Below are 288,358 nucleotides of genomic sequence, written 5' to 3'. Positions count from 1 at the left end.
TTGGCAATAAGGGATCAGTAAGTTACTTACAGTGGTGGCATCAGAAACAAATATTGGCAACATGCAAAGGGCAAAGAGCATTTGGAGAAGTGTAGCAACTTGATCCACATTACATGTCTGAAATGCACATTTGATTTCTAAAAAGAAGGGTAAATTGAAGCAAAACATATGCGCAAATGATTGACACAACTTTCTTCATTGCTATAAGATACTTAATAGCAGCCTCAGTTTTTTAAATTTCAGAATAGTCCCACCTATCTAATTAAGACAGGAGCATATATAAACAAGCATTATATTATGATGACCTTTTTTCTCAAAAGCCAAGCATGAATCAATTACAGTAAATCAACTGTACTCTCATGCTACTTAACTGTCTCTATTATCATGTTTCTACAGTACTTATAATGATACATTAGTGTTTTACTTCATGAAAGCTGAAAGCACTTTGCATGCAGTTTCTCAGTAAACCTTAAACAAGAGTCATGTTTATGAATCAGCCAGTGAAGAATCCTGTATCTTGATAGGGATGTGGTAACACCTGCTGGTTTGGCTCATGGCCAGTTTGCTAAATGCAAAGAGGCAGCTGATTTCCTGGACAGCAGCTTGGACCTGTTCATTCTCATGCATTCAGTCCAGCAGAGTGCATCTGATGGTGTCTCACACACACATATTCTCAGCCCAATGGAAATTCTACCCTCCCCCCCCCCCGCTCTTTCCCACAGACCTGTTGTCAGTCCACACCACTCTGTAGCCATACATAGAAACAAACACAAAGAAAATCATCCAGGCAGCCAGATTATAAAGGAACACTGTATTTTCAAAGAGTTTTACTGTTCAGGATTATTTTAAGTGTCTATAATCAACATTATTCAATTCGTTCATGTTTTTGCATAGCCTTGTGAGAAGCAAAGTTTTGCCATCTTATACCTGAATAACCTGACCTTGACCATCCATGATCCTCAGCAGAAACATCTCATCTACTGCACAGATCAGATGTTCCATTTGTGAGTGATCATTGCTACTGGACATGGTGTATTCACTTGATTAATGTATTCACAGTGAAGTTTGCCATTATTCAGATGATAAATGGTCCAGTATTCTGTGCAAGTACACAAATCAAAAGTTCAATTTAATAGAATAAATGAGCATTTTGAATAAGTTATGTTGAATGACAACTACAACTTGAGTAACAAAAATCTCAGCATCCTTGCATGAGACAAGACCAATTGAGCAGAGTTTTTCCAGGCTTTCTCACTCAGGGTTTTGTGAAACACTAGGGTTTTTTGATGGCTCTGGAAGGGTTTCCCAAATGGGTGGGAGTTCATTAATTTGTTAAAAGTTTATTGGGTGAAATGACCATATATGGTCATGTTGACTGCCTACTCCCAAGATGGCCCATGAAGACCTCAGGCTTTCCTCCAGCCCAGCTGTAGAGGTGGGGTGGGGAGGGGAGGGGCCCCAGTAGGCATGTACACAGCTATGCTTCCCAACCATATTCTGCACAATTGTTCCACTTCTACAGGGTTTGTCAACAGTAAAAAAGTATGTTCTAGACAATGATGGAGAATTCAAATCTGCCTCTTACTAGGAGATATCATCCTAGTTGCCAAGTTTTCCTACAGGGAAGAGTTTTTTCACTGAATGGAAAAAATTTGCTTCCCAAATACCGGTCTACTGGATGAGAACAGAACAAACTTTGCAAGAAAGCACAGTTTGTATCTTAAATTGCAATATGTTGGCTTGACTGTGTTAGCAAGTTGTTTACTACTGTTCATAAGCTGGTTTGGGTTTCTTTCTGCAGATGATTAGACACCTGCTGCACGTTCCATTGTTTTGGGGCTATATCCCCCAAGCCTCATTCTTCCTTTTTCTTCTAATCACGAGTAAATATATGCAAGCAGAAGCAAGCACTGTTTAAAAAATTCTGCCAAGGACCTAAGAATAGTCATGTAATGAAGTAAGTTCTTTCTTCCATGTGTACTTGACTTCCTGTTTCTTATTATATTGATGGTGGATGGAGCCCCTAGCACTAGGAGCAATCTTAAACTGTTTATGCACTGAGAACACTGCCCCAGCTCCCATGCAGGAGCACAAATAGGGGGCGGATGAGGTGCACCGGGCCAAATGCTCCCCCGTGTGGGTGCAGGAAGAGGTGGGGCAACCTGCCACGACTAAAACTCCAGCCTGCAGCCCAGCATGAAACCTCCAGTGCGTAAATGGTCTTAGAAAGACTGGATTTTATGCATGTTTAGAGAGGAGCTAGAATATTGGTATTAGAAGTTCTACTTCATGCTAACCATGTTGTTGTGCTGATGCACAAGTGTAACAGAGTGGACTGTAACTCTGGCATTAACTCTCCAGTCATCCAACAGTCTTCAGAAAACCATTCTGTAGATATAAATGGGTTCTTTGAAGTGGTGCACAATGGTTTTCAGTTGATACCAATGTATGTCTAGGAGAGCCTGAGCGCTGAGCTAGGTAATCTCCAACAAACCATTTTGGAAATATGCGTACACAAGGAAGTAAATGTAATTTAACAAAAGGCATCACTGTAATCCATTTATTTTCTTCTGTGCTTCATGCTCCTTAATAACTAATTCAGCATTTTTTTCTTTTTAAATAAAACCTCACTATGGAAAGAACAAGGGGGATTTTTGGGATAGATTCTATTTCATATTACTCATTATAAAATGACTTTGAAAAGGAAAAGGGACAGTGAATAAAAAAGAATGTCTGGCTACTGGCCAGAATGCACTTGTAGCAAAGGACTCATTCTACTGAAGTTCCTTTGCTGGCATTTTAGTAAATAACTGGCTTCTTTCCAGTAGCAAATTCCCAATGCTCCATTCTAACTTGATATTTGCTCTAACATTATAGTGAAATACATGTGGAAACCAACAAAGGAAAAGGAGAACAGGAATTTTCTTACAGAAAGTAACAAGTAAATACTCAACTTGCTCTTCTGCACAAAAGCTCATCATATTCCTCATTTCTGTACTCTGCTGATAGTTCACAGAAAGCAAAAAATATTAGCAAGTCTCCATGGTAAGAAAGCCTACCATTTGATTTCTCCATTGACGACACAAGTGCAAGCCCATCTAGGTTTGGGAATTAAAATTAAAAAGTGAACCATCCTGTATACATACAAGGAAGTAAATCATTGAGCTCAATGAAATTTACCTCTAAATAGACAAACTCAGGACTCCACTTATAATGTCTTGGTTCTGTACCTAAATATGCTGGACATTGATGTGCTTCACTTGGGACAGTGTTGACTCTTCAGTTAAGCAGCAACAACCATCAAAAGCTTATTTTATCCCTGTGCAGGTATCAATTCATGAATATTTAGAATTCATCAGGAATGCATCTGAAAACCTTAACAGTTGGCAGAGGTTCATAGGTAAGAAGAATCATTGTCAAATACACAAAAATATTTGTAGCATCACACTTATGTGGGACGCAGTATGAAATACAATTAAAGTTGTTGACTTCAGTTGTGCTATGACTTCTTTCCTTGAAATTAGGTAAGTGGGGACCTGCAAGAAACTTGTGAATAGGAGCATTCCCTATAGTGACCAGATGTCCTGGGTTTCATGGGACCATCTCGATATTAATGATTTTGCCCCGCATCCCTCTGCATTTGTAAAAAGTCACGCTTTTTCTAGATTTTTTGCCCTCCATCAGAACTTTTCCCATAAAACCCCGGGCGGAGGGAGGGATCACCCCAGCCATGATGGCCTCTTTTATTCTGCCCCTGGTGGGGGCCCCACAATGCCAAGCCAGGCTCCGCTCACCAAGGCAAGGCAAGGCAAGGCAAGGCAAGGCAAGGCAAGGCAAGGCAAGGCAAGGCAAGGCAAGGCAAGGCAAGGCAAGGCAAGGCAAGGCAAGGCAAGGCAAGGCAAGGCAAGGCAAGGCAAGGCAAGGCAAGGCTCAGCTGCCACCCCATCCAGCTCGATGCTGCCCACCTGGCCACATGGCGCCTGCCTCCTCCTGCCCGCTGGGGCCTGAGAAGCCGCTAAGCACAGCCCGGCCCCATGGCTCCGCCTGGCCGCCCCATGCTGCCACTGCTGGTGCTCTTGTGCTGCCACCAGCAAGGCAAGGCTCAGCTGCTGCTCTAGCCATTGCGATGCTGCCCACCAGGCCACATGGTGCTTGCCTCTGCCTGTCAGGGCCCAAGAATGCTGCCCCATGCCAGTCCTGAGATCTCTGGCCAAGCTGCAGCCACAGGAAGGTAGGTGCCGGATCCAGCTGGCATGTCCTGGGGGTGTTTGCTCGCCTTCCTGCCAGCTCTGAGGTAGCCCCGGGCACTGAGGAGTGGCAGGCAGGCAGCGGGGTTGCAAAGGGGGTAGAGCGCATATTGCAAACTTGCGAATGGGGTGGGCAGGTGACCCGGGGCAGGAGCTGCAAACTTTCTTTCTGCCCAGCAAGTTTGGAGGCTCTGCAGGTTTTGGAGAAGGGAAGGGAGGGCGAGGCTACCCTCTGTGGTCTGGTCGGCGTCTCTGCCCCCAGGTTTGTGCCTCGGGGTCTTCTGTTTTGCTGGAGCAGACCTCAGGCTTTCTTCCAGCCCAGCTTGCCTTATGCTTCCCGGAAAGTGGTTGGTCTCCAGTTGCTGAGGTGAACTGCCCCTGTACATGGAGGTTTTGTTTTTTTAAAAAGTGATCTTGGGGAGGTGGGATCTTCCTTTCAAAGCCATCTTTAAGGAGAAAGGGGGAGCCACCGAAATAGCCCAGCCTAGTCCAGGGTTGAAAGTTGGAGTGGGGTCAGCTGGTGACCTGTTTGGATGGGAGGCTACCGAGGAAGTCCAAGGTCACTGTCCCACTTTACTGAACTTAAAATCTGTTCACTTTAGGCTTGAGTGGTTATTCCAGAACTCCAGGCTATACCTGGAGATTGGCAACCCCCCGGTGTATCCAAGCTGTGCATGCCTGAGGTGATTCCAGACCCCCAGGCCTAACCTGGAGGTTGGCAACCCCCCGGTTTTTACCAATCTTAAAATCTGGTCACCTTAGCATTCCTCCCACTGTTGTTTTCTCCCCTCTCCCCTTACTTCTCAACCTCACACTCTTCCTTTGTCCTGCCACCCTTCTCTTACTCTCTACTTATACCTGTCACTGCCTCATACACCATTGCTCTCTTCTCTTTCTTTCTGCCCCCATGCCCTTCACTTTTCCTCTCTTTCTGCCTTTCCACCTCCCCACTCTTTTTTCTTTCTTTTTCTATCCTCTACCCCATCACTCTTTCTTCCTCTCTCTCTCCTGCCTCCTACACCATTGTCGGTCGCCTACATCAATCAATCAGTTTATTAATGCAGTACTAGACCAGAACTGAAATTACAACAGAAATACACTTGACGTACAAAAGGGTAAAATGGAAAAAAAGGTTCCAAACCATGAAAGTTAATACAATTTCAAATTAATATATAACACAGCTAGTAACACTACCTTTGTGCCGGATTCACCCAGGCCTTCCGTATTTTAGTCACCCTCCATGCAAATTTAGCCACAGCAGAGGTAAGTTCAATATTTCTATCTGACAGCGTGATTTTAAATGTCTCAGTATTAAGCCTAATTTGTGGGAAAGATGAAGTAAGTTCTCTTCTATTTTGATCATACCATTGGCATTCAACCAAAACATGTTCTGATGTTTCAATACTCCCATCATTACAGATCCATAATCACTTGTGCATAGGTGGTTTCTTAAATAAGCCTTCCTTTAAAGCAGATGGAAGCATATTATGACAAAATAGTATAAATGTTCCTCTGTGTTCGGAGATAATTTGTCAGGCACCTGCCGGCCTGAACTCGGGTAAAGTCAATGGTGGGAAGAATGACAGATGCCCTGAGCAGTGAGGAGAGAGAGAAGATGTAGAACAGCATGATGTACAGACTCAGGGCAGAACCCTGGGATGGGCATTCCCATCTGAGAGAGCTCAGGATCTAGAAGTGGGGAAGTGGGATGGGGAAAGCTGGGATGCCCTTTTAAGTGCTCAGTGGGAGGGACTGAGAGTGTGGGTAAGGGATATAAGGGAGATTGTAGCTGAGAAGGAAGTGGGACTTCAACCACAGCTGAGTCAAAAAATGATGTGATCAGAGGATTCAACAATGGGGGATGAGGTATTAGTTCAGAGGGAAAGTCTGGACACCCACCAAGGAGACCATATCTCACATATGAAGTGCAAATTAGGCCCACACATTAGAGCTGTTTTATGCTTCTTCCATATGAGCCTCTTGTGGCGCAGAGTGGTAAGGCAGCCGTCTGACAGCTTTGCCCATGAGGCTGGGAGTTCAATCCCAGCAGCTGGCTCAAGGTTGACTCAGCCTTCCATCCTTCCGAGGTCGGTAAAATGAGTACCCAGATTGCTGGGGGGTAAACGGTCATGACTGGGGAAGGCACTGGCAAACCACCCCGTATTGAGTCTGCCATGAAAACGCTAGAGGGCGTCACCCCAAGGGTCAGACATGACTTGGTGCTTGCACAGGGGATACCTTTACCTTTACCTTATGCTTCTTCCCCATATTGCAACTTTCAGCAGCTCTTCCATGGTTAGGGTCCTGGGCTCTACCACCACAGCAGCCACTGCTGCCAACAGGTCCATGAGACTCACAAGGGAATCCCATACCTGTTCCCCCCTTTGCTGAGCTGGTGAGGCTCCGCAACAAACTGAGTCTGGTAGCCGCCTTCACCCCTAGGCCTGATCTAAATGACACAAAGGGTTTTTTTTTAATTCAGGTATCTTCCATCATAAGAATGGTCTAATAAAAATAGTTAAAACTCAGATGTAACAGGACTCAGCAAGTTGCAAAATATATAGTCTCTTTACCTTCAAGTAACTATTAGTTCTTCCTTGAAAACAATTTTGTGGTGAGCAAAGTCCAACTCCTCGAATTACAGCACCAGCTTCTTCTAATACATTCCTCTTTCAAATAAAAGAATAAGTAGACACGCAGGCTACCTCTTGACCTTGATAATCATAGCTCTTATACAAGGTGAAAAGAGCTTGGACTTACACAGCTCCTCAGCAACCAAACTGTCCCTTTGCTGCTAGCCTCCATTCACTAACTCTTCCCCTGCTGGGATAAAGCCTGTTGATTATACTTACATTGCATGTACTAAAGTGATCTGTGGATTAAGCAGCAAGCTAAAACCAGAGAGATCATAGTCCAGTGTTTGGCTAGAAGGTCCCATTTTCAGTGGCTTGCATCTTCAGGAGGTGGGAGTAAGCAGGAACTGAGTTGAATAGTAACCTGCTATTGCTTGGCAGCAGTGAGGCAATGGCTGCAACTATGCTGGCAAACATCTGGCGAACGGCCAGCAAGACCCTTTCCATGGCGGTAGGCCATCCACTCGTGACATGCTGTCATGGTCCTGCCCCAACCAGTTTGCCTTTGTTGGGGTCCAGCAGTAAAGGTATTGATTGGGCTGGAGCAACGGCCTATTGCTGCTTGCCTCACTTCTTGAACCACTGCTATTTTTTGGGTAGCACTTGTGCCTGAGATCTTGAGCAGACAATCCTGGGCTAGGTGGACTAAAAGTGCTTATATCTTATCTTGGCAGGAAAGGGTTCTCAATCACTGAGCCTGCCAAAAGTATTGTCTATGTCTCTGATCACACTCACTGTCTCACACAGCCACACAATACTCATTGATCTTTTCGTCTCCTTCTCTTGTTATGCTCCCCAGCCTTTGTAATAGCATTAGTACATTGGCTTTTACAGTTAAATCTCTGCATACTGTAATTCCTTTTCTAGTTTACAAACAGAGCCAGTAATGGGTGTTGCTACACGATCTCATTAAAGTAAAAATAGAGTGTCTCCAGGCACAAGGCCAGACAGGAATGAGAGTGTGACAGAGGCTATGACCAACAAGAAGCACAACCTTTGTACCACCACTTCCCCAAACTGTGTCATTCTTTATTTAGCTTAGTTGCCATATGGCTACTCCAGGATGTTTATGGAGTCTTTGGGGCTCTGGAGTAATCTCATTTACCTTTAAAAGTCAAGGTTAATTTTATTTTGTGGCCTAATTGTTAAAGCAAATAAACCCTGACAAGACTAAATGAACTCTAACTTGATTTGTAAAACAATTTCATCTGCCAGATGCTGCGGTCTCTAATCCTTTCCTGATCCATGTGGGGTGGGGGCTGTTTTTCTTTCATGTATTCCATGCACAATTGCTGCTGGCTGTAATTTGTCGTGTAATAAACTCATAAGTAAACAGCTTAAAAGCAGCCTGTTTAAACAATCCAAGGTGCAATTTGAGGTGCCATCATACACCTCAATTTCCTTGTCATATGATGGAGTATGTGTAACCCATATTGCTGCTTGAATTGAATAGGTTACGCATGCCCTCCACAATTTCACTTCTCTTTGGGTTCAACTCATACAAACTGATCACTTGCCATAGATCTTCTTTGTGTGAACTTCAAGATACTTGCAGTAATGATGAACCCATGGCTGAAGAAAAGACATAGTGGAGACAGAGTTGGCAAGCAAAAGGAGATGTGTGGTTTATGTCTTACTGAAGCTCCAGCACACACATGCTATTAATGTGTTGTGTATTTGTAGTTTAATCTGAACTTCACTTTCATCTTAGCACCCATTAACGTCAGACACATGGAAAGTGACACGAAGGGGCCAAAGCAAAAAGCCATTTATTTGAAAATGGATGCCATGTGCAGTCAGAGCATAACTTGAATGAATTAGAGGGTCATTGACTTCACTAATGTACACAGGTGATGGGAATCTCACAGAGGCAAATGAATGTGTGGTATCATGAAAGACATCTGCTACTTTTAAGTCATTAAGATTTCTTCTTTTGCTGAATCCTGTCCTTGAACTTCTTGACTCTTATGGCACAAACATTTTACAGGATCTCAAATATTCAGTTTCAGATCTCAAATATTAGCTATGTTGAATTTTGAAACGAGACGGCCAAGAACTATCTTTCATCTCATAATGCTTTGTCTTAAAGGTTGGGCTATATGACACAATGAATAACTCTTGACTAAAAGGTGAAGAACTTTCAAGTCTTTAAAGTCTTCAGCATTTAATTTTTCATTACTATGACCAAAGCCTCTTTATTCAACTAAATAGAAACCAACCTGTTCTTTACATAACTCAGTTATTGGACAAAGATCTCTGACTTGTGAAGCACTCTGATCATTTATTTAGGTTGACATTTCCATCCGATCGGATTCTGAAGATAGTATAAAAAATTTTTGGGGGGGGGGGGGGCTGACATATCAATGATATTTAATTCACTTCCTGTATCCAGTAATTTGTCAGCTTTATTCTTCTTGAGCAGCACATAATCTTTGCAAAAAAATGAAACACAAAAGCCATCTATGGTCATGAAAATTAATCTGTGCAGCAGGTTACCATTTAGCAAATTTGTGAAACAGTCGCTCATCTAAAGCAAGCAATAGACAGTTGTTTGGGGCAAATTGCTCAGGAATATATTAATCTGATGAGGTTTGAGTTCTACTCATTGCCAATTATTTTCTTGACCTAGTTCAAAGCACTATTTGTAACTAGAATTGCCAACACTGGCCTGGGAAGGGAGGGAGGAAGCTCAGCAGGGCTCTTCCCAGGGCCTTTGAGGGAACACTAACTTGATACCATGTGACTTGTATTACTAAACCAGGATTAGTTGTATGTTACTGTTCAACAATAGCCACTCCAAGAAAGCTGGTGTGTTTTGGTTATTTTGACTAGGACACACGTTGTCACGAGCCACCCAGGAATTGGAGGATGCAAAATTCTCCTTGGATGAGAAAGAAATCTTTGAGGTAGGTCCAAGTTTGAACTTACTATGAGTGCTCCACCAGAGGAGTTGGTTCCCTTGGTTTCAGAAGGAAATAGCCCAAGGGTAGTGTACCACTGTCACAGCCATTGGGAATGGGACCAGCAGCTGAAGAGGTGCAGTAGGTGATGTCATCTTTATTGTCACCTAAGGTTGTATGCGGTAGTGTTTAAATTGGGTGCTCCAGGCCACCGCAGCTAGCACCTCACCATGGGTGGAGGGGGGAGGGAGGGTGCGTGGCCATGCACCGTCCATCCGTCCGTCCATCCCCGATGAGGCACTGGCTATGGCGGCCAGGAGCAGCCAATTCGGCCATGGCAGCACACAACCCTATTGTCACCTGAACCTCTGGGGTGCAAGAGAGGCTGGGTTAGAAGGAATGTTCAGGTCAGGTGCCAGGTACCACCTGGCAGCTCATCAGTATTCAAATCTAGCTAATGCAGGCTCTGGATTAGGGAGATTGTGGCCAGTTAGCTATCCTGGTGTCCTCGGCTCATTCCGCATATACCGGATCATGTTTTGTACCTGTGATAGAATGACTCAGAATAGGCTAAGGATCAGTAGTGGGCTACAAGCAACAGGTAAGGGATAAGCCAGCATGCAAGCAACTGTCACTGCTAATTTACACTCATGCTGCTGGTCATCCTGGCTGTTAGTTGTGCAGTTCCTGTGATTTTGTATCTGCCTTATCTTCATGAAATTTAGACTGTGTTTGTATGCTGAATCTTGTAATGACCATTTTTTGTATTTGCTGCCTTGATAGACTGATTAACTGTGCTTAGATTTGAAGTGTGATTTTGCTTTTCATTGGACAAGCTCCTTGCCAAGGAGTGGGGAATATGTCTATGCTGCTGTTGATTTAGTGTGCCAGCAGGAGCAGGACACCCATGTTTGAATCACCACTTTACTCTATGGAGGTTTACTGGGTGATCTTGAGCTAGTAATATGAGAACCCCTCACAGGGCTATTATGGTTGTTTAAATGGAGTAGAGGAGAAGAGTGTTAAGATGTCTTAAGCCCCCATTGTGAAGAATGGTAGGGTATAAATGAAGTAAATAATACAACTGATGATGGGAGGCAGATGGATGGATGGAGATGAAAGAAGGAAACAGAAAAATGAGGATATGGGGACTGCCAAGAGAAAGTAAGCACAACATAATGTGGGGAGAAGCATATAAGAAAAAGCAAGGTGCCTTCTTCACATCCTTGTGTGCAACTGAGCCCAGACCAACTGCTGACAATGCACAACTGGGCCATAGTTTACCCAATTAGATCCTGACAGATGAGCAGGTAGAGCAGACTTTCTCATCCAGGGGTTCTTGAAACCCTGGTGTTTCTTGGTGACCCTGGAAGGGTTTCCCTGATGGGTGGGAATTAATAATTTTTTACATATTGTTAAACATTTATCCAGTCATATGACCACATATGGTCATGTTGACCCCTGCCGCTCTCAAAATGGCCAATAAGGGGCCTGGAGGGGGTTGGAAAGGGAGGGGCCCCAGGTGGGTTATGTTACACAGCTATGCTTCCCAACCATATTCTGCACAATTGGGCTACTTCTTGGGGTTTCTCAAAGCCTGGAGAATGTTACAGGGGTTTCACAATGATAATAAGGTTGAGAAAGGCTGTGATAGAGATAGGTTGAAGGACACAGGAAAAGGAGAGAATGCATGGGGCTTTCATGGAAGGAAAAAGGAAATAGGGAGGGGGAGATGAGATGAGATGTCCTCCACAGTTCCTTAATGGCCCCTAAATTGTGATTATAATATAAAATCCATTAATTTTATCCCCTCTTCTATTAAATATGTTGACAGTTACATTAGAGAAGATGCTAGGGGGAGAAAGGCACTATGGTGTCTCACAATGTGACAGTAAACAGCAGGCATTCAGGTTATAACAGTGCCAAGAGACAACACTTTTGTTAAGGTAACTTTTCTAGTTTAGTCCTTGTTTGCCTTCTGTTTACAGTACAGCTATAACAACTTTCCTTTGACAGCAGCTTAGTATACCAAAACTCATTCACTTTTAATCTGAAGTTTTGTGCCTATAAACAATTTGAGTAGCATAATAGGAGCTGGTGCATTGCAAATACTCAAATAATGATAAAGTTAAATAATGTAAATTAATTTCGTTTATGTTTTTCATGAAAATACAATACATTTATTTTTTGTTGCTAGACATATGACATACCGTTCTTGGGTTGCCACATGGAAGGGACATATTGAAAGATGGCAAGCCCTTTCAACCTTCAGTCTCACAAATCATACTGGAAAATCCTGACCTCAGCATCTTACTAGCAGCACACAAGTCTTTGATGTGCCTTTAGAGCAATGGTCCCCAACCTTTTTATCATCGGGGACCACTCAATGCTTGACAATTTTACTGAAGCCCAGTGGAGGGGGGATAGTTTACTCCTCTACTCTCAACCACTGTCCTAACGCTCTCTGACTCTGGTCGCTATGGTAATGTTTAAACATCCCTTCAAAATAAGATACAGACACGCCACAACTATGAACATAAGGAACATTTTATTTTCATGGAAATTTTAACTCATGAAAATGACAAATCAATGGGAGCCCTGAGCTTGTTTCTCTGAAACGAGATAGTCCCATATGGGAGTGATGGGAAACAATGACACCCGAAGTGTGTTGCTTATGTCCAGTCTACTCCGTTGTTTTGTTTTGGTTGCTGTCACTGCAGAAAACCCCACTTCACACAGATAAGATGTTGGAAATGGCAACAGGGCTTTCACTGCTGTGGTGGCAATCTCAGGGTATTCTGCCATGACTTTAATCCAGAATACCGGCAGAATTGTTGTCTCAAAAATACTTTTAAGGCCGCCGTCATTTGCAATCGGCAATCAAGTGAGCACCATCGGCAATCAAGTGAGCACTCATAAGCGCTGGGACTCCAGGGGGGGCGGGGAAGCCAAGGTGGTGCTTCTGCTCAAGGAGGCGGGGTGGCTGGGGCGGGAGAGGGAGGCACAGCTGTCAGCATGCCAGCGAGCTCAGACACGGATATCTGAGCCTGCACATGTGCACCTGCCGGATCGTTGATGAAGTAAAGGGCCGGGGGGGGGGGAGAAGCATCCTTCGCGGCCCACCTCCAATTAGTCAACAGACCACATGTGGTCCGGGACCCACAGGTTGGGGATCACTACTTTAGAGTGCATCAGATGACTCATGCTATTGAGTCAAGCCACATGCTGGAGGAATGCAAGAAAATCTCCACTTTTTAACTCCTACATTGTCATAATTCCTTCAGCTGCTTATATATGCCTCTCACAGTTAACTGTTTTGTTGCTGGCTAAAGTATCACTGCTGCTAATGAGGTTGTGATTTTATGTTTGTGAAGTGTGAAAATTGTTAATTAGATAATTATATAGAGGAGACAGAAGCAAGACTAAGCTGTCAATTATCACAGTAAAATCTGAGGCTATGTGCGCTCTTGCCTGCCATGCATTGATATCCAATCCAATTGAATTTAAATGTACCAAAATATCATTTTAAAATTTTGACCGATTTAGCTTTTTGTTGTTTCAAGTTGGTTTATAGTGCCCTCTTATCCTTAGGGTCCTTGACCAGAACCATTGTGGCTGCAGACCTACTTGTTGTATCAGAATGGAACGAGGTAAACTGAAGGTTGTACATCTCTTACTCCCATGCGTCCCCGGTGCATAACGCTGCACAGCAAATGATCCTCATAACAGTCCTCAGGTTAGAAGCAGATTGTCCAAACAACTGAAAAGATCAAATCCTAGTTAAGAGCCAAAATAAAAAGAAATGTTATGGCCTGGCACCCAAAAGAGTGTAGGTTAGGCGGTAGGTGAGTCCTGGTTGAGGCCAATTTGACCTCTTTGGGGCTGGGGGTACTGAACAAGTTTCAGTTGTAAGATCTTAGCACTCTTTGGAGGGTGTTCTGGAAGAGAAGGTTCTGAAGCTACAAGGTTCCCATGCTGTCTAGAACTTTCAACACCCAAACCTTGAATCTAATATGGTCACCTGTCTGGAGCCAATGCATTTGGGAGATCAAAGGTTGAATATGTGTTTGTATTGTGTCCCAGTAAGGGACTCAGCAGCTGCATTCTGGACCAGTTGGAATTTCTGGAGCAATTTCAAGGGAAGCCCTGCATAAGGTGAGTTATAGTGGTCTAGCCTGGAGGTGACCATTGCATGGATTACAGTGACAAGGTCAGATGCTGAGACAGACACAAGTTGTACCTGGCAAAGATGATAGAACACCTGGCAGGCAATGTTTGTGATCTGGGCTTCCATAGAGGAGGAGGCATTCAGAATCGCATTCAGGCTCTTGACAGTGGTTGAAGACATGAAAGTGACTCCATCAAGAGCTGGGAGTTGCATCAACTCCCCTTGGCATGCTTATCTAGCCAGAGGACTTCCATCTTATCTGGATTCAACTCCAGCCAACACCACTGGAGTCAATCTACCACAGCTTCCAAACATCTGGTCAAAGAATCTGGGGAGGCAGGGGGAGACAGATGACTATCCATCAGCAGAAATAGCTGGGTGGCATCAGTGTACTGCTCTCTGCTTTTACATCAATAGTTAAATATATATACTAGAAAAAATAGCAATGCAAAAATATTGTGGAGTGTTCTCTGTGTCAGTCAATGATAGTGGAGGGCAAACCCCTGTGAGCTGTGGAGAGCAATAATTAAAAGATCACCCATTCTTTTCTGAAGTGGTACAAAGAAGAAGATGCAATTTTTTTGAAAGTATTAAGAGCTCTCAAATGGATTTTTAATGTAGTGTCTCAATTCATTATTTCACCATTTTATTCATATATTGAAGGTGGTGACCTAATTATGCTTGAAAAACATGTCAGACTTGAGCCTTTTACTTAGTAGTTAAATAGGGGAAAGAATCAATTTTTATGTTCTGTTTCTCTATGAATGTATGCAATGAGATAATGTTGACAGCTAATAAGCTGCTATGAAGCAATTTCATTTAATAATGGCACAAGTCTCAAGCCTATTACACACATTCTGATTTGGATCTAGGATATCCACAGTGCAAACAAATCACAACAGAGAATATGCCTATTAGCTCTGATGGTTTCAGTCAGCTAAAGCAATTGTCTACAAAGTTTTCTAACCTGTAGTCCAGTTTTAATTCCCAGACAGCCAGATACATGCCAGTGAGCTGCACACACATAACACCATAGCCAAATGACACAGTGTTTCCAGGTGCCCCAAGGTCTACAAGCAGGGCATTAAGGTCAAAACACTGATATTCAGAGGGTTATTGTGTAAACATAAAGGATCCACAGAAGGAGTGATCCCCCCCCCCCAATATGGTAAATTCCTAGTTTTCCTCATCTACTGTAGATCATCTGGTCATCTACCACAGATCTCCAGAAGGTGCCTTTTGGGAGGCTCAATAGATTGCACTGGAAAGGAAGAGCTGAAAAAGGTTCATTTTATCCACGCAAAAATCTTGTGGAGTAGCTTAGGCTGAGAAAAAAGGGGAATGATGGAGCATTTGCTTGGCCTGTAGAACATCCCGAATTCAATCTCTAGCATCAACAGGGGTTAGACCATCAGTAATGTGAAAGATCTCAGCCTCAGAGCTTGGAAACCTGCTGTCAGTCTGAGCAGATATCAATGCAGGGGTTCTCAACCTGGGGGTTGGAACCCCTTTGGGGGTTGAACGACCCTTTCACAGGGCTAGAAGGGGTGCCATCCACACAACAGCCTTGCGAGATAGAGAATTTGTCTGTCTGAAGCAGCAGAAAAGAGTGAGATCGGCATGGTGGGACAAGAGGCAGAACTGAACTGGGAAACCCCAGAAAAAAAAAGCAATGTATATACAATCATGAAAAATGGATCTTCACGCCATTGGTCAGTTTTGGTTCAATTTCTGTGAAAGAACACTTGCATAATTTTATGGTTGGGGGTCACCACAACACAAGGAACTTTATTAAAGGGTCACTTCATGGTGCTATTCATAATAAAATATGAGCATCAGTCCTATACTGTTTGAAAAACAAATATTCCTTCATAATACCTTAAAACTAGTCAAGTATTTAATGATTCAAGGTGATAGTGAAAGTAAATCAGACTATAGCTTATTGTATGTGTTATCCCGATGAGGAATTATGATGGTCTGAAGTCCCCAAATAAGTGGAGAAACACTGCAACTCAGAACACTGTCTGGAAGGTTGATGTAATCTCCTGGATAAAAGGAAGATAACCCACTTGTACTCCGGATGTCTGCTTTGCATGGGTGGCAGAAATAGAGGATTTTGCAGCTGGCTTTGGGCTTGAGCAAATGGGAGGGCTGAAAATTCACTGATGCTCATCTAATTTTATTTATTATGTGCACATTATCTTTGGACATTATATTCTACCCTATATATGGACATTAAGCCTAGCCATCCTCATTTTTTAAAGAAATAATTTTATAGACAAAGAAATATTTCCTCTACAGCAAAGATACGACTCCTTTAAAAAACGCTAACCTTTTTGGGGGGACCACAAACATGAAAAGGGGCTTTACAGACTTAATGATTTAAGAATGTTGCAAAAAGCTAATGAAGAGGAGATACAAGAAAATTTTAAAACAGAAAAGGGGACAGTTTTTAAAATTATTTTTACCTCTAATGAAAGTGATTTGGGATAAAGTTGCTAGTTACAAATAACATGTTTTTGAATTCTTTTGTTGTTGTTATGTGCGAAGTCGTGTCCGACCCATCGCGACCCCATGGACAATGATCCTCCAGGCCTTCCTGTCCTTTGAATTCTTTATGTGATACCATTTCTCATACAATGGTACTGCATTGTTTTCTAATTTTGTTATCCAGATTTATTGCATTGTTTTATTTAATTATTTCATTATTGTTAATTACCTCAAACAGAACAAAAAATAAATAAATATATTAACCAAATTATCATCATCAGTAAACTTTATAAAACCCAAACTGACTGCTCACTCTCTATCTGATTGGTCCTCATTCAGGAACAGCTCACCCATGTAGTTTAGACCCAATCAGGAGGCAGCCCTCAGCCAGGAAGTGCTTAATAAGAGATCAGTTCTCCATCTTCAACTTCCAGCTAGTTTTAGATATTTGCTGGGTGAAAAAGGAGCCAGCCTCAGAGCATGCCCTGCTGCCAGTAAGTTGCCCTGGCCTCTTTCAGTTCGGAGGACATAGGGGAGCTGGAGCAGTCTCTGTGCCCCTTTTGGAGGTGGGGCTATGGAAGGCATAGAAACAGTCTTCCTATTGTCCTTCCGAAACCCAGGAAAAGTCTCTAGCCTAGGAATGTTTATTCATGAGTAAGCCATTTGAGGTTTGCGATTTACAATCTGAGAAGGGTGAAATGCTGTGGGGGTAGCCATCACAGGCACTTGCGGCAGGGAAAATAATGCTGATGTGGGTGGGACTGGGAAATTATATACTTTCCCTTTCTATATGGTCTTGCTGCAGTCTTCTCAAGACCATTACAACAAAGCAAGTTTGACACCAATGAAACAGAAGATTGGGAAACTGTAGAGGGGGCACAGAAGCACCACGAGGCCATGGGGGACATGTGGAGGGGGAAGAGACTGTTTCCAAGTAGTACCATCCCAGTAGAAGAAGAGTTGTTTTTTATACTCTGCTTTCCCCTGCCCAAAGGAGTCTGAGCTTATAATTGCCTTTTCTTCCTCGCCCCATAACAGATACCATGTGAGGTTGGTAAGGCTGAGGGAACTATGAGAGAAACTGCTCTGTGAGGACAGTTTCTAACAGGACTGTGACTAGCCCATGATTACCTAGCACGTGGAGGAGCAGGGAATCAAATCCAGCTCACTACATTAGAAGCTGCTGCTGTTAACCACTACACCAAGCTGTACAAATTGTCATTGCCTTAAAGAGGCAGAAGAATCTGTTACAGAAGGATGGTGTAAGACATTTGTTTTTTGACTTGCTCATTACATTATGGGATTCTTTTCCTTTAAATTTGGATCTTCTGGCCAATGGCTTCTCAGAGCAATCCAAGGAAGAAGACACTCAATTTATTTCCTACACGGACAGGTGACTGTGTAGTTAATAAGGCTTGCAATTTCAAGAAAGCAATACTTTTGTCTTCTGTGAGTTCTCTCTCTCTCTCTCTCTCTCTCTCTCTCTCTCTCTCTCTCTCTCTCTCTCTCTCTCTCTCTCTCCCCCCCCCCCTCTGTTTTTGTATGTGTGAAGAGATGAGTGCAGTGCAAAAGTTAATCTTGTTACATTAGTAAACTGTGTCACAGCATGCTTTTGCTTATATATTCCTTCTGTTATGATGGTCAGTTCTTAGTCTGATGATGAGTGCTTGCTCACACCTTGAATAAATCTTTGTTGGTCTTAAAGGTGTTACTGGACTCTGATTTTATTGAACCAATGTTTTCATGTGTGATTGTAACATACAACTGTGTTTTATTTACTTTGATATTGAATTGAACTGAAGAACTTACAGACTGAAAGCTTTACAGTTCTTCAAACAAATTTTGCTATCTGTTAAATATTTTCATTGAAGGAGAGAAGAAACTGATTAGTTTATGAATTATTGGATGTTTATTGTTATCAGCAATTACTGCCATCTAGCATTTCTCTTTGTTCCCCACCTGGAGCCTGGCATCCCTGTACCTCCATGGGATCCAAAGCCAGGGCTCTTCTCCAAGATCTCTGTTACCTGGAAATTACCTGCAATTCCAGTATATCCCCAGGTCCCAACTTCTCCCATCCTGCAACCTCTCAGAGTTCCCTCCTTCTAAGTAAGCCCTTTCTTTGCCAGGAGCCTAAAGATAAGTAGTTGTTGTAGAGTCCCCCCTTCCAAAACAGCCATTTTTCCCTGGGGAGCTGATCTCTATAATCCAATTCCAGGAGATTTCCAGGCCACAGCTGGAGGTTGGTGACCCCTGGGTGAGTGTTTCTTCTGGTTTGGAGGTGGGGCCTCAAGAGTCCAGGATTAGCCAGGGCTTTTTGCCATGTAGCCAGCCCCTAGGAATGCCACAGTGTAGGTTTGCATCCATTGTATCCCTGGGTATAAGGGAGTTTGTCTCTACTTAAATATAACAAAACTCAAGTTGACAATTCACTCCCTACCTAATTGGTCCTCCTTGGGAGTGTTCCACCAATAGATACAGAGCACTCTGCCAATGAGGGCCACTCAGTTCAAATTGCATACATACAACTCACTCCTGATTGGCCCTCCATGGGGTATGTGACTAACAGGAAGAATATATTCTGCCAATGAGGGCCAATCAGTTCAAATTGCACTCTGCCAGTGAGGGCCAATTAGCTCACATTGCACTCTGCCAGTGAGGCCAAGCAGCTCACATTGCTGGCAAAGAATTTACTCCCTACCTGACTGGCCCCCTCAGAATAAAAGATGACTCTTAGTCAGGAATAACCTGCCTTAGTAATTTAGCCCCAATCAGGAGGGAACCTTTGGTCAAGAAGGGCTAATAAAGAATCAGCTCTCCACCTCCACATCCTGCCAGTTTTAGAAGATTGCTGAGTGAAAGAGGAGTCAATATCATGACTGGGCAAAACTCTGCAAGATTAAACAAATATCCCAGCGACTAGCAATCCCAAACAACAAATATGTTCAGTATCTTCAAGCATGCTTCATTCATAACAGCAGCAACCTTCATTGCTATGTTCCTCTCTTGCAGTGATGCCCTCTCCATGGCTGGGAATGAAACTGCTAGATACATTTTACTTTAGGCTGACTACTGCAGTACTGGAAAGCCACACCGGCAATGGAATATCCTAATGTGACTGTTTATCAAGCAATATGCTTCTGCCTTTCACTCTATTTATATTCCCCTAGTGGAACGCAATAAAGAGAACTGTGATTAGAGGGAAAATACCCAATTAAGAGAGAAGTTTATGGAGAAGCAGAAACCAATAAACAAAGAAGAGAACAGTGGATCATCAAGGTCACCTCTGAAAAGAAGCCTGGAGAAGCCAAGGACAAAGACAGTTTCTCATCCTAACAAACTGCCTGAGAATAAGCAGAGAGAGGTGGCTATCATGAATGAGAAAGCGAAAGAAGGAAACTAGTGCAAGGCTACATTTTTAAAAGAGGCTCTTGCATACACTGAAATCTAGAAAGAGAGCTATTCTCACATTGCAACAGTCTTTCATGTAATTGCTTTATAAGCTAGGGATGCTGTTTTGAAACTTTATTGTTAATAATTTTCCTTGCCTTACTGCTAATTTTGTTTGCACATTATGTCTAGATCCCAAGGAAAACATAGCTAGATCCATGTAAGGCTGCCACTCCAAGAGGAGGGACTAGGGGGCCAAATTCTGTGGGCCCTGCTTAATCCCTAGGCTCAGATATCCAAGAAAGTCATTGCTTTCAGCATATTCAGCAAGAATTTCCTGTCTTCATTCTCTGAATTTTCCTAATCTTTTCACCACTAGTATGTGTATTTGCAAGTTCAAAGAACAAAAAGTGTACTAGATCTTCCTTGGTTATAGATGCCTTAAGCCCCATGTAGTCCAACTACCCTCCTGGACAATAATCCAGCACCTATTGAAGCTGGGCTCTAGCCTGATGATCAGCTATTACAGCAATTGTGGAATTCATCTGTCTAAGATGTGGGCTGCTCTTAATGGTATTAAAGTGGAGCGCTCATGTTTTTCAGATCACATTTTTCCAGGTGCACTAATAGCTTTATGTGAAAACAGGACAATCAAAATTTACTACAGATGTATGTCTACAATGTAGATGCTATAAATCAGTCTGTGAGGAAGAATGTATTTATGATTCCAGTACAGATTAGATATTCACTGTTTGGAGCAATTTCACTGAGTTATCTCAGGTATGTGGGGAGGATCACGCATTTGACCTGGTTATGAGTTTTTTTCTAGCTGCTGTTTTATTGCACAAGATGCATAGAGTCAAAAGTTTGGGATCTTGATTTTTTTACTTTGGATCAAGAATAGGGATATGGAAGTGGAATCACAGCAAATGTCCCAACTACTGAGACCTGTTCCCCTTGGGGTTGCCAGATTTAGGTTGGGAAATCCCTGGAGACTTGGAAGTGGAAGTTGGAAGGGTAAGATTTGTGGAGGGAAGCAACCTCAACAGGGTATAATGTGATAAAATCTATCCTCCAAAATAGCCATTTTCCCCTCAAACTCCACCCTCCTCAGGCTCCCCCTCCCCAATTTCTAGGAATTTTTTAACCTTTTTCCTTCCTCTTGGTAATCTTCAAATCCTCTCTCTGCCTTATTCACACTCTGTCCATTCACCAGCTTACTATTTATGTGCCTCTCATCTTCAGCTATATTTATTCTTTCATAAAATCATAGAATAATAATGTTGGAAGGGACCTCATGAGTCATCTAGTCGAACCCCCTGCACTAGGCAGGACACTCACAACCCTATTGCTTATCCACTGTAACCTGCCACCCCCTTAAGCCTTCATAGAATCAGCCTCTCCATCAGATGGCTATCCAGCCTCTGTTTAAAAATTTCCAAAGATGGAGAACCCACCACCTCCTGAGGAAGCCTGTTCCACTGAGAAACTGCTCTAACTGTAAGGAACTTCTTCCGGATGTTGAGACAGAATTTCTTTTGAATTAATTTCATCCCATTGGTTCCGGTCTGTCCCTCCGGGGCAAAAGAGAGCAACTCTGCTCCATCCTCTATATGGCACCATTTTAAATACTTGAAGATGGTTATCAAATCCCCTCTCAGTCGTCTCCTCTCCAGGCTAAACAGACCAAGCTCCCCCAACCTTTCTTCATATGTCTTGGCCTCCAAACCCCTCACCATCTTTGTTGCCCTCCTCTGGACATGCTCCAGTTTGTCTACACCCTTCTTCAACTGGGGTGCCCAAAACTGAACACAGTACTCCAAGTTAGGCCGAACCAGAGCAGAGTAAAGCGATACCATCACCTCCTGTGATCTGGACACAATACACCATTTGATTCAGCCCCAAATCCCATTTGCCTTTTTAGCCACTGAGTCACACTGTTGACTCATGTTCAATGTGTGGTCTATTAAGACTCCTAGATCCTTTTCACACTTGCTACTGCCAAGACAAGTCTCTCCCATCCTATATTGGTATATTTGGTTTTTCCTACTTATACATGTTATACATGTTATACAGACTGTTTTATGTATTGTTCTTTGTTATGATGTAAACCACCCTGAGCCTCCGGGGAGGGCGGTATAGAAGTATGATAAATAAATAAATAAATAAATAAATAAATAAATGCAGAACTTTACATTTGTCCCTATTGAACTTCATTTTATTCAGTTTAGCCCACTTCTCGAGCCTACCAACTGTTGCTGTCTTCAGTTGTGTTTGTTACCCCTCCAAGTTTAGTATCATCTGCCAATTTAATAAGTATCCCCCTCTAACCCTCATCCAAATAATTTATAAATATGTTGAACAACACAGGTCCAAGGACAGAGTGTGACATGATTGCCTTCCTCCCTGAAGACAAGATGGACTACATCTGCCCCAAGTGTGAGCTGGTAAGACTTTTGGAGGAAAGGATTAGGGGTTTGGAAGAGAGGATTATTACTCTGACCCAAATTAAGAAAAGGGAGGAGTTCATAGACCAGAGCTGTGCAACTCAGAATAAAGAAGATACAACCCGTCTTGAAGAGGATAAGGGGATTGACCTCATTACGGAACCTCTGCAGACAGTTAGGAAAAAGACTCAACGGCGTAGAGCAAGACGATTCTCTGGACCTTTGGAGCTCCAGAATAGATTTCAGGCCCTTGCAGAGGAGGTGCAAGTGTCAATGAGGGAAGAGGTCCCAAAACAAAGTCTAAGACAAAGTGAAGAGGTCACAGGGATAGAAGGAAATGGTGTTGAGAAGAAAAGAAAAAGGAGAGTACTGGTAATTGGAGACTCCCTGCTAAGAGGAATGGATCGCTATGTGGCTGGGCCCGGCCCCCAAACCCGAGAGGTGTGTTGCTTGCCAGGGGCAAAAATTTAAGATGTTTTGGAATGGCTGCCCAAACTCCTCAAATCTACGGATTGCTACCCATTTGTGATAGTCCATGTGGTTACGAATGACATGTCCGTGAATACCATCGCTCCTATTAAAACAGACTATCAAGATCTAGGGAGGAAGGGGGGATGGACTAGATGGCCTATATGGTCCCTTCCAACTCTATGATTCTATGATTCTACAGATCCCTGGGGAGCTCCACTTGTTACTCTTCTCCAAGAGGATGCTGAACCGTTAACAAGTACCCTTTGGTTAGGATCTGTCAACCAGTTATTGATCCACCTGACAGAATAAAGATCCATACCGCATTTTACCAACTTGTCAACAAAAATATTATTCTCTCCTCCCCCCCCCCCCATTTTTAAGAATGTGGTATTATGGTGGGCCACAATACCACTATATTAAAAATGGAAAAAAAAACAGGCCTACACCGCCCTGCATTGTGGTGGAACCTCACTGCTCTGGCTCCCAAGCAGGGACACAATGCCAGAGCAGACAAGGTGCAATGGGCAAAAGGCTCCCCTGTGAGGAGCCAGGAAGCAGCAGGGCAACCTGCCCTCATGAAAACACCAGGCTGCAGCCTGGCATGATAACATCAGTGAGATAAACTAGGCCTGGATTTCTTTTACTGGTTAGTCTATAACTAGTTTTGGCAGGAATAGTGTGGGACTAAGTAGCAAAACTAATTTGCTGTGCTGAAAAATTTCAAGATGGGGGGAATGTTGTCAAGCTAGCCAATCATTAATTTAAACAGGTAGTTGGGCTAGGGAGGGAACATACTCGGTGGCTGCTGGATCAATACATGGAGAGAAGCTTAACATTTCTTGGCACAGTTTTACACATATCTGAGTTAAAATTAAGATAATATGAAGGCAGGTAGATTAAGCTGGGTAGCCATGTTAGTCTCTCTGTAGCAGTAGAAAACAGCAAAAATCCAGTAGCAATGTAAAGACTAACAAAATTTGTGGTAGGGTTTTCGGGGTTTTTTCCCCTAGTTTTGATTAGTTAATAAATGAATGCTCATCATTTCTTCTAGAGATATTGTGCTGCTCTGGAAGTGAAAAGGCTTGCAAAGAAACCCTGTCATCAGCAGATGAAATACACACACACAGCACTGTGTGGGGCTGAGCCTCTTAACTGGATCTTTCCCGTAAAGTTGCAAAGCAATTCCATCCATCTCAGTCGAAATCTCAGGCTTTATACACAAGGCACATGAGACCAAGAGGTTACCATTTATAGTACTTTAATTGTATTGCTGTCAGTTCAACAGGATAAAAGATGGCGTATTCCATCCTTTCTCAAATATTTATGGTTGCAGAGAAAATTATAGTATATTAAAATGATTGAATCCATTGCCCTCTAATTTTGTGATCCAGCTATATTGCACAGTCTATTGTCTGTATTGTACTGCAATGCTTTCCAGTCCCATAATTCCTCAAGCACTAATATTGTCAGTATTATATTCTGTTCAGAGTGCCATGTTCTATAATTTTGTTCCCAATTCCCCTGGTGTAATTATTGACTATATACATTAAGAACTCTATAATGTATATAGTCAATAATTACACCAGGGGAATTGGGAACAAAATTGCTTAGTTTTTAGTTGTAGTCTCTTCAATTTTGGTGAGAAAAGCAACATATAAATGAAATAATGTCATTGCCATGAAGGGAGTCTAGTATATGTTTCTGCTTGTAATATTAATTTTGTACATAAATACCTACTTGATTTTGAATAGGCACCTATTTGTCAGAGTAGTGTAATTTCCATAAAGATACTTTTTTTCTTCTACTGAGATGTTTATGTCATGATACTGCTTTTAAGAAAAGCTTTGAATTTCTGAACAAATTTTACATAGTGAAAAACTATTATGATGGCAGGACAGAGTAATAAATTAAAATTGTTCTGATCTTGACATTATTTAGAAAAACTTACAGAAATAAGCAAACCATATCTGAAAAGCAATTTAAGTTTGTCAAAAACCACTTGGATGTCTTAGGATAGTGTTTGCACAGGAGAGTTTGACATCATTTCTCCAACACTTGGAAAACAATGAAGGAATGACCCTTCAGAGACAGTTAATATGCTGCAAATTGAATGTTTTGTCTTACTTATCACTCTTTCATCAGATCATTTGTGGTAAAATTGGAATTCTAATGCCACAATTGCAAAAAATACCTCCTGCTGATGCAATTGAATGTATAAGATAGTTGTTATTAACACTTTTTGTCTGGGAGTCGGATCACCCATTGCAAATAAAACTAGACTTGCATCATGCAGACAATAGTTTATTTCACTTTTCAAGGCGAGGGAAGCAGGCCTCCAAGTAAAGTTAGTGACAATATTAAACATGGAGGCCAAATTAGATGAGATTTCAAAGATGTGTGGACAAGCAATCTCATCTCTTTAGACTTCTTCAAAACAGTCAGTGAGTTGAGAAGAGTATAGCTCTGCTTAGTGGGGTTGAACTGTTATTACCAAACTTCTGGTATCTTGATAAATCTCTCTTTTACTGGGCTTCTGACAGAGACTGTATAAGACATGATGCCCCACAATGTTTTAAGATTCCCTTCAGTATCATGATATAGTATGACATGTTCAGCAAAATACCGAGAATCAGTTATCATGCTGCCAAAGTCATCCCATGCACTAAACCATTTAAAATGATCCTGTTCCACTGAAAATGTATTGTGCTCAGGTATGTGCAATTGTTTGCCACCAAAAATCAATATGTGGTGTCTTCCAGATGTTTTTGCAAAAGAACAAAAAAAGTTTTGAAATGGTGGAGTTCAGTATTTGTATCTGAAATATAAGGGCTTGTTAAATTAAATGAATAATCAAAAATATGCTTTATATCTCCTGTCAGGAAGTGTCATTTATATTCTGCTGTGTCACAGTATTCAATATTCTAGACAAAGCTATAAACTAGACACTGGTGTAGGAAAGACCATTTATGCACTGGAAACTTCACTGCCCCAGCTCCCATGCAGGAGCACAAATCGGGGGCGGATGAGGCACACCAGGCCAAATGCTCCCCTGTGTGGGTGCAGGAAGAGGTGGGGCAACCTGCCACGACTAAAACTCCAGCCTGCAGCCCGGCATGAAACCTCCAGTGCATAAACGGTCTGAGTGATGCAGATATCAGGCATATTGGGGCCATGATTGTCTGTATTTATTCAAGGGTATGCCTAGATGAGGTCTGACAATATTTCCTTTCGTACCACTAATTTCCAGCAGTTTTCAGACATCTTTATCCTCTCTGATAGCCTGAAATAAAGTTGCCCTGGCTATCAATAACAGTTCCAAGGCCCACGGTATGGATAACCCATCATGATTCTTACTTGCTATTTGTATGTGATATATTATCCCATGGATTGGCCTGCTGACTTTGGTTAGTCTAGATCTGTTCTTATTTAATTCCAGAACAAAGGGGGAGTCCAGTGGCACCTTTAAGACTAACAAAGTTTTATTCAAGGCTTAAGCTTTCAAGTGCATGCACACTTTTTCAGATACAATGAAATGGGAATTACCGCTCCATACATGTAGAGGGTGAGTAGTAAATTAGCATACAGCATAAAGATGATATTTTAACAGATTCAGAGACAAAACAGGAATAACAGACTTAGCAAATGAGGCTATCCTGGGGGGAAACCTAGTAAAAGAAAGAAATATGTCAAAATTGGGGATTAATAGGTGGATGTGTCATGGAATGCTGAAAGTAGTTAACTGAGATCTTGTCATTACACTCTTATCAGTCTTCTCTCAATTATGGAGGTGTCTTTAAAGTGGGGAAATTGGTTGTATAGAGTTATTTATTCACTCATTCATTCATTTATTTGATTCATGAGCAGCTTATCTTTTTTTTTACAAGATTTTTATTTTTATTTTCCAGAATTAAAGACAGTGAAATACATGCAATCTACATTGTCAGTACAGAAAAAAGAGGGTTATGCTCTTCATTTAATACACTTAGTTCCCCGTTTCAATCCCCTTTGTATTATTTTCTTAAATAGTTCAGGTAAGGGCCCCATTGTTCTTGAAAGGCGTCTTATGTTCTTCCGATGACTATCAGTGTCAGTTTAGCCATCTTGGCAAAGTCAGCTAGTTTATTCAGCCAGTCTTCTGTCGAGGGTAGTTCTTGCGTTTTCCATTCCTTGGCCAATCCTAGTCTTGCTGCCGTTGTCGCGGAGAAGAAAAAACTCTGTGTGTGGGTTGGGAGGCACTGCAGAGGAACACTTAATAACATAGCTTCAGCTTTCATAGGAAATCTAAGACCCCACATTTTCTGCATAATAATATGTATTTTTGCCCAAAACTTATAAACTTTTTCACATCTCCACCACATATGAAAAAAAGAACCTACTTTATCATCACATTTCCAACATTTGTTGTTACAATTTTTGGCAATTTTAGCGATCACTTTTGGTGTTACATACCACCTATAAAACATTTTATACCAATTTTCTTTAAGTATTTGACTATTAGTATACTTTGGTATTCTAGACCATACTCCCATTGTTCCATTGTCACATTAATCTCAATATTTTGCATCCATTTGATCATACATGGCTTAACCCGTTCCATTTCTGTCTCATACCTTAATAACAATTTATAGGGCCTTTTCGCACAGGGATCTTTGTTGCAAATTGTTTGCGGAATGAAAAATCGCCATTTAAAATAGTGGAATTCGTCGTTATGCATACCTGCCTTTGTAGTGGAATCAGTTGCGTTTTTTAGCGTTTCCCACAGGCTTCCGATCTCGGCAGAAATCGCTAGAAAGGAAGCGCTATTGCCAAGCTCGTCCCGCCCCTGGCCGTCAAGCAGCCAATGGGCAGCCGTTAGCATGCTCCCAAACAGCCCCTTTCCCTTTAAGAAAGGTTTTAAAAAAAAAAAACGACCCATAGCAACGAATCTAGGTAGATTCGTTGCTACGGAGAGACCCATCCAGCTGCCTAATGTGAGCTGTCGTTTGATTGTATGATCGTTTGCACGCTGCCTCGAGTGATAAAAAAAAAATCCCCCCCCCCTCTCACGGTCCCGATTTTCGGCTGAATTTATTTGTAAAAAATAAAGGGACTTTATTTCAGCAAACGGGCTTTTCAGTGGTTTGTGCTTAGTGACTAAAGGTGAAGGACTGAAGCCAGGGAAGCCTCTAAACAGAAAGAGGCTCGCCGGTGCGTTTATCCCCGCTCGCTCGGAGAAAAAAAAATGGCGATCGCTTCGCCAGAAGTTTGGAGGAGAGAGCCAGGGGGAGGGACTTTGAAGAACCAGCAACAATGGTAACGCACAGGTCTTTAGCGCTACTGTTGCAGATTGGTTGCAGGAGTGTATCGCTATCCGGAGGGTGAATCCACTTTTCTGGATTCCCCTGAAAGCGCCACAACGAAGCGCTTTTTGCTGATTGGTTTCAGGATTGTTGCAGATTGTCTACGACGTCGTGGGTTATGGCAAATTAGTAGCGTTTCCAAATAGCAACCATTGTGCTACTTTGAAGCCGTGCGAAATGGCCCATATATTTGGCCCTGTAAATGTGTTTTATATTGGATTACTAAGTTTTCTAACTTTGGTATTGGAGCCTCTAGATTTAACGGTTGCTGAAACTCTGCTTTGAATCTAGATATTAGTTGGTTGTACTCTAACCATTGAATTTCTACTCCTTCTTTCTTTATTGTTTGTATGTCCTTGAACTTGCCGGTCTTTGATATTAAGTCTTTGTACTGGAGACAAGTCAACCTTTTCTGTTGAACTTTCCCAAAATATGCCTCAATTGGCGATTTCAATATTGATGGTGCTGGGGATAGTCTCTTATTATATCTTGACCATACATTCAAGAGCCCACTAATCCAGGTGTTTGCTACTGCTTTTTGTTTTTGTTTTCCTGCTGGCCATAGTCTTTCATGGAAACTGTTACCCATGGTTTTTTTTTCAAATACCAATTATCTTGAGTGCGGTTTCCAAATCCAGTCCACTAGGTATGTAAGTGCTGCTGTGTCTTTGTATAGTTTTAGATTAGGAACACCTTGGCCTCCTCTCTCCTTCACATCTTGAAGTATTTTAAAAGCAACTCTTGGCCTTTTTCCACTCCAGATAAATTTGTTAATCACTGATTGCCATTTTCTTAGCGTTTTCTCCTGGATCACTATTGGTAACATTTGGAACAAAAAGTTGAATTTGGGCAACAAGTTCATCTTGACCGTGGCCATTCGAGCTGACCAGGACAGTTTTAACTCATTCCATCTTTTGATATCCAGTTGCATAGTCTTCCATAGTCTTTCATAGTTACCAGTGAAGAGTTCTTGGAAGTCTTTGTCTAGGTAGATTCCCAGATATTTCACCCATTTGGGATTTGTCTCACATCCGGTTTCTCGGTTGATATTTTGCATGTCAAGATCTGTGGCTCCCTGTAAAACGATTTTTGTTTTATCCTTATTTATTCTGTACCCTGAATAATGCCCAAAGTCTTTCAGTAGTTCCAGGAGAGGGGGAATTGACGCTTTTGGGTTCATAACAGTACACACTACATCATCAGCATAACATTTTAATTTAAATTCCTGATCATCGATTTTGATTCCCATGATCTCCTCTGTAGCTCTTATCTTAGTTGTCAGCATTTCTAGTACCAGGTTGAATAACAATGGAGACAAAGGGCATCCTTGTCTGGTACCTTTACCTATTTTAATGGATTGTTTTGTGAGCATTCAATTTATTAAAATTCTAGCTTCTTGTTCAGAGTATATTTGTCTGATGAATTCCAGGAAAGTACCACCACAATCGGTTGCTTTCAGTGTTTCAAACAGAAAGTCCCAACTAACGTTGTCAAAAGCTTTCTCCGCATCCAGGAATATAAAAGCGGCCTGCAACTTTTCTTTACGCACGTAGTCTGCCACATTCAAAACGAATCTTATGTTGTTCCTCATTAATCTTCTTGGCATAAATCCAGTTTGATCTTGGTGTATAACGTCTCTGATACATTTTTTCAGTCTTTCTGCTAAGATTTTTGCCAAAATTTTATAGTCCACGTTTAGCAGAGAGATTGGTCTATACGAGTTGGGTGAGTTCATATCTCCTCCTTCTTTGTGAATAAGTGTTATTGAGACCTGTTGCAATGATTTTGGGGGGGATTTTCCAGGATTGTCTATAATCTCATTCAATAGTTGAAGTAAATGTGGAGAGACAACATGGCTCATCTTCTTGTAATATATTGCACTCAGTCTATCCGGCCCTGGGGCTTTTTGAGCTTTTGTTGCCATTATTACATCATTTATTTCTTGCATTGTAATTCTTTGATTGAGAATTTTTCTGTGATGGTCTGTGAATTTGCTCATTGATATTTTTTGACAGAATGTTCCAGGGTCTATATTTTGTTCCTTTTTTGTAAATATGTTCTGAAAAAATTGGGTAAGACATGAATGAATTTCTGCTTCATTATTATAATTCAGGCCTTCATGTGATAACTTTGTGATGCTAAGCTTCTGATAACTCTTCCGCAGTCTTTGAGCCAGCCATCTCCCCGGTTTATCTGCCCATTCAAAGTTTTTTTGTTTGAGATAATCAAGTTTCTTCCTCATTTCCTCCACCTCTAGGTTGTCTCTCTGTATTCTTAATAATTTTATTTGTTTTGCTAATCCTCTAGTTTGATGTTCTTGGTGTTGCTTTTCTGTCTGTTGCAGTTTTTCTTTTATTTCACTCAGAGTCTTTTCCTTTCTTTTTCTTATTGTAGTGTTAAGTCGCAAAAGTATGCCTCTCATATATGCTTTACTGGCATTCCACACCGTGGCCAATGAAGAGGGTGACATTTAGTTTGAAGAACTCTTGTAGACTTGCTTCACAGATCTGCTGGACCTTTGGGTCCTCCAGGAGATAATTATTCATTTTCCACCTTCTTATTCCGACTCTTTTCACACATAACTCTATTTGTAATGGGTTGTGGTCTGCAAAGGTGTTTGGTAGTATCTCTGAAGTTCTCAGTTTGTGTAACATTTGTTTTGACGCCCAACATTGATCCAGTCTTGAATAAGCATCATGTCTGTTTGAATAGAAAGTATATTGGCGCGATTTTGGATGATGTTCTCTCCAGACGTCCACTAGAGCCAGGTATTTGAAGTTAGATCTTGCAGAGGGTGGAAATGTTGAGCCTGTTTTCCTTGAAGATTTGTCCCAATATGGATCTTGGACTGCATTAAAGTCTCCGATTATCATTACCTCATTTTCCAATAAATCCGAATTGGACAAGAAGAAATCCCTGTAAAACGTCTCTTTGGCATTATTTGGCTCATATAGATTCACCAAGACAAAGTTTTGACCGTCAGGGAGCTTAATCCTTAGGATAGAAAAGCGTCCGTCTGGGTCCTCGGATATAATCTTCGCATTTATATTGGGGTTTACAATATAGGTCACCACCCCTCTTTTCTTTTCCTTTGCTGATACAATCCATTCTTTCCCCAGACTTTTGTTTTTCAATAAGCTTTGATGTCTTTGTGCAATATGGGTTTCTTGTAGACATATTATATCACATTTTAGTTTCCGTAATTGATTGGAAACTTTCGATCCTTTATTCGGTTAATTTAATCCATTAACATTAACAGAAACTATCTTCAGAAGCTCCATTTTTACTTTCTGGTCCCAGCACCTTTTCTTGCTACTCCCTTGTATTCTTGTTGGCTTGACTGTTTTCTCTGTTCTTCTGCCAACGCAGAGCCTTTGGCTAGGGTATCTGCTAATTCTTGTGCTTGTTGTAGTGTTTTTATGATCTTTCTTCCTGTTGGTAAGATAACTTCCAATGCGAATGGAATTTTCCAGAAATATCTAATGTTTTGTCCAATCAGAATTTGCCGTAGGAAGTGAAATTGTGCCCTTTTTTGTAGTATCTCTGATGGCAAGTCTTGAAAGATCTTAACTTCTTGGTCTTCCAGGGTGAATGGATCTTCTCTATGCTTTCCTTGGAGTGCGTTCTTTACTGACTTAGATTCGAAGCCAACGAGAAATGAGCAGCCTATCTTGGCAGTCTGAGTGGTATACAACACATTTATAAAAACAGTAAAAATAATGGTATGGCTATTAAATGGTGAGTGTTCGATGTTAAGTCTCTCTGCAATTCAGTTTCTGCTGTATTTCCTGTCAGATGAAAGACTGGATATTCCCTGATTTGAAACAGATGATACTGTGTGGGAGGGTGGGGCCCATGGAGTATTTATTTATTTATATTTCTAATCTGCCTCTCCTGGCAAAGTTGGCTTGTGGTGGCTTACAAGATCTAAAACACATGGCATACATAGTATATAATAACCAGCATGAAAACCTTAAAAAAAACCCATCAGTATAATAAAATACATTTCATAGCATTAATAACTATTCAGAGCCAGATTGATGTTCTTCTCTGGCTATGGAGGACTTTAAATTTGGATGCTTCCAAGTATTCCCCTTCCCATCTCCAGAGCAGGGAAATACATTACCAATCTACCATTTCAAATTCAATAACATTCCTTTATTCATTATTTTACTTCCAAATCTACTATGCCAAATCTACTATGCCTGAGCCTTCGGGGAGGGCGTTATATAAATCTAAATGAATAAATAAATAAATAAATAAAGAGGACGTATGACCCTTCTGGGGGATTGTTAAGATTGCAGATGTAAGGGCTAAATGAAGTTAGCATATATATTGAGTTAAGAAACCAATATCTCTGTTCAGTCCTAGGGATCCCATTATTTTGGGTGTTGTAATAACTTGCAAAGTACCTTTCTGGTCAGTTCATGAAGTTTCTTTGTAATAAAACAGCTGCTTTGAGGTCACCCACTTAGTGTCCTGAAAAGCTGAAGCATTCTGCAAGTTTCTCAGTCTTGTGATTCTTGATGTTTGACCTCATATTATGATGTCTAGGATATTATCACAGACCAGTTACAAAAAACAGCTGGAGTCCAGTGACATCTTCAAGACCACTGAAGTTTTATTCATGGTATAAGCTTTCATGAGCAAGCATACTTCTTCAGATACAGTGAAACAGAATTTCAATTATTACATACTAGCAAGAAAGTCCATTGCAACCAGGAAAGCAATGGGCACTAAGACCCAGGGGACACTCTGTCACTCTGTCTCTGTCGCAGGAGGGTCCATAGGAGGTAATCAGGGCTGGTTTGTAGCAGGGAATAAGGACTCATTTGCAGTTTGGGGTGGCTCTCTCTGTCTCTCCTTCCCTCATAGCAAGAACAATAGCAGGTAATCAGAGCTCGTTAGCAGTTTGGCAGGGCTCTTTGTGTCTCTGTGTCTCTCTCTCAGGTGCTGGCTCCTGCAGCATCTGAGAACAAAGTGGCTAGTGTCCAGGGAGGGAGGGCGGGAGCTGTAGGTGCAGGGCCAATCAGGGTGTGGCCAGTTTTGCTTTGCTGGCTGCACCCTGATTGGCCCTATTCCAACTCGGACACCCCAGACTGTTTCACCCCTCCCCCAGGCTCTTTCACAAATATTAAGAGGAGGAACAATGGATAAGGATAGGAAGAGGAGGTTAGTTGCTAGGAAGGGCTGATTAGAGTCAAGATGCATATCAAACTGGTTCTCACTGCTATCTTCTATAATATGTAAGATCCCTGAAATAAGGAATCTGCTCAAGTGAGCTGCAAAAAATGGATTTGAAAGTTTTTCACTAAGTCTTACACTCTTAAAATATTTTTAATTTTGCATCCATATATCCTTAGACACACTTGGTTAGCTTGTCTCAAGTTTTTTCTATGCAGAAAAAGTGATATTGTTGAGCACTTAATAATAAGCAAATTGAAACCACAAGTTTTATTATTCAAATAACCTAATGTACACATTTTCAGTTGCTATTTGCTACTGTCATTATATGTCAAGTATTATATTGTACCATCTCTTCAAGGATATTGTTACTAATGTATAATTCTTAGGAATCAACATGCAAGTCTCCAAAGAGGAAACATGACATTTCTTTGCATTGGTTTGCTGCATTTTGAAAGGAACCATGATGACAGAGAAATCCATCATCTGCAAAATAAATCAATGTTTTTGCAAATTCCGCCTTAAATCCTCATTGCCGAGTCCCACTATACCTATAAACAAGTACTTGCTACATAGAACAGCAGTGCCAATCACAACATGTGGTAGCATGCTGCCGTTGTGACCTGAACATAGAACAGGAAGATGGGCAGCTGACACTAAGCTATCTATTTCCTAGTCACCAGAAACAGCATTTCACCACAAGAAGCGTGCAAGGGAATTGGAGAGGGGGAACACAGAGGGGCAAAAGGATGGTGGAGTTACTGCTCCCCTAGGTATACTGTTGTATGAAAAATAAGCTAACCTGCCAGTTTTAACTGCTTCATTCTTGGAGCCAGGGTGGGTTTGTCATTAAGGCTCAATAGGCAATGAGTGAAATCAGGCTCATATCTGTTGTTAATAAATAAAATCCAAGGATGACATGTGCTTGGGAAAGCATTGTGTACCTGGGAAAGCATTGCCTACCATACTTTAGCATAACAGGAAGCCTACAGGGCATCCTCAGGAAAGCCTTTCTAATTGGGGTTAATTGGACCTTTTGTAGGGAAGCAATTAATCCCAGGCTAATCCATTTGCAATCTGACCCAAGTACGGCAACAAGCACATAACTGCACAGTCTAACAACAAGCTCTCAATCACTAACTGACTGATAGTGTAGAAGAAACAGTTCCCAATGTTCTAAGTCCAAAAGACTAGGGAATAGTTTCTGAAAAAATCTTCCTGCCTTTAAACTCAGGAGTATTGGTATTCCAGATGCAGGGATACAGCATGCTATCAATGCTTTGCCCAGTAGCTACATGTGCTAAATGTTCTTCAAATCTTAATCAGTGGGGGAAAGGCCTTTTGACCAAAAGATCAAAATAAAACCTTTCCTGGAATCAGTGCAAGGGGAAACTAGAATGAAGAAGAGAAACTCTGATCAAGAAGCCTATCAAAATTCATGTCCACTGTCACAAAAGATGGCCAGTTCTCACAGATCATTCCCTCAAAGGCTCAGCAGTCAGTTTACAAAGTGAAAATGCCTTTGAAACAAGAAAAAGGCTACATTCATTTTTTTAAATACTTGAGGAAAAAGCACTTTACTTAGAAGTGGTTTTATAACTGAGCCATAATTTCAGCGAAGATCATTTGTCTGTGCCCCCTCTCCAAATAAAACTCTCTATATTCAGTAATCTTGGAACATAATGACAGAATAGAATGAAAGTACATTAGACAGCCAACATTTTTCCTATATCACCCTGCAAGGGTGTTCAATAAGACTTTTCACCAGAAACTCCCTGCTGTTTTGAATAATGAGCTGTTTCCTAACTCTAAGTACTCGCAGTCAAGTTATGACATTTCCTCAGATGAATATTTGCAATCCTAATGTGATTTTTATTTAAACTTGCAGAATTGTTATTTTGCATATTGATACTTTATTGTCATGAGCCAGCCTCAGACCAGCAGGGACTCCTCAGAGGGTGCACTCAGCTGTGAGGATATGAGACAGGCAAAGCCCCAACAGAAGGAATTGGAAGAGCAGGCAACTCAGGAATCTCCGACAGAAAAATCACAGCTAACAGCTTGCTCTGCCCACTGAGCTCAAACCAAGCCAAAGAGCAGGCTCTTCAGGATGCCAATTTAGGAGTGCCTGCAGAAGCTCCTCAGACTGTTGCAAGCCCTGCCCCAGACCAGCTGTAACACACCAGGCTGCCAGCTCTCCCAAGACAGCTGCAGGTCATTGCAGGCAGTGTCTTCTGAAGGCGCTAAAGCTAAAAGACACATGGTTTTTAGCTCATTGCTGGTTGCTGCAAGGAGGTGAGTCTTCTCAGGATGATAAATGAGCCAGGAGAAACACTGATTTAAGCACAGCTGGGAGACCAAGCCAGTGTGGAAGCAATTGTGTATACTGCTATGACACTTGTTGTGCCTCATTCCTGCCTGTTTTTTCACTTTAAAATCTCCCTGGAATTCTTGGCCTTGGACTAGATATTTGGATTATGTGTCTGGATTTCACCTATCAGTTTGCTTGGAACTTTTTGACTATGTCTTGGGTTTCTTTGACCATGCTCTCACCTTGACTAGCTCAACTCTATGAACTCCAGCCAGCTGCTGCTGTAAACAGACACCATCCTGCCAAAGGCAGCAGCCCAGCACAATTAAGTTCACGGCTTTATGATTTGATTATTGTACATGTTCAACCTTGTGAGCTTCATTGGGCAGGTCTCTGATGATGTGGTTTAACAGACAGGAAAATTGAGACAGACAGAATGACAAAGAGCAGGGCTGACTTGTCTTTATCTTCAGTTTGTGTCCCAGTTAGGCTTATTGATATTTCATTGCCCAAAATATTTGCTTAGAATTAAAACCAGTTGTTTAAATAGAAGAAAGATTAGTAATGGTCAAAAGTGCTATTGACTCAAATCAGAAATTAACTCCAATTACCTCTGGAATTTGTAAATACTGAGGAAGTAATGCTTGCTGTTTTAATTTATTCTATTTGCAAAATTTATATCTGATCTTTCTGCCTTCAGGGCTACCAAGGCAACTAACAAATTAAAATATACAGAGTAATATAATGTCTTTAAAATATTAAAACCACCAAAAACACATAATGAAAAAAATTTAAAAAGCACATTAAAAACATAAAAAGAACAATTAAAATATTGGTCAGAAATGTGGGATCACTGAACAGTAGAAGATGGGATGTTGATTCAAGTATCTTCAGGCTGCCAAACTGCTACAGAACTCCTCAGATGCTGTATTGTGGATAGTTCTCATGGCATTCAGCAAGTTTTGGCACCAAGCCTAGCTGAAGATATCCACTCACTGCTGGACAGTTCCCAAGTCTTGCTTATTTGTTCTATGGTCCTGCAGTTGGGAGAGCAGATGCCTGCACCCCTCGCAACATGACACTGCAGTTTTGTTTTCTGTGCTATTTTAACTCTTTCTCTTCTAACGTAAATGTAGGCACAGGGGCACTCACAGGAGAATCAGCAGGAAGCTAATGTTGGGAGGTTGAGAGGATGAGACATGAGTGACATTGTTACTCTATTCTTGTCACAATTATTAATACTCTACAAATATCCAAGTTAGGTTACTGCAACATGGTGCCTTGAAAGTTAGTTCAAAATGTGATAGACAAGGTATTGACCGGGGAATCCCAGATTTGAGCATATTTGGCTGGCATGCTTTCCATGGGTTTCTGTGTACAATTCTAAGCACTAGCATTGAGTCTGAAAGGGTTTGGCTCATGGCGGAAGGATATTGCCCCTTAACAGAAACATGTCCATTCCCTTCTGAGGACCAGCTGTTGATGTTACTACCCAATGAGGTTAGGCAGATGGTGACTATGGAAAAGTGCCCTGTTAGAAAAATCCCTCCACAGAAGTATTCATATCACAACAACTTTACTAGACCAGGTCAAAAAGCTTGGCTGGGTCTGAGGCAGCATATGACATGCACCAACAAGATTTTGGGGAATGTCCTTGAGGAAAGAGGATAGCCAATTAAGCGAGGATATTTTGAAACAGGACCATTCCAAAGTAGTGGAGATACATTTGGGATCCAATAATTCTGATCTTTCCTACTAGAAAATATTGAAGTAATAAGCAATTTGCCATATTGACAGATGGAAGAAAAACATCTCTGTGTCAGTTTGTTAATTGTGCAAATCTGTCGACGACTTCATCTGGATTAATCTCTTCAATTTCTCGTCCTCTCTAGCCAATGTGGCAAAACCATTCCATCTGTCTTTTTCTAAACTATTTTGTAAATATATTTTTATTCATTTCAGGATGCCAAAGAACTTATCAGATAAACAAGCAAGCTGAAAAATGCAAGGGTATCTAAAACAATGAATAACAGGGAACACTGAGGGCCATTTCGCACGGCTTCAAAGTAGCAGGATGGTTGCCAATTGGAAACGCTACAAATTTGCCATAACCCACGACGTCGTACACAATCTGCAACAGTCCTGCAACCGACCCGCAAAAAGCGCTTCGTTGTAGCGCTTCTAGGGGAATCCAGAAAAGTGGATTCACCCTCCGGATAGCGATACACTCCTGCAACCAATCTGCAACAGTAGCGCCACAGACTTGTGCGTTACCATTGTTGCGGTTTCTTCAAAGTCCCTCCTCCCGAGCCTTTCCTCCTAACTTCCGGCGAACTGTCCGCCATTTTTTTTCTCCGAGCGAGCGGGGATCTACGAGGCAACGAGACAGCGACTGGCTTTCAAGCACGATCACTTTCTGAAATTCTGCCCGGACACCACAATAGTTTTTCAAAAGCACAGTGGCACACACCGTCACGTTCCAAACATTTGCCCAAAGCTTAAAACCCCGTCTACCTTAGGCCAGTACTAGCGGAGTCAACGTACGGGGATCATTTTTAAAAACTTTCCTCTGAGCGTGCCAACGAACGTTCGCCGCTCGCAGTCTCCTGTTTAGATTAGTGGGGTTCAATAGATATGATTCGAGGTGATTTCATGAGGGGCGGTTTATGTGTAGTGGGTCTTTGTGTGGTTCCGGGTGCGTGGTTGTGCTTGGGTGCGGACAACCCCTTCCATCGGCGGCTAGACCTCCGGCAAGCGGAGTCGCCGTCCGCCGTTCATTTTAAAAAACTTTCCGCTGAGCGTGCCAACGAACGTTCACCGCTCGCAGTCTCCAGTTTAGCTTAGAGGGGTTCAATAGATATGATTCTAGCATGAGGGGCGGTTTATGTGTAGTGGGTCTTTGTGTGGTTCCGGGTGCGTGGTTGTGCTTGGGTGCGGACAACCCCTTCCATCGGCGGCTAGACCTCCGGCAAGCGGAGTCGCCGTCCGCCGTTCATTTTAAAAAACTGTCCACTGAGCGTGACAACGAACGTTCGCCAGTTACATGTCATTGATTTATGCTTTGGTTGGTGAATATTATTGGGGAACTGTCGCGTACCACTGCAATTGCTCTCGGTTTTACACCAGCATGCGTTTTTGTAATGGCGGACATCTCACTAAAATGGCTCCCGCTGCATGTTCAAACTGCTCTTCCCGCGTGTGGACGAATCAGCGCATGCGAGAAGTCAAACAAAAGGCGCTAATCTGGCCATTAGGAGCAGATCCTGTTCCCGCGCGAGGAGTTTTGAACGTGACATGTGACCTAATGTGGCCAATGCGCGTGTCCCCTACTGCCCTCTACCAATCAGGAGCCGGCTAGTCCCTTTGTCTTTGTGTGCGGGAAGGTATATGATCCGTTGCACCCTGCACCTCGCACCACCATTTTGCTCAGCTACTAGCGAAAGCACCATGGAATCCTCTTCGCAAGCCTCGTCCGTCCCTGCAACCGGCCGTGGCCCAACTTGGAGGGACGCGGAGATCAGGGACCTGATCGCGATTTTCTCGGAAGAGAAAATCCAGGATGCCTTCCAGTCCTCTCACAGGAATAGGGAGGTCTTCGAGCAAGTGGCCATAAAGATGCGTGCCCTGGGCCACAACAGGACCGGCCTTGAATGCCGGTCGAAAACCAAAACGATGCGGGCGGAGTACATGAGAGCCGTGAACCATAACAAGGGTTCCGGCAACGAAAAGGTGACCTGCCCCTACTTCGAGGAGCAGCGCCCGCTGTACGGAGACGGGGAAGGAGCCGGCAGGCCGAAGCGCGTCGGGAGGAGCCTTAAGGTGGTTCGGAAGCCGGCTGCCCCGGTCGAGGAACCACCCGCTGAGGAGGATCCCGGCGAGGGCACCTCGTCCAGCTTTCGGCCTCCACCCCCCGTCCAGCAACGACCAGCGGAATTGGTCACGGTGGACCTGATGGCCATCGCTCCTGGGGAGCCAGAGGAGGTTCCTGAGCAAACGCCCCTTGCCTCCGGTAAGTAATTTTCTTTTTATTTTATATTTTATTTTTTTTATATTTTATATTGAGCAAATGTGTGTTCTGACGTTTGGGAATCGTTTTCTCGTGTGTTCGTTGCAACGCATAATGTGATAGGATGTTTGTGGATTGCTTTGGGTGGCTTTTTAAAACGGTTGTGTTTAACCAACAACCCAAACAGTTTTGCAGCATGCCTCAGCCATAGGCCTTCTGCAGCGCTCTAGCCACTACTTTGGGACCTTGATGTGTGGTTCAGGTTGTATGCTTGCTCCTTTTTCACTATTGTATGCCTTGTGTTCGTTGCAACGCATGCTATGCTTGGATGTTTGTGGATTGCTTTGGGTGGCTTTTTAAAACGGTTGTGTTTAAACAACAACCCAAACAGTTTTGCTGCATGCCTCAGCCATAGGCCTTCTGCAGCGCTCTAGCCACTACTTTGGGAGCTTGCTGTGTGGTTCAGGTTGTATGCTTGCTCCTTTTTCACTATTTTCTGCTCTTGTCCACAGAGACACAGATGCCTGGGACGGTGGTCCTCGAGTCCCCTGCAGCAGTAGCAGAGGACAGTGATTCTGGGGCGTCCACAAATGTTGGTAAGTATCAGTTGCAATAAGGGGGGGGGGTGTAACTGCTTTGTGCTTTTCTGTTTGTGCAGGGCAGCAGCACTGCCAAGAGACAGAAGAGAGTCCCTCAACGTTGCTGCTTTAGGGTTTGAAGCTTGCTTTGCCACACTTTGGTCCTAAATCATGTTCTTTTTTCCCTTTTTTCAGATTTCATACCCGGGACACAGGAGGAGGAGGAGCGTGGGGTGGCTGGACCTCCTGCCGTGCGCAGGCGTATACAGATACAAGATGGTGAGCGTGCATGAACTGTTCCTTTCGAGCCATGGCTGCAGGGCAATGTCTGTGTGCAATAACTGTGTGCTTCCTTTTCATTTTTGTGCTCCCCTGGCATTGTTCTGAGTCTTGGTTTAACAATATGTAACCAAGAAAGGCCACCATGGGCAAACAAACAATAACCATGTGCTCCCCTGGCATTGTTCTGAGTCTTGGTTTAACAATATGTAACCAAGAAAGGCCACCATGTGCACCAGGGTGGGTTTTGACTGTCTCGTTGTTACTAACAGTTCTGTTTCTCTTTTTTTGCCAACAGAGGTCCTTTCAGAAGACGACGAGCCAGCTGGCTCACCACCCAGGGGTGCTCTCCCGGCTGAGGAGAGGCTGGCCAGGGAACGCGGCAGGCTGCGGCGCGTCTCCGTCCTGACTAGTGTGGGAGAAAGGATCCTGGAGCACTGCCAGGAGGAGTCCAGGCGTGCCGCTGCTGCAGACCAGGCGATGCTCTCCCTCGTGGCCCAGGAGGGCAAAAAATTCCGTGCCATCCTTAGAGACTCGAACAACTCACTACGCGAAAGCGTGGAGGAGGTTCGAATGATAAGGAGGCTGATGGAGAGGGCGGTCGCGGTTATGGAGGCAGCCACCCCTCCTCAGATTACAGTGCACATCCCCCCCCCACCCACACCCCCCCACCACCTCCAGCACCCACCCCACCCACCCCCTCTCAGAATGCCGCGACCCAAACGAGAAGGAGGACTGTTCTCGGGAAGAGAGTCGTTAAACCCGCGGACAAGTTCTCCCCCTCCTAGTTTGGGCCAGTTTGTCTGGTTATCTGTGTTTGCTGTTGTCTGTTCAATAAAGTTTATGTTTTTGACTCTGTCTCTGTGTACCCTCTCTAGTGATTGTGCCTATTCTGGCACCGTTGTGTGGGTTGGAGGTTGGAGGGTGTTTTAAAGGTTAAAGGTGTTTTAGGAGTTTGGGGTGAAAGGTGTGCAAGGAGTCACACTGGAGTCTTTTTCAGGAAATTTAAAATAACATTTTATTTTCAGAAACAGTTCAACAGGGGAAAAAAACAAGGGAATGTAACTTGGACCCCCCCACCACCACCCCCACCCTCCAAGAAAGCCAACTGTGTTTTAACAAATTCAAATATTTAACAGGGATAGAAAAATGGGCAAAGTAACTGGGAACCCCCCCAACACCCCCCACCCCAAAACACAAAAAGAAAACAAAACTTAGGTCCCACCGCTCCCCTCCCCAGCCCCTTCCATCTCCCTCACTCTCCTGCACAACCGTCCCATGGTCCCCCTAACTTTGCGGCGGAAGAGGTCTTCGTCCTCCTTCTTCTTAACTGTGTGGGGAGGGAGAAAAAGTACACATTAGTGCCACACATATTTTCCAATTTTTTTAGTTTACATGCATACACTTTTTGGTGGCCTTAGCCACAGTGTGAGAAGAGTTGGGCAGTGGGGAACATAACCTACGTTCTTCCGCCTCCCTCTGCTGCCTTTGCTGCTCTAACTCCCCTTTCAGGTCTGCCACTTCAGCCTCTAAGGCAGTCACCCTGGCCTCCATGGCACGCATCCTTGCCTCCATAGTTTCTGCTATAGAAATCAAACAAAGAATTTAATAACACTTCAAATGGAAGCATCACAGCAGGCTCCCATATGGCTCCATGGGGGTACACACACATGGGTCTCCCGCACAGACATAAAACTCTCACCTGCAGCCTGTCCTGAGGTGGAAGGTCCCTCTTCCTCCCCCTCCTCACGCTCAGGTGCTTTTGCCATCTTGGATGGTGATTGTGTGGCTGGGCAAAGAAAAAGAGAAATCATAATTAAAAGCACACAAACCAGAGATGAAACACAGCTGGTAGACACACCACAGTTAGAGTCAAAGCGCATAACCAAAGTGGTTCTACACAGTACTGGCGGGCTAAGTCAGAGGGGGTTGACAGCATCTAAATACTTTCTCGAATTTCATTGGGGACAGTAGGGGAAAGAGGCAGCTAGTCATGCCATGCATGTTTAAGGGCAAAACACAACGAGGGCAGCACTCACCCATATGCCTCCTCATTTCCAGGGGGGGCTTCCCAGCCTTCTCCCATATTTTCACCATCTGGTCGTGGAAGACCGTCCTCCCGCTTGGCTGCGGGACTCCCCCCCCCACTGTTCCAGACTGTTGAGGAAGTCCAGCTTCACCCTCTTAAATTTTGTCCGGACCTGCTCCCAGGTCCGGACATAGCCCCTCTCCCTCAGATTTGATGCCAACACCAGGTAAGCACCCTTGGTGTGGCAGTGGGTGCTGGCCATAAGGCGGCCAACACTTTTCAATTGTAGCACCAGCTCCAGAAGTGCCTCAGCCTCGGCGCGCTGCCAGAAGGAGCCCTTCCGTGGCTTCGGCATCTTCGGAATGACGGTTAGGGAACGAACGTGCGTTGCTCCGATCGACCACCCCTATTTTAAATGTATCAAAGCTGCCCACCAATGAAATTATTCCTTGGAACATAAGTGGATTGATCCTCCGGTTTGACAGGGGTCGCCAATACTTCCTGGCTACCCGCCTCCCCGAACTTTCCCCGTTCAGCGCTTCCGTATTGTGTGTGTCAATTTCAGTGGGGAGTTAGCATTTAGGGCTGTCAAAGTGCTTTTGGACCAGAGGATCCCCGTTTTTTTGCTGGCAAAGTACACAAACCGCACAAGACAAGGTTAAACAAAGAACACAAAACTTTATTCAACAACAGAGTGGGAAAAACAATTAAACACGCCTCCTGTTTCTGTAGATGTGGGTGGCTATGGCGTCCCGAACCTTGCACCCCTCAGCATAGATCCTTTTTCTCCTTGCTTCAGGGATGTCTTGAGTGTCCTCAAGGACTACAGGATCAGGTTCATCCACAGGGAAGGGGATGTTATGTCCCTTGTCCTCGCATATGTTGTGCAAAATGACACACGCGATGATCAGCGGAGTCACATTGTCTATATGCACATGGAGTCGGGACATCAGGCAACGGAACCGGGACTTCAGACGTCCAAAGGCACGCTCCACTACATTCCTTGCCCGGGAGTGACTGAGGTTGTAGTGGCTCTGCACGTCTGTCCTTGGCCGCTTGTAGGGAGTCATGAGCCAGCGTCGTAATGGGTAGGCTCCGTCACTGAGCACCAACGCCGGCACACGCACGCCCTCAATGGTGGCGGTGGGGTTTCCTGGAACAAAGACCCCTTCGTCCATGGCTTTCCTGAGGTTCGATTCCCTGAAAACAAGGGCATCATGCCTCCTGCCACTCCACCCCACCTCGGCATCGATAAACCGGCCGGAGAAGTCCACAGTTCCTTGCAGGAGAACAGAACAAAAGTCCTTCCTGTTCCCATACTCCTTTATGCTTCCCCCGGGGGCACGGATAGGGATGTGGCTTCCATCGACGGCCGCAAAACAATGCGGGAATCCAAGCCTGGCAAACCCGTCCATACTCTGGAATAAGGGAAAGAAAAGAATATAAGCCATGGCATGTCAGCGTGGGGTGTATCGCGTCTTCGTTGCTGACCTGTCAAACAAGAAAAAAAATTTAAAGGGCAAAGGGGATCGAATGACACTCACCGCTCCAAGCCGGTCTCCGAGGCACACGACTTTGCTGAACAATTCCGCCTCCATGGCGAGGCAGAACTCCTTAAGGATATTGCCAACCGTAGTGACTCCGAGTCCGAATTGCTGGGCTACTGTCCGGAAGTACTGAGGGGTGGCCAAGTACCACAATGCGACCGCCACCCTTTTTTCCACTGGCACGGGGCGCCGCATGCCAGTGACTTGCCTCTCCATGCGTCCACGTAGAGCCTCCACGAGTTCAAAAAATGTCCCCCTAGACATTCTAAAGTTGGCAATCCAGTGGTCATCATCCCAGCGAGCCCACACAAAATTTTCCCACCAGTCAGAGGATCTTTCGTCCGCCCAGAAACGGGGGGGGGGAACCGGACCTCTGCCAGAGCTTGCCAGTGCCTCTTTGCCGCCATGGTTGCCCGTAGAGAACGTCTTGTGCTGCTGGTCATCGCTCTGGCAATACGTTCTCGGTATTCCTCTGAAGCAGCCCTCCTATGCTGCACAGTGGTGCGGATACGCTGGACCACCACAATCATCTGAGCCAACAATTGAACAATAATCCTCTCCATTTCAACGTTAACCTGTGATGCGGGCAGTAGGCTACGCAAACAAAGAGAGGCCGACCGCGTGTCTGCCCAGGTGCATATAAGCAGGTAACCTGTGGGCGTGTACTGTGGGCGGGGATTAACCTATCAAACATATCAATGCATCAACCTCTGGTTCATAGAAAACAATAGAAAACACGTTCCAAGGGCGCCAATGATTTGACGATAACGCGTTGCTACGGGTTTTCCAGGGTTTTTTAAAAAAAAAGGGAACCCCGACAAGTCCGGCTTTAGGGTCGAGGTCAAAGGTGTGCCCGCAGTTTGATTGACGGGCACGGGAGGCCAGAAGCGCTAAAAAGGGACCTCCTTTGTAGCGAAAAGACGGAGAACCGGAAGCCTGTGGGTTACGAAAGTGACGAGAAGTGAAAGTGCTAAATTCCGCAAAAACCGCAGCTGTGCGTTACGGGCACAGCTAGTTACATTTCGCTAGTTGAAGTAGCGCTTTCGCTAACAGCAACCAAATAGCAACTTTGAGCTCTGTGCGAAATGGCCCTGAGCTATTTTCTAGTGATCTGATTTGCTGACATTAAGAATACATATCATATATTTCTTTACAATTAGAAAGCTACTGTAACATGGTTTTATTTTATTTAGTGAAGCTTGGAAAATATTATTAGCCACTGAAAGATACAAAGTACTTTGTGCTTTTGTTAACTCCTGAAGATTTAAAAGTATATACCTTTTTATAGTAAATGTGAACCTTCTATAATGCCATTGTTATTGCACGAGCAGAAGAAGACATGCAAAGACAGGGACACTAGGATATATGAAATCCAGCATGATGCATAGGTCTGGGTTTTAATTCTTTTTAAATTGTGAAGCTGACTGGGTGACCTTAAGCTACCAGAATTCTCTCTGGTACATATTTGTATCTATCTCACAGGGTTGCTATAAGGATAAACTGAAAGAGGTGGTCTGTAGTATGCGTTTGTGAACTCCTTGGAAGAAAGGAAGGATAAAAATTTGGTAAGCAACCACATGCCTTAATGCAGTGGTCCCCAACCCCCTGGTCCAGGCACCGGGACCAGTCCGTAGATCAGTCAGCACCGGGCCGTGGCTGCTCCTCCTCCCCAGCTGCTGCCTCAGGGGCTGCCCTGCCACTCTGGCTCACCTTTGGTGCTCTCCAGCGACCGCTATGGCTGGGGCTCCTCCTTAGCATCGCACTGTGCAGCTGCTGCTGGCAGTGCCCCCCAGCAGGCGGCGGGAAGTCAGGGGTGCCAGCAGGAAAGCAAGTGGAGCAGGGCCTCAGGCAGCAGTGACGTCCCTCAGCAAAAGACTACCCCCCCTCCCCCGGGGCCTCAGTAAAATTGTCAAGCGTTGACTGGTCCCCGGTGATAAAAAGGTTGGGGACCACTGCCTTAGTGTATATTTCGATACTTAATGCTATGTTGTTATGAAATGCTGTGAGTTATAACACTTTGGAAATTAAATTTGAAAATGTTAGTTTTTAAACAGGCCTCAGTGCATGTGTTATGTATTGCGTCAGCCTTCCAAATATATTGAAATGGTAACAGGCAAGGAGGAAGCCCATAATCTGGGCATTTTAAACAGCAGTATGGGAAATAATGCATGCAAGCACCCTTCACAATAGGGTGTGTTGAATTTTGCTCTTAGGTAGATTCATCTTAGACTGAAAGGCTTCTCTAAATCAGAAAAAATAGTTACATTCAGCCCTGTATGCTAGGGGTTGATTTAAGCTTTTAAGACTGCCAGTAATTTGCTGGTATGCTGATCCCTGATACTGAAGTTCTGCAATTTCCCAATATTTTCAGCAGTTTTTATATTTTCCTGTAGGATTCTATATGTATTATCTGTTGCCAAAGATAATGGGAAGATTTCAATACCACACAAAGTTGTACTTTAAATCAACCTACTCATATCTTTATGTATTTTGAGAATGTCTTCTTCCTGAGTGGTCAAAGCTCTTTCTTGCCCAGCCTTCAAAACAGTCTTGCCAATCTATCATTCCACAGCAGAATCCAAACTTCTCCCCTGTTATCTCTCTCCTGTACTAGTCTCTGCATGTTGTTCTCCAGAAGCTCGGCCAAATGAATAAGACTTTGGCAACTTGTGCCGTATAGTCAAACTGCCAACATTATGTTAGGTGCTAATTCTAGGTTAAATGTTTTCAGATTGGCATGGATATCAGCATGCAAATCCAGTTTAATATTGTTTGGCAGATTTAACCCACATTGGCAAGTTTGTTTAAATGTGTAGGAGGAGAACTGATGGGACTCAAGTCAAAAGTGATTCCTTTTTTCCTTAGATTAAACTTTTCAAAACACTGCTTAGCCTTGTTTTTCTGTCTTCTGGCTGCCATATAAACTCTGCTTGTATTTTTTCCTGACACAGGAGGGAAGGCTAGGAATCAGAATTTGGCAAGATTTGTTGCATATTGCTGGGCATTTCTTTTTACAATAGGCTAATAAAAGGTGTTGTGCATGTGGGTCTGTGAAGGACTGAGCTTGAGGTCTGAGGCAGCACTGTAATTCTGCAATTGTAGTTGGCTATCATGTAGCTGGATCCTGACCGGCAGATCCAATGCATGTAAAGTGAAACTGACCAATGGTGCGCACCGGTGGGAATCCCCCATTGTTCATGGGTGTATATATTTGGGTGTTTCAGGAGGGTTTTCTCAGTTGAGTTTGAGAGCCAGCTTGGTGTAGTGGTTAGGATCACCAACTTCTAATCTGGTGAACCGGGTTTGATTCCCTACTCCTCCACATGCAGCCAGCTGGGTGGCCTTTGGCTCACCACAGCATTGATGGAGCTGTTTTGAACGAGCAGTAATATCAGGGGTCTCTCAGCCTCACCCATCTCACAGGGCATCTGTTGTGAGGAGAGAAAAGGGAAGGAGATTGTAAACCACTTTGAGACCCCTTCGGGTAGAGAAAAGTGGCATATAAGAACTAATTCTTCTTCTCCTCCTCCTCTCGTACCTTTGAGCTGGGGTCAGTAAAGAGCTGAAATGAAATCTCAGTATCTGTATCTCTGAGCCCATGGACTTAACAGAAGGCACCCCTGTCCATGCCAACTTGGTTTTCAAGCAGCAAGGATGGGTCCATGAGCACTCTCAAGCTTTTTACCATTCTGAAAAAGCCAATGTCACTCCAACTAGGGCCTAGTCTGCACACATAGGATAATACACTTTCAATGTGCTTTGGCAGCTGGATTTTCCTGTGCAGAACAGGAAAATCTACTTCTAAAGTGCATTATCTATTGTGTGCAGACTAGGCCTAGGACAAGAAAGTTCATTCCCTCTACAGCAGTGGTTCCCAAACTTTTTCAACTTACATCCCCTTGGCTCCCAGACCACACTTGCTTCCCACTTCTTTTTGGGTTCTTGTAGCAACCATATTTTAATCTGGTTATATATATATATATATATATATATATATAAATTCTCTGTTAAAGTAATTTGTAAAAGCCACTTTGAATCCTCATTAGGATAAAGACAAATGGGGAAAGAGAGAGGAAGAAAAGCAAGCAATAGAAAATCCCATGGCCAGGAGCAAGCAGAAGAAGGCTTTTCCAGCCTCCCAAGGAGCCTCCCCAACCCTTTTGGGGAAGGGTTGCCAACTATGAGTTAATAAATTCCTGCAGATCTGGGGTGGAGTCTGGGAAGGAGGGAATCTGAGGAGGGAATGAGCTTAGCAGGAATATGTTCCCATGTTGTCATTTTATTCAGGAAGCTAAGCAGAGTTGCCCCCTGGTCCGCACTGGGATGGGAGACGACCAACAAAGTCCAGGGTCACTACTACCCAGAGGCAGTCAATAGCAAGCCATCTGGCAATGTCTCTTGCTAGGAAAAAGCCATCATAGCCTGAAAAGTCAGACTGCTGCCCACCTGCTGCCCCAAATTCTTCACCACCACCATACTGCTCCAAAATTCCTCACCACCACCCTAGATCCTTCTATCATCCACAGGGGGCACATACTGCCCACTCTACAGTGTCAGCATGCCTAATCAGCATTACCTCCTTCTTGTCTGGATCCAGATTGCCCTTCCTTAGCCACCTGACCCACAGCCTCAGAGCATCAGTCCAGAACCTATCTGCATGCTTGCATAATGAAATACAGAGCTGGGAGTTATCTGTACATTGATAACACCCAACTCCAAAGCTCCCAGCAATCTCAATCAGCAGCCTCATATGTATATCAAAGAGCAAAGATGAGCAAACAGAACTCTATGATACTGTACAAGATAAATTCCACCCAGTCAGTTCAGCATCTCTAATGGAGTCTCTTCATGCTCACCCAGATGGCAAACAGTGAAACCATCGAAGGACTACACAATTTCAATTCCTGTTCAAGCTGATGGATAAGTATAGACAGCATATAAACCAAATAGCTAGCAATTATACAGCTTACTTTTCATATGAACCCCTGGCTTCAAAGTTAGTTTGTTCAAGCATATTTTTTGCAGAGCAATATGAAAGATGTAGTTCCCTTCTCTCATAATTAAACAATCTGATCCGTGTCAGTACGACATCATATAGTCATTCATCTGTAGCTATGTGACAACATCAGGAAGGCAGTTCAGAGTGAGGGCAGGCAGATTTGATTATATCAGTGTCAAGTCAGAGTGAAAGCAAAGCTTTGTGGCTTTCCAGAGGGAAAGAATGGCACTGTGCAGTGGCAAGGAACACCACTGCTCAAACAGGTGGCAAAGAAGGGATAGGCAACAAGCACAAGAGGCTTTTCCAGAAAAGTTTGAAAGGTAAAATTTGAAGGCTTCGATTATTACATAAAGAGATTTGAACAAGTTTCCACATTTCTGATTTACTGATGCAATTCAAGCCTTTGCTTCCCTTCAAATTTTTCATATAGGCTTCATTTGTAAGAATTTATTTTCTAGCACAGAGCATTTTTCAGATCTGGCTTCTAGAGTAATGACAGACAGAAACAGCTAGATTGACACCTGCAGTTGCTTAGGCAGTCACTTTGCAAAAGCCAGTCTGAGAGTCAGACAGAATAAGATAAAGTCAACCTGAAACTTCACCACAAGTGTTAGTGCTTCCATCATGCAAAGGAAACAAAAGGTTTCATAACAATCAATGCACACAAAACTTAAATTTTAAATCCCAAATTTCAGGATATCATGCATCTGGAGACACCTGTGTTGTTCTGTTTGGTAGTGATCCTATTAGCTACAGATGCTTTGAGGACCTGCAGCTTTACTCCCAGTGAAAGGTCTGTTTGATTACTGTTGCTGTAGAGATTCACGGTCCAAATACTTGGCCCAGATATCTAAGCACTGGCTTGCTGTTCATGGTTGAAAAAAGTCTTCATTCTTGCTGCTTCGTTCTTATGCTAAAAATATGCAGATAAAACTTTGTGAACCATCAAAATGATGGCAAAGAATATGACATGGGGTTTTATTTTATGGAATGATCTTACTAGGACATTTCGTTTACTTTTATTATTTCAACCAGTTCCTTTTGAATTATTTCAACAGACCCCCTATGCTTCAACATTTTCTTTCTCTCACTGTGTTCCAGAAAAAGGCCCCTAGGAAGTTTATACACAGTCTGAAGATGGAACTGCCTTTTTTCAAACAACAACAAAATACAATCCAACCCAGGTAATGACTAAACTGCTGTGACATTTAAGCACATCAGATGGTTGTCTGTCAAAACCGGGAAGCTGATTTGGGATGGGGAAGGGATGCTCAGTGGAGGCATAGTTGGATCTGTTGTTTGAAAACTGACTGAGGAATCATGGGACCATGGAACAGAAGGATGGAAGAATCAGATAGGAAAGAGGAAGAGCAGACAGAGAAAAGAATAGAAATAAGGTTGCAATATGGAGACATTCACTTGTTCCTTTTGTTCATCCCATGTAGTGAAAAATGGTAGCTGAGACATTTTCCTTTATCCTTTTGTCTCCCTGGTTCTATCCTCTGCCACCTGCGGCCACCGCTGCCTCCACCACCTCACCACCTTCTGAGGCAAGTCGGAGAGGGAAGAGGGAGGGAGAGCCTGCCTGCTGCTGCCGTCACCGCCGCCACCACCACCGCCGTCGCCCCGACGCACCCCTTATGAGGCCAGTTGGGGAGGGAGGGAGGGAGGGAGGGAGGAAGGAGGGAGAGGGGGGAGGGCCTGCCTGCTGCCACCACTGCCGTGGCACATCCCGCCTTGTGGCCCTGGAAATCTGGTCACGTTATGCAAACCTAAACAGAGCTATTCCAATAGGCTTAGACTGGTGTAACTGTGAAGCACTGAAATATAAATCCTACTACAAAAAAAGAAAATGGCTTGAGCTGAGACCTGAAATGATCAAAACTTTGATCTGACAATATTTTGCAATAACTCTAGATACAGTTTTGAGCACAGTTTCCATTACCGTTGGCAAGCAATAACTTGACTCATCTATTAAAATTGGCATACAATTTGTCTCACTGGCTTCCTGCACCATTTTGTCTCTGTACTACCTTAAGGTGACCAGATTTTAATATTGGTAAAGCAGGACACCATTGACCGGGGTGGGGGGTGTTCTTGATTAAAAGTCATGTCTGACCCTTGGGGTGACGCCCTCTAGCGTTTTCATGGCAGACTCAATACGGGGGGGTTTGCCAGTGCCTTCCCCAGTCATGACCGTTTACCCCCCAGCAGCAAGCTGGGTACTCATTTTACCAACCTCGGAAGGATGGAAGTCTGAGTCAACCTTGAGCCGGCTGCTGGGATCGAACTCCCAACCTCATGGGCAAAGCTTTCAGGCGGCTGCCTTACCACTCTGCGCCACAAGAGGCTCATATATCTATATCTATATCTATATCTATATCTATATCTATATCTATATCTATATCTATATCTATATCTATATCTATATCTATATCTATATCTATATCTATATCTATATCTATATATATTTATATATATATATATATATTTAAACATAAGTACAATTTGCCACGTACCCCCAAATGTCCCTCCAAAAGTGGGACAATCTGGTCACCTTATACTACTTGCTACCAAAGACTAATCAGAAACAGTTTATGATTCGGCAGATGCATAGCAACATAATGGCTTCACATCTGTCCTGCCTATGGGAAGATGCATTTTACCTTTTTAGTCTCAAAGGCGACCTACCCATTACCCAATAGTTCATACAATGCCATCCTGACTGTAAACAAGCAAAGCAGCTTCAAGAGGGGAGAATTTAGAATGGAGACTTTACCTCAGAGCCAGTGCTAAGTTTATACCTCAGAAAACTGAGAATGACACAGCCTCTGCTGCATGGGAGACTCTCCCCCACTGAAGAGATGAAAGACTGTAATAGCACCAATCACCTGCTAGGAAGAGAAGGACATGTGCGGCTATAGCTCGATATAGTTTCCCCTGCTTCTGTGGCACCTTTAAGATCAGACTCAAACAGCTGTTTGGTGCACAATGGTCCTGTGGGGCTACAGAGATATGTGTCTCTGAGCAAACAGCAGTTTAAACCTCAGCAGAATGCTGTGAAAGTAGCAGCGAATTGTCAAGGGCTCTGTGTAGCCAGAGCATTAAAGAGATAGGCTTCTGCTCCCTCCTTTTTCCAATGCAAATTGCAGCTTAAGCTCTGTTTCTTTCTGCTGTTACATTTGCTGTTGATTATTCTACTCTTTTTGGTTGGTGGCTAATAATTTAAATCCTTTTCTTGTTTGTTAATGATTTGGTATTTATTAAGACCTTTTCAAAACAAATAATACTTCCTATCGTCCACAAATCCTGTTCTGTTTTTCTGCTACCTAGCTCATTTTATCACACTTTCCCTCTAAGATAGTATTGATAAGGTTCATTTCCTCCATTTTATTCCAGAAACAGCCCTGTGAAACTGGACATGGCAGCTACCTGAGCATCAAGCAGTGAGCTTTATATTTGAACAGGGAGCTGAACCTCTAGTGACACTTCCGCATCCTAGTCCCTGTTCCACAAGGACTTCTGCTAGTGACAGCACAGGCAGAGTGGCTGGGCCAGGTAGCAACCATACACTCCTATCCATGTTTACTTGGAAGGATGTCCTACAGAATTCCATGGTGTTTATTTCTCAGTAGGTGCACATAGGATTGCAATCTTTGTTATGGTTATAGGGATTTGTGTGGTGCAGTATGTATAAAAATAAAACACAAAATACAAATTTGTAAACTGGCTGATTGCACTGAGTTAAAAACCAGCCAGCAGGTGGCACTTAAAATTAACCTTCCAGTTGATACTCATTCAGAAGCCTGCGCTAACTAGAAAAGACGAGGCAGCTTCCAAAATACTCGTCCCAAATTACATGCAATCTACCATCTGGATGGCTCTGTATTAGTATGCTAGGATGTTAGCAAGTCAGAATTGCTCCTGAATATTGTCTTGCTTCTGTTTCATTTGCCAGACACTGTTTCCTCAGCATTCTATGTGCACTTAATCCCAGGGAATTCTGACTCAGATATTTTTCATAAGAATCTGCTTTGCTAATTTACTGTTCTTCTTTATCCTGAGAATATCCCTGATACCAAAAGTTAGCCTGTTCCATGTTTGGTGTAGTGGTTAAGAGTGATGACTTCTACTCTGGAGAACTGGGTTTGATTCCCCACTCCTCTTCCACATACAGCCAGCTGGGAGACATTGAACCAGTCACAGTTCTCTCAGAAGTCTCTCAGGATAGGATGTCTGCTGTGGGGAGAGAAAGGAAAGGCGATTTTAAAGTCTTTTGAGATTCCTTAGGGTAGGGGGAAAAAGGGACAGCTCTTTTCATTCTTCTAAAAGGGAAAAACACATCTCAATGACATTTCCTTTTAGGACTGTTCCCTGTAAAAAATGAGAGTCTCCCTGCCCCTAATTGCCCTGAGCTTTTGGGGGAGGGCGGTATATAAATAATATAAATATAAATATAAATATAAATATAAATATAAATATAAATATAAATATAAATATAAATATAAATATAAATATAAATATAAATATAAATATAAATATAAATATAAATATAGATATAGATATAGATATAGATATAGATATAGATATAGATATAGATATAGATATAAATAGTTGATTAATATGCCAAAAATTCTATATGCACTCAAAGTAACAAGAGTTACTGTACTGTAATACCAACTTGAAGGAGCCAGTCACTTTCAAATAAATAGTGTGCAAATGCTCCATTTAAGCAAAGAGGCAAGCGGCCAGGAGCTAGAGTGAGAGAGAAACCAATCTATTCCCTGAAGATCTGAGCAAGGGTCCTAATTAGGTTTGCCAGTTTTAGGTTAGCAAATACCCGGAGATTTGGGGGTACAGCCCAGAGAGGATATAGAATGCCATAGAGACCACCCTCCAAAGCAGCCATTTCTCCTGGGGAACTGATATCTGTTTTTGGAAAAGAGCTGAAATTCCTGAAGATCTTTTGTCCTCACCTGGAAGTTGGTTACTAGTTAATACCTTAGTAAGGGTTTGAGAATCTTGGCCAACAAACATTTCATTTCTCTTTCTCTTTCATTTCTCTTTTGGTACAGTCTCCACTTTTTTGCCAGCTCACAGTCTTTTTCTTGCCCATCTTTCATATACAAAACAGAGCAAGGATCTCTCCTGTACTTGCAATGCAACATCTCAGTGTATTTCAGTGTATTGTGACTCTGTTCTCCATCTCAGCTTGGCTTTCTCCAGGAGGAATAAGCACTGCTGTTTGTTGTTCATAGTAAAGTAGAAAATAGTGGTTATTTTTCCAGCTATAGGAATATTTAAAATCTACAGATTTTTTTTTTAAAAAATAGCTAGTTTAATAACTTTTTCATTAAACTGGATTGACATTATTTATCAGTTCTCTTAAGTGACAAGATTAGTTGGTGCCAATGATAAGAAAAAGTACAGTTAAAAAGCATGCACGTATAAATTCAAACCAGAGTCATCCTGACTGTAGTAATAATCAATCTCTACTGAAATGTTTAATGCCTAGAAAGAATCTTTGCAAAGTATGTTGAAAGCAGAACTTAATAAAATGATCGACAGAGTGGCTATTTGAATCCACTGGTTCACAATGATTATTGAAAAGCACTAAATCAAGGGGATCAAAATTTCATAAGAGTCCCCAATTAAGATTTCCCAATATTAGTAAATATTCCCTATGAACTATACATATATACAAAATAATCCCCAAAACATTTTCAGGATGGATAATGTCTAATATTTCAATATTATTAAATTTCCTTGATGCCAATAATTAATTGCAGGGCAGGAAAAATCTCATTCTAAATGAGTTTATTTGTTTCTCAAACAAATTCAAAAAGCAAAAATGAATCTTTAGAACAAATGGGACAAAAATATTTAGATAGACAAAGTTCTGTTTCAACTTCTAAAAAATCACACCCCATTTTTGCTGTATCAAACCTTCCATGACTAGGTTGCCATTTACTGTTACCTTTTCCACCAGATTTTGTATTAATAAGACTTTAATTTAAGTTCAGTGACAAATGTACAAAAACAACATCTCCAGTTGGACAAGAACCCTCTATGGGCTTTGGACTTTGTATGTGCAAACCATGCAAACCTCTGATATTGTCCTTGGTGTACCCTGATTCTTTCCCCCAAGTATATGGCTCATCTGGAGCTACTATTTACCCCTGGTAATGCTGTGTTCTTCCTACTGCAACTAAACTGGGAGGCAGAGTATTATTTCTTCAACTTACTACATTGTTGTCAGGATTGTAGAATCTCTGCCATAAATTGGCCTGAGTTCCTCCATGTCAGTTATATTGCTTGGCGCCTGGTTGCCCCAGGTCCTGTATTCTTGCTAACCATAAAAGTGAATAATTTGTTTTTGTAACCTTATCACATGTTGTGGCCTCTCGGCTGAGCTGGGTTTTGTTATCACCTAGTCAAGGCTATGAGAATGTATTCCTGTTTTAATTACACATGTGTCTTTTCTCTGGCTCCCCTCCCTTGGGAACTGTCAAGTTTTGAGCGGGAGAATTGTATTGATAAGCTGAAGCAAATCTGTACTCTAGTCAGATTTGACTTCTCAGTCCTTAGCGTGTAGTACTTTCCAATAAAGCTTTCTTTAATTAAGAAGCCTGTTGTGAGTTCTCTTCACGTTTGACAATTGTATGGAAAATTCTACCACTTTTGAAGTTACTTACGAATATAACTTTGGATACTATCATTCCCTCCCCTGTTCATACATTGAACAATTTTCTGAATCCTTTGCTAAAACATATTGACCCACATTCCTGAAGATTTCTGCAATGTATGGAAAATCAGGATTTAATATGCTCCCACACAGCTCTATGACCGACATTTATCCTCAGAATAATGCAGGGTCTGTCAGTTTCACACTAAACTATCAGAACAGTTCAGCAAGTCCCAATAAAAATGATGCATTTCCTCATGAGATAAATACTTTATATTTCACACTAGAGATTTGGCTGACTCACAAAGTTTGATAATGATCCTGATCTTAACATCCCCAAATCTTCATGAGTTCAGATTTATGGTTTTCCATCTTAGCCTTTAGAGAGAAAAGGTCAGCGCAAAAACAGAGACCTAGAATGCTAATACAAATCTCAGCTGGTGAACAATGGGAAAGTCTGATTTGGAACCATCCCATTTTAAAAGAATCCAGGATGTGAGTGAGACAGATTTTCATTCAACATGCACTTGTCATACCAGTTGCAAACCTCTGACGTGGAGAGATAGGCAGGTTAAATGCCAAAGTCCAAAGTGTTAATAGTGCACTCTTAGGATTAAACTTCCCAGAAACAAATTATTTTCTTTCATTTGGATCAGTTTTACAAGAATTTGGGTTGTAACAGAACACAGGAAACATGTTGGCAGACAGCTCTTCTGGCCCCTTGCATCATGTCTTGTTGTTATTATGTGCGAAGTCGTGTCCGGCCCATCGCGACCCCATGGACAATGATCCTCCAGGCCTTCCTGTCCTCTACCATTCCCCGGAGTCCATTTATGTTTGCACCTATTGCTTCAGTGACTCTATCCAGCCACCTCATTCTCTGTCGTCCCCTTCTTCTTTTGCCCTCGATCGCTCCCAGCATTAGGCTCTTCTCCAAGGAGTCCTTCCTTCTCATGAGGTGGCCAAAGTATTTGAATTTCATCTTCAGGATCTGGCCTTCTAAAGAGCAGTCAGGGCTGATCTCATCTAGGACTGACCAGTTCGCCTTGCAGTCCAAGGGACTCGCAAGAGTCTTCTCCAGCACCAGAGTTCAAAAGCCTCAATTCTTTGACGCTCAGCCTTCCTTATGGTCCAACTTTCGCAGCCATACATTGCAACTGGGAATACCATAGCCTTGACTAAACGCACTTTTGTTGGCAAGGTGATGTCTCTGCTTTTTAGGATGCTGTCTAGATTTGCCATAGCTTTCCTCCCCAGGAGCAAGCATCTTTTAATTCTTTGCTGCAGTCCCCATCTGCAGTGATCTTGGAGCCCAGGAAAATAAAATCTGTCACTATCTCCATTTCTTCCCCATCTATTTTCCAGGAATTGAGAGGGCCGGATGCCATGATCTTTGTTTTCTTGATGTTGAGTTTCAAGCCAACTTTTGCACTCTCCTTCTTCACCTGCATCAACAGGCTCTTTAGTTCCTCTTCACTTTCTGCCATTAGAGTGTCTTAGAGACCAAATTTCTCAATTGCCATGATTCACTTTGCCATGATTCAAAGGATACCAATACCTTTGGGTTTCTTATTTGAAGAAGAAGAAGAAGAGTTGGTTCTTATATGCCACTTTTCTCTACCCAAAGGAGGTTTGAAGCAGCTTACAGTCACCTTCCCATTCTTCTCCCCACAGCAGACACTCTGTGGGGTGAGTGAGGCTGAGAGAGTGCTGATATCACTGCTCGATCAGAGCAGTTTTGATCAGAACAGTTTTATCAGTGCCGTGACGAGCCCAAGGTCACCCAGCTGGTTGCATATAGGGGAGTGCAGAATCAAACCCGGCATGCCAGATTAGAAGTCCGCACTCCTAACCACTACACCAAACTTGCATTACTGTTCATTTGACCAATGCCTTGAACAAAAAATGCAACTAAAATACTAATGGGTTTTAGAGGTCTAATGACCTCCAAGAGCTATTGCAACTGTCAGATATTTAGCTACCTGCAAAATCATTCATTGTTATTTGTCACTTAGCAACTGTGAAACTGTGCCCTCTGCAGAAACAAATTCTTTCCAACCAAAGGATATATCAACTAATTTCTAACTTCTAAAAAACAAGGACATTCAAAGAAGATATGATCAATAGTATCAATTTTATCTAACTCGCAGGCACATAATCTATTGAAGAGTGGTATATATGATGACCCCCGTCTACCTTCCTCCCTCAGAGACAGATTTTTCCCTCCCAAAAACATTATGTTGCTTCACTGACTGAGCTACCCAAGTAATGTGGTTTCTTTATGAGGATTAATAAAGCTGGTTGTCCCACCCTGTCTTTGAAAAATAACCAGGATTTTAACTCAGCTCTGGAACATCTTGGCAAGGTGCTGGAGCCCTCTTCACCAAAACCATTTCAGAATAGCTCTTGATATATAGTCCCAGTTTTAACTACAAATCTGCTCTGGACTAAAGAAATTAAACTCCTGTACACATGTTCCTTATGTACTCATAAGTGACCTGGATTCAGGAAAAGAAGACTGCTCTGTCTTTTATTGGATGGCCCCATCAATAGCAACCAGAAGCTTGGAGAAAGAGAAGTAGGTCTTACTCTTACTCTAATAATTCTCATTGATTGTTAAAAGCCTTGAGCTACAGCATTGCACAAGGAAAGTGAACCTAGGCCATTTCAACACCAGCGGCTCCACTCCGAACGGCTGCCAGTATGTTTCTGTGGAGCTGCATGGTCCGCAGCTTGCTGTATCCCCACGGGGGACACATTTCAGCACTGAATTATCTCCGGCGCTGAAATATGTCACCCTGACCCATTATGCACGGGGGTTTTAGCGCACATTCGGGGTGGAATGGCGGCGACTAAAATCACGGATAACGCACGGAGCCGGCTGCAACCGGCTGCAGCTTCGGTGCATGCCGCCGAAAAAGCCGCGTCAGTGAAACGCGGAAGAAAGCGCAGCTTCCGGGTGAGCGGGGCGCAACCAGAAGCGGCGCCCGGATCGGCGCGTGCATAATCGGTTACTCTGGGTTTTGCCGCCGTCGCGCCCCGCCCCGTACATAACCGGTATGCATCGCGTCTTCCCCCTCCGCGTTTTCCATGTGACCCGAAATCGCCGTTTCGGCGGCCGTGCATAATGGGCCCCTGGGAAACACAGTGGCAGTGGGCAGTTTCCGCCATTCAGTGGACAGCGGAGGGGGGTTATTTTCATAGAATCATAGAATCATAGAGTTGGAAGGGGCCATACAGGCCATCTAGTCCAACCCCCTGCTCAACGCAGGATTAGCCCTAAGCATCCTAAAGCATCCAAGAAAAGTGTGTATCCAACCTTTGCTTGAAGACTGCCAGTGAGGGGGAGCTCACCACCTCCTTAGGCAGCCTATTCCACTGCTGAACTACTCTGACTGTGAAAAACTTTTTCCTGATATCTAGCCTATATCATTGTACTTGAAGTTTAAACCCATTACTGCGTGTCCTCTCCTCTGCAGCCAGCAGAAACAGCATCCTGCCCTCCTCCAAGTGACAACCTTTCAAATACTTAAAGAGGGCTATCATGTCCTCTCTCAACCTCCTTTTCTCCAGGCTGAACATTCCCAAGGCCCTCAACCTATCTTCATAGGGCTTGGTCCCTTGGCCCCAGATCATCTTCGTCGCTCTCCTCTGTACCCTTTCAATTTTATCGACGTCCTTCTTGAAGTGAGGCCTCCAGAACTGCACACAGTACTCCAGGTGTGGTCTGACCAGTGCCGTATACAATGGGACTATGACAACTTGTGATTTTGATGTGATGCCCCTGTTGATACAGCCCAAAATGGCATTTGCCTTTTTTACCGCTGCATCACACTGCCTGCTCATGTTTAGTTTACAATCCACAAGTACCCCAAGGTCTCGTTCACACACAGTGCTACCTAGAAGCGTATCCCCCATCCAGTAGGCGCATGCTTTTCATTTTTCTGACCCAGATGCAGAACTTTACACTTATCTTTATTAAATTGCATCTTGTTCTCATTTGCCCATTTTTCCATTGTGTTCAGATCTCGTTGAACTCTCTCTCTATCTTCCGGAGTATTTGCCAGTCCTCCCAATTTGGTGTCATCTGCAAACTTGATGAGTAGTCCCTCCACCCCCTCATCTAGATCATTAATAAATATGTTAAAAAGTACCGGGCCGAGCACTGAGCCCTGAGGTACCCCGCTACTCACCTCTCTCCAGTCTGATGAAACACCATTGACAACAACTCTTTGAGTGCGGTTCTCTAACCAATTCCCTATCCACCTAACTATCTGAAAATCCAGATTGCAGTCCTTCAACTTATCCATCAGAACATCATGGGGAACCTTGTCAAAAGCTTTACTAAAATCCAAGTAAATGACATCAACCGAATTTCCCCGATCCAGCAAACCTGTTACTTGGTCAAAAAAGGAAACTAGGTTGGTCTGGCAGGACCTGTTGGAGACAAATCCATGCTGACTTCCTTGGATCACCAAATTGTCCTCCAGATGTTTGCAGATCGCTCCCTTTAATATCTGCTCCATTATCTTCCCCACAACAGAGGTCAGACTCACTGGTCTGTAGTTTCCTGGGTCATCCTTCCTCCCTTTTTTGAAGATCGGAATAACGTTTGCTCTTTTCCAGTCCTCCGGGACACCTCCAGTCCTTAAAGAGGTTCTGAAGATGATGGACAAGGGCTGTGCAAGTTCTCTGGAAAGTTCTTTGAGTACTCTCGGGTGCATTTCATCCGGACCAGGGGATTTGAACTCATCCAGTGCAGCTAAATGCCTCTCAACAACCTCTCTATCCATGTTAACCTGCCACCCAGACACTATCCTTTGGCTACGGCCATCTCTAGATGTGCCTAAACACTTTGATCTGTGGGGAAAAAACAGATGTAAAATAGGCACTAAGCCTTTCTGCTTTCTCTGCATCTTTCGTTAGAGTTTGTCCATCCGCACCCAACAGTGGGCCTATTGCCTCCTTTACTTTACATTTGCTCCTCACATAACTGAAAAATCTTTTCTTGTTACAATGGGCTTCCCTGGCCAGTCTTAGCTCATTCTCAGCTTTGGCCTTTCTGATGATTGATCTACAGTGCCTAGTAACTTGTAGGTACTCTTCTTTAGAGCTCTGTCCTTCCCTCCATTTCCTGAACATTTTCCTTTTCTTTCTTAGTTCCTCTTGAAGTTCTCTGTTCATCCAAATAGGCTTCTTAGAGCTCCTGCAGTGTTTTTGTATTTCTGGGATAGTCATTGATTGAGCATGCAAGAGCTCTTGTTTAAGTAGCACCCACCCTTCACATGCTCCCTTCCCTTCCAGCATTCTCGTCCATGGTATGACACTCATCATGTCTCTGAGTTTATTGAAGTTTGCCCTACGAAAATCCAACATCCGCGTCTGGCTACAAGCTTCCTTGGCTCCCCATCTCAAAAGGAATTCTATGAGGACATGGTCACTTCCCCCTAGGGTCCCCACCTCCTTCAACTCATCCACCAACTCTTGCCTGTTGGTCAGTAATAAGTCCAGTATGGCTGAACCTCTTGTGGGTTCATCTACCATTTGATACATGAAATTGTCAGCCAGGCAGGTCAGAAAGTTGCATGACTGAGGACGCTTCACAGAGTTTGTTTCCCAGCACACATCTGGGAAATTGAAGTCACCCATGATGACAAGGTCCTGCCGCTTGGATATTTTCTCAAGCTGCTCACAAAGTGCAGCATCCACATCCTCTCGTTGGTCAGGCAGTCGGTAGCAGACACCAACCACCACACTGTTTGTTTTCCCCTCACTTATTTTCACCCAGATGCTTTCCACTGTAGATATGCTCTCCTTCACTAGAATTTCCTGACAGGTAAGCCTTTTCCTCACATACAGTGCCACTCCTCCACCTCTTCGATCTATTCTGTTTTTTCTGAACAGTTCATATCCATCCACCATTACATTCCAGTCATGAGAATCTTTCCACCAAGTTTCTGTGATGCCTACTAGATCATACCTTTCCATCAGCATGAGAAGTTCCAGCTCTTCCTTTTTATTGCCCATGCTTCGGGCGTTAGTATAAATTTTGCTGGAAGGTGGTATTGCATTCCACCCAATCCCACCTTCCTGCAAAATAAAAAATGCCCTGGTCCTCCCTGTGGCACCATGAAGGGCCATGAAGCTGTCCAGGGCATTTACTCCATAGGATGGGGAGGAGCTGAGCCTGAAGGCTCTTCCCATCCAGACAAGCCTGCCACAGGACAGGCTTCACTGGCCCCCACAGTGCCAAAAGGGAGAAGAATCCACGTTGCCTTAGCACGGGGCTTGTGAGGCCTGATTCACACCAGGCCCAGGAGGGCAGTGGCCTGGCAGCAATGTTATGTGGACATGGGGATTAGCCCCAGGCCTATATTAACGCTGCTCAGGCCTTTTCCACCCATGCAGAATCAGCCTTAGATCCACATACATTTTACCTGCACAAAACTACTGCTTTCAACCCTACACATGCCCACCATTGCAAAACAGCATGTGGAGCAATGCTAGTAGCCATTTTCCTGCCATGTACAATTCAACCCATGGAGACTAAGTTAAGCTGTAATACTTCTTTTTTCCAGGAAACTATATCATATTAATCAAACCCCTTCATTATGTTCCAATTAACATGCAGGATTAAATCAGTGCATGCAGATGCAAAAAATCTACAAAGTACCATTTCATTTTATGGATGATAAGTCTCCCTATTAAACTGAAACATTATGCCACTTAAAGCACTGATCTGCACATTAGTAGAAAGGAATAATTCTTGCTCTGTTCCTTACCTCACCTGCCACTGAAATTGTCTCGTGAAGAAGGACCTTTTCTGATCTAATGGCACCATTGAACTCTTACAGTTGACACACCAATGGATTGTTGTGTTCTTCTCTAGATGTAACTGGTCAAAAAGTGAGGACAATGCTATGTGCTACAGAAGGAGAAAGATAAATAATTATGAACAAAATGTCTTCATTAAGTCATGAATCCTCCTCTCTCCTTCCATAGCTGGGAGGATCATGACTCCAGACAATTTCAGCAGCTGTCTGCAGCACTGTATGTTGATATGACTTCTTAAGAAAATATTATTTGGTTATTTGGGACCATCCAAATTGAGGAGCAAAAGAAGAAGGGGACGACAGAGAATGAGGTGGCTGGATGGAATCACTGAAGCAGTCAGTGTGAGCTTAAATGGACTCCGGGGGATCGTAGAGGACAGGAAGGCCTGGAGGATCGTTGTCCATGGAGTCGTGATGGGTCAGACATGACTTCGCAACTAACAACAACAACAAATTATAAATAAAAGGTATACAGTATTGTTTATATTTGATCATGAAGTAGCCATAAAGCCACTTACTTGGAGGAAGAGCTTTGTGTACTTCAAAAATGCGTGCACACAGATCCCTTTCATCACTTCTGTATATCACTTGATAGCACTAAGGTGATGAATTTTGCCCATAACAAAGATGTGGCAGTCAGGTCTATAGTTAAAGTCTGCCAAAAGACAGCTGTGTTGGTGGGGGGAATGAAAGGGAAAATCCAAAATAACCGCTTTAGGCTTCTGTCACAGTAATCACTACCACCTGTGCTGAGTGGATATGAACTCTCTTCTCCATTGATTTCAAAGTCTTCAGGAGGGGTTCTGCAAAAAGCAGCATTTTTTCTGGCAAAGCTTTCAGCTTCATGCTGTTACAGATGATAGCCCATTGCTTGAGCATCTTGGTTTCCTCCTTTTACTAAGCCTTACAGAATGTTGCTGCTGAAACAGACTCTTCAGAAAAAGACACATCTTTTGTGAACAGGGAAACTTTCTAGATGGTAAAGTAAACATCTTCACCCTATCTCTTATAGCCCATGGTATCAGTGGGATTATGCACAGCCAAAAGGTTCCATGTGGTGACCATTGTACTGAAGCAGTGGCATGAGCTGTTCAGGAATTTAACAAACCATTGCAATAGAAACTAATATCAACAGGCTCTGGTAAATACAGAGACCTTCCCCAGGAGAATGACAAAGAGCTGGCACAGGATTCAGATCTGGCAAGAAATATAGTGAGACAAGTACTTTGAAGATAGTTTATGTCATCCTAAATTCATGTCAGACCAACCTGGTTTCCTTTTCTGACCAAGTGACAGGTTTTCTGGATCGTGGAAATTTGGTTGATGTCGTTTACTTGGATTTTAGTAAAGCTTTTGATAAGGTTCCCCATGATGTTCTGATGGATAAATTGAAGGAATGCAATTTGGGAAAGTCTGATTTGGAACCATCTCATTTTTCAGATAGTTAGGTGGATAGGGAATTAGTTAGAGAACCACACTCAAAGAGTTGTTGTCAATGGTGTTTCATCAGACTGGAGGGAGGTGAGTAGTGGAGTACCTTAGGGCTCATTGCTCGGTCCGGTACTTTTTAACATATTTATTAATGATCTAGATGAGGGGGTGGAGGGACTACTCATCAAGTCTGCAGATGACACCAAATTGGGAGGACTGGCAAATACTCCAGAAGATAGAGACAGAGTTCAACGAGATCTGAACACAATGGAAAAATGGGCAAATGAGAACAAGATGCGATTCAATAAAGTTAAGTGTAAAGTTCTGCATCTGGGTCAGAAAAATGAAAAGCATGCCTACTGGATGGGGGATACACTTCTAGGTAACACTGTGTGTGAACGAGACCTTGGCATTAACAAGATAAAAGAATCATTGATGACTTAAATATTATAAAAGATAAAAACAACAGTCATTGAAAAGTGGGCTGGATGTGCAGGGCAGTATGCAGGACAAAGAAAAGGAAAAGAAACATTACACATGACAAAATAGGAAACTCAAAATCAGCTATCAGAAAAGTGAGGTAAAAGTGGTCTGAATAATGAGGAAGAAGGGAGGGGGGCAGCAACAAGAACAAGAAGGAAAAACTAAAGGCACAAAAATGTATGTGGAAATCGGGATAAACTAAATCTGTATGGGGTCAAAATCGACAGGGGGGAAAATATTGAAAAACCCAGAGTATTATATCAAATAAGGCATTTGTTCCATCACTCATACTTACATGACATATGCTGGTATGGACAGGAAGATCAGCAACTCTCAGTCACCTTGTTTATTTTATTTTTGTAGACTGGTGCCCTACAGACAGCATAGCTTTGAGATTTAAACTGATATTTGTTTTCAGTATAAAAGAACATTGTTTCTGGCATGCTAGTTTCTGATTAACTTTGGCTGTAGGGACTCAAAAAAACAAACTTCCTCTGCTAAAAAGCTTGTGCCACATTGCCAGTGGTCATAACAAGCCAACCCCTTTCCAAGCTACAAACATTTATTTTCTGAATAGACAAGCAAGCATTTGTGGAAGTGCTTCTATCTTCCTTTAAAATCATTCCCCTTAAAATTGGTCAACTATGCAAGATCAGTCTATGATTCAACAGTATATGAAGAATATCCTACAGGGGTTATTGGAGGAGATGGTTAGTTAGCATATTTAGATCAGGAATTTCCTGGTATTTTTAAAAATAATCTCATCCTGTGTCCTGATTGGCTCAGTTGGAGACTTCCTGCTCCTTTGAGCATACTTCCTCCCTGATTGCCTCCAGAAGAAACACTGTGGGGCTTTACGCACCGGGATCTTTGTTGCAAATTGGTCACTGAATGAAAAATCGCCATTTAAAATAGTGGAATTCGTCGTTATGCATACCTGCCTTTGTAGTGGTATCCAGTTGGGTTTTGTAGCGTTTCCCACAGCTTCCGGTCTCGGCAGAAAAGGAAGCGCTATTGCCAAGCTCGTCCCGCCCCTGGCCGTCAAGCAGCCAATGGGCAGCCGTTAGCATGCTCCCAAACAGCCCCATTCCCTTTAAGAAAGGTTTTTTTAAAAAAACAAACACACACCCATTGTAACGAATCTGTGTAGATTCGTTGCTACGGAGAGACCCATCCAGCTGCCTGGGGTGTTTGAGCTGTCGTTTGATCGTGGCCACGCTGCCTCCGAGTGAAAAAAAAAATCCCCCCCTCCCCCCCCCTCTCACGGCCCGATTTTCGGCTGAATGACTGTGTAAAAAATAAAGTGACTGCTTAGTAGTGTGCTTAGTGACTGAAGGGGAGGGACTGAAGCCGGGGAAGCCTCTGTTTGAGCTGTCATTTGATCGTAGCCACGCTGCCTCCGAGTGGAAAAAAAAATTCCCCCCCTCCCCCCCCCTCTCACGGGCCCGATTTTCGGCTGAATGACTGTGTGGTTTGTGCTTAGTGACTAAAGGTGAAGGACTGAAGCCAGGGAAGCCTCTAAACAGAAAGAGGCTCGTTGGCGCGTTTATCCCCGCTCGCTCGGAGAAAAAAAAAATGGCGATCGCTTCGCCGGAAGTTTGGAGGACAGGCTCAGGAGGAGGGACTTTGAAGAAACCGCAACAATGTTAACACACAGGTCTTTTTCGCTAGTGTTGCAGATTGGTTGCAAGAGTGTAGCGCTTTCTGGAGGGTGAATCCACTTTTTGGGATTCCCCTGAAAGCGCTACAAGGAAGCGCTTTTTGCAGATTGGTTTCAGGTGTGTGGCAGATTGTCTACGACGTCGTGCGTTAAGGCAAATCAATAGCGTTTCCAATTGGCAACCATTGTGCGATTTTGAAGGCGTGCAAAAAGCCCCTGTCAGTTACTGTTAGGGCTACCTCTCTCCGCTCTTACTAACAAAGTTGTTTCTCTCCTCAGTAAAGGTATCTATTCATTTAACAGCTTGATTCTCTATGCCTTTAAAGTCTGCCAATAGAAATTCTCCTGCATGACTTCCAAGCAGGCTTGGTGCTATTTATAGTTTTCTGAGTGAAGAGGTTTGCTGGGTGACAATGTGCAGGTGAAAGGAGCAAAGATGCCTCGTTTTATCTCATACCTATGGAAACCTTCTCAATTGTTCCTCTGCTATGGAAGAAGTAGGGGTGTTCTGTTCACTTCCACTCCCTGTGTCTCCCCTTACCTCACAGCATATTGGTCCATGACTTTCAGCATTGGCTTTCCAGAAGTCAAGGGGAAGAAGGAAGCAGAGAGGCATTTCTCTTAGGCTTGTTTCTAGTATGCAATTCACAGTTTCTCTCCCTAGTATAGTTGTTGTTGATGTGTGAAACTTTTTTTTTAAGTTGCAATTGAATCAGCTGTTCAGTGCAAGCAAGAGGCTGCATTTATTCTCCACCCCCATCCTGCCCAAGGCCCATTATGCACGGCCGCCGAAACGGCGATTTCGGGTCACGTGGAAAACGCGGAGGGGGAAGACGCGACGCATACCGGTTATGCACGGGGCGGGGCGCGACGGCGGCAAAACCCAGAGTAACCGATTATGCACGCGCCGATCCGGGCGCCACTTCTGGTTGCGCCCCGCTCACCCGGAAGCTGCGCTTTCTTCCGCGTTTCACTGACGCGGCTTTTTCGGCGGCATGCACCGAAGCTGCAGCCGGTTGCAGCCGGCTCCGTGCGTTATCCGTGATTTTAGTCGCCGCCATTCCACCCCGAATGTGCGCTAAAACCCCCGTGCATAATGGGTCCAAGTGATGATTACAGGAATTCTGAATTTTGGAAAGAGTTTCAACTCAAACTGCTAAACTGGTCAAGAGCATAGCAATGTCAATTTTTTCCCTATAGACAATTTCTTCTGAAGATGCTCTGTGTGCTGAAAAATGAGGTTTAGACAAGGGGTGGCAAACATGTGGTCTGTGGCCCAGAACTAGCCTGCCAGAGATCTTCTCCAGCCCAAGAGCAACTGGTGAGACTTGCACTTGGTCCACCCACGACCTTCACAGGACAGATCTTCCTGGTCCCCTTCTGCAGTGCTTGGGGATAGGGGGGACTTTGCAACTCCCAGTCACTTCATAGATTCCAAGTGGACTAGGGCTCACAGCATTGGTGTTTGGAGCAGGCTGGGGGAGGGGTTTGGCACACCCTAGGGGCAGTACAGGGGTGTCTGCCCAGCGTGCACCACTGGGGCTCCAGTGGGCTTTCCTCTGCACCTCCCCCCTCTAGCCCATGGCACATCAGTTCAGATCTTACCAAGCTGCTGTTCTTTTAAAAGTGTATATGTCTGATACCTGGCATTACATTTTATGGCACGCAGAGACCAGCCCAACAAAATGACATTTATGTCAGATCCAGCCTTCATAACAAACAAGTTTGATACCTCCAGTTTAGTCTATGATGAAAATTAATAAAAATCTGAAGTTTTATAAGGGGTCACAGATCTCACCACATCGGGTTTCATTAAAAAAAAAAACATTCAAAGTATGGAGTGTGGGAATTTTGACAACCTGAGCATCTTCAGGATAGCTGGGTCAAGTAGGGGTGCTAGAACTGCACATCTCACCCAAGTGCGCCTTTACTTCCTGTTAAACTGTGAGGGCAAAGAAAGAATTTAGGGAAGTGGGGCAGCATATGATATTTTTGAAAGTGTTTAAAATAACAATGTAGTTTTGGGGAGGGTTTTTTGAAATAGCACCGACAATAGAAGTATTGGCCATTGTTTCAAAGATGCATTTTCAGCTGTCTCAGTGTCAATTTTTAGGAAAATTGAGTCTGGTTTTAGAAATGGCCAAGTATCAAATTACACGTTCCCTGCTCACAGCACTATTGTGTGGTTGTCAGCACATTAAGGCAGTGCCAATACAATCTGGTGTTGGCTTTTGTTTACAGAAAGGAGGGAGAAAAGAAATGAAGGCAGTGGCAGTAATGATGGTGTTGATGCCCAGCATATCAAGGCAACATAAATGTTTTATGTCCGGGCATTAGAAAAGATTTGTTTAACAGGCTGCCCATTGTGTTGGTAAACTGTAACTACTTACTAGGGGAAAGTCAATTTAAAATTTCAGCTACCAACATATTAATCTGCCCTGGCCTTGAGATTGTCTTCTGCTGCACTGTTATTTGTGGCCTCAGGAAGGGAGGCTAGGCTGGCTAAAGTGTGGAACAAGGTTTATTCAGCATTTTACACAATCTGTATAGCTCCCTTCCAAGTCGATGTTTTTGGTTTTACATCTTTATGCCATTTTTAAATGTTTTTTTGTTTTCAGTTTTATTGTACTAAGAAGATTGTAATTCTTTCAATGGATTGGGTTGTTAGCTGCCTTGAGGACTGATTTTCCTCAGCAGAATGACAGGATGTAATTGTTTCTCAAATAAATAAACAACTGAAAAACCAATTCTTCAAATTATTCCTCTTTGCAGGAAAAAACCTGAAATAAACAGCTGTAAATGTCCCTTTTGCGTTCCATAAGGCTTCACATTTCATACTTTAAAAAAACCTTCATTTTTCTACTTATTCCAAAGCCAAACTGGTTATCAGTCTGATGTCTCATGAGGTTACATCATCCTTTCTATACTGCTTGTCAGTATTTTACTTCATGTCATTAGGCTAGTAAAATTTACAGGCACAGCTTTCTTTATGAATTATAGATATGAGGTAACATACAGCTTGTGACTTATGTGATGTGCTGCACACTGACTTAGAGTCTATTGAGAAAAAAGTTCTACTCTGTTCAGTCTCTCAAGGGAATTCAGCTTTGACATTGGGAGTGAAGTGCACATCACATGCATTTTGGTTAAAAAGAAAGTATAAATAATAAGTGTAATGATTTAGAGCAGGTAGCCAGTGGAAATTAGCTGTTTGACAAGTTATTCTGAACACTCACTCGGCTATAGAATAACCTACCCAGACTGTTTCTGCATGAGGAATCTTCCCCTGGATAGCCTCTGGTTGCTGGCTGGTTTTAGAGCCCCCTCCACATTATGTTGTCTGCATCCTGAGGCTGTCCAGGGGCTGTCTCATGTTTTGCCAAGATTTGTCTCAGGATGAGGGAAATTGCAAAAAGTGTATTTGCCACCTTTTATCTCACATCCATCAGTAAGCATCCACTGAGCAGCCAGGGCTAAGCCCGTATGGAGGGAGAAGGTGTGATAGTCTCTGCAGCATTGCCCCACCGTCGCACCCACCCTTCCCCTTCATTTCCTGCTCATTTTTTTAAATGGCACAGTCTGCATTGCAGCACGACCACAAAGCTACATTGTCAGAGGTAAAATAAAATCTTGTGCAAAGTGTCCATAGTCTTTTTGGGATCAGGCAGGCAAAACACAGCCCTGTTTGTGTTTTCTGGAGGTAGGATATAAGCTGGGAAGGGGGGGGTGACCAAAGAGCCTTCTCCCGATCATACAGGGGTCTGAGTGCTTTGTTTTTCAGCCAACTGTTTATAAAACAATACTTCTGGGGCTCCAGTTACCATGTTCAGTATCTCAGAAATCCACTTTTTAAAAATTCCTTTTGGGGCTGAGGGGAAGAAAATTTCAGTCCATGAGAGAACCGCTGCGATGTGATTGGTGGCTTGCTGTGATTGACAAGCCAAGGAATGGAGGGAGATGTTCAGTTTATTTTCCCTTGCAGCCTCATTGGGAGGCAAAAAGCCACAATGCGGCAGGGGGAAAATGTGGGAGGGGTCTCCCATGAGGAGGGCTGCAAATGTGAGGTTTACCATCCCATGTTTGCAAGCACAAGGCTATGCACATTTTACCCCTCTGTGCTCAAATAGTCCCAAATTTCCATGGATCAGGAACAGAACTGCATTCTAAATTCAGTCTTTTGTACAGTCCCAACTCCCAAGGAAGCATAATAAAATTCAAAAGAAAGAACTGATAGTCCAGCTAGCTTAAAATTCTGGTTTTGAGAATAACCAATCAAATTATGCAAGTTGGACAACACATTTTTTGCCTGTTGTTTGTCCCAGATTCTTCTTATCCACAAAGTCACATTTCCAGCTTTAGGGAAACAAGCCTAATAAAAGAGTTAGTGACCAAACCACCTCATTTGGCAAGTGTGAATTCCATAGTTTAATGATTCTCTGTACAAGGCAATGCTTCTAATCCCTTGCTAATACCCACTGGATCTTACTTTTTAACTAAAAAGATTTCAAGGGAAACCTGCCAATCCTCATGGCACCTTTCCCCAGACTACTTGCTCGAATGACAAGTCCTGGGATCCGACATAGGTGTAAGTCAATACATGGTTTACTTGCTCCCAAGAGCTGAGCTAGGCCTAACATTGTATGACTTCACCTCCGAGGCTCCTTAAGGGGCGGTCTCCATCCTGAGGAGGTAGGCATGCAGGCACAGCCTCCCCACACCATGGATCTCATCCAGTGCCTCAAACTACCCACAAGCTGTGACAAGACATAAAGCATCACAAAATCAATAACCACCTAAGAAAAGGGTAATTCCATCTTGGTGTGGTTTTGGCTGCCTGTCTGAAACACAGCTGCCTTCATTCCAGCTGACAAGGTACAGAAAGGGACAGCTGTGGAGTAGCTTCTAAGAATTAATAGTTTATTTTTTCCAACCTGGATTTGGCCATAAACACAATTGTTAGATGTACAGATTTGCATGAATCACATTTCTCATCATAGATATCAAGCAAGTTAGGAAATTGGTATGTGTACCCTAGTTCTGCTTATTTCAAATGTTATTCCATTAAGAAACTTCCCTGCCTTGAGAGACTTGGCATTTTTCTGTCCCATTTGCCTTGGAGAAGTGACAGTTCTCTGGAAGGAACCATTTCTCATCAGCCGTATTCTAATCAGCAAGAAACACTAACTCCAGACCCAGTGCTTGATTGAGCAAGGATTCTAAATCAAAGTACTACCTTCAAAAGCAAGGCAAAAATAGAGACTTTTCTTGTGACTGGAAAGATACTGCCTGTCAAAAACGTATCAAGATGTGTGTGTATGAATGTTGCTTTTTATGACATCTAAATAGAGCCAGATTAGTAATTTCATTAGCTTTATGGCTTCTTGCATAAATTGGGTTTTTCTAAATCTAAACACATGGTCTCTTGAGAAATTTATATGCAGGTCAAGAAGCAACAGTGAGAACTGAACATGGAATCACTGACTGGTTCAAAATTGAGAAAGGAGTTCGGCAAGGCTGTATACTGTCACCTTGCCTATTTAACTTGTATGCAGAGCACATCATGAGAAATGCGGGATTAGAGGAGTCACAAATTGGGATCAAGATTGCAGGGAGAAATATCAACAACCTCAGATATGCAGATGATACCACTCTAATGGCAGAAAGTGAAGAGGAACTAAAGAGCCTGTTGATGCGGGTGAAGGAGGAGAGTGCAAAAGTTGGCTTGAAACTCAACATCAAGAAAACAAAGATCATGGCATCCGGCCCTCTCAGTTCCTGGCAAATAGATGGGGAAGAAATGGAGATAGTGACAGATTTTATTTTCCTGGGCTCCAAGATCACTGCAGATGGGGACTGCAGCAAAGAAATTAAAAGACGCTTGCTCCTGGGGAGGAAAGCTATGGCAAATCTAGACAGCATCCTAAAAAGCAGAGACATCACCCTGCCAACAAAAGTGCGTTTAGTCAAGGCTATGGTATTCCCAGTTGCAATGTATGGCTGCGAGAGTTGGACCATAAGGAAGGCCGAGCGTCAAAGAATTGAGGCTTTTGAACTCTGGTGCTGGAGAAGACTCTTGTGAGTCCCTTGGACTGCAAGGCGAACAAACCGGTCAGTCCTAGAGGAGATCAGCCCTGACTGCTCTTTAGAAGGCCAGATCCTGAAGATGAAACTCAAATACTTTGGCCACCTCATGAGAAGGAAGGACTCCCTGGAGAAGAGCCTAATGCTGGGAGCGATCGAGGGCAAAAGAAGAAGGGGACGACAGAGAATGAGGTGGCTGGATGGAGTCACTGAAGCAGTAGGTGCAAACTTAAATGGACTCCGGGGAATGGTAGAGGACAGGAAGGCCTGGAGGATCATTGTCCATGGGGTCGCGATGGGTCGGACACGACTTCGCACATAACAACAACAACAACAAAATTGTGTTTACTCCAATAATTAGCCATTTGGGTCGAGTGTTGGGGTACTATTAAGATTTATGCAAACTCAATAACACCATGTCTAAATTCTTGATTAATGTTACTGTACTTCAGTTACAATAATTCTTATCCTTGAGTAGAATAGATTTTTTGTGGCAGAAAAATAACTTTGAGATCCAGAGAATGGAACATTAAACCATCATTTGCAAGACTATGCTTCTGAGAGGTGTTCAAATAGTGGTGAGCATATCTCTGAAATTTCTACACTGTTTTTAAGGACTTTGGAGTAATGGGTAGATGACAAAGACTGTGACAGTTATTCCCTGGAGCAGGGAAGATGAAGTGGAAGGGAAGGATCTACTTCCTATAGTTAATTAATTAAGACATTTTCCTCCCAATGTGTTCTAAAATGAGCAGAGCCATCAGAAATACGATTTCACCTTTCTAGGCCCATGAACTTAAAATGCTATAACTCTGCCTAAGACTGTATTGTTACATCACAACAAAACTTCTGTAGTTGAGGGATAAATTTGCGAAATAAACATCTTGCAAGAGATGATTCGTGAGCTATTCATAATGACTGAGAAATTCTTGCTCTGTCTGCTCCCTTGCCATGCTAATCACGATGACCACACATGAAAGAGGGCCCAATGGGTAGAAACATACACTGATGCACACAAGTTTTATTTTCTCATCTTTCCCATACAATTTGCCTGTATCAAAAGATATCAGCGGCAAAAGCAAAAATATCTAACAGGGAAAAAAGATAAGCAGAGAAGATTTTGTAGGAATTATAAAGCTCCAGTGCACAGTGAGAGAAAAAGGAATGTCTGCCTTTAGTCTGAAAACCTGAAAAGAACACTAGAAATCTTTCTTTTCTGTGCCAGCTGTGATTAAAAAGTGGATGATTAAAAATACGCAATGACCATAAGATCACTGACACTGCAAACTGGACACAACACTATTAAAACCCATCATAGCAGGGCTTGGTTACAGAACTCTGGGTACAGAACATCACTGTCTGCTGCCTCTGAAAAACACTTGGTATCTGAAGAAATAAGTGCAAGCACATAAAAGCTTATGCCTCAAATAAAAACTTTGTTGACCTTAAAGGTAACATTCGACTCAAACTTTGTTCTAAAAAACACTCAAACTTAGGGCCGTTCCGCATTTGTCCAAAATAGCACAATGGTTACTAATTGAAATCGCTACAGTTTTGCCGTTATGCACAATGTCGTTGACAATCTGCAACACTCCTGAAACCGATCCGCAAAAAGCGCTTCGTTGTAGCGCTTTCAGGGAAATCCCAAAAAGTGGATTCACCCTCCGGAAAGCGCTACACTCTTGCAACCAATCTGCAACACTAGCGGGAAAGTTCTGTGCGTTACCATTGTTGCGGTTTCTCCAAAGTCCCTCCCCCTGGCTCTCTCCTCTGATCTTCCGGCGAAGCGATCGCCATTTTTTTTTCTCCGAGCGAGCGGAGATCAACGCACCGGCAAGCCATTGTTTACCCAGTGAGGCTTCCCCGGCTGCAGTCCCTCTGTTTAAAGTCACTAAGCACAAGCATCGCAGAGGCCCGTTTGCTGGTTTATTTTCCCTTTATTTTTCACACTGTTTTCAGCCGAAAATCACACCCGTGAGGGTGGGGGTTCACTCGGGGGGAGCGTGGCAACGATGAAACGGCAGCTCAAACATCACCTGCTAGCTGCATGGGTCTTTCCATTGCAACGAATCAACGCATATTCGTTGCAACAGGTGTTTTTTTTTTAAACCTTCCTTAAAGGGAAATGGGCTGTTTGGAAGCATGCTAACGGCCACCCATTGGCTGGTTGACAGCCAGGGGTGGGACATAGCTCAGCAATAGCGCTTCCTTTCTAGTGATTTTTGCCGAGACCGGAACCCTGTGGGAAACGATAGAAACGCAACTGGATTCCACTACAAAGGCAGGTATGCATAACGACGAATTCCACTATTTAAAATGGCGATTTTTCGTTCAGGAAACAATTTGCTACATGGATCCCGGTGCAAAATGGCCCTTAGTACTTGCATTAGGCTAGAAAATACAAAGTGTACATTTAGAAAAATAATGCCTTTCTGATTTAATATTTCCTGTGGAACAAAAAGTGACCAGATACCTACAAGAAATTATGTAGTTAATCATATACACTCATTATGCAAACTAACAAACAAAAGCCTTTCAGTAGTGGGAAAGAAGAGGTAAGAGCAAGGGAGCAATTCAAGGAAGTAGACAGTTTCCAGAGACCCTAGCATTGCAGCCAGTTTAAGATTTTTAAACCTAGTGTATAAATGAAGTTTAAGAGTGGCTGTGAGTCAGCAAAGGCTGCAGTTTGTGCGGTGGGTGGGCGGGCCAGGAAAGATGCAGCTGCATCTAGCCCATCAGGAAGAGCATGCAGTCAACATGCACGAGACAGCATTGTGAGAGGTGGGGCTTCTGGGCACCTATTTAAGGCACCTTGTGGCCAGAGATCAGCCTCTCCGCCGCCACGAGCCATCCCATGACAGCACCCCTCCCACCGACCCTATGTCTATGGTTGTAGGTTTTGTGTTAAATTTGTCACAGCTGCGGAATAAGGGGGGCACAAGGTTTAGCTTTGGTCAGGGACCCGTTTGCCTACTGGGACCCTGAAATGGGAGTCTCAGTAAGAGACTGGCTAACACTGAACACGACCTTACCTGGCTGGAGCCAGGAGGTAGGAATGGTTGGCTTAACAACAACCTTTCAGGGTTGACTTCACCAAATTACTTGCTGATTGCAATTTCAACAAATACATACCTATGGCTATCTTGATTTTAGACTGCACACTGATATTGCTGTTACAGTAAGCAGATCTGATTGCTTTGTACCAAAAAAGCCCTTTCAACAAATCCACACATACTCAAAAAGCAATGATCGGTTGTTTTGGGAGTAGTCCCTCAGCCTAAGATAACCCAGGGTACTTGCCAATTTGTCCTTCTTATGCTGTAGCAACCCTTGCTGCTCTGGTTATCCCTAGTAATGTCCAATCCAGTCACATTGAACTGGCCTAAATAAGTTGAACTTTGAATAATATGAAGCAGAAACCCCTCAGGTAAAAGGTAAAGGTATCCCCTGTGCAAGCACCGGATCATGTCTGATCCTTGGGGTGACGCCCTCCAGCGTTTTCATGGCAGACTCAATATGGGGTAGTTTGCCAGTGCCTTCCTCAGTCATTACCGTTTACCCCCCAGAAAGCTGGGTACTCATTTTACCGACCTCGGAAGGATGGGTAAACCTTGAGCCGGCTGCTGGGATCAAACTCCCAACCTCATGGGCAGAACTTTCAGGCTGCATGTCTGCTGCCTTACCACTCTGCACCACAACAGGCTCTTAAAAACCCCTCAATGGCAATCTAAAGGAAATCCAACAGTACCAGTTCAGTGCAAAGTTAGCAACTTGGTTCCCCATGGTTCAATTGAATGGGTCAGAGAAAGCAGCAAATCCCTGTGGGAAAAGAGCTGGCATACAATAGTTCCAGTTTCTCCCGCTTTGGGTCAGGTCATTGTTCCAGTCCTGCCAATGGAAGCCCCATGCTTCCCTTGAAAAAAGGGTAGGCATGATTATACCCCCGGCTCATAATTGTTGTTGTTGTTGTTGTTGTTGTTAGGTGCGAAGTCGTGTCCGACCCATCGCGACCCCATGGACAATGATCCTCCAGGCTGTGCAAGGAACAAATTTACACCTATATTTGTCCTAATTTGTTTATTACATTTCTGTTGCTGAATTTAGTTGTCGTGAATTTTCATTTATGTGAGAGCAGACGGAGTTCTGGATGGACACATTACAGCTATAAAAAGAAGTAAATTAATTAATATAGTTTCTCCCCTCACACAGTGTTTGCTGCTGTTTTCATTTCCAGAAAATAATATAAACCTAATCAAATTGTACTCTGCTTAAATTTATTTAAAACAAATTCTCTCCTCAGGGTCTCTTCCTGGCACATTTTGGGTCTCACAAATCCACAGAGGTTTCTCCTGCTGGGACATTTTCTAAGATAACTTGAGGAGCTTCACTTCAAGTTGAACTTTTGGACAAAACAAACCAGTAATCAGAAGATTGTAAATGTCTAATATGTAAATCCATCTTAGCCAGTGGCTCTCTTGAAAGGATGCCAGGCATCAGAGGCCTCAGTCATTTGCTCTGTCAGAATTCCTCCCTCTCCCTTGCACTGTATAAAGGTGAGCTTCAAAAAAGCAAGGGAAATATTGTGACCTGGCAGTGTATACTGTTTTTTTTAATCTCTGAGTTGCTATGTTGTGAAGAAACAACTACGTGACACTAAAAAATATCCACAAACCATTTTCAGGACAGAAAAATAGTGGAGGGGAGGGCTGCTGTTGCTTTTCAAGTAGGTGTCAAAGTCACATGCTGGCGTTTAGGCTGCAATCCCAAGGGCACTTTCCTTGGATAAAGCTTTCCTGAATAAAATGAAACTTCATTCCAAATAGTTGGAAGCTCAGGACAAAATCCCAGCTAAGTAGAAATGAGCCATGGTTAATCTGTCCATTCTGAATATGTTCAGAGAATTTCTCTTTTTAAATACAGCTCTGCTTCCAGAAATGAGCACCAGAGTTTGTGTGAGAATTAGGGTTGCCAGCTCTGAGTAAGGAAATTCCTGTAGTTTTGGGATGAAGACTGGAGAGGCAAAGTTTGGGGAGGGGAGGGAGTTCAGCAGGGATGTGATGTCATAGAGTCCAGCCTCTGAAGCTGCCATGTTCTCCAGGGGGACTGATCTCTGTCGTCTGGACTCGAGGCCCCACCAGGAAGTTGGCCATCCTAGTTTAAATCATCAAATGTACCTGGTGCCACAGAAATGTTTAAAAATAAATGACATTCCAAACTGGCCAGTTTGCAAATGACCCTTGTGAGTCTGAGATTCAATAAACATCTTGACCAAAAACATTTATTCACTTTTTACATTTTAATCCTGTTCTTCCTTCAATGAGCTCAGAACAGCATACAACGGTCTCCTCCTTTGTTCTTCCCTCACAATAGCCCTATGAAATGGTTTAAAATGAAATTAATGCCACAGTAGGGATTTGAACCCAGAATTCTTGTATCCTAATGTAACATTTAACTCATGACACATTATCTTTCTTAAAATCTAAACAAACAAATAAATAAATAGATAAATAAATTGTTTCCTGTAAGCGAGAAACGTGCATTAATTTTGTCTCTGCTTCCTATAAATGAACCTACTTTTGCACTTGTAAATGTAGCCAAAATGGGCTGCAGTCCTAGTTTTAGATCGAGAATTGTATTGTTTTATGAAATTAATATCAAAATTTCTAGATCCTCCAAAATGAGGGTCTGCAGGCATAATTCACACCCCTGCATAGTAATCCTATGTACACCTACACAAGCGCATGCACACCTGGGATAGCACAAGGATAGAACTGGGCTACTTAGGACCAACCAAAGGAAGACCTTCACATAGTCTGATCTCCATTATCTTGAGAACTACTTTGGTGCAATCATTTGCTGGTTGCACAGGTGTTGGGAATGATACAGCTTGGCCTCTAGGAGCTTGCCAACCTTCTTCCCATTGCAGGTCTCTGCATCATATAGAGCATTGTCTGTAGGGTCTCTAAACCGAGCTAAGGTACAGCATTTAAAAACTTTAATACCAAGTTGATGCATACATGAAAGGTTCTGGTCTTAATGCATTGAATGTATCCTTTGTGGAGGTCTTGGAAATGTAGAATGTCCCAATCTGGACCAAGTGTGGCCGTGATTTTTCAGATGCCCAGTGACTACAGTTACCATGAGGCTCTGATGCCATGAGCCCTGCTTCATGGGGACTGTAGTCCATGGGCATCTAGAAAATCACAGCTTGGTTTTAGAAACAGCCAGGCTAGCTGGATCTTCTCAAAGTCTGGAAGCTAAACAACATCAGTACTTGGGTGGGAGACCACCAAAGAAGATTGGAATTATTATGCAGAAGGAGGCAAACTACCTCTACTCATCTGTTGTCTTGAAAATTCCATGGGATTTCTGTGAGTTGGTTGCAGCTCAATGGCACACTTAACCTTTTGTCAAATGAATTCTTTCTACTGCTTTGTAACATATAGCTAATTTAGAGAGCCATTGTGGAGTCATGGCTTAAGCATCAAACTAGAGCTTGGGAGGCCCAGGTTTAAAACTGCTATAAAAACTTGCTGGGTGACCTTGGGTCTCAGCCTAACCTACTTCACTGGCTTGTTGTGAGGGTAACATGGTGAAGAGAATCATGTAAATTGCTTTATTCCCAATTGAGGAGAAAGGTAGGATATAAATAATGTGATTATATATTTTACTTCATAAATCACTGTATATCTTAATTGTCATTAGATCCCTTGATATAGCAAAGGGATCCAGAATATGTAATACTACTCACCCTGGCGCCTTGTCCTTCTTTCCTCCTGCTGGCCAATGTGGCCTCATCTTCTTCCTCTATACACGAAACAGAGTAAATAAATACAAAATGCAAGCTGCAGCCTTACTTTCTGAAGAGGTATGCTGTTGGCAAATCTTTACAAACACAGAAATGTTGCTGTGCTTTATTTGGATTTCAAAGTCATTTGCTAATGTAAACAAGACGAAAATCTGGGGAAACATTTTAAGAGATCTCTGTCTTAGTGCAACAGCAATCCTTCTGAGGCTGTAAGACTGTGCAAATAGCTTCTAATCCAATGCAAACTCTTTGAAGATGCTGAGCAATCTGCTTTTAGATTCTAACCTACATATTCTCCTGGTTTTCACTGTAGAGCTTTCCCTATATACTCTCGCCTCGCTTCCTCCACATTGTTCTCACCTCCTCCACTTTATCCTCCAACAATAACCCAACTTTCAAGTGGGAAACCATGTTGGTCTGAAGAAGCAGAACAAGTTTTATTCAAGGTATCCGCTTTCGTATGCAAGCCCCTGTCTTCAGCTAGTATGTCATTGTACATTGTATCTGAGGAAGTGTTCATGCACACAAAAGCTCATGCCTTGTATAAAACTTTGTTAGTCTTATCTTAAAAGTGCCACTGGACTCAAAATGTGTTTTCCTGTGAGGTATGTTAGGCTGAGGAATCATGACTGGTGCAAGATTACCCAGAAAATTTACAAGGCAGAGTGGAGATCTGAACCTGGGTCTCCCAAGTCCTAGTCTGATAGCCTGACCATTATACCACACCGGTTGAATTGGAAAAAATGAAAAGTCCTATTGTTTTTTTATAGTAGCCCATCAGCACATTGTTGTACAACTGTTATTTTACTAAAAATGCCGCAGGGGCTGTCTAGAACATGCAGCCAAATAGATCTTTGGAGGTTTCTGACTCTGCTGGAGAGGCAAATGATCTTTCACCTTAACATAACTAGACCTTCTTTGTAGCACAGCAGCAAGGTCAAAAGGACAAGCTATTATACACAATGGTATCCTATCTAAAGAATATTTCAAATTAACTGAAGTCACCCAACCTGCCAAATTAGAGAGCCAGTGAATGGGGTAAGTTTGGTTCACATATAATAATAATTTTAACCATGATTTAGCCCACAATCCAACAAATCCAATTTGGTTGAACAAATCATGGCTTTGGTGCTTCTTGCTGTTTCCCCCACCCCTGCCAGAGGCCCTGATAAGGTGCATGGGAGACACTGCAGGATCATTCAGTGGGGCTTTCATGCACAGAAACGGTTCCACGGTCCTTATGGATCATGCACCAGTTAACAAGTAGTGAGAGTGGGGAGCAGGTGGGACCACAGTACATTGGCTGTCTTGAGGCATTGTGTGTCCAGTAAGAAAAGGAATGAGTCCTAGTAGGTCTACTTCAGATCCCATTCCTTCCTACACAATGTAGTTATAAGTAATCAAAAGAAGGCCAAAAGAAGGACACACTCTGTATCCTTGAGGAAGAGGAATGAAGCTTCTTGGAGATTATCTATTCTGTTCTGTTCTGTTCTTTAGATTTATTACCCACCAGTCTTGGCAAGCCACTCGTGGCAGGTTATGGAATAAAACAATACAACCCCCTAAAACCCTTATGACCCCCACCAAAAAAAACAATAATTAAAATACAACTACCAGAAAGCGGCAGCAGCCAACCCCCCACCTACCCCCCTCCAAAAGTCACAATAATGTGTTCTTTATCATTATTTCATATAATTTCCATACCAAGTTTTAAGGTCCCATGAATCAGCAGATTCCTTTGTCCTATGTGTAACAAATAAGCCAAGGTTGGACACTTCTACGAGGTCTCCACTCAATCCCCCCTCCCCATTTTTTGTAGTTAGTTGATGTTTGGAAATAGCAACCTTTACAAATAGCTCAAATTATTGCTGCTTATGATTAAGTGCACTACTAAGTGACAAGGAGAAAAAGGATATTCCCTATTGATTTTGTGAAAGGCCTGAAATGGAAGTCTATTGAGAGCACACAGGAAAACTGGCCAATAGCAAATTTGCTTCATGAACTGGAACAAAGTATTATATGTTTAAATTAATTGACAGCCTGTTTTTGAACAGTTCAAAGGATTCATCCTTGGAACCAGATAAGATGATTCATGTACCAGGGTGGGGATAGGGAACAGGTCAGAAAACCGCATTAAGATAGCAATGATGCCTATTTCATCTTCAATTATGTTCTAATCACTATATTGGAATGCTGCTAAACCTTAGAAAGATGGCAGCACGTACATTGCAAGTGAATTTTAAAAATGGTGTCCCTTAATCCATAGATTGCCTTGCTTCAAACAGAAAAGGATCTTCTTATTTTTAAAAATTATTTCTATGAGATATTTCCCACCCATTTAATATAATGATCCTTCTGTTTACTCAGAAATAAATTTACTGAGTTCAGTGGGATTTGCTTTCAGGTAAGACAAGTAAGCACAATACTGCAATTTTTCATGCTGTCGCATATATACTTCCAAGAGTTCTTTCTAATGGGAGATTATTTGTTGGAGAGGCAAATGATCTTTCACCTTTGTTCTATTAAGTTAAATAGGATTTACTTCCAGGTAAACATATTTGAGATCAGGCTGCATGAATTACTAATGGGTTCAGAATGATATAACTCTGCTTATCTTTTATCTGTGATTTCTGTCCACTCACTGCCTAAAGGTAAAGGTAAAGGTATCCCCTGTGCACTCACTGCCTGTAGAGCCAATTTGGTGTAGTGGTTAGGAGAGCGGACTTCTAATCTGGCATGCCAGGTTCGATTCCCTCACATGCAACCAGCTGGGTTACCTTGGGCTCGCCACGGCACTGATAAAACTGTTCTGACCGAGCAGGAGTATCAGAGCTTTCTCAACCTCACCCACCCCACAGGGTGTCTGTTGTGGGGAGAGGAATGGGAAGGTGACTATATGTCGCTTTGAGCCTCCTTCGGGTAGGGAAAAGCAGCATATAAGAACCAACTCTTCTTCTTCTTCTTCTTCTTCTTCTTCTTCTATACAGCAATAATTACATCAACATCTTAAGTCTATTGTTGACAATCTCTTACTTCTCATTTTATTTGAAACTGGGGTCACTGTGGGTGGGCAGGTAGTTGTGAGTTCCTGCACTGTGCAGGGGGTCGGACTAGATGACCCTGGAAGTCTCTTCCAACTCTATGATTCTATATGGCAACAACATTACAGGGTCAGAAGTTAATGTTCATTTGTTTTTACCCATTTACCTAATCATCTCATGTTCCAGTAGTGAAGTATGCCCCCACCTGTGGATCTTTAAATCTGCAGATCAGGGACACAGGGAAAGAAAACAGGTTTTTTTTTTTTTACGAATTTGAGATGTATGTTGGAACTAAATCACTTAAAATAGGACAGTTGATCTGTACACGTGTACACAACTCCATCACTGTTGGAATCAGTTCCATCACTGACTCCCTCCCCCTGCCTATCTGAGGTAGGGAAAAGCCACTAACCATGATGACACATCAGAGGCCAAAAGCCAGTCACTGGTTGGATTTGGAGCTGAAGAGGCAGCCTTTCTACTTTTGCCTCCTCCTCCTTCTGCTAGCGTACATTGAGCTGAAATGTTACCTCCTTAAGAAGGAGGGTTGGTAGAATGGTGATGGATAGGAAGATAGGCAGACCGCTAAGGAGGATGCAGGTGGGTCAGGCAAAGCAGGGAGGGGGATGAATAGACTGTCAAGGGTGTGCATGGGGAGATAGGTAAAGCAGCAAGCTATGAATGCTGGAGGATGTGGTGATAGGGGAGTTGTCACTGCCTTGCACTGAGTTGAGAATTTTGAAGGTTGTGGAAGTCATCACTACTCCCCCACCCCAGCTGACATTGAAGGGAGGCATTGCAGGTTCCTGGGCAGTTGTAAGTTGCACAACCCAACCTGGGAAGGTACACTTCCTGATCTGACCCCTTCTTTCCCAGTCACAGGACCTCCATCTTTGAAGGACACTGGGCCTAGGAGCTTGGAGCGTCTTCCAGCCAATCATCCATCAGAAGATAGAGCTAGGTTTCATCAGCATATTGGTGACACCCAAGCCCAAAACTCTGGACTAGCTGGGCAAGAGAGTACATAAATATGTTAAATAATGTCGGGGAGAGTCTTGCACATTGCAATGCATTTCAACAGTAAAACCTTTTAAACATTTAAAATAAAGGATCTAGCAAATGTAAAATAAAGGATCTAGCAAATGTATAAACACACAAAAAATATACAACAACATAACCAGGGAGAAGTGGCAATAACATTATCAGGGACATAGAAAAGAAAATATCTTCAGGAAGACCAATAGAGGGAGACATGAATTTTAGCTTTTTGTTTCTGACATTAATATACTGATTGTGAATACTACAGCTCTAGACCAGTGGTCCCCAACCTTTTTATCACCGGGGACCACTCAACGCCAGGGAATACTCACCGGGGACCACTCAACGCCTTTTACTGAGGCCCGGTGGGGGGGGTAGTTTACTCCTCTACTCTCAACCACTGCCCTAACGCTCTCTGATCGCTATGGTAATGTTTAAACATCCCTTCAAAATAAAATACAGACACGCCACAACAATGAACATAAGGATCATTTTATTTTCATGGAAATTTTAACTCATGACAATGACAAATCAATGGGAAACCTGAGCTTGTTTCTCTGCAACGAGATAGTCCCATCTGGGAGTGATGGGAGACGATGACACCCGAAGTGTGTTGTAAAGGGCCGGGGGGGGGGAGAGAGAGAAGGCATCCTTCGGGGCCCACCCCCAATTAGTCGGACCACATGTGGACCACAGCCCACAGGTTGGGGATCGCTACTCTAGACCATAGAATTAAAAAGCTTGCATGGCAAAATCTCTCTCTTACTCTTGTTGGAAAAGGCAATATCTGTACAAAGAAGTGAAGAAGACCTTGTAGGGAGCAGCAAGAAGACTGTTAGATAGAATAGTGAGATCAGGACCTCCTCTCCTGTTAAGTGTCATTCCTTGTCTGTCTCCAGGTTGCTACTCTTAGGGGCAATTTCTGCTTCTTCTTGGAAGCCACAGTTCTAGTCTATCTCTCTCTTAGTTAGGCATGTAATCAACTTCTATCTCTGTGTCTCTTCTGCACTATCAAGTATGACAATTACTGAATAAACCTTTACCTACTCTTAAATCAGGGTGTGTAACCTCACTGCGATATTTACTCTGCAAACAACTCTCACTCACTCTCACATACACACACTTTTCCTCTCAGCCTAAACTGGCTCACCTGTTCTTTAAATACAGAAAAAGGAATGAGAGAGAAAACTGGGAGACAGCAGTCTAGTTTTCCAGTCTAGTTCAAGTCTTTGGCACAAGGAATAAGGGTATATACCGATCAAACATAGTCCATGAGAAAACAGTTATGAATCAAATGGAGGGAAATGGACAGGCATTGTGCAGAAAGAATTAGCAAATCACAGATCCTATGACAAGTGCATGCAGAATTCTGAAGTATGAAATTAAAATGAGGAAAAGTTGTGCATAAGACCAATTGACAAGACTTTGCTGTAATAGCATACAAATAAATACTGTCTGAAATAAACCATCCAAAAGAATAAAAGCAAATCTGAATGAGAGATCTGAATAAGAATGAGAGCCAGCTTGGTGGAGTGGTTAGGAGTATAGACTTCTAATCTGACAAGGCGGGTTTGATTCCCTGCTCCCCCACATGCAGCCAGCTGGGTGACCATGGGCTCTGCACAGCACCGATGAAGCTATTCTGATGGAGGAGTAATATCGGGGCTCTATCAGCCTCACCAGCCTCACAGGGGAGAAGAAAGGGCAGGTAATTGTAAGCTGCTTTGAGACTCCTCTGGTAGAGAAAGGTGGCAAATAAGAACCAACTCTTCTTCTAAAATCAAGGAAGAACTACTTTGACAAAGAAAGATGCATCATAGAAATATTCTTCTTTTCCAGGCTGGATTTGGTAGCTTAGTTATTATGTTTCTCAGCTCTCGTTCTAGTTAAAATAGCTCCCTTTGTTAAATGGCAGAGCAAGAGCAAAACTACAATTCTACATGCCTGACATGAGCAAAAAGCAACCACAAAATCCTCCAGAGTAAAGCTGAGTAATATTTAGACTGAAAGCAATTCTTGATATAGTATCCAATTAACATGTTGGTAAGAATCAGATTCCCAATAATCTAATATCTACCTTCTGAGAAAGAAAATTCTAAAGCTGTGATAGTCTGAAAAGGTCAAAAGCAGGAATGAGGTAGACAAAACTGTCCTTTTCTTATGTTTTTAAAATAATTATTTTTATATCCTTATGAGTTTTTTAATGAATTTTCTGGGCTGTATGGCCATGGTCTGGTAGTTTTAGTCCATGACATTCAGCTGGCAACTGAGGGGTGGGGGATATAGCAAATATAATAACTCATGAGCCAAGCCTTGGATAGGTTCAACATACTGCCATTGGATGCCAGCAGCTTCTCAACAGCTTTGAGGTTAGATATTAGCTATGGAGGTAGAACTCCATTTCCCTATGCATCATGGGTTTCTTTCATCTGATCCTGCGTTGAGCAGGGGGCTGGACTAGATGGCCTGTAAGGCCCTTTCCAACTCTATGATTCTATATAAGCATGCTTCTATATAAGAAGAAACTGCCATAAACCCCTGAGATACTGCCACCCTTCGGATGTGGGCTTTGTTAGAGACCTGCTGGTGCCTGGCCACCCATTTCTTGTGCAGCAACAAGTCTGCCCACTTGCTGTGTGAGAGAGAGGGGGAGGAGGCAGAGCCTAAATACTGGCCCATTTTGTACTTACCTACCTGCTGCAACTCTATCTATGCCATGATTGTGCATTTGGTAAAGCAGAAGAACACAGTGCAAGATGTCATGTCCTCCATCCTCCATGAGGAAGAGGAGCTCAGCATCAGCTTCAATGACTGGCTGACTCTTCCCCCAAATGGTTTGTGTCCTGAAGCCCTTCCAGGACACCACCTTGTGCTCTGTGCCAGCCTGGGAGAAGGAATCCCCCTAATTCAAGGGCTGGACCAAGCGCTGGCTTCCATCCTGCAGCCAGGTCCTGAAAGGATATCTGTTCTCCCACAGACAAACAAGTTGTGGGTGAGCATGACCACCAGATTGCATCCTCTCTGCAATGAAGGAAAGGAGAGGCTGGCTAGTATTTGTGTCCTCCAGATGAAAAGTAGTATTGCTTTCTGAAATACAGAGCTTCTGAGATGGAAGTGTGAGCTCTGCAAAGAAACTTGGAGAGTAAAGGCCAGCTGACATGACCAGAGGGAATGGCAGGTGAAAGAGCCTCAAAAAGCCCAATCAGGGAGACTCCTTGCTACTGGTTGTCAGTGGTAATCTGGGAGATCAGTAGCAGTAGGGATGCCAGGCGTGCAATGGCAGAGGATTTAGCAGAGGTGATAGTGAGAGAGTATATCACAATGTCCCTGAGCCCCTCGAGTACTGGTCACACAAGGCTACCCCCAGGCCTCATGGGGGGGGGCATCATCTGGGCATGGAACTGGGATCACTGTGAGTCACTGTGGGTGGGCAGATAGTTGTAAGTTTCCTGCATTGTATGGAGAGTGGTACTAGATGACCCCAGACCTCCCTTCCAACTCCATGATTCTATGATTCTCTTTTGTGTGGCCATGAATCTCCAATAAGCATCCAAAGTGAGTGGGCATTCTCTGACCTGGAAGACATAGTCAGCCCCTGCTGCATTTATCTAGATCCAGCCAAAGTGGATGGGCTGGCCTTCCTCAAGGTCAGCCTCTCCCTGCTGGGCTACTCCTCCTTTGGGCCTCATAGAATAAGATACAGGCCCCCTCTTTCTTCCTCCACTCTTGGTGACCGAGCATGTGGCCTGTGGGTTGTACACTTGTTGCCTGGATGGGAGGATGGCTACCTCTGCCAGGTATGGGTGGGTTCTCTCACCCAACACCTCTCATGAAACAGCAGGTACCTATAACACAACACCTACCTCATGATCATTTTATATGGGAAAACTCTAATTTTCACTGGTCTGGTGGAGCTGCCTTGCCCACCAAATGGTTGGAGAGATAGGTAATCTTGGGGAATCCCTGTCAGAAGTCTCTTGTCATGTCTGCCTTTCTGAAATTGTATCACTAATCCCCATAAATGGAAAACATTGATTTCCACTGGTCTAGTGGGACAGGGTTGCCCACCAAACTATCATGGGGTAACTTAAAGGAGCCCCTGTCAAAACTCTGTGGATGCCTACCTTTCTGTACTTCAGAATCTGCCTTTGGAGACTTGGGGGGCTATGAGGGTAGGGGGAATGCTTGCCTTGCTTTGATTGTCTGACTGCAGGAATCTGCCCAGGTGAAGTTTCCCTGTGAGTTTGGTGTCACTGGCCTGTTCCCGAGCCATTCCATAGATTCCTGAAAGAGCATTGTGGAAATCATTTGCGGTGTCTGTAACTGGGACCCAAGAAATGTAATTTATCCCTAACTTAGATTGTAGAAAATTGTGGAGCAGGGTGAAATTTTTGTGTGTTTGATATGTGTTGCTTGCATGGAGTCCATTCTGTACACTTTTGAACCTGCATTTGACATTTTCCCCAGCAGCATTTTCCTTGACCTCAGTTTTCTGAGGTTTGTACTGCCACAATGGGAATGGTTGGTTCTGCTGGGCTTGCATAAATGCCCCCCCCCCCCCATAACCCTCAGTTTCTACTGCAGAAATTCTGTGAGACTTCGATGCTGTTCTGCTGGGCTTCTGTTGCCCTTGGCTTTTTATGCTATCACCCCCCCCCCTTCATTGGAAACAGTGGATTTAGAAAGGTTTAAATCGGTATAGGAGTATGATATTAATTATCTGTGAAATAATTAACTATGTTTATGACATGTGAGCTTGCTAAATACATATATACAATCTCTGTAGTTAAAACACAAGACTAATATTTTGTAAGAAGATGCAACAAACGGTGCATCAGTTGAAGGTGAAAGATATATAAATTTCTTGATTTTGTAACAGGTCACTACAGCCTACTAGATAAATCTGGGATTAAGAGGTACATGTATAAATCATTTTCTAATAAATGGAGGTAATTAGCTTCCAACCTCAAGTAAAAAATTATGAACCATACTGATTAAACAGCCTTCTATAATGAACAAAGAACGAAAGCTACAATCGACTATCTTGGAGGTTGATGGTGAAATCCTCATTGATTATAATGGTTCTGGGCTGCATCCCAAGAACCTTAAGGATGATTTGTAATTATTTGCATTAGAAATGTCTGAATCATATTTCTGCCAGACTCCAAAGCAACAAAGAGTAAAAAAAAAATCCAACAACAATCAAATCAATTCCAAAGCGCTCAGCCCAACAACACTGACACAGTTAAAGCCATGAGTATGAATAAGGCAGCATGTGTGTAGGAAGCAAAGACAGAGATTTTCCTCTGATTATTCTGGATAAGTATCTCATGGGGTCCGTCATTCCCAGTCATCGTCCCACCAATCCATCATTAAGGTATTTCCCTTTTGTAACCAACTTAAAATAGGAACAAATAATAGCCACCCTGTGCATACCAATACAATTTAGATGGTTCAAAATGTTTCACAGATTTATCATTAGAAAATGTATATGCTGTCCTTCCAGTGATCTGCCCACTCTTAGGTTGTTTCCTATCCCTCCACTCTGTCAATATGGAGTCTTCCTGCAAAACAAGAAACTTCCTCCAGAGGAACAGACTCTTCCACTGGAGAAAGCATTTCTTCTGGCAGGGGAACCTTGGACACTTAGTGGGTCATGTGGTTGGATATATTCCATTATTTCATTGGAATTTTTTGCTCTTCTCTCAGAATTATCATACTTACAGTATGAGAGAGAGAAAGAGTGGCCTAAGATCACTTTGTGAGTTTATAGCAGAGACCAGATTCAAATCAGACTTCCTTATTTTTTTTCACTTTCTCAGCTCCAGGGGTACCATTTTAAACTGATCCTGTTCAATGTACCTATTTCCATGAATGCTTTGTCCTTCCTTTTCTTTAGGGACAGTTATTTTCTGACTATGCCCAACACTAACTGTTCAACAAGTCCCCCCCCCCCAAATTTCCTAGGTGGGAATTTCCACACATTAGCTAAAATAGTGTCATGTACATGGAATGGCAAAGCACAAAATAATATTGCAGCTTCCAGGCCCTCCTCACCCTTTTCTTGTCTCGCCTTTGTCTACCGTCTTTTGACACATCTTATCCTCCTCATCTGCTGCTGGAAAAGGTAGAAGAGAGCAACATGCCTTGTACACATCACACTTCCACCTGTCAATCCAGGCAACCAATCCCCTCCCTCCATATTTTGAAGCAGTTTAAATGTCCCATGATGCCCACTATTTTTTTTAATTCAAAATTATCCGTTGCAATGCCTATGCATGGAATCATAGGTGCATAGTGATTTTGAACACCACTTTTGAGAGCCATGCTTTGTGCCAGAAACAAATCTTTATTTGTCTTTATTCACAATTCATGCACCCCCCCCCCCCACCATGTCTGTCTCTGTTCAAGGTCATCTATTTCTGGCATCACCTACATGCATGTCCACCTATTTGTTGCTCCAGGCACATTGCCATTTTTTAAAAAATTCTGTTCCCAGGAGAGGGAGGTGGGTGTCATGGCTCCGTCTCCAGAGGGTGCCTCTGCACCACGGCCTGAGCTCATTATGTCAGCTCCCTCAGAGGAAGAAGTGGAGGAGCTGGAGCAAAGCAGCAGGGTGCTGCTTAGAGAGGCAAGTCCCAATAGGGAGCCACAACCAGGTCCCAGGCAGACAAGCACCATGCCCTCTGCACCAGCATTACCTCAGCCTGCAGCAACATGCCTGAACAGCCCAGACTCATCTCCAGAGCGCAGGAGGGAATGCAGGAGGACAACGTTGGCAACACGCAGGCAAAGTGCTCGGCTTAGACTACAGCTACAGGCTAGGTTGGGCTCATTCATCGGAGGAAGGCTGAGTGCCAGGTGCAGCCACTTGGTGTGACAGTTCAGCTTGTTCTTAAGCACAGCAGAAGTGCTTCCCAGTGTGGCTGCAACCTTCTGCACATGTCCACACGTTGTCTTGACTGGTTTCCTGCTCCCTGATGCTTTGGCGAAGCTCTGCTTGACTGGTTCCCGGCTTGACCTTGGTAAAGATAAATGACAACTCTTTCGGTTCTCCTTTGGACTTCGTCAGCTAACAATTCCTGATAAGACCTGGACTGGACTTTTGACTACTCTCTGGTACTTGAACTTGCTTGACTCGGTAACCGTGCTTGCCCTTGCACTAACCCTGCGTGTGCCCGGCTAGGGCAGCACAGTGGGTGTGAGGGCATGACAATACAGATGACTCTAGCACATTTGAGATTCCATATCTTCCTTCTGCTGGTTGCCTGCTGGCTGCTCTCCAGTTGCTAAAGCTTTGTAGGTTGGCAAATACACTTTATGTGATTCCGAAAGAAGTGCTTTAAAATGGAGGATGCAGCGAGCTATCAGCTGGCCAGATGCTGGGTGTGGGTGACAGTCATGTGAAGGGGCCAGAATATAACACCTACATTCGACTGGCGTGATGCTACATTTAACAGGTGCGGAAATCCACCAGTTGGCATGCATGCAAAGGGCTAGTTACAAAGTCACAACTATGCAATGATGAATTTAACACTGCTTTGAAATTAAAAAAAAAGAAAATCTGAGGCTGCAACTTGTGAGGGAAAGTCACATTAGTAATAGAGCTTGCACAGTGAGATGCAAACCCCTTCAATACTTCTGTGAGAGGGGGATATAACACTAGACTGAAATCATGCAAATGTATGCATCGTACCAAAGAAAGCCTGTTTTGCATGATTATCACTTAATATCTGCATATTGCAAACTTCATGTCTTTCAGATTCCAGGAATTAAAGAACTGTCCTGGAGATGGATTCTCTCCCGCCTGCACACACACACCATAGCTGTAATCTTATTTTGTTTGTTTGTTTTCCACAAATCATTTGCATCTGATAAAGTGGTGAGAATGTAAAAAACCCTGCAAAATAAAAGGGAAGAAGTCGATACAATATGAATATTTGGGTTTTCTGTCATTGACCAGCCATAGTTTTTCACAAGGAGGATTTGGAGTACATTACAGGACACATAAGGCACACTGAAATATTAAAGTAGGAATTCATGATTATCAAATTCTTAGAATGGACTGAAGACAGGTCTTAATCAGGGATTAACAACATCTGTGCATAAGAGAGCTTTTGAAGTACCAGAAATGTTTGTGATTTCCTACAAAACTTTTGTTTGTTTGCTGTCACTGGTACAATGTTGTTCTTCGAATGTTGTTACCACACACAGTATGAGCCAATCAGGAACCGGGTAGCCAGTGAGACACTGTCACAGCTCTGTATAGCCAATCACATTTGGCTCTAAGGTGACATCACTGAGGGCAAAGCCTTCAAACTCCCCTCACTATAGATAGAGTAGATAATGTTGGGCACCTGGGCTGATATTCCTTGTCTTGCCATGCTGTGCTGTCAGGCAATTAAACCACTGCAGTGTGGAAGAAACAGGGAATGTCAGTCCTGTTACCTCAGCAACAGGCTTCGATATTCCCCTTTCCCCAACCACAAACATTTTTGTGCCTCTCCAGTTCCCAAATGGGGATGGCAAAGCATGAAAATGCTGATCATGAAAACCCATCCAGTTGTATCTCTCATCTCAACAGCCTGAAGTATTTCTGGTATTTTTTAAAGGAGAGGCCAATGCTTGAGTGTACTCTATCTGTCAGCTGCTGCATTTCTGATAATGAAGGCACGCTAAAAGAATGCTGGTGCCTAGGCTCATCTTCTATACAACAGTGCACTCGTCAGTTTATTTATAGTGAATCCCTCCAACAGCTGCATTGGTGAGATCACATACGAATGAATACGTAGCCTCCTCTACTGAATAGGCACTCCATCCTTTCCCCCACTGATATGAACTCCAGGGCACGAGCATGAAACAGGCCAGAGGTATTCTATAAACTGGATTAATGCACTGAGATTGACTGGCATGCATGCACAGCTATATATTCCCTTCCAAAACAGAGATGATAATCTGCAGTTGTTCTTTCAAGGTCTTGGCCAGAGTGCATTTATTTTCTTGACCATTTTCAAAGTAAGTGGAAGGAGCAAAAGAAGAAAAGAATCCTGCCAGGAAGAAAAGAAGGGAGAAAATCAATCACACTCTCTCAAGATGCATGCGGCTTTGTACATATTGTTGGGTAATTGAGATGAAAGATTGCTGCCTTTTACACAAAGCTATTGAAGCAGTTTGTGATGCATTTGAAGAGTTTTTATATTTTGTGATAAAATATCAAGCCTTTCATGGATGGAACCTAGTAGGTCACAGGACCTTTCTAGGCCCTAAGAAGCCTCAGATTCTTGCTCTGATATAACTCTGTGTGTAGTGAAGTCAGGGCTAATGTAGCCCTAATTAGATACCTCAATAGCACAAACAGCTGTTCACAAAGGGAGATCCAAATTAAATGCCCCAGGGTCTGACCTAAACATCTGGTCAGTGTAGTCAAATGTAAGGAGCCCTGAATGGTAGAGCAGAATGAGGAACCAAGGCATGCCACATCTGTTTTCAGGTTTGCACACTTCACTACCTGAGGTTTCTTCTTGCAGCAGGATGCACATTTGCCATCCATTACATACAGCACCTTGTACCTACTCTGCCTGCTCTGCCAGCTACATCCCCTTTTGGATGGAAATGTTCTTGCCATGATTATCAATGCTCTGCTATCATTTAGGCTTGATTCCATAGTTCTGCTTCTGAAAATTGTCCAGAAATTTCAACTAATGTGGCATACTTCTTTCTGTCCAAGTCTCATGGGCTTGACATGAATATAACATATTAATAGCTATAATTCCTTTTTTGCCACCAAGGAGCAGCCAAGGGTTTTTGTCATTACTTGCCTCTGCATAGCAACCCTGAATTGCCTTGGAAATCTCCCATACAAATACTAACCAGGGCCAATCTTAGCTAGCTTCCAAGATCTGATAAGATCTGGCTAGCCTGGCCTATCCAGGTCAGGGCAAATCAGAAAACTCAGAAGGAATATTTAGGGATGCTCCAAAACCCACCAGTCTGGCTAAAGATCTGTTCGCCAATATTTTGCTGACCATTCCATCTGTTCATGAACAGCTTGTGTTTGTTCATCAGGATACTGTTCAGATATTTAAACAGTATAGCACAGGGCAATCAGATGTATTTCACATATGTACATTGTCACAGACAGATGGGAGACTTAGGCCATTTCCGCATGTGCAAAATGTAGCTGGACAGCTTCCACATGTTGGAGGCATATCCAGCCCCCTCTACATGACATCAACATAATGAGGCTGTCCAGTAGGTGGCTCGCAATTTCACCATTTTTAAATCACAATGCAGTTAATTCAGGAAAGTGGATTTACCACCATAAAATGCACGAGCCACCAGTGAGCAACCAGTGATCAACCAGGGAAAAGACAATATGGAGGGGAAAACATACGATAGTCTCTTGAGCATTGTCCTGCCCTCATACCAGCCATCCCCACTCCATTTTCTGCCTGACAAATATTTTTTTTAATTTAAATCTCCATGTGGCAATGCATACATGTTGCCACATAATATACAGCACACAAAAAATACAGTACAGCAAGGAAGACAGATTCCCCACCCCTGCAGTAATTCAACCGCCATCTGTAAGGTTCTCTCCAGTGGTCCTAAGCCACCAAACCCCCATCCCTTCTGCTCCTCTTCTCCTCCCCCCCCCCCCGCTTGTCAGGCTGCCTGCTGCTCAGACCTTCCCTTCCCCACTCACCTTGGCCTCCAGTCCTATCCCTCTCTGAGCACTTCTTATTCTGCGGCTAGGATTTGGCCTGACTTCAGCCTGTGGCAGTGCGGCAGTGGCGGCAGGGCAGCAGCGATATAAGAAGTGCTCTGGGAGGGATAGGGCCTCACTGCAAATCTTCTCACCTTGCCCCACTGTATAAGGAAGAAAGAGGCACTCCTTGGGAACAAAGCCCCATGCCTCTTATGGAAGGCTTTGCTCCCAAGGAAACACACCATGGCTGGCATGTAGGTCACCCTAAAATGTGTGAGCCACTGGTGAGCTACCAGTGATCAACCAGGGAACAGTTCAATCTTGCAGGCCATGTGAAACTGAACCAGCTCCATCAGGGCCCGGAGATCCTCTGGGAGCTCATTTCACCAAGTGGGGGGCAGGATTGAAAATGGCCTGGCCCAGGCTAATACCAGATGTACTTTCTTGGGGCCAGGGACCACCAACTGGTTGGTATTTGTAGAGTGGAGCACTCTTCAGGGTTTAGAAGAACATAAGCAACCTCAAAGATCATTGAATATTGTAATAAAAACTGATACAAGTAATTACTTTCTCCCCAAAAGCCTGAATAACTAAACAGGCTTAACGTATATGTTTAAGAGACATGTCAGCAAACCAGAATAGGTTTGAGGAGATGGGAGTTTAAGTCCCTACACAGCCATTAATTAACTGGGTGACCTCTGATCAGTAACAACCTCTTATCTTAATCTTAACATTCCTAACTCACAGTGTTGTTTTGGGAAAGGAGAAAAAAATGGAGGAGGGAAACTATGTACACCATCTAGAACATCTTAGATAGAATACAAATATATATGGAGACAAAAATGGGCCACCATCAGTCAATTTCCAAAAGTCTTTTGAAAACTATCAAAAATATTAAAAATTACCAATAATGTGGGAAATCTGACATTTTGAGGGAGTGAATTTCATAGTTTTGGCAATGCAGCCCAGACTGATCACCAGTCATACCTTAGTCAGCAGAAGAACACAGAGCACTACATATGTTGGTAATGTATATTCTGAAACTAATTAAAAAAAACATATTCAAAAATAAATTTTATTAAGACTAATCACAAATGTTCTGTGCCAGCATGCAACATTTGAGATGGGACATGCCAACTGGAAGTTAAAAAAATTACTAGCTTCATAAAAAGTCATACAACTATACATAATAGTAAAAAAAAAACCCTCTAAATGGCTCTGTACTTGCTGAAATTAGCTCTAGAAATAATGCAGCTTAATCAGTATGACTCATAATAAAAGTCATTAGTGTGCTTACAGGGGTATCAATTAAACATTTGTACAGATACCAGAGGAAATTTAATGCATCATTACACAATCAACTGCTTGTTAAAACACCCTAGATTTTTTATCATTGTAATGTTTTAATAAAGATATATACAGGTACTCTTTATTATCTAGAATTTTCTGGTTTTCCTTTGTAATCTTCATGAGCAGTCTGGCTGCTGTTTTGGATAGAAATAACACCAGATCTTGATCTGGGGGGAATCTGAAAACAAGTGACTATGTTTCATACCTCCCAGACACTGGAGACATTCCTGCACATGCTTTCAACAACAACCAAGCTTTAATCCACTGTCTTTCATTCCACCCCTCCTCTCCTACCATGCAGTGCCAGATTCAGATGAAGAGAGGACGGCCTAGGGGATTCCACTTGTGAGCCCTCTCCACCAATCCCCTTCCTGCCCTCTCAACTAAAAGAAGATGGAAGAGTGAAGAATGTTTTAAACAAAACTGAGTACATATGAGGATGAGGATGGGTGTATAAAATTCTGCAATTCATAATTCCTCTAATACATAAGATTTTATAGTTAAATACCATAGTGATTGGAGGAAAAGCATAAATGTTAAAATTAAAGTTTTGTAATAAATGAACTTTGTAAATGTTTTGCAGAAATCAGGAATTTTTAGGAAAATAAAATTGTATGTTTACTGCTGTTTTATTTCTTTTAATAAAACCCCTGGAGCTTACAAACATAATAGCCTGGGAAGTATTAGCAAGATGATCATAACTACCTGATAGTGACAGTGTGACATAGATCCTACTTTATATTTATTTGTGTTTATTTATTTATTTGTATTTATATTCTGCCCTCCCCTGAGGCTCAGGGCGGTTTACATAAATTGTAATGTTTTAATAATTATTATCCTTAAATACACAGTTTAAAATACATTAATAAATAAACTATAATAATCAAATACCCTAAAACTAAACAGTTTGTTTAGCCTTCCTCATAACAAAATCTTCTATAAGTTCATCAAAATTTGTTTGCCTACATTTTTCTCTTTCAGTGTACAGAATACTCCCTTGTAGCTTTTAATTAATTTTTAGTTCTTTTGCATCTTGAAAAAGACCTCTCTCCCAAACAGACCATTAAGCTAAGAAATAGCTACAAGATTGCTTCCACATTAGGGAAGGCCATCTAAATTTATTCCTTCTATATAATTTGATAAAGTTCTGTCAGAGACAGAGAGTGCGCTTCTGTAGGCCTATGGTTCTGTAGTAGTGAAAGTGCAAAAGTTCATCAGTAATTTTCAAGTCAACATCTTCTGGGTATGGAAAACATATGTACACAGTAGTTTCTCTTAAACTGAGGTGCATCAGTACAGTAATAAAGGATTTTGAAGAGAATATCAGGACTAGGTGCACTTCAGTAATTTCTGTGCCATTTCTTTACTCCTCGTCTCCTTGTGACAGCTCTGCAGATGACGTTTGGCAAGACAGCTTTCATTTGTTGCTCAAGCTTATCACAATCTTCTCTAATTTTCCTTTTGAAATCCTGAAGAGAACTCTACAGCCTTGCACATGTACTCAATAACTGTTCTGATTTCTGAATGGCTTTGCTGAAGCTGTGAAAATGACCTAGTACACAGGTCCAAAATGCAGCATGAACCCAAATGCCAGTCCTTCCATTTTCTGCAGAAGTTTGTTAGCTTGAGGTCTGATGTCGCCCTTGCCATTAACATCAGAGTACAACTGACTGAAAGGATCGATGATAGCACTGTGACTTTCCAAAATAGCTTTTGTGACTCTTTCACGTGCTACCCACCTAGTATTTGACAAATAGTTAAGCACTTTTGACTTAGGTTGCAAAATTGATTTTAGAATTGTGGAGGATGAAAAGAAGGCATACATTTCACTGATAATGCCAAAACAGTTCACTGCATAAAGGCTGCATTCAACAACCACCAAATTTAAAGATTGATCATCTCATGGAATAAATTACTGAAGGGTCGTTTAGGGCAGTGCGTTCTGGCAGCTTGCATAAGAAAAACCTATGACAGTGTCAAAATTATATTATGTTATACCCCTTGACTGGAGTCTCCCTAGATTTTGAGGCCCTAGTCTTCAGCCTTCTTGGCTATTGGTAAATTTGGCCCTGCTACCATGACTCCCTCCTTGCCAAGCAAAAATCTGGAAAATGGGGCTGTAAGTGGGGAGAACTCATAGGCGATGAAATGGGAGGAAAGGACCTTGTTCAAAATGGCCCAAACATTACATTTCATGAATAAATCTAAATTGGACTACATTATCCAGTTTAAATCAGATCTACTCCTTACCAGCCCAGGAATCAATCAAGTTTTGTCATTCTTTCTCCAGCCAGAGGTCCACATGGGACATCTGCCAGAAATTCTGGATCTTGTCATGAACCCCGATTCATGCCAGCTAAGTTTCGCTTACTCACAAACCTTTTGGTCTCTCACCAGCCGGCCCCAGCCAAGTAAATCTGTCCGCTGGTTTCCAGCCTCCCTTTCATTTTCCAGCGGGAGCGGTTCTGCTGCTGATGTATCAATCTTACTATAAGTGTCCTTGTGGAGACAATCCAAGTCTCAACAATGTGCCAATTGCCTAGATAAGATTCCGGGCCATCTGGTCTCTTGGGAATCAACTCACCTCTGCTGCCCTCTCACTCTCCCGCCAAAATGCCTATGTGCCCCCTCCCTTATGTGGTGGGCTCTATATCTGCCCTGGGTTTCCTATTGTTCTTTATTATTATCAAGATCTTTGCTTAGGAAGATCTTGGTTTGCTTTAGCATTCTGTGGACTCTGTCTAATAAAGCTCTCTTTGGATTTTCAACTGACCGTTGGATCTCAGATGTGTCTTTATCACGGACTCCGCAGGCAAGGCTCAGCCTGATTCCTGACAGATCTTCCCTATCAGTCCCTGGCCCATTGCGTGAAGCCTTTCGATGCTGAGCAGTACCCTTGATAATATTTTTGTTATACATTGCTAATATTAGGGAAGGATAGAAAGTAGAAAAGAAAGATTTAAAAAAATTAATATACATTTTGGCCATTATAGTATTATGCAAGACCATTTTAAGCAACATTGTCTTATGTACTGATGATCAAATATTCCTTTACTCAAATCTTAATCAGATCACAACTATGAACACCCAAGAAAGTTCACTTTTCACTGACAAGATTTAGAAATATTCTAAATCCTTTTCTTCAGATACTTTACACAAGCATTCTTGCACTATCACTTTCTAACTGTGACTTGTATATGTGGGAAGGCACCAGTACAGAATGAAGCTACACAGCCTTCCCAACTCCTAGGAAAGATACATATGAGGGAGGTAATTTGTCCACATGAAGTGTGGTTCATGTTTCAAAAAAGGCATTGTGTTGCCTAGGCAATTGACATACTTGATGTACATCATGATTCAACTTACCCTATGCTACTGAGCATCCACCCACAGCACTACTGGTCAGCTGCTTAACTTGATGAGTAATATCACTGATTGCTTATGCTCATTTATGGTGCTAAATGATGGATGGATAGATGGATAGATGGTTAGATGATTAGATGGAGAGAGGAAGATAGATCGAAAGATGGAAATTCTAGTACCATTAATAAAAAAGGAAATCCTATAATACAATTTAGGATTTTGGAATAGGATTCCATTATAGTCCATAAATGTACACCTCTCAAAGAGTTATAAATCGTCATTGGCAGATTCCTTGGAATGCATGACAGATGCATATGGGACCACTGTGGAAAAAGGCTTGGGCAGGTTTGCTTTCCCTTTCTCCCTCCCAACTTTCTGTTCTTCTCATATTACAGAATCTGTTTGGACACCCCATCTTTGCATGCTGATCACATTTCCCGAATCAAGGTAATTGCCTTTAACATTGTATTTATTATTACTCCTTGGAATCACATTAGTGACAAAGAAAATCAATCATTAAAGTGTCAGACACAACAGTTCACTAGAGAGTAAGTGGGAGATGAAAGAAGAATGCTGTGTACCATTTGCAGTATCTAGTAAAGTACATGTCAAGGTTATGAGCTGAATACTTACATCGGGTATCATTCCAATTAATTTGGTCTGACTTGCTGTCATGCATTCACTTTCATTTTTGTAATATAGATATTCCTTTGCTACTCTGTGCATAAATTGTGCCATGTTATGTAGTGGAATACTAAATACAGAGGTTACAAAAACAAAATAATGCAATTATTCCTGTTAGAGTTTGCAAGAAAACTGGACCAGATACAGAAAAGAAAACTTGTGCCCAATAAGCCATTGATGAATCTAAACATATCTAACACTAGATAGGACTGGAACTATAGATTCAAGTGGGCAGCCATGTTGGTCTGAAGCAGCAATATGTTAGAGGCGGGGCTGCCCGGGCTGGAGACTGGCCGTGATACTCCCCTGAGTTGAATAAATCTTTGTTGGTCTTAAAGGTGGCACTGGTCTCTGATTTTATTTTGTGGGACTAGAACCAATGAGAGACATCATTTAACAATTCCAACAGTTTATAATTTGCTTATTATAGTAATGAGAGGTCCAAGGTTGCTCGGACAGCCATAGCCAAGACCAAATCTTTAAAATTCAGAACAAACAACTGTCCCTAACTCATTTTTTGTGACAATTTCTCATAGATTATTAGAGATTCCTGTGTGTTTTCTGGTGGTGGGGTATGAATGGGGGGGGATAGGGAAGGGTGATCCAGCAGACCTCTCCCTATTAGCTTGGCATCTGTACTCTGTGTTTTAAATTGTTACTGTGAACACACAACTGGGATCCAGTTACCACAGCCAGCCTATCAAAAATGTACCCCAAAATAGAGACCATTATGAGAATCCCCATTAATAGAGACCATTAAGAGAACTAAGGGGGAATGTTTCATTGTTGTGGCATGATCCTGTGGCAAAGCGGAATTGTTCGTTGTTTTTAATATTTTGGTGTTGTGGTATTTCTCCTTAGCAACGTGAAACTGCATTTTTAAAAAAATTAATTTTGGAGCTCGGGGGTAAGGAAGCTTGAGTCCCTGAAACAACCGCCGTGATGGGATTGGTTGCTTGCAGTGAATGATAAGCCAAAGAGCGGGGCAGAAGTGTGAGTTGTTCTCCCTTGCCGCCTCATTGGGAGGCAGAAAGCCATGATGAGGTGGTGGGAAAATGTGGAAGGGGTCTCCCGTCAGGAAGCTTGCAAAAGCGCAGCTTCCAACTGCACGTTTGCAGGCAGGAGGCAGAATGAGTTTTATGCCTCCGTGCAGAATCGGTCCTGTATTTCTCCTTTCATCCCGTTCAGCACAAGAACTTTAAGATGCCATTTGCATCCACATTCATTTAGGTACTGAAAATGTTAGAATGCTTATTAGATGACTCAGTCTTGGTATGGCAGGCAGTGTTGGTTTATTTCATTGCCTTTAAATCTTAAAATAGTCCTGATCAGCATCCTAGAGATCACACACAATGGCTTCTCTTGCGTATCACAGAGATAGGGGAATGAAGAAAAATATATTTTGTACTGCAGGGGGTTAAATATGATCAAAATTATTTATTTCAACTTAACATCCTGTGTAAAATCAAAACGATAAGCAAGATGCTCTCATTCAGATCAGAAGACTCAGTACTGTTTGACAGTTTCAAATGTTTTCATTTTTCTTCTGAGCTTAAAAGCCTCGATTTTATATCAAGGACCCTCTTGGCATATTGATTCTCTTAAGCAACCTTGTTCCCCGCTCCATGACTTGGAGCTCATGGCAACAGTAGCAGCAGTAGGGTATTTGCCTTCCATGCTACCCAAGATGTTTTACATCCCTTCTTGGAGCCCGCTACTGGTAAGAGTGCTGGACACAGATTTCCTAGGGAGGCTTTTCTGTCTCTTCGTTTGGCTTACATCCTTTTCATAGGTATAGGTAGCAATTGTGGGAGCTATATATTCAGGACAGAGATGTGCAGGATGGACACAACTGTGTAGGATGATGATTATGATTATTATTATTATTAGATTTATAGCCCGCCACTCCCTTGCGGCTTGTGGCGGGTAACAATATCGCAATTCCCCATTAAAACCCCATAAAACAATAATAACATTGCCAATATTGCCGGCATGGCAAGAATGGCAGCTCAACTCCCCCCCCCTCCCTCCCACTACTAGCGGGTGGAGAGGAGGTCCTGATGATGTTTTGCTTCGGGTCCAGAACCCGAGTCCGCGGGGGAGGCATAGATCTATTATCAGCCCCAGCCTCAACCATAAACCTGGCGGAAGAGCTCCGTCTTGCAGGCCCTGCGGAATGTTGAAAGATCCCGCAGGGCCCGCAGCTCTCCCGGGAGCTCATTCCACCAGGTCGGGGCCAGGACCGAAAAGGCCCTGGCCCTGGTCGAGGCCAGGCGTGCTTCCCTAGGGCCGGGAACGACCAACAGGTTTTCACCCGCAGAGCGCAAGGCCCTGTGAGGGGCATAGGGCGATAGGCGGTCCCTCAGGTATGTGGGTCCCAACTCGCGTAAAGCCTTGAAGGTTAGAACCAGAACCTTGAACCGGATCCGGGCAGCAATTGGCAACCAGTGCAGCTGCCTCAGCATTGGCTGGATGTGGGCCCTCCAAGATGTGCCAGTAAGGACCCTAGCAGCTGCGTTTTGCACTAGATGAAGTTTCCGGATCAAGGATAAGGGAAGGCCCGCGTAGAGCGAGTTACAGAAATCTATTCTGGAGGTGACCGTTGCATGGATCACTGTGGCTAAGTGTTCGGGGGACAGATAGGGCGCTAATAGTCGGGCCTGGCGAAGGTGGAAAAACGCCTGGCCCGCTACTTTTTTGACCTGCGCCTCCAAAGTCAGGGAGGCATCAATGGCCACACCCAAGTTCCTGGCCTGGGACGTGATGGTGAGTTGCGTCCCTGCCAGGGTGGGTAAGCGCGCTTCCTGGTCCTGCCCCCTACGTCCCAGCCACAGGACCTCCGTCTTGGAGGGGTTGAGTTTCAGGCGACTCTGCTCAAACCATTCTGTCACTGCTTCCAAACATTTGGCGAATGGTTCGGGGGGGGAGTCCGGGCGGCCGTCCATGAGGAGATAGAGCTGGGTGTCATCAGCGTACTGGTGGCAACCCAGTCCAAAACTCCGTACCAGCTGGGCCAGAGGGCGCATAAAGAGGACCGCACCCTGAGGGACCCCACAAGGGAGTCTATAGGAACGCGAGAACTCATCTCCCACTGTAACCCTCTGGGTCCGGTCCTGGAGAAAGGAGCGTATCCAGCGTAATGCTCCGTATCCCCGTGCCGGCAAGGCGGTGGACCAACAACTCGTGGTCCACGATGTCAAAAGCGGCCGACAGGTCCAGAAGAACCAGCACTGCCGACCCGCCCTTATCCAGCTGGCGACGGAGGTCATCCAACAGGGCGACCAGCACCGTCTCCACCCCATGGCCAGGTTGAAAGCCAGACTGATATGGATCGAATGCCGAAGTTTCTTCCAAGAATGCCAGGAGCTGGTCTGCCGCGGCCCTTTCAACCATCTTGCCCAGGAACGCCAAGTGCAACACTGGGCGATAGCTGGCAGGGTCCCGCGGATCCAGCGTAGATTTCTTCAGGAGAGGGTGAACCACTGCCCCCTTCAGCTGCTCAGGGAACTCCCCGGACTCCAGGGAGAGGTTGATAATGTCCCTGAGCTGGCCTCCTATCTTCTGGCTGCCTCCTTTGAGGAGCCATGATGGACAGGGGTCAAGGGGGCAAGTGGTCGCCCTAACTGAGCCTAGCAACTTGTCCACTTCGGATAAAGAGAGCCGTCTGAAGCCATCAAACGTCACCTCCAAAGGCGGCCAACAGGCCTCCAGTTCATTTACTGTATTAACTGTGGCGGGAAGATCGTGGCGGAGAGACGAGATTTTGTCCGCAAAATAGCTCGCAAATGCCTCACGGCCGAGTTCCAATTTGCTATTATTTTGACGCCCCTCAAGGGCGGTAAGGGATCTAACTACCCTAAATAATTGGGCCGGGCGAGAGCTTGCGGACGCGATTTCCGTGGCAAAAAATTCACATTTTGCCACTTTCACCGCCATCTCATACGCCCTCATAAGCGTGCGATAAGATGTTCTCGTAGCTTCGTCGCGAGTCTTCCGCCACACTCGCTCCAGTCGTCTCACTTCCCTTTTCTTCTCCCGTAGCTCCCCGGTGTACCAGGGAGCCCGTTTGAGTCGAGGGCAGAGAGGACGTTTAGGGGCGATCTCATCTATAGCAGCTGTCAGGCGGGACTGCCAGTCCGCCACCAAAGCCGCTAGTGAGTCGCCAGGAGGCATCGGGTCCCGCAGAGCATTCCGGAATCCAATTGGATCCATAAGTCTCCGTGGGCGGGCTAGAATGCGCCCGCTGCCCAACTGGGGGGGGGTGGTATCCTGAGCCGGGCCCACAGGGCATAGTGGTCTGACCACGGCACAGCTAAAGCTGTATCCAGATCCACCTCTATCCCAGCACTGAAAATCAAGTCGACTGTGTGGCCGGCGTGATGGGTGGGCCCGGCAACAAATTGCGAAAGCCCTAGTGTCGCCATGGATGACACCAGGTCTCCACCATGGACTGAAGGGGGCGCGTCCGCATGGACGTTGAAGTCGCCCAGGATCAGAAGCCTGGGGTACTGCAACGCCCAGGCGGCCGCCGCCTCCAGCAGGCGGGGCAGGACATCTGGCGGCGCGTTGGGCGGACGGTATACCAAACAGATAGCCACACTCTCGACCGAGTCCCATCCAATACCGACACACTCCACTCCACTGATTTCCGGCGCTGGGAGAGCCCTGCAGGTGAGGACCTCCCGGACCACAATTGCCACCCCCTCTCCCCTCTTGTGGGTCCGAGATTGGTGAAGGACCGAGTATCCTGGTGGGGCTAGTTCTTTCAGGGCCGCTGACTCGCCTTCCCTCACCCAGGTCTCGGTCACGCAAGCAAGGTCCGCCTTCAACTCCGCGTGTTGCAGAGTCGAGGCCTTGTTCTTAATCGACCTTGCGTTGCACAAGACCTGATGAAGAAGAAGAGTTGGTTCTTATATGCTGCTTTTCTCTACCCAAAGGAGTCTCAAATCAGCTTACAGTCGCCTTCCCTTTCCTCTCCCCACAACAGACACCCTGTGAGGTGGGCGAGATTGAGAGAGCCCTGATATTATTACTCGGTCAGACAAGCTTTATCAGAGCCAAGGGTCGCCCAGCTGGCTGCATGTGGAGAAGCAGGGAATCAAACCTGGCTTGCAAGATTAAACTTGACACTGCTAACCACTATATCAAGTGGTGTGATTATACTGCTTTCTCACAGCTGCAACCTCCCCATGTACATACCCCATCTAGTGCAAGTGCTGCTTCTAGTTTAAAATAATATTGTTAAAGGGGTGTGTGTCATTTTGACATTTTGTGTCAAGAATTATTTCTTTGGTGCCCCTGTGAATGTTTGTGTAACCATAAACATAACCATCAATTTGCTGATGTGCTTCAAATGACTTCTAGTCAATTTCCCTCCCCATTATATGTTTTACTTTTAAAAGCCCTTGTTTTTAAATACTATAAAAGGAAATGTATCTCAGGGCTTGTTGTAACAGATTGTTCCTTGTATATGTCACCTGACTTGACAAGCAAAACAAAAGAGGTGAACTATTTGACAGGTTTTAATTGTTATATGCCACTTTAAAGCCAATTTTAGGCTGTAAAGCAGAATATTAAGATCACAATCAAATAAGTAAACACAGTGTTATTAGTCGTTGGAGTAAAGAGAAGAAAAAGTAAAAGTAACTGTACTAATAAGAAATGAGGGGACTGCCTTCAGGTTTTTTAAAATGCAGGATCAATTTCAGAAGGATATGTGTGGCATACCTGAGACAGCTGGGGACTGCTAACACTGGCTACTGAAGATTTCTGATTAAGCACTGCTTTGGCCAGCAATGACACAGCAGAGCTAAAAGCCATCTCATTTTCAAATTAGGTTTAAATGATTAGTACTTCAAAATAAAATGCTCGGAGTCAAAAACATTTCTTCTAGTTACCTAATCACTGTGAAGTGAAAAAAATGTAGGGATGTTTCATCTCATCATACAGTATTGTAATAAATCAAGTTGTTAGAACCTTATTAGAGGCAAGATACTTCAGAGTTTTGGATTCTCTAATTTAATTGGGTGCCAGCAGCTGAAATATTAGGGTTAATCTCTTTTCATTTTTTATTCTGTTCAGGTTATTTGATTTGCGGAACTAATATTGCTGAGTAGTTTCATAAGGCTTGAGCAATTTAAATTATTTCTTTTCAAGATTATTCTTTTATTTCTTAAATGAGTTGACATTTTTCACCTTTATTTATTTAGTTTCCCCAACTGTTCATGATAAGTAGTGGCAGTTTTTCTTTAATCTAGATTGCCAAAAGCAAATGTGGAGTATAAATGTTCCCAGAGAGTCACAGTGCTGAAAGCAGAAATGAGTCTACTCATTATATTCTGGCCTGGAAAAAAAATCCATTTTGCCCAAACTCTAGAATGGACTGCAATTAGGGTTGGGCACTTCAGTGTCCAAAGCAGCTGTTTCTGCCTGAAGCAGCCAGTGCCGTGGTGCAGGGAAGGGGAGAGGTAGGGAAGGTGCAGGTGCTGGTCGGCGCACACGTGCAGCTGTGCGTTGACCAGCGCACCAGCGCCTGTGCCTCCCCTCCCCCCCCCCCACACACACCGTGGCACTGGCTGCTTTGGGCGGGAATGGCTGCTTCAGACGCCAAAGCTGGAATGAATTCCTCTCCAAGCAAATACCGTAAGGGTAGGTCTCTTTCCACATTCTCACAAGTCTCAAATATAGCTGTTTAGCTGACACATCAAATCACTTGAAACTCACATAATAGTCTCTTTGCTCTTGTCTGAAGAGTTTTAATTGTTCACACGCTGTGAAGTGAATTAACCTGAACTCTGTGTGTGCATGCATGCGTGTACACACCTTTCTTGCTTGCTTTGGTGGTCCTTTTTATTTCCTGTCCTTTTCTTCAAGCCACCATACTTCCTACCATTTCTGTTTATCAGTCCATTTCCACCCCTATTTGGTATGACAGTCTTCCTTAACTAAAGGTAAAGGTAAAGGTATCCCCTGTGCAAGCACCGAGTCATGTCTGACCCTTGGGGTGACGCCCTCCAGCATTTTCACGGCAGACTCAATATGGGGTGGTTTGCCAGTGCCTTCCCCAGTCATTACCGTTTACCCCCCAGCAAGCAAGCTGGGTACTCATTTTACCGACCTCGGAAGGATGGAAGGCTGAGTCAACCTTGAGCCGGCTGCTGGGATCGAACTCCCAGCCTCATGGGCAAAGCTTTCAGACAGCTGCATTACCACTCTGCGCCACAAGAGGCTCTTCCTTAACTACACACTTATAATTCATGTAACATAGAACAGTTGTTTTTATATCCCACTTTTCACTAACTGAAGGGCTTACAATCACCTTCCCTTCCTCTCCCCACAATAAACATGCTGTGAGGTAGGTGGGGCTGAGAGAGCTCTGACAGAACTGTTCTGTTAGAACAGGTCACCCAGCTGGCTACATGTGAAAAAAGTAGGGAATCAAGCCCAGTTCCAAGGACTTACAAAGGGCACCCATTTTCTCTTTGTTTCAGCTTCCACCATTTCCTTTTTACCTCTGCCTGACAGCCCCACATCTACAACCATCTCTGTTTCTTTCTCCCCTTTCCAAACTTCTATCTGCCCTTCCATGTTCAGCTTTATTTAATACTAGAATTAAAGCCCGTTGTAGCTGATACAATCGCTTATATTGTGCCCCAAACCATGCTAGGAGTCAGTGAGCAACTATGGTAATACTAAAAACAATGAAAACAGGTGGACGGTTGAAACAATTTTACTGAATGTGTATATATGTTAGGTGAATAGTTGGAAAATGCTTTAATGCTTTTTATATTGAGGAAATAGAGATGTTTTGAAGTTTTTCTTATCCTTTTATAAACATATCTGCATTTGAAAAGCACTTTTATTACAAAAAAAAGGTTTCCTGATGATGGGGCGTCTGGCAGCCACTTTAACCGGCCAATATTAGATATTTTGTTGGTGTTTTGTTAAAGTAGCTGGACTATAAAGATCAAATGAGCATGGGAAAGAACCATACCATTTCCAGTGTAATACTAAACAGGCACGCATTGAATTCAGTGGGTATAACTCTGTTTAAGACTTCATTTCTAGTTTCAGTTTGTTATAGTACTAACTTTGGACTTGAAAATTTTTTATTCAGTTCACAGCTCACTGGGATGCCTGAGAGAAAATAGAATTACTTTGAGAATTATTATGCTAATGTCTTATACAAATAGCTCAAAACAGAAATGTACATATTGAGCCATGTGTTGTTAGCAGAAAACACAGAACAAGTTGACAGTAAAACTGAAAATATTACTTGAAAATCCAGTATAAAATAACATATTAATTAGATTTACTACATTAGCTCATTACTATTTGGGGAAGCAAATAACTCTGTTACTGGGAAAACTGTATTATTTGCAAAGCTCCCAGACAGTATGGTTGCAGAAAATTAGATTATCTAGACGTTTCTGTCCTTTTCTCAGATACCTGCTGTTATATGTAGAAAAATACCTGCTGTTATATGTAGAAAAATAATGTTGTGTATAATGGCAATGAGTGCAGCCCACTAAATATTCTAAGGTGTTTATTTGTGGCAATTTTATTAATCTATCTGTCTATTTATTTATTATATTTGTATACGGCCCTCTCCTGAGACTCAGGGTGGTTCACATGGAATGTAAACAGTACATAGAACTTTGTTTCTGCATAACATATAAACAGATTGCAACAATGATAACAATAACAATAACAACCATAACTGAAGGTAACAATCTAATCAGAATAATGATCGACAGGTCCAAGGTTCAGATTGGGCATATGGATTCCTGGGAGGAGGGTTCGGGGACCTGCAGGTGTTGCTGATTCCAGTGGACCTCAAACAAATGCCTGGTGGAAGAGCTCCCTTTTGCAAGCTCTGCAGAACTTTTTTAGTTCTGTTAGGGCCCTGATCTCCTCCAGGAACTCATTCCACCATGTGAGGGCCATGAAAGAGAAGGCTGTATCCCTGCTTGAGGCTAAACAGGCTTCTTTTGGGCCAGAGATCATCAGACAGTTGAATTTTTTGAGTAGTGAGTGACATTCAAAAAGCAAGAAATTATTGACATAGTACAGTGATGCAGTGGTTCACTAATGCCAGCCTGCACAACTTGTGAACCACTAAAATGAATGCAACACACCACTCTACGTTGCTTCACACACACATATGTTGATGTTGTTGTCGTCATCCATTCAGTCATTTCAAATTCTTGGTGATCCAATGGCAAGGCCACCACTATGATCCTTGATCCTGCACCACCTCCCTCAGCCAGTGTCCATCCCAATTGCTTCCAACCACTGTGCCCTTTGTCAGCCTGGTTTCCTTTTTCCACTGACCAATCATAGCATAATTGCTTTCTCCATTGAGTTGGATCGCATGATATGGTCAAAGTAAGCAAGCTGGAGTTTCAAGATTTTGTCTACCAATGATATATCAGACTTTATGCCCTGTTATATTTCCTTGTTTGTGATTTTTGCCATCCATGGAACCCAGAGAAGCCTTCTCCAACACCAGAGTTCAAATGAATCGATTCTTCTCTTGTCCAATTTTTTCATCCAACTTTCACAGCGAAAGAGGCTCTTGTTAATATGATGTTGTTGTTAGGTGCGAAGTCGTATCCGACCCATCACGACCGCATGGACAATGATCCTCCAGGCCTTCCTGTACTCTATCATTCCTCGAAGTCCATGTTTGCACCAACTGCTTCAGTGACTCCATCCAGCCACCTCATTCTCTGTCGTCCCCTTCTTCTTTTTCCCACAATCGCTCCCAGCATTAGTCTCTTCTCCAGGGAGTCCTTCCTTCTCATGAGGTGGTCAAAGTATTACATCTTCAGAATCTATCCTTCTAAGGAGCAGTTCGGGCTAATCTCCTCAAGGGCAGAGTCTGCACTTACTTTGTTTATTCCATTGTCAATCCTGTTGAATTCAGATCGATTTGAACTCGGGTCTCCCTCTTCCCCCCTCCTCCCCATTAAAACAGGAAGGGGGGGAGCCAAGCTTCTTTCTTTCTTTTATTGAAGGGGGCGAGAGGAGCCAAGCAGGGAGCCTCCTCCTTTTCTGGGGGTGGGGGGGTGGGAGAGGATCAAAGAAGGCAGAGAAGGAAGAAAAAATCCAAGACTGACAGAAGTTAAGAGAAATTAGAGGCTTCTCCTTTAAGGCAAGCTTGTCACATAAGCAGTTTTAGCCAATCAGAACGTCTCTACCACTAAGGAGAGGCCAGATTCAAAACAGCCTGCTTTCTCAATCCGAATCTTGAATTATTGAGCATTAAAAGCAGTCTAAGATATCGCATAGTAAAGGTAGGGTCACTCCGGATCAATCCTTCTTGCTGCAGAAAGAAAATTTAAATCACCCCAAATCAAAACGGAAATCACATTCTGTGTAGACAGCAGGGACTGAATCGACCTGGGATTGGAATAAAAGCTGTGTGCAGTTTACACCTAGGACTGACTGGTTTGTTCGCCTTGCAGTCCAAGGAACTCGCAAGAGTCTTCTCCAGCACCAGAGTTCAAAAGCCTCAATTCTTTGACGCTCAGCCTTCCTTTTGGTCCAACTTTCACAGCCATACATTGCAACTGGGAAGACCATAGCCTTGACGAGATGGACTTTTGTTGGCAGGGTGATGTCTCTGCTTTTTAGGATGCTGTCTAAATTTGCCATAGCTTTCCTCCCCAGGAGCAAGCGTCTTTTAATTTCTTTGCTGCAATCTCCATCTGCAGTGATCTTGGAGCCCAGGAAAATAAAATCTGTCACTACCTCCATTTCTTCTCCATCTATTTGCCAGGAATTGAGAGAGCTGGATGCCATGATCTGCGTTTTCTTGATGTTGAGTTTCAAGCCAACTTTTGCATTCTTCTCCTTCACCTGCATCAAAAGGCTCTTTAGTTCCTCTTCGCTTTCTGCCATTAGAGTAGTATCATCTGCATATTTGAGGTTGTTGATATTTCTTCCTGCAATCTTAATCCCAATTTGTGACTCATCTGACACTGCCTTTCTCATGACGTGTTCCGCATACAAGTTAAATAGGCAAGGCGACAGTATACAGCCTTGCTGAACTCCTTTCTCAAATTTGAACCAATCAGTGATTCCATGCCCGGTTCTCACTGTTGCTTCTTGACCTGCATATAGGTTTCTCGAGAGACAGATAAGATGCTCTGGTATTCCCATCTCTTTAAGAACTTGCAATAATTTGTTGTGTTCCACACAATCAAAGGCTTTAGCATAGTCAATGAAACAGAAGTAAATGTTCTTCTGGAACTCCCTAGCTTTCTCCATGATCCACCGTATGTTGGCTTATGTTAATATGATAGATCTAACTAATCTACATTTGGTTGGCAGGCTTATGTCCTTGCTTTTCAATTCAAGCTCATCATTGCTGAGCAGCCTAGAGCAATTTGACATTTTATTTCCATCCTGCAAATGCCACTCACATCAATTTGTGATCCAAGAAAAATGAATTCTTGAATGCATTTGATCTCTTCACCATCAATTGTTATTCTTTGAGTTCAGTTTCTCTCATACAAGTTAAACAGGAAGGAGGAAATAATACAACCTTGACACACTCCTTTCTCTGTTTTGAACCTGTCATTGTCACCAAATGGTGTACATATAATGGCTACTTGGTTTGATCAAACACACTGGCACTCCCCCACTTTTGCAGGGCTTCCTACAATTTGCTGTGATCCACACAATCAAAATCTTTCTTGTAGTCAATAAAGCAGATTAGACATCCTTCTGATATTCCTGTGATTTTCCAATATTCAGCACAGGTTTGATATGTGACCACAAGTGCCATACCCCCATTGAAAGTCAGCTTGAACATCTGGTAATTCTCTTTCAATGGTTGTTGCTATACATTGTTGTATGATTTTAAGCAGGATCTTACTAGCATGAGAAATGAGGACTTTGTATGGTAATTGAAACATACACATATAAACGTGCACAATGCTGTTTTCTTTCAATGCACATAGCAAAACCTGGTGCCTATGCAACCCCTCAGGCCAAGATTCAATTGCTACTGCACTAGTGATATTAAGGTGTTCAGAACATGATCTGTATCCATAAACTTGTGACCATACACCCTGACTAAATGCTGAGGGTTCTGAAGCCTCCTATTGGTGGAATTGGCCCCACTCAGGGCCAATTGTCACTCTTGCTCAGGATTCCACACACATCCCCTTTTCTTCATTCCTGTTGTGAAGAAAGCCTCTAACAGCCCCTTCCTTTGCCAGGATAGGACTTCCTAGTCCCAAAGGAACTTGTGCTATGTTCAAGCCAGGCATCAACTCTGGACACTGCCATTTCCTTCAACAGTACTAGTCTGCGTTGAGAACTTGAGAAGGTTGCTACTTTATATAATAAAAACATATTTCATTTGAATTTGTTATTGAACTATTTGGGTATTTTTAGATCATAGGTCTGGTAACCTTTGTACATGTTTGTCATCCACAGGAAGTTGGTTTGCCACCCTGGTGATTGAAAAAATGATATAAAAACTTATTTTATGTATATCTCTGCGTTATTCTAAAACAGTTGTGTGAACTTAATATTGACCTCTGAGGAAGACCTGTATAGGTCAAAACGTGTCACTCCCTGCTGTTTTTATTGTTTTCATTATGTGTGTGTGTGTGTGTGTGTGTGTGTATATATATATATATATATATATAATATATATATATATATATATATATATATATTTGAGCTCCATAAATAAAATTCAAATGAAATACATTTTATTATATAACGTAGCAGTGTTCTCAACCTTCTCAGGTTCTCAACTCTATTCCTGGTTGGGTTTTTCCTCCCCTTTTTGTTTGTGGTTTATTAATCTGTGTTGTCTGGAGATTATTTATCACATCAAGCCCAACAAGGATGTAGGTAACCCTACTGACAGAGAAAATGATAAAGCATCCCTAGATTTTTCAGGCATGGGGTGGGCTACCGGGGGGGGGGGATAAATAGGCTGAGATTAAACCTCCCCTAAGGAAAAAAAAACAGCCTGCTTTAGGCCACGCTGCTATCAGCTATAAACAGAGGTCTGCTGCTACCATCAAACTTATCCCCAAAACCAATAATAGCTCCAGCAAACAACACTCCTCAATATATGAAGTGAAGTAAATCAGCCACATCATGGGGAAACTTCTGTGAGCAGTAAGGCCAGTGAAGAACAAAACTCTTATCATCCACATAAAAGCCAGGACAGGTTCTGTGCCCAAATCAAACAAGCAACTGTTTCGGTCAGTACATCATCATTACAAATAATGTGTAAAGAATGCAAATTAGCAGAAAGCCACTTTGCAATGAGCATAGGCACCTTCAGCTCAGAGGTTCTACAAGTGTTGACAACATTTGATGGTTTTCCAGAAATTATTCTCAATTAACATGCTTTCCTGGACTGATTGCAGCTGGAGTCTGTTAAAGAGTGGATTTCTTCTGTTCTTCAGGACATATCATTGGCTGTATTTCTGGGGATCTTTGATTCTGGATTCATTCATATATGTTTTATAATCATGTATGTGAATTAGAAGTATTATTGCAAATCTCAAAAATTCTTTGGGTGAATGGGAAGGAAAATCCCTCCCCCCCCCCCGTTACTACTCTGCTTGTCAACATAAAATGAACATACTATTGTGACTATTGACTATAGCAGACAACTGGAAGAGGAAAAGAGCTTACAATAAATATTCTGGATGAAAATGTAGTGAGTATGAGACCTTATGGCACTCCATGAGTGGATCCCTCCTTTTTTTCACATCCGTTTTAGAACTAATGAGACTTTCCATCAATGTCACTACTGAAATTACTCAAGTGGGACCAATATTGGGCTAGCTAGGATTTTTCAGCAATTATGTTGCTGCATGCCAAAGCAACTTCACAAGTGTCTCAGTTCTGCAGTGCCTGTAAGACGGAGCTCTTCTGCCCAGTCTTTGGTTGCGGCCAGGGCTAGGAAGATCTGGGTCCCTCGCTGGCTAGTTGATCCATCAGTCCCCCCCCCCCCCGTTCCCTGCCCCTGTAACACTGAAAGGTCTGTTGAGCAGGGGGAAGGTGAGATCGTTGCCGCGAGGAGAGGTTTATTGGGATATATTGTTTTTAGGGGATTTTATGTTTTATTGTTGTGAACTGCCAGGAGCCACTGTGTGGCAGTGGCAGTATATACATTGAAACATAAATAAACTTCCCAAGGCCCATGAAAATGGAATACAGCAACTTTGTGCCCTCCTTGTTAGTAAGGCCTGACTCAAAGGAAGGGACTTCTGACTCTCTCATTCCTAGCAAACAGTAGTGCATGTAGAAAACACTTTATAGACGCATTAATCTATGCTGTGTTGCATACTCTGTATTTGTCATTTTTAACATCTATAGCAGCAAACTGTAGCATTTTTACTTTGCCTTATATAAATGCACTTACTCCATGTGACTCCGTGTGAAGTAAAACACTTTTACAACATTACATTCCAATTTCCTCCCCCCATAAACCGGGCCAGTATAATGAACTGCACTCACAGCTATGAGACATTAGCAACCTTAAAAGTTTGCTAAGTGGTCTATGCATTGTTATTCCATTCCAGTGATGCTACATAGAGCCATCCATTAGCTGCAAAAATTCAGGGGAACATAATTGAATGAGAAATTCTGAATGCTTCCTTCTAATTTTTATAAGATACTGGTTTCCATCATGAGAATTCTTTTAGATAGATACTGTCTTGTAGCTATGTTTTAACCATAGAGTTTGTAGTGAATCCTAGAGTACCAATGTAAAAGAAGTGACATCACATATATTCAAATAATGCTGAATTCTCCTCTCTCACTGGTTCCTCAGTGGTGTATCTAGCCAATTTTGTACCTAAGGCAGTTGGAATGGGGCTTCGTGACACAGGGCTGGGGAGACTGAACCCTGTAGCCACCCAAGACAAATGCCCACCCATGCCCCAGACATGCCCTGTTGGCTGATACCTTCCTTGTGGGCAGTGGTGGAGTGGCCAGCCACCTTGGGGAAAGAATCCCCCTGTCAATCCAGAGGATAATCTGTGGGGATTTACACTGTCTCAGGCAGCTCTTGGATGGTGCTCCTCACCCCATATCATGCCCACACACAGCATCCACCTGCACCCTCAGCCCACCACATAGCCTAACGTCCCACCATCTATCCTGTGGGCAGCAAGGGACAGATTCTTGGGCTACAAGTCCCCTATTAATCTGGAGGGAAGGCCATGGGAGTTTGTGTTGGCTCAGGCAACCATCAGTGAGTGTGCCATTTTAAGTGTGTGCCACACTCTGCCTTGAGTTCTCAGCATCCAAATGGATGCTTCACTGTCCTCTGCCCACATGGGCAAGTCCGGGGGGAAGGGGGTTGGACAGGGTGTTCCTTGAGCTGCCACTGGGCCTCCCACAAACACAGCAGGGCCCCACCAGGGGCAGGCAGAGCATAGGTGCAGCTTCCGTAACTCTCTCCTTTGCTCCCCATCATAGCACGCAGGGCTTGTATCCTAGCTGCACCGCCTAGATATGCCTATGCCCCCATTGCCTTGTCAAGCAGCAGATAGTGTGATATATATGGGTGTGTATATCTTTAAATGAGCCCTCATGAACTAGTTTCAGTTTCTACCATAAAGATTTGTATGGAAAGGGGGTCATTTAGGTCTTGTTCTGTGTTTTGGTTGCAGTCTCCTAGTGTATTCTGTGTATATCCTCCTGCCTGTACAGTTCAGTCATTTTTGGAGGCTCTGCTTTGGTTGTCCCTTCTACCTAAAGCTAAGTGGGTGGCAGCCTAAGAAAGGTCTTCTTAAGCATGGCACTACAACTTTGGCACTCCTTCTTTAGAAAGATTTTTCTGTCTACCTTTCTGTCCTTTGCCAGCAGATGAATACTTTTTTGTTATGTCTGATATATCCCCAATAACAACTACTAGCCCTTCTTCTAGTATTGTTCTTTTATGTGTTTTAATAATAATTGAATTATTTTATAATTTTAAACTGTATTTTTAATTACTCAAATGTTTTAATGTTTTTTATGTCCATTGTCTTGTGGACTCTGATAGGTTAGAATTGCAGCATTAATTAATTAAATACATAAATAAGTGTTCTGACCCAGCTGGAAGCAATAAAGAGACCTATTGATTGGCAGGATACCATTCGGGGCTGGAAGAAAGATGAGACTCCTCTGATGGCATTAAAACAGGGCCACAGCTTTATTTTCATAAACAACCTCCCACTGGAGGGATGGCCTGGCACAAGGGATGAAGCCTGACCCTCAGCCATCCTGCTGCTCAGACCTGGTTCCCTGAGGCACCCTGGGCCCCACAGCATTCCCAGGCAGTACAGCGGGTGCCTTGTCTCATGGGAAACCCCCTTTTGGGGAAGCAGACTGAAAGAGGGGAAAGCCAAAGGGTACCTACCTCATTTGGCCACCTGGTCAATGAGCCCCTGGCTACCCAGCCAGGTAAGCCAAGCTTGTTCTCTGCCAGCTCTCTTAATGAGGCCCCCCAATCCACCAGGGAGTCTAGTATGCAAACCAGACTCCCTGCCAACAGGCTCCCCCTTGTGCCCTAAACCACCCACAGTGACATTAACAATATTTTTTTTCAAAACACATAACTTTTAAACTTTGTAAAGACATCTTATAGCAACCACAACACGATTTATAGAAACAGGGTAGGTTGGGAGGGAAGCATTCCACAGCTGATGAGATGGAGAGGCGGGCTGCAAACATGTGGCAGCTATATACAGCCACCTAGGGCCCGCTTCCCCACCCCTGACACACGCTGGCACACTCCCATGCACAAGCACTTTTGCTGCATCTCCTCCATTCCCGCTCTCCATGGAATCAATCGGCGTACCCGGTGAGTTGCAGCCACTCATTTTTGAAGCTACCCGTCTCCTATCTGCTAGATACTAAGCAGAACCAAAGGTAAGCTTATGCTTCTTCACCACACCTCAAAGGGTACTAAAGAGGGGACATGAAGTCTAGGGCTATCCTCAGTTGGGATAGTTGGGATAATGTTAGTAGACCCTGTTAGGCCATTTTCTCAGGCTATTTAGTGGTCCCTCAACTTGGACTCATCTAGCAGAAGCACTAATGTTAGTGATTGTGTGGGAGAAAGCTAAGAATAATCCTATGCCCATGATGGTCACCACTAGCCAGATTCAAGCCAGATAGCCTTTACAGCACTGCTGATGCTTCCAAGTTCTGTTTGAACTAGTTCCTTTTGGTTACTAGTGGCTCTGCAGAGGACTGGACCACTAGGATCTTTTTGCTAAACAAATGGGCTAATCAGTAGAGTTCTCTGTATGCATATAGTGGCTAATCAGTAGAGTTCTCACCTTTTAGGTGGTGGCTAGAGACCTGCTGAGATTACAACTGATGTCCAGGCAACAGAGATAAGTTCACCTGGAGAAAATGGCTATTTTGGAAGATGGACTATGGCATTATACCCCACAGAAGCCACTCCCCTTCACAAACTCTGTCCTTCTCAGGTTCCACCCCTTAAACCTGCAGGTATTTCCCAACCCAGATCTGGAAAACCTACCAATCCGCCCCAAGCCTGAAAAACACTAGAGTGCATCCAATCATCCTCTGTTGTCTTAATCAGTTCTAAGGAACCTTCCTTCCATTAGACGTGCCAATCTCCAGACTGACCCTGGAGACCTCCAGAAATTCCAACTCATTTCTACTCTGAAGAAATCAGTTTCCCTAGATAAAATGACTGCTTTGAAGAGTGAACTATATAGCATTACTAGTATCAAAGCCCATTTTTTAAAATGGGCTTTGAAAGGGGCAGCAGACAGAAGAGCACCTGCAGAGTATGGTGGCCCAGCTGGTGAGCTGGCTGCCCAGTCTGATGCAGCACCACAGAGCCCAACTGGCTGGCTTCCCCTACTCTCCCAGGAAGCTCAGTAGCACAGTGGCCCAGCCATGGCGGCTGGGCCACCAGGGCGATTGCTTCACCCATAGCACCACAGCACATGGCTACCCAGCCTCCCCTGTTCGTTGGCAAGCAAGAGGCTTCAGAGGGTAATAGCTGCACCATAGGGACTGGTCCACCAGTCAGCCTCCTCCCCAGCTTACTTACTGCTGGCTCTTCTTCTTCCCAAGTGCCTGGAAGAGGAAATAAGGAGGAGCATAGGGATGTGGAAAACCCGTGATTGGCCCTTAGTGGGGGAGTGCCTGTTCCCTATTGGGAGCGTATCCCCCACTAAGGGCCAATCAGGTAGGGTGTGCATTGTCCGCACACTAACTGAATATTTTCTTGACTAAAGATTAAGGTGACCAGATTTTAAGATTGGTAAAGAGGGACGCCATTGATGGCCAGTTGCCAAACTCCAGGCATGGCCTGGAGCTCTGGAATCTCCACTCAAGCCTACACAGCTTGGAGACACCAAAGGGTTGCCAACCTCCAGGTAGGGACTGGAGATTTCAAGGGGTGAATTGAGTTCATGAGCGACACTGAAAGTATTTTGAAACAAGGGAAATTTACCAGGATTTGTTGGAAATTGATAGTCTCTGTGAAACCTGGTTTTTCAAGGGGAATACAACTATATATAAGATAAGGCAGATCTGAAGTCCCTAGTCTGGTTTTCTACCAATCTCTGTCTTGCAGATGATACCACTCTAATGGCAGAAAGTGAAAAGGAACTAAAGAGCCTCTTGATGCCAGTGATGCCAGAGGAGAGTGCAAAAGTTGGCTTGAAACTCAACATCAAGAAAACATCATCTCAATTCCTGGCAAATCGATGGGGAAGAAATGGAGGTAGTGACAAATTTTATTTTCCTGGGCTCCAAGATCACTGCAGATGGGGACTGCAGCAAAGAAATTAAAAGACGCATGCTCCTTGGGAGGAAAGCTATGGCAAATCTAGACAGCATCCTAAAAAGCAGAGACATCACCCTGCCAACAAAAGTGCATCTAGTCAAGGCTATGGTCTTCCCAGTTGCAATGTATGGCTGTGAAAGTTGGACCATAAGAAAGGCCGAGCGTCAAAGATTTGAGGCTTTTGAACTCTGGTGCTGGAGAAGACTCTTGCGAGTCCCTTGGACTGCAAGACGAACAAACCAGTCAATCCTAGAGGAGATCAGCCCGGACTGTTCCCTAGAAGGCCAGATCCTCAAGATGAAACTCAGATACTTTGGCCACATCATGAGAAGGAAGGACTCTCTGGAGAAGAGCCTAATGCTGGGAGCGATCGAGGGCAAAAGAAGAAGGGGATGACAGAGAATGAGGTGGCTGGATGGAGTCACTGAAGCAGTTGGTGAAAATTTAAATGGACTCCGGGGAATGGTGGAGGACAGGAAGGCCTGGAGGATCATGGGGTCGCGATAGGTCGGACACGACTTTGCACCTAACAACAACAACGACGGTCTTGTCAGGATTAAGTTTCAGTTTGTTCATCCTGATCAAGCCTATTATTGATTCCAAGCATTGATTTAGAACATCAACAGCATCAGAATTAGAAAAGAAAGGTAGAGTTGGATATAATCCACATATTGGTGACATTGCAGCCCATATCTCCTGATGATATCTCTCAGTGGCTGCAAATAGATATTAGATAGCATGGAGGGATAAGATGGAACTGCTTATTAATTGCAGCCATGAGCCATGCTATATAGTAAACATTCTGTGACTTAATATTAGACATGCTAGACATATAATTAATCCCCCAAGGAAAGAGCAGGTAACATGGAAATCTTGCTGAAATTGGTAGATATTGTGTGATTAATTAGGTAAATTTAGCTAGGTAGCCATGTTGGTCTAAAACTGTAGAAAAAAAGTGTCTAGTGGCACCTTTAAGACCAACAGAATTTTATTCAAATAATTAAAGTTTTGTTGACATTTACTTCCCCATTTTCCCATTTGTGCTCACAGCAGCCTGAATCTTTAATGTTGCATTGAACAATGCTGAAACCTTCTAGATTCTTATTCTGCCTCCAAAATCTAAGCTGAAAATTAAGAAATACTATACAAATTATTGTCAGAGCATCAGTAATTTTGCTATGTATGATGTAGTTTCTTCCTAAGTCTGCATGCATATAGTGGCTAATTGATTCCAGCTCTGAACTGCTACATAATAAATTGTATGTGACTTAATATTTGACATGTTAATCCCCCAAGGAAAGTGCAGGGAACATGGAATTCTTGCAGAAATTGATGGATATTGTGTCACCAAAGGATGGGTGAATTCCTTGGATTGAATCCAGGAAAAAAAGTTCATGCTCTAAAAAAGAAAAAAAAGTAAAGAAAAAAGGCAGAGGAGATCTTTTCCTACCTTCTCCAATCAATCTACTCTTTATTCTTAAGCTCTCAGGTAAAATGCTGGTGCAGGTAGCGGCTCTTGCACATACAGGCACCCGCCAGGCATCCACCAGGCCCTTGCGGCACTGCGGCCACTCCAGCCCGGCCGCACAGACGCCCCAGCCGCTACATGCCTCCTTGCCCAGTGGGCAGCCCGAGGCCGGCAGCAGTAGGCACCGGGTGGGCGTGCAAGTCAGGCAGGGGGATGAGGCGTGGTGCCGGCTGAGAAGAGCACAGCTAGGCAGAGCGTGGCCATCACGGGGCAGAGGCGCAGGAGTCTGGCAAATATCCTGGATGGCGACACAGTACGGAGCTGTACAGCCCATTCTGACATGCGCGTTCTTGTCACATGGCTGCATGCAGAGCCCCAGGGAGCTGGGCGGCAGCAGTATTGTCCCTTCTTGAAGGGCTGCTGTGGAGCTGGGGCTTGTCTGAGGGCTGTTCAAGAACCACAGCAATCAGAAACCTGTTTTTAAAAAGCGCACCCTGCCTCCCCCACCTCTTTCTCCTCCGGCCGAGCTCAGCTTCTTCTGCGGCTCGCCCAGGAAAACAGAGGTGGAGGCGAAGAAGCAGAGCATGGCCGGAGCAGGGGGCAGAGGAGGCAGAGGACAAGCCCCAGCACCACGGCAGCCCCTCGAGAAGGAACAAGGCCACCGCCCAGCTCCCCAGGGCTCCGTATGCCCCCACGTCCTCCAGCCAAGCTCTGCTGCTTCGCCTGCATTTTCCCGGGGAGTACAGGCACTGGCTCTGCTGCTGAGAGGGCTGGTGGCGGCAGTATTTTGCGAGGAGTTGCAATAGGTGCGAAGGGAAGGGGCCCACACAGGAGGGAAGTGCCCATCCGGAAGCAGCGGGCCCAGGGCTCCAGGAATGGGGCCAGCTTCCCCATGCTGTTAAGAGGCGGCAGCTGCTGCTGCTGCTGGTAAGCCATCCTGCACACCCCGCCTCACTTATCCAGCTCGGCATTGCTCGGGCACGCACGAGGGGGGGAGGCAGGGGCAGGTGGGACATTTGTGAAATGCCGCAGGATGCAGCACTTATCCCTTAAAAGTCGGGACAGTCCCTCCAAAGGAGGGATATCTGGTCATGTTACTAAAGACAAACATTCCCAGCTGAGGTTCCTCCCCTCCCCATTCCCTCCATCCCATTGCCTTACCCTTAAATTTCTAGGAATATCCCCACCTAACTGGTTTTTCAGACAACAAAAGAACCACTTAAGAGATCCAGTTTGGTGTAGTGGTTAGGAGTGCGGACTTCTGATCTGGTAAACCGGGTTCGATTCTGCGCTCCCCCACATGCAACAAGCTGGGTGACCTTGGGCTCGCCACGGCACTGATAAAATTGTTCTGACCGAGCAGTGATATCAGGGCTCTCTCAGCCTCACCCACCCCATAGGGTGTCTGTTGTGGGGAGAGGAATGGGAAAGCGACTGTAAGCTGCTTTGAGCCTCCTTCGGGTAGGGAAAAGCGGCATATAAGAACCAACTCTTCTTCTTCTTCTTAAATTGGAGGAAGCAGAAGTCTTGAAATTTTATTCAGTGAACTAGTCGGGTCCACTCTAATACTAACACAACTCAATGATGTTCTTGGTTTGTGTCAGGTTTCCAGACTTTTCACAAGTCTAGGGAAGTTCAGAACATACCAGAAGGTTTTGTAGACACTGATTCTGCCAAAATTTAGGAGGAACAAATTTGGGGGGAGGGGTTTGAATTGTCAGTTCTGGGCTGTGAAATCCCTGGAGGCTTTGGAGACAAAGCTGGGAGTGAGTGGGATTTTGGGAAGGGAGGGACCTCAGAGGAGTATAATGCTACAGGATCCACCTTCCAAAGCAGCCATTTTCTCCAGGGAAACTGATCTCTGACACCTGGAGATGAGCTGTAAAACAGGGGATCCTTAGGTCCCACCTGGGAACTGACATTCCTAGTTAGTTTCTTTAAAAAAAACATTGATTTGATTTCATTAAATTAAACCTTACATGTATTCATAATCACTGCCTTTGTCATTGCCTTGCCTCTTTGACATTTGGCCCCTGCTCCCTGCCTTGTTTTTCTGCACAGTTGAGCAGAAAGCAAGACAGCTTATTTCCCATTCACTTCCTCATTCATGCATGAACTTTGTGCAAATAATATCCTTGGAGTTACAGGAGTGGCTTCTCGCCCATTGTTTGACCCTTCTCTGTCTAGCAGCAGCTCACTGATAATGTTATATACACTAACAATTCATATTTTAAGCATTCTCGGGGATTGCTGTTAAAGGCAGTTTAATTTTCTGGGTTTTTTTCCTCCCTGATAAAATCAGCCATTTAAGGAATAAGGTTTTTCCATCAGAGTAGTGCAGGTTCAATTGCGTGGCAATGCTACTTGTCACAATCACCTTGACGGCTGATGTACAATCATTTTATAACTGCACTATATGTATATTTTTAACATTTAAGCACATTATATTGTCTAATGGTTCATGGATTTTTATTCTTTACCTTGAAAAACTTCTCTGTGAATCTGGGGTTGTAAAAGATGTTTGAATAAGAGCTCACTTTGTCACATTCACATTGACAGCAGCTCTTTCACATCACCCACTTGAGCCTTGGACATCTCCAAGTCTGAGCGTTGGACATCTCCCAGAAGAGCTGCAGGTCCTGGGACAGCTTTCCACGTTCCACAGGGCCTGCAAGATGGAGCTCTTCTAACAGGTCTACAGATGAGGCCAGTGCTGAAGGAAGATTGGATTGGACTCCCCCTTCGGAAGACATGCCACTATGCTGGTGCCATCATTGACGTGGCCAGTTGTCGTACTTCCTTGTCACCCCAGCTGGCAGTCATTCCGTTATAGGGAGGGCTTATATCTTTTTTTACCACCACATTGTATTTTTTTTTGTAAAATTGTATGGGATTATTTTAATGGGGTTTTAATCGGGGTTTTATTGTATCTGGGTCATTGCGTAACCCGCTGTCACACCACCGCTGCCTCCTCCCGAGTTGCCAGAGCAATCGGACCCAGCAGCTGACCCAGATCAGGCTGAAGACTCTGGGGAGTCTGACGAGGACCCTGGGGAGGGCTGCTCCAGGCAGCCAGAGAGATCAAGGACACTGGCATGGCAATGGCAGGCTGGATCGGATTCCAATGATTCGCCCAAAAGGCGCAGGTGTCAACATGGGGGGGGGAGGGGGGGTTTGGCAGAACGCCAAAGGGGTCATCGGCTGGAGGCGAGCTGTCAATTTAGATGGGGCCCAGCTGAAAGCACTTTGGGAGAGGACAAGGTGAGTCATCCCCCAGGTGCAGGGAATTAGCTGGGCTGCATTTAGCTGAAATGGCAAGAGGCTTCTTTGTGGAAGCAATTTTATGCAGACACCCTTCGGACTGGCTCTGAATTCCTGCACTTCATTTTGACTTCCTCTGGCTCCTGAGACCCCTGGCACCAGCTTGACTACTCTTCTTGGACTATTACTGGCTTTCCTCGGCTTCTCTGACCCCGGCACCAGATTTTGACAATGTACTCGGTAAAGCAGACTGGCTTTGTGTAAATATCTGATAACTGGTTTCCGACCTTGGCATGTTTTGACTACTCCCTGTATTGCCCCTGCACTGTGCTGATTTACCTCCTGGTGACACAGACTGGATTTGACCTTGCTGCTGCGAGGCTTTGCAGCCCCGGCTCCTCTGGCACAGTGGCCACGGGCCAGCTAGGGCAGCGTACCCACCATGAGAGTGGCGGGTGACAAGTCGAATAGATGATGATGATGATGATGATGATGATGATGATGAACAACAACACAAAAAGAACCCTCCTGGATTAGCCCAATGGTCCATCTAGTCCAGCATCCTGGCTCACACGGTGGCCGATCTCTTCCTCTGGCTGAGGCCTTCTTCTGATTTTGCCTCCTGGCTCTGGGATTCAGTGGCTTAGTGACTCTGAATTTGGAGGTTCCCCTCAGACACCATGGCTAGTAGCCATAGATGGACTTATCCTCCATTAATCTTTCTAATCCTCCTGCATGCAAAACAGATGTTCTGCACTAAGCCATGGCCTCTCCTCAGGAGAATGGAGGGAAGGAAAAAATTATCACACAATAAAGCCCCTTGGCTCAGCAATCTCAGAATCTAACCTATCTTGTAGAGTTCTTACGAGAATATAATGAAGGAGAAGAGTTGCTCTGGGTCCCCATTGGGGGGGGGGGCGGGAAAGTAGTGTATAAGAAGTAAATAACAGGCTTGCCAACCTCAAGGTGAGGCTTGAGGATCTCCAGAGTACAAAGTTCAGTCCTCCTGGAGAAAATGGATGTTTTGGAGGGATGGACTTTATGGCATTATACCTGTTGAAGTTCCTCCTATCCCCAAACCCCACCTCTCCAAACTGCACTCCAAAAAACTTCATGAATTTGTCAACCTGGAGCTGGCAACCCTAAAACAGCACATTGCATTGCCAAGTAGACCAAAGAAAATAAAAATAATCTCCCCTTAAAATTAAAAGTTACAGTCAAAGTGAGTATGTCTCACCTGGCAAAATGGGATTAATACTGAACACACTGCAGAGGGAGATTGTTTTCTATCCGGATTCAGTTCCTACTGAGATCATAGTCTGGGAGCGTCAAGCCATGTCATATATTCCCGTTCAATCCCTTTACCTTGGAGTATTTACTCACTCAAAAATAACATGACAGCATGCTGAATGCCTCATTTATGAATGTTCACTGCAGCACAAATGTGGTCCCAGAAACAGTGTCTACCCCCAGTACAATTAGGAAATCTACAAGTTAAATCGCCCATCCAGGCAGGGACAACGGACAGTTCCATTAAGCTCCAGCAATATAATTCTACCCCACGCCTTCTGGTTAACCTGTTGCTATACATCATCCCATTGAACACTATTAAATTTCATCTTTAAACTTGGCTTCTTCATTTCTGAAATTGTGCTGGCATTAAGAAGTCATTTCCCTCCCTTTCATCTCTTTCAAAGATTCTATAAAACAGGTTTCATTGGATTAATCTCTTTAAATCCCCCAAATGACTGAGAGATTACCGGTGATACAAGAAAAATGCTGGCAAGGATTGTTGCACATCATGAGGCAGAACCAAATTCCAGCATTCTTGTAAATTTTGCCCCACGGTAAATTATGTGTATCTGCAACCTGTAAATTTATATTCAGGGAAGCTCCATAAAATGCCTTACAGTTCCAAGACTGTTTTAATTACTGTGAGAATGTCCTCCCCCACCACCTTTTTTTTGTAACAATTTTCAATGTTGTTTTTCTTTCCCTTCACTGCAGACTTGGAGATGCAGTGGCCTTTACCACATAATACTGAAAAATCTGTGCAACAGCAATGCATCTTTTATGTGTCCGTGTGTACGCGTGTAATGAAAACAGATATTCCCCTTCGCTTTCCATGCCACATTTGAGGCCCGCACACATGAAGGAACATGTTAATGATAAGGGAAGTATGCTACTAAATTAAAAAGACATATCTTAAAAGTTGCAAAGAAATACATCAAACAATGTCATTTACATTTGCAAATTGTAAATGGATTGCCAGCCTATTACTACATGAAAGAATTTCCCCCTCAGATATTCTGTATACGAAAGGGGATGCTGGTTGTATTCACATACATCTTTTACTCTCGCTGGTCAGAGGCAGAGGATCAACATTGTCAGAGGCAGTCAATCATCTGAGTCTGGAATTCAGCAGGAAATCTGTTCTGCATTAGCATAACTCGTATATATCTAGGTGATTAAGCAGAAGTCATTTTAATTATTTATTTATGCGTTTTTATACCCACCTTTCTCCCCAGTGGAGATCCCAAGCAGCTTACAGGGATTCTCTTTTTGATTATATCGTCCCAACAATCAGAGTAAGTTGGTGCTACTTATATTTTTCATTATGCTAACTAGTTTTAGGTTACCTATTATATTGTATGCATTTTACCTTTGTGAGACACCCTGAGCCTAGGGATGCCAGTCCCTAGATGGGACCTGGGGATCTCTCAATTTTACAGCTTATCTCCAGGCAACAGAGATCAGTTCTCCTGGAGAAAATGGCTGCTTTGGGGGATGAACTCCATAGCATTATACTCCACTGAAGTCCCTTCCAGCTCCAAATCTCACCTACTCCTGGCTCCATCCTCAAAGTCTCTAGATATTTCCCAACCCTGAGCTGGCAACCGTGCCTTAGCCATCAGGGAAGGGCAAGCATAAAAAAGTGAGCCAATTATATAACTGTCTGCACAAATCACTGGGCATTTGTGCAGATGCAAGAAGGGATGACCTGCATTGTTTAGACCTGGGCTTACCCCCTTGCATTAGTTGCTACCAATTGCTGGTGATTGGTAAGCAAGCACACACACCTTGATTTAGTGGTGGCATCTGGAATTGTTGCATCATGCTGCCTCAGCTACACATTTGGCTGTGATCAGCCCCACTGGAGGTGATGACAGCTTTGGAAGCTGGATTCTAGGTACACCATACACTCTAGGATTTCCAACCCAGCGTCTGGGGACCCCCAGGGGTCAACAGGAGCTCTGGAGGGGGTCTGCTGCATTTCCCCTCCTGTGTTAATGGACTTGGCTTCCCCTCTCCCATCCTGCACATGAGTGAGTTTTCTGCCAGGGAGGAGGCAGATCCTGCACACCCATTCCCACCTTAAACCTCATCCTATCTCTCCCCCCACTCTGTCCTCCTCAAGACTGTCTGTTATAGCCAGCTGGTGATGTCCCTTCTGGGGGTGAGGCATGGCCAGCTGACATCACTTTGGGGGATCCTCAAAAGTTGAAAATTTATTCCAGGAGCTACTCCATGGTCAAAAGGTTGAAAAAGAAGAAACAGAAATACTAGAGTGGTCTCATATCCCTCCTGAGCTGCTTCCCATCCTCACACTCCGCCTTTTCCCATTCACCTTCTCCAAATCTCCAGGGATTTCCCATGCAGAATTAACAACTCTAGTTCTGCTCTGGGCTGCTACTTCTTTAACCATCTTTAAAATGCCATAAGCCCTATCTTATCTTATTTGTAGCATGTTGTAGTATAGTCCAAAATGACATGAGAAAGACAGATCAGTCTAAAGAAGGAACCGCAATTAAATTAGCATTATATTTAATCCACACACACCCTTTTTCAGCAGAGTTCAAGAAACAGCCAAGAACAGCATGCTGCTTTTATCAAGGGAACATCTAAAGGAAACACAATATGCCTTCCTTAATAATGGCCTTTCACAAGCTAATTTTTTCTTCCCCTGTTTTAGTTCCATTCTCAAGGGCTGTGCACACCCACATACAAAACCCCCTCAGACTTTTGTGTATTTTTTGTTCCAAGTTCTCCTGGGGTTCATCTTCCCAAATATAATGACTATTCTAAGCACAAATACTTTTAAACTTTAATACTTTTTACTTGGTGTAATGGTTAGGAGTGGTTAGGAATGCAGTGAGCTGGGTTTGATTCTCCGTATCCCCACATGCAGCCAGCTGGGTGACCTGGGGCTTGCCACAGCGTTGGTAGAGCTGTTCTGGCTGAGCAGGAATATCAGGGCTCTCTCAGCCTCAGCTACCTTACAGGGTGTCTGTTGTGGGGAGAGGAAAGGGAAAGTGACTGTAAGCCGCTTTGAGACTCCTTTGGGTAGAGAAAAGTGGCATATAAAAACCAACTCTTCTTCTTCTTCTTACTCCTCTTTGCATACTGAAACTTTGCTGTGACTTGTCTCCGGCATCTGGCACTTAAGGATTTGTATGATATATCAAAATTTGATTTAATCACCAGTGAAAGATCTGCCCTGAACTGTAGAGAAAGGAAGAAGTTACCTAGCTCAATTCTATCCAGATTTACTTAGAAACGAATGTTTATAGAATTGTAGTCGTGGGTGACTAACTGAACTAATCCTCAATTCCTGGCAGATTAGCCAACCAAATGAAAATGCTGCAGCTCAACAAACATAGTAAAGCAAGGCAAACTGCTGTGCTGCCAATTCTAGCTAACTTTGTAGAAGAGATAAGCAGGAAATAATGTACTGGCTCTCTTAGAATGATGGAGGAGGATCATAAATATACTCAACCTCAACCAAAAGACTACTAAAAATGTATCTTATTCACTGTCACTATTAATACAGCAAATCACTCATCTTGCTCTCAGTACACCAATGTTTGTTCTGATCTCCTTGGCTCTATCTCAGTGCTCCAAATCTGGCTTTGTTCTCCATTCATGTTCATCTTGGCCACAGTCACTTTGAAACTCTGAGCCGAAAATATTGCCCTGTGTCCATTGTCAGATGTCCCTTCAGAAATCATACTGATGCACTGCCCTTATGCACGTCTTCACTTTCACAGCTAGTCTTGTATTTTGTCCGCTAATAATGTCTGCAAGGGAATGAGTACATCTGCTCCAAAAGTACCATCGCAGACGTCCCCAGGCATGTCCAAAAGGCTTACATATGCCTTCAAAATCTAAACAGCAAGTAGTAAATTCAGACAGGGATGCTGATTCTGACACTACAGGGACACCAAGCAAAAATATAGCTTACCACAGCCAGCAGTGAAATGAAATAAGGCTCCTCTCTAGAGTTAAACGGTGACAGGGGGACATGACACAATAGCTGCAGGCCTTCTCTTATATGATCTATTAGACACACTATCAGGACAGTAATCTGAAATCTATAAATAATATTGTTTACTTAATGCCTCAGGGGAAAAAACAGGCCCTATGTAATTGGCAATTAAAACTAAATAAAATTCTTGAGAGACAGGAGTTTAATTAAAACTGAATTACAATTTAATGATAAGTCAAATAACCATATTGACAGATTATCAATGAGTAATCATTTTAAGCTAGATCAGCTAAATATATCGCCAATGAAGCCCTTAATATATATATATATTTTTAGCCAGTCCATGCTGACCTGCCACAGGCTGAAGAAACTGGTTGTGCACCAACTGTGGAACAGTTGCTGTATAAAATGTACAGAGCTAACTGGCAAAACCCAAGTACAACTGCAGCCTTTCAGATCATTGCAATCTGTTAACAAAGCCATTGCCATGGATGAGCCAGCTCTAGCAGAGCAAAGTGATGCAAAGGACTCCTCTGAGGAAGAGAAAGTCAACACACCTCATACAAAGCTACAGCCAGTGACAGAGACACTGCAGGAGGAGGCAGTCTCTGGGGAGCCAGACATAAATCCATAACCAGGTACCAGTACAATGGGCCCTCAGCCCTAAGTTGGCAATAGAGCTGGACATTACACCTCCCCAGTCACCAGAGTCTTGGGAACAGTATATAAGGAAAATAAAGAGGGAACTGCAAGGCAGAAGGTGCAATGCCTGATTGGCAGCCCAACACCAGCTCCACAACAAAGATGAGGAGTATTTGCAGGAGCAAGACTGAGGCAACTGGCAGGTGTTTGGCATCATGTATATAAGCAGCAAACCAGGGCGTGGCTGTGTGGAAGCGATTTGTCTGTTTGCTACTGGCTGATCTCTTTGCATCTGGCCCTAATGTATCTTAGATACTCTGCTTTTCATTTTTCCTTTGGACTTGATGCTGTGTCTGACCTTTGGAACTGTATTCTGTCTGCTGTGTGTCTGCAATCAAGATAGTCCTCCTGAGACTCAGCTCAGTATGTAATGGGTACATGAATATGACCATTTGACTCAACTCTATATAGGATGATTCAAAGGATGGTTCCTAGGACTCAAATACTTATGTGACATTATCTCAGTCAGAGGCAAGTTTAATTGTAGGCAGGATGTGGTCCATACTTCCCCTGGTAGCATTTGCACAGCACCCATAGAGACATCCCAAGTCCTTGGGAAAGGGCCACCCCAAACTACAGACCACTTTATAGTATGTTCCCTATATCCTGATGACTACAACATTTTGTACTAATTTTGTACCAGTTCTGGAGGCCTCACTTCAAGAAGGATGTAGATAAAATTGGAAGGGTACAGAGGAGAGCGACGAAGATGATCTGGGGCCCAGAGACCAAGCCCTATGAAGATAGGTTGAGGGACTCGGGAATGTTCAGCCTGGAGAAAAGGAGGTTGAGAGGGGACATGATAGCCCTCTTTAAGTATTTGAAAGGTTGTCACTTGGAGGAGGGCAGGATGCTGTTTCTGTTGGCTGCAAAGGAGTAATGGGTTTAAACTTCAAGTACAACGATATAGGCTAGATATCAAGGAAAAAAATTTTCACAGTCAGAGTAGTTCAGCAGTGGAATAGGCTGCCTAAGGAGATGGTGAGCGCCCCCTCACTGTCAGTCTTCAAGCAAAGGTTGGATACACACTTTTCTTGGATGCTTAGGGCTGATCCTGCATTGAGTTGGACTAGATGGCCTGTATGGCCCCTTACAATTCTATGATTCTATGATTCTATGATTCTATGATTCTATGATTCTATGATTCTATGATTCTATGATTCTATGATTCTATGATTCTATGATTCTATGATTCTATGATTCTATGAATAAGGTTTTATTTGCTAACAGCACCCATAGAGAGCCATGGTCAAACATGGTCAAACAGCCTGAGAAAGAAGACAAATGCTTGAACAATGAACTAATAGGATGGAAACTAAAGAGATAGGAGCTATGCTTGAGCAAATTTAACCTGATGCAAAAGTTACCTTGTCAGGCTCCAACCTGTGATCTTTGAACAAAGGTTGTGACACTATAAATGGCAGAAATATGAAAGTACCTTTTTGATTCCTGAAATGAACATGAACAGAACATATTTTGGCCTCTAGCTACCAATAATAACTACAGATATCCTGAGACTATTGAGACCACAAATGTCAATGGATGGAAAGAGGTACTGAAAATCTTGCTCCAATGGACTAAATGTGAATCTGCGTTAGAGATGTTTTGGGATATCAATATATTACTATGGATCTCAACTGTTTGTTTTCCCTAATAAATATATTGCATCTCAATTCTTTGAACTCTCTTGCTTTGCTTTATTTGTTGCGGGATTGAGGTTTTCCAGAATGTGATAATAAGGGTGTAAACTGCACTGAGAGCTTTTATTCCAACCCCAGATCGATTCAGTTCCTGCCCTCTACACAGAATGCAATTTCCGTTTGGATTTGGGGCAATTTTAATTTTCCTTCAGCAGCTAGAAGGATTGATCCGGAGTGACCCTACCTTTATTGTGTGATATCTCAGACTGCTTTTAAACCTGAATATCCAGCTTGGGAAAGAAAGCTCCGGATTGGGAAAGAAAGCTTCCTGGTAGATAACCTCTGATAGGCTACACCTGGTCATGTGACACGCTTGCCTTAAAGGAGAATCCCCTAATTTCTCTCAACTTCTGTCGATCCTGGATTTTTCCTCCCTCCTCTGCCTTTTTCGATCCTCTCCCCCTCCCCTCCAAGAAAACAAAGAGGCTCCCTGCTTGGCTCCTCTCCCCCCACCCTTCAAGAAAAAAAGAAAGAGGCTTGGCTTCCTCACCCCACCTTCTGAGCCTCCCTAAACACGTGCAAAAGACTTTCCTGTTTCAATGGGGGGGGGAGGAAGAATTGAGTTCAAAGCGATCTGAATTCAACAGAACTGACAATGGAATAAAGAAAGTAAGTGCAGACTCTGCCAAGGTCTGTGATATGCTGTTAAAATCTAAGGAAATGTGAATATTCTGCATTCCCAAATAGTGAACAATTATCTACAAAATGTGGCATATAATTCACATCAAAGAAAAATTGCTAAATACTAAACAATTAGAACAAAACAATTAAAGTGATGCATTAGTAGCTGTGTAGCAAACACAATTCTTCCAACTAAAGTTAATTACAACAAGGATTTCCTTTTTGTTGTGAAGTAAATATCATGAAATCTTTTGTTACTGTAGACAATGGGAAAACATAACATGGCTTAGACCCAACATAAGAAATCATTGTCTCCTTTATGTTCCACATACCACTGAGATTCTGCTACACTCCTACCATATCATCAGGCTCCATCAGGGCTGGCATTCTCCTAACAAGAACTTCCATCAATAATCATTCTTTATTCTAGCAAGTTGATCCAGTTTAGGAACCATGGGTAAATACATAGCTTTAAAGGTGCAGGTAGAACACCATTAACTCCTTGTGTCACTTGATAGTTACTGAGATGGTTTCTGTGCATCTGCAGCTTCTGGCCTAGTGATTGAGGAAAGCAGACCAGCAGCTCTTTTTACTTGCAAGCTGTCATATTTGCAAGGACTAAAGAATTGTAAATAAAACCACCCTGAGCCTCCAGGGAGGGCGGTATATAAGTATGATAAATAAATAAAATAATAATAAATAAAACACACTCCTCTAAACTATTTTACATATCTACAAAATTAACATGTAATTTCACCTCTTAGAATTTTTTGAATCACTTCAGCAATTTCATTTTCTCAAACTGTATACACCCCACAGTAAGTTACTTGCATGGAAGTTGTCATAGAGAGTGAATTTCCCCACAGATTATGCTGGAAGAGGGATTATATAATTTGGGTCTTTAGGATCTCCTGGAATTACAACTGATCTCCAGCTGACAGATCAGTTCCCTTGGGGGAAATGACTGGTTTGGAGGATGGACTCTGTGGAATTATGGTTCCTCCCAAGATATAAAAACTCCAAGACAGAAGCTGACAACCCCATGCAATGTAACAAAAATGTGTCTGTTTCATGTGTTCTAATGTGAGCATCTACCTGTATGGGCTTCCTTTTTATATATCAATGCAGACCGTCCCCAAAAAATATTTTTAAAATAACAGATTTGAACCTGAAATATGTAAAATATTAACAACAAATGTTCCATAACCTGTGCAGAGTGCCTCACTACAAAGCAATTACTTTCTGTTCCCACACAGATTAAGAAGCAAAGTTTCCAGGAAGCCCTGCTGGTGGCTTGGAAACGAGCTGGCGGACACACAGGAAGAAGGCCAGTTCCTCTCTCCTTTGTCTCTTTCAGTAGCTGATCTTCTTATGAATGAAAGGAATATTACACATTTTCATCATGTGTATATTCAGTTAAATCATTAAATTGCATTTTAACCAATTTCCAAGTTGCTGTCTCCTGGGCCCAATGGTTTGTTCTCTATTTTTATTATTTCATATACTACAGAACCTGATTAATGAAAAGGTAAGGTGAGTACATTTCTGAGAAAGGCACCAGTGGGTAGTAGCTAAAGAGTTGTAAAACTAGTTCTGTGAAAGCAAGCAGGTTTGTTTTTCTCCAGTGGCAGTTGCCAGTGTTGCATGTGTGGGTGGAAAGTCCTATCAAGTCCTACAGTCCTATCAAGTCCTATCAAGTCCTGATTGCCGTAAGTGGCCTACATCTAGAACTTATGTGCATTAATTCCTTGTTAAAGCAACTAGCCTGTTTGTCAATGTAGAGGGTAGAAGGGCACTGCTGACATGGGATGGCATATGAAGTACCCACACCTGCTCCCCCTCTTCCTAGTAAACTGTAACTTGCTTTAGAACAAGACCAGTTAGGGCTTGCACAGTATGAGGGAGAAGGGAATTGCATGTTTGAACCTGTTTCAAATATTTATTCCTCAACCCATTGCTGTACAGAGAGATATTTTAATGTTTTAATGTGTGTGTTTTTTTACCTTATAGTCCTCTACTGTTTGAACATGCTTTGTAAAATAGGTGTTAGAAGAAAGGATACAGTCAGTTGCTCAAGCACTATTTCTCCAGGAGTATGCTAGTGTGCTCATCCGTCCCCATGGTACTCTGGGTGGTGGGAGACACAAGCACTAAGTAGAGCCTTAAAATGGCAATATGTGAATGGAAGCTAGGAGTACTGGCCCCTCTTGGTGAGTAATTTATAAAACAACCAGTTGCTGGCAGTGTATCAAAAGAGAAAGAAGAAAGGAAAACCACTCCAAGAGTCAGGTAAATAAGTAAAGTAGTACATAACCAGGCAATGGCTTAGGATGATACCTGGGTGCCTAGATGCCTCAGAGGGCTGGAGTGGTGCTTGTGGGTCAGTGCCACCACAACTTTCCTGATACCTAACTGAACACAACCAGAATGGAAACTAGACTGCATGATGGCTCCTTTTCACTTAAAGTAGTATAATATTTAGTACCTACTTTACATGCATCAGAGATTCAGTGCTCATATTTTGCTCTTGCTCTGTGTTGTGATACATTATGATTTGAATGGGGGGAGGGGCTCTGATATATGAGAAATCCTAATTTGAAACCCAGCCATGCACATCTGAGCATGCTGGTCCCAATCCCAGGTAAATGGGAAGGGTTAAGGAAATGCCTGGCAACCTATCTTGTTAAAAATTGTCAAGAAAATCCTATGGTAAAGCTCTCAAATGATTTTGATATGGTGCCCAATGATGAGCCCCTCTGGCCAGAAGGTACCCAACAAGTGACTGGGGAGGTGCAAGGACCTGTAGCATATAGCCCTGGATTTTATGATGTGCCTCAGGAAAATCCAGCAGGAACCCCTGGTGCTGATACTGTCAATGGTGAAAGCAAGGGACTGCACTTTATGAAGATGTACCAAACAGCAACTTGGAATGTTAGAGGAATGACTTAAGGAAAATTGAAAAATGTCAAAAGAGAAATGGTCAGGTTTAACATTGACTTCCTTGCCATTAGTGAATTGCATAAGACAGATAATGGATTCTTTCAATCAGATGATTTTTACCATCTACTATGCAGGACACAGCTCCATAAGAAGGAACGGCGTGGCTTTCATTGCAAGCAAAAAAAATTTCTCAAGCAGTGGAAAGTTTTTCGATGATCAATTATTGAATCATGATTTGAATTTGTGCCTAGCCAATAAATTTATTTATTTATAATTAAATTTCCATACCGGAGGACAGCTGTGATATTTTTGTTTTGGTTTGCTGTTTTTATTATATGTATATTGTGAACCTCTAAGAGTCAGCTGTGCTGGGAGCGGAGGTATAGACACACCCTCCAACAACTGATGCAACAGAGGCAGAAATTCAAGACTTCTATACCGCTATTCAAGACACTTTAAAACAAGTACCCAAGAATGATGTTATTTACATAATGGGTGAATTTAATGCAAAAGTTGGTACACAAGCAGAGAGAGAGAAATTACTGGTAACTTCAGACTTGAAGAAAGGAATGATGCAGATGATTGCCTGGCACAATTCTGTCATGAAAATTGGTTTCACATCATGAACACGTGGTTCTAACAGCATAAACATTGCCTATACACTTGGATATTACCAAATGGACTACACAAGAACAATAATGGTCCAGTCAATAATGGTCCAGTTCAATACTTGCTGTCAAAACATATCTGGGTGCTGATTGTGGTTCAGATCATGAACTGTTAACTAGCCAAAATCGAAACTAAACTCTGCAACATCAAGAGAGCATCAGGGTTAAGGAAGTTCAATGTAAATAAAATTCCGCTCACATATGCAGTTGAGGTGAAAAATTGATTTATACTATTGGACTCAACAAAGAATGTTCCTGTTAAGATGTGGCAGGAAATTCAATCAACTGTTGTTGAAACAGTAGTTAAACACATACCACACAAGAATCCAGAAAAAAGGTCAAAATGGTTCTCAGATGAAACTATAAGAATAGCTGAATGTAGAAAAGCCGCAAAAGCTGCAGGTAAAAGGGAGGAAGCAAGAAAATTAAATGCAGGTTTTCAAAGAGCAGAAAGAATAGACAGTGAAGCTTACTGGAATCAGAAGGGCAAGAAACTAAGGAAGGCCTAGAACAATGAAGTAAGTAAGAAATCTAGCCTTTTCTTAAACACTAAAAAGACTAAAATAATGACCACTGAAAAAAACAGACATGTCATAATAACAATTGATGGTGAAGAGATTGAATGCGTTCAAGAACTCATTATTCTTGGATCACAAATTGATGTAAGTGGTGATTGCAGAATGGAAATAAAACATCAAATTTCTCTGGGTTGCTCAGTAAAGATGAGCTTGAACCAAACATGAAAAAGCAAGGACACAAGCCTGACTACCAAATGTAGATTAGTTAGATCTATCATATATCCAATAGACACCTATTGCTGTAAAAGCTGGATGATGAAAAAATCAGACAAAAAAAGAATCGATTCATTTGAACTCTGGTGTTGGAGAAAACTTCTGCAAGGTCCGTGGACAACAAAAGTCACAAACAAGAAAATACTACAGAGCATGATATATCATTGGTAGGCACGTCTGATATATTATTGGTAGGCAAAATCACATAACTCTGGCTCACTTACTTTGGCCATATCATGCAATCCAACTCAGTGGAGAAAACAAATGTGCTAAGACTGGTCAGTGAAAAAAGAAAACCAGGCCAACAAAGGGCACAGTGATTGAGTGCAATCAAGGTGGAATACGGCCAAAACTTTGCATGGCTGAGGGAGGCAGTGCAGGATTGTGGATCATGGCAGTAGTTGTGCCATGGGATAGCCAAGAATTGGACATAACTAAATGGCTGACAACAATAACAACTTGAAGTGGATAGTTGGATTGGTAATATATAGAGCATGGTGGATGCAAATTCCAGTTAAATAGAACTTTGATGTTTCATTGAGGCAACAAAAGAAAGTTTGTTGTCCCTTCTTGTGAAGAATCTCATTGGCTACTGAGAAGAATAAGATGCTGGGCTAGATGGACTATTATTCAGCCAGGCTTTTACATTTTTACACAAAAGGAGACTTGCCCAAAGCTATTGCAATCAACAATATTATTTGTTTAATCCTAAATGGGCATTGCTTTGTTCATAAAGAAGATAAGAATTGATGCCTCTTAGACAGCATCCTCACTCTTCCAGTCCTTAAAAAGGAGCTATGTCTTCTTAAAGGATCTGAATACTGTTAATATACTTTACATGGGTGAAGGTGTGAAGCACCAAGATGCTTAAGGATTAAAATAGTTTTATTATTAAGAAAAACAACTATTTTAAAAAAGAGGGACAGAGAGATTCGTACCATATTCTGTTCAGTCATACACACTACAGATCTTGTATATTCCAACAAATGCTAGTTTTAAGTACCCCTGGAACCGCCTCCTTCGTTCACACCCATTCTTTTCCTGTTTACATGTTCCCTACCTTTTGTCTCATCTATTGCCTGTGTTGTTCACAGTGACTGAAATGATGCAGCACTGTGTTCCCAGCACCAGGAGAACAATACAGCACATACTCCTACACTCTGACCCTGTAATTTTCAGGAAAAGTAAATGAAACAGAAATACAACATAAAGACCTAGAAGAGGTTTCCAAGAGGAAAGGATATTTAGAAATTGCTGGCTAATGTACCTGAAACAAAGGATCCCTTCATTATTACATTCCAACATATTAGAGTTGGATTTAGAAGCTGTAATCAGATTCCATTGTGGCAAGTACATTTAAACACACAAATGTTGAGAGACTTCCAGTCAAAAATGTTTATAATCAATGAATAAATGAGACAGTGGATTTTATATTGCTTCAGAATGTGGCACAGATAATTCTCTGAATTTATCTGATGCACCTCTCTCTGGTTGGGGCCCAGCCAGGACCATGACTGGAGATGAATTTGAAGTCCCATGCATGCTAATGCAGCCCAGTAACAATGAAACAACTCCGGACTTTAATAGGATTGGTGAGGTAGGTTAGTAAGAGGCCAATGATCAGGGTGGGAAGGAGTCAGGGAACATCCCCTTAAATGGTATTATGAAGTAGCCATGGGTTCCTGCAGAAGAACTACAGGAATGTCCCAGGCATTGCTAGTCATTAATCAGCAAGGCCCAGTATTAATCAGCAATGCCCAGCATGAAGCCATCATCACCCTACTCAAGTCGTCCTTGTTCTGCTGCTGTTGAAGAACATCAATCAATAAGCACACTGGTACCAACCCCTGGCTCCCAACACTGGGGCAGTGGCCCCTCACCACCCACCACCCCATCTCACCAGCCACAATGGTCAAACAATGAACACTGGAAGTAAGTCCAATAATAGGTGTCCAAGTTAATAGTAAGTCCAAGTTAATAGGTGTGATGTGGTTGGTCTTAGGAAACAAAGGAAATAGACTGCCAGTAGACTAGCAAGGAAGCTCGCAGAACTGAGACTATGCAGATAAGCTCTTTATGTTAATGACAGCTTATTACTTGATTTGTCTGCGAAAGGCAGGGAACTCCAATCTTGATATGGTAGAAAGTTCAAAAATATTAGGGCTGTTTGGATAGTTAGGTTATTTTTTTTCAGTTGATCTTTACAAGACTTTGGAACGAAGCAGCCAAGGAAAAATTATATGGTTTCAGTACGAAAGAATAGTTGATTTAGGCTGCATTCTGAACTTATCTAGTAGTAAGTCTCACTGAATAATGTGGGACTTACTTCAGAGTAGATCTGCTTAGGCTTTCTCTCAATGTTACTAAAGTCTGCATGTAGAATTTCTCAGGGTGCAGTAGTTCTAGATTTCAGTAAAGGATCTGCCTCCCCTGCCCCAATTTATTTGCCCTGCTTAGTTTGTTTAATAATTAGAAATCTGTTTTAAAAAAATCTTCAGTAACAAATTTAAAAAGGTTCTGATTCCATTCCAATGACTAATAATGTAGTACTATTGAGTTAACATAACATAATACAAATTCCTAGGTATACTTCAGGGTGCTTTGAGTCAGTGGTGTAAAAGCCTCATGAGGTGGCAGTGCCCATCGCAGGTTGCATAACAATCAATCCTGTTTTGTGGTCCCCGTGCCTTCTAGTGCAGCCATTGCTTGCTGCTGCTCGTCCATGGCAACAAAGCACCTGACAATCAAGTGCCTGAGCCAGCAGTGACACAACCTCACTCCCTCTAAAGGATCCAGCTGTGAGGCTTCCCGTCAAGTCAAAGCAATGGCAGGAGTCACAACCTGGCAGACAAGCCAAGAGGGGAGGCTAGAATGACACATCGAAATCAGGTTCATTGGCATGCTAGAGGTATAAATATAAAGAGAACTGACAGTACAGTGAGCTCCACTTTTATATTGCATCTGTCCCTGGTCTTAGAAGGAAAAAATGACACCTGAATCAGAATGTCTTTGCAGATCAATCTATAAATTTCAGAAATCTTCGCTGTGAAGCCTGGATGCTCATGAAGTGTCTTCAGCAATCAGAAAACTGAAAGCCCAAGAAAATATGGGGGGGGGACTAAGAAAAGGGGGGCTAAGTTAATGGTAGATTTTCAGTTTGGGGTCTGCTTTGCATGCAGAAGGATGTTCTTTCAATCAGTTGATCATGTGAAAGACGCCCAGGAGCTGCTGACAGTCAGAGCAGAGGATACTGGCCTTGGGACGCCAGTGGTCTGACTCAGTTGAAGGCAGCTTCATATCTGAGAATATTCCAGCTTGTTTTGGTAAAAATAAGAGATATGTAAAACTCCTGCTTCAAATTATTACCTTTACATTAGTCAATAAAATTGAGATGTCTATAAAATTAAGTTGGGTGTCTCCATTGGGGGAAAAGGGAAATCCATGAGATAATCTAGAAGATAATGTGGGGAAGCAGGAGTGGAGGATCACAGTTCATGAAAGAGGTTGATGGAGAGAGCTGAGAGATTGGAAGGTTGATGGAGGTTGATGGAGAGAGCCGAGAGCTTGAAAGCCAGACAGACATTTATAGGCTAGGATTCTGTTTGGAAAAAAATGCAGAGAAGGGTGGGGATAGAAACTGGCAAAATATCTTTTGGCTCTGGATCATTCCAGCAACATAAATTATGAATGTAAAGCTGTGAAGTATAACCTGCAGTTTTGCCTCTAGGAATCAAAGCCATTGGCGAGGCAAGTCAGCCTTGATTAAACAAATATGTGCTTCTGGAAAGCATCATCGTATACAGCAGAGGGGACTCAGTGCAAGATTATAGAAATCTCTTTGTAAGGGATGCAAGAATTAAATCATGGACTGAAGCCAAGGCTTAATTCACTTGGGGAAAGCCTAGAGCTTCAGACTGGTATTCATGATTGACTGGTATCCACACAGACAGAAAGCTTCCAATAAATGGTATCTCTACACAAGCAGGTGATAATGTCTCCTGCCCATTACTAAGCCATCTGGGAGACAGCACAGTGTAATTCATAGAAAACGGTGTTCTCCAACCACCCACTTGTGAAACTATCTAGAAAGTGTGATTCTTTTCCTCCCCCTCTCAGCATTGCAGAGGAATGTATGCGTCAGCAGGACTTTGGAGATGGTATCCAGAGGAAACTGGATTTTGCGGCTGCCATAAGACAGACTTACAGGACATGAAGAATGTACCTGAGGTGCAAGTATCATGTGCTCCGAGTTGGAGTGAAGTCAGTCGTGGCTTGGTTGTTTTCATTTGGCAAGAGCCAGGTTTTCTGCTCCTGATTCCAAGCAAAGCAGTTTTACTCACCTTGTGCCACTGGAGCAGTAATTGTATCTTTTTCTGGGAACCAGTTAATATGCATCAACTAGCAGAAAAATAGCAGGACTGGAAATTATTATTTTTATTTCCCACCTCTCCCGACTGGCTCGAGGCAGGTCACAGCAACTAACCCCAATAAAATTCCCATTAAAAACATCAAACTACCAACATGATGGCTAAAAATCCCATCCCTCCCCCACCATCCCTCCCCCAATATCAAATCCTTAGGTGGCAAAAAAAAAAAAAAAACAACCTGCATGTGGATTCAGTGATCATCCTCAAGCAATAGAAAATGGGGGATCTTCGAGAGATGGGAGAAGCAGGTCTATGCTTACTGAAGCCAGATAGATGCTGCATAAAAGAAGGGAATTAGGACAAACCTTCACCTTGAGAAAAGGAAGGAGAGCAAGCTGAAGAACAGGTTTACGGGGAAAGTCTTTGGGCTAGATAAAGAGGGAGAGGCTGTGGCTTGGTGCCATACCATCTGCTTGACATGTAGGAGGTTCCATGTTCTATTCCCAGCATCTCCAATCTTAGGGATCAAGTAATATGGAATTTGAAGGACTTCCATCAAAGCCCCAGAAGAGATGCTGCCCAGCTGAGTAGACAATGCTGATCTTGATAAACCAAAAAGTCTGATCCAGTAAAAGACACCTTCTTAGGTTCATGTATGTTCACATCTATGGGGGGGGGAATAAAGGCAAAATATTAATCTGTAATTGTTAAAGTGGTCTCCAATCATGGGAGATCCATGAAAGTTTCTCTCAGACACAGTGGTTAAAAGCAGCAGCCTCTAATATGGATGACCAGATTTGATTCCCCACTCCTCCTCCACAGGCAGCCAGCTGGATGACCTTGGGCCAGTTATAGCTCTCTCAACCTCACCCACATCACAGGGTATCTGCTGTGAGGAGAGGAAAGGTCAGCCACTTTGAGACTCCTTCAGGTAGTAAAACGTGGGGTACAAACACCAGCTCTTGTTCACTTTTAAAGAGGAACTCAGCAGGGGAGATGAGATTTGTCAAATGACCATAATGTGTGGAAGAGTGTTAAATAAGACTGCTAATCAGAGGAGGCTTGATGGATAAAGTGGCAAGATCATCTAATAGGAAAAATTGAATTTCGTCTATCCATTTCCCGTTTTTCTTTAAATGGGAAGAGCTTGTTCAGTGGATGGTTGTCTTTCGTCACATATGTAGACTGAAATTTCAGCACTGTTGCTATAAGTATAGTTGATATATGCACTGAAGGGTGGGTGGAGAATCTTTCTAGGATTTGGGAATGAAAATCCATTTACCTCTTGGGCAAAGCTCTAGAAATATCATCACAACCACATCTGGTATGTGGGATTAAACTGTCGTCCTTCCATTTATTATCAGTGATTACATTTCTTATAAATGATGTTTAATTCTCCTGAGTCATTGGGGAATGAATGCAGCTGAGGATGCTCAGCTCCTGGAATAGAGTGGTGTAGACACCAAATAAATCAATACATTGTTGTGGAGAACATACTTCTGGACAATACAATAACATGCTAAGGAAGTTTGTTGTAATGATTAGAGGTTTGTATTAAATAATTCATTATAAAAAAAATGATGGGACACGAACTTCCCCGTATGTTAATCCAAATTAAGGAAAATTGGTAAAATTAGGGAACTGTGGATCTAGCCATTATTCTGGTACCTGGTTGACTGGTTTATAAATTGTGGACTAGGGAGAAAGAATGCAGAGATTCAATGGCAGGGACATTTACCCATTTATGTTACACAGATCTGGCGACCAAAGTGTCTTTCCGGATTGTTGCTTACACAAAATGTACTGCTGACTCACTGGTTGGGGAAGACTTCAGCAAATACTTGTCCCTCCACAATTTTTAGGCCAGTAATCTACAGCGGGGCACCTTGGCACCTATCAATGGGTTTCTTACCCGAAGCATCTCTTCTCCAAAGCACATGTTAAGTTCTGCCTTTTCTCCATATCACTGGAGCAGGGAGTGCTTCGCCAGACCCAGGAGGCCTCACCTTCCTCTCTGCTGGGGGCACCCATTCAGAAACAGCTGCCTCCATCATAAAAGGATGCTTGGCTTGCAGCCTCTTAAGATTTTGTGGCCCTGGTACCCCCTAGCAGCCATTTTGTGATTGTCCCTTGCCCTCACAACAACTGTTTTACGTGCTGCTCATTCCCTGTTCATAAAATTCTTTAAAGTGTCCCCTGGCTCAATAAGTTTAGGGGCTAGGTTATGGGTAGTGCTCCTGCTGGGGTAGCCAAACAGAGGCAAATGTTTTGCATCCACCTGCTAGCATATGGGTCGAGGTGGGAGACAACACATGTAACATGATCGAGGAGTATCAACCCATTGTTGAATATCATGCTACTGCAATCACATGAGACTAGGAACACATTGATTTTATTGTGTCAGGTTTCATTCAATCAATTCCGATAGTCATATTTTGCCTCTAACTCAGTCTTGGGGAAATTAAATTCAAGTAAAAGTGGTGTGTGGGCATTTGTAACTGTGCCACATAAACTTACAAGTCATTACAGGGCATTTGCCTATGAGTTTAGAGATTATACTTTGGAGCTGAGCAATATGGCCAAGACTAATGGAAAGGAAATGGTAAGGCAGCCGCCTGAAAGCTTTGCCCATGAGGCTGGGAGTTCAATCCCAGCAGCCGGCTCAAGGTTGACTCAGCCTTCCATCCTTCCGAGGTCGGTAAAATGAGTACCCAGCTTGCTGGGGGGTAAACGGTCATGACTGGGGAAGGCACTGGCAAACCACCCCGTATTGAGTCTGCCATGAAAACGCTAGAGAGCGTCACCCCAAGGGTCAGATATGACTCGGTGCTTGCACAGGGGATACCTTTACCTTTACCTTTAATGGAAAGGAATGGTGCTCGCTGAGAGACCTCTACCCCAAATATGGTTAAATGGACATAAATAAGCACTTTTTGGAAAAATTAAGTGTGACATTAGTGATAAAATGGGAAGGATCTCCACCAGAAAACAACATGGAAAGGAGAACAGAAGGCTAAAAGATCTGTAGGTATTAAAAGTTCAGTGCACTCTACTTATAGAGTGATGTGCCCTATGTACACTGTTGGATCCTTTGTCCAGGAAGGTGACTGCAGCTTTCCACTGCTGCAGAGCAGGGGTAGTCAACCTGTGGTCCTTCAGTTGTTCATGGGCTACAATTCCCATGAGCCCCTGCCAGCTGGGGCTCATGGGAATTGTAGTCCATGGACATCTGGAGCACCACAGGTTGACTACCCCTGCTGCAGAGCATCTCCCTGTAATCTGACATATGCCCTCTACCTGGCCTTCTGGCTGGTTAGCAGTGATTACAACCAGGTATTCTTAAAGAAAAGTGAGCACGGTTTTGAGTGAGAAGAACAACTGGCATTTCCTCAGCGTCTAACTCATGTGGTGGTAGAAAGGGCACCTGAATTGCTCACCTGAGTCTAAATTTTCTTCCTGGAAGATCATAACAAAAGCGTAAGGAGGAAGTCAGGAAGCAACGGCATATTTTGGAAAGCTAGGTGTGCGTGTTGCTGAGCTGAGCCCCATGTTCAGGTGTCTTTGGGCTACTTGGGCTATTAAGGCTGCTGCAGGCCGTGATAGCGGGCATTGTAAGGAGCCCGAAGTTCACGTGCTGTAGGCCTGTATGAAATCCGTGACACCGACGGGCGAGCGACAAAGCTTCACACATTTTTCATCCCACACTTTGGCAAAAGCCCTTCAGAGAATTTGCGCGGAGCCGGGCAGATCGATTTGGGAAGCAGGGATGTAAATAGCCAGCAGGTGGCAGTGATGGAGCCTCCTTTGGCTCTCCTCTGCTAGGAAACAATAGAAGCAGCAGCAGCAAGTGTCCGGCCGCAGTTGCCGAGCCAGAGTCGTCTGTCTCTCCCGCCTGCCTGTCACACTTCGCTTCAGTTGCTGTTTGCACAGAGGTGCCCCTCCTCGTAACCTGGACTAGCACAGCACAGCACAGCACTTAGGGGACTCTCAAGCCCGGGGCTGCCTGGAGATGGCCAAGCGAAGATCCATTTCATTATCGGCGTGGGACGAGCGGACTTTGCCTGGAGGTAAGCCAAGCCTGCTACTCAAGGGGAACTCTTTGGAGCCTCTCTGCCTGCGCCTGCTTCTGCGTAGCCTTCGGCCAGGGCCAGGGGAGGCGGGCATTCGCTGCGGCTGCGGCTGCTGCTGCTTCAGCTAAGGACGTGGACCTGGATGCCTGTAGGAAACGGAAGGAAGGACGGTCAGGGCAGCCAACAGTCCGTGAGGGCAACCTGATGCACCAGAGGGCCAGCGTCCCGTACTGTAAACTTATGTCTTCAACCCGGGGTGGAGGGGAGGTCTCTTAATCTGGGGCAGTCTTTCTTCTCCTTGGGGCAGCCCCACTTGCTAAGGTGCTCCTGCCCAAGTGCGCCCGTTTTCCCTACTGACCAAGGAAGCCAGCCCTCTGCTGCATCTGGTGACCTCAGTGGGGCAAGACCACTCATGGGCATCAGGAACAGGCCAGAGAGACTTGGAGGAGGAGGAGGAGGAGGAGGAGAATGAGTCTCAGGCAGGGAGCAGACGGAATGGGGTGCTATAAATGTAGGCAGGAAAACTCCCATCCGACTCTCCACCAGCCCCTGATTCAGCCGATCGCCATGGCCAGGCTCTTGCTGACGCTGGAGGCATGCGTGGTTGGAAGTCTCTCCCCCAAAGTTCAATGGGACTGACTTCCAAGCACATGCGGGGCTTTTGTCTGCGACATCACCTGTGGCTGGTGGATCTTCACAGCTGCACTCTGCAGTTCCTGCAACTGCCATGTCCTGGCATCAAGGCGACTGGAACCCCCCCCCCCCCAACACACACACACACACACACACAAACACACACACTCACTAATTGCCATGCATAAAAGCAAAGACATGTCTGGCTTCCTCTGCCAAAGATGGCATATTGTTTCCCTCCCCCTTTCTCTTTTTGTCTTAGTCTCATTATGTTGAGTTGAAAGGAGAGAAACCTTGACTGGTCCTTGCAGGGTTGTAACAGTTTAAGGCTTCAAGATCTAGAATTAAGAGAAAATGTTTTCACTGCCTGCAGCTGTCCATTTGATCGTATGTACTGTGGACTCCCCGTGGCTTAGGTTACAGAGAGAGCCCACCTCACTCCTTGGGGCTCAAATAGCCAGTGTGGTCTGCAGCTCCCTTCCAACAGCCCAGCTCCAGGCAGAGATCATTCAGATTTCCTTTTGTTTTTTCTTGTTTGTATTCCTAATAAACTGTCATTGCTTTCCAAGCAAAATGAATTATCTGGAGGAAAGACAAACAGAGCGAGCTGACTTTGAAAGCCTGCAGATGGTGGAAGAGAACAGAATGGTTTCCCTTTTGTATCACTCATGCCCTTGTCCTGTTGCAGAGCCCTTCCCACTGGCACTGCAGATGCTGCTGGCTGGTCAGCGTCTTGTTTGGCTTTCGCTGCTAAAGCAGAATCATAAGAGAGTGCTTCGGAAACTTTATGTGCTCCGGAACTTTAATGAAATCAGAGGAAAACAAGCTGCAGCACTGTGTGGACTTGTAGGGAAAGGCTTTTGGCCATGCCCTGTGCCTAGGGATGCCAGCCTCCAGGTGGGACCTGGGGATCCCCCAAGATTACAGCTCATTTCCAGACTAGAGAGATCAGTTCCACTTGAGAAAATGGATGCTTTGGAGGGTGAACTCTATGGCATTATACCCCATGAACTTACCTGTTATCCCTAAGCTCCAACCCCAAATCTCCAGGAATTTTACAACCTGGAGATGGCAACCCTACTCCCCTATGCCCTGCTGAAGGACAAGGGGGACCTGGCAACCCTACTTGTGCCCACTCGCCAGCTTGCCATCTTGTACTTTTCCAATTCTTGCTCCTACTTCTTTTAGTCTCCTTCATTTGCTCTGGCTGAGTTTTGTTCTGCTTCTGCTCCCTCAAGCTCTTTTTGCAAGAAATACCCTGCACTTTCCTTTCTCCCTCTCACAGGTCCCCCCCCCCCACACACACACATACACAAACATGTTGTCTTCCTTGCTTTCCTCCCCCTGCCTCAGCCTCTTTTCTCTCCACTCCTCTCCTCTGGCAATGTTCGACCCAACATTCAAGTAATCTTGTGATATCCACAGACCAGGGTTTGGGGCCTTTTTGAGAAAAGGAGAAGCTCAATTGCTTTTCGATAAAATTATAGGTTCCCTCAGGTATGCAGAAGTCTTCTCTGCTCTATGGAGATATTTGGATCCACATGTTTTTTCTCCCTTAATGGGGAAAGTATGTAATAATGTTTCAAAACTCATAATTTTGTGCTTTAAAGCTTCTTGTAAAGCTTTGAGTTCTAATTATGTAATATTTTAATCTTATCTCAGCTAGCAAAAACTTTTGAACTTGCTTTCTAATATACATGTGACTATATTGCCAGTTCCTAGCATTCTTTTGTGTATGGCACACAGTAAGCCTGAATAAGGGTATCTATCAGATAATGCAAGTTTTATTCTTCAAATGAGTCAGTCATGTTCTTTGCAGCAGAAACTTTTCTTTTGAAAATGTCAAGATCTGAACCTATGTCAGCATTTACAAAATGTTGCTGAAATGGTTCACATTCAGACTTGGATGTTCTTGAATTCAGGGATGTACATGATGACAGTCACCTAAATGTTAAGGAATCACTAGTATATCTTCCAAAGTTGAGGGAATGCATATTCACAATATTTATTATATCCATATTCACCATCTTCTTTCTCTATAATAAAATCCATATTGTGGTCTCGACAATACACTTCTTAAAACAGAAGGAGATTGGCCCTGAGTGGGGGTGTTCCACCAATAGGGAAAAGGCAGTTCAAGGGATCTGTTGACAACTGCTGAGGAAACCAGACTACTTTTTCCTATTGGTCGAATATACCCCACTCAGGGAGCAATGGCTCTCTTCTGCTCTAGAGTTTCTCCGTCACTGTGGCCGGATGGCATGAGGGCCCAATGGGCCCAATGCCGCTCCTGGTGAGGGGTTGCTGCCAGGACTCCTTGGCCAAAAGTGGGACAATCTGGTCATAGCCCCAGTTTTCTAGAGCCTGTTGTCACAACAGGCATTATTACTAATATATATAGTATATAAAATATATAAATGTCAATATTCACCATATTGGTCAATTTGTATATTAAGTAAGGGCATGGCTTTAATCTGATACTGAATGAGGTTCACAGGTCCTCTATGTCCTTACAGTTCATTATCTCAGGTACCTTTCTCCCATTCCAGCTAGGGAGGAGCCATAGCTTAGTGACAGAGCATCTGCTTGACATGTAGGAAGTCCCAGGTTTAATCCCTGACCCAACACATATGCTGTTTAGGGTATGTGTTCATTTAGCATGTGTAACTGTAAATATTGTTGCTTTTGGTCTGGGATGCAGGGCTATCTGTTACGGTGTTGATTTCCATCCCTTTGGATGATGGACTTAGAAACAAAGAATTTGAATGGGATAAATAAACCTTGCTTGGCTTTATTTGGAGGACCAAATAAAGCCCAGGCAATTATGTCAATACCAGCCAGTTCTTACAGACATAAATCCTAGGGACTCCTAAAAAATCACACCATGTAGTTTTCTCTGTTTACACAATAGCTTGCTTGTTTTGCAGCTTGTGAAACATGTTGCAAATGACTGTTGATCTTTAGGGCACCCAAACTGCACACTAATCTTTCTTCAGCTTGGACAGGGAAACCTGTCCAATCTGTGCCAACTTCAGACTGCTAAAGTCAGGAGTCCTTGATTTCTGTGGAGCATAACTGTTCTCACTGACCTGCAATCAGCCTTGCGCTGTGTCAAATGAAGAGCATGTTGGCAGTAAGTCACCTTTGCATTGTGATGATGACCCAGGCAGAGACTGAGCACAGACCACCCTTGTGGCCTTGTCAAATGAAGAATGCTGAATAACTGGTTGTAAGTCAAGTATATAGTCCAGCCCATATAGATTTCATATTCAAGTTTCAGAGATCAGTATGTGTGTGTGTGTGTGTGTGTGTGTGACTGTGTTGTATTAAAGAAGACCCCCAGCCAGACTGCTGCTAGCATAAAATCCCCCCTCCACCAAAACTGATTATCAGTCAGTGTGAGGAAAGTTGTCCACTGATTTTTCCACAGGAAAGTTCCTGAATACCCTCTCACTGCTTTTGAAGGATTTCATAAATGAAATTCTCCAGTCCTGTCCAAATTTGTTACATGGAAAGCAAGAGTGTGATGTAGATTAAGGTGAAGGATATGACATGCCGAAGACTAGCCAATTATGCTACGGTGTTCGTTTTAAAATTTATTTTAATACTACTTATTTATTTCATTTGTATCCTGCCTTTCTCCCCTGTGGATACCCAAAGGGGTTTACATCATTCACCTCACCTCTGTTTTATCCTCACAATAACCCTGTGAGGTCAGTGTAACTGGCCCAAGGTCACTCAGGTAGTTTCCATGTTGGTGTGGAGATTTGAACATGGATCCCCCAATCTGGCATTAGGATCTGACACTAACACCACTACAGCATACTGGCTCAGTGCAAAAAGAAATGTCGTAATATATACAAACCTACTTACAGCAGCCTGATAGCTTCTTTGAGATGGGACAATAGGCTACAGAAGAAGAAACTGAGGCTGGAGCACCTGGCAAACTGATTGGTACCTGGACTGAGCATCTTGTGGGTACCTTTGGAACCTGCATTTCAGGGATCTTTTGAGGCTACAGCAGGGGAAGGAGGTGAAATCTGTACAAAGAAATGCTACATGTCATGATGACTGACTGATTGTATTTAGTGCTCGCCCTTTTTCTCCTGACTCAGGATCTGAACTGATGTCTGGAATGAATGTTTCAAATGTACTTGTCCTGAAATGGTTCCACTTTCCCTTAAGCACTACTTTCCCACTATCATCTCCATACAGGTGACTTTGTTCCTGCTGAAACTTAGAAGGGTCTTTTGACGTCTTTTTCAAAAAACTCTATTGCTATAGTGTACCACTATAACAACCTGATACCACTTATCTATTTCAAGTTTCAATAGAAGTATTATGGTGATATAGCACATATGTGAAGAACCAAAAGAAGGAGTGTTGAGTCATCATGGCAGCCAAGATGACCATGTCTCTGTTATCTAATGTAAATTCAATGCAGAGCACACATGAAAAGGAAGTCTGAAAACAGACTGATAAAAAGTGAGCACCAGTGTGCATATTGCCAGATTTTCAGTGTCCATGGAAGTAACATCGGCCCTAATTATTTGCTGTCGAGTTTTTGTGTTATGTGCTGTCGAGTTTTTGGTTGAGGCTGGGGTCAGCGAATGAGTGCCAGCATTCCCCCCCCCCCGGACCTAGTAAGTTAGATCTCCTCCCCACCCTCCCTGCCGCTCTGATAGCAGGGGTAGGAATAATGAGGGCCTTTTTGCACGGGGATCTTTGTTGCAAATTGTTTGCGGAATGAAAAATCGCCATTTAAAATAGTGGAATTCGTCGTTATGCATACCTGCCTTTGTAGTGGAATCAGTTGCGTTTTTTAGCGTTTCCCACAGGCTTCCGGTCTCGGCAGAAATCGCTAGAAAGGAAGCGCTATTGCCAAGCTCGTCCCGCCCCTGGCCGTCAAGCAGCCAATGGGCAGCCGTTAGCATGCTCCCAAACAGCCCCTTTCCCTTTAAGGAAGGTTTAAAAAAAAAAAACCCATTGTAACGAATCTGGGTAGATTCGTTGCAACGGAGAGACCCATCCAGCTGCCTGGGGTGTTTGAGCTGTCGTTTGATCGGTTGATCGTTAACACGCTGCCTCAGAGTGAAAAAAAAAAAATCCCCCCCCCTCTCACGGGCCCGATTTTCGGCTGAATGGAATGTGTGAAATGTGTGTGTGAAATGTGTGTGTGAAATGTGTGTGCTTAGTGACTGAAGGGGAGGGACTGAAGCCGGGAAGCCTCTGTTTGAGCTGTCATTTGATTGTGGCCACGCTGCCTCGGAGTGGAAAAAAAAATCCCCCCTCCCCCCCCCCTCACGGGCGCGATTTTCAGCCGAAACAGTGTGAAAAATAAAGGGAAAATACATCAGCAAACGGGCTTCTGCGGGCTTCTTGTGACTGTAAACAGCTCTGAGGAGGGACTGCAGCCTGGGAAGCCTCACTGGCTAAACGGAGGCTCGCCGGTGCGTTGATCTCCACTCGCTCGGGGAAAAAAAAATGGCGATCGCTTCGCCGGAAGTTTGGAGGACAGGCTCAGGAGGAGGGACTTTGAAGAAACCGCAACAATGGGAACGCACAGGTCTTTTTCGCTACTGTTGCAGATTGGTTGCAGGAGTGTATCGCTTTCCGGAGGGTGAATCCACTTTTTGGGATTCCCCTAAAAGCGCCACAACGAAGCGCTTTTTGCTGATTGGTTTCAGGAGTGTTGCAGATTGTCTACGACGTCGTGCGTTAAGGCAAATTAGTAGCGTTTTCAATTAGCAACCATTGTGCTATTTTGAAGCCGTGCAAAAAGCCCCTGAGAGCTTCTGCCATGTTGGGATTGTTTTTAAAGTCTTTTAATGGGTATTTCAATGGGGATAGGACTATTGTGACCCGTCACGAGCCTACGGGGAGTGGCAGGAAATAAATCTAAATAATAATAATAATAATAATCCATCAGCCAGTCTTTCTCTCCTCTCTTACAGAATTAAAGTCCGACCTCTCTCTGAACAAACGGAGAAAGTGGGGAAAGTTATAGAAAAGAATGCCATCTTTTTATTGTAATAATTTGGTATTTATGGGATTTTATGTGATTTTACTTTGATTTTATATTTTATTGTGAACCCCCGTGAGACCTTTTGGTGAACGGCGGTATATAAATCCAATAATTAATAAATAAATAAATAAATAAATAAATAAAAAAATAAAGGGGGATTTAAACATAACCCCAAATTATATTTATTGAACTGCTTATTTGTGCATCTCACTAGCATATGAGCAATGATTTCTGAGGTTTAGCTTCCCAAATTAGGGTGTAAACTGCACGGAGCTTTTATTCCAACCCCAGGTCGATTCAGTCCCTGCCCTCTACACAGAATGCGATTTCCGTTTGGATTTGGGGTGATTTAAATTTTCCTTCTGCAGCAAGAAGGATTGTTCCGGAGTGACCCTACCTTTATTCTGCAATATCTTAGAGTGTTTTTAATGCTCAATATATTTTTAAATCGCATTGTTTTGAATCTGTGCTCTCCTCTGTGGTAGAGAACCCATGATTTGCTACAGGTAGTCATGTGACAAACTTGCCTTAAAGGAGAAGCCCCTCATTTCTCTCAACTTCTGTCAGTCTTGGATTTTTTTGTGCCTTCTTCGTCCCCCCCCCCCCATTCACGAAAAGAAAGGATTTTTTCCTCCCTCCTCTGACTTCTTGGATCCTCTCTCCCCCTTCAAGAAAACAAAGAAAGAGTTGCCTCTCCCCCCCCCTCTTCTGAGCCTCCCTAACCACATGCAGAAGACTTTCCTGTTTCAATGGGGGGGGGGAGAGAGGAAGACTCGAGTTCAAAATGATCTGAATTCAACAGGATTGACAATGGAATAAACAAAGTAAGTGCAGACTCTGCCTAGGTTTGACAATTCTATTTGGATTATCTCCACATGGAATATCTCCAGTGCCTTAAGCAATGCATCTAGATTGTCTTATGTCTGCATCCTCTTCACTTCCGAGGTCATTAATTTACAGTTGTGTGAGAAACGGGTGAATGAAGACACATACGCTTTCAATTAGGTTTTAGAAGAAGACTGAACCAGAGTCCTTCCCAGCACAACATCCCTCCCCTGTAGTTAGGGAGTTGATATGGCACCCGAAGCCATCCTTTATGCCTAGTGCATATACGTGTGTGCATTCAGATAGCATACATTGGGAGGAGGGTGCATGAAAAGAAACCAATGTTTTCTTTTGTGGACATAAATATAAAATTCTATCCAACTGAAGTCATGGGATTAGTTGTTGTTTGAACATTGAATTTCTGTATTCATTAACAGGTAGCACTTATATATTGAAGTATGTATTCTACATTTTTCTGTTCAGGAAGGACTGGCCAGGGACGTCTGTGAAAGGCTAAGCAAACTTGCTTGTGTTATGTGCTGTCGAGTTACCTCTGACCCATGGCAACCCAATGACTGTCCTGTTCAAATGACCTCCAAAATGCCCTGCCATTAACCACCTTGCTCGGCCTTGGCCTTGTACACAGAAGGCCGTGGCTTCCTTTGCTTGGCTTCCTTTGCTGAGCCGTGGCAAGATAAGAATAATTTGATAGGCTTGGACTCCAAAAAGCCTTTGATAAAGTTCCTCAACAAAAGCTTCTGGGTAAAATTAGTAGTCGTGGGATACGATTAGCAAGTATTTCAAAGACAGAAAGTGGGTAGGAGTAGAGGAACAGTTCTTACTAGGGAGGAAAGTAAGCTATGGGTTTTTACAAGGCGTATTCTTAGGATCGGTGATATTCAATTTGTTCATAAATTGCCTGGAATTTGAGGTAAGGAGCAAACTGGTCCGATAACACCAAAATTACCCACAACATGAGGAACTGGGATAGTTTTGAAGAGCTCCAAAAGAATATCTCTAAAGCCGCATTAGTAGGTTGGCAGTATGACAAATGAGGGTCAGTGGGAGTCAGTGTGATGCGATGCACAGCGGCACAAGCAAATATGAGCTAGTGAGATCTGAACTGATGGGGACTGACCAGAAGAGAGACCTGTGGACTGTGGCCATAAAGTCCATGTGCAGCAGTATTGAAAAGGGTACACTGTATGCTAGGAATTATTAGGACAGGGATATAAATAGCAAATATTTGAAGGAACTTGAATATCTATGGCACAGTTACATTTGGAACATGATGTACAGTTCAGGTTGCCATCTCTCAGAATGGAGATTTTAGCATGGGGAAAATGCAGAAGAAAGTAGCCAATGTGATTAAGGGGCTGGGCCTTAATGTCTGAAGCACGTAAATCAGAGCTTGGGGGAGATGCCTCTCTCCTCAGAGACAGGATATGAATAGGGATGTGCCTGTTGGGAACAAAGGTGCATGTTAGACACTGTAAACAGGACTGCTAATTCTGGACTGGGAAATTCTTCGGGGATTTTGGGGGTAGAGCCTGCGAAGGGCTTGAGGAGGGATTTCATTAGGGTATAATGCAGTAGAGTCCATCCTTCCAAAGCTGCCATTTGCTCCAGATGAATTGATCTCTGTTGCTTGGAGATCAGAATATACTCCCAAGAGATCTCCAGGTGCCACCTGGATGTCAGCATCCCTAACTAGAAGAGGCTGAAAGGAAAACCGACTTATGAAAGGTGGCCAAAGCACCTTGGGGGAACCGCGACACCAAAGTGGGATGCCTTCATGTCACTGGTCTTCTCCATATGGCAGTGGTGGCTGAGGGTTGCTCTCCAGATGACTATGTACTACAATCACGAGCCCTTAGAGAGGAATGGCGTTTGTATGCCTTTGCATTGAAATCTCTAGAAAGATCCAGTAACAATGTCATCATGTCATCTCCTTAGCTGCTCAGATATCTGTGTTCTTTCCCGCTTAAATGTCCTTAAACATAGATCATTGTCAAAATGTACTTTTTAAAGTAATGAAATCCTCTTTGAAGCTCTAAAGGCTGCTTACACGCCATGGTGATTTTCCAGGGCAGTCTGGATGATGTGATTCCATATGAAATTGCCAATGCAATGGAGATTCTAGACAGCTGAGGGGACTGTTTTCTCTCCCTTTTTAGTGATAGTATATTGAAGTCCCCACCCCATCTTCTCACATAACCCTTAGGATTATCCACTCTATTTTATTTTTCTAGAAACATGGGTAATGTTGCATAGAAATAATGCGATACCTTTTCAACAAAGTTTTCAAAAAAATCACACATTTAAGGCAGGCTGAGCTGTTCTCTTCTTTTCTAAATGGGCAGGGATAACTCTGAATAGGAATCAAGCAATACTTTTACAACCTGTGCAACCCCATCCTCCAAGGATCCTTCCCCTCTGTCTAAAAGGCAAAAGATTCTGTTCTCTGTTAATTTGTGGTGGGGACTGACTCCTTGGGAGTGCTGATTGTGTCTTGCCCAGGAAACAACATGGTGTCTACAGATTTAAAATAAGGCAGGTTTTTGTTAGTTTGTTTTGTGGAAGGAATGCTCTGTGCACAACTAGCAGGCAATATCAAGCAGAAACATGGACAAGAATGCACCAGTAGGTGCCTGCAATGTAGGAAACCCTTTGTATAGAAGCAACCAAAGTTTATAAATCGTAATAGAATAGAATATCTTGGTGAGTTCCACCATCTTCGGTCAGACCTATCTGTAAACATAAAGCAGAACTGATTCGCAATAAATGAAAATGTCTGTTTATACTGCTGAACCTGCTGAAAACATTTTCTAGCTAATGAGTATGTTAATAATGGAAAGTCTGTCCCCGCCCTATCCCCCGATTAGAGTTCTGGAACTCAAGGATCCATAGACGATATGTACAGAAGGTAAATGATCCTGGCTTGGATCCTACGTACAGGTCCCTTGCACATTATTTCGTCTCTGCCAACAGCATGCTTCCTCTTCCACTAACATTCCTATTTGTGCAAGAACCCTTTGAAAACCATTGATTGCAGCAGAAAGAAAAGTGAGTTTCACAGCAAGGACTATTTCTTAGGATACAAACTACTGAGTCTACCTGATAGTTAAATATTGAGGAAGGTTTAAATAGTAGGTATTTGTCAGAGATTGAAGACAAATCGATACAATAAAAAAATTAAACCAAAATGAATCAAAAAAATTAAACCAAAATCAACACTTTGATCACTTTTTATCTAAAAATGAAGTGTGGCATAGGAATATTTTGTTGATTTCAACAAAAGAGAATTAAATGCCTGTTTCACACTGTCCTTGAGGCCAACTAGACTGAAAGGTTTTTAACATTGCATAGATTATCTGTATTCGTGCAAAGTACAGTACACTCACACCAAGTACTTCTTGAACCATAACCTTGAGCCATCTTCCTAGTTAACACTCTCATTTACATATATTATGAAAACTCTGGTCCTTGGATGTGTACTTGCATTGTCCCAGCTCCATGGCTAATACTGGATCTCTGCAAGAAGCTGATAAGAGGCTTCTATGCTTCATTATAATTCAAGCACTAGAAGTGGTTGAATTGGGATAATGTGAATAATGAGAACTGGGATCTTATGAGAGTGAATCCAGCTTCTATATTTTGCAGCCTTTCCCAACTGATCAAAAAATTAAATCTCTCATTTGGAATTTAATCATGAAGATAAATTCATATTGTTCAAATGGCTTTGTTGTTTCTATCTCCGTGAATCAATATCCAGTGATAGGGGAGAAGCAGTGGCCAAATCTGCACGTTCTTTTATTTTCAATAATAATGGGAAAGTGTTCACATTTCAGGAACAGTCATCTTGTATGTTGTTTGGGAACAGTAGAGACCCATAGCTCATCACGTTTGCTCTGTATTCAGTCCTGTCTGTGCGACAAAAAATGCAGCACCCAGGACTGAGAAATCTCAATGAAGAACGCTTGTGGATGTAGAAATGTATAACATTACAGAGAAGGTAAACTATAGAAAGTCATCTAATTATAAAAAGAAAGGTAGCCTCGTTGTCTTCAGAGGGCTGGAGAAAATAGAGAAGCTTCAAATTTGAAACACAATAGCAAAACCTAGCAATGCCAGCCTGCAGATGGGACCTGAGGATCCCCTGGAATTAGAATTTATCTCCAGAACATAAAGATCTGCTCCCCTGGAGAAAGTGGCTGCTTTGGAAGGTGGAATTTGTGGCACTGTAGTCCAATGAGGTCCCTGTCTTCTCCAGGGTCCATCTTCAAAGCTACAGGAGTTTCCCAGCCTGGCCACTGGCAGCCCTACCCCCCATCCCCTGCCAGTGGCCAGGAGTTTTCTGGCAACCCTAGCAACATCACCTACAGTGCCACAATGTTTGCCATCCGGTAGATATTAAAGAAAATGTTGGATGATATACAAAGTACCACTATAGATACTATTTGGTGTCAGTCTTTATGCATTTGCCAACAATGGCAACCCTACGCTTCTATATATATACAAAATAAAACAGAATTTCTAGTTCTAAAAAAGAGACTGGGTTTTATGCCAAAACTAAGGTTGCTAGGACACTGCTGCCAGAGCAGACTTTAGAAGAAAGCAAAGCCAGTTTGGAGCAAGTAATGATTGGGTTTGCTTTCTTCCTGGGAAATTAATATATGTAGAGATTTTTGCTCCCTGTAAATGAATATTGACCATTTGCAATCAACATTCTCTCTCTCTCATTTTTTGCTAAGTCCTGAAGTGTTTGCAAGCAGAAAGTAGTCAGAACATTGTGGTTGTACGGGGGAGACCTGGGTTCAAATCCCTACCTGGCCTATGAGCTTGTCAGGGCATCCTGAGGTCTGTCAGTCTGTTTTAGCCTCACATCACACAGAGTTGCTGTGTGAGAGTAAAGCTGGTAACAAGCCATGCATCCTTAAGCTTCTTGAAGGATTGGTGGGATATAAATAAGAGGAATATGTCAAGGATTCTCCTCCTGCATCATGGCATAAATATCCCAGTGTAGATAACTGTGGATGGGACCACACCAAGGTCACCTGCATTGTATTGTGACAGCACCATATGGTGCTGTATTATTGAGGTATCCCTCATGAAAACAGGTTGGGGTTGCTGTTGAGGAAAGATTAGTGTTTTCTATGGAAAAATAAATGACAGTTCAGCATGAGTTTCTCTCAGTTGAAATTCAATCAGCCTTACATGTAGAGTTGCCAAATCCAAATTGGGAAATTTCTGTAGATTTGGGGGAGGGGCTTGGGGAGGGCAGAAGTGGAAGGACCACAACAATGTATAATGCCACAGATTTTGCCTCAACAGCCATTTTCTCCAGGGAAGCTGATATGGAGATTAGTTGTAGTTCTGGGAGATTTCCAGACCCCACTGGGAAGTTGGCACCCCTACTCACATGTGTGTGTGTTGATACATAAGGCTTTGCCATGAGCGATCTGTACAGAATCTGCTGAGATCTGTGGAAAGCTGCATCCAAAATTGATGGGAAAGCAGTGGACTATTTTCCAGAATTCTAGGAGCTGATTTAACCCAGTGTATGGGTATAAATCATATAATCATAGAACTGGAATTGGAAGGGATCATACAGGCCATTCAGTCCAACCCCCTACTCAGTGCAGAATCATCCTAAAGCATCCAGGATAAGGATGTGTCATAGAACCAAAGTGTAGAAACATGGTGCCCTGTAGTACTTATGGACAAAATTAAACCATTTCAGACTGCCATTAGAATGTAACGCCCAAATGCTTAAGACCGCTGTGTCCTTGTAACATCAATGATGTCCATTCTCTTCATTAGAAATCTAAAACAGCTATGAGCAGTTCCAGATGGCCTGTTCTAACAATAATTGTCAACTATTGTGTAGCTGTTTGCACCTGTTTTTTTCTCACACAACACACAACTGTCTTGATTGGTATGCTGATAACTAATTAATCCCCCCCCCCAAAAGAGAGAAATCAAAAACAGCAGCAAGATACCCAAACTTCTGCTGACTGACCCTGTTCTGTTTCTCCCTGCAAATTGTGTAATGCTATCCCTAAGAGAAGCAGACATCTAGAGACACCATAGCTCTTTGTTGCTTCAACCAGAATAGAGGACAATGACTTTACAAATGGAGGAACAAAAGGCAGAATTAGTCACATGCAGATTAACAAACAGACTCTCCAGTTGTCCTTGCTGAACAGAGATCCAGTAATCACAGCTGTGATCTTCTGCTCTGAGAAAATGGGTTTTCTTTTACACAATTAGCTGTGCTATTTTTTCCCCATAAGTACCTATCTACAATAGCTATATTCTTTGGGTAATTTTTGCTTAAAAAAATAAAAACAGCTCCTTTTATGGGTCTAGATCATTTTTTTTTTACGTAATTAGATGATTTATTTGTAACCTGTCCAGAGAACATGTTTCAGGCAACTTACAAAATAAAGCATGGTAACATAATAACGCAACATAGAAATAAACTATTAAAGCACCAAGCAGAGAACAGAAGCATGACACATTTAACAACTCCAAAAAAGTTTAAAAGATCAACCCTTTAATCATAAATGATGGTTTGTTGATATTCTTGTATTGATATGGTGGAGGGGTGGAAGGACTGAGGCCAAGAGAACAGTGGCTTGCCAACTAATGAGTATTTGGCAGATGTAGAGATGTCAGCCATGTGGGACCTGAAGTTCCCTTAAACTTATAGCTCATCTGGTATTATAGTTATGCTGAAGAAGATGGCTGCTTTGGAGGGTGTACTTTATGCATCATATTTCACATGGGTAACAGAAGTGTATCTAGGGTATGGCAGTCATGGCACGTGCCCTGGGCATCACTCTTGGCCTGTGCCTCGCCGGAAAATTGTGACCTGTACTTGTTGCTGACAGGAGCCTGCCACAGGTACAGGAGGCCCACCAGTGGCCCAGACACCTTCTACCTGCACTTGCATCCTGTGGGGGTGCAAGGCTGAGAGATCAAAGTCTAGGAAGAGACAACCTAGAGGGTGGTCCTCAAGCTGCCACTTAGGAATGACAACAGGACCAAGAACTTCCGCCCAATGAAGTAAACCTCATTTAGTTTAGTCGAATTGACTTCCCAATATTCATACATAATGTGGACTGCTCACAATTGAGTTCTCCTTAACGTACAGGAGGTGAGGCTCTGGCCTGCAAGCTAACCCTAGAAGACTCTCGAAGCATGCGAGGAGGAGCCAAACAACCACCACAGTGCCCTTCCTGGTTCTGGCGATGGTTGGTAGGGCTGAGGAGTTAACTATCCAGGGTCAGTTTTGGCATGTCTTTAACAGCAACAAAGGGAAAATAAAATGTCTTCTATTCAGCCCTCCTTGTATCTCCAGTTCTCAGTTGGGGGTGGGCATCCTGCACAAGATCTAAGAATTCTCATTTCCCCAGATCCCCATAAAGAAGTGGAAGGATCCAGGGAAAGTGTTTGATTTTCCTATTTAGGGAGGCTGCTTTAAAAAGTTGATTTTGGGCAGGAGAAGTCTCTGGTTTTCAAATCCCAAGTTAAAAGTGTGTGTGGGGGGGGAATAAAAGATTCAATAGTCTAAGCTGGGGTAGTCAAACTGCGGCCCTCTAGATGTCCATGGACTACAATTCCCATGAGCCCCTGCCAGAAAACGCTGGCAGGGGCTCATGGGAAATGTAGTCCATGGACATCTGGAGGGCTGCAGTTTGACTACTCCTGGCCATTTGATTTCAAGGAGCTTTGACTGGAAGCTCGCTGCCTGACCTTGGGCCAGTCACACACTGGTGGCCTCCCCTAACTTACAGGGCTGTTGTTGTTGTGAGTATAAAATTGGGAGGGGGGTATTGTGAACTGCTTCTAGTTTCCATCACTGAGAAGAATGGGACATAAAAATAGGTGATTAAAATAGGTGATTAAAATAGGTGATTAAAAACTCTCATCCATACTGGTGGCCAGTATGGCCTAAGCAGAGGTGGCCTAAGCAGAGGTGCTTGGAAGTGGCATTTTATATCTCACTCACACAGCCATAGTGTTGCCATCACATAGAAGGGTGATGAGTTAGCTTTGTCATGTCCCGGGACCAGGGTGCAACCAAAAGTGGCTCCAGAGTAGCCACGTGCATAATCGGATACTCTGGGTTTTGCCGCCGTTGCGTTGTGTCCCGTCCCGTGCGTAAGCGGTTTGCTTTGCTTCTTCCTCCTCTGTGTTCTCCGTGCCGCCGTTTCAGCAGCCGTGCATAATAGGCCAAGTTGAGTGCATTGCAATAGCCCTGTCTATCTGTAACTAAGGCTGTGTCTAAATCTGACTGAGCCAGGAACAGATGCAGCTGATGTACCAGTCGAAGTTAGGCAAAAGCACTCAACCACTGCAACCACCTGATTTTCTAAGGGGACCACTGTGTCAAGCAACACTCCCAAGTTGCAAATCTGTTTCAAGGGCAGTATAACCCTCATCCATTACAGCAGTGGTCCGCAACCTTTGACAGGCTGCGGACCTCTGCGCCGGGGTGCGGGGAGAGGGCGACCCGGGGCTCCGCTCGTGTGCGGCAGCCCAGGCGCAAACACACATGTGCGGACTTGCCATGTGTGCGTGTTTGTGCCCCCGCCGGACGCAAACACGCACGCGTGGCAAGTCTGCGCGTGCACGTTTGCGCCGCCAGCATGCCAGCGGCCGCGGCTCCCTCTCCCCGCCCGTCCAGGCCGCAAGGAAATCGGCCGCCAAAGCGGCCGATTAGCTTGCGGCCTGGCAAGCTTCTCTTCCCGCCCCTTCCCAAAGCAAGAAGCTTGCCAGGCCGCAAGCTGATCGGCCGCTTTGGTGGCTGATTTGCTTGCAGCCTGGCGAGCTTCTCGCTGTGGGGGGGCGGGAAGAGGGAGCCGCAGCCCAGCGCTGAGGCCTTCGCGGCCCGGCACCGGGCCACGGCCCGGGGGTTGGGGACCACTGCATTACAGGAGAGATCTGAAGTCCCTGGTCTGCTTTTCCACTAACCCAGAGAATCTCTGTCTAGTCAAGATTAAGTTTCAGCTTGTTCGTCCTCATCCAGCCCATTACTGAATCCAAGCACTGGTTTAGAATATCAATAGCATCCTCAGAATTAAGTGGGAAAGAAACATGTATCACCCCCATGTTGGTGACATCACAGTCCATGCTTCCTGATAACCTCATCCAGCAGCTTCATATAGATATTAGATAGCATGGACAATCGGATCAAACTCCACAGAAACCCAGAAGCCCATAGCCATGGGGCAGAGCAGGAATCCCCAACAGTACCTTCTGAGACCAACCCTCCAGAGACTATTTGAACCATCATAGTGCAGTGCCCCCTGAGGTGGCTCAGTAAGATACTATTTTAGTTTCCCTCCCCCATCTCATAATAATTCCCAATTGTACATATGCTAATATACAGGCATATTTTAAAATTTAATTCTAATCACTGAACTGCTGCTGGAAAATCATTTTACCTTTTGTTTGCATATCCAGGATTGTTATGAGGATTAGTTCTTGTGTTTCTGCAGTACAGCTTGGACACCTAAACAACAAAAATGCATTTTTGTCCTTGACACTGAGCACTTGCTCAGGTTTAGGTTTTTGGCTCTAAAAAGGGTTCCCCCCCACCGTTTTCTTTGAAGTGCTTGTATAAGACTATTGAACATGAGAATGTATTTTATTTGTTTCTGTCCACTTCAGTAAAAAGAATTTGGAACACTACAGGGAGAGGTTCTGACAATTTTTTGCTGACTTTACCAAGGAAGTTTATGGGTCATCAGTTGATGCTTGAGTTCAGGGACACTTTGACCAAAAGCAGTCTCTCTAGGTTTGCATATCTGCTGTGTGAGCTGGTTTCCAACAAGAAACAAGGCTGAAGCATGACCTTCTTTATTACACGTATTTCCCAAAATAAATGCACAAAAAGATTTTGCTCTGTGAATTCTCCCACTGGAAATTTGTTAATCATTTTAATGTAGCAGTGATTCACTGGTAATCTGGTGAGTTCCTCCTCTTAAAAGATGCTGCACAATGGTTAGTTATTCATTGCCATTTTGTCATACTAAAAATGCTTTTGTAGGGGCTATTGGTGCTTTAAGTGCTCCTAGCCTGATGCGCTACCAGTTGTTTTATGATAGTTCAGTAGAATTGCTATATTTGGGGCTGGAGGTAAAGTTTTATGAAGTTGTAAAAATCCTGAACATTTGTTTATATGTTTGGTAAAGTTCCCATTCATACTAAAATCACACAAAGTTTTAATGGTATTTCAACCAAAATTGCTGCCTCCTTATACTGTTTCCTTTGTTTCATTGACCTTAGTTAACTGATGGCTCCCATTTGTTAATCACTTCAGTCGTCTTCGTGATGAGATGCACAAAAGATGCAATATAGAAGGCAGAAAACGCTCCACCAGGGCTAAAAAAAATTATCTTCTAATCATGATCTTGCTACCAGGCCATCAAAACCAGCATCAGTCCCAACAATCCATTGTCTTCCCCAGTCTACTGGATACTTGTCATCTTCCGCAACCAGCTAGAATGATCACTCATTGAAGAGGCTATCCTGGGATCCTTGCATCCTAATATGGATCTCAAAGTCTCAGGAATGGAATAAGACTCCCCTGTGCCTTTGTACCCAGAGGCCAACCTCTGATTGTGATTTTGAAACTCCAGACATAGAAAGTGCACCAGTCAAACCTGCGGAGTCCTACCAATCTGAGATACTATGCTACACAATATTCTGTTCTACTGTTTCTTGTCCTTTGGGTAGAATGAGTTACCAGCCATGATCCAGGTCCTATTGGAGGTGACAGAGTTCTGAAGGCCTACCATGAATATGGTTGAGGCCAACACATAAGCAAGACATCCACCCCCTTTCCATCTCCTTATTAATCTGAAATCTGGTTATAAAAATTGGCCACATGGGCAGAACTGGAGCACTGGAGCGGGTTTTTAATTTTTTAAATTAAATATATGTGTGTGTGTGTGTGAGTTATTGATGTTAGCCTCCCTGGGCCTATGTTAAGGAGTAAGGTAAAGGTAAAGGTATCCCCTGTGCAAGCACCGAGTCATGTCTGACCATTGGGGTGACGCCCTATAGCGTTTTCATGGCAGACTCAATGTGGGGTGGTTTGCCAGTGCCTTCCCCAGTCATTACCGTTTACCCCCCAGCAAGCTGGGTACTCATTTTACCGACCTAGGAAGGATGGAAGGCTGAGTCAACCTTGAGCCGGCTGCTGGGATTGAACTCCCAGCCTCATGGGCAGAGCTTCAGACAACATTTCTGCTGCCTTACCACTCTGCGCCACAAGAGGCTCTATGTTAAGTAGTAGCAGCCAGCAAATTTAATTAATATTAATAATACATTGTGACCTCTACATTCTACCTCAGGGTGCTTTCAACCACAAATTGAGTGACAGGGTTGGCTAATTATTGTAACTGGAATTTATTTCTTATTTTGTGTAGAAAATGTATATGCCACCTCTCCAGAGACCTGCTTTACAGGCTTGTAACTAAAATAATAAAATAAAATCATTACAACATAGCCATTACAGCATTGCACTACAAATTTGCCAAGCCATAAAAGAAACATAAAACACTCACTGCGTACCCTAACACTGTTGTAGATAAAACACTCCAATGGCCAGAAGATTATCTTTAATCCGCTCCTGTGGAGTGGATTAAATAAAGGAGTAAGCGCTGTTGGGGAGGAGTTAGGGTGGGCCCTCTCCGGGATGAAAACTCTGAGGAGCGAATCAGGATCCGTGAAGCGGCTCCTGATTCGCTCCTCTGAGTACCAATCCAGGGCCAATTGGCCAATTGGGAGGCGCGCGAAACGCAGCTCCCTATTCGCCACATGGCCCGTCTCCTGGAGGCCTCGCCGCAGACTCCCCAGTCCTCCCAAGCCGTCATCCTTCGCGGATGGCTGCCAGGGAGGAGGCTCACTCCACGCCGCTGGGCTCAGGGAAAATTACTTTCCCTCTGCCCACCGACTACCCTCGGCCGCCAACGCACATCGCTACAAACTGACCCTGACCCTCTGTCACCGCCTGCCCTATCAAGTACCCTTACCACCCCAGCCACAATCCCCCATCCGCGCCCACCGCTGTCCGACCCCGCCGCACATGGCCCGGCTTACTGGTTGCTGCTTTTCCGCTTCCCCGCCTGTCCCCGGCCTCCGCTTCCCTGGCCTCTCCACGGCAGACACACCCCCGCCGAGCCGCTAGGCCCCAGCGCTGCGCCTGGCCCGCTGCCCCCAGTGCCATACTCGGCCCGGCTTACCGGTTGCTGCTTTTCTGCTTCCCTGCCTGTCCCCGGCCTCCGCTTCCCTGGCCTCTCCCCGGCAGACACACCCCCGCCGAGCCGCTAGGCCCCAGCACCGTGCCTGGCCCGCTGCCCCCAGCGCCGCACCACACCTCGCGTGCCTCCGCCACTGCTGCAGCTGCGCTGCCGCCGCCGCACTCCACCACATTGCCAATTGACTCGGACACGCCGACATCCGCCATCCCCACAGCTCCTGGCAGCGCAGGAGCCGCGCGGGGAGACAAACGGTAGGCCACCTTTAACGCTCACACCCCTAGCCATGTGGAAGCCTTGCCAAGCACAGAGGGGCCAGCAGCATAACAGCTGCTGCGGCCCCATGGATGCCGCGGCATGCCTCGCTGCCCACGCGGGAGCCTTTGGGGCTTGGGAGGGGGGGTTCCGATATGCCAGCTAGCGCCCATTTCATTTGAATGTGAAATGGGCTTTAAATCTAGTAAAAGAATTAAAACAGATTAAAAACCCCTAAGGTAAAATCCTTAGTAAAGAAAAGGAAGAATGATTTAGCCAGGTTCATAAAGGAATGTAAGGTGAACTTCACAGGAGAGGTGTTCCAAAGTTGAGTTGGCACCACTAAATATCTTTGGTCATGTGAAGGTCAGAAGCTTGATCAGGAACATACTGCCCCATTGCTCTCCCAGCAAAGATCATTGTTCATGACAAACAAGACTGTTTCTGTCCCATACCTAGTCCTGAATCCAGGGTGAAATGGCTCTAAGTCATTTGGCTCCTCCAAGATTGCTTGAAGCTGCCTAACCACCTTCTACTTTATTTATATTTATATTGATATTGATATTGATATTGATATTGATATTGATATTGATATTGATATTGATATTGATATTGATATTGATATTGATATTGATATTTATATTTATATTTATATTTATATTTATATTTATATTTATATTTATATTTATATTTATATTTATATTTATATTTATATTTATATTTTTCCCACCTCTCCCTGTAGGCTCGAGGCGGGTCACAATAGTCTCAATCCCATTAAAATCCCCATTAAAAGATATTAAAAATACCAACATGATGGCAAAAAGAAAGAATCCCATCCCTCTCCCTCCCCCACTATCAATACAAAGAAGATGGAGGGGAGCGATGTAACTTCCAAATCCCGACTCCCAGGGGGCGATGTCCCTTATTCGCTGACCCCAGCCTCAACCATAGACCTGGTGGAAGAACTCCGTTTTACAGGCTCTGCGGAAAGCTGACAAATCCCGCAGGGCCCGCAGCTCAGCCGGGAGCTCATTCCACCAGGTAGGGACCCGGACCAAAAATGCCCTGGCCCTGGCCGAGGCTAGGCACACTTCCTTGGGGCCGGGAACAACCAATAGAGCCTACGGCCCTGTAGGGCCTTACTTGATTACTCTGCTGAAAAAACATGGAATATAGGTCATTGGCTGGTAGCTATATGGGTCATTTTGATCTAGGTATGCCTTTTCAGGAAGGGCTTCATGGCCTCTTCTTTTAAAGTTGTTGCGATTACACCGTCCCTTAAAATGACAGCTATTACATCTTGGATCCACTCAGCTAAACAGCCCAGTCTAATACTATGATTACTATGTGGTCTTTTGCTTTGACATATATCCTTCTGCTTTTTCCTTTGCTGCCGGGAATTCAGGGTTCTGAATTAATGATTTCCAAACTATCCTATTATTAACAGGTCTTGCAAACTGAAGGGTGTATTGAATAATAGAATCTGGAATTTCTACACTAGTGTACCTTCAAGTGAAGAGGAAAGTAAGATTGATTCTATCCCCATACATGTACCTCTGGGTATATTACCTGTAGGATTTCCAACCAAATATTATTGAGATTTTATTTAGCCTTTGTGCCAGCAAGACCAACACAATTACCTGCATCTGTAACTCGGTAACTTACCATTCTGTAACTCTGAATCAGAAGCAGTGATTTTTTTAAAAACTGGTGAAATGTCTCATTTCCCAGAAATTAAAGCACAAAATGAAATGTTGCATGTATTATTCAGAATGAGATTCTAGGCCAATCCAGAGCATGAGATTGAGGGCACCTTGTTTATATGTAATCCTTGTCATTATTCTATTTTTTGTTTTCATGTCCTAAGGTGTGTTAGGCTTTTAATTATTATATGGAAACACTTGGAGAGCACAGCAGTTGTATATGATTACAGTATTATAAGAAGGCCCCAAAGAAGAAAATATGGTGATTTTTCAGACTAGTTCCTATTAATATTATTATTATTATTGTTTCATTAGCCCATGCAAGCCCCATCCCATCAGACCTTGGAAGCAAAGTAGGACCAACCTGACTAGTATTTGCATGGGAGACGTCTAAAGATCTGAGTAGTGGTTCCTCTAAGGAACACTAGGGGTCATGACATGAAGGTAGGTAATGGCAAACTACCTATAAATGTCCCTTGCCTGGCTGCCAGATGATCCTCAGATCTCCAGGTAACACTACACACATCATATGATAAATAATTATATTTCATGCTTGTTTTTCCATGAGCAGAGATAGAACTAATGGCATCTTTGATTTCTGAAGTAAAAGTCAAAGCATATCAGTTAACTGCCATTCAAGCCAAAGAATATTTATAGTCTTTAGTGACAATGTGTTTTTGAAGACGAAGCCTTTTGTGGCACAGAGTGGTAAGGCAGCAGACATGCAGTCTGAAGCTCTGCCCATAAGGCTGGGAGTTCAATTCCAGCAGCCGGCTCAAGGTTGACTCAGCCTTCCATCCTTTCGAGGTCGGTAAAATGAGTACCCAGCTTGCTGGGGGGTAAACGGTAATGACTGGGGAAGGCCAGTCATTGAGTCTGCCATGAAAACCACCCCGTATTGAGTCTGCCATGAAAACTCTAGAGGGCATCACCTCAAGGGTCAGACATGACCCGGTGCTCGCACTGGGTATACCTTTACCTTCACCTTTACCTTTACCTTCACCTTTACCTTTATGAGAAATGCAAACTAGGTTTGAAGATTAACATCATTTTCCATGTTTGGAGTCTGAAGAGTTGTCAATGGTGGCACAATAGAAGAGCGCCTGAAATCAACAGCTCTGGCCATCATTCCTTACTGTAGCTGTCCCTGCCTGCTCCCCCAATCCCTTGCACCCCCACTGTCCAGAACTACATCTTGAAGAGTTCAGGAATCACCACCAAGCACCCTGCATCTTTCTCTAAATATTCTTGGGAAATAGAGGGAAGGTGCATAGCCAGTCTCCATTCCAAGGGGGAAGCTGAGAGAGAAGACAATTAAGAGTACTTGAAGGGCTGTCACATAGAGCAGTGGTCCCCAACCCCTGGTTTGCGGACCGCTACCGGGCTGCGGCTCCTCCTCGTCCTCCTCCCCAGCTGCTGCCTCAAGGGCTACCCTGGTGCTCTCTGGCAGCTGCCATGGTTGGGGCTCCCCCTCTGCATGGCAGTGCGCAGCTGCTGCTGGCAGCGCCCCCCAGAGGATGGTGGGAAGTCAGGGGCACCGGTGGGAAAGCAAGTGGAGTAGGGACTCAGGAGGCGATGGTGACGTCCCTCAGCAAAAGACTACTCCCCCTCTGGGCCTCAGTAAAATTATCAAGCGTTGACCGGGCACCGGTGATAAAAAGGTTGGGGACCACTGACAGAGGATAGAGCAGAGTTGTTTTCTGTTGCCCCCGAGGGTCAGACCAGAACCAATGGGATGAAATTAATCCAAAAAGAATTTTTGGCTTAACAACTGAAAGAAATTCCTGACAGAATGGTTCCTCATTGGAACAGGCTTCCTTGGAAGATGGTGGGTTCTCCTTCTTTGGATGTTTTTAAGCAGAGGCTAGATAGCTATGTGACTGAAATGTTGATTCTGTGAACTTAGGCAGGTTGTAAAGGGGTGGGCAGAACTGGGTCTGAATTTGGCTCTTGTGGTTCTTTCTTACATGCCCATGGAAATGCTGAACACCACTTTGAGATCAAAAGGTGAATTTCTTCCAGAGCAGACTGGCTAGAGATTATTGGGGGAGGGGGTTGGGGGGACATGGAATTGGGGCCACTGTGGGTGAGCAGATAGTTGTGAATTTCCTGCATTCTGCAGGAGATTGGACTAAATGACCTTAGAGGTCCCTTCCAACTCTATGATGAAGGTCAGGTGAAGGTAGAGGCAAATTTATTTATTTACATTATGTATAGTCTGCCTCCCTCAGTGGGAGTCAAATGAGGCTGCCATCCTCCAAAATCTGTCAACTAAGGCTGGAGCCTCACCTTAACTCAGGGTAGCGCTGGCAATGGAAGTTGTAGAAAAGAACAGTTACAATTAATGAGTGGGAGAGTGTAACATGCACACAGACACAAAGACAAAAACCACTGCACTAAGTGTAGACATTCCATTGGCTACCATGAACATATTTGATCAATGGGGTTAGAAATATGTACCTGACAAGACTAAAGGCACAATTGCGTCTTCCCCCTAGGCTCATTCACTTTTGTCATAAACAAAATTATCATTCCTACACCTCCACAGGTCCTTGTCATGCTAATCATGCTCCAAATATGCATGACCTTCTGGAAAACAGTGCATGTGACCCACCACAATTTGCTAAGTAGGAATGGAAAATAATTCTATTAAGTTAATATGTTCCTCTATGTGCCACGTGGCACTGGCCCAAAACTGCACCCTCAGACAGCAAGGGATCATGCTGAAATTACTATGGAGACCAAACCTAAGATAAACTGTTTAAATTACATATTAAGTTAGAAATGTCCCATCTTGCTCCTTCAGATCAAGAGGTTGCATACCATCCTTAAAGATAGTTTAAGTACTGCGCGTTCCCCAGCATGTCAGAAATTCTGATAGGGTGGACTTGATCCATGTCCTCTAGTTATCAAAGATGAGCAAGGCTGATATCAAGAGGAGAGTCTTGTACATGTTATAATTTCCTGAACAGAAGAGAGTCAGCTGGGGGTAGTGGTTAAGAACAGTGGCTTCTAATCTGGAGAAGCAGGTTTGATTCTGCACTCCCCCACGTGCAGCCAGCTGAGTGTCCTTGGGCTAATCACAGTCTTGTTAGGATTGTTCTCACAGAACAGTCCTGTCAGGGCTCTCTCAGCTCCACCTACCTCACAGAGTGTCTGTTGTGGGGAGAGGAAGGGAAGGAAATGATAAGCCACTTTGAGACTCCAGTTAGCAAAAGGCAAGGTATCTAACTAACTCTTCTTTTTCCTTGGCACCAAACATGGCTTCTTTTTTACCTCTGATCATACCGTAGTTAATTAGACATGATATGTTTTCTTCTAGGTTTATTGGGATCCCCCATTTCCCTAATTTGAGGTGTTAACCATTTCCAGTCTGACTAAATTCTTCGATCAGCAGCAACTGGACTTCTGTGCTTTCACAGACTTACTTCTCCTATGAGAAGAAGAGGGCTTTAGTTTTCTTTTTCCCCTTTTATTTAAAAAATGCACTAAAATACCAATATATCAATATAGTGCTGTATTGATAGTTAAGTTTGTCCTCTGTTATTTCCATCTTTCACTTTTGAAAAAGTAACTCCGTGAAGGCACAATGTGCTGGAGGTGGGTAGAAGCATGAAAGACAAAGAAAACTGACAGAAACATTATGCATGTTTCTCAAAGCAAACTCAAAAATCAGCTTCCAGAAAAACATCAGGGTAAAAGCTTTTTCCTCACACATGATGTTTGTGTCATTTTTCTTTGTCCTGCCCACTCCCACCCAATAGAAGGCAGGGCAGTAGGTGACTGGAAACTCACCATAAAAATGTTCAGAACATTCAGCACCAACCCCTCCTTTAGCTATGAATCCAGAAGATATGGGGGAGGGAGGGTCCATGACACTAGGCATTGTGCTGTTCCATTAATGAAGAAAGTCATTGTCAGAGTAGCAGGTGCCAAAATTAGCAGGAAAAATTGCCTACAAAGATTGAAATATAATTGCCTCCATGAAATTTAAGGGTGTGCAGGTCTAATCTAATTTTGACTTGAGCCACTAATGATCATCATAGAAACTGTGAAGTATAAACCAGATTTAGCATTCATATCTCTAGATCAGTAAATGGGCAACTAAACTTTAAAAATAAATTGCACTTGTCTGTATCTTACCATTCAACTAAACAAAGCTTGCCGTCTTTCTCCAGTCTGAGTTTTCCTCCAACAAATAATAATGATGATAATGAATTTTTATTTGTATCCTGCCCTGCCCTCATTGGCTGTATTCTCTTCTGTAGGAGAAAGAGCCACACGTTGAACAACGGATTTTTAGGGTGGAAGAACTTGAGGATATTATTAAAGTAGCGTATTGTTTGTTTGGAAGGTAGACTATATGGAAGCTTTTGTGGTAAAAATTACAGAGTCAAGAAAAGTATTTACATACCAGAATATAAAGAAGTGTGTTTTGAGGGGGGGAAATCTGATTTGTTTGAGACTGGGTTTTATTTTTGAATATCATTCATGCCTGCAACACTAAAAGGGAAAAGTCCACTCCCCTTGAGTCCCAGTGAACATCTTAACCATTGGCTCTATAAATAAAAGAGAAACAGGCTCCACCTTGGCCTATCTGGGCCTGTCCGGGCCTGGAATACAGGCCAATACGGGCTCCCGGCAAAGCTGGGTGACCCTAATTGGGCCAGCCCCAAGAGCGCTGGCCCCCACCACCCAGCTACATGTCGCTCGCCCACCCTTGTGCCCACACACACACGGGCCACGGAGGACAACGGACCTGCACCCACCTGGCCGGCCCTCTGTATGGCAGCTGTGCTGCCTGAGCTGCCACTGCTGGAGGCTGCAGCCCTGTGGCGGCGACACACATGGGCGCAACGTTTGGGCCTGGCCTCCTGCCTTTGGTGTGTCTTGCTGCCGGGAAAGGTGGCAGAAAGGCAGAGAGTCCTGCCAGCTCCCCTTCTACCAAAAAGCAAACAAAACCAATAGGCAAAAATGGTATCTTCTTGAAGTTTATTAAATGCAGTCCTAGGTTATTTAAATATTTTAAAACCACAATGGGGTCCCGGGTATTCAATCCTGCTTTCAAGTGGAATTGAATACCTGGGATCCCATTCTAGTTGCAAAAGTATTTAAATAACCTAGCACTGCATTTAATAAACTTCAAGAAGATACCACTTTTTGCCTATTGCTTTTGTTTGCTTTTGAGTATATTTCTACAAGAAACCAACAGTGTTATATGGACCCCTTCCACCAAGACAGAGAGAGCCCAGCTCACGACAGCAAGCAGCAGATGGGGCGGTGCGGGTGCTGGCAGGGGTGGCAGGGGCCCCGGGGGGGGGCCTCTAGTGCCCATTGCATCCCTGCATGCAACATACTTTACAGCTAGTTAATAAATAAAATTCCAAATGGGACACATTCTTAGTAGAGAATTATACACACAGTTATTTTGTGCAAACATCAACAGTTTTTGAAACTCTTCTCCAGAGACCACAGCAGCTAAACACGTACCCAGGGATTCCTTGTTCTTTGCACAGCTGCTGATTTTTAATCTTTGCATTTGGAGACATATGTTTAAATGTTATCTCTGGCTCCTTGTCATATATGTACTGCAGGCACTTCTTTCTCTCTGGCATCCTCCTACGCTTTCTCTTATGAGTTTGACACTCAACGTATTATCGACTGTGGAATCTGAAGGGGGGAAAAAGAAAGCTAGTAAAGTGAAACAAATTGTTTCAATCCATCTCTAAATGTCAGGAAAATAAAATGTATTTAACGACATAACTTTACGTGACCTCAAGTAACAAGGGCATTGGTAATGGTATTAGCAGAAATTATCTTCATTTTAGGATACCACCCAAACCAAGTTAAGCAGTTTTAGCCAACTGAACTCCAATAGCAGATGAGTCACTTAGTGATATGCGAATATTCACTGTTTTGTCTGATATTTATAGATATTGATATACTGTCGACATTCTGGTTCTCTGCTTTATGCTCTTGGTTATATAGATTAATTTGTACATTTGTATATACAATTTGTGCAATATTTCTATCCATAATACTAGGGTTGCCAACTGTGGGCAGGGAAATTCGTGGAGATTTGATGGTGGAGTCTGGAGAGGGAGCTCAGCAGGGGTCAAATTAGCCCATCCTTTCAAGGTGCCATATTCTCCATGGAAACTAATCTCTCTAGTCTGGAGATTTGGTGAAACCTGGAGGTTGGCAACCTGGTATCACAAACATCAATGAAGCATTCAAGTAAACTTCAAGTAAACAGAAAATGGTACAAAAAATGAAAAACTCACAGACTCAGTTCATGTAAAGGGACGTAAAATCAAAATCAATATGGAATGAAAAATTCAAAATCATCCCATGCCTAAGTTTCTAATTAAAAGCAATGAGGTTGTGAGGGCTGAAACTGAATGCTACTCAGGTCTGTTCAATGAAGCTTGGTCCTCTGAAAGCAGGGGCTCTGTGAGAGCTCCCCAGAGGCTCCCTGTGCTTTCCCCTACATCCTGCATTAATGGACTCTGACACAAGCTATTCCTGGCATTGCCATGAAAGCAGAGAACTGGCCACTTTCATTGACCTGGAGGTAGCGTTCTCACATTGTTACCATGCCTGGGAAAGGGAGTGAAACCTGGACGCTTACTTCTACCTCAAACTGTCTTCCCCCCACCCCAAATATTCCTTGGGTGTAGCAGAGAGGCATGGCCAGCTAACATCACCCAGTTTCAGGACTCCTTGAAGCCTGACAAATATTTCAGGGGCTCCTCTATGGTAAGAAGGTTGAAAAAAGGCTGTAGGAATGTGTTCTTAGGATTGTTCTTGCAATTGGTCAGCTACGTGTGATATGCACTTGGGCAGCCATATTCCAAACATTTCACACCTGCTATCGTGGTTTTCTTTAATCCTACCCTCCCCCCCCCCCAATTGCTGAGAGTGACTAAGGTCAGATCTGTAACTGGAGATCAACCATGGACCCAGGTGAAAGATGTATTTGCCTGGTATTTGCCTGACACCTATAACTGTCAGACAGTTTGATCATATCTGCAGCTGCTGCAGTAAAATGGTATGTTTACACCCCAGCAGTTACGGAAGCATTCTGTGTGAGTGGCTGCATCCCACTGATTTCCTAAAATCTTATTCCATCCCTTCGGGGCACTTTTCTTGCCAGTTCTAGGGAGAGCAAGACTTGTTTCATTGTCTAATCTGTTGAAGCTGTGTAATTCCTCTGCACCACAGAGGGTCTCGGACTCAGCATGAGCATGACAAAAACAGCATCTCTTCCTGCCTCTTGCTGGAGCAGGAAGCATGAGGTAGAACTTGTATGGTTATGTGAGCATAATTTGTTTCCCCCAAGGGCAACATCATAAACTCGTATCTTTTTAAAGCATCTTCTCTCACAGCATTTTAAGACTGAAAATATTTACTCAATTGCATATTCAGAGGGAAGTGAGATTGTTTTGCTTCACACGTTTTTTGATAGAGCGAAAGTCAACAAGTAAGCAGCAGTATGGTGGAATCACGACTAACAGACGTTTGTCATATGGGTAACCTGTGGCATATTCTGTGTGGGAAGATCACAAAGCAGATGCTTTCATGACTCCATGACCCACTGCTTTGAAACCCTGGAATGAAAACTGCTTTCATACAATACAAACAAACAAGCTTAAGGGAATGAGATGCCAGTCCCGGATCTCAGCCAGCATCAGTCTGTGTGAATAGGCCAAATATGCATCCAAACCGTATGAACGAGGGTTTGTCCACGTGATCAGGAATCCAAGCATTTGCAAGATTTCCACATGAAGAATTCATATGTATATAGGTCTGTTCACACAGACTATAGAAAACACAGAGATGAGGGCATGAACTTGTGCCACATGCCTCCTCCCTGTATTTACTTAGTGCTTAGTTTGATTGTCTGAAAAAGAGATACACATTTTCATGTGGTGGGATGAACACTTGCAGTATGTCAGGAAAGAAGAAACGACTTCCTTTCTGACAGTTAGACAGGGATCAACTTTCTGCAGCATTCGTGGGTATGTGAACCGAGCCTTCATTCATACTGTTGTAAGTACATATGTTTCTGTGAATACACTGGTTTGGATCTAGGGCTATCAACCTACAGGTGGGGGCCTGAAACGCTCCCAGAATTACAATTGACCTCCAGACTGCAAGGATCAGTTTGACTAGAGAAAATAGCAGCTTGGAAGATTGACTGTATGGCATTATACCAGGCTTTCTCAGCCAGGGTGTTAGAAAACCCTGGGATTTCATGACAGACCTGGAAGGGTTTCCTGAATAGGTGGAAAATAATTTTTTATAATTTTTAAACACTTGTTAAATATTTTTGTGTGCTATGACCATATATTATCATGTCTAATAATAACCTGCCACCCTCCCAAAATGACCAATGACGGACCTGGAGCGGGGTGGGAAGAGGAGGGCCCCTGGGTAGGTGTGTAGACAGCTATGCTTCCCAACCCTATTCTGCACAATTGTGCCACTTCTGGGGTTTCTTGAAGCCTGTAGAATGTTTCTGGGATTTCTCAATGGTAAAAAAGTTGAGGAAGGATGCATTATACCCTGATGAGGTTTCTCCCCACCCCAGGCTCCATCCACAAAGTTCCAAGAATTTCCTAGCCTGGAGTTAGCAACCCAGAGAACATTTCTAATAATGAAAGGAGAATTTTTTCACTAATTTCCTCTGTCTCACAACGATATCTGGATGGTCCCCCATTCCTCAAGAGCCACAGTGTGGCTATTTCAGGGATGATTTGGGACTGCAGCAGGAAGTGAAAGACAAGGAAGTCCTGTTCCACTGGAAAAAATATCCATTCTGTCATTGGAGATTTATTCTGGGATTCAAGCAGCTGAGCTAAAGAGGAAAGGAGTCCTGGACAATGACCACAAATCTGGTTCCTATTCCCTGGTCATGCACACTGAACATATGAATTCCTGGAATTTTTAGATCTTTCTAAACTCAGAAGTAAAATGAAAATGAAATTGGCAACTTACTATTGACTATGTACAACAAACTTAATTGTATGATGTTAAAGATGCATAGGAGTAAATCATTGGAGAATGTAAAAAAACAAATAGATGTGAATGATGTGCACAAAGTGAGAGGGTTTTCTTGGATATTACCCCTTCAGTGATGAATATGCATGGTCATTCTTTCAATTTCATACCATAATCCCTTCCCATAGCCGAGGTTGTGAAATGTTCCAGCAGCAGTGCTTATGTGGGTGTGGAGGAGCAAATACTTGAGACTTAGGAAACTTTTATAATATTTGCTTTTATTTACAGATAAGAGAATTCAATGCAGGTGGGGGCCAAAGAGTTTAAATCTACAGGAAGACAGACTCTGCATTTGAACTCACAAAGGTTTCTAGCGAGGTCTGCCATCACTCAGATAGTGGCACACAATACTTCATTGGCTGGATGTTACCCATTTGTTATTGTCTATTTGTGCACAGCATCGCCTCGCATTGTAAACATCTTCATTCCTCCCCATGATGGTACAGTATCATTGATGTTGATTCACATTTTCCATGGAATCAATGTAGTCCTGACATACATACTAGAGATGGCCTAGTATTATATAGTATGGTACAGTTGGTAAGAGCCTCTTGTGGTGCAGAGTGGTAAGGCAGCCATCTGAAAGCTTTGCCCATGAGGCTGGGAGTTTGATCCCAGCAGCCGGCTCAAGGTTGACTCAGCCTTCCATCCTTCCGAGGTCGGTAAAATGAGTACCCAGCTTGCTTGCTGGGGGGTAAACGGTAATGACTGGGGAAGGCACTGGCAAACCACCCCGTATTGAGTCTGCCATGAAAACGCTAGAGGGCGTCACCCCAAGGGTCAGACATGACTCGGTGCTTGCACGGGGGATACCTTTACCTTTACAGTTGGTAAATTAATAATTATTTTTCTTTACTCCATTTAAACCCAGCCTTTCTCCTCACTTGGTACCCTGTGGCTTGTGTTATTTTCCTTTCCCCCCTTTCTTCCAGCAATAACAGCCCTGTGAGAAGGGTTAGGATAAGAGTGTGTGGCTGGGCCTCAAGATCCCACTGAGCTTCCATAGCAGAGACTGTTTATGCGCTGGGAACTTCACTGCCCCAGTTCCCATGCAGGAGCACAAATCGGGGGTGGATGAGGCGCACTGGGCCAAATGCTCCCCTGTGAGGTGGGGCAACCTGCCACGACTAAAACTCCAGCCTGCAGCCCGGCATAAAACCTCCAGTGCGTAAACGGTGAGGAATCAAACCTGGGTCTCCAAGATCCTAGTCTGTCACTTCTAGCCACTACCCCGCATTGGCTCTGTGTCAATATCATTGTCAGGAAAAGGAGCGATCTGCTGAATGCCATGTGTTCTAAGGAGGCATTCCACCAGTCCTTCCCAGCAGCTCTGTATTTTGATCACAACAACCATTTTTCTCCTTGTGTCTTATTCTTTGGTATACTCGCCTTACATGCTTTGGTCAGACTTCTATGTCTCTAACTGGACCTGCAAAGCAGATTGCTAGGCAACAGAGTCTGAGAATGAGGCACTTCCACTCCAGCCCCGTTACTGTTAAGATGCTGATAGAAACCAAACAATGCGGGGAGCCCATGGACTGCTCATGTGAAGGGGGGGGGGGGGGAAGGAGAGCACTGGAAAAATGAGAGGGAGGTAGAATACAGGGCTGCTGTGAGAGATAAAAATAAATGGCTTCAAAGGTAATGCAATTAAAAAGAAGATGAAATTATGCTATGCAATAGAGAAGAAGGAATAAAAAGAGGGTAATTTTAAGAGTTAAACATGCCACATAGTGTGTGTGTGTGTGTGTGTGTGTGTGTGAGAGAGAGAGAGAGAGAGAGAGAGAGAGAAAGTTGGTTATAAATATACTCGTCAAAAATATTCTGTAAGAGTATGATGAGGTATAAAATTGCTTGCCCTTTGTGAAAATCCATTCAGTGGTCTATGGGTATGATATCTCAAGGGTCACAAGTGTTGTCCACCAAGATGAGAGTTTAGCCTTGTCTTTCCGGATGCTATTGCAGCAGCAGCAGCAGCTTTCCACCACTGTCTCCATACTGCTGCTATTACTTACATAGGACTTAGCACCACCAATAAAAATGTGTGGAAGAGTCCCCATCAAATGGAGAAGATTCCCAATTGCAGTCTCCAGCATTTCCTGTTCAAGGGATCTTATGTAGCATGGCCAGGAAAGTGTCTTTGTTCCAAATCGTGAAATCCAGTTTGTTGGTGTAGACAGTACTTGGCACAAGACAGCTACTGATATGTGAAAAAGGGTCTCAAGTGGAAAACCTTTGAATGGCTGACTAGTAGTAATAAAATCACTAATTGGTTTCATTATAGTCAACTGTTTACCAAGAGCTAGATTTAATTTATATAATTGATTTGACCCATATTTTTAGTTTCATTAAGTATAGCCATTTGTATTTTCCGTTGCTGTTTCCATGTAAGCAGAATATGCCAACTGTGGAGAACAGCTCTTCAGATGCAGGTAATGAACTGCAAAGATTGTAGGTTGGATATAACTGGGCACAAGAAGCAGAAATTGAACCAATGTGGAAAGTTTCCTGTGGACAAGCAATGTCAATTCTGCCGCAAGGTCAATTCTGTGGTAGAAAAAAAATGGGAAGAAGGGGGGGGGAGAGAAAGAAAGTTGTTGGCCAGGGGTTTTATAGATGGGTTGACACATCATTCCATTGATGTTGTAGTTTCACTCAAGATCTCATTTAGAGCTTCCATGAGAACAACCATATCATTCCATTTGAAACTACTGCCATAATAATTTGGGAATGTGCTGGTGAGGGACACAAGTCAGACCAGATTATTACCTTGTGCAACTAGTACTCCCAGATATCAGAGCTGGCAGGCTCAGGGTACTTGGTGAAGTACTTCCTGGCAAGGTACCTCTGCGGAATCTGCTACCATAGCATGTCTGGCTTCCTGTCATTGCTGTTGAGTTCCCTCTTCCCAACCAGCAGCCAGTAATAGGGTTTCTGCTTTGCCTGGCTCTTAGAGAAGTGTCTTTCTTGATATTTCAGTGTCCTTGAGCAATATGACTTCTACAAACCTGAATGCATTTGGAGTGTTAATGACACTGTTATAGGAATGAATTCTGAGTCTACAAAGATCAGATTTATATCTAGTCCTGTACTCCTATTTATAGACATCCAGGTCAGAACCCAACATAGGGTTAAGTTGGCTGATGCTTATTGATTTCAAAGGGTGTTTGTTTTGAATTCTGGCTGGAGTAACTGGGATGAGGGTAGCTTTAATAGTTTTAGCAACCTTATTCAAGGACTAAACCACCCCTAATAAACAAACCACCCTATAGGGACAATGTTTCAAGTAACAAAATTAAATGACAAAAAGCCTATTATTCAGCATAAAGCATTAATATGGTGCTTCAGCCATTTCTTGAAAAGCTTTATAGATCCAGAAATTGCAAGCATTATCAAATAAATGTGAATGTTCTGTTGCAACTAGAAAAACCAAGCACAATAATATAATATTTTGAAATATGAGTGGCATACTTGTCTGAAGAAACAGACATTGAGTTGGATCCACAACTTAGATGGGAAACCACCATAGGAAGATTCTGCAGAGGCAAACCTCTGCATCTTGAAAGCATCTTGCTGGGGTCACCATGAATTGGTTGCAACTCAATGGCATTTACATACATAGGACTTTCTCAAGCAGGAGGATGCAAGCCTTTAAAAAGACATATCATATGTTTCAAAAGGGTTAACAACATTGGGAGGAAATGCTGCATATTATATTTATTTTGTGAGCTTGCAGCTCCTTAACTGCAGATTTGCTTAGGACAGACCTGAATAATAATTGACCCACCAAGCTGAACAATGGTTACCAGCCATGTATTATTGTCTTCATGGTGCTCAACAGCTGCTGTCATATTTACAGTTCCAAGAAGGCATCAAAAGGGGAATTATGGAACCTCAAATCAGTTTAGACTATTAATCTGGATGAGTCAAAAATTCCATAGATGCATGCTAATACAACCACGTGTAAAATATTCCCGCTTGTTTGATTTTTTGTTATATAGTCTACAATTATAGATGTAGATGTATAAAGTCATTTTTAATGTTAATATACATAGTATGACTATGAAATCAATATCAAGGCTCATTGGCTAGATTGCAGTTGTTTTCACTGACAGATATTTAAAAAGGGATCCTCTTTCAATCAAATATAATTGAATTCCACATCAGTCTGTTACAGAACAAAAGCCTCACCAAATAAAGGGGTACAAAATGTAGGCATTTCAGAGGTTAGACACATTTCCATTCATGTCTGATGGATGAAGGATTAAGACTGTTGCTATTAGATTTATTACTTTAGATTCAAGAGTCTTTTGAACACTTAATAGCTCCTTATATAAGGACTTCGTTGTTTCTAAGAATGGGCAAGTTCATCTCCATGTTGAGCTAACAAAGTTGTTCAAAGGGAGATGAGAAATTCCTCACAGAATGGCTGAATAAATCATAGTGATCTTAATATTTCAAAAGAAACTTCTTTCTTAACTTACCTGCAATAAGAATATCACAGTATTTTTCAAAGCCTCTACTTTCTAAAATAGCCCCTCCACAGTAAAATTGTCAAAAAAGGTAACTATTACATTTTTATCTTCCAATCTTCCAAGGAGCCTACATAAAAAGATAAGAGAAGCCATGTTGGATTAGGCCAGTGGCCCATCCAGTCCAATACTTTGTATGAGAAAGGAGGGGGGGACTACTTCTTTTTCTAACTTCTGTATCTCATGCATAATTTTGTAAACCTCTGTCATGTCATCCCTTAATTGTCATTTCTCCAAGCTAAAAAGCCCTAACCTCTTTAACCTTTCTTCATATGGAAAGTTTCCATCCTCCTAATTGTTTTAGTTGTCCTTTCCCACTGCAATAATAACTTTTCTTGAGGTACGGTGACCACAATAGTACATAGTATTCCATGTGAGGCTGTACCACAGATTTATACAGGAGCATTATGATACTGACTAATCTGTTTACCCCTTCCTCATAATCTCCAGCATAGCATTTGCCTTTTTTATTTCAGTCACATACTGAATCTACATCTTCAGTGAGTTATCTACCATGACTCCAAGATCTCTTTCATGGTCAGTTACTGCCAATTTGTACCCCATTAATGTATATTTATAGTTAGGATTTTTGGTGCCAATGTTCATTAATTTCCATGTGCCCAAATTGAACCTCATTTGCCACATTGGCACCCACTCACTCAACCTCAACAGATCCCTCTGGAGAACCTCATAGTCCTCCCTGGTTCTCACTCCCCTGAACAATTTAGTGTCACCTGCAAACTTAGCTATTTCACTGCTTACTCTCAACTCCAAATCATTAATGAACAAGTTTATAAACTATGGACCTAGTCCCAAATCCCTGTGGTATACCGCTGCTTATCAGCTTCCATTGTGAAAACTCCCTATTTATTCTCATTCTTTGTTTCCTGTTAATTAACCAGTTCTTAATTCAGAAAAGGACTTTTGGTCTTATCCCATGATTGCTGGGTTTACTTAGAAGAATTTTATGAGGAACTTTATCAAATGCTTTTTGTATAGTCAACATGTCCATGCTTGTTCACCCCTTCAAAGGTTTCTAGAAAGTTAGTGAGACAACAACTTCACTTGAAGAATCCATGCTGATTCTTCCCCAACAGCTTTTGTTCATTAATACGTCTACTCATTCTGTCCCCTGCAACTTTTTTGAAAGATAGGGAAGGGAGAGCATGCAAGCTTGGGGATTTCTAAGGATCATTCTTGTTATGCACTTACCTCTGTAATAAATTACCTTAATGGAGAACATTGTTCATGAGTTTTGATGTAAGCTTAATTAAATAAGTTCCAATACATTATAATGATCAGCAAGTCAGCCAGACATAATCTGACTCTTGTTCTTGGCAGCAGCCCTTGTTAGGAACTGTTTGTGGGGCCTAAATGATCACTATCCACCAATAAAATTAATTGCTGACCGAGGTTCTGATTACTGCTTTAAGATGCATAGTCCAGTGTTTGTATCGTCTCCCAGTACATCACTGGCCACTCTCCTTTGAATTTTTTTAAAATAAATATTCATTTCTAAAAACAATATTTTATAATGTGTATTTCCTTGCAAAAACCTTGAAATATTACCTCTATTTCTTTCAAAAGCACTTTTGAGAATGTTTATACTGTGTTAGCATCTACCTGTATTCCAGCCTGTATTCTTTTTATCAATATGCTTTCTTGAGATAAATGCAGATAATACATCATTTCAAGTGCCTAAAATGTATAACTGTAATGGTTATCACATGAAACCTCCAGGGTTTTTTTCCCGTTATATGAGTGAACACGGATGTTTATTTATCGAGATGCATGGTCACTATAACAGTTTTTCATATATACTGCCCTATGCTTTTCTCTCACTCATCACTTGCAATGTCCCTGTAAATTACAAAGATACAAAAAATGCATCTGTCGTAACCACCTTGTAGCTTGCCTACTGAACAATAACTCATATACATGGAATGAAAGCAAACCAGTCTATTCATTTCATGATCATCTAGAAACAATTCTGATGTCCTTGAAGTAACTAAAAAGTCGTCCTTGAGTTTTGATGGTGCAAGGCAGTGCTTCTCAACCTTCCTCATGCCACGACCCTTTAATACAATTCCTCATGTTGTGGTGACCACTAACCATAAAATTATGCAAGTATTCTTTCACATAAATTAAACCTAAACTGACCTACGGCATGAAGATCCATTGTTCATGATTGTATATAAATTGCTTATAAATTGTATATAAATAGGTGGGCGCTTTCAGGAGGGGCGGCAAAAGGGGTGACACCCCCCTCCTGGCCAAGCTGCTAGCCCTGCCACAAACCCTGTGAAAGGGTTGTTCAACCCCTTAAGGGGTCCCTTCACCCAGGTTGAGAACCACTGTATTAGGGAATTTCTCAAGGGTTAGGGTTAGTTAGTTAATCATGGGTCCAGCTGGGGAGTTTGGAGGTTTACTGGAACCCTTAAGGGTGGGGAAGAATTTGTGGCATGGTTTGGAAAGATCTTGACATGTAAAAATATTTGTTGACATTATTGTTCATTTAAATATATAGGGATTTATATTGGGGTAAATTCTCAGGTTAGGGTTAGTTTAAGCATGGGTCCAGTTGGAGAGTTTGGAGGTTTACTGGGATTGTTAGAGGTTGAGAAGTCATTGTGGCCTTGTTTTGAAAGACCATGAGATGTAAAATATTTGTTGACATTACTGTGCATGTGTATACATATATAGGGATATATATTGGGGTAAATTCTGCGGTTAAGGTTAGCTTCATCATGGGCCCGGATGGAAAATTTGGAGGTTTACTGGAATCGTTAGGGGTGGGAAATATTTTGTGGCATGGTTTAGAAAGACCATGATATGTAAAAATATTTGTTGACATTATTGTACATGTAAATATATAGGGATTTATATTGCACTAAATTCTAAGTTCGGGTTAGGGTTATCTTAAGCATGGGTCCGGTTGGGGGGTTTGGAATTTTACTGGGATCATTGGGGGTGAGGAAGACTTTTTGGCATATTTTCGAAAGTCACCCCATCCCGCCTGTGCTCTGCAGCAGGGCCGCCATGGAACCCCCCCCCCCCACACACACACACACACATACACGGTTAAAAGTAGGGAGAAAGGAGAGAAGCGGCGAGCCAAGGGAGCAAGCCCAGCCCAGAGTGGGACAGCGAGCAATGTGGATGCGGTGATGATGGCAACAGCAGCCCACTCACCTGGGCAAGGTCCTTGCCCCCCTCCAGTCACCTCCTGCAGGGGGGTTTCCCATGGCCACAGCTGGGGGGCTGGCAGAAGTGCCTCCGCAGTGCTAGCTGACAGCTCCTCCAGCTGGGTCCCCACTGGGCTTCAGCGCCAAAGTTGGAGTTGCGGCGAAGAAAAGGTTGACAACCACTGGTATAGGGATTTATATTTGGGTAAAATCTCAAGTTAGGTTTAGGGTTAGCTTAATCATTGGTTCTGTTTCAGAGTTTGGAGGTTTACTGGGATCGTTAGGGGTGGAGAAGACTTTGTGGCATGGTTTGGAAAAATCATTAGATGTAAATATATTTGTTCTCAATATTGTATATGCAAATATAATATGGATTTATATTGGGGTAAATTCACAAGTTAGGGTTAGGGTTAGCTTAAAGATGGGTCCAGTTGGGGAGTTTGTTGGTTTACTGAGATTGCTAGGAGAGGGAACGATGTTGTGACATGATTTGGAACCACCATTAGATCTATAAATATTTTCTGACATTGTTATACATGTATAAATGTAGGGATTTATATTAGGGTAAATTCTCAGGTAAGAATCAGCTCAGGCCTCGATCCGGTTGGGGATTTGGTAGGTTTACTGGGATTCATAGGTGTTGGGATATACTTAGTGCCATGATTTGAAAAGGACATTTTATATGTAAATATTTTCTGACATTATTATATATGTAAATATATAGGGATTTATATTCTGGTAAATTCTCAAATTAGGGTTAGGATTACTTTAATAATGGGTATGGTTGGGGAGTTAGGAGGTGTACTGGGATCATTAGGGGTGGGGAAGACTTTGTGGCATGGTTTGGAAAAATCATGACATGTAAAAATATTTGTTGACATGTAAAAATATAGGCATCTATATTATAGGCATCTATATGACATGTAAAAATATAGGCATCTATATTAGGGTAATTACTCAAATTAGGGTTAGGGTTAGGGTTAGGGTTAGGGTTAGGGTTAGGGTTAGGGTTAGGGTTAGGGTTAGGGTTAGGGTTAGGGTTAGGGTTAGCTTACTCATGGGTCTGTTTGGTGAGTTTGGAGGTTTACTGGGATTGTTATGTTCGGGATAGTCTTTGTGACATGGTTTGGAAAGACCATTATATGTATAAGTATCTTCTGACATTATTGTACATTTAAAAATATAGGGATTTATATTAGGATCATTTCTCAAGTTAGGGTTAGGATTAGCTTACTCATGGGTCTGGTTGGGGAGTTTGGAGGTTTCCTGGGATCCTTAAGGGTGGGGAAGAATTTGTGGCATGGTTTGGAAAGATCTTGACATGTAAAAATATTTGTTGACATTATTGTACTTGTAAATATACAGGGATTTATATTGGGGTAAATTCTAAGATTAGGGTTGGGGTTAGTTTAAGTATGAGTCCAGTTGGGGAGTTTGAAGGTTTACTGAGATAGTTAGAAGAGAGAAAGATGTTGTGACATTGCTTCTGGAGAAATTGTAAGTGCAGGTTTACAAAATTCAGGAATGTACAATGCGGACTCTGTGCAAATTAAACCCATAAAACTCTCAGGAGACTTGCCCCTCATTCTTCTTTACATGCCTTCCAAGTTATGTTTATATTGGGCTTTGGGGGAGGGGTTGAGTTATGTCCCCCAAAAGAAGTTGCCCCAGGAAACTCTTTTTGGGGAAAATGGGTGCAGGTTCAAAAGTGTGTAAAATGGACCTCCAGCAAGCTACACACACTAAATGCACAGGAAACCTCAGCCTGCTCCTCTACAATATTTTGAAAAAGATGGCAGATTACCTTTCTGGGGTTCCAGTTATGGACCCCCCCAAAAGGTCTCCAAAGAGCTTTCTATGGCTTGAGAATTCCACAAGCACTCCTGTTGCTTTGATTGAGCGGAATGGAAATGTATCCATTCACAAACCACCATGAACCACCTGGAAGGTCGTGGAAAGTTCATGTTGGTTGATCTGCCACAAATTTCATTTTGCAAACCCCGAGCCAGCCAAAATCCATCACTGGTCACATTTGGGAGGTCATATTTTCATTTTAATAAGATTTAAAAACCTGCTTGTTGATATACTCAGATCTAAACAAGAAAATATAATTTATTAAAATATTTTATCATTACTTTTTATATCATAATCATGAGAGACAGAGGTTCCCCTAACATAGTGATCATAGGTGAGCATATCTGACTCTTCCCTTCCTTTCCTAAATTCATTCCAGATATTATTTAGAGAGGAATTTGGCTGCTGAACTTTCATTATGCTCCTAGGGCTATGCAATAAAAATAAAATATTTCTTTGCTGAAAAGTGGGCTCTTGAAGCCCAACAAATAATCGAGTGGTTTCTATGACGTCTGTCTGTCTCATGCACACTTTTTTTTTCATTTCACCATTCAAGGAAGTAAACCATCATACATGATTCTTCCCTCCTCTGTCTTAGCCTTGGACTCCTATGATTGGGGAGCAACTTCTACTTGTCATGCTGAAGGTCCCGGGTTCAATCCCCAGCATCTGCATTTTTAGTAGGTAACGTGAAAGACCTCTGCCTAAGAACCTGGACTGTCACTGCTAGTTTGAGCAGACAGTACTGATTTCCGTGGACCAAGGGTTTGATTGTGTATAAGGCATCTTCATGTGTTCACCTGAGAGACGATGACTAGCCAAAGGTCAGAGACCTCCATGGCTCAGTAGGGTATTTGTACAGCATCCCAACCACTAATCCACACAAAGGTAGACAGCCAGCTTTATGTGGTATGAATGAGTGAACAGAATGTTTAACAAGGTAATCCTATAAGGCTTATATACATACATGCACATATCCGGATCAACTGCATTATGGTTTCACTGTCCTCCATGTTTGTCTATGACCTGTTAAAAATATAGTAATAAATCACAGTACACTGTAAACCACAAATGAATCTAACAGAAAATCAATGGGAAATTAAGTGTTTCAGTACAAGACAGCTGCTGGACAAGAACTGGCAGGTTAGCTGAAATCAACATGAGCCTGATGCTGAGGATGCAGGATGGCTGGGGAAAAACCAGACACCTACTTGGTAATTGCAAATGGGCTCTTGTTTCTGTCCTTTGCCCTCACCCTCTGATCAATGTCAGTCACTGAAGCCAGGGAAATGAAAACCTCTTCTTATACGGCAGCCAGTGAACTTCCATTGTGGTAGAGTTCATGCCCCCCCCCCTGTATAGTGTTTTGTGAGTGGTGGTTACAACGTGTAGATCATACTTTGTTGGCCCTTTGTTTACCATCTTCAGTAACACTCTAGCAGTTTCTATAGTGTTCTGGGGTATAGCAAATTGCAGACATTTTATGAAGAACATTTTATTTATTTGGGATCCATTCCCTGCCAGCTGGGGGCAACCCACTATATGACAAATCTCTGATCACAGTGTTTCTTTTATCACAAAAAGATCGCTGTGAAGAGGAGGGTCATCTGTATTGGTACTTCACTGCTGCAGGGGGAAGCTAACCCTCCAACCTCCACTTTATCTGATTGAGGAGTGCCATTAGCTAGAAATAAGATATAAGTATACCTGTCTCTTCTATCTACTGCTACTACTGGCTGAGAGATTATTTCTAGTGAGAAATGGCCCGGGGGGAGACTGTGGCCCTCACCCAGATAATTTTTTCCATTAATGTTAGAAGAAACAAAAAAGCAAGATCCAATCTTGGATTCCTTGTGTAGTAAGTAGTTTGGTCTTAAATTCTTGATTACTGTTATATAATAACACTCCCATCCTGTCACTCAAGGGCTGCATTGTTCATCTAAGGACTGCACAACAATTTTGTCTGCTTTAATATCAAATTGGTCATTTGCTATGTTGCATTTCTCTCCTCACTTCACTTCACTTCCTATCACAGACCCACAGACAAAGAGTCCCACAGCCTTTAGGGAGTGAGCAGGATACCTGCATTTCACTTTGTACCAAAACAACTTACTGGCCGCTGAGTTATTAATACAGCTGTTAGATGCACTCCCATAACAATTTCATCTAATCATGCTATTTTAGAAGTCTTATTTAGTAATCACCAGGGACTACACACAATGTTTCTAGTTCACTGTGAAATGCCCATGACTTTAGGCATGCTTTCTCTGACCCATATCTTTTACAACAGTATTTCTTTCTTTTTCTACCATTCAGTCCCATGTTTTCTTGAACATCTGAAACATCTAGGGAAGATATATAGAAATTTTATTTTTTATTATTTTCTTCTTGGCAGACTTGAGAACACAAATCTTTGAAACAAGACACCCTTGAAATTGGTTGAGCCACGGATGGGCTGTACTTAATTCACAAGAAGAGGCAGCTATCAGTTTTCTTACCCAGGAGGCACCAAGTAGAGGTAAAGTGACAGGTCCTTAATTACCAATAATAAGATCTATAACCTATTTTACATGGTTGATGTGTTTTTTTCACAAAAGTACTTTTAAAACTATTAGTGAGCACTATTGCAGAAATAATTTGTTCTTTAGATGTTCCACGTTACTTCACTTTGTTATAAGATGCCATCAAAACACAGCATTGGTTATCACCTCCAAAGTGGTAGATGCGATCTAAGATGGCATTGAGACAATCAAATGTCAAAGACTCTGAATTTATTTCCTCCTGGCATTTGAAGCAAGCATTTTTATGGCTGTTGCTAAATAGAAATTGTTGGTTGTTTGAAGACCTGGATAAGAACTAACACTTTTATATTCTGAAACTGTTGTGCATATTTATTGAAAGTAACACTTTGTCACGTAGCAAGGTTTGTTGTTTTCTACTCACTGCTCCTGGGAGTCAGCAGCTGAAGTCAGCCCATGGAGCAGATAGAAGACTAAGCAATGGAAGAAAACTAGCTCTGACCAGACTAGAAGTTCTGTCTTGCCTGTAGGAATGAATGTTGCATACCTAATTTCCTTCTGAATACCAAGAGGGCTTGAGGGTTTGAGAGCCCACCATTTTAGGTAACTCACTAGCCCTGGACACAGACCCAGAGCATGAGGGTCTTTGTTCTGGTCGGATGGTCTGTCTGGAGGAAGGGACCAATCAGCACCCTTCCTCATCCCGGCCAGAATCCGCCCTAACTCCTCCCACTAAGCCCTTACGGCTTTATTTAGTCCGCGGTGCCCGCCGCTGGCTGTGTTAAGATTATTGCACGTTTATTCAAATGTTTTATAGACTGTTCCATGTATTGTTCTTATGCTATTATGTAAACCGCCCTGAGCCCCCAGGGAGGGCGGTATATAAATAAACAAACAAACAAACAAACAAACAAACAAATAAATAAATAAAATGTTATGAGGTCATTGGCACCAACCAAAGGTTTGGTAGAAGAGTTCCATCTTGCAGGCCTTGCAGAACTGTGCCAGCGACAGGGCCCAGACCTCCTCTGGGAACTCATTTTACCAAGTAGGGGCAGGACTGAGAATGTCCTGGCCCTGGTTGAGACCAGACTTACCTCCTTGGGGCCAGGGATCAACAGGGACCTTCCTTGGGGCCGGGGACCACCAACCGGTTGGAATTTCAGGGGGCATAGGCAGAGTGGTGGTCCCTCAAATACATGGGCCCACCACAGCCTTAAAGGTAACTACCAAAACCTTAATGATGGAGAGCCAGTTTGGTGTAGTGGTTAGGAGTGCAGACTTCTAATCTGGCATGCCAGGTTTGATTCTGCGCTCCCCCACATGCAACCAGCTGGGTGACCTTGGGCTCGCCACGGCACTGATAAAACTGTTCTGACTGAGCAGTAATATCAGGGCTCTCTCAGCCTCACCCACCCCACAGGGTGTCTGTTGTGGGGAGAGGAATGAGAAGGCGACTGTAAGCCCCTTTGAGCCTCCTTTGGGTAGGGAAAAGTGGCATATAAGAACCAACTCTTCTTCTTCTTCTTCTTCTTCTTCTTCTTCAACCTGATCTGGAATTTAATTGGAAGCCGGTTCAGCTGCCAGAGCACAGGCCACATGTGGGCCTTCTGAGGTGTTCTTGTGAGGACCTGGCCAGCTGCATTCTGGACCAACTGACATTTCCAGGTCAGGGATAAGAGAAGGCTGGTCTAGAGTGTGTTACAGAAGTCCAGTCTAGAGGTGACTGTCACATGGATTGCTGGAGCTAGGTATTCTGGGGTTAATCTCTTCCTCCTTTCCTGCTCTTCTCCCAGTCCGGATTCCATGCTCCCACAGCCACTTTCCATTAAAAGGAGCAAAATAGCACACATGCGTGTAATATATAATGTTGCCTTTAAATACAGAGGCTACAGTTTAATGAAGAAGCCAAGATAAAACCGAACAGAGCTGGGAATTGTGTGGCATTGAAACATATCAGTGCAGTATCTACATCTGGAATTTTAAACTCCACAGTCCTCAAACCTTTTGCTGCTGACAGCTGCACTACAATCAACAGACTACTCTAAAAGATGGCGAAGAGGGGCAAGCGCCATCAAGTGTCAGATGACTTTGCCATTTGAGATATGCAGCCTAGTGTCAAACTACGTCTTCATTTCTACTGCTGTTTTCTACTGAGAAATATTCATTTGGGTGTTTAAGACCATTCAAAATTGTATCTTGACTGAGAAGCTAGGGTGGGAGACTGAAACTAGGAGACCGTTACTGGTAAGGTGAGTGTGTGCATGGGAGGGGGGCTTTACTAAGCTACTAAAATAGTGGGGAGCGTTCACTGAGGTTGCTTTGTGAGTGGACATAGTTTGAGGGTGGGTGCTTGTAGCCTTCTAGAGAGTGCTGTTTTTGTCTGGGTCTGTTTGAGTCTTTGTCTGCTGTGTTGAACACTGAACAAGGTCTGTTTGTCTGGGTCTGATTGTGGGCCCCACCCTCTGTTGTTGCTGCCAGGAGATGGGAGCTGTGGCCTCTGCACTGTCAAGGTTCTCAAACGTAGCATTCCCACCTTTCAGAGGGACTAGACAATGACTCAGCTGTGATGTTATGCTGTTAGTTTTTAGTAGTTTTATATGTATTCATGTACTTTTTTGGGTTTGTTGTTTATATTGTTGTAAGCCACCTTGAGTTGACGGGTTCAAGAGGGGCAGGCTATAAGTAAATAAATAAGCAAACAAACAAACAAAAAAGCTTCTTTTAAAAAGTGTAAGATGTGCCCAATGAACTGGACAGTAAGAGACCACGGGTAAGTCAATAATAAGGCATGCAAAAAAAAAAAGATTTTGATGAGTGAGTTCCTAAAAGCATCAAGGCAAACAAGAAACAATTTTTAAAATATATCTAAAGCAGGAAATCAGCTAGTGAAGCAAGTGGGGCCTTTAGATAAGAAAGGGAAAAAGGGAGTGTTAAAGGAAGATGGAAAGATGACAGAGTAGCTCAATTACTTTTCTGCTTCTGTGTTCACTGTGGAAAGTGTGGGACATGCCATAGCCCCTATTTCCAGGAAGGGAGTCTGAAGAGCTGAGAAAAATTGAAGTGACCAGAGGTGAAATTGCAGACCTGCCAGGGAAAGTAAAAACTGAAGTCTCCAGGTCCTGATGGCATACACCCAACAGTTCTTAAGAAACTCAGATGTGAGATCATTGATCTACTAATCCATATATGTAATCTATCATTAAACTAAGCTCCTGCACCAGAAGATGGTGGAGTAGCAATGTGTGACACCAACTTTTAAAAAGGGATCCAGATGGGAACCAGGAAATTACAGGCCAGTCAGCCTAATGTTTGTCCCATTCAAATTAGTAGAAACTGTGATCAAAGATAGAATTGTTAGACACACTGAGGGACAAAGCCTGCTGAGGGAAAATCAGCATGGCTTCTGCAAAGGGAAGTCCTGCCTCACCAACCTTTTGAAGCTCTTTGACAAAGTGAACAAGCATGCAGACAACAGTGACCTAGTAGACATTATACACTTGGATGTGTCCTACCTGTCCCCTGAACACCTGGCCATGGTGATCCATGCAACGGTCACCTCCAGAATAGAGGTGGGTCTACCCTTGTCCTTGATCTAGAGACTCCATCTGATACAAAACATAGTTGCTAGAGTCTTCACAGGAACACTGTGGAAGGCCCATATCCAGCCAGTGCTGAGACAGTTGCACTGGTTACCAGTTGATGTCCAGATCCACTTCAAGTTTTGGTTTTGACCTTTAAGGCCCTGCATGGTTTGGAACCCACATACCTGAGAGACTGCCTATTGCCCTGTATCCCTCACAGAGCTTTATGCCAGTTTGGGCTTGCCAGGGCACTGATAAAACTGTTTTGACCAAGCAGTGATATCAGGGTTCTCTCAGCCTCACGCACCTCACAGGGTGTCTGTTGTGGGGAGAGAAAAGAGAAGGCGACTGTAAGCCGTTTTGAACCTCCTTTGGGTAGAGAAAAGTGGCATGTAAGAACCAACTCTTCTTCTGCGGGTGGCAATTTTCTGGTTGTTTCCGGCCCCAGGAAAGCATGCCTGGCCTTGACCAGGGCCAGGGCCTTTTCGGTCCTGGCCCCAACCTTGTGGAATGAGCTCCCAGGTGAGCTGGACCTGCGGGAGCTTTCAGCCTGTAAAACAGAGCTCTTCCACCAGGTTGAGGCTGGGGGCAGTTTGGTTGAGGCTGGGAGCAGTGAGGAAGATAGACAGGGCCCCCCTGGTGTCAAGCAGCAATCAGTGTTATCTTGACCCCCTTTCCTTTCTTCGAGAGCAGTGGTTCTCAATCTGGGGATCAGGACCCCTTTGGGGGTCGAACAACCCTTTCACAGGGGTTGCAGCAGGGCGAGCAGCTGGGCCAGGGAAGATCAAGATAGTGTTTGTCTGTCTGGAGCAGCAGAAAAGAGCAAGATCGGCATGGTGGGACAAGAGGCAAAACTGAACTGAGAAACCCTGGGGGGAAAAACAATTTATATACAATCATGAACAAAGGATTTTCAGGCCATTGGTCAGTTTCAGTTAAACTTCTGTGAAAGAACACTTGCATAATTTTATGGTTGGGGGTCACCACAACATGAGGGGCTGTATTAAAGGGTTGCAGCATTAGGAAGGTTGAGAACCACTGCTCTAGAGGTAGGGATGGGTGGGGGGGTTGGGCAGTTGGAGGTATTCTGCCATGTTGTCTGTTTTATTGTGATCTGTTGTCCATGTTATTGGGTTTTTAATGGGATTTTTAATTGGACATCTGTAACTCACCATGAGCCAGTCTCAGGAGTGGCGGGGAATAACAACAACAACAACAACAACAATAACATCCTCCAGTTTCCTGATTGGCTCTTTGGACACTTTCTGCTCCTTTGAGCATACTTTCTCCTTGCTTACCTTCAGAACAGACTGACAGTATAAAAGCAAAACAAGTTACCGTATATACCTGTGTATAAGCAGAGTTTTCACATTGAAAAAACCCTCCTCGTCTTGTACACGGGTATATATGGTAATTGAAGTAACAGCTTTCTTCAGCTGTGGAATGCAGTCAGCCAATTATTTCATTGCCTTCTGCAAATGTGTTTGCAAAGCTGAGCTTCCCCTGGCAGCTTGTAGGACATCAACAATTTGATTAAGGGACTCTATTTTTTTCCCTTTTCTTCTTCTCTTCCAAACTATTCTTTTGGTTTCTGGGGGTGGGGTGGGTTTTGGGGGTGCTTTGGGATGTACTGCTTCTTTTTCCTATTGTTTCTTTCCTCTTTTATCTGAGGGGCAGCATTGTTTGCCTTTTATTCTTGGGGTTGTATTTCTTTTAAAAGTTGGGATTGTGTTTCTTTTAAAAGTTGATTTTTACAGTTCTTTATTTCAGTGTTCAGTTTTACAGTTCTTTATTTCAGTGTTTTATTCTGGGGGGGCACTGCAGTTGTAGTTAGAGTTGTCCATTCTCCCAGTTTGGTAGCTGTTGTACTAGTTGTAGGAGATTGCCAACTTCAGGTACTGTTGTTCTGCTCTGGTTTGCTGGCCCTCTTTTTCACTTACACAGCTAGTTCACTGTTTTTCTTTGAAATAAATATTCAAAAAAATTTCACCTACTGATGCCTCAATTAATGTAAATTTACCAGCAGTTGCTGCATTTCCCACCCTCGGCTTATATACGAGTCAATAAGTTTGCCCAGATTTCGTGGTAAAATTAGGTGCCTCATCTTATATGTGGGTGGGCTTATATGCGAGTATATACGGGAGTTAGTTAGGTCTCCTTCTCCTCTCTTTCTATACAACATTATTTCTATTCTAAATAAAACTATTTTATTCTATTAAGTAGCTTGGTACTTTGCTTCTCTTTTCATGCTGAAACTTTGCCAGCAGGACCACTGGTTTGATCCAGTAGGGTTCTTATGTTTGACTTCAAATACTATTTTGCATCACACTTTACAGCAACTGTTACTTCTTCTGCAGCTGTATGTGATATCTTTGCACATTCCTCCAGCTAAGAAAAATGCTGCCTTCTCGGGACAGCATCCATTTGGGGCTGTGATGGGCTCACTGCTACACAGAGGAGTGGGAGGACGGGAACTTGGAGGACATTTTGCACTGGTTTTTTCCCCCCAGCAGCCAACCATATCAGCTGAACATTTTGTCTGCTATCATCAATAAGCCATTTCATATTATTCTCATCTTTGTGCAGTTGCTTAGAAACACTGAAGCTTGCACTAGAAAGAAAGGAATCTTTGTTGCTGTTGCAAACTACTTCATTCTGGAAAAGTACTTTCTTGCAGGTGGTAAATTTAGGTGGAAGACATCTGTTCTGTTTTCATGCTGTCACATATTACACTGACCATTATTGAAATGATAAATTCATGTGTACTTGGAGTATGCTGCAAAAACATGACTGTGGCTTCTTTCCGTTGGTGGCTTTTTAATAGTTATGTTGACTGAAATAAATGTATGAAAATACTGAAAATGTAAGGACGGCCTCGCCATTCACCAAAGGCCAAGCCACTGGAGACAGGGTAGGACGGGGCTGAAAGGAGGACAAGGGTCCGGGTGCCAGAAGGTCCGCCATGTGGGCAGGGGTGGTGCTGACCAAGTGTGCACCTCAGCTGCAAGAAAGGTCTCTGGGGGCAGAGGGCCCGAGCAGTCCACTGACTGCAGGACAACAGCTCACCCCATGCTGTGCCCTGCTCCTGTAAATAAATAAAGCTGTGGCCTTATTTACCCCAAGTCCGAGTACTCCTTTGGCCCCAAACCTGCCTGCCTGCTATTCAATGGCATTCTCTTAAGTAACAGTTTTAATGTTATCAGATTTTATTAACAAAGCATAGAAGTCTGTTATGGCATTAGGCAATCACATGGCTCTTTATGCTTGTCTTTTAATATGGTTCTTTTTACACATAATGCAGAGTTTTGTTTCATTTATGATCCATCTTTCTCACTGAAATGCAAGGCCGATAACATAAGTCAGTACAATCAATAGGATGAAGCTGCATCTAATAAACAACATAACAAAACTATGATTGCCAAAATCTGAAATATGTATTAAACCTGTTATTCTCAACAATGTAATCAGTGGTACTACATAAGCACAAATATAATCTACTGAGAGTGAGATTAAAAACATACAGTAACAAAATAATACATATTAATGGTACAGTCCACTTTCACATGAATCCAGGTGGTCAAACAGCATTTTCCAGCAAAGATGGAAGAAAGTAATTTTTGCAGCTGCATTAATTTGCTTCTCCAGTAGCACTTTGGGTCCAGCATGAAGAAGAAGAGTTGGTTCTTATATGCCGCTTTTCTCTATCAGAAGGAGTCTCAAAGTAGCTTACAATCACTTTCCCTTTCCTCTCCCCACAACAGACACCCTGTGAGGTGGGTGAGGCTGAGAGAGCCCTGATATCACTGCTCGGTCAGAACAGCTTTATCAGTGTTCTGACGAGCCCAAGGTCACCCAGCTGCTTGCATGTGGGGGAGTGCAGAATCAAATACGGCTTGCCAGATTAGAAGTCTGTGCTCCTAACCACTGCACCAAGCAGAGGCCTAGGTTCCTGACTGAGTCAGTAAAGTTCCACTGAATTTCATCCAAAGTGGCTTTCAAGACCTCAGTCTTCACAACCAGAATCATTCACATATCAAGTTGTTCACTGTCAGCTATTTAACCACAGAGGTTAGACAGAGGCTTAAGACCTTTATCTCATTTTCAGGAGATTTGGAAGGAGAAATATATAACTGAATATCAACAGCATACTAAAGGCATCTGATTCCAAAACTATACAAGATTTCTTCCAAGGGCTTTACATACAGCTTGAATAGCATGAGGGATAAGACTGCCCCCCATGGAACTCAACAGGACAAATCTCACGATGTTAACTGATTTCCAGTGATGACCCTTTGAGTCTGGTCTGTAAGGCATGGTTTTAAACCAATCCAAGGTATATGCTGCGATAACTACTTCTACCTTCAAATGTTCTGACAAGGTTATGTAGTCACCTGCAGCAGATAAATCTTTTTGGAACAATGAAGAGACATGGCCTTTGTCTACATTTTGACAGAGAGCATCAACATCAGCTTCATACCTGGAAACAGCACTGGGACAAATTAATGGCCTAAATAACACCCATTGAACAACTGTAATGTTAGTATATGCAGAGGTTAGCCCAGAACCACTTTATAGCTTCTCTGTGGAGGGAAGCACGCCAAGCGGGGGAGTCTTTTAGTGGTGCTAATCGCATTTTGTATCTAGGGCAAGTTGGCTGATGAGAGATATGCAGCTGGACATGTTCAAAGATGATTACTACTAGGAAAGACTTGTTGTTGTTATGTGTGAAGTCGTGTCCGACCCATTGCAACCCCATGGACAATGATCCTCCAGGCCTTCCTTTCCTCTACCATTCCCCGGAGTCCAGGAAAGACTACTTACTGCTTATCTAATGTATGCAAAATCCCAAGAGATGTGGATGTCAGGGCTCCTATTACTTTCCTTTTAAATATTTTTTTATAGTGGAAGACAGGTAAGATATAAATGGAAGACAGGAGAGATATAAATGTATCAAAAGAAAATGTTATGATTTATATAGTATTTTTACAATGTTCAAAGATCTTTGCACATATTGCCTCAATAATCATTACAATAGTCCTTTAAAGTTGATCACAGATATTACGTCTATAATCCAGCTACAGAAATTACAGCTTGCTTTATTAGTCACAACTAGGGTTGTTTACGGCAGCATCCGAATCGGCTGTTCCAGGCCGACACAACCAGCGCCGTGCCGCGGGGGGAGGGGAGGCACGGGTGCCAGTGTGTCAGCTGCCGCACGCACACAGGTGCAGAACTCCCAAGAGGTCCTAAAAATGATGGACAAGGTTCTGCAAACTCTCAAGAAAGTTTTTTGAGCACTCTTGGGTGTACACCATCCGGTCCAGGGAATTTGAACTCATCCAGGGCAGCCAGGTGCCCGTGTTAACTTAGCTGTGCTCCATGGTTTGAGAGGCAGCCAGGAGCCCACACTGCATTGCAAGATGCTGGGACAAGCTCTTGGACCAATGCAACTCCCAAGTTCACATAGAACATGGACATTCACAAGCTGGTGCAGTTGAACCAAATGGTGCAGTTGAACCAAATCATGATGCTAGCTTATTCAACAAAATGAAGTAGTCATTAAACAAACTGCATGAATTACCCTGATACTTTTTGATACTGTAACAAATCACTCATTATTGAAGGAGGGACAATCTGAGGTCAGCCGGTTTAAGTGGTCTGCATGCCTTTGTACTCTGCATGCTTTCTAAACCTATCACTGTACTTTGGAAAATTCTTTGATGTGTTCTAGACATACTTACCATAATGAGTAAATTAATTTAAAGCCCCAAATTCTGTTATATTTTTGTTGTGCATGTTTATAGCAAGTGTTATCTTACATTTGCAGATAGGTTTTGTGTTTTTTTTTTACTGTGACCCACTGTCCTAGAAAAAGAATCAGACAGTTTGACTTTCAGGTTCTTTCTGGTCCAAAGAACAGATATGCAAATAATTGTTCACATGAAGATCAGTTCTGTGAATTGTTGAGGTTACCTTAGTGTCAGAGGATCTGAAGGCAGCCAAAAGAAATTTAGCATTTTGCAAGATGCATTGTTTTTGTACTGACTAGTGATGATTGTCTAGAAAACAAACTCAATTCAGATTGCATTGGAGAGTTTCATGAACCGCCCACTACATATTTGTTTCTTCTTTCTGTTGTCCCAACCACCTCTTTAGATCAGGGCTGGGGCCAGGAGAAGGCATTACTGGGCACCTGGCAAGACCAGGTGAGATAGCTTATCCCCCGTTGAAAGTGCTGTGTTAATCTCCCGTTTTCTATTGTGAGAAGTTGCAAAGTATTGTGCCACTTGTAGAATTCATCACCTACACTTTTGTATATTGGAATTGTCCTACCTTATTCTAGTTTTATGGGAAAGGGATTGTTTCCCCCTCCTGTTTTATTCTGTTCCTATATTTGAGTTTTATTATTGCTCTGGTCTAAGACCATTTACATAAACAATGACTACTGCTACAATGGACCAAGTGATTAGAAGACATGGGTTGAAGTACAGAGTAAAATAATTGGGCCTTTAGCCTGCTCCAGAATCCCTTCCCATTCAGGCCAGAAACATTGCAGAATTTCTTGCTTGCAGAACTGAAACAAATGCAAGGAAGTTACAAACACTGCTGGATGTGCCTGAAGTAAAAATGTTATAATCATCAGTAAACCTTATAAAACCCACACTGACTGCTCACCTACTACCTGATTGGCCCTCATTCAGGAATGCTCCCCCCAGGTAATTTAGACCCCATCAGGAGGTAACCCTCAGCCAGGAAGGACTTAATAATAAGGGATCAACTCTCCACCTCCAAGTTCCTGCCAGTTTCAGAAAATTGCTGGGTGAAAGAGGAGCCAGCCTCAGAACATGCTCCACTGCCAGTAAGTTTCCCTGGCCTCTGTCAACTTGGGGGACATGGGGGGGAGCTAGGGCAGCCTCTGCACTCCTTCTGGATGTGGGGGGCTGTAGGTGGCCCAGAAACAGTCTCCCAGGGTGCCACAAAAAATCCTCCACCGTAGGAATGTTTACTCATGAGTAAGTCATGTGAGGTTTGAAATTTGCAGTCTGAGAAGGGAGAAATGCTTTGGGGTTAACCATCACAGGCAATTGCAGCAGGGAAAATTATGCTGATGTGGGTGGGACTGGGAAGCTGTACACTTTCCCTTTCCAGATGGATACCAACTTGGTCTTGCTGCAATCTTTCCCAGACAATCACAACAAAGCAAATTTGAAGCCAATGACCTAGAAGATGGGGAAACTGTAGAAGGGGCACAGAGGCCATAGGGATATGTGGAGGGGGGGACACACACTGTTTCCTAGTAGCACCTTCCCAGCAGAAGAAGAGTTGGTTTTTATACCCTGCTTTTCACTACCCAAAGGGGTCTGAGTCCCTTATAATAGCCTTCTCTTCCTCTCCCCCACACAGACACCCTGTGAGGTAGGTGAGACTGCAAGAGATCTGAGAGAAAGTTCTCTGTGAGTACCGTTTCTAACAGCCCAAGGTCACCCAGCATATGGAAGAGCAAGGAATCAAGTGCAGCTCACCACATTAGAAGCTGCTGCTCTTAACCACTACATCAAGCTGCACAAAGAGATGGAGCTACAACACAGGCAGAAGAAGCTACTGCAGGAGGAGGGTGTTAGTCTTTTTTGACTTGCTCATTGACTGTTATGGGATTCTTTTCCTTTAAATTTAGACCTTCTGGTGAATGGCTCCTCATAGCAAACCACCCTGTGAGGTAGGTGAGACTGCAGGTATTTCCTACATAGAGAGGTGATTGTGTGGTTAATAAGGTTTGCAATTTGAGAAGGGAGGAATGGTTCTGTCTTCTGTGTCCTGTGTGTGTGTATAGAGAGGAGTGCTACACAGCCCCCAACCTCATCCCAAGCAGCCCTTTCCTCCAGGAGAACTGACTTTTGCAGTCTGTAGATGAGCTTTCATTCTGGGGCTTCTCCTGGTCCCACCTAACATCCTTGAACAGTGGAAAGTATGCTGGTCTCCAGCTGGGACCTGGAGATCCCACCTCTGGGGTTTCTTGAAGCCTAAATAATATTTCAGGGGTTTATCAATGGCAAAAAAGTTGAGAAAAGCTGACATAGAGGCAGTAAATGAGAAACCCTCTGTAAGTTCTTTGTCAACCAATGTTTTAATGTTTGATTGTAACATACATTTGTTTTTTGTTTTCTTTGATATTGAACCGAAGAATGTACAGATTTTCGGTTATTCAATATTTTAATTGAAGGAAGAAACTGACACGTTTATGAATTATTTAATGTTTATTGTTATTAGCCATTACTGCCACACAGCATCTCTCTTTGTTTCCCACATGGAGCCTGGCATCCCTGTACCTCCAAGGGATCCAAAGCCAGAGAGTCCCCCTCCCAAGCAGCCCTTTTCTCAAGGAAAACTGATCTCTCTTGCCTGGAAATGACCAGAAACTCCAGCAAATCCCCAGGTCCCAACTGGAGATTGGCATCCTGAAACCTCTCTGGGGCACAGTGCCACAGAGTTCCCCCCTCTCAAACAAGCCCTGGAAATGAGTTGTCATTGCAGACTTTCCCATCCAAAACAGCCATTTTTCCCTGGCGAACTGGTCTCTCTAGTCTGCTCATGACCTCCAGTTCCAGAATTTCCAGGCTGTACCTGGAGATTGGTGCCACCTGGAGAGCCAAGAACAGAACATAAAGGCCAAGGCCTTCACCTGCTATTGTACCCTGGCTCTGGCATTTATAGATTTACTGCTTCTCAATGTGGAGGTTCTCTTTAGACACCATGGCTATTAGTCACTGGTAGACCTTATTCTTCATGGATTTGTCTCTCCTTGTGGCCATCTTTACATCCTCTGGCAGCAAAGTAATGAGCTTATTAGATCGTGGAAACTCAGATGATGTAGTTTACCTGAATTTCAGGCTTTTGATAAGGTTCTCCATGATGTTCTGATGGGTAAACTGGAGTACTGCAGACTGGATTTAAGGATGGTGAGGTGGCTTGAAAAAACCATACCCAAAGAGTGATTGCCAATGTTATTTCATCAGATTAGAGGGAGGCAAGCAGTGGGGTCCCAGAGGACTCAGTACTGTGTCCAGTACTTTTCAACATTTTTTATCAATGATTTGCAGATGACACCAAATTGGTAGCATTAGCGAACATCCCCAAAGATAGAGATACAGTTCAAGATCTGAACACACTGGAAACATGGGCAAATGAGAACAAGATGGAATTAAATAAGGAGAAGTGTAGAGTTCTACATCTGGGTCACAAAAATGAGAAGCATACATACTGGACGGGAGATACACTTCTGGGTAGCAGTGTGTGTGAAAAAGATCTTGGGGTACACATTCTTCTCCGAAGACTGAGGATCCCTAACAATCATCTTGAGATTTTGCTCTCTGGGGCTACTTGCTGGTCTGGGCTGTCAAAGTGCAAGGTCCAAAGACCTCATGGCTTGGCTGATTTTTTAAAAAGTTACTGTGGCCTCATCACATGCAAGCTTGGCCAGAAATTGGCAGTGCAGGCATGAAGCCTGGGATAGAGCGAAAGAGAACAGAGGAAATTCACGGGGTTCTGAAGAGTGACTGTCTCCTCACTATACAATGGGGCAAAATGGTATCCAGGAAATTTGCTTATGCTGATGACAGGGCAATTGCAATAAAGCACAAATCAAATGAAAGGACTGAGAAAATACTGACTGATGATGATGTTAGCCATTCAGACCAGGGACCTTGAAACTTTGGCTGACCACTACTGTAAATGAGGGGTACTCCCAAGTCCAGGAAAAACAGAATGCTGCTATTTTCATCTCAACAACAGTCTTGCCAACCATTAACAAAATGTCCATCCAAATGGCACTCTGTGACTCATAATAGAGACTGAATTGGGGAATTGAGCTGATGAGTAACAATGGGATTCCCACCAACGTATACCAGCGTTATTCCCTTAGAAACTCAAACCAGACTGAAATAAATGAAAGTGGGTTTTTATTAAGAGAAGCAGTTTTAAGGGTAACTAACAAATTTGCACAAATAAATGAAGCACACAAAGAAGACTTTAAACCAGACTTTATCACCCCACATTTCATGAAACCACGGGGTTCTTTGACAGCATTGAAAGGGATTCCTGAATGGGTAGAAGTTAATTTATGTGTGTGTGTATATATGGCCACGTTGTCCACCACTCCCTCCCAAAATGGCCAATGATGGGAATGGAGGGGGTGAAAGGAGACAGGCCCCAGGTGGGCATGTACACAGCTATGCTTCCCAACAATATATTCTGCCCAATCATGCCACTACTGGGGTTTCTTGAAGGCTGAAGAATGTTCCAGGGGATTGTCAATGGTAAAAAAAAAGTTGGGAAAGATCCCTTTAAACAAGAAATCAGAGGAGAAGAGGTATGGGGGAAAGTATACCTACTGTCTAGACATGAAGAAGTCCATGAATGGAACAACCAGGAAAAATGGGAGCACCTGAGCAGGTGGTGTATGCGGGATATCCAAGGAACACACAAACAGAACTGGGTGCTGGTGTTTGGCTTTAACAGGAAATTTGTATCCTCAGGCTAAGGTTGCATGTCGTAGCCCCTAAAGCAAGGGACTTGGGGTTGTGTGTATAATAAAGAAACAGCAAGGCATTTGATGGGTTTGTCCAGTTTGGCACAAAACTCTGGAGGTTTCTCAAAATAGAAACAATGCCTGTGATTGCGGTGGGTGGACTCAAAGTCAATCCCCCAGGAAAGGAGACAAAGCCATGACTATCTTACCTGAATAAAACTAAAAGCATGTGTGGTTTCTAGACGACCTAAAATTGTAGGCAGGCTGTTATTGATTGCCTAATTTCATTTAGGAGCGAAGAAGGGGAAGGAAAGCTTTTAGGTTGATGAAATTAGTAACACCTTTAGAGGCCTTACTGTCCTGCAAATATGCATTGCTATTTTGCGGTTAGGAAGCCCTGTGGGCCCACAACAACCTAATACAAAGAATCAAGGCAGCTCCATGAAGTATGGTGTTTGGCTGATGTGCAAACAGTTCCATTTCTGCCTGCTCAGGTTGGACACAATTGGCATAAATGTGGACATTTCAGCCAGTTGAGGCAATTAACAGGGCAATATGATGTCATGTGGAGGTGAAATTGGAGAAGGCTGTTTGCAGGCAAACTCCCCCTCAAAGTGGGTAGGAGTCTGGGCACTGACAACCCAACTTGCATACAACTATGCACCTAAGTAACTCGGCATCAACCTAGCCAGGAACTATAAACACCATCTTATCCATGTAGCAGCAAAAATACACACACAAAACAATGTTCTTCAAAAATGATGTGGGACAACTTGGGGTGTGTCTGCTACAAGAGTTAAATGCTCTATTTTGGGATTGGTGTGTAGTGGAATATGGGACTTCAGTGTGGCTGCACAGTCCCCACGCCCTCCACAACCTTGATGCCCAACTCAGTTCAACAATGAAAATCATGAGCTGATGTATGCAACCCACTCCATCCAGTTGGCTACCCAAGCTGTGCCACATCAGTCCCTTTCATATCTAAGGACGAGATGCTCATCTTTTTGATTATAGAAAGATAACTGCAAACAGATTTGCCCATCAACAAAGACATGGCTGACACAGGTCTATCCAGACTCACATCCTGACACCCAGCTATAAGATCTGCACAAATCCTACAAGCACAGAATTTCAACCTACGGAATCAATGGCTGTGAACGTGGATGCAATCGGTTCCACCCAATTTCTATAACCTGATGAATTACAATGAGACCCCCACAGGATTTGACTTGCCACATAAAGTATGGAAGACATTTAATAGAATATGAACAGGCTTTGGCAGTTGTGTTTAAACAGGACAAAATGCCAGGACCAGAATGCAATTGTGGTGCAGTCTGCCAAACTGTTTTCCATCTGTCACAGGAATGTGAGCATCGTGCTTTCCAGGGAGATGTGACAGAACTCTTTGAGCCCTGCCCAGCTGCAACTGAGTGGCCTGAAAAATTTAGATATTAGTGTTTAGAAGAATTAACCAACTGGTCTGAATAGCCATTATATCAACTTGGTTACAGGTTTCATATTAATATATGCTTCCTGTGTATAATTCTCTGACACTGGAATTCTATCAGTAAGCTGACTGTAATAACCTAAAACAGCAGAAAGGTTAATGAAAATACACAATATATTTCTTTCATCAGAGGACAGCAATGCTTTAGCAGAATTTAGATCCATTGGTTTGTGCCCTGAGGGGAGAACTGTTGGCTCTTGGGAGCCATTTGCCACTTTGTGAGGGACATCCATGCCAAAGGGTTTCTCAAAATAGAGATGCGATTGAACTCTGCCTCGCTCTCCGTGGCTGGTTTTTGCTGCATTAATGTGGATAGTGGGATTAGTTGGTCATCTTTTCAGAAGGTAGGAATCTGGGGAACCTCTTTTAGATTAGCCTGGAAAGAGGCATTTTTGACTGCTCACTGGTATCCTTGGGAGTCATAGTGCTGTCTGATTAGGAGGGATATTTTGACTGGTTAGGCCACAACTGTTTTTAGCACAAATACAATGAGTTGTTACAGCATATGTAGATGCTACCACCGCTGCTGTCAAAACTCATGGCTGAGAAGGCAGGGTTGGTTGGGGAGGATCTAGGGCACAATCAGTGTGATCTGAGCCCTGTGCAGGATGAGCAGCTGGGTCCCAGCCCAGGCGGACATTTGCCCTTCCTGCCAGCAACCCCCTGTCAGCCTCAGCAGTCCCCTCAAGCTAAGAGAGCTCACCAGAGCACAGGAGGCAGTGCCAGCGGGTCAGTTTGGCAGGGTGCTGCCGGAGAACTCAGCTCATGGCGTGCTGTCAAGGTAGATGGGGCACAGGTGAGGGTACTTCAGCCTGAGGCCACAGGAAGGGCAGTTCCTTGTGGCTGCAACTGCAAGTGAACCTACTTGTCACCTCAGACTTTGGTTCCTGTCTTGACCCCTCTTCATTGAAGCTCTGCCCATTTGCTTACTGGTTCCTGACTCCTGTTTCAGCTCCTGGACATCAGCTTTTGGCATCCGGACTTCTGATCTGGCTTCTGATTCACCTCCTGACCTCGGCTCGTACTCTGGCTCCTCTGCCATCTCACCCTATGGACTCAGACCCACTCGGCTGATAACTAGAACTTGGACTGGACTGGACTAAACGGCTGGAAAGTGATTTGGGACTTGGATTCTTGGATGAAGGACCCTCCCCCTGGGTGCACCCAGGTAAGGTAGCACAGTAAAAAAAAAAAAAAACTTGGCAAGCACCCTGAGCCATCTCAGGATAGGGGGATGCTCCAGGGTTGCCAATTCTGAGCTGGGAAATTCCTGGAATTGTGGGGGGGGGCAGAGCCTGGGGAATGGGGTGTTCTCAGTAGGGTATAATGCCATAGATTCCATCCTTCAAAAGAGATGTTTTCTCCAGAGGAACTGTTCTCTGTAGTTTAGGGATTATTGTCATTCCAGAAGATCTCTTGGCCTCATGCGGAGGTTTAGCAAGCAACTTGAGTTAGTGCCCATGCTAGCCCATCATTACTTCAGGCAGCCTGGTAGGCTGGGGAATGAATGATCCTAATCAATGCTCAGCAAAGGTCAAACCCTAAGTCACTGGAGCAGCACACAGAGATGAAACTTAGCCCCAGCCCCAGAGTCACCCTGGGTTGCCTGACAGGTATACTGCTTGAAATGCTGCTTGTTGGCAACCACTCATGCTAATTCAGGGATGTTTAATTGATGTAGATCAGTCCTTAATAAGCTTATTAACTTGTATATTGTCACATATTCTTATTTGGGAGTACAGCAATGAGGAAGCTGAGAAATCTAACTCATTATTCCTTATCTGCACCCAGTATGGGACATATTTTTTAGTTTTGTTGACACTGAGTTAAATAAGTCCCCCCCCAAAAAAAAAACCAAAAAGAACCCAAATATACTCTCTGGTTTTTGCAGTCAAAATACCACAAAATAAGATCCAAGCATAAAATCTCTGACAAGGACAGGAAACTCAGCCTTCAGAATTTCAGGTAGATACTGCATTTTTCTAAAAAGGGGGGGGGCCTGTTTCTTTCAAAAGGCCCTATCAGGTGAACAGTTTAGGAAGCAGAGATGTAAAATCATCACAGTGATGTATGATCATACTGCTCAGACTTGTGCTTCCTATACCACATTTGCACAACATCTAAATTATTTAATGCTCATAAAGCCTGATATTTGTGCTCTACCTTAAGCAGTGGCTCTCTTCAAGATAAGACATAAACAGCAATGGAAGCTTTCCTGATATGTATTCTTGGAGGAAAAAATAGCTGGTATATCTACACGCCTTTACTGACATGCTCCAGCTCACAATTAAGAGATGAACAATTAATGAAAATGTGCAACAACATACCAAGGAGGTGCTATAACATGTGGGGTTTTACTTCTGGCCAAACTATATATAATATATAAATGTGCATTTTCAAGCATCATGGCCTGCTTCCAACCATCAGTACTACATCAGCTGAACTGTAAGCTGTTATGACAAAGCAATGGTCCCAAATTAACCCAGGGCTGCATTTGCAGCAGGCTCCACAGAAGCTGCACCATGAGGCCAGGAGGTGGGACAGGTGGCCAGTTGGTGACCCAGCAAGGGGGGGGGGGTTCCTAGTAGACTTGGGAGCCAGAGGTTTTGCTCCAGTCTAACCCTCCCTTAAATAAATAGTTGTTCACCTGCCATCACCACCACATCAGCTGAACATCACCACCACAAACAGCATCTTCCTTTTCTTCCCTCCAAGACATATAGATCATGGTCTATATAGAAAGCAAAATGTAGTGGTGAAGACCTGGGATGTTAGAGAGGAGCTTCCCATTCCAGGACACATTGAAGGATGCATCTATTGGATGCTCTACATTTTAAAAAAATCACTTGTTATCTAGTACATCAGGGGGAAGATTTCTAATCTAGCCTGCTTCCTACACTGCTGATTTTCTACTTGTATGGGAGATCTTTCAAAAATGTGATCCCCTGTTTATGATCCACCACTTCAGGACTGTTCTTTTTTATTGTTTACACAGGGCCCAGGTGTAGCACCCAAGGGATATTCCTAAACCCCCTTGGTAGACTGCCACCACCCCTGAGTCTATCCTAAGAACTAAAGGGTCCAGGGGCAACCCACAAGTCTATCAGGGAACAAAGTGAGGTGTCTCAACCCAATCCAGGGAAGAGAGACCTTGAAACCAAAAGCATGGTTAGCTGTAACCAAGAAGGCACTGGATGGGTATTTCCTCTAATACTTCCAAGAATCAGACAAAGGTTTATAAAATAAGTGATATTCATTTAAGGTGCACACAACAAGCTATAGTAGTAGTGAAAAATAATAAAAGTATTTAATATAACGAACTTAATAATATTCACAAGCAAAAGGACTTTGCAGTCATTACTCCATAAAGCATGGACAAAGTCCATGAACACAAGAGGTCTGATCAGCAAAGTATTAGGCATCTGGGAAGGTCAAATGTGATAAGAGGGTCAGACCCACTGGTAAGGCAAAGGATTAAGCAATAGAGAATATTTTATGGACATTCTCTCATATGGGGCCTATTGTCATGAACCCCGATTCATGCCTGTTTCATTTCCTGAAACTTGGCAAGGCCAGGCTCCAAGACTTTCCCAGCGGGGCGTCTCCCTCCTTCCACCTTATCAAACTGTTCTTGCGACCTTGCATGGACAGCAAAGACTCAATAGAAATATAGCTGTAGAGATTAGACCCTGGCCATCTGTGAATTCCAGCACCTTTGGTGCCCTCTGCTCTCCCGCCAAAATGTTCCCCCTCCCCTATTGAGAGTACCCTATAACTACTCTGAGGTGTCTATTGTTCTTTGTAACTGCCAAGATCTTTGATCCGGAGGTCTTGGCGCTTTCCAGCAATTCTGTAGTTTCTGTTTAATAAAGTTCTTCCTTGGATATTCAACTGCCTGTTGAATTCTGGATGTCTCTTTATTACAGACTCTACGGGCTGGTCTCAGCCTGATTCCTGACACCTATTCAAAAACCCAATCAAAATTTTATACTAATTTAATTGGTAAACAATTAGAGCCTTAGTAATCAGATGACAGGTTATTCTCAACATCCAATCATAAACCAATGTTCTGGTGTTACCAGTCTGACATCACTTGACCTACAGTAATTAGATCAGGATCTCACACAAGCAAAGCTGATGGCAATTGACATCAGCTGTAGAGAACTTATCTTCAAATGTCCATCCCAGGGACAGGCTGTGTTCCAAAAAATAGCTTTAAAGGCACATCGTCGAAATAAGACTATGGTAGCAGGCCCAAAATGAAGCTTGAACCAATGTTTTAACAAAAGGCAAAAAGAACATGCTAGGTTTCCACTATGCCAGGTCTTCTAAACCTGACAGAACAATGTCTTCCAGCTTAGCTTCTCTTGGAGATGTCTGAAAAATTTGCTGACAAGGACCCTCCATGGGGAAAAATTGAATTTTCAGTCATAAAAGGCTCTTGAAGAGAAGGAGCATGGTGTGTGTTTCATAATGTGTTTTTTAAAGATTATATTTAGAGAGAAATGATATTTAACTTTCTTATTTTATTGCAAAATAAGATAAATGCCCTACAAAAATAGGCTGCTGATGAAAGCAGCTGTAAAAATCAGATAAAAACACAAGACCTTTGTTACCCTGCTGCCTTACAATTGTGTTAGTGATTTCTAAATTATTACATGCTGTTTAGTATGCCGCACAGCATGAATGCTATCATAACTAATTGCATGAAACCATGAAGAATACTAATTAAAGTACTCAACATCTCACTTAATAAATTGTAAGCTTTAGGGGGCCTAGTGCTTTTAGTACAAAAAATCAGTTGCATTGAACAATCCATATCTGTACATTTAATAAGGGAAATAATATGGACTTAAAAAAATCTATTAAAAATATCTAACAGTGACTTGATTTATAGCCATTGTTTAAAAAATAAATAATCATGGTAGATCCTGTCAGATAAGTACCAGCTAGTATTTTCTGAAGTTGCTTCGCCAAACAAGAATTTGTCTTAAGTATCAAGTCTTAGACTTTAATAACTCCATTCTCAGACCACTTCTGCAGATATCTCTGGTGCAATAGAGACTGCAGACCACCTTCTGTTATTCTATGATCAATGGACTGCCCCCAGGGCTCTTTGGATTACCCTTTTGATAAAAACCACCATGAGCCAACTGGACCAGGAGTGACGGCCAACAAATAAAATAATAAATAATAAACCAGAAATCTGAAATACAGGAAAGCTTAAATGCTAACATTAAACACTAAATGGAACAAAATCACCTAGTAGGATTCACTGTAGAGCAGTAGGAACAAAAATTAATGGGATCCTATTTACAATAAAGTACATAGCTTTATACCCTGATCTGGATTGCTCAGGCTAGCCTGATCCTAGTAGTTTTTGGAAACTAAGCAGGATCTACCCCAGTTATTATTCAGATGGGAGACCTCCAAGTAATAATGAAAAACAAAAATGAAACAAAAACCCAACCTGAAGAAAATCAGAAATCTAAACTTTGAACAACAAATATATATTGGATTAAAATTTAAATACACATATTTATTATTATATGCACATTCTTTGTCTCTTCAATGGCAGAACCCCCCCCCCCCACCTGACCCCATTTTGCCCGGCCTCTCTAGGAAGTGGGTCTTGGCTTCACCCTTTCAGTGCTGTTGTAGGCAAAGGAGTAGAGGAGCCCCCAACCCCCCCCCTCTCCCCAAGGCATACTCTAGACCTGGATGAAGGGGCCAGACTCCCTCCCTTCCTCCTCATGAGTCACTCTGCACTGGAGTGCCTCCTCTGCTTGCTTTGACCCTCTCCCACAATGGCCCCCCAGGGGGAGAAGTCCTGCCACCCAGAGCAGGAGACACCCTTAACATCCCCTCCAGTGGGACTCCCACCCCAGAAAGCACTTTCAGGATTGCATTGAAATCTCTGCTCCTGTAACCACCTCCCTCTTTCTCCCAACCTAAGGCCCGCCAGCCATCAGATTACCCCTATTCTTAGTAGATATCCTGGGTGGTATCTTTATTGGTAGCAGATTTTGATCTGGAAATAACTCAGTCAGTTGGTAAATACTTCAGAGTAGTGGTCTCTTTAAAATGCTTCTAAAATGAGTCTTATCCTGCTGACCATATGAGAACTGTAGATGTCAACTCATTTATTTTAGACTTTTAAAAAATATAGTTTTATTTTTAGACAGACAGACAGATAAATGGATAGATAGTTTTATTGTTCTGTATTTTTCTCTAATCTGTTCCAGCATGTTTTGTAATGCTTGTTTTATCCTGCTGTGATCAGTTGGGTTTATACTTAAGACCTTTGGTCTTGTGAGTTTAGTAATAAAGGAAAGGTACTTTAATAGTTCTTCCACAACTATAACGTCATCAGTGCGTGATTTAATGTATACTAAGTGGTTTATTTCAAGATATCCTAAAAATAGAGCCCATGGATGACATGAATGTAGAACTGGTACCATTTAGGCTGGGATGAAATTGAATTGCAATCCGTGATAAAGTTCCTTTGTTTTAAACCTGACCTCCCTCTTGTAAAGAACTTTTGACACTCGTGTCGTTCCTCAGTTTTTCATTTTGCAGTAGAACAGTAGTTCAGATTCAGCATTTGTTAGCATGTAATAGGTGACTAGATAATGATATTTAAATACTTGATTATTTTTCTGTCTACAAATAGCTCTCTTAAATGGCATGTTTAGGTTATAACCTTACTAAGCTAAATTTACATATTTCAGGATCCACAAGAATGCACTTATTCAGATTTTTCTCATGGAATATTTAAACTGTTGTTGTTTAATACCTCTGTTTTATTGGGGGGTTGCTTTTGTTTTTTGAAGTTGCTGCTAATCTAATTCAAAAAAATATTGATTTTAAGACTCTTGGGCAGGCAGAGAGAAGAAAGTGGAGCTGTGTTTGTGGAATAGATCTTGCCCACTTCCACCTTGCTTATTTACTTGCTTCATTTACACCTTGCCCTTTCCCCCAGTGAGGATCCATCATTCTCCTGTCATCTATAGCAGTGGTCCCCAACCCCCGGTCCGAAGACCAGTACCGGTCTGTGGATCAGTCGGTACCGGGACGCGGCTACTCCTCGTCCTCCTGCTGCCTCAGGGGCTGCCCTGCCACTCTGCCACTGGCTTACCTTTGGTGCTTTCCAGTGGCTGCCATGTCTGGGGCTTCCCCTCAGCATGGCACTACGTAGCTGCTGCTGGCCCAGCGGGCGGCAGGAAGTCAGGGGCGCCAGTGGGAAAGCAAACAGAGCAGGGGCTCAGGTGGCAGTGGCGACATCCCTCTGCAAAAGACTACCCTCCCCCCGCCCGGGCCTCAGTAGAACACCGGGTCCCCGGTGATAAAAAGGTTGGGGACCACTGATCTATAGTATCCTTTCAGGCTGGTTAGGCTCAAGGTCATACAAGAAGCTTCCATGGCAGAATGCGGATATGAAACCTTGGGTCTCCCTATTCTACGGTAACACTCTAAAATCACTGCAACCAAATTCTATGCTCATCTTTCAGGAATTCTGAGGAATGTTGTGTTGAATTTGAACCTGGAGGGAACAATCTATGGAGACTATGAAACTCTCTTCTACATGGGCAGAAAGGGCCTTCTTGCTTATGCCAAGGGAACAGGATCCAACCCAGTATATGAAACACAACCAAGTTCAATTTAAAACTTTCTGGTTGTTCCCCAAACTGCTTTTGGAACTTTGACAGATTTAAATAGCAGGAAGTTTTTCTGGAGCAGCATTGCAGTAGCTTAACTGAGAAGTCTGAGTATGCATGTGTACCCCCTTCCCTTCTAGATCCCAGATTTGCTGGGCCCTGTAAGGTATAGTTCAGATTTAGAGAAAGTTATCTATGGGTTGACTTGTTCCTGTAAAGATCTTGCTCAGGCTCTGCCATTCTCTTTAACATTCCATTTTCTGAACAGTTCAAAGAAGCACATAGCTGTGTCTACAAGCACAGCTGAAGTTTAGAATGACAGGGAAAGGATTCTGTTATAGGGGAGAAAGGATAAAAGCTTCAGTGCTATTGAGTAAGCCCTTCTATGTGCCTTAATAGACTCTTTGCATCATGCCCCAAAGCCACTGTTCTGGCCAAGCAACAGTACAGTTGCAAGAAACAATGATACCCTTGAATATATTGCTTTTCCCCTCCCCTGCTATGGAAGAGGACTTATGCCCTTCTCTGATGCAATAAAAGATAATAAAATAGTTTGTGTCTTGCTTAATAAGTAATCAAAATATATAGAGAGATCAACAAGAAACATTCAGATTTTCCAAGTAAGTGCATCTAAATGCAATTAAGTATAGTGTGCACTTTATAGCTCATTCATGTGATTGGTTGACTGGAATCTGGACTTGATGTCCTGTCCTTCAATTTGTAATAAGAAGAATAAAATGGACCCTTTATTACCATAAAGCATCCTATAGCAGCTCTTGAGAAAAGAAGTCAGCCAAGAAGTCAGGCCCGGTTTAAGGATTCATGGGGCCCATAGCACCACAGCCAGTTCAAGGATTTCTGGAGCCCTAGCAGAGCCCAATTGGTGCTATTACTTGTGCTGGACCCTTCATCCTCTTTGTTTCTTGAACCCTGGCACGATGAGCAGATGTAATAACCCGGTATCTAAAGGGACCTTCACACTTATGTGGCTTGTGGTCCACACATATGCTTAATATTTATTTGTTTGTTTGTTTGTTTATAATTTAATTTATACTCCACCTCTCCCAACAGTCAGCCCCAGGAAGCTTACAACAGGATACAAGAATAAAATACAACAATTTCCATTAAAAACTCTTCAATTAATCCCAATAAAATACAATAATACAATCTAAAACTCCAACAGATAGCAAAACAACATTCCTCCCCTATTCCAGTCAGTAGATCACCTACCCCAACTGCTTCTGTACTCTGCTACAACCAGGTAGATCTAACACAGCACCTTCCACTAGGTGGGACCGCCAGTTCGTAAATCCCGGGACAGCTCTTCCTCCCCAGCCTCAACCGAAAGCATGGAAGAAGAGCTCCATCTTACAGGTCATGCAGAATGTTGATAGCTCCGTTAGGGCCCATAGCTCTCCTGGGAACTCATTCCACCAGGCTGACGCCAGGGCCAAAAAGGCAATGTGCATGCTCAGTTACTAATAGAGCATGTGTATTGCCATTTTTTTGTACTTGTTGGCAACAAGCCACAAGTATGAATACACCCCGAACAATCACAGTGTGAAGGCCCCCTAACCTTACAGCATCACAGGGCCCCTGGAATTGCTGGATCTGTAGCATGTGCTACAAGGGAAAACCACTTCTGTGAGAGGTTTTCCATGCCACTCTGCCTCCTATGTCAGACCTTCTTAGGCAGAGAAAAGCAAGGGTGGATTGGCCCTCTGTCTTCCCAGGAAAATTCTGAGTGGGTTTCTATCCTGGAGAATAATTGGCAGTTAAGAAGAAATCACTCTGAACGTCAATTTTCCTCGAAGCTGTACAGCAGCCATCCATCTCCGAACAGCACAGGAGCAATGATGGACATGAGCTTGTGCGCCACCACTGCTACCAAGCAGGTCTTAGCCTAGAGGCTCTATCCGGGAGCCGATGGATTTAGACCCTGCCAAGCAGCAGCCTAAGGAAAGCAAAGGGCAAGCTAGGCATGCCCGCCATCATCATCACCACCAGTACTTGGATCTGTTGGGCATATTCCAGCCTATCCCTTGACAATCAAGGCTTTGCCTAATGTCTGAGACCTGGTTTAGACACACACTTCAGAATGATTTTACTTGGACAGCCTAGGGCAATTCACTATCACTATCACTAATCCATTATATGAGAGGACTTTTAAAAACAGATTGTGATGCACATCTGGAGAATGGGATCCTGTGGGAGAGGAATTAAAGTCTCTGTGCACCCACATTATAAAGCCTCAATCTTCCTCTACAGCTCATGCCTGGTGGAAGAGCTTCTTCTTGCAGGCCCTTCAGAGCTAAGCAAGCTCCCAACGGGCCCAGAGCTCTTGTAGGAGCTTGTTATACTAGGTCGTGGCCAGGATTGAGGGTTCTCCATGGTGTCCTGATGAGAACTCAAGTTGCTGCACTTTGGACCAGTTGCACTCTCCAGGTCAATATCAAGGGTAAAGGTAAAGGTAAAGGTATCCCCTGTGCAAGCACCGAGTCATGTCTGACCCTTGGGGTGACGCCCTCCAGCGTTTTCATGGCAGACTCAATACGGGGTGGTTTGCCAGTGCCTTCCCCAGTCATGACCGTTTACCCCCCAGCAAGCTGGGTACTCATTTTACCGACCTCGGAAGGATGGAAGGCTGAGTCAACCTTGAGCCGGCTGCTGGGATTGAACCCCCAGCCTCATGGGCAAAGCTTTCAGACGGCTGCCTTACCACTCTGCGCCACAAGAGGCTCATAATATCGAGGGTAGGCCTGTGTAAATCTAGTTACAGTAAGCCAGCCTGGAATTGACTGTGTGGATCACTGTAGCTAGGTGTTCCAGGGACAGGTAGGGCACTAATAGTTTAGCTTGGCAAAGGTGGTAGAATGCCAGCTGTGCTCCTTAATAACCTGAGTCTCCATGGAGAGGGAGGCATCAAAGATCATACCCAAGTTCCTAGCAGAGTGAGCCACCATCAGCTAGACCCCATCTACAGTGGGCAACCATGCTCCCAGCCTCTTCTTACCCAACCACAGGACCTCTGTCTTTGAGGGGTTGAGTTTCAGGCTACTTTGCTTGATCCAAACCATCACTGCTTCCAGACAGCTGGCATTGTCTCGGGGGGGGGGGGGGTATGTCTAAGCCATCCATCATCGTTGTGAGTTCCTACATTGTGTAGGGGGTTGGACTAAGAGATCCTGGAGGTCCCTTTCAACTCTATGATTCTATGTAGAGCTGGGAGTCATCTGCATATTTATGACAACCAAGTCTAAACCTCTGGACCAGCTGGTCAAGAGGGCACATGAAGATGTTGAATAATATGGGGGCTAAATCTGTGTCCTACTGAGTCCCACATAGGAAATGGCAGTGGTGAGACTGCTCATCCCACATGGCAACCCTTTGTCTACAATGCTGGAGAAAGAAGACCAGCCATTCAGATTTAATCTCTTGGTTGCCTTAATCTCGTTTCCCTGTCAATTTACTACTATTTCACTTTGGAAAATAATGCAAGTGTAATCTTAAATGACATTATTCCATAAAAGTTTCTTAAAGAAATAAGGGAAAATGTCAGAAATGATGCATGAGACCTCTTAAACTACAGGCAAAGCTTGTGATATTTATTTAAGTCACATCATTCAAAATATTGGATAAAGAGATAAAAATTTCATAGACAAATTTTAAAAATTTACTGTTACTCAAGTCATTGGGTTTCATTCAAGTGCATTTAAAACACACAATCTACCCTCTCACCAACTCTGCTGGTAGTCGCATTTGATGGGGAGGGTTGGTGTTGTTACCGCCATGTTGAAATGTTATGCTTTTGTATGAATATTATTTTAATAGGGTTTTATTGGGGGTTATTGTGTATGGGATTGACATTGTAACCTGGCTTGCCAGGAGTGGTGGGAAATAAATCAAAATAATAACAACAACAACAGAACAGTGGTACTCCATGGCTGATAGATGCCACATTAGAATTTTTTATCAACAAAAAAAGCCCACATTTACATCCATCCCTGGCATTAAGCCTGCACCTCAGGCACACTCATAGATTACCCTTAATTCTTATGGCAGCAGTTTTGAGATGGGGGATGCTGGGCAAGGACCCTGCCTACTTTCGTGAAACACAGGCAGGTGCCACATTGGGAACAGTGCTCAGAAGAGCCACTTGCTTAGAATATTGGAGCTGAAATCTCCAGGCTGGTACATTCCAACAACTTGTTTCAAAAGGAACTCTGTTCCATGACAGACAAAGTTCAGTCCCTCATTGGAATATCTGAATTTCTACCCTCAAATTCTGGCAGAAGAATAGACCCAGTAAGGCATTCACAAATGCCATTCCTTTGGATTTTTCATCAATTTAACTGGTTCAGAAAGCTATATCTGGGTCAGGAATTTTAGTAACATCACATCATGGTCACTTAAAGCACATTTCAGCCTCTTTTTCATTGCTGGCATGCACATATTAACCACAGAAAGGCATCTGAACATGTACTTGCACTGGGTTTCTGGTTTGAATAGAGGACTGACAGCTGTATATCAGCTTTCTTGAACTTTACAGCACATATGAGATTATGGTCTACCTTGATCCCTCAGAGTGAGAACACTTGTTCTGTCAATTGCATTTTTTTTTAAGGACAAGTACTTTGGCTTTTCACTCATAATGTTACTTCATTGGGATTCTTGCCTAAATTTTTATTTACGTGACTCATATCTTTGGCTCTGTCTTGACAGCTGCGGTACACTTGAATTGTTTATAAAGAAAGAAACAATCTGTGCTACTCAACCTATATATAAGGAAGTAAAAGCAAATCAAAACAATGACATGTACTTCAAAGTGCATGTACTAGGTCATTTTCAAATGCTTTGTGGTGGGGGGAGTGAATATCTAGCATTAAAAGTGATAGCTTTATCCCAAAGCATTGCTCAAAGAAAATTCAAAACACCTATTTGCTATAAGAGTTGCCATAAATTAAGGAGAATAACAACTAATTGGGAAACAGCAGGGAACACTGCAAGGAAAATAAGCATAGCCTGCCAAAAGTGGCAACAAGTTTAAACAAAGAAGAGTGTTTTTAGAAAACTCACAAGCTTTATCCTTGTTTCAACCAAAAGTACATAACAAATGCAAAAACATAATCTGCATTAATATATAAAGGAATGTTATACAAAGGTAATATTATGTTTTTGACAATTAGGCTTATCTAAGAAGTATTTCTAAGGCACTTTGGAGGTATTGTTTATAATTTATAATGCTACAGGTTTTTAACTTATAATACTTTATGCAATATGGTTTAAGAACATTTATATCTGTCAATTGTTATAAAGAACAACACAACATTAGAAAAGTTAAATCTTATTAACTTTATTTTTAAAAATACAGATAATTTGGCAACCCCCTCCCCCCCCACACACACACACACTCCCTTGAGAAAGTGAAATGTGAAACACTGGGCCAGAACAGGACATTGTGTTCATCAGCATTTACTTGGGCTTATGTCTCTGGCAGAATTTTCAAAAAAATCTTGGCATATCATTACGTTGTATAATAATACAGATTATTTTGTACTCATGGTTGAAACAAAGATAAAGCTTGTAAGTTTATTAAAAACATTGCTGTTTGTTTAAACTTGTTGCCACTTTCAGCTATATTTTCCCCATAAAAGTAAAAAGGACAAAATTGTATGTATACCTGAATCCAGAGTCTTGTCATTGTAATGCAATAATTTATAGCCTGGGCCTAGGGCCTCCTGAAACAATATTAAAGGCTAGGAAAGCGAGAATAAACAAAACAGATCATCATTCCATCTGCTATCATCCTGCAGAGATGCTGATTAGAGCACATATAATCATAAGGACAATATGCTGTCAAAAACTGCGGCCTAGGCTTAGAATGAAGCCCTGTTAATACCATGAGCCACCATGGTTAGTGGAAAATATAAATATTTTAATTAATAACTAAATATGGTATCAGAAATCCATAAGAGACAGCAAAGTTCCTGAAGGAACAAAACTGCAATGAGAAATGACCAAAGATACCACGGATGGACTACAGACCAGGTGCCAAGAAACTAGAAGCAAGTGAGTTGGCTGGGCAGAATGCTAGACCGAGTACCTTGGACAGCTCCAAGGGAACTACTTGCCTAAAGAAAGACTGGCAATAGGCTGAGCTCTTATCCAAACCCAGCATAAGGAATTCCTCCTTAATATGCCTGTGCTTGTTCTCAGAGTCTTGCATTCCACTAATACTTAGAGACTGCGTGAGTTCATCAGCAACCTTAGCAAGCATGATCTTGCAGCTGTAGTTTCTGGGATGATCTTTAAAGTCCAATATGTTTTGTCTGAAGAGTTGTATGTTGAATTCACAGTCTGCAGCTACAGTTAGAGCAGACATCAAAATTCTTTTTCTCTTTGTAATAGAAATGCATTGCCCACCCCAAATGAAGTGATTCAGATTATTGTCAATTGCCCTTTTAATTTTTTAAACTTTCCTGCAAAGAAACTCATATTTAAATATTCTAATTATAAATATATGTTGTAATTTATAAATAACATGTTATGAATGCATTTAATCAGAACCATCCAGAGTTTAGATGGCCTATTGAATCTCAGTAGCATTTATATAACAGAAAAGCATTAATATCCAAAATACAGTTCTCTTCTATTGATGAAAAGTTTGGAGAATGCATTCTCTTTCCACTGCCGTGCTAATAACACTGACTTGCTTTGGAAACCCTTCCATTCAGTTTAAATCTTGGGCGGTGGGGGAATCAATATTAAAGCAGTGAATTTCTAGGATTCTCAATCTGCTTTGGATACAATTCAAAGGAATGTTTACAAGGCCATACATTCATTTTTAATTAGTAAATATTATTTCATTGCTTTAGTAAAACTTTACCATTTTAAAGCCATCTGGGAAACCGGATGCTTGCCAGCACTTCCTGTTGGTTTCAGAATGATCTTTATCCTGAAGTGCAGCTAACAATGCAGAAAGAAATTAAATGTCCCATGCAATTTCACTGGGAAAATAGCTCTTGATATTGTAATGCTTTGACAACAGCCTCTGACAGCTAAAATTAGCTTAGCTTTATTGAAACAGATAATGAACTTCTCTCATTATACATTCACGTATAATGCGATAAATACCAATTAGTACTAATATATTACATTTACTAAGGAGCTGTTTCTTAAATCAGGTTAGTTTGTGTCTACTAACAACATCAGGCTACTCTCAAGATTTCCCCGTATAATTCTATTGCCTAGCATTTAACATAATAGTGGATGTGCTTGAATTTAATCAACATATATGCCTGAGGCAGGTATAATGTTCTCAATCTACTAACCATTTTTATAAAGTCTGAATTGTGCTTCAATATGCTCCTTTCTTTCCTTATCCCTCATGCATGTTATTCCCTTTCTTCCTTTTTCAGAGCTGGTTACTATTGCATCAGTGCCAATATGGTTAGTGCTGCATGTGTACTTATCATAACAGCTGGGTGTAGTGGTTAGGAGCACAGACTTCTAATCTGGAGAGCCGGGTTCGATTCTGCACTCCCCCACATGCAGCCAGCTGGGTGACCTTGGGCTCTTCACAGCGCTGATAAAGCTGTTCTGACCGAGCAGTGATATCAGGGCTCTCTCAGCCTCACCCACCTCACAAGGTGTCTGTTGTGGGGAGAGGAAAGGGAAGGCGAATGTAAGCCGCTTTGAGACTCCTTCTGGTAGAGAAAAGCAGTATATAAGGACCAATTCTTCTTCTAACATGTCCAGGTCAAACATCCTGGATGCTTTTGGCTTATCCTGGACTGAGCAGGTGGTTGGACTGGATGGCCCGTATGCCCTCCCAACTCTTATGATTCTATTGTAACCAAAGGCATGCTATTTCTGAGTACAGAGGCTCCATTTGGCTATCATCCATGAATGTGTATGATCCTATTTTTAAACCATCTAAGCTAGTGGTTTTTACTGTATCAGGTAGTAGATAGTTCCATAAGTTAATCATTTATTGTATAAAGAGTTCTTTCATTCAGTTGTCTTGAATGTACTGCCTATCAATTTATTTTCTTGATCCTGAGTTCTAGTGCAGTAGGCAGACTACTGTTTTAATTCTCTTAGTTTTCTCCATGTACTCTATCTGAGGGACCGCTTATTTCCTTATACCCCTCACAGGGTCCTTCACTCTGCAGATGCTAATCTACTGGATGTTCCTGCCCCTAGGAAAGCACACCAGGCCTTGACCCAGGCCAGGGCCTTTTTGATCCTCGCCCCGACCTGGTGGAATGAGCTCCTGGGACAGCAGAGGGACCTGATGGAGCTATCAGAGTTCCACGGGGCCTGCAGAATGGAGATCTTCTGTCAGGTCTTTGGTTGAGGACAAGGCTAGGAACAAATGGGGCTTCTCCTCAGGTTATGCGGCAATATCTAGCGTACCCTACTCCAATGGGATCGACAACTGCTGAGATGGGCACGGCATTATACCACCAAACATATCTTATCTTAGGTCATGTTTTGTCTTGTTTTGTTTTATGGGGTGGGATTTTATGATGTTTTATGGGGATTTTTATATATCGTAACTTGCCACAAGTCTCTGGAGAGTGGCAGGCTAAAAATCTAACAAACACACACACAAAAATTAGATATATTACTTAACATTTTGGCTTGCATCAAAACATCCACAAAATTGATGTTTCTCTACAAAACTCAAGTAAGTTCCAAGTTTGCAGAAAGATCAGGGGGTATTATTTCTCAAAATATTAGAAACAATACTTGTAGCTTTAAGAAAAGAATACCCATTCACTGTTTTTGGAGGTTGTTAGGAAACTCACAGCATTGCTGCGCTTTCCAAGCCTTGGTTTCTGTAAGGCAAAGCCCCGAGGAAACCACTTGGTGGCCAAAGCTGTCCTTCCCTTGTCATGCTCCCTAATGGAGAAGGAAACATCAGGGACCGGCTCATCAGCAGACTCCAGAAATTCAGTATCCACACCAGTTGCAACTGAGGTCAGTTGCATGAGAGCCTCCATGCAACTGAACTCAGCTACCACTGCACAACAGGGCCTGGCCTGGAGTGGGCCACCATGCAACTTGGTCAGACTTTTCTCAGGAAAAGGTTTCCAGGGGAGGGAAGGAGGAAATTGTGGGGGAAGAGATATAGCAGGGCATAAGAAACCCCTGCAAGTCCTTACAGGGGCCCCAGTTGCAATTCATAAACCTCTCTTATATTCTGACTTATTTAATAAGGTGAAGTATTAAAATCCTTTCCCTGGGAAAACACTCCAATTGCTTTATCAGTTTGGTTGTCCTTTTTAAATGCAACTTTTTCATGTGATAAGAATTGTGTGCAGTGAAAAAATGGAACAGATCCATAGTCATTAAAGTCTTTGTTACCACTCATGCAGCTAGCCATTGGTGCTTCAAGGTCAATACTCTGATTGGCAGCAGTTCTCCAAGGTCTCCGGTATTCGTATTCACTTGCCACCTGGTCATTTTAAAATGCAATGGCAAGGATTGATTCTGGGACCTCCTGCATGCCTTTATCCTTGCTGCTGCGCACAGAGTTGGCATGCTTACTGAGTTACCCACTTGAACCAAGAGATCTCTTTCTAGGTCACTTCAGGCCCCACTTCAGGCCCCATCAGTGCATATGTAAAGTCAGGAAATGCTTTTACATCAATGGGCATTCCTTCTCTATGATGTTTTGTGATATTATTTAATTACTCTGACCGTGAGTACAGGGAATCAATACACTAATGCTGAAGGACACAATCCCAGCAATGTTAGCTCTTTAGGTCCCACTGATTTCAATGAGAGAGATGTGCCTATAAAAGCATGGACTTTGAATGGATCTTGCCCTTCTCTTTAACTGCTGATTCCAGAGCATTCCAGAAGCCACCTTGCTCAGAAGGCTTGCTGCTGGTTTTCAGGTATTTCTTATTAATTCAGACTAGAAGATTTGGGGAATGTAAATAGAGAACACTATTTGCATATATTTTGTGCCTTCTGTTTGAAGATTTCAAAGCACTTTTGACAAGTGCCTTGATTCACAGCATCCATGCGAATTAGGCAGAATTATTCTCATTACAGATAAGCAAGAGAAACACAGTCTGCGGTCCAAATCCACATAGCAGCACACCAGGCACAGTGAAAGCAGATCTAAAATCAAATGACTTTTCTCTCAGTTGCTAATGTGTTGTACAAATGTAACCAAGGAAGCTGGGTCACAGTGAGCCTGAGATATTATTCACAGTTGTCTACATTTCACTGGTCTGTATGCAGGTACCTTATGCCTTAGATCTCTTTTCTGTGTCTTAAAATGCTAGTCAGATTTTCCCCCCAAACTATATTTCCTTTAATGGAGATGCATATTGATGAAAATTCAGCAGCTGTAGCAGTCGTGAAAAGCCTTCCAAGCCTCTAACTGGAGAAGATGAGCAAGCACAGGACAATCATTGCTGTAGTAGTGGTTAGAAGTGGTGGCTTCTAATCTGGCAAGCTGGGTGTGATTCCATGCTCCCCCACATGCAATCAGCTGGGTGACCTTGGGCTAGTCACAGCACTGATAGAGCTGTTCTAACCAAGCAGTAATATCTGGGCTCTCTTAGACTCACCTACCTCACATGTCTTTGGTGGGGACAGGAAAAGGAAGGCGACTGTAAAACACTTTGAGACTCCTGGGTCTTCTCTGCACTGGGCCTTTTATCTTCTATCAACCCAGATTTTAAAAAGCAAACTGCACCTTTTCTAATTTCCATTTTAATTTTGATCGCTTTAAATTTTCCATCTGCAATGTTCATGATTGACTCTGTGGTGACACCAACTTTTATCTGGGCCATCTGGGAGAAGGTACTATCCACTAAATCTGAAAAAGGAATTTTAAAGGCCAGTATTGCAAGTGTATGTCCACATTTTTTTTCTAGTTTATCTTCAACCATCTTCTCCTCACCTCTACTTGCTGATGCAGTGTGATAGTCTGTCACTGATTGGTCAGAGAATCAATTCCAATGACTGTAAGAGACTTCCCCACCCCTTCTCCCCAACCTTGCTCTGGCTGTAGAGTTGGGGAGCAAAAGGCTGGAAATAAAGCCCTCTCCAGCTTCCTGCTCCCTCCCACACTGTAGCACCAGAGCTGGCTAGGAAGGGAGACAAAAGTGCACATGCCCTCCCCCCAAATCAAACAGGAAGGAGAGAGGAGAGTGACAATTGGAACAATTCAAGTGCAGAATGTAACCTATTAGTAAAAGCTGTTTCCAGTCAGGAAAAAGGTACATTGCAGATCTGTCATAAGATCCATGTTCAAATCTATCAGAATTTATCAGAATCAACGGGGGGGGGGGGGAAATGTTAGTGCAGACTGTACCCTGATAGAGAAAATTGGCATATAAAAACCAACTCTTCTTCTCCCCCTTCCTCCTTGAAATAAAGCCTGTGGTGATCAGATATATTGTTTCTTCAGGATTCCCAGCTGCAGTGAGAAGAACCCTAAGTACATATATGCCTACACGTATTATATCTTTCAAAAACTGTTGCTCTTTTCTTTAAAGTAGATGTCTGTACAATCTGATAGAGGAGGTTGAGTTAGATGGCTTTCATTTAATGTAATGCTAGCCACACTTTGCACATGAATATCTGTCCAATATATTTATTCTGTATTAGCAGAATTTCTTCAAGGCCTTAATTTGATGATAAAAACTCTTAAGTTGTGCTTTATGGGAAAGCTTACATACACATGTAAAACTTACTGAAGTTGTGTTTATGGGCATTAAAAAGGCACTTTCATTTCTTTTACAAATCAGATAGTTGTGCCTTCAAAGCATATTGTAGAATCTTAAAGGTAGTTCTGAATATAGAAAAATATCATGCATTGCAAATGAGATGTATTTTAAAGACCTTTTAAAGAATTTTATACCACTGGACTGTATGGAACCTACTTCTAAGTAAGCCCACATAAGATCATACCATTATATTTATGGTTATCAGTCGTTTGAAGTGGCTTTATTTCAGAGACAAATTTTGGTACTGATCCTATCTCATGCAGTGTTTAGGATCTGTAGTTGGACTGGATCAAAGAAACAGATTCCTGTTTCCCATTAGGGACACTGTATTTTGAGTAAGTGCAGACAGATTGACATTTAGCGGTGGAAATCCATGTGACCACACTGCCTGGGATGACAAGAGGCAGTGGAATAGCTTAGGCTAGGTGATTGAATTATCTGGGGGCAGATGGGCAACTGTCATGTGAGAATGTCTGAGAAAATTCGTGATGGTTCATGGGCCCCTGCTTTACTATCAAACTAGATGTTTTCTCCAGGCCTCTAGTAGTCAACTCAGAAGATCTTTTGGAAGGTATCAATTACCAATGGTCCTGCAGGCCAGTCAGTAACCTTTTATTGGCATAAAATATGTATAAAACATATAGAAATAGGGCTTAAAATTTCAACAAAATAATAAAATAGGCCATGGGGTTACATAACCGAACAGATCTTAAAATGATTAGATAAACTATAAAAGATAAAATACAAAATAGGCAGCATATTATAAAAGCATCTTAGTTAAGACTCTGGCGACTATACTGGTTACCTCTGGGTCTTTGTCAGAGAGCAGAAATTGCAAGGTCATAGACTTACTTACAGAAGGCTTGTTTCCCAGCAAAGCAACAAAACTGTCATCCCGGCATTGCTCATATAAGGGGCAATCTAACAAAATGCGTGCAATAGAGTCAGGGCAGCCAGAACCACACAGACAGAGTCTCGCATGGTATGGCATACAGTTAAGCCTTCCCTCCAAGACCATTGAGGGGAAAGCATTCATTCGTGCAAGGAAAAAAGCTCTTCTCAGGGGTGGGACATCAAGAAGATGTAAGTATGTATGCATAAGATTTCTCTGCAGGCTTGTATGTAACACTATGCTTTTAGAAAACCTCTGAAGGAATACAATTGAGATTTCAGCTAGGTCTCTACATGCAATGTACATATTTCTTGTTATTTGGACAGAGTGATATGAAGTAATCATCTGCTCATAATCTGTAATCAGGAACTGAGAATTGACATAAGAAATTAAGTAGGAAATGATAAGCATTGTTACTTATCATACTAGTAAAATAAAATAGCACAAGTGAGCTCCACTTCTGCAGCTGCTGCATATAATGCCTCAAGTGGTCATCCCAGATGAATAGGACTGCGTCTTCAAGTATGGCGTCATTCTGAAACTGCTTGTAAGGAATTTTAGAGTAGTTTACTTTAGAGAAACACAGATTCAGATAAGAGCAAAGACCTATCATTTCAACACCAGCTAAATGTGACGTTATTGTGCTGAGTTATATTTGATTGCCTAGACATTCTATGCTTATGACACTCCTCCAGGTCAGAGATAGCACACTACAGTCATGGTTCTGACTGTGCTGAGTTTAAAATCTGAGCACAGAAAAAGAGAATTTCAAGGAATGAAGGTGAGGGTTTCCATGAGGGGAATTGTGATGAACTAAAGTAGGCCAAAGCTGTTCTAGGTAACTGGCCTTCAAAAATTACTCCATATTGAGTGGAGCATGGTTGGAAACATGTTCAAGGCTATTGTAATTACCATAGTGATTTTTACTGAACAAAGGATGGCTACACAAGTAAGTAAGAAATAAACTGGAACTCAATGTAAGCAGTGGGAATAATAAGGAACAATATCAAGGCCAATCTAGATACTATTAGTCCCAGTTTAGCCCCAGATTGAGATCACATGGAGGCTAAAGTGATTTTCTCACAAACTGCAAATCCACTGGTTTGCAGAAAAATATGAAAATAAAATACATGAAAGTGAAATTCCCTACCACCACAAAAAATAAAAAGTATCCTCTGTGCTTGCACTCTTACCTCAAGTAGTACAGCCCAGAATTGGTGGAATGGCAGCACAGAAGCTGTGCTGGGCCCAGCAGCAGAGACCCAGCAGCAGTGGGAGCCCAGCAGCCTGGGAGCCACACTAAGCCCAGAGGCTACTCGGCCGGCCAGGAATTACACTGTGGATGATGTTGGCAACATGGGAGTCATACTTGGCCCACTAGCAGAGGAGGAGGCTGCCCTGATCCAGAACTGCACCAAAATTATAACCGGTGTGTGTGTGAAGGGGTGGAATCTGGGATTCTTCCCTTAAATTGCTATAGTGGCGGATGCCCAGGAGGCAGCAGTGGTAGAGGAGAACAGTGGGCTCAGAAGCTATGACATGATACCCTCATAAGTTTCTCTGTCCACTGAGCCCAAAGGGAAATAATCAATCATGGGGGAGGGATTCTCTCTGGCCATCAGCAGTGGTGGGAGGGGGGTAGGGTTGCAAGAGCCATGTTGGGAAACTCCTGGAGATTCAGCATTAGGAGGACAGGAAGCTCAGCAGGGTACAATACCATAGAGTCCACCCTCCAAAACATCTGTTTTCTCCAAAGGAACCATAGTCTGGACAGGAGTTGATAATCCCATCAGCAGGGGATGGGGGGGGGATTGCCAGAGCCAGGCTGGAAAACCCCTGGAGAAAATGGATGCTGGGGGAGGAGGTCTGTACCTTGGTTTGCCAGGCTCCAGGTGGGACTTGGGGATTCCTTAGAATTACAGCTCCTCTTTAGATAACTAAAATCAGTTCCCCTGGAGAAAGTGGATGCTGGAGGAGGGGGACTGTGGCATGTAGCTAGACTCCAGGTGGGAACTGGGGATCCCCTGGAATTAAATTTCCTCTCCAGACTACTGAGATTAGTTCCCCTGGAGAAAGCAGATGCAGGGGTAGGGGGGAGACATTTTGTGGCATGTATCTAAGGTTGCCAGCCTCCAGATGGGACCTGGGGAGCCCCTGGCATTACAGCTTCTCTCCAGACAACCAAGATCAGTTCCCCTGAAGAAAATTGATTGGGGGGAGGGGCTCCGTAGCATTGCACCCAAGGTTGCCAAGAAAGAAGGAAGGAGGGAGGGGGAAATTGGGGGACGGTGTCACTATGTGCAAGTGAATGAGTGAAAGTGAGATAGAGGGGGGATCAGCCTTCTGGCTGAGAGCCCCGGCTAGTCCTTGTCAGCCCAGGTGAGGGAAAGAGGCCAGCCTGCACACTTCAAAGTGTGCACCAACGCCTCCTCTGCCCGCTCCAATGGCAGCGCTGGTGTGCCTTGTCCTGCTGAGGGAAAGAGGCGTCGCTTTGCTTGCCCCCTCCTCCCACAGCCCCCAAGCTGCCACTGCCCACAAACTCTGAGGCAGTGAGGTTTTTGGCAGGCAGCGGTTGGCAAGGCTGCAGGAGGAGAGAGAGAGCGAGGCAAGACCCATTTCCCTTGATGAGTCTCCCCCCAAAGGACACCCAGAGCCCGTGCAAGTCTCCCCCCCCACACACACACACACCTAGGAGAGACGGAGTGCGTGAGTGGCCCACCCCTTCCTCTACATATCTGTTTTCAGCTCAACTGTCCATGTCCCACATAAGATGTTTCACATCAAAAACAGATCCCTAGGGCTGCTCATCTAGAAAGTTAGGAAAAATGGGGGGAGGGGAATCTTGCCTCCGAGGGAGGAAAGTAAATGGGACCATCATAGCTGAGGTAGATGTTTGCTGAATGGGATGTTATTCTATGAGATAGGTGTTGTGTTATGTGGTGGGTATTGTTTCCTGAGGTAGTTGTTGTTATGAGGTAGGTTTTGTTTAATGAGGTAGATGTTTAGGGAGGGAGATTTTCTTTGAAGGGTAAAAGTAAAGGGGGTATTCAGGGGTTTCTTCAATGGGGGAATTTCGTTGGTTGCCTCAGCCAAGGCACCAGGGCACCCAGTAGCTAAGCCCCTATGCTCAGTGCAAGTAGAGAGATGGGGTAGCTCAGAACCCTGAATTCATCTAATGCCCAAATCCTACCAAGGTTAAGGTGTTCTCAGTCAGGAAGGAGGCTATAAGATGTTGGTCCTCAGCCAAGGCAGGCAGTAGCTAAGCTCCTCTGCTTGGCCAGCCTATTCCTGCCCAGGAGAGGGGTCACAGAGGAGTGTACTCAAGGTGGAAGCAGCAACAGGGAGTTGGGATGTGGAAGGGGAGGATGCTCAGTCCCCCCAACTCTGAATTGCTGCTGTCAGTCCTACTCTCCTAAGACTGTTAGCAATTGCTGGGGTCTGGGTTGTGGTAACAACTCTGTTGTCTCTCTGCTGAGCCCCAGGAACAGATCAGAGGAAGGAGGCTCTGAGATCCCTGGTGATTCCCTGCTTGTCCTAAGCTCTAGTGAGCTGGCAGGATGGGTTTGGTGCCAAAGGACAGGGGGTGGAGAACTTTCCCCTCCCACTATGAGCATCCTTTGCAAACAGTTTCACCCTCAGGACACAGAGTTGTTCACAATCAGAAGGGTATAAATGTGGGCCTCAGCCAACGTGCCCAGTAGGTAAGCTCCTCTGCTCAGCGTTACTCAGAGCTCTGAGTCTCCCTAGCACCCAAACCCCACCAAGGAAGATGTGTTCACAATGAAGGTATAAATGTGAGCCCAAGATACCCAGTAGTTAAGCTCCTGTGCTTGGCATGAGCAAAGAGAAGGGTGGTTCAGAGCCCTGAATTAACCTAACACCCAAACTCAGCAGGGGAGAGGAATTCACAATCAGGAATTAATGAATGTGCTCTGCTCTCAACAAGCACCCTGCTTCTCTAAGTGTGAATACCCAACAGAGGAGAGGGTGTGGAGCTGAACTGAGGGTACATATAGCATTCTGATCTCATCAAGCAGAATGGAAATGCTTTTCTTGGCAGCCAGGAGTGCCTGTTAAACTTTGGAGGGTTCCTATTGGTGTTTCAAAAAGTGTGTGTGCAGCTAGCCCCCCCCCTTAATTGCTTTGACATTTTGTAAAAGTTTTAATTGAATGGAGACAGTCTTTCTGGAAATGTATTTGTTTACATTTAATAAAGTCATTTATTAGAAATATTTAATAAAATCAAATGAAACATAAAACAGCAATTTCCAGGCATCTACCTCACACGTGTAAGGTCTGGAATCAGACCAAGGATGCAAAAGAATTCTATTTTATGGAATTCATCTTTTTGTTCTATGTTGTTGCAGCTACAGTGATCATGTTTGAGTTAATTTTAAACACTGTACATTTCAATGTACAGAACAAACATTGTGACAGATTTTTTTTCTATTTGTTTCAGGAAGGAAATAATGGCCATATGTGCCGAGAACTTCTACATATGCACTGGGTCTGTTACCATTGCCACCCCCCATATACAGTTTCATGCATTGTCAGGTAATGTTACGACAAAGCTCAAAAATGCAGTGTTGAGGGAAAAGCCCCAGTGCATGACAAATAAGAGCAGTTATGCTAAAGAAATTCTTTGGCTTCCATCTATGCAACAAATCTGTTGATGTTGACAAATGGGCTGTTAATGGGACTCTTAAATCACACTGGCTTGATGATTATAAAAAACCTCTGGTTTATTAAAAAAAACCCTCATATTTCATTTTAGTAAATATGGGCTCCCTATTCCAATGGACAAACACAAGCATGAAGAACAAATCTGAAGAGGCCTGTTGAATGAGTCAAAAGGTCCATCCTAGTCGAACATCTTGTTTTCAGTAGTGGCCAGCTAGATGCACTGAGAAGTTCACAAGTCACTTGTGAATAGTAATAGATCTGTCAAATTATTTCATTCCTTACATTGTTATGGTGGGATACACTTTCTCTAAACTCCATTTAGCTATCATGCTTAATATTTATTGACATATTTATCATTTGTAAATTTGCTTGATCCCCTAATAAAGTTTCTAAGGGTTTTAACGTGAGCAGCACCTAGCCCTGTGGGTCTTCAAGATTAAATGCATACAAATAAAGTAATGTTTATTAAAATATATAAAGGTTGAATGAACAGCTTTGAAAAGGAATATCCTATGTGGTACAGTCTGTACTACTTAGTAGCCTAGAAATGAAAAAGCTAACTTTCTGTCTAATACATTTAATACTTGGTATTACATGGCATATCTTCTAGCAGCATAAGCATCAAGCTAAAGCATTCTACACGCAGTGGTCCATCATGATATAGCATAATATATCAAAATATACTAGTATGCTACAATCATAATGTTACCATGGCTTCTCTCTGGTCTACAGCCTTATCATCTTTTGCCCTCATACCAGGTGGGCTCTCTGATCCAACCAGGAATCTTCTTTGATGGAAGTTTCCAGAAGATGTTTACATCCACTCCTCATTTCCCCCTCCCATCTACTTACATAGTTGATCACTCTTTATCATGATTAACTCATTATCACATTCTTGAATCTGGCCTTGAAAGAAATAAGGATGATATCAGCAGGAAGGCCCAAATTACAGACCCCAGCATGTTGAAGGTCTGCTAATGATCACATTAACTCTTGAGGGGAATTATGGTGCCTTGCGTCACATTTCCCCTTACAAAAGAACTATTAGCGTGAAAGAAATTTGACTGCAGTCTGAAGTAGTGCAACCCTTTCTACTATCCCTAAAGTGGGGGCGAAAATTCAGATTTGTTGTCTGTCCATCATCCAGAGTGACTGTGGTCACTTTCCTGTCTTTCCCTTTAAAGCTACAGCAACAGCCTCACTCCTGTGACTCTTTCATGTGAAGAAGAAGAGGGAGGCACATGCACACTTGTACTTTCAGTTTAGTTTAATTTATTAAACTCATATCCTGCCACTCCTGGACAGCTGGCTTGAGGCAGTTAACATCCACAATAGTAACAACAGATTGAGAGCCTCTTGTGGCGCAGAGTGGTAAGCGGCAGAAATGCTGTCTGAAGCTGTCTGCCCATGAGGTTGGGAGTTTGATCCCAGCAGCCAGCTCAAGGTTGACTCAGCCTTCCATCCTTCAGAGGTCGATAAAATGAGTACCCAGCATGCTGGGGGGTAAAATCGTAATGACTGGGGAAGGCACTGGCAAGGCCACCCTGAATTGAGTCTGCCATGAAAACGCTGGAGGGCGTCACCCCAAGGGTCAGACATGACCCGGTGCTTGCACAGGGGATACCTTTACCTTTACTTTACCAAAAACACAGATGTAAAAACCAACCTACCTATCCCACCCATATACACATACCTGTAAAGCAATGCATTACACCTGCCATCTCACATTTCAAAGTGGGGTAATAAGAGAGGGACCCGGTTGATATTCTACCATGTGGCCTCAACCAAATGCCTGGTGGAAGAGCTCCATTTTACAGGCCCTGCAGAACTGTGAGAACTCAGACAAGGCCCTTAGTTCTCCCAGAAGCTCATTCCACCAGATTGGGGCCAGGGCCAAAAAGATCCTGGCCCTGGTTGAGGCCAGGTGTAGCTGTAAGGGGTCAGAACCACCAACCTGTTCTGATTTGCAGAGCGTAATGCTCTCCTAGAGCCTCTTGTGGCGCAGAGTGGTAAAGCAGCAGACATGCAGTCTGAAGCTCTGCCCATGAGGCTGGGAGTTCAATCCCAGCAGCCTGCTCAAGGTTGACTCAGCCTTCCATCCTTCCGAGGTTGGTAAAATGAGTACCCAGCTTGCTGGGGGGTAAATGGTAATGACTGGGGAAGGCACTGGCAAACCACCCCGTATTGAGTCTGCCATGAAAACGCTAGAGGGTGTTGCCCCAAGGGTCAGACATGACCTGGTGCTTGCACAGGTGATACCTTTACCTTTTACCTTTAATGCTATCCTGGGGATTCAGGAAGACAGATGGTCACACAGGTATACTGGGCCCAGACCACTCTTCTCCCACTACAACCCTCTGTGTGCAGTTCTGGAGAAAGGAAACCAGCCATTGCAAGGCTGTTCCTTGTATTCCAGCCCTGAGAGGGTAGCAGGCTAACAACTCATAGTCAGTGACATCAAATGCCGCTGTCTAACAATAAGAGGAGCACCAATCTGCCCCTATCCAGCTGGCAACCAAGGCCATTTCTACCCTGTGTCCAGATTTGTAGCCAGACTGGAATGGATCAAGCACCGAATTTTCCTCCAAATAAGCCAGGAACTCAGCACCAGCATCTTTCCCCATCTACAACTCCTTCTCATATTGCACACGTACACACACACACACTTGAAGAAACCATGCTATTGATTCTTTCCCCCTGCATCAACTTATTTTTCCTAACCTTCAGCTGAGTCTTGGGTTTCTCCTGGAATTTCAACGTCCAGATTATAGAGATAAGTTCCCCTGGAGAAAATGGATGTTTTGGAAGGTGTGCTACATGTCATGACATTCCTACTGAGCTCCTTTTTCTCCCCAAATGCTACCTTTCCCAGGCATTGCCCCCATATCTGCAGAAATGTCCCAAACCCGGGTTGGCAACCCTAAGTTATTTTTGTTTTCCAGGGGAAAGCATAGATCTATGCCTGTAGAATATGTGAAAATTTGAGATGGTGGTGCTGATTTCCTTGGAAAAAATAGTAAAGTTTTCTCAACCTGAGAAATCAAATCTGCTCTAATTGTTCTACAAGCTGCCATTTTTGTGAATGGGTCCACCCACCATTTTGTGATTGGCAGAGTTTTGCTATTTTATGTATTAGAAAAGAAATAGTAGGGCTTTTCCCTGCATGCATCAAATATCAAATATCACTGTATTAATTTTAAAATCCTTTTAAATTCAGTTTCCTTTTGTTAAAATGACCATTTCAAATTGCTTACATCTATAATTTACTTCTCCTTTCTGTTTATTTTTTATAAGGTCCTCTTAGGGCTTGTCAATTTTTTTATCATAGATGGAAAATATTCTTCTCTGTAATTATATTTAAATAAGCAGGTAAGTTTGAATGGGAACAATAACTATCCAGTAGGTTTGCAAAGGAAAGTTCATGGAAAAGTCTTGTGAAAGTATTTTATTTCAATTAGATTTAGTTTAAAATTAAATGATCAGGTGTCTTGGAAAACAGTCATTACTCTTTGTCTTTATAAACTACCAGTGGTATTTTTAGCACAGTGCGTGTAGTTTTTAAAGTCATTTAACTTATAATATTAAAGTTGTTTGTCTCCGTTACTCATGTTCTTACAAGCATTGTGGAACCATTCATTTGGAACCATTCATTTTTACACAGGTTCTGCTATTTACTGCTGTGTCTAATTGCAGGAGCATTTTGAAAAGCAATGTGGGGTTATTCTCTGCTTACAAAGTAATAATCATATCTGTAGATAATTTTATTGCCTATATTTATGTAAGCAGGCAGATGTAGTTACAAAGTTGTTGGCACAGAGTTATCATAACCAATTTCCTGCTCTGAACTAGGACATCGCGTTGATTTATATTTATGCTGATTTGCCTGGTGGATAAGATATCCAGGTAAAAAGGACTATTGGATAACTAAACTGCCTGTTTTGGAAGGAACTGACATGTATAAAAATTAATAATGCTAGATGGTTATTTTAAGAGAAGGCTAGATCACAGGGGTCATAATTGCCTGAAATTAGGCTTTGAGCCACTGATAGTCTCTAAATATGTTATATGTAACATAATGTTAGTTCATAGAACAGAACGGGGCAGGGAATTGTACTATGCAGGATTATATTTTATTAGTAATAACCTTTACATGTTCTAATTTTATATGTTTGGAATTTCTCGTAGGGTTTTTTAGTGCACTTTTATCACCACAGTGGAGCTCAAAGGAGCATACAAAAATACAATATGATTTAAACTAATTCAGATAAAACAATATAAACACAAAATTATTCTAAGCGGAAATAAAGGAATCCTGCTAATGTAGGGAGAGTACAGAAAATGACCTTGATAACTATGGTACCTTTGCAAGTTCCATCAAATGTGATGCTTCATAGCATCATAAATATTTGGTCACTAAAATTAGAAGGTGGACTTCTGTATACTTTTAAGCAAAAACGTTTGTTACCAAAAACAAACACAGGAAATCTTTATATGTGGCTTCTTGTGCATTGGTAGGAATTAATCAAAATTTGAACACGATAGTGGCAGGCATTGTCTGTGCTTCTTTAACAATCTGCCACCCTCCCTCCCCAATCATTTTGTCCCTATCCTTGATGAAATGGCAATTGTCTGATTCATTTCTATGACAGGATCACTAGGATAATTTGGATGGCTGCATTAGCAATGAGATCCCAAATTCCATGACACTTAACTTAGCAATCACAGGAGTTTTTTTTATTTATGTATGTATGTATGTATGTATGTATGTATGTATGTATGTATGTATTTATTTATTTATTTATTTATTTGATTTCTATACCGCCACTTGCCGTAGCCTCGTGGCAGTTTACACATAAAATTCTAAAACAATAAATCCCCAATAAAATCCCCATTAAAATAACAATCAGGATGGCGACCATACTGTCTCATAATTCCTCCTTGTTCTTTCAGAAATTTCTGAAAGATTTCTTGGTGTGAGGCTAATGTGAGTTCCCCTATAATGTCCTTATGGAGTTTTCTTGAACAAAAAATATTAACTGTGTTGAGTAGAAGTAATATGAACCAATAGGTAGTCAGGTTGTTAAAACACAAATTAAATATATACCAGTTTAAATATTGAGAAACTCTTATTACTCAGGACTGGCTAAGAAGTCTACATTGTGGCTCATTTAACTGTATCTACAGAAAATAAAGGAAGGCTATTAAAAACCTTTGGGGGCAAACAGAATCGTTGCTTTACTGTTTTAATAGAAGTCTTCCCTAGAAGTCTAATTTTAAAAGCTTTTAAAAATAAATTTGTTTTTCTTTCTTGTATGCCATCATTATGGTACTTATCATTTTGAAAAAGCTGAAGATGCTGTTATATTTTGTGCTTTTGTTTTAAAATAAATTGCCCTATTCAAGACATAAAAAGTCAATTTAAGCCATTTATTAGAGAAAGATAACAGGAATAGTACATAGAAACCTCAGCTGGCATTTATGAGGATATACTGACTCATTCTTTCATTTTGCAAAGAAACCCTTTAGCATATGCAGGAACAAAAATCCCCAAATGGCTTTCTGCCCTGTGGCTTTAAAACTGCAAAGATGTATGTCCCGTTGGAGTACATAATGCTGTGCGCAAGTGTCCATGAAAGAGAGAGGATGGAGAAAACAAGAGAAAGAAAAGTTTGGCTTTTAGCAGATTTGGTTGCAGAATTTCCCATGATCCATCTGCAACCAGAAACATGACAGGAATGTTTGGAAATGACTTTCAAAGAGCTTCTTAACAAAAGAGTGGACAGCAAATCTTAAAAGAGGAATACTGTCTTCAGTTTTCCTGAGAGATTATTTTTTCCATTTCAGATTTCTAACTCTGGTAAAACAACTAAGCCATTATTTTTGGTGGCAGAATTGTTATCTCAATTGTTACAATGTCCATGTGACAGTAGTGTACACTATCAAGAGACCAGTATGAAGAAACTGAATCACAGATGTACCTGGTCTTTTGTGCAGGAACTCAGTTCTCTGGTGTGTGGAGACCAATTTAAATTGGGACTATGGTACACAGGGGAAAGTGGTTTAAAACTTATCCCACCCTGCATAATTTTCCCATCCTGAAGTGGTCTGGGATACCACTTTTTGCCCTGATGGAGAAACTTGCCAGTGTTTCTCCAGAACGGAGCAAATAATGGCTCCCCAGGCCTTTTCAGCTTGAGAAAATGGTGTGCGAGAAGGCTTAAGTCTCTTTTACCTGTTTGTTACATTATGGATCATAATCATGTCCCTGCTAGTCTTGGAAATGAGCACAAGATGTCAGATAAATACATGATCCAAAGTCTTTGTAGTTGCTACGTCCCTACCATATGAACACTGTAATGTGTGAATCACACTTTGGTAGCAAAAATGACTCCTTAGTTTGAACATACCAACAACTGAAAAAAGAGGAGCAGCACACAGTGGTTCCTGTGTTATGTATAACTAGAGTTAAAGCCCATTTTATTTTTTAATAAAATGGGCGCTAGACTGACCTTGTTGCGGTGCGGCCGCGAGGTGGTCGGCGTCCGGGCGTGTGTGGGCTCAGGCGCGGTGGGGCAACGACCCGGAGGCTGCGAGGCCACTGCAGCGGCGGCGAGAAGGCGGGAGGGCCCAGGCCGGCAACGGCAGCCATCTTCAGCCGCCTCCTGGCCGTTGGAGCGGCCGGGAGAAGGCGACGCGGGCCCCCCCCCCCATGGCGAGCCATGAGGAGGGTTGTGGCGCAGCGGCATCAAGAAGGCGGGAGGGCCCAGCCAGACAACGGCAGCGATCTTCAGCTGCCGCCCAGCCATTGGAGCGGCCGTGAGCCCTGGGCAGGCTTGTAGCACAGCGGCAGCAAGAAGGCAGGAGGGCCCAGCCCGGCAACGGCAGCCATCTTCAGCCGCCTCCCGGCCGTTGGAGCAGCCGGGAGAAGGCGGCGTGGCCCCCCCCCCACCGTGACCCAGCGGCTGGGAGAAGGCACAGTTGGGCGGGTGTGCGGCTGGAAAGGAGCAGGGCCACCGCGTCTCCGACGCGGCGGCCCTGCACCTTTCCCTGCATCGACTCGGAGGCAATGGCGGCCAAGGAGGCAATTTGGAGGCGCGCTTTGCGCGCCTCTCCATTGCCTCCTTGGGCCAGGATTGACACTGGGATTGACACAGGATTGACACTCCACTGCCTCCTTGGGCCAGGATTGACACTTGGGCCAGGATTGACACTCTGAGTTTTTATCCCGGAGGTGTTCTGGCATTGAGCCCAGGCTCTCCCCACCCCCTCCCAGCCAGCTATCTAGCTTCACGGCCAGGGAAAGAGCTGGGCCAGCGCATCTGTGAGGCACCGACCCAGCACCTTCCCTGCCCGCAAAGCCATCTCCCCCCCTCCCTGCCCAGTCTCTCCCCACCCCCTCCCGGCCCAGCTTCCTGGATTCATGGCTGGGGAAAGAGCTGGACCCTGCTCCTTCCCCGGCCATGAAGCCGTCTCTCCCCTCCCTGCGCAGGCTCTCCCTGCCCACTCCCAGCCAAGTTCTCAGCCCCGCGGCTGGGAAAAGAGCTGGGCTGGCACGTCTGGGATGCACCAGGCCAGCTTCTGGGGCAAAGGCCTTTTTACCTTCCCTCACAGGCCTACTTTTCGGGGTCTGTGGGCCCACCTCACATCTCGGCAGCCAGCACAGGAATGGCTGCCGTGGGGCACATGGGGGGGGCAGGTTGGGAGGGGCAAAGCACCTCCCAACTGGTTAGTCCTGGGGCAAGGGGCCAATCAACAGTCACGCTGCATGCAGCTGCTGATTGGCGCCTTGGCCCTGGACTGACAAGCAAAGGATCCAATAGGGAGGCACAACTACTGGACAGCGCCGACCCCCTACCCCTCAGTGTTTTATTTATACTGCTCTGCAGAGTGGTTACAGATAGTAAAGGCCTGCTCTATTGAGGTGGAATGATTACTAACATTGTGGGACAGAAGACGGTGATATTCTTCTGCTAAATGAAGTGCTTTGCTCTGGCAAACGAAACCTTGTTCTTGAGAAGGGAGCCTTCTCCCCTAGGAGGAAATTCTCTCTGCCAAACGAAGGACTGCTTTGTGGGAGGAAGAGTTTCTCACACAGCAGAAGGGAGTCACAGAATCCAGACCAGCATGTGTGGAACTTAGGAAATAATGCCATGCAACAGCTGCCTAGCCAATTTGAAAAGGAATACGATAAAATTTGTTCACGACATTAAATTGAAAGCATAAATAATTTCAAGAAATTATAACCCAATGCCACTCATAAACGGAGAAAATAAAGAAAGAATAGCCCTGAAAATCACTGGAAATAAGACAAATCGGTTTAGCTTTAAATAGGTTAAGAAAAAATTGTTTTCTTTTAATTAAGAAAAAGAGAACAAATATGAATGATCTGGCTGAAAATAATATTTAATGAAAATTAATAATGTTAATAAAAACTAGCTAAATTTGTTTAAAACATTTAAGATTTTGTACTGAGTTGACGTAGTCTAATTGCTATTGCACAGAATTTAGCAGTTGTCTTAGTGAGCTGGGGGTTAATCCCAGAGAGAGGTTTCCTGAGCCATGCTGCTTCTGAATCAACAATAGGGTCCTCCAAAAAAAGACTAAGAATCTTTTGGCGGACAGAAATATAAACTGGGAAGCTAAAGAAAACATGATTGATTGTTTCAATCTCCCCTGACTGGCAAGAAGAGAGTCTCTCTTCTCTATGTACCTTCTTAAATTTACCCTCGAATATCAAAGTTGGTGAAGTAGGCCATCTGGCTAGTGCATACATCCACCTATGGCTAGGAATTTCCAGGAGGAAAAGATACTAAGCAGCAGGAGTTGGAATATACATGGAAATAGGAAATCCAAAGAAACTCAGGGAATCTGAAGAGGTCCATTTGTCGTTCAGTGTCCATATTCATTCTCTGGTTGATGGCTTGCACAGCATGAATGAAGCCCAATTCTAGAGGAAACAATGCCATGTAAGTATATTTTAGATGGATCCTACTAAAGTCAATTGTTGGAACTAAGTTCCAATGAGTTCAGTGGAGTTTGTCACTTTCAGCAAATGAAATTACAATACGAAAAAGGAAGAAAGGTTCAAAACATATACAGAGAAAAAAAGAACCTTTCCAAGGCAACTGGTTCAATAAATTTTATGTATCAATGATTTTTTAAGGACCAACCAAAATGGTTTCTAGATATACTCCGTTTTCACAATTTTAAAATTGTTTGATAAGAGTATAAGGTAAGGTGTGATACTACAAACTGGTTGTGGAAGTATGTGGGAGTAATTCTTTACTGCATTGTTTAAACTTAAATTTAATTTTATTAATTTATACATTTTGTATTTAGGAATCAACCACTGAAGAAAAATTGTGAAAACGGAGTATATCTAGAAACCATTTTGGTTGGTCCTTAAAAAATTATTAATACATAAAATTTATTGAACCAGTTGCCTTGGAAAGGTTCTTTTTTCACTTTCAGCAAATGAGCTGGTTCCAGCTATCTTATCACACAAAGATATTTCTCTCCTTGCAACACTTTGATATCAAGACACGTGATTTCCAGGTTCATGGGACTCATGTGAATTAATAGTCACATGGATTAGTGCCCTATACTGTGAAGAAAGATGGAAGCAAAATTGCTTCATTTCTCCCCTTCCATCAGGGAACTGGAAATGACTGGGGGAGGGGGGAAATCCATGAATCTTCCAGTAATGAATAGCTAGATCCAATCCAGTTTCCCCCATTGATTTCAGTGCTAGTTAGTCAAAATCAGCTTTAAGTGGATTAAGACCTTTGAGAATTATTTTTAAAAGTCTATCAGGAAATATAAAGGCAACTCTATTACAAAGTCAGGTTGATTCTGTGAGGATAACTTTATAGCTAATTCTCCTGAACTCAGTCAAAATGAAGGTATTTAAATCTCATTATTGATTTTAGTGAGACAGTTAATGACGCACAATAATATTTAGCATATTGCATTTAGCTGTTTGAGCTTTGATTTACTTATGTTATGTAATGGTTATTCATTTACATTTATAGCAATAGTTAAATTTCATTATAAGTTCCATTTACAAGTTAGCTGTATGTCTTTATAGGCATATTTCTTTAATATATTCATAGCCATGCATTTAGCCATGTATGTTATCCTTTTAGTTATAAGGTAGAAGACACTGCATTCCATCAGATTGTTGCCATGGGGATGATGAGGCTGCAAGGGAAAGCAAAATGAACTTCTCCCTCAGCTCCTTGGCTTGTCAATCACAGCAAGCCACCAATCACAATACAGCAGTTCTCTCATGGAGTTAAACTTTTGCCCCCCCCCCACAAGCCCTGATTTTTTTAAAGACAATTCTGCATTGCTGTGCAGTAATGTCACAACACAGATGTATTTTTAATAAAAATCAATGCCAGAACACTACAGCATTCCCCCCTTTTGTGGTTTCCCCCGTTTTGTGGAATTGTGGTTTTTCAGGCTCTATTTCTGTCAGGGTGGATTTGTGAGACATTAGAAATGTTAACTAGAGCCCCCAAATCATTTTGTGTAAATAGTTGGCTTAAAACAAAGTGCACACATGCCTGAATAATCAGGAGAAGCCTGCTTGATCACCCACCCACCCCCTCTTTCCCAGATCATTCCCCGCTTCCAGAAAACAGAAATAGGACTGTGTTTACCTGCCTGTTTTGTGAGAGGTTGAACATGGTAACTAGAGTCCAAAGAGTAATTTTTTGTAAACGGTTGGCTTAAAAACAAAGTGCTCAGATGCCTGGTTGATTGGAAGAAGACTGCTTGATCCCCCAAACACCCCTTCACTCTTTCCCCAGCTCTAAAACCCACCAGCAACCAGAGGATGTCTGGGTCAGATTCCTTGTGCAGAAACAGTCATACTCTAGTTCACTCAATTAAGGAGTTCAAGATGGCCTAGTAGTCGTTCCTGACAGACTTGGTCTAGCCAGGACAGGTGAGGTCAGCTGGGGGGGGGGGGCTTGGAAGTTTGGAAGCAAGGACAGGACAGAGAAGGAGAAGGAAGGGAGTAGGATTGGGCCGTTCACTCCTGACAGCGCTCTGACATCTGTGCCTCCCCTCCTCCCCGCAGCACGGCGCTGGCTGCTTCGGGAGCGAACGGCCACTTCGGACACCTAAGCACCCAACCCTAGAAGGAAGCAACCATAGGAAAGATGGGATGCCCCCTTCCTTGAAGTTCCCTGCAGGTTTCTGCTTATCAGTTTCTAAAAGCAAAGGAGAGTAAAGATAAATGAATCTTCATGTTGTACATGTACCATCATCTTTATCTGCAATGTAGAGACAGGGGGGCAGAGTATTAGTTTCTGGCTGTGTATGGTGCCAAAAATATGTTTAACTACTTATCGTTTATTTTTGTAGCGTTGTTAATGTGTTCTGCAATCTGTGCTCTCAAAACTGGCCTATTGTTCTTTAAGTTTTACAAATCAGTAATCAATGCTACTTTCACATTCCTTCCAAGCCATGGATTTAGAAGACGGTAACTTTGTACAGTTGCACTGAAATCTACTCGGATGTGATTTCCAATTACAAAGAAGACTGAAATGAGGTGTCCTGGACTAATGTACCACTCCATGATACCCTGGATATTACTGGATTGTTTCATGGATAATGCTGCCTGAATATAGCCAGAGTGACGGTTTTTTTCATAGAATCATAGAATCATAGAGTTGGAAGGGGCCATACAGGCCATCTAGTCCAACCCCCTGCTCAATGCAGGATCAGCTCTAAGCATCCTAAAGCATCCAAGAAAGGTGTGTATCCAACCTTTGCTTGAAGACTGCCAGTGAGGGGGAGCTCACCACCTCCTTAGGCAGCCTATTCCACTGCTGAACTACTCTGACTGTGAAAAATTTTTTCCTGATATCTAGCCTATATCGTTGTACTTGAAGTTTAAACCCATTACTGCGTGTCCTCTCCTCTGCAGCCAGCAGAAACAGCATCCTGCCCTCCTCCAAGTGACAACCTTTCAAATACTTAAAGAGGGCTATCATGTCCCCTCTCAACCTCCTTTTCTCCAGGCTGAACATTCCCAAGTCCCTCAACCTATCTTCATGGGCTTGGTCCCTTGGCCCCAGATCATCCTCGTCGCTCTCCTCTGTACCCTTTCAATTTTATCTACGTCCTTCTTGAAATGAGGCCTCCAGAACTGCACACAGTACTCCAGGTGTGGTCTGACCAGTGCCGTATACAATGGGACTATGACATCTTGTGATTTTGATGTGATGCCCCTGTTGATACAGCCCAAAATGGCATTTGCCATTTCAATGAACAATGGCTGTATGAGCAGCTAGGTCAAAGCCAGTGAGGTTGAACTAATAGTGAATTGAGTGTCAGACTAGGACTGGGGACAGTGGGATTAATATGTCCAAGAATGTCACTGGATGATCTTGGCCCACTGATGAGATGACGCTCTGTCCAGTCTATTCTCGGTCTGCCTATACAATTTCACAGAGTGTGATGACAAAATGGAAAAGAGGAGGCACTGTGGGATAAAAATAGATTAAAGTGGCAATAGTAGATCATGCTATTACTGCAAAGCTGCAGGATAGTTTTGCAGTTGGCACATTATATTATTTTGCCGACTCCTTCCTATTGCACAGCACAAAGATGCATTCCAAAATTGGTTACATAACTATGATGGATGAGGGAATAGTTCTTTCTCTCTCCACTTTGTATGACATCATAGTCTTTGGAGCCCTTAAAAACCACAGAGCCCTCCCCCTAAAACATTATTCACCAGCTTGGTGTAGTGGTTAGGAGCACTGACTTCTAATTTGGCGAGCTGGGCTTAATCCCACATTCCTCCACATGCAGCCAGCTAGATGACCTTGAGATTGCCACAGCACTGATAAAGCTGTTCTACCTCACAGGATGTCTGTTGTGAGGAAAGGAAAGGGAAGGAGCTTTGAGACTCTTTCCAATAGAGAAAAACAGCATATAAGAACCATTTCTTCTTCTTCTTCTTCTTCTTCTTCTTCTTCTTCTTCTTCTTCTTCTTCTTCTTCTTCTTCTTCTTCTTCTCTTTTATGGTAAAAATGAATGTGGATGTTAGTATAAATAAATCTTCCAAACCCATAAAAATTGAAGTTCGTTTACTTTTTTTTTAGTGTTTTTTATTTTTATTATATATAAAGCATTTACAGAAAGATGATCCATTAAAACTTCATTTCCCTTAATTATGAACATATTTTGTAATTGTTCAAGTTGCAGCTATAGAAAGCAGCAAAAGACATATTCATGTGTATTAAGAACAGGATGGAAACCAGACTGATGGTCCCATTTTTTTAAAGTTGGGCCACACCCACTCAAAAGCTTGTTCAGATGGTTTAAGAGAACAGTATTTCAGGATTCTAGAAAACTGATGCATCTAACAAGGAGACTGTAGAAATGTTACTTGCAACAGTACAATGACTCAGGGTAGTGGGTAGGAAATAATGAGATTTTATCTCAAGAGATGAATTCACTTCTGCTCACTTCCATTCAAGTAGGATGTTAAGCTGCATAGGAGGGAATGTAGAAAGATATCCAAAAGGCAAATTCTGTAATGATAGGCTGAAGGAAAAATTATCCTTAGCCTAGCTAAAAGAACATTGGAATGGGAATATGCTGCTTTTCAGATTCAAGCCATTGAAAGACACTTGGAAAGAAGTGTGATTTTTGTTTTGAGATATAAAATAGGTTAAATTGAAACTTTCCTAACTCTGATGGTTAGTCCGAAATGATATATTTTTATCTTGAATGTTTTGGAATCTTCCTCCACTAAGGATTTTTTTAGTACAGACTTCAGGCAACTTGAAGATCCAAAGATAACATTACGAGAAAATAGGCATGAACCAGGAAGATATGGTTTGGTTCAGTTCATGGTTTGTGGCATGCCCAGTTCACAAACCATGAATCATCACAAACTTTTAGTCACTAAATGAACTGGTTCCAGTTTGTGAGGATCATGATATGGTAGAATAGCCCTCTGGCATTCTAGAAACATCAAATTTGTAGGGAATCTCTGCCTGACTCATATCTATCTGCCCTCCAAGGTTGGTGAGTATTGGATTTAGGAGGTCTGAGTTACAGCCCCCTCCCCCTTCACCATTGTTTCCAATAGAGGGAAAACAACAACAATGGGCAATAGAAGTTCCAGAGATTCTCTGCAGTAGATACTGAAGGTGGGCGACATTGTTGCAAGGCCAGCAGTACCAGGGCCACTGTAGCAGTTCAAACCCAAACCCAACCAGGCTAGCCAGGAAAGTGCTTTAGGGGAAAATGGCAGGTTCAAAAGTATATAAAATATACCAACATAAAGGCATCTCACCCTGATGCCCACTCCTTTATCTCTCTTGGGGGCTTATTATATTTGTGGGGTCCCAGTTACTGACCCCTCCCAAAAGTTCTCTCATATTCATACCTTCCCACCCTTCCTGTGTGTAAATACCTCTGCATGCTGTTAGGGTAAAAGTGGGTGTAAAGTATGTTCATCCTGGGGAGAAGAATTCCTTCACCTCCTTCATACCAAAGACTCTGTCCATGGCCAACAATCCCTACTCTTTGCTCATTCTTGGATTTGCTCAGGCTGCACATTTACTTCCCAGATTGCCTAGGAGGAAGCAGAAATCAATGGCAATATCAGCAGAAGAGAACAGGCAGTTTCAATGGTGATGGGGGCAGATGGATCCTTGAAGGGTGGTTACAGTGCAGCAGCAGTATGGGAAGGTAACTCTGATGGAGGATCTATCATAGACAACAACCATGACACTTCAGCTACACTTAGTACTACATGGAAGAAGGCAGTGGTAAACCATTTCCAATCATCTCGTATCTCAAAAAACCAATGACAAGACAATGTAAATGTAAAAGATACAGTGCTGGAAGACATGACCCTGTGGTTAGTTAGCACTCTATCAGGTACTGTAGAACAACGGAAGACAAATATGAGTAGTACTATTCTTAATGTGACTGGATTAAAGCCAGAATGACATTCAGTTGCTGACATTAATGGATGCAAAGGGAAAGTCCAAAGCTTTTCAATACGTATAAATATGCCACATATAATAATAGCAACATGGAATATGAGAATTAAGAAACAAAGTAAGCTTGAAATTGCAAAAAGAAAAACTGAACATTTAAACTCTGCAATCCGAGAGGTCAGCCAAGTAAGGGGACTGGATTGGGATATATTCAGTGAGAAAACATTTACAAACATTTTATTCAGGAAATTACAGTAGAAATGGAGTTGCTCTAATAAAGGGTAAGATGTAGAACAAGCAATCAAAGACTAGAGTGTAATGTCTGAATCATAGTCAGACATCAAGGAAAGTCAATCAACATAAACATCTTTCATGTTTATGCCCCAACTACAGATGCAGAACAGAAAGAAAATGAAAGCTTTTATGCAAATATCAAGGAAGAAATTGATCAAATAACTAAACAAGAGCTGCTGATAATCATAGGTGACTGGAATGCAGAAATGGGGAACAAAATAATAAAATATTGCCAGAAAAATTAGGCTACAATTATAAAATGAAGACATTCATAGAATTCTGTGAAGGCAACAGGTTGTTAATTGCATGCATGCATGCATACATCTGTGTGTCAATATCATTAGATAACAAAATATATTACATAATCAGATGCAGAAGATGGAGAACCTTGAGTCTCTGTATTAAAAATAACACAGGAAACTGATTGTGGTAAAGAACATTAACTGTTAATGTTGAAAATTAAAATAAGGCTGACGAAATACACCAAACTATTCATATTGCCATCATGTAATCTAAACAGACTTACAGAAGACCATGCAGAGAACAGTTAGCATTACTAAGTGCAAGTGAATGGGGACAGGAAGTACTTTGGGTTGAAACGAGATATTATCAAGGAAAAATCTATAAAGATTATTCCTGTAGCCAAAAGAAAAAAAAACCTCAATGACTGAGTGATGCAACTGTTAAAATTGTTAAAAATAGATGAGAAACAAAAGTAAAATGTGACAGAAATAGCCTTCTCTGTCCTGGCACCTTACCTGGTGTAACGAGCTCCCAGAGGAGATCAGGGGCCTGAAGGAGCTAAAACAGTTCCACAAGGCCTGCATAAAGGAGCTCTTCCACCAGGCATTTGGTTGAGGCCAAGCACAACCAATAACATCTGCAGGGCCCCTGCCGCCTCCCAGTTTCAACCTCCTCTTCCCCAGGCTGAAAATTCCCAAGTCCCTCAGCCTTTCCTCGTAAGGTTTTGTCCCCAGGCCTCAGATGATCATTCTCATCTGAACCCTCTCAATTTTGTCCATGTCCTTTTTGTAGTGAGGCCTCCAGAACTGCACACATGTGGGATGTGACCAATGCATTATACATTAGGACTGTGACATCTTGTGATTTTGATGTTATGCCTCTTGATACAGCCCAAGACTGTATTCACCTTCTTTACTACCGCATCACACTGTCTGCTCATATTTAGCTTACAATCCACAAGTACCCCATGATCACATTCACGTACACTGCTACCCAGTCAAGAACATCACATACTTCAGTTTGCAAAAGTTAAGCAAGGCTTTTAATGTAACACGTCACCATATTGGAAGCAACTTAACAGCACTTAACACATGCACATAGTATGGTAACCCTAAACTAGCTTTATGCAAGGTCAGCCTGGATACATGAGAGGTTTTTCAGCTACCACAGACACATTGTGGATTTCCCTCCCCTAAATGGTGGTGCTGGTACAGCCCTACAAACCTTTTAGACACACTTTCGTATTCCTTTGAGCTAGTTTATAGGAACAGAATGATGTGTTCCCCCAAGTCATGTTTTTGGCCTGACTTAGTTTAGTAGTTTCTTATCCCGATTTGTTATATATATTAAATACTCTTCTGTTAAGGATATATGTCAGGTAGAGGGAGACTGAATGGAGGAAAGTACTGGCTAGCAAACTTCCTGTTATTGTATATTTGGCCTAAACTAAGGTGATCAGAGCTGAAGGGAAGTAAGGCCCTTCCCTCCCCCCTCCCTCCGACTGGGCTCACCGTCGCCCCCCTGCTCAGCGTGTATCCCCACACGGGGCCTGCGAGGCGAGCCCCAAGGAGGGGGCGCTGCTGACTGGCTCCCTCCTGCCAACCTCCCCCCCAGCCGCCACACTTGCATTCTCTTGCGCCCACCATCACCTCTTTCCTGCCCTGGGAATGAAGGCTGCCGCTGCGCCCCCCTCCCCCACACCCCTTCTGGGTTGCCGCTGCTGGCCCGCACAACAAACAAACAAACCCGGTCCAAGGAAGCAGTGTGCATAAGGAAGGACGGTGCATTGCTGCAGAGACGCTCCAAACCATAGAGACTACTCTTGGGGGAATAGCGGCAATAATCGTCAGAGTGAGTGGAGTAGAGCAGGAAGGGCAAATGGGGCTGCTGTTCGTCTTTGGGGTGCATTTTTCTGGCTGGGGGCCTGGGGAGTTGGTGAGGCTGTGGGGTAGACCACCTGCTGTGCAGAAGGCTCCTTGGGAAAGAGCTTGGCCCAAGCGGCAGAGGCAGCAGCAAAGAAGCGGGACTTTGAAACACTCGGGAGGGACTTTTGCTCCAAAGGCGTGAGTGTCCCGCCATTATCTGGATGCCTGGTCACCTTAGCCTAAACATGTCCTCTGGAAAATCCATACATTTTTTTCCCCTTCTATTCAGCATGATCCAAAGGTAGGAGTAAGAGTTAAAATTTATTGGTCTGCTTCTATTGCTGTGGCTTCTACACTGGAAAATGAAATGTCTCCTGTTTAAGATTTGCAGCTTCCTCTGTTTGGTTTCATAAACAGGAGAGGTACTGCATTGCTTCCCATTTAGCCGGGAACATGAGGGAATAAAATCTTAAGCAAACATGAGTGTTCTCATTCAGAAAGTTCTTCCTATTGATTAAGCACTAAATCATCTGGCTTTTTTCAGCATTGCACAGAAATATGATTGGGATTTTTGCCTCCACCCTTATCTTGATGATGCATTCAGTGTTGTCTGAAAGAGCCTTCCCTGTTCTTCGCATCATAATGTTTTTTTGTTTTGTTTTTTTTGCCTTGGTGTAGCATCAGAATCCCCCAAAATGAAGAGTTTATTTCTAATATAGTATTTTTGTCATATTTAAATATACTTCTTGTCTAAACACAAAACCTCCCACCAAACATAATTAAGCATGCATTATTTTATTTATATTCTACCATTTTCTCCAATTGGGACCTAAAGTCTCCTCCATTATAACCTCACAACAACCCTATATGGTAGGTTAGCTTCCATGGCAGAGGGGGCATTAGATCCTCATCCTACTGTTTAACCACTACACCACACTGGCTCTTTCAAATAAGCTTTTAAAAAGAAACTTAGCTTCTCTGACATTATATAGGCCCACTGTGTAAACAGCAAAATAAAATATGTACATAGCCTTGGAATTGTTAAATGTTGAAGTACCACGTTATATCACAGACTAGAAGCAAAGTCCGCTACACCCAGGAATACAACAGGCACTAGCACATACACCTGCACTGTCATCTTCCTGGGTTCTGGCCTTCCCCCCACCTCCTGTTCCCCCCTCAAACTTGAGATCCAATGTGGTGAAGTAGTTAAAGAATAGTAGACTCTAGAGCTGGGTTTGATTCCTTCCTTTGCATCCATATGCTGCCAGCTGGGTTACCAACCTCCAGGTGGGGACCTGGAAACCTTCAGGAAGATGAAAGACAGGATGAAAAAAAGAGAAGGAAAAAGGAAGGAGGGAAAGGAGAAGGGAAGGAAGGCATTAGTTCTCCTGGAGAAAACAGCTGTTTTGAAGAAGCACTGGTCCTTCTGCTCCCACCCCCATACAACAGTGTCTACATAGATCAATATTGTTTCCACCTTCCCATCAAAGCCAACATCTCCTAAAGGCCAGGCAGGCCGTAGAGGAGTGGGCTGTCACCTTCCAACTCCCATATTTCCCAAAGTCTGGGCCAGGCAGGAAAGGCTGCAGGAGGGGCTGCCTCCTTCCCATCCCTTCCTCCACATCTCCTAAAGGCCAGGCAGGGTGAGGAAGGCCACAGGGGGCTGCCTCTTTCCCACCCACTCCATCTCACAAAAAGTGGGCTGCTCAGGGAAGTCCATAGGGGATGTGCATCCTCATCTGCCAAAGGGCATCACATGCATACTCATCTGCCAAAGGGCAGGCTGGGCCAGGAAGATTGATGGGGGCTGCTTCCTTCCTGCCTCATCCCTCCAAATCTCCCAAAGGCCAGGTTGCTTGGGGAAGGCCATGGGGGATGGGCTGCCTATTTCCCATCCCCCCATCTCCCAAAGGGTATACCGGGCACAGAAGGCTATTGGCTCTATGAATCTATGAGTGCACTTCCTCCTTCCCACCCCCCACATCTCCGAAAGGACAGGCTGGACAAGTAAGGCTGTGGAGAACTGTCTCTTTTCCATCCTCTCAGCAGGCAGAGAGCTCTGACTAGCAGGAAGGGAGTTACAGACAAATGAGGGCTTAGATTCCAAAGTTGTTGCAGGAGCTCCTCATTGCTGTGCCCAGCCTCCAGCTGTAGCTCTTTGCCTTGTCAGCCTACCTGGCTCACCTAAGCCAGTTAAGCTCTGGTCTAAAAGGCACCATACCATGTTAGCAATATAGTGGTTGACTTCAGGACCCTGTGAGTCATCATAGAGTGAAGATTGAGAGGCTGCTGACAGCTTATATTGATTCTGGGAGACCTGGATTGTGGAACTGCTCCTCCTGCTGATGCCCTTGGACTGCCTGAACAAACCATTAACCCACTGGACTGAGTTAAGATATTCATTGCATTCTGTCTGTCCCTTGGCATTATGTTGTTGAAATACCTATTCCCTCTGCCTTCCCGGCAGCTTGTCAATGCTTCCTTCCAGTAGAGAGCTGAAGCCTGAGAGCAATACAGAAGGAAATGGAAGCAGCTGGCTTCCCTCCAATGCCTGAGGGAGATGGAGAGTGGGAAAAGGCTGAGTATGGGGCAACTTACCAGCAGCAGAGCCATTCAAAGAAGCCAGCAATAGGGTTGCATGCTGCGGCACGGTTTGGCTGCTTTGGCCAGTGCTGTAGCCAGAGAGGAGGGGGGCAGTTGCAGCATGCCACCTAGCACCTGCCTGCAGGAACTTGGTGCTCCGCCATCCCTCCTCTCTGTGCTGTGGCCCTGACCGCCTCAGGCTTCAGTGATCGCAGAAACAGCCAAACAGCAACGGAATGTGCAACCCTAGCCAGCATTTATTCCACCCAGCAAGCAGCAGGAAGAAGAGGACAGATAAGCCGCACATTGGCTCTGATTGGAAGAGTGCTCTCTCCCTATTGGCAGCATACCCCCAGGGAGGTCTCATTAGTAAGGAAGTGAGTTGTTTGTATGCAATTTGAACTGATCGGCCCTCATTGGCAGAGTGCAATTTGATCTAATTGTATTGGTAGTGCTGTCTCCTTATTAGTGGCACACCCCTAGGAGAGCCAATCAGGTAGGGAATGAGTTGTCTGCATGTAACTTGAACTTAATAATGTTTAGTGATTTACTCCTTCCATTTCATCTATTCTAAACAGTCCATAGGATATAAACAAATTAGACCTAGCTATCATGTTTTTTTTCTTTCAGCTGCCCATCAGCAATACATATTATGGAAGATACTTTAGCTTTACTTTCATGGTGCCAGTTACTGTACTACCATGTTTTTTGGATAATTTTGAAAATGAAGGGGTCATGAAATCCTCTGGTGAATTTTGACATCTGCTACGAATTCATCCCATTAAATCTGTAGCAGTTTTCTGAGACATTGGCTTCTGATTTTAGATGCCTTCCCATATCTTTGGTAGACTTCCAGTTTTTACATCCATATGGCAGAAGAAAATAACATTAATACTGAAGATTAGCTGCAGTGACGAAGGCTGATATTTAACCTTCAGATCACCAGATCTCATTTTAGGCTGGTCTAACCAAGCATCTGTCTTGACAAAAATGTTTAAAAAAACATTTCTTCCTGATATACTCGTTTTGTGAGGGTAACTCACTGTCTTAAATTAAATTGGATCTATGCTGTCATATGCAGATTGGTTGAACCAGTTAGATCAGCCTTTCTCAACATGTTTACCATTTAGAAACCCCTGAACCATTTTTCAGGCTTCAAGAAACCCCAGAAGTGGCACAATCATTCAGAATGTGGTTGGGAATCATAGCTATGTACATGCCCATTCAAGACACCCTTCCCACCCCCTTTCAGGCCCATCATTTGCCATTTTGGGAGGGGGACAGGGAAACATGACCATATGCGGAAATTCTTGTTGTTGTTAGGTGCAAAGTTGTGTCCGACCCATCGCGACCCCATAGACAATGATCCTCCAGGCCTTCCTGTCCTCTATCATTCCCCAGAGTCCATTTAAGTTCGCACCAACTGCTTCAGTGACACCATCCAGCCATCTCATTCTCTATCGTCCCCTTCTTCTTTTGCCCTCGATCGCTCCCAGCATTAGGCTCTTCTCCAGGGAGTCTTTCCTTCTCATGAGGTGGCCAAAGAATTTGAGTTTCATCTTCAGGATCTGGCGTTCTAAGGAGCAGTCCGGGCTGATCTCCTCTAGGACTGACCGGTTTGTTCGCCTTGCAGTCCAAGGGACTTGCAAGAGTCTTCTCCAGCACCAGAGTTCAAAAGCCTCAATTCTTTGATGCTCAGCCTTCCTTATGGTTCAACTTTCACAGCCATATATTGCAACTGGGAAGACCATAGCCTTGACTAGATGCACTTTCGTTGGCAGGGTGATGTCTCTGCTTTTTAGGATGCTGTCTAGATTTTCCATAGCTTTCCTCTGCAAGAGCAAGCATCTTTTAATTTCTTTGCTTCAGTCCCCATCTGCAGTGATCTTGGAGCCCAGGAAAATAAAATCTGCCACTACCTGTGGGAGGTCAGGCTTCCTTACATGGAACTGGGCCAACCCTCCAGTGGGGCGGGGGGATGCAATTTCATTGCCAAACCATAGTTACATCTTCATTGGTTAATCACCAGCCTGCTAGTCAACTAATTTTCAATATATTTTTTTAATATGCTAAACATTTAGAATCATAGAATCATAGAGTTGGAAGAGGCCATACATGCCATCTAGTCCAACTCCCTGCTCAATGCAGGATCAGCCTAAAGCATCCAGGATAACTATCTGTCCAGCCGCTACTTGAAGACTGTTAGAGGGAGCTCATTACCTCCCTAGGCAGTCGATTCCACTGCTGAACTATTTTAACTGTGAACATTTTTTCCTGGTATCTAGCCAATATGTATATCTTTACAACTCCATGTAGTTTAAACACATAACTGCCATCAAGAACCGCTCCCTGCCATCCTCTGGGAAGCTTTCAAAGACTTAAAGACAGCAAGCATGTCCCCTTTCAACCTCCTCTTCTCCAGGCTGAACATTCCCAAGTCTTTCAGCCCTTCCTCAAAGGGCTTGGTCCCCAGGCCCCAGATCATTCTCATTGCTCTCCTCTGAGCCCTCTCAATGTTGTCCATGTCCTTTTCGAAGTGAGGCTTCCAGAACTGCACACAGGTGGGGTGTGACCAATGTGGTATTCCTTGACATCTTGTGATTTTGATGTGATGCCTCTTTTGATACAGCCCAGGACTGCATTTGCCTTCTTTACCACTGCATCAAATTATCTGGCCATATTTAGCTTACAGTCCACAAGTACCCCAAGATCATATTCACACACACTGCTACCCAGAAGTGTATCTCCCATCTAGTAGGCATGCTTCTCATTTTTGCTACCCACTTGCCCACTTTTCCAGTGTGTTCAAATCTCATTGAACTCTGTCTTCTGGAGGGTTTGCTACTCAGGTGATATGACTATATCCCCCCTCCCCTCCCTAAACGGCCAATGAAATGCCTGGAGGAGGTGAAAAGGGGAGGGGGCCTGGGTGGATGTGTACACAGTTATGCTTCCCAACTATATTGTGCTTAATGGCACCAGTTCTGGAGTTTCACAAATAGTATTTGTGAAATGGTTAAAAAGTTGAGAAAGGCTGTGCTAAGGCAACATGAGGTGCATCAGTTTGCAGGTTCTTCTTCATATACTTTGGTAATTTTGCATGTAGGAAACTGATACTGTGACCCTAAGCAGAGTTATGCCCTTCTAAATCCATAGCATGCTAAGGCTATTGAAATTGATGAAATAAGCAGTGCGTAACTTTGTTTAGGACTGTATTTTATGTTGCTAAAGTAGTAAAAGAAGTTTAAACTTGATAAGAAAGTAAGTATTGGATATATTCCCCAGAGTTTCCATTTCTTTTTGGGAGGAGGGTGTTGCCAAACAAATCCCAGTTTTCCCCTATGGCTTAAAAATTACTAGGATTTTTTTTACACCCTTACAATAAACTTGTAAAGATATACATTTTAAAATGCATATTATTCCCCCTGCAAACCGCAAATGTATTTTCCCATTTAGTTCATGTTAGAATTTGCATGAGTGCTTTGCTTAAAATAATACTATTTTTTTCCAGATGTCCAAAATTTATTCAGACCAACCTACTCTGCCAACCCCATACATTTCTAGCTGGCAGTTAAGAAAAGTATTCACTACAAATTCAGTATGCATTGCAAGATGGTATAAGCTGGTAAAACAGAAGTCCCAAGGACAAGTGTGAAGTACCAGGATAGAAAACTCTGTATTGATTGGTATGAAAGAGAAGGAAAACCTCTGCCTGGTCTTTTCCATCTTAATAGCTCCCTTTTGCAACCTTGAAAGTTGCTGAGGTTCTTTCCTACCATTTCCCCTGATGCATTTAGTGCTCCTGTGCTCCTAATAGTCATTAATGTATCAAGACCATAACTATGCTATACCTCCCCCATATGTTATTCTTAGTGCTAAATGTACCTCAGTAAAGAGTGTTCATCATACTGGTAACGAGAGGAGCCATAGCCACCTCAAGCTCTCATTACCTGTGATATGCAGGTCAGGTTTTGTTTTATGGTGTGATAGAATTGTATTTAAGGTCTCCAATGACCTGTGAAATATGTAAGCCTGATTTATACAGGAATTATCTGCTTCATCTGGTGATCATTGCATACTAGCGTACTCAGTTTTTAACCCTACTTAGAAGGTTAAATGCTGTCCTTCTTGCCCCACTCTCTGCTGTTTGCTGACTAAAGACAGAGAAGATTTAAAATATGTTACATCAGGCCCTGGCCCTCATTAAAGTGGTAAATTGCAAAAGTGCTGAGCATGAAGTATTGACGTTATTTCTAGAAGCACATCTCATAATGGTATCTCTGGCTTCCTTGAATACTGTGAACCACTTATTTAGGGCCTCTTGGAGTCTCTTCCCAAGGTTCTACCAAAAGAAGAGAAACAAGCTGGTGAGTACTTGTGATAATATTGCAAATATGAAGAGGGCAGAGCCTAGTCATACAATTCAGTACAGCTCAAACTAATATTGGGGATTATTCAGACTTCCTTTGCAAGTTCAAGGTAGGATGATTGCCTTTCAGAATTCCATTCTAGGAGGAGGTACACATCAGTCAAAGATCATTTCTACTTCTAATTTCCTTCAGCAATGAACAGAGAAGGCTTTGCATGTGTATGTGTGTACACACCCACACATACACCCCTCTTATGCAGTATCCTCCCTCCAAACTGGCAGTTCCCACTGCCAACAATATGGTGGGTCCTCACAAATCTGGGATGCTCTTCAGATCAGTCAGGTGTACTAGAAGAAGAAGAAGAAGAAGAAGAAGAAGAAGAAGAAGAAGAAGAAGAAGAAGAAGAAGAAGAAGAAGAAGAAGAAGAAGAAGAAGAAGAAGAAGAAGAAGAAGAAGAAGAAGAAGAAGAAGAGTTGGCTCTTATATGCCGCTTTTCTCTACCCGAAGGAGCCTCAAAGAGGCTTACGGTCGCCTTCCATTTCCTCTCCCCACAACACACACCCTGTGAGGTGGGTGAGGCTGAGAGAGCCCTGATATCTGTGCTTGGTCAGAACAGCTTTATCAATGCTCTGGTGAGCCCAAGGTCACCCAACTGGTTGCATGTGGGGGAGCACAGAATCGAACCTGGCATGCCAGATTAGAAGTCCGCACTCCTAAGCACTACACCAAACTGGCTCTCATGGATAAATATTTAATTGTCCATGAACCAGCCCCAAATCTTTAAATAAATTAATAAAGACTACCCCTTTTTATGGAAATCTTCTTGTTCTTACCTTTTTCCTCTATCAGTACCCATTCTTTCACTGCATTACAATGACTCTTATGCATCTTTCATACCATTTGCCTCAACAGTGACTTGTTTCAGGCAACAAATCGTCTCTTGGTCCAATAAAATCAGAGTCCAGTAGCACCTTTAAGACCAACAAAGATTTATTCAAGGTGTGAGCTTTCGAGTGCAAGCACTACTCATCAGACTAAGAACTGATCATAACAGTAGGAATATATAAGCAAAAGTTAATCCTGTTACATTAGTAAACTGTGTCACAGCATCCACACACAGCCACATGATAACTCCCTGCCAAACCAGCCAATCAGACCCCTCGAACCCATTTGTAGTTCACAAAGACATATCAGAAATAAAACTGTCAGAGCCAGTGAACCACGGCTCACACCCTACTATTTACTGCCGGCCCCATCTGTCTCCATACCAGTGTGAAACTTTCTTACTAGTAGAAGCTCAGCTGGCAGCTATTTTGTCCTGGGACCAAAAAGTAGAATTCAGAATTACATTACATATTACTAACCGTCACACAATCCCAATTAAAATAAAGCTTTTGGCAAATTGGCGTTATATTGGGTGGGGGTGGGGGTCAGGAAGGAGGATGTTCCTTAAAATTGCAGTCTATGTGTGTTTATTTCCCACAGATGCAGGGATGCTGAGTCCATGAGTCAGCCATGCCAAGCTTCACTGGTGCTCTCTTGAGAAAGGTTGACCTGACTGCTTTTTGTCTAGGCCACAGCAAATGTCCAAAGTCCAGAGTCTTAACTGAAATAGTCTTGATTGAAGAAGCACGCATGTACTTGCCTCACAATGAGGTCTGCTGTCATAGGTGCTGATCCAGGGTTTCTGGAACCATGGAATATAGTTCAAAGGGTCTGATTTTCACTGGTTACAATCCAGGGTCTGGTAGCACAGGTAACAGCACAGCCTTTTATTGTTTTATGCATGCTTAGATAAATATTTCAATACAATGGCTGCATTTTTTTTAAGATCAAATAAAAATATGCTTGGGGAATTAGAGAATGAGTGAGGGTTCCATTTACATACACAAGGCTGCTAGGGGGAAGGGTTAGCATTCCCAGGGCATGGGAGCTGCAGATGGCTATTGGTCAATGTGAGTCCCGTGTCCCCCCCCCCCCCCCCGTGCCTGCCTGACTTTGCATGGCAAAGCCTACAAGAGGAGCAGCTCGGCCACCCATCTGTTTATGAACCACGTGTGAAGTTCTATGTCCCTTTCAAACTACGCAGCTTCTTTTACTGATGTCAGAACTGGTCACCCCCCCCCCACCCCAACCAGGGCTGCTGCATTTTTTAAAAATCAACGCTAAAATATCATAAGATCTATATACTCTTGTAACAATGGGTTTAACAGGTTCGCTGAATTCCCACCATACATTTTTTAAATGTAAGTATCTGGTTTCATCCCTCTTGGAAATATAAGACAAAAGGCATATCTGCACCAAGAAAACGGTTACAGTTATAAAGTTTATTTTAAAAAATGAAAGCTGGAAATTCTGAGAACCTACTGAAGTCAAATGTGTTTGTGTGTACATTAGGGTTGGCTGCCCCCCACTGGAGACTGAACCTGGATGCGCAAACAAGATGCTCTGCGCAAAGGAGATGCTCTAACACTGAGCAACAGACTCACCCATAAATACCGAAATATTGAATCCCAATTCTTATCAGACAGAATTCTTACAGATCACCACAACTCAACTATTCAGGGCTTAGCATTGACAGGCTTGCTTGTATAGAATGTTCAGCCAAAAAACAAACTTTTTGTTTGTTAGAAAATACAAAGCTTGAGTCAGTGAAATACAGCTGGGTGTTACCTTTATATTCATGGGAACGTCCTTCCTGTCATCCATGATCCAGCGTTGTGCAGCGGTTAAGAGCAGTGGTTTCTAACCAGGTGAGCCAGGATTCATTCCCCAGTCCTCCACATGCAGCCAGCTGGGTGACCTTGGGCTCGCCACAGCACTGATAAAGCTGTTCTGACTGAGCAGTGATATCAGGGCTCTCTCAGCCTCACCCACCTCACAGGGTGTCTGTTGTGGGGAGAAGAAGGGAAGGCGATTGTAAGTTGCTTTGAGACTACTTCAGGCAGTGAAAAGCAGGGTATAAAAACCAACTCTTCCTTTCTAGTACATTATACAGACAGACAAACACGTATCTAAGTGCATATACATGCATGTGTATATTGAGCAGTAGGGAGTGGCATGTATGATAGAATCCCGCAGCATTCACAGAGAAATTTCTAAAACAAAAGTAAGAAAGCATTTAAGTAAACTACTCTGGGACCTAGTTGTGGTATCAACATTATCTTTATGATAGTGAAGTGAAATTGCTTTCTACTTTGAATCTAGTTTAAAAGAGATTTGAGGAGGAGGAGGAGGAGGAGGAGGAGGAGGAGGTGGTGGTGGTTTATATGCTCCCCCTCCTGGCCAACCAGCCCAGGGTGCTTTAGTGGGTAGGCTTGGAGCATAAATGAGAAATTTAAACTGTATACTTCAGGCAGGCAAAATATGCATCACCTGAAAGCTGTACTGAAATTAATTGTCCCCCAAAATAATCAGCAATAGAATAATAGCTATGTCATCTTTTGTCATATGAGTTAGCGAATTTGGGCAATTAGTTCTAACAGAACATTTGACACAAAACAATAGCATAACTAGCATTTCTAGAAATGGAAGTGTTTTAATAGTACAAGAAATGTATCTGATCACACCTACAACAGCAAATATAATATTGTCCTTCTCAATTGAATCTTCCCATAAAATGAACCATCAACTGGACACTGGGGGTTCAATTGTTCTTTTTATGAGGGAGAGCTGGAAAGGAGAAGGTGTCATTCTTTTCACCCCGCCAATGTTACTAGGAGTTTATGAACTTTGCTTCCAGGGACATTAGGCAAACTGTGGTAGTTATTGTTATGTGACTGTATGGCTGGTTCAGTCAAGACTCACCCCCTGCAACGCTGGCAAGGAATTTAAAGAGCTGCTATCAAAAGTGCTATCAAAAGCTCAGGCTGCTTCAGTGCAGTGTTAATGCACTTAAGTATACCTACTGTGCCATGGTTTAGGAAAGGATAAAGGAATATTCTTTCTCCCATTACACATCCACAATCTTGAGAAATATTTAGACAGAAACAACAAGGAACAGCTTAAAAGAGGTAAACAGTAGTTACTAAATATTACACAGAGTGAGCAACAAAAGGAGGCAGGAGGTCTTTGTTTGTGCAGTACAGTGCAGCAAGACCATAGTCTTGATTGTATATGCACCATGCCTATGCAGTAGTATAAACAGGAGTAGTCATCACAGAGCTCCAAACTTGTATGCCATCCTCCATATCTTTCATTTGTCAGTACTTTATAATACCCTGGCAATTTCATCATTGGGTTTGCCAGCCTTATTATTGTCAACCTTATTGACTTCCAGTAGTGTGCAAAAGCTGACTGTGGAATCATTCAGCCTGACTCTCAGAAAAGTGTGGGATTGGTGTACATACATTGCATACATGTCTAAGCCATTCAAGGTACCCACAGTTCTGTAGCTAGGATAAGTACTGCAGTATAATAGCAGTGTAGATCCAGAGTCTCAACTCTTAGGGTAATATAAATGTTTGTTTGTTACATTTGTATACCACCTTCTCCTAAGGTTCAGGGCAGTTCACATAGAACTAAACAGAATAATACATCAAACTCAGTTATTATAGCAAATAAAATGTAATAATAATAATAACAATAAACAGAGAAATAACATTTTAACATAGCAAACAATCTAACAGATCCATGGTCGGTCATTTCTGTTGCATGGGTTCAAAGGAGAGAGGTTCAGGGGCCCAGTAGATGTTGTTTGGTTATGGTTGGCCAACCAAATGTCTGATGGAGGAGCTCCCTTTTGCAGGCCCTCTGGAACTCTCCTCTGGGAGTGTGTTCCACCAGATGGGAGCCAGGACAGAGAAGGAGGTGGCCCTGGTTGAGGTCAAATGGACTTCCTTGGGGCCAGGGATCACTAGCTAGTTGGAGATGGCGGAGTACAGAGCTGTTTGAGGGGTGTAGACAGAGAGGTGGTACTTCAAGTACACTGGGCCCAGGCCATGTATGGCCTTGAAGGTAATTACCAAAACCTTAAGTCTGATCCAGAATTCAACTGGTAGCCAGTGCAGTTGTTGAATGACGGTCTGGATGTGGGACCTCCATGGTGTTGCTGTGAGGACCCTGGCCACCGCATTCTGGACCAGTTGCAGTTTCCAGATCAAAGATAGGGGCAGGCCTGCACAGAGCATCGCAGAAGTCTAGCCTGGAGAGAACCATCACATGGATCACTGTAGCTAGGTGTTCAGGGGCCAAGTAGGGTGCTAGTAGTTTGCCTTTGTGAAGATGGTAGAAGTGAGCCACTGATAGCTGCACACCATCCAGGTTGGGCAGATGTGCTTCCCCACTTGGACCCTTCCTGCCCAGCCACAGGACCTTTGTCTTTGAAGGGTTGAGCTTCAGATGACTCTGCTTGAGCCACCTCATCACTACTTCCAGGCAGCTGGCTAATGCTTCTGGGGGAGAATCAGGGCGATCATCCATTAGGAGGAAGAGCTAGGTATCATCTGCAATATTGGTGACTACCCAGCTTGAACAATTGGGCAAGAGGATGCATGAAGACATTAAATAGGATTGGGGAGAGGACCACTCTTCATGGGACTTCGCATGTGAATTGGTGGCAGCTTGAAGATCTGTCTTCTAGTGCTACCCTCTGCCCACAGAACCAGAGAAAGGAGATCAGCCATTGAAGGACTGTTCCCTGAATTCTGGCATCGGCAAGGCAGTGAGCTAGAAGCTCATGGTCAACTGTGTCAAATGCTGCTGAAAGATCTAATAATACAAGCAGCACCGATCTGCATCAGTCCAAGTGGTGGTGGTCATCGTCCATCAGGGCAACTAGCACTGTTTCTACTCCATGATTTCCACCCGTGTTGAACAATTGGGCATTTAGGGAATTTTGAGAACTGATATTGGATGCCACAATAAAACACCTGTCATGGGAGACAGTATAACCACAAAAATGTGGACAATTCCATAGTAGTGATAGTGGTTTCCAATCTGGTGTTCTGTACAGAGACACAAACGGAGGGAGCATCACATATTCCAAGCTCTGCTGGATATGGCTTAGACTTACCAGGTCTTCTGTTGTGCCAGAACACCACCCTCCATTCACCCACTCAAGTGGGTAGCAGGGGAGAAATAGGCAGGAAAAATGACATTGCTCCAATGACACGACGGCACTTCTAGCACAAGGTCAGAAGTAAATGACATCACCAAGTTAGTGCCCTGTTCTAGGATCCACTCCCAAACTCTATAATAAAAAACTCCTACTGACACAATGCCATCACTTCCAGGTTTGTGTCCAGAAGTGATGTTGCACCATTGGCACGTCATTCCCCGCCATCACTGACCTGCTCCCTGTCCCACAAAGTTGCCAGTCAGTGAAAATTAATCCTAGTCTTGTTACTTACCCATCTCCTAAGCCCATCATGAAAAAAATTACTATTAAGAAATAAAAGCAGTCTTTTTTCATAGGCTCCTCTCCCCTGAATTGCACCCTATAGGCTAGACCGGTCATTCTCAACCAGGATCTTTAGGAAATCCAGAGTTACTTCAGAGCCCCTGAGGGGTTGCTCCAGCTGGGGGGGATTTAATGTCTTTTTTAATATATATATTTAAAAATTAACCTGGAGAGGAGTCAGGATGGCAGAGTGGCTTTCTATTAATCTGTATGGTCTGCAGTGGCCTTGTTGAATTCACAAACAATGTGAAAGGAATAGGAGGGAAGAGCGGGATCTACTGCACTCCCCCCTTTGGCTCCTATTTCTCCCCTCTCAGAATTTCTTCTCTGAACTCTTCCAGCAGAAAATGACTGGAGGAAGACTGTTGCAAGGAAAGGGATTAAGATATTCAAGCAGGGGAAGACTGGGTCCAGGACCAGTCTACCCTCCAAAGCAGCCATTTTCTCCAAGGAAACTGATCTCTGGAGATGAGCTGCAATTCCAGGAGATCCCCAGGTCCCACCTGGAGGCTGGCATCCTAACCAGGAAGTGCAAGAACTGTGTATAGTTTGCACAAGGGTTTCCTTCTTCCCAATTTTCCCCTTGCTCTAGTTCTGAAAATAGATTCTCAAGTCTTGCTAGGATTGCCAACCTCCTAGTGGTGCTTGGAGATCTCCCAAAGTTACAGGTGATCTCCAAATCACACAGATCATTTCCCCTGATGAGAGTTGCTGCTTTGCATTAACTAACTTTGCATTAACTGATGAAAGTTGCTGCTTTGGACTTTATGACAGCTGAGATGAATGCTTCCGTGTTTTGACCACACAGTGCTGAAACTAACTTCTTATTGGACAAGCATTTCCTTTGATACCAGGCACACTGTAAACATGTGACTTCTGGAGGCATGGCAGGGAGGTGTGGCCAGTTGGCATCACTTCCTGGGTTACTTGAAGCCTGAATAATATGTCAGGAGTTACTCCACAGTCCAAAGATTGAGAAAGGCTGAACTAGACCATTCATAATGACCAGACCACACCAATAGAAAAAAAAATCTTCCTTCAAGCTACCATAGTTAACAGCATTAAAGTTAAATGCAAATCTAAATCAAGCAGGCCCAATAGAGGGTTTTGCAATGAGCAACTGGGAATATAAAGAGCAATAATAAAAATACCATCAAATACATCTGAACCAGTAAGCCAGACAAATGTACTGTGAGTCATTAGACAACAACAGACACGTAGAGGGAACATTCAAAGAATTGTCAGAGAAAGTAAGTGGGTTTCTTTGTATCTTTTGCAGAAGATATCAGAGACATCAAATTGAAGTGACAGAGATTTTAGAACAAATCAGCAGCAGCAGAGCTTCATGCCCAGAGCTGGCATTACTCAATTGTTCTTTAGGCCTTTAAATGTTAAAAAAATAACATTTTCTCTTTAAAATCAGACTTAGTGCAAAATAACTGGAGGGTGGCCTATATAATATCAAGAATGCAGAGGTCTGTAACTAAGCCTGCATAGCTTCTGCCCTGGTTAGATTAATAGAGCCAGTTTGGTGTAGTGGTGGACTCTAATCTGAAGAACTGGGTTTGATTCCCCACTCCTCCACGTGAAGCCAGCTGGGTGACACTGGACCAGTCATAGTTCTCTCAGAGGGCTCTCAGCCCCACCTACCTCACAAGGTGTCTGTTGAGGGAAGAAGAAGGGAAAGGTGATTGTAAGTTGTCTTGATACTTCTTCAGGCAGTGAAAAGTAGGTATAAGACCTACTCTTCATCTTCTTCTACAAAGAGACCATTGTTAGAACTAAAATGGCTTTATTTTTGGATAAAAGTACAGGTCTTTAATATTCAACACGATTTGAATATGAAAAGTGGTATAGAGATGGTAGTGAGCTAATACATAGCTGCTAGTGACTAAAGGGAGCCTCCATGAATAGAAGCAGTAGAACTCAGAATACTAGTGCTTGGAGGCAACATCAGGAGAAGGCCTTGTCCTCTATTCCCATCCAAGGAAACTTGTTTTCCATTGTGCCAGCTCTGGTTAGGAAATACCCAGAGATTTTAGGAATGGAGCCTGAGGTTTGGAGATGGCAGGGACTTTGATGAGGTTATAATGCTGTGGAGCATACCTTCCAAACTAGCCATTTTTTTCCCAGAGAAACTGATCTCAGTCACCTTGGCCTCTTATGAATGGCGGCATCCACTGTGTGCTGGCATCGTGCCGTTGCGGCGGGGCAGAATGCCCCACCATTCCCCATGTATGCATGGGGGCGGGACATGCTGGCCTGCCCCGGTATAGCATGAGTGCTGAACGCCGGGGCCAGAAGGTAAGCCAGCGCAGCAAGGGGGGAGGTTTGGACGGCCCGGGGAGGGAGTGGGGGTGCCAGGCCCCCTCTGCAAGCCCAGGTGGAGGCAGGGGGTCGCCCTTGCCAGCTCTGGGACTCCGCGGAGCCCGCAGGGGCGTGCGGTATCCCTACAGGGACACCATAGAGTTGGGGGCTGGGCAGGCCAACAAGCCTGGCCCTGGCGATTACGCACAGCACCGGCCCGCCGCAGCCCCGGCTTACCCAGGAAGCTACGGAAGATCCTGCAGTCGCTTAACGCAGACCTTCCGTAGCCCTGGGCTGGGAGACACCCACACTGCCAGCGGCAGCGAGCGTTATCGGTGATTTTAACCGAAGCGTTGCTGCCGCCAGTGTGGGCATTCTGGCCCATGCATAATGGGCCCTTGAGAGCAGATGAAATAGTGAGAGGCTGGCAACTCTGTGTGTGAAACAGGATGCTGCACTAGATGGACTACATGACTGATTCAGCAGAGTTTTTCTTATATTCTTAAGCATATTTGGATGTTCAAAGGCTAAAGATATTTTATTGAAATGCAAATGGTAGGATACAGGAAGGATTTGTTATTACAGACATACTTTTATTTCTAAATAGCTATAGGGTCAGTACTAAGGTAACTTGATGAATGAAACGAATTTATTAAAAATTTAATATCAAAACAGATTATGAAGTGTTCCATAAAGTTGTCTCCCAAGGAAGATTGACTGTATAAGAAGAAAATAATGTGAGTCAATGCTTAGTGAGAAGAATAATCCTAACTATCAGGGTCTATTGCTGATTTTTGTGTGAAGTTGTCTGTCTTCTGGAAATGCCTTTTTATGGACACCAACCGAGGAAGGGAGCAGAAGTATGGCCTCCTCATTGGTAGCACCATGACTACATGATATTCTCCCTCATGAAATGTGGGGATGTTGCATAACCTCAGTGATACTGGCTTTCCTAGGTCAGTTTTAAAGAACATATTGCTGCTCATGTTCTTGTTTCAATTTTATCATAATGTGCTTTTATACTAATTATTATTTAAAAGAAATTGTGACCCATTATGAGCAATAGAAAGGTGGAGATAAAATATTTAAAACAGACTAATAACTAAAATGCTTATATATTCTGAATTTTGAATTGCCTGTATAATATCTCAAGGAATAGGTTTGGCGGTCAAAATAGAAAACTTATTGGAATTTGTTGAATGTATAACTCAATAAGCTGTGTCAATGGGGGGAAAGGCAGACATCAGGGAGTCTGATCAAATGTTTCTGTCCCTCCATCCATTATTCTTCTACAACTAAGGTTTTACTGAGGAAGGGAGATTGGGTAAGATGTAGCATAGCTATGCAATAGAGACACTGCAGAAGTTTCATTCTATCTTTATTCATTTGCTGTCATTCCGTCCTGAGCCTCATTACATGGGAGTCTCAAAGCCAGACCAAAATTGCTCCATGCTGCATGTCCTTCTATTAGATACATGCATGCAATTCACGGAAGAATATAAAGTGAGACCTGGTATGTCCCCTAATATAACCATAAGCAGTGCTGTGCTCCTATGATAGCTGTAATTTTAAGTTTCTACATGATATATCTCTTCCAATATAATACATAGAGCAGCCTGCATTGATGTCCTAATGTTGGAATATGCAACAAGGAATATCCAACAGGGGCATTGGAAGAGTTGTGTATTTAGCATAGTTAGATTAGGAACTTCTTGATATTTTTCAGATAGTCTCCTTTGTGTCCTGACTGGCTCAGCTGGAGATTTCCTGCTCCTTTGAGCACACTTTTTCCTTGCTTGCCTCCAAAACAGAACAGACAGAATGAATGAACAGAACAGTTAGTTAGTTAGACTAGTAGGAATCCTCTCCTATTCACAAAGTTATTTCTCTTCACAATAAAGCTGTTTTAGTCTTTTAAGTAGCTTTACACTCTTGCATATTTAAACTCTGCCAACATCTGTCACCCTCTGATACAGGCTTGGTCTGATCCAACCAGGTTCTTCTTATGTTCTTAGGAAATCCCTAGTTCAAGCAGCATTCTAGCAAGCATTCCTATGTTAATAAACCCACAACCCTGTCTATAAACTGTATAGATCCAAATAACGTTTACATAATTGCTTTTGATCCCATTTAAATTTGAATTCATTGCCTGAGACAAGTACACGGGTCTGAACTCCTCCAACAATCATTTCTGAACAATCTGTTTAAATTTTAAAGTAATTCACCCTTGTGTAGGCCTTATGTCAAGTGTCATAAGGATGTCAAAAGTTATTATGGAAGAGAAAGAAGCTTTTGTGACAGTCAGTTATTTTCCTATCAAGACTGACAATCAGACAGCAAAGTGCTGAAAGCTGAAATGCCTTATTTAGTACTCAAAATGTCTGCAACTAGAGAGGAGTCATATCTAAGACTGATATTTTGTCAAGACTCTTCGAAAGATAAACATAGTCTTTCCCTTCAGTCAACATTAAGGAATTATTTTTAGCATTCTCACTTTTTTGTATGTTTTAAACAAAGATTGTACAACACAATGACATGTAAGTAAAATGGCTTGATAAAATGGTGCAGAAGTGAATGATAATGCTCCCCAGAGTTTGGCCTTAGACCTGCAGTACAAAATATTAAATAGTGCTCAAAACATTATTTTGATACAGAAACATGGATGCTTTGGGCTGATCCTGCATTGAGCAGGGGGTTGGACTAGATGGCCTGTATGGCCCCTTCCAACTCTATGATTCTATGATTTTATGGACTACCATTTTGCTATAGCATCTAAAAAGCACCAGTTGATGGATGGGTCTAGGAGGTCATGGACAACTTATTCTTGAACTTAAGACAGAAATATGCCCAGCATAGTGACACTTAGAATGATACCACAGGAGGTCTATGGTAGTGGTCCCCAACCTTTCTGAGGCTGGGGACCGGCAGGGCATCGGGCCGCGCCCGCGCGGGCCATGCCCGCACATCGGGCTGCGCCTGCGGGCCGCACCCGCGCATTGTGCGGGCGCAAATGCGCCATGCGCGGCCGAATCGCAGCCCGAATCGCGGCCCGGCCCTGATTCCCTCTCCCCACCCTCCCGCAGTAAGAAGCTTCCCGGGCCGCAAGCTTGCGGCCTGGGAAGTTTTTTACTGCGGGGGGGCGGGGAGAGGGAGCCGTGGCCCGGCGCCATGGCCTTTGCAGCCCGGCACTGGGCCGCGGCCTGCAGGTTGGGGACCACTGGTCTATGGGAAGCATTTTTCATGTACATAGAGTGCACAATTCCAGCCATGATCCAGCTATGGCTGAATTCATATGCCAGTAGATGGTCGTTCACCTCTTTAATTTTCAAGGATTACAATCACCAGCAATGTTCAGATCCAGTCCATAGCACACATTCAAAACACACATTAAAACATAATACACATTCAAAACACAACTACTGCCTTGAGTTTGTCTCTTCTTGTTGTCTTCCCTGCCCTCTATTAGTCAGATATGCTACATTCTTTCTTTAAAACTTTCTTCTCACAATAGTCTGCACCTTCTTTATCTCAGAAAATGAAAGCAAAGAAACATCAGCACTGATTACACAATCAAACTTTGGAAGGAAACCCCCAAAGCAGGCTTTTTCAAACAGGGTTTCATGAAACCCTGGGGTTTCTTGACAGCCCTGGGGTTTCTTGACAGCCCTGGAAGAGTTTCCTCAATATATTAATTTTTATATATTTTTCAAATTTATTAAACATTTATTGGGTGATATGACTATCTATGGTCATGTCAAACCATCCACCCATTCACTCCTCCCAAAATGGCCAATAATTGGCCTGGAGCGGGGTGGGAAGGGGTGGAAATGTACACAGCCATTCTTTCCAAACATATTCTGCACTATCATGCAACTTCTGAGGTTTCTCAAAGCCTCAAGTATGTTTCAGGGCTTTCTTAAAGGTAAAAAAAGTTGCTAAAGGCTGCCCCAAAAGAATCTTAAAAGTGTATAGAGACTAATAGGTTTGTTGAATTTTTATCTGTTAGTCTTTAAGGTGCTACAGACTGCTTGCTATTTTTGCAAGAGGAGAGTAACTCAGCTGCCCTGCTGAGCTTTAGAAATAGCCACTAAAAAGCATCTTGTCAACCTCTGTGCAAAAATAATACCAGTACACCCAAATAGGCATAACTGTCTTCCTGTACATTGACAGGTATACAGGAGATCCTGTACAAACTTCATTTAAGACTATACATATAAATTTCCTATCCTGGATTCAAATGTGAAAAATCCAACAGGCAATTTATTATTATTAATATTATTAAATTTCTAGGCCGCCCCTCCCTATGAACAGGCAGTTGGTTTAAAACAGTTTATAATAATTGCCATTCCATTTTTATGGCTCCACTGGCATTTCAGTACAGAGTCGTTCTAAACCTATGGTGAGCAGGTCTCTCCATGTGGGAAGAATCAGTATAATGGGAGATGTTGGGCTGGGAGAGGCAGAGGGAGGCCCATAATTGTTGGTCCTTGTTTTATTCTGGGCTCAACCATAGGCCTGGTGGAAGAGCACCCTTTCGCAGGCCCTGTCAAACTTCACTGCAGAACTTCTCAACTGGTAGCTAATTCACTTAGGCTTGAGGCTAGTCGAATTTCTCTGGGGCCAGGGATCACCAGTAGATTTGAATTTGCAGATCTTAGTACTTTCCAGGTCACATCTTTTTACAAACCTGAGTATGAATTTTGCAGAACAAGTCATACCTGCAGGGACCTATTGAACAAGTGTGTTCAGTTCCCACAAAGTATGTGGCACATATAGATCTCCTCTCAGGAGATACTGGTATGATAGGGTGTGTACACTGGGCCCAATAAATAGTGGTACTGATCTTTAAGGCCCTATGTGGTCTGGTTCCTGTGTATCTAAGGAACCCTCTCACCCAATATGTCTCCCAGAGAGTATTCATTCTCCAAGTGCCAATCTGTTGGTGATCCCCGCCCCCAAATATATCCACTTGGCATCAACCAGCCTGGTGGAATGAGTTGCCATCTAAGATCAGGGCCCTGATGGAGCTAACACAGTTCTGCAGGACCCGTAAGATAGCACTCTTCCACCACTCTTCTATGGTTAAGGCCAGGGTGGTTTAACATCATACAGGTTTCCCTTCTCTCCTCTGTTTCTCCTTTCCAGGCTGACACATGCCCCCAGCTCTGCAGGCCAGAGGGAGGATGGCTGGGTGAGGGAGGCTTTGTTAGTTGTTGATCATTAACTGTAATTTTAGTATTTTCCTGCTGTTTCAATTTTTATTATTTTACCCTATAATTGTGAACTGCCCCAAGCCTCTTTGCAGAGAAGGGCAGCATAGAGGATGGATGGATGGATGGAACTATATTTGTACACAAATCCCCAAAATAAACATATTCTGTATCTCAAATTTAAACCTTTAATCCTAATTTATTTATACCCTCACACATAATTGAGAGTCAAGATTTTAAAAGAGACAAGAAAGGTGCTGAGTGTGATGTTCTGACCTAAACCTAACGAAGAGAGTGTGGAGAGGGTGGTAGGCACACTCTGTGAGTGGATAAGGGGTGACACAGACAGCAAAATGTATCTCTTAACAAGAACAAGGCGATTGAAACATTTTGGACCATTCTAAAAGGATATGATCAGCAAGGAAAAAACAGAATTAGCTATCATGAAAAATGTGTGTTTCTGTAATTGGTTTGGAAAAGCTGATTTGTTGCTTTAGAAGAGGAAAGTGATTATACAATCAAATATGAGTGTTTTGTAGAGCAGAAACAAGAAAAGCTGGGCAGGATTGATGTGAAATCTGGATTTTTGACATTGTTAGACCTTAAAGCAACAAGACTTCTTTATCTTACATTGTGCAGAATATCATCTGCAATGGAGCACCTGTGTGCCATTCTATGCTGGTGGTTCACTAAATCACTTCTGAGAACAGTTTTATTTCAGTAAATGTATCCTGGAAAGAAAACAGCACAGATAAAATGCCATTCATTTGCTGCTTTGGAAAAAAAAGCAGCTAGTTCATTCTGAAGTGGGAAAATGCAGATGCACAAATTCTGCATGTTACAGAAATCATTTACTATTACAGAAGTCAAGGAGTCCAATTAGTTGGAACTCAGTGGCTTAAACCACCTTATTTTAAATGCATGGAGATAAATGCTTTTCTTTTAGCACATTTGTGAATATTAGAGAAATATCTTAAGGAATCTTAGCAACATGTTTTAGTTTTTCTTTTACAGTAGTTATCTCCTTGATGTAATTATTCTCTTTTGAGCCTGGTAGGGGTGTTCTGTTTGGAGAACTGCCGGCACACATGCAGAGGTTGGTGCCAGCTGCCACTGTATGCAGGAAACAGATTAACTGCCTTGCATTGCTTAATGCAATAGACAACCGAGGAACCCAGGCTGACAGGTGTGCACCTTTATGAGTCCACTTTTAACCTGTATTTTCCAAATTCTTAATAATTTGCAAGCCGCTAAGCCTTGTGGTTTATGATGGTATTGTTGAGGGGAGCATAATTATAAAAGCAGCAGAACTATGTTATGATGTAAAGGTTCAAGAAAATTAAATAAAGGGGACAATATTGTAAGATAGCATATATGAACTAATTGCCACTTGCTGATAAGCAAACGGGACTAAAATTACAGATATCTGAAAATAAAGCGTAAGTATTAGATGCAATATGTTGGCAATGCCAAAAGAATAGATTACACAGATATATTGAGAGCAAGTGGCAAATTGGTATCACATATAAAACCCAGATGGCTGGGGGGAAAACTTTATCTACTGGAAAGTTTCACTAAATAACTTGGTCCTGCATTGCCATTGAGATGCTAGCAGTGCAAAAGCTTTCCTGACCTACACAAGAAGGCTAGTCCACCACAAGAATCAAAGGCTAGGACTCCTCACCTATACCAACACCTCTGTCTCTTTCAGGGAATATGAGGAGAGCCGTAATACTCAGAGTCACTGTAATTAAAACTTTTGTTTCTTTTGTGTTACAGAGTGGCAAATAAGAAACATTTGCAACCCTTCTGGAAAAGAAACTAATTGGAAATGAATATATACAATATATTAAGACCAGATCCAGGACCATACCTTGCTGTGATATATGGAGCTTCAGGAAAAGGTTTGATAGGCAAATGCTATTTGATGAGCTATGGTCTTTATTATACTATCCATGACTACATGTCACAGTAATCTCCAGAGGGCACAAGCAATTCTACCAGTTTGTAGAGCACAGATCACTGACTCTCCATGTGTGGGTGTGCAAACTCAATGAGGAGTAGTGAGAAGGTAACTTGGCAGGTAAAGAAGGCAAATGTAGGATGGCAAATGAGCAGTATGAGGGTACAAAGGGAGGGGGAAGTCGGCTAGCTCAGCCTGTTGGCTCCATTTTTTGTTGTTGCTGTTAGATGCGAAGTCGTGTCCGACCCATCACAACCCCAAAGACAATGATCCTCCAGGCTCCATTTTACTTCTGGCCAATTTACAGGGAATCCAATGCCATGGCTCCTGTTCCTTCTGTCAAGACAGCACCAGCATTAGCCTTCATGGACCTTATTCTATGTGAAAAGAATAACTTATAATTTCTGGAATGATCCAGTGGAAATAGTAAGGGGTAGATATTCAGGCATGCTGTTTTGTTGCATACCTTTCTGTAAGGGCAGTATAATTGCTCCCTAAATGTATTCTGGATGATCAACTGATGAATGCATACGAAAAATACAAGATTTATTGTCTTGTATATTAAATGATGTGAACCACCCCAAGCCAGTAATACTGAAAGGGGCAGTATAGAAATTTAATTATAAATACATTCTAAAATTTAAAAAGTGGCATATACATCCTAAGGCTTATTTCTCCAATTTATGGTCTTTGCAGATCTGACATCGTGAGGATTTTATTCATCTAATTGGGCTACTTTTAAGGAGTGGCTTTGCAATTTGCAGCCTTTATATTCTTTTTTTTAAATTCATTTTCCCACTGCTTATTAGAAGATTGGCAATTTTTGATAAATGCATATGGCTTTATAGTTATTTTTGGTGCACAAACCCTAGAGGTCATCATTGGCACAGTTCTGCAAAGCTGCAGCTTAGTTACATAATCTAAATTAGATCATTTGTGCTGTTTTTCTTAGCCAACCAATAAGACATCAGGATCAACATCTATACCTGATGTAAATCCAAAATACTCCAAAATATCACTAATCCATGCATGAGTTTTAGTTTATGGAAGAATTACTGGAAGACCTTTGCATGAAACTGAAAGAGTTTTTTCCTGATAACAAAGCCATTCTTGACCAAATTTCTCTAATGAGGGGTGTAGTCATTTCCCAGAATTCTACCATTATTCTGTTCTCTTCTGGAATTCCACTATTTAACTCTTGAAAGTAGATAGTTGGCCTGAGGCTGTAAGATTGCATATTGAACCAAAGGGAAAAGCAAGCTTAATGAAGAGCCTCAGCCTCAAGATCCACAAGGAGACTTTCCTTCTAAACTAGCATGCATTATTCAACTGTATTGCTCACAATCAGCTTTTCCCCATTAAGTGCAATTGTTTAGACAACAGGAACTTTTGCTTGACAGCTAGAAATGTTCATGGTTGACAAGAAAATACAATAACCAGCTGTGGAGATTTAATATTGAATCAAATTATAATATAATATAATATAATATAATATAATATAATATAATATAATATAATATAATATAATATAATATAATATAATATAATATAATATAATATAATATAATATAATATAATATAATATAATATAATATAATATCACCATGTCCTTACCCTATAAAAAACTATTTATTATCATGATCACTTCATAACTCATTTCATACAAATACATGGTAGAAAACATTCTGTCGTATTCAGCTAAAGATTTCAGTAATCTTTCTGCGGATTAGATTAGCTATTTTTGTTGACTAACAGAAGTCAATGAGGTTATATATCCTACTTTTTTCTACCCTAGAATCATAGAATCATAGAATCATAGAATCATAGAGTTGGAAGGGGCCATACAGGCCATCTAGTCCAACCCCCTGCTCAACGCAGGATCAGCCCTAAGCATCCTAAAGCATCCAAGAAAAGTGTGTATCCAACCTTTGCTTGAAGACTTCCAGTGAGGGGGAGCTCACCACCTCCTTAGGCAGCCTATTCCACTGCTGAACTACTCTGACTGTGAAAAACTTTTTCCTGATATCTAGCCTATATCGTTGTACTTGAAGTTTAAACCCATTACTGCGTGTCCTCTCCTCTGCAGCCAGCAGAAACAGCATCCTGCCCTCCTCCAAGTGACAACCTTTCAAATACTTAAAGAGGGCTATCATGTCCCCTCTCGACCTCCTTTTCTCCAGGCTGAACATTCCCAAGTCCCTCAACCTATCTTCATAGTGCTTGGTCCCTTGGCCCCAGATCATCTTCGTCGCTCTCCTCTGTACCCTTTCAATTTTATCTACGTCCTTCTTGAAGTGAGGCCTCCAGAACTGCACACAGTACTCCAGGTGTGGTCTGACCAGTGCCGTATACAATGGGACTATGACATCTTGTGATTTTGATGTGATGCCTCTGTTGATACAGCCCAAAATGGCATTTGCCTTTTTTACTGCTGCATCACACTGCCTGCTCATGTTTAGTTTACAATCCACAAGTACCCCAAGGTCTCGTTCACACACAGTGCTACCTAGAAGCGTATCCCCCATCCAGTAGGCATGCTTTTCATTTTTCTGACCCAGATGCAGAACTTTACACTTATCTTTATTAAATTGCATCTTGTTCTCATTTGCCCATTTTTCCATTGTGTTCAGATCTCGTTGAACTCTGTCTCTATCTTCCGGAGTACTTGCCAGTCCTCCCAATTTGGTGTCATCTGCAAACTTGATGAGTAGTCCCTCCACGCCCTCATCTAGATCATTAATAAATATGTTAAAAAGTACCGGGCCGAGCACCGAGCCCTGAGGTACCCCGCTACTCACCTCTCTCCAGTCTGATGAAACACCATTGACAACAACTCTTTGAGTGCGGTTCTCTAACCAATTCCCTATCCACCTAACTATCTGAAAATCCAGATTGCAGTCCTTCAACGTATCCATCAGAACATCATGGGGAACCTTGTCAAAAGCTTTACTAAAATCCAAGTAAATTACATCAACCGAATTTCCCCGATCCAGCAAACTTGTTACTTGGTCAAAAAAGGAAACTAGGTTGGTCTGGCAGGACCTGTTGGAGACAAATCCATGCTGACTTCCTTGGATCACCAAATTGTCATCCAGATGTTTGCAGATCGCTCCCTTTAATATCTGCTCCATTATCTTCCCCACAACAGAGGTCAGACTCACTGGTCTGTAGTTTCCTGGGTCATCCTTCCTCCCTTTTTTGAAGATCGGAATAACGTTTGCTCTTTTCCAGTCCTCCGGGACATCTCCAGTCCTTAAAGAGGTTCCGAAGATGATGGACAAGGGCTGTGCAAGTTCTCTGGAAAGTTCTTTGAGTACTCTCGGGTGCATTTCATCTGGACCAGGGGATTTGAACTCATCCAGTGCAGCTAAATGCCTCTCGACAACCTCTCTATCCATGTTAACCTGCCACCCAGACACTATCCTTTGGCTACAGCCATCTCTAGATGTGCCTAAACACTTTGACCTGTGGGAAAAAACTGATGTAAAATAGGCACTAAGCCTTTCTGCTTTCTCTGCATCTTTCGTTAGAGTTTGTCCATCTGCACCCAACAGTGGGCCTATTGCCTCCTTGACTTTACGTTTGCTCCTCACATAACTGAAAAATCTTTTCTTGTTACAATGGGCTTCCCTGGCCAATCTTAGCTCACTCTCAGCTTTGGCCTTTCTGATGATTGATCTACAGTGCCTAGTAACCTGTAGGTACTCTTCTTTAGAGCTCTGTCCTTCCCTCCATTTCCTGAACATTTTCCTTTTCTTTCTTAGTTCCTCTTGAAGTTCTCTGTTCATCCAAATAGGCTTCTTAGAGCTCCTGCAGTGTTTTCGTCTTTCTGGAATAGTCATTGATTGAGCATGCAATAGCTCTTGTTTGAGTAGCGCCCACCCTTCACATGCTCCCTTCCCTTCCAGCATTCTCATCCATGGTATGACACTCATCATGTCTCTGAGTTTATTAAAGTTTGCCCTACGAAAATCCAACATCCGCGTCTGGCTACAAGCTTCCTTGGCTCCCCATCTCAAAAGGAATTCTATGAGGACATGGTCACTTCCCCCTAGGGTCCCCACCTCCTTCACCTCATCCACCAACTCTTGCCTGTTGGTCAGTACCCTCAAGTCTCTCAAAGCAGCTTATAATCACCTTTCCCTCCCTCTCCCCACAACAGGCATATTGTGATGTAGGTGGGGCTGAGAGAGTTCTGGGGGAACCTTGACTGGCCCAAGATCACCCAGCAGGCTTCATGTGGAAGACTGAGGAATCAAACCCAGTTCCCCAGGTTAGAGTCTGCCACCACACCACACTGGTTCTATTGGGGGGGTGATTTCTTAGATTTCATTATGAAAATCAGGACAGGACAGCTGGATCAGTCCTGATTTCCATTTAGTTGAGCATGTGCTGTCAACAATGGGCAGGCAACTGCCTGTGGGAGATGAAACCCTGAACTCAACAGCCATCACTTGTTCATTCTTTGCGCCTGCTATTCAAGATCTAGTGACTACAAACATGGAAGTTCAGTTTAACCATCATTGCTAAGAGCTGTTGATGGAAGTATCCTCCATGAATAAATCAATATTCATTTTTCAATAAGCACAGGTTCTGGTGTGGATGAACTTTTTTTTAAGACATTTTTGTAAAACAAGCTCTATGTAGTGTCACATTAGTGGCAACATCTGAATGTTTCACTGAACCAATTAATGAACACATTTCCCATGTCAATTGTTTTTTTGTGAACAATTTCCTATTACAGGTAGAATTCCCACCTACCTAAGGTCTGGTAATGAACAGGTGAAAATAGTCCAGAGAGCAACTGTGAATGTCTATTAATTGTTTCCTGGTTATGGGCTGGGTTTCCCTATAACAGAAGTTGGGAATCAGGGTGGTGGTGTTGTTTTTTAGTCTCCTCTATGCAATTATGAATGTAAAAAGGTAAAGGTAAAGGTATCCCCTGTGCAAGCACCGAGTCATGTCTGACCCTTGGGGTGACGCCCTCCAGCGTTTTCATGGCATACGGGGTGGTTTGCCAGTGCCTTCCCCAGTCATTACTGTTTACCCCCCAGCAGCAAGCTGGGTACTCATTTTACCGACCTCGGAAGGATGGAAGGCTGAGTCGACCTTGAGCCAGCTGCTGGGATTGAACTCCCAGCCTCATGGGCAAAGCTTTCAGACAGCTGCCTTACCATTCTGCGCCACAAGAGGCTCAATTATGAATGTACTGATGTTAAAAGGCTTTTCATTGGTTTGTTCCTCAAAGTGCTGTGGGGAAAACTATAAGAACTGAACATTGGAAAGGAGCTTGAAAGTAATTATTTATAGAACAACTTGGGGTTTTCTTTTTATTGGCATTGTGACCAATTAACAACTTGAAAGACAGAGAATCAACAATATCTTACATCTGTATCTGGCTTTCTGACCTCTTCATATTCTGTTTATAACATAATAGGCCAGAAATGACTTTAAAAAACCCTACTTTACTAGCATAGAAAATCTATGAAACTATTATTCAGAAAACAGTTTTTTGACAGATCGATCCTTATGTAGTTCAAATGGATTCGTGTGTCCATTGCTAGGAGAAAAAGACATCTTTCAGATTTAATGTGTTTGGAAAGGTCAGGTACAAATATCACATTCTGTGTATGGCTTCATATATCTTAGCCAATATTCCTTGCTTTCCCCTGCAGAACATATATCTACATTGTGGAGTAAAACAGGATCTATCATCACAACAAGAAAGACATTATTGGTTTGACCTAAAACTCGCTTCTGCTAAACCAGGAGCCTTGGTGCAGTCAAAGGAGGCTTACCCTGAAGGAAGGCACCTTGTTCAGTGGGGGGAGGTATGCTCCATCAGAGGAAGACTATCTCACTTAGTAGCAGGGACAGTTAACAGGAAGTTGTCGTTTAACTAAATATACATATACTGTGGTTGCCCACGCAGCTAGTAAAGTACGGCTTTGGTTCAGGCCTGCATTTGTTTCTTCAAATATATCTCTAAATCCTTTACACAGCCTCCATGTATGTTCAAAACGTATTTTTGTTTCCATTATCCAATTTTTGTTTTCTTTTCGCAAGATAGAGTACAAACCTAAAGTAAGAATATACAGAATTATACAGCTCTATAGTCTGAAATGAGCCTCTTGTGGTGCAGAGTGGTAAGGTAGCAGACATGCAGTCTGAAGCTCTGCCCATGAGGCTGGGAGTTCAATCCCAGCACCTGGCTCAAGGTTGACTCAGCCTTCCATCCTTCCGAGGTCGGTAAAATGAGTACCCAGCTTGCTGGGGGGTAAACGGTAATGACTGGGGAAGGCACTGGCAAACCACCCCGTATTGAGTCTGCCATGAAAACGCTAGAGGGCATCACCCCAAGGGTCAGACATGACCCGGTGCTTGCACAGGGGATACCTTTACCTTTACCTTTATAGTCTGAAAACCCATGAACTACTGCAATAGAAGAAAAGGCTGAATATCTCATTGTTATTCAATAGGTTCATATTCATATTCAATAGGTTCTGCTTAAGGATGCTGCAGCCTCTGATTGCACAACCTGCTGACCAGACATTCTGTGACATCAAACTAAACAAACCAATGTCAACCAACAAATGAAGAAGAAGAGTTGGTTCTTATACACCGCTTTTCTATACTCGAAGGAGTATCAAAGCGGCTTACCATCACCTTCCCTTTCTTCCTCCACAACAGACACCCTGTGAGGTGGGTAAGGCTGAGAGAGCCCTGATATTACGGCTCGGCCAGAACAGCTTTATCAGTGTTGTGGTGAAGCCAAGGTGCAGCTGGCTGCATGTGGGGAGCACAGAATCAATCCCAGCATGCCAGATTAGAAGTCCGCACTCCTATCCATTACAGCAAGCTGGCTCTCGTGACATGATGCAAGACCCCAATAAGATATGTGAGCAATTAGACATTGGCATAAAGAGGGGGTTGGGCAAGGAAGCAGTAGACTCCAGAAAAGTTTATATGATCTATTATGCACGGTGGCAGGTACACTGGGCTGCTGTCATTCTGTTGCTGTGGGGCAAAAAGCCCCACCATTCTCCATGTATGCACGGGGGAGAGGCTTCCCCAGTGCATGCTGGTTACACCATGCAATGGCCCCATGCACACAACGTGGGACCGGGAGTGCCCCGCCACTGCAACAGCGGTGGCAGTGGAGATCAGAGACATGGGGTCCCCATTGCACAATGGTGGGGAACAGCATTGTGAGGGTGGGGGATGCCTCTGTCAGCTCTGCAAAGCCGTGGAACTGGCAGGGGTGAGAGGCATCCCTGCATGGACACCGTAAGTCGGAGGAGGAGCCAGGCCAAAAGCCCAGCTCCTCCAATTATGCACGGGGCTAGCCCGACATAGTCCTCACATGCACCCACAGCGGATTCAGGCCCGTAGAAGAATCTCTATTTCCTTAACGTGGGTCTTCTGAGGGCCAGGCCTCAGATGACAATGACATTGTGCATACTCAGGGATTTTATCCAAAGCTCTGTCACCGCCGTCACGGGTATTCTTGCCTGTGCATAATCGGTCTAAGAATAAATGGTCATAAAATAGTTTAAATCCAGAAGGTGGATAATGCAGTACCATCAGGAGTGAAATTCACTGACAAGTAGCCCTATATTAAACATTTTTTTAAGAGTGACAAAAATAAGACATGAAAATTTTTTATCATTAAGTGCTGCATATTCAGAATTAAAATTGTTTTCCTTTAAAGTGTGTTTGCTTTCCTGCAGGTATCTTCATTAGGTAAAGATCACCTTGGAGGAAAGCATGGATTTCCTTAATTTTACTGAACAGAATTATACATTGAAACACAATGATACATCAGAAGAACTTCCTACGGCCAAGGTTCTGGTTTCTCTTACACTTTCTGTGCTGGCTGTTATGACAACTGTCATCAACTCTCTGGTGATGACAGCAATCATTGTGACACGAAAGCTTCATCACCCTGCCAACTATTTAATCTGCTCCTTGGCTGTCACTGATTTCCTGGTTGCTATCCTGGTGATGCCCTTCAGCATTGTCTACATTGTGAAAGAGACATGGATCATGGGCCAGGTGATGTGTGACATTTGGCTCAGTGTTGACATTACCTGCTGTACCTGTTCCATCTTACATCTGTCAGCAATTGCTTTGGATCGCTACCGAGCCATCACAGATGCTGTGGAGTATGCCAGAAAGCGGACACCTAAACATGCCGGCATCATGATTGCAATTGTGTGGATCATTTCCATCTTTATCTCAATGCCGCCACTCTTTTGGCGGCACCAAGCAGCCAGCAGGGATGACGAATGCATCATTAAGCACGATCACATTGCTTTCACCATTTATTCCACCTTTGGAGCCTTTTATATCCCACTGGCATTGATTCTGATCCTTTACTACAAAATATACAAGGCCGCCAAGACTTTTCATAGAAGAAGCGTCAGCCGTGTTCTCAAAGACGAAGCCAACGGACAGGGTCTCTTGGAAGCAGGTGAAAAAAGCTGTAGGCTAACTTCATCTACATCATGCACAAAAGATGGTACCACCAACCCTTCAGCAGATTCTGATAGAATCCACATCTCACTCCGAAGCCCCACATCTGAGTCCAAGAACGAGAAAGGCTGGAAGAGACAACGGATTTCTACCACAAGAGAGCGAAAGGCAGCAACTACCCTTGGCTTAATTTTAGGTGCCTTTGTCATCTGCTGGTTGCCCTTCTTTGTAAAGGAAGTGGTTGTTAATACCTGTGAAAGTTGTCAGATTTCAGCAGAAATGTCTAATTTTCTGACATGGTTGGGATATATCAACTCTCTTGTTAACCCATTGATTTATACAATCTTCAATGAAGACTTCAAGAAAGCTTTCCAAAAACTTATCCGATGCAGGAGCTATCTCTGAAACAAGAGTACTCCTTGGACAACTTGAAAACTGGTGTTTGAAGACTAAGTTCTGTGATAGAATAATAATTTTGCCAATGGTGAAATATTATCAAACTGCAGTGGAGAATTTGCCAGAATCCATAGGCATCCAGGCCAACCAAGAAGGTTTCAAGGACCTTGTATGCTGCACACACACAACCAGGCTAATATAATGTGGTGATCTAGCACCACAGCAGTGTTGGGGGCTCAAGTTCTGCACTGCCAATAATATTCCTGAAGCCTTTATTTTAAAAGCATGTAATCCTCTTTTGTTCCAAATGGAACTGAAAGTAGCTTTTTAGAAGATGTCAGAAAAGCTAGAACATGTTTGATAAAATAAATTCTAATGGGAGAACCTAGTCTGTAGAATTCAGATTCTGTAGTGTAAGGCAGACATTCAGAGAACATCTGGACAAAAAAACATCTGCTCCATCCAATTATTGTTTGAAACTTTTAACTACTCTAGCTGTGTTTTAAAAATGCATTGACACTCAGCAGTGGCTAACTTGGTTTTTATCATAATTTTATAGTGATCAAGATCCACATGCTAAGAAGTGGTCTTTAGTCATTATATGTTTCGGAGGCAAGAACTGCATACAAAGATGAGAGGGAGGGTTTTAAGCACACCCGTTTCAAAAAGTTCTGCATGAAAGTAGTTTCATGTGCTCTTGTTTGACAGATGTTACAAAACAGGGAGTGCAAGAAGTATCTCTAGGAATGAGAGGCATCTGTTTTCAAAAATGATGTATTTCAAAATTAAGAGAAAGCATATTTCTGACTCATTAAACTAAGTATTAGTATAGAGATTAGAACTTGGGGTCTTCTATATAACATTGATTTCTTTTTAAAGTTCCAATGAATGTGCAGTGAAAATGGAAAGCTGACTTTGTAATTAAATTTTTAGCCTTGCTGCTTCCATACAGACACTGGAACAACATAAAGCCACCCTCATTAAGCTAGGGTGTTCTTCAAGAGATGTATGGAACTAGGCATCACAGTCTGGGCTAGCTGAAGGAACCCCTCTGACCACAGTTTGGTTGCTCTAGGGTAAAAAGCACTGCTGAGAATTGCAAAACCTTTCCTGTCACAGGACAACTGATGGGCAGGACCTCGAGGCAAACAGACAGCTCATGATCTCATGATTTTTATGACTGCATAAATGATTCCATGTTGTTTCTTCAGCACACAGGGAATTTTCAATCTGTATTCCTTCGAACATTTCTCAGATTTCTTTAGAGTATTTATACCCTATCTCTCTAGAATCTGCTGGAGATAAGTGGCAATAGGGTGTCTTGTGTTCTCATATACCCTCCTTCCCACCTCATGGATTACTGTCCACTTCTGAAGATTCCTGACTTCTATTGATTATATGCTAATATCAAATGACAGCTCATAGTTTGGTGTGGGTTTTGTGCCTCACTTGGAAGCTGGCAACTGTAAGAGGAGGTCTCTCTGTGCACAACAGTCCTGATCCAAATCAGATTCAAGTATACCTAGGAAATGTGGAATTCCAGAATATGAACCTATAACTATCTGACAACCTTACCTCCTCTCTGCAGTGTTTTCTTGACCTGAAATAGGCCAGGGGCACTATTTGGCTGGTTGGGTGACTATGGAGGCATTATACCCTTTTGAGGCACCACTATCATGGAATATTTCCAACCCAGGGGTAGCCAACCTCCAGGTGGGGCCTGGCGATCTCCTGGAATTACTGCTTATCTCCAAACTAAAGATCAGCTCCCCAGGCAGAAATGGCTGCTTTGGAGGGTGGACTCTGAGGCATGGTACCCTTTTGAAGCCCCACTTCCAAACCTCGCTTTCACTGGGCTCAGCTAGCACAGTTTGTTGCTTGACTAGTGATGTCTGCCCTTCTGAAGCCCGGGGCCTACCGGCAACTGCAGTTCCTGTTGTCCGCAAAGCCAAATCGTTGCCTAATAAAACTGGAAAACCTAGTTCTCCCCCAAGTCTCACTGCCTACTTTCCAGTAAACCATTTGTATGTGAACTCCCAAGCTAACTCAACTTGAGATTCTGGGCAACTTATGCCTTTTATTTCATAGGACCTTCATGGCAAATTCTGATTTTTATTTATCAGTCCAGGCTTAAGCAAAGTCATTTCATCCCCTTGTTTCTCCAGCCATTTGCTTGTTCCCCAAGTCACATTTACAGGGTCTAAATATACCTTAGTAAGATCTTCCTGCACTTTCCAGACTCGCAGGACCCTTGCTGGTCTGCCTGTCTGTTTGTACCAAAAAATATATAAACTTGCTGGACAGAGCCCCAGCCCAGTTGGGACACACCTGCACCACTCCACCCCAACCTCAGCAAGCCTCTACCATTGTCTCTACTAACTCTACTAACTGTTTGTACCAAAAAACTGCTGCTGGGAAGGGATGACTCTACCACTGTCTCTACTATTGCTGCTCATTTCTAGACTGTCTGTAGGCAGAAAATCCTCCTCTGCAGGTGTCTGAATCATTGTACCATTTTGAGGCCCCACCTCCAAACCTCAAGGAATATTTCCAACCCAGGGGTAGCCAACCTCCAGGTGGGGCCTGGAGATCTCCTGGAATTACAGCTCATCTCCAGACTATAAAGATCAGCTCTCCAGGCAGAAATGGCTTCTTTGGAAGGCGGACAGGGCTGCTGTGCAAAAGCCTCCCACATAGGTTGTTGTGGAGGTGAAACACTTGAGGCCTGTTGCACAGGGTTGTTGTGTAGATCAAACAGGCAAAATAACCCCCACAACAGTATCCAGTTTCATCTGCATAATAACCTTGCACGGTAGGCCTCAAATGTTCAGAGAGTGGTGAAGAGACACAAATGGCTTGGCTGTGTCTTCCCTCCAGCAGCAAGGCTGGCCACAGCAGTATTTTAAGTGAGAAGGGACCTGTCTGACCTCCCTGTCAGCCAACAGTTAGGCAGAAGGGGAAAGCTTTCTCCCCTCAAAAGAAAAGCATGTCCATGCCCACAGACTCCCCAGCATTGCTCTTGGAAACATGGCTCTCACATCAGTCAGGGTGCAGTTGGAGGCTTCCTTCACAGCAGGCCTGAAGGGGGGGGGCACTACATATGCTCAGTAATCAGGGGACAAGCTACAATACTTACATTATTTAAAGAAAAGAAGTTGATATTTATACCCTGCTTTTCACTACCAGAAGGAGTCTCAAAGTGGCTTACAATTGCCTTCCCTTCTTCTCTCCACAAAAGATACACTGTGAGGTAGGTTGGGCTGGGTATGCTCCGAGAGAGACTGCTGTGTGAGAACAACTCTAACAGGACCGTGACTAGCTCAAGGACACACAGTTGGCTACATGTGGAGGAGTGGGGAATCAAACCTGGCTTGCCAAATTAGAAGTTCTTGCTCTTAACCACTATACCAAACATACACCAAACAATTATACTCTACTTTTTTAAAAAATCAAGGTTCTAATCCTGTGCACATTTCATTGGGAATCAGAATCCTTGAACACAGTGATGTTGACTTCCAAATAAACACACAAGGGATCAGGCCATTCCAGCATCAGTGCTCCTAATACTAACAACACAATTATACTAAGAAAGACAAGCATGAAAAAAGTAGCACATTGTCTGATCCAATAAATCATTTAAAATCCTGCAGGAAGGAAAAGGTGCATAAGATGAGGCTTCTTCGGAACTGCACAACCAGTTCTATAGGCTGAAAAATTACCACATGACTCGGAAAAAACACTGTGCCATATGTACACAATAGTATGAAATAACCATACCTTGCTCAAGGAGGCTACAGTTCTATCAACTTTGGCACCTTTCTTCTTCTGACTTATGAGCTACAATTATGCATCCTGTCCTTCAACCACTGAAGGGAACAAGATTAGTCATTGTACTTTCACTCATTGGCTGTGGCTGCTCTGCTACCCCAGAGCAACTATTTATTTATTTGTTACATTTATAGCCCACCACTCTCCATAGACTCAAGGCGCGTTATAGCATGTATAAAACCCCATTAAAACCCCTACCCCATAAAACCAGCGAAAAACCTAACAAGATTAGTGACGTACTCCATAACACCCTCCCTGCCTGGTAGCTATTCCCCTCGGGGAGATTATTCATTGTAATACCTAACCTGAGGGGGCTACTATGCTACAATAGGTAAGCTTGAGTCAATTATTCACAGCTTTGTAGACTAGCGCTTTCCAAAAATCCCCCAATTTTTTATTCCTCACCCATCTGTTACACATACTCAGATGTAGAGATGGTATCTGTTCAGCTCCTAGCCCTCTTCTCCCATGTGACACCCCTGCTAGTTCCTTTACATGATTTGGCTTCACCACCCCATTCCATCCTTGGCTAAAGGTAACGGGGTCGTCTGGAACTCACAGCCTCTTTCTTTGGCAGCCCTGTCTGGAAAACCAGCCCCATCTAGGGGGACCCATCCCAGCTTATGAAACGCTCTGGATGTGTGAAGTGTTCCTATGAGAGAGCTCCACCGAGACCGAGTTTCCCATATGTTCATCTACTTTTTGAGCAGTGTGATTCTTTGGCTACCAGCCTTGTTTTGTACAACCCCTGCTTACAAGCAACAGAAACTGCAGCCTGCAGGCATCATAAACTGAAAAGATGCCTAGAAAAAAGGCAAGGTCTAGTATGCAGCAACCTGCCATTGCACATCTTCAGTACAAACAAACCTACGCATGCTTACCTAGGCATAATATAGTAGGACTTACTTCTGAGTAAACCTGCGTGGGATTGAATTACTTGATATTTTACCATTACTGTGAGTCATTGGACTTGCATCCAAAATATTCTGGCAAAGAAATCCTAGAGTATAGCATCAGTTGGAATTATACCCTCTAAATGACTTTCATAGAATCATAGAATAAGAGTTGGTAAGGACCTCCTGGGTCATCTAATCCAAAACCCTGCACTATCCAGGACAGTCACAACCCTATTTCTCACCCACTGTAACCTGCCACCTCCTTGAACCTTCACAGAATCAGCCTCTACGTCAGATGGCTATCCAGCCTCTGCTTAAGAATTTCCAAAGATGGAGAACCCACCACCCCCGACGGAGCCTGAGAAACCACTCTAACAGTCAGGAATTTCTTCCAGATGTTTAGTTGGAATTTCTTTTGCATTAATTTCATCCCATTGGTTCTGATACATCCCTCCAGGGTGAGAGAATAACTCTGCTCCATCCTCTATATGGCAGTTTTTTAAATACTTGAAGATGGTTTTCAGATCCCCTCTCAGTCGTCTCCTCTCCAGGCTAAACAGACCAAGCTCTGCCAACCTTTCTTCATATTTCTTGGTCTCCAAAACCCTCACCATCTTTGTTGCCCTCCTCTGGACTTGCTCCAGTTTGTCTACATCCCTCTCCAACTGTGGTACCCAAAACTGCACACAGTACTCCAAGTGAGTAATTAAAAGACTTTAATTATCTTTCACTCATACACGCTTGGATCTCGTGGTAAGTCTCTGTTAACAAATTTCTATCTGAGAAATTGCACCTCCTCACTTACCCCCCCCCCCTTTCTGCTGCAGTCTAACATGATCCCTAGAAGGCTGTTGTTTGAGGACAGCCGGAGAGGGAAGCCTGGACAGGAGAAATCGCAAAGTTCCATTCTCTTTCCATGAACAGAAATATACGGCAGATTCCAAACTACTTTTGGGGACAGGGAGCATTTTTTTCCAAATATGATTCTGGGCCAAGGCCTTTTTAAGTGTAAATCTTAAGATTCTGCTACCTTGGCAGAAAAAAATAGCTTCTTATACAGTGAAGGAAGGCTGAGATGATATTGAACAGCATCAGATGGGCCCAGCATTATGCACACTCTATCCACTGGCTTTTCTGTTAAGCTTCTTAACAGGTTGGTAGCTCATCTGACGGTGCTGATTGCTAACTGCAAAACAATGTGTAGGACATTTAGGGGGCATTGCCATTGTGTTGTGTGTAAATAATCCTGCTATGCAAAGTCAACCAAGAACACATTGCAGGAACTGCGGCCTCAGCGGCCATTGGGCTCCAATCTATTAAGCTGCAAGAAGGAAGGGGGTTGGCTGGCACAGGCACATCGTGTCATTCCTGACCCCAAATAGTGCCATGAATTTTCCAAAGGGACAATTGCTCAACGGGAAGGATCTCAGCATGATGTGTCAAATGAAGGACTTGTTACAACTGTGCGGTTTGTCCTAATGGGATGTCCCAATATGGGACTTGTAACCAGGTGCTTCTTAACTCATGAATCATGGTGCGGACACTTGATGAATATGGTCCGTTTTCATAGTGGTTGCTCAGGGCAAAGGTATTATATTGCCATTATTTGTAAAACCTCATGGAGCAAAACCAAGAGGAGAAAAGGCACAGCTGTAGGAAAATATATTACTGAAGCTATCATCTTCCTACCTTCAGTGGCTCAGGCTCAGAAAATGGATCCATGTGTAGATAATTAAAAAAGAAACAAAAGATGGTTTGCGCACTGCTTAGACACATATTTTGGAAATGCAATGATGCAGCTAGGAGGCAAAGTTGACCTACAATGTACCTGAGTTCCTTCTTGGGTATTTAAAGTGACTATAGAGCAGCATGTGTTATTATGCTGTTTTTCAAAATCTGGTAAGTAGCTTTCCCACACAAAAAAACCACTTGCTGATTGGATGATTTCCTTAAAATTGCTAATTGTCTTATGCTAGATGTGGGTCCAGGAAATTAGTCATCTCAGAAAACAGCATTGAGGAGGGTCACTGGATGGCAACTCACAAAATGGCCTAGTGATCTATGCAAGGAAAGCCCATCTGACCACGGAGCTTTAATCACTATCCAAGGCAGTTTCTCTAACACAGGAACTAGTCATATGACAGAGACGTACTTTGTTTCCTTGTCATACCAAATATAAACTGTTAACAAGAGATTTTGCTGCCAGGTGGGTTCAAAGAGTCTCAGGTTTCAGAGGTTTTTCTGTTGATAGGGATGGCCGTACCGTGGGGATGATGGGAACCCCAGACCAGTCACTAAGCCAAAAGCAAGAGTGTGATTCTCCCATGAAGACCTGTATTGGATGGGATGCACTCTGGGAACTGCCCCTGTATGCTCATAGTACATATGATCATGTCATCAAAATGCTGCATTTCCCTTTGAATGGAAATCATTCAATAATGCTCCTATGGAAGGAAGTAATGTGTCAATTTCATTTCTAAGTTTTAGGCAACAAAATTATTTCAGGGTCAAAACAGAAGCATATTTCTCCCCAAGGGAATAAATGCTCTTTGGAAGGACTTCCTGAAGAAACCAGTTGGATAGATTCTCCGTCACTGGGCGATTATATTTTCTTGCATTTGTGATTTTTGTACAATCGCAGCTTTGATTTCTCTACTATTAGATGAAATGCTATTAGATAAATTATTAGATAAATGCTATTAGATTTTGCTTAAAGTCTATACAAATTAGCTGATATTCAGTATTTGAACAATAGCAAATGCCCTGAACTTTCTTATTTTCATATAAGGCAAGTGAACTTTTGCTAACTTAAAAATACTTAGAGAAAGCATTGCAGCCTGTCTGCTTTGAAGAAGATGCCCTTTCATTAGCTGCCCATGACCTAGCAATCAACCATTCATCTTTTTTATCTCATACTCATATTTGGAATTGTGACAGGCTTTGGTTCACCTTTTGAAATTAGCTTGAAATAGCTGCAAAGAGCATCAGTACAAAGGTCAGAACTTTAGCGAAAGGAGGCAATTTAAAATGGCTGATTTTTTTCTGCATCTTTCTTTTGCCTTTTCTTCCCAGCAAGGCATCTGAGAATGACCCTTAGCCTCAAAAAGACTCCATCCCTCCTTAACCATTGATACTAGGAAAGTTGAAGGCAACAGGAAAGGAGGACGGTCTGACATGAAGCCACAGTCCTCAGTTTGCCCAAGAATGGCTGTTAATGATAGGACGTCTTGGAGGTCATTAATTTATAGCTTGGCCATGGATTAGAAACAACTTGATAACACTTTATACACATAAACGTCTGTTTGTTATTATGTAATAAATAAATCTTTATTTCTTTAACCCACTCTGCCTGTGCACTCAGGGCAGGTAATAACAAGAGATGAAAATCAATTAGAATATGGGATTATATATAGATATATCTAATAAAACATTTTATATTTCAGTCACCCTCAACAGCTTTAGCTGTTCCCACAGTTTCCAGCAGTGAGGCCAGCATTTTTGGTGGTCTCTGGGCTTTGACCATAGGCCAGATGGAGCAGGCGAGGGGGGACATGGAGATGCTGAATAACACCAGGGAGCATATTGCCACCCGATGTTGCTGACTTTGGAGGATGGACTGCAGCCATTTAAGGGCTGTGTTACAAAGCCCCATTTCAGCTAATTGGTGGGACAGAAGCTCATGATTAACCTCATTGAATACTGCCAAAACAAAAGCAGCAGTGCCAACCCACCTAGATCCAGTTTTCTCCAAAGATTATCTGTCATGGTAATCAAAGCTGTCTCCACCCCATAGATTGGCCAGAAGCCAAACTGGAATAGGTCAAGTGCCAATGTTTCTTCCAAGAACCCCTGTAGCTGTCTTTCAATAACCCATTCAACCACCATACACAGGAATGCTAAATGTGAAACTAGGTAGTAACTGGCCTGGTCAGAAGAATCCAGCCCTTGTTTTTTTCAAAAGTAGCCTAACCACGACCTCTTTTAATCTCTCCAGGCACATCTCTGAGTTCAGGGACAGACTGATCATTTCCCAGAGAGAGACCCTAATCCCCTCACTAGCCATGAGGAGCATGGGTCAAGAGGACACATGGTTGGCTGGAGAGCTGCCAGGGCCTCGTCTATGTTGGTTAAAGAAAGCAGACTGAAGTGGTCCAGAATTGGACCTGGAGATGGCCAAAGGGCCTTGAGTTCCTTTTCTTCAAATCCATTGGGAAGTTTCTGGCGGAGCAACAAGATTTTCTCATCAAAAAAGCTCACAAAGCCCTCATAGCTAATATCCAACTGAGAAATTTGGGGTGATCTTTAGATAAGGCTGTCAAAGATCAGACTTTTAAACAATTGAGTGTGAGCTAGCAGAGGCAATGGCAGTCATGTTGAATTCCTTCTTCGCAGCCTTCACGGCCATCTCCTAAGCATTCATAAGTGTGACACCTCGTCACCTGAGTCACTCTAACCATTGCAACTCCTGTTTCTGCTTGCGCAGCTGCAATGTATACCATTGGGCAGGAGAAGAAGGGGCATTGGGGAGCAATTTTGTTGATGGTGTCAGCAAACTGGCCATGCCACTCCTCCACTAGTTCATTGTCTAAGTTGCCGGGGGGCATCGAACATGTAGAATTATGGCATCAGAAGTCTATGACCATCCAATGAGAATACGCTTTGAGTTCACCGTCATCCTACTAATATCACTGCCCCAGTGTTGTCGTGTACGCATTGTCCTAAAAGTGTTTATATCCTGCAATTTGGGAGGGAAATGTCCACAGGAAAATCAACCATTAAATAGTAAATAAAGTTAAATTTTAAAACAAAATACCAAGAGCAGATGAAAACTATAGAGAAAAGCCTAAAAATAACATCCAGCTGCCACAAAACATACATTGCAAACATACTTTACAATAGCGGTAGACAATTTTTCTAATTAAAAAGGAGCAAAGAAGACCCAGTATAAACAGTAATAGTCAAGAAAAAAAGATAGTCAGAAACAAGTGCAGTAATTGAATAATAGCAACAGGCATAAATGATAGTTGAACCAAACTCTGAAACAGAAATGCCTTCCCCTGGTGAATGTGTTCAGAAGCAGCCCCCGTGGTCCTCCTGAAAATCACCGGCAGATTATTAGAGGCTAGCACAGTTTGCCTAGACAAAGTATTAGTGAACCAGCACAAACCCAGAGATCTTCCCTGCTGCTTCTTGCATTTCTGATTTTGTGCTGAAGCACTTGACTGTGAGCACAGAATCCTCCTCTACGATCATATCCGAAGTGTCCTTAAGAGTTACGACGGCAATATTAATAAATTTCATCTTGGCAGCAGCTTCAAAATGTCAGAAGGGGCATGCATGGGGACGCTGTTGCACAAACCTCCCTTATTTAAAAATGAGAAATGAGGGAAGCAACACTTTTATAAAGCTCTGATGGCAACTGTGAGTGAGACAAACAATGGAGAAGGTGCCAAGCATTGTCTTGCTTCCTACTTGACTGCTGGCTGTTTCAGCTGCATCTGTGACCTTGAAGATATCAGGATTTTGCCCGTGTTGTGGTCTGTATTCCTCTTCGACAGTTTGAATTCTGTGTGCTGCATCTCTACACACCTCAAGCACCAACTCCAAGTTCTTCCATATTGAGGGTTGTTCCAGTGTGTACCACTGTTCACAATTCCTGAGTTTTTATTTCCTCCATGTCAACATCCAAATCTATAGATATCTCTTAAATGCAGCACAGATCAATTATCCATTATATTTTCATTGCACTGGAGTGTTTCCTCCAAAGGATGCCTTCATTTGGGAATGCAAGCCAAATATAAACTCTTGGTGTACTCTACCATATACCTTGTTTGTCTCCCCAGGGGGGACCCAAAGCAACTTACATTGTTCTCCTGTCCCTGTGAGGTAGGTTAAGCTGAGAGTGTATGAATGGCCCATGGACACCCACCAAGCATTCATGGCAGATTGAGGATTCAAACATATGTCTCCTAAATTTGAGTCTGATACTAACCACAGCCCTACACTGGCTGGGTATGAAGAGTCTACAAATGAAAAATTTGGGAAGAAGTTTCATCCTTGTGTAGCAAGATGCAACTGTCTTGATTCCTTCTGCATGATTTTGAATTGTAATGGACCCTGTTCTCCTTTGCATCTTTGTTTCTGCATCTTAAAAAGAAAGAAATCCTATACAAATCACCCAAAATCGAGATGGTCATAATGATGTGGCTAGGGAAGCAACTGATGTTTCTTTAATGTGTATCTCCTTTCAACACAAAAAACTTGGATGCAGTCAGGACAAATATGCTTGGACCCACCACAACTGGGGGAATCAGCTTAGGAGACTGTGTGAGGCAGGACAACCAGATCCGAAATACCAATGTTTACTAGGATAGTCCCTGGGAGAACTCTCAAATAAACAGGTGACTTGTTCAAATTCAGTCAGCAAAATGTACCACAATCAAGAGCTAACTGGAAAGGCAGGAAGGAGCAGGGAATAGTGTTTTAATGATCAGGTGATATTTTCCAGTACTGGAGAGGTCCATCAAAGCAGCAGAATAGGAGAGAAATGACCAATGTTTCATTCTGTGAAGGAGAGAAAGAGAAGCCCACAAGTGGGGGTGTATGTGGTCGGGTTTGGGGGGGCTAATCATACTAAAATTGTACCCTGAGGTTGTGGGAAGGCATGTGTCTCTTACAATGGGAAGCTTTTCCAGTAAAATCATGATGATTGCTGTCCTGGGGAGAAGCAAACATTTGGGCTGTGCCTTGATAGCCATTAACAGCCCTGTTGATGACCTAGGAAGGCTTGACTGGACAGGTGACACTGAGACAAACTGATAAAGTTGTACCTAGGTCTGAGAGCAAAGAGGGAAAAGTAATCTTGCAGGTGCAAAAGAGAGTTTGAGAGTAATTGCTTACTTGAGTTCGTAAAGAGGTCTTCAAGAGATATTTTGCATAAATCCTGAGTAATTCATTTGATTAAGTTATGCATGCCTTTTGGGTAGGGAAAGATGTCTGTTCTGACCACCTCTTGCTCGAATCAAAGTATATTTCTCCAATTTTCTGATGGAGCTGTGTAAATGGCATCCATGTCTGAACACTACCCTGTCCAAGACTTGATAATGCTCACCCCCGGCTATTCATGCTTGGGTGAGGGGGGGGGGGGTTTCCAGCTGTGAAGACACCTTTCAGGAATTCTCCAACCCAGAGGAGGCAACCCTGGATCATACCCCATTCTGGAAGGAGCCTG

The 288,358-nt window shown here is 43.1% G+C and overlaps 1 protein-coding gene and 1 long non-coding RNA gene across 14 annotated transcripts; one reads left to right on the top strand and one right to left on the bottom strand.

Annotated features, from left to right (window-relative positions):
- Positions 1–41,665: 41,665 nt before the first annotated feature.
- LOC143840670 (uncharacterized) lies at positions 41,666–42,551 on the bottom strand. Its single transcript, XR_013232299.1, has 3 exons — positions 42,146–42,551; positions 41,907–42,026; positions 41,666–41,773 (listed from the first exon to the last, which is right to left on the bottom strand). It is a non-coding gene; the product is annotated as an uncharacterized LOC143840670 (long non-coding RNA).
- Positions 42,552–143,617: 101,066 nt separating this feature from the next.
- Positions 143,618–278,089, top strand: HTR1F (5-hydroxytryptamine receptor 1F). Of its 13 annotated transcripts, XM_077342330.1 has the most exons (7): positions 143,618–143,842; positions 186,591–186,713; positions 203,283–203,498; positions 227,096–227,190; positions 267,349–267,473; positions 271,695–271,805; positions 275,263–278,089. In XM_077342330.1, exon 7 carries the CDS (start codon positions 275,300–275,302, stop codon positions 276,410–276,412), a length of 1,113 nt encoding a protein of 370 aa, XP_077198445.1. In that variant the 5' UTR covers positions 143,618–143,842; positions 186,591–186,713; positions 203,283–203,498; positions 227,096–227,190; positions 267,349–267,473; positions 271,695–271,805; positions 275,263–275,299; the 3' UTR covers positions 276,413–278,089. The 13 variants fall into 13 exon arrangements, with proteins under 13 accessions (XP_077198445.1, XP_077198449.1, XP_077198444.1 ...); XM_077342334.1 differs by lacking the exon at positions 227,096–227,190; XM_077342329.1 differs by lacking the exon at positions 271,695–271,805.
- Positions 278,090–288,358: the final 10,269 nt, after the last annotated feature.

Source organism: Paroedura picta, chromosome 6, assembly GCF_049243985.1.
Source record: "Paroedura picta isolate Pp20150507F chromosome 6, Ppicta_v3.0, whole genome shotgun sequence".
Lineage (NCBI taxonomy): Eukaryota > Metazoa > Chordata > Lepidosauria > Squamata > Gekkonidae > Paroedura > Paroedura picta.
This window is presented reverse-complemented; position numbering and strand designations above follow the sequence as displayed.

Coding starts and splice junctions, on each gene's coding strand:
- HTR1F (XM_077342339.1), top strand. CDS start 275,300: ATGGATTTCCTTAATTTTACTGAACAGAATTATACATTGAAACACAAT.